Here is a 280,071-nt window from a genome sequence, read left to right on the forward strand (position 1 = left end):
TGACCGTGAGTCACAGCATTCTGAACTCATTTTAATTCCGTTGTCATGGCAACACAGAACTTTCTTTTGGCCCACATCAGCACGGAATTAGGAGACATCCCTCCTTTTATCGCTTTTCTTTTTGTAATTGAGGAGGCAGCTTTAACCATCCTTGGTCGTTTGTTTAGGTTTGTGTCATTTATGGCAGGAGCACAATTAAGAAGCCTGCAGCAGTGCCAAAGCCAATAAGTGCATTTTTCCTCATTTGTTTTTTCTTTTTTTTTCTTTTTTCTCTTTTCTTTTCTTTTTTAAATTCGAGTGTTACTCGCTGAAAACCGTCATTTTACAGACCTGTTTAACTGATCATTTGATCACACACACACATTTTCAGTGATTTCCAATGAACCCCTAGTTGGATGGTTTATAATCCATACTACAGAATGTAGTATATACATTTTAAATTACTACAGTATTTAAAAATGTTCGTTTGCACTGGTTTGGACAGAGTCATGTGTCTTCGCGTATTTTGAGATCAAATCAAATGTAATGTAACTAGATTTCTGATTGAAAACTCGGTTTAAGGTTGGGATAAGATTCGGCTGAGGATAAGGTTTGGGAAAGAATTACTGCGATTAGAGCAAATCAGATAATACTGTCAGTAACTGCTGCGTTTGTGGTAGTGTTAAGAAACGAAGAAAGCAGGAAGAGAGACCAGTTTATGTAACGACTCTGACTCTGAACACTTCTGATATAGCAGAGGCACGCTGCAACCTCTGTGACTCTCCTCTGCGCCCTGTCACGTCTGCGCATTCAAGCACACACGCTGAGACGCATACACAGTAAACTGCACTCCTTTGTCTCTCTGTCTCTCTCTCTCATCACATACCAAAACACACACACACACACACACACACACACACACACACACAGGGTTTGTCACTACCGCTCTCTTCAGTGCCTGGCCCTGTAAGCCTAGCAGATCTTTTTGGGCCACAGAGTGATGAATGTGTTTGTGCACCTGTCACTATCCATGCATCAGATATGCGTGTATGAGAGAGAGAGACTGTGAAAAAAGGTATTTCTAAAATTTTAATTTGTTATTGGTTATTTCATCCGCTGGGTATTTAAGAAAAATAATACACGTTTGGGCCTTCCAGCCATACAGGTGTTCTCACTAGCCTGGCTAATCCAACTTCTCATCCGGTTGAGCAAAGCTGTAGAAGGACGTGCTCATTCACAAACCCCGCCCTGAAAAGCACCTGTCCATTCACAGCCACCAGAATTAGTCACGATAGGCCCATCCAACTTTGTATTTCCACACAGGCCAAAATATTCAATTCAATTCAATTTTATTTATATAGCGCCAAATCACAACGTAAGTCGCCTCAAGGCGCTTCATAGATACACAAATAGTGTGGTCGAATAACTGCAGCAAACTCTGTTCTTTCAGACGAATCTGCCAGTGTGTCATTGTAGAATAAAAACCTTGATATAAGCATGAGTGAGTTGCTGGGGTTTAAGTGAGGTGTGTAACAAAATCAAGTAGTAATGAATGTAATTTTTAGTGGAGCCATGTGCAGAAATTACAGTCATAGAAGGGAACAAGATCCGACTTTTGGGGGGGACAAAAAAAAACCAAAAACACAAACAGTGAAACTGTATTTTTCGCCTCCATTGCTGCAAATCATCATTGTGAGCAATGAAATCCACAATGTTACAAAATAAAATAAAATGCACTGCCTCACAGTGGTTTGATCCACTGCCTACATTCCCTCACTCCTCTACTTACCCGAGGTGGACTCGAAACAACATGTGAGACACTGGATTTACAATAAAATATATTTACAGTCACATATTAATAATATTCATGATTTTTTTGTGTTTATTTCTGATTTTTTTCCCCCTCAATTTTATGATTTCTATTTAACTAATCAGTGCATCGGTGTTGCTTGATATGGGTTTATGCAGCTGCATATAAAAATGTCTGTTTGTTTCTCAACAGTGCAGCTTTAATTTATACATTAATGAAGGGAAAGGTTCGATTTAAGCCTTCAGACAGAAAAAAAAAACCCGACCGGTGCTGAAACAAAAACTCTTTTCTCCGAAATCTCAAAGCACACGCGCGCACACCCTGTCCAATTACTGTGGCCATGGCAACTATCAGAGATTATTGCTCCCAGTCAGCACTGCACGGCTGTTAGACGGGGCTGTGAGCCTCTCCTATTTCAGGCCTACACACACACACACACACACACACACACACACACACACACACACACGGAGTCTGAATTAATCCTTCTCTTTGTAGCCTGGAAGCTAAACTGCTCGCCCCAGAAGCCAGTGCTAAAGTAGCTCAGTTTGAAAGAAAAAAAAAAGTCAAACTGAAAATCGATTTATTTTCTTCAAGGGGAAGCGAAATATAAATCTATTCTGTTCGACAGGATTTAATCCGGGCTTTTATTTTATCACTTTTATTTCCCTTTTTAATCTGTTTCACTGTTACTGATATTATTTTCGAGTGGAAGCAGCGAGTTTTTATGTCGGATGGAGCTGAATGTACCAGAGCTGCGTGTTTGCAGTCGTGTGCGCGCCCGTGTGTGTGACATTTGCAGCGATCCTGTCCCGGCGTTAGCCCGGGGACTGCGCGTGTCATGGGGGAGGGAGAAGCGCCTCAAGGTCTCATCCCAGCTCCTCACCGTCCTACACACACACACACTCAGACATGATGACACACACTCACTAACAAAAACTGTGTTGGCCTGAACACAAATAGCAGCTGGCAAAGCAGCTCAAGCCAAGCATGAAAATATGCGGAACTTTTACTGTCCTCTGGCTCGTTTCTAAATTTAGATCTCTCGCCCGTTTTTTTTTTTCTTGTAATGATGCTCGTTAAAACATTTGGGTCTGTGTTTCGCAATGGTTTGTTCTTTTCAGATCATCACAATTGCAATCAATTTAATCACAGTTGTAAACAGGCGTCACAAAGATTGTTCATATTTTAGAAGCTCAAAAATCACTGCTCAGGGAGAATGTCTGTATTTTTCAGCCTTCCTGCCACGGAGCGCTACGTTTTTGCCACAGAGGCAAAAATGTGATGACAGTTTTGCTGTCTTGTCACAGCAAATTACGGAGGGACAAATGAGATGCTTCGTATTCGCAAGGATTCAATTCAATTCAATTTTATTTATACAGCGCCAAATCACAACAACAGTCGCCTAAGGGCGCTTGATCACATCTGAGGTGGAGAAGAAATATTCCCTTAAACTGAGATTTTCAATCTCGTCTTTAGATGAAAGCAGCTCAACGAGAGAAAATAATTATTGTATAGATTCGATGTTGCCCGTGTTGTGTTGCATTTTAACGACTGCTTCTTTGGTACATATTTTCTGTGTGACTGTGGAGCTGTCCGCGGAGCTGTCCTCGGAACTGTCCGTGGTGCGCATTCAGCAACTGGCCTGCAGCAGGATGCGCAACGAGTTGCATCCTTCCCCCAACCTGCTGATCACGCTCATCTGGAGTAGCTGCTGGCAGGAAACGCAAAGTCTGTTGCTGTTTGCGTGCACGTAACACACAAATAAACCCTGAGATAAATTTAAGTTTGACTCATTTCAATATTTGCCTCAAATTAACATGCTTCGTTTCTCTCACCTCTTCTGTTTTCATTACATAAAATATTACACATGGAAATGTGTAATATTCATCGATATTTTTTGTTGTTAACAAAACATGTTTTATGTAGGAACATAAAAAATTTTAAAGGTGGCACGCTGGGGCCTTTTGTCTTTTACAGAAAACAGAGAAAATTCGCTGTGCGCTGTGTCGATTGATATAGCGAGATATGGCGCAGTCATCGTGCTTCATTTCACAAAATTAGGATAGATTTCAAGTGTTGGAAGAGAATTTTTTTTATTTAATTTTCCTTTTTAAAGAAGAATATCGCGATTATTCACGCCTTTGTAGACGACATTGTTTATTTGTCATATCGGCGTATTTGAGGTATTCCAGACGTCCAGACGAGCACTCGGAAACTCAAAAATAGCCTTTCCAGTTCAGTTATTTTTACACAGCCACACAGCAGCAGGTTTGGATAAAGGGTGGAGGTTTGTTTCATCACATCACACCCGCCGTTTGTTGGTATCGGTGTCCGTGGACCTGTTGACAGGATGAGCAGGTGAAATGTCTGGTGTTTTCATTCATGCGTGATGTCAGACGCACTTCTGTGACACTGATGTATTTAAATGGCCTGAACGCTTTTATTTTCGTGATCGTTCGGTCGGTCAACCCCAGATGAGATCTCTCTCTATCTATGTCTCTCCACGCCACCCGTGACGGTTCCGCTGCGCGCGAGCCTTACACTGGCACTCTGTGCGGACACGTGCACGCCCCTCTCGCTCCCTCTCTCCCTCTCTGGGTGATGCGGAGATTCCTGCGCTCACGTTGTCGCCTACAAGACTCCAAACTGAGAGGATTGCTTTGTGTATGTGGGGAGGAAAAAATGCAAAATTGACATTTTTAACGACGAATGGAAATATTTTTTCGTTTTGTGTCTGATCTCAGGCGCTTCTTCGTGGAGGCAGATGCCAAGGAGTGTTTTTATTAAGGGAGGTAATATGGATAAACAAGCCAAGAAAAGCAGCTGAGGATATTTTTTAAGCTTTGAGTAAATCGGTTAGGCAGCCGTTAGAATGCTGGTTAGTTTATTTTGCAGTCACATCGAAGAGGCAACAGGCATGGTTTCACTGTAGCGGGTAAAAAAGGTAAAACAATCAAAGAAATTGCCCTGCATACACCTGAATCTGCGCTTTTTACGCGTCCTATTTAACTGTAGAACGGATTTTCTTTCGGAAAGAGATGGCTCACCTAATCCGACACAAGCTCACCAACAAACTGACCAATGCGGCCCACACGGTGTCCAACAAATCTCAGGCCAAGGTCAGTGGGGTGTTCGCCAGACTGGGCTTCCAGGCCGCCACGGACGAGGAGGGTTTGGGTTTCGCGGAGTGCGACGACTTGGATTATGACTACAGGCAAGGTATGCAGATGGATGTCCTTCAAGGAGAAGAAGAAGGGGGGCAGATGGAGGGAGATGGGGAGCTGGAGGGAGACAGCCACTACCAGAGAGACGGCACCGGGCCGAGGCCCTCGTCCCTGAAGACAGCAGGCTCTCTGGAAGAAGACAAGCCAAAAATCACGTCATGGGAAGCTGGCTGGAACGTCACCAACGCCATTCAGGTAGGCCATGATTACTGTCATCCTGCACGCGTGAGTGCAAAAGTACCATGTGCTGCACGGCCATATTAGGCCTGCAACCGCACATAAAGTCACCTTGAAGACTTCATATTTTCACATTTAATATTTAAGCTGGAAAATAGGATGATGCTCATGGGATGCAAATAATTCCACACAAGCCAAAATTAGAGTTAGTCACCTTTAATTTTGTGCGATGAAACTATAAAAGGTTTCAAATGTAAAGGGCCCGTTAAGCTACATTTTATCAGTTAGATCCAAGCTTTGGCTTCACCTCGAATTGGTTTGAGCGTAAATCCGTTGCAGTGAGTGGGTCTTAAAATGTATTTATTCAAATCTTTTTATCAGTGGAGCTGCAGGCGGGATCTGCTTGACTTTGATAGCCTGGAGGCTGAATAGCACCCACGTGCTTATCAGAGCCTCCATCAAATTAAAAAGCTCAATCAAATGAATTTGAAAATTCGTTTTGGAATTTTCCTTAAACGCTTTAATTCGATCTATTATTTAGTACAGATCAGGTATCGGACATATTATTGCAGTTTAATTTAAAATAATCCGTGGTGACAATTTTTCCTGTTGCGTTATTTTTAAATATAAATTTAGGCTGTTATTATATAAGACGAGCTGGTCCTTGCATGCCTGGGTTAGCTCGGCCTGTCACTGCGATGTGGGTCTCGTCCATTACCACTTAACTGCGCTTCTCTTTCCGCAGGGCATGTTTGTCCTCGGCCTGCCGTACGCCATCCTCCACGGCGGCTACCTCGGCCTCTTCCTAATCATCTTCGCGGCTGTGGTGTGCTGCTACACTGGTAAAATCCTCATCGCGTGTCTGTACGAAGAGAACGAGGACGGCATTAAAGTGCGCGTGAGGGACTCTTACGTGGACATCGCGAACGCCTGCTGCGCGCCCCGCTTCCCGGCCCTGGGCGGCCACGTCGTGAACGTGGCTCAGATCATCGAGCTGGTCATGACGTGCATTCTTTACGTGGTGGTCAGCGGAAACCTGATGTACAACAGCTTCCCGGGGTTTCCGGTTTCACAGAAAGCCTGGTCTGTGGTGGCCACGGCCGCGCTCCTGCCATGCGCGTTCCTGAAGAACCTCAAGGCCGTGTCCAAGTTCAGCTTGCTCTGCACGCTGGCCCACTTCGTCATCAACATCCTGGTGATTGCCTACTGCCTCTCCAGGGCTCGAGAGTGGGCCTGGGAGAAGGTCAAGTTTTACATCGATGTGAAAAAATTCCCCATTTCCATCGGCATCATCGTGTTCAGCTACACCTCCCAGATCTTCCTCCCATCGCTGGAGGGAAACATGCAGAAGCCCAGTGAGTTCCACTGCATGATGGACTGGACTCACATTGCGGCCTGCGTCCTCAAGGGCCTCTTCGCCCTGGTGGCCTACTTGACATGGGCAGATGCCACCAAAGAGGTCATTACGGATAACCTGCCTTCAACGATCCGGGCTGTGGTGAATCTCTTCCTCGTCTCCAAGGCGTTGCTTTCTTACCCTCTGCCGTTCTTCGCCGCAGTTGAAGTTCTAGAGAAATCTTTGTTCCAGGATGGCGGGAGAGCCCTCTTTCCAGACTGCTACGGCCCCGGAGGGCAGTTGAAATCATGGGGCCTGGGCCTCAGAGTCGCCCTGGTGGTCTTTACCTTGCTTATGGCTGTCTTTGTCCCCCATTTCGCCCTTCTTATGGGCTTAACTGGGAGCCTCACCGGTGCTGGCCTGTGCTTCCTCTTGCCAAGCCTCTTCCACCTAAAGCTCCAATGGAGAAACCTCCTGTGGCACCACGTCTTCTTCGACGTTTCCATTTTCATCATTGGGGGCATATGTGCCATATCTGGCTTCATCCATTCCATTGAAGGTCTCATAGAGGCGTACAGGTATGACATCCACGACTGAGAACTTCAGAGAGGGCCTGTGAAGGGCAATTGTCCTAAAATAACGCACTCCTGACGAAAACACCGCACTGAGGACTTGGCATAATCACTTGAGGAGGATTATTTGTGTGAAATGTACATCTTTTTTTATTTTATTATTTTTGCCTTCGTGATAATGTGCAATAATAAACTCTACAGTCATAGTGTAAAGTAGTCTACTCATTCCAGAAAACGTGTTTCTTTAACTGGACAGAGGAACACAACCTCCTGCATGATAGGGGGTGAATGAATATGCAGGCATTTTAAAAAGCCTGTCAAGTGTCAGTCTTCATGCAAAGATCCAGTTAAAAAGCCCGACACGGGTCTAACTGTGTGCGTGTAGTGTTTATATCTGGGGAATGAAATATGTGGAAAAACAATGGAGTGATTATGTTCTTGCTGGTTTGTTGAACTGCTAGATATCAGTATCCCCCCACTTCAGAGAAAATACAAGACTAAAGCACCCATCCGATCAGATGGTGCACCATAAACCATGAATAACTTGTGTGTAGTGGTTTGAACAGAATGATTTTTTTTTCCAGTCGGTTTTTGGTTTTGTGTTTCTTTTTTTGTTGTTTCTTTTCATTTTTATGCCTATAGTAGTCCTTGCTGTTTGTTTTCTTGGTGTTTCAAGTGTCATTCTGGATGACGTGAATTCAAGTGCAAGCAAGTGGGTCCTAACTGTGTTATATATGGAGAACAAAAAAAAAATGTCTGATAATATTCTGTTCCTATTGAACTTGTCAGTTGTGAATTAATGGAACTAATCATGGTATGTGAGACAAAAGAGTATTTGTTGAATCAAGAGATAAATAAATGAGATATTTTATGGCTGGTGATTTCAATCTTTTCTTACCTTTTCTCTTCTTTATTTAGCTTAACCTCTGCTAAACTTCCTCATTAAGAATAAGTTGTTGCCACTTCGCCTTTTCACAATGTGAAGTGGAGGCACTGAAAGTGGGGTGGAGGTACATTTCTACATTTTCCAGTATAATCAGTTCATGACAGACAGCATAAACCTATAAAACTTCAAGTGGCAAACAGTGGGAAAACATAGCACATTTGTTATTAATCCTATTGTAGATGTGATCAATCTGAGCACAATTGCTGTTTAACTTTTAAAAAAGTTAAATAATCTAAAAGTAAACAGATAAATTTCACTTCCTTTTATAAGCATACAGCTATGATTTGCATTTATTCTGAGAATGAGGATGTTGGTACAGTGACTTTTTTTTTTAAAGAATACTTTTAATCTACCTCCAAAAATTACTGGTTATGGCTGCTGTGCTTCCAGTGCAGACGGAGGGGAAATTTTCTTTCTGCTCATCAGTCCTATTTGGCTTAACTAAATTGGTTTTCTTAGAAGTGATACCACCCATGTGTTCAATGCAGACAGGGCAGAATCAAACAACTGCTTCCTCTTTGTCACACCGACATAAACAGAGAACGACTGCAGGAGGGGCCCGGGGTATTGTTAGATGTCTGTGAGTTTCACTTCTCAGTGACACAGGAAATTAAAGAAGAAAAACAGCACGGAGAGGCTGAGGCGACATGTTTGCACATGCTGAGCAACTCTGAAGAGCTGAATTTGGCAAGTTCATCCCGCATTTCAGGTATGATACCTGTGTGATTTATCTCAACAGGTTTGCTGTGCACGTTTGAGTTAAGAGTTTACTTTCCCACACCAAAATGTAAATGTCTTTGACAGCAGCACTGTTTGTTTGCACCACAAACGGCAGAGGAAAATGCTTCTATCTGTGACAGTAGTGCTCAGCCTCCTCTCCTGCGTTTGTGGAGAAAATCCTGCAGTGCAAGTTGTCCTGACCAACAAGGGGCTTCAGTACGGTAAGGACATGTTGGATCGGCGCTTGTTTTCACTTAGCTGTTAAGGTTGTGTAAACACAAGTCTGTTAATAAATGATCCGTTTTATTCACAACAACTGAAATTTTATGCAAGTGCTGTTTGTCCCAGGGAAGCATGCAGCTGCAGACTGGATTCAGGAAAGGTTGAGTACAATCACTTTCCCTGACATCACCGGAAGTGTTCACATTGTATTCGGGGACGTTGACTACACTCTAACAGGGTAGGATTGCATTCCATGTTCTACAAGTACAAAATCTAAGAATCTAAAATATCCTCTATAGAAGGAATCAGCATTTGTTATGAAAATTTCAGCACATGCATGTTAGCCAGCAGGAGTCTTTATTTCACTCACATGACTGATATTCCTCAGCTTTGTAACCTCTGGTTTGTCTCTGCTCTCCCTTTGCGTTCTAGCATCACCATAGTAAAATGTGACTTACCAGAGCCTTCTGTCGAGTTCCTTCAGAATCCCCCAGGATTCAAGACAACCATCTCAGACCTCTCTATTGCAATAACAGGCGGTTGGAGAACACATTTTGGCTTAATGTGAGTTTTCTACGTGTAAAATACAAGCTTTTGTACAGTAGGATTATAGGGTGTAATTTCTTAACATGTTCCATTTGGGTACAAAACAAATCATCATCCAAAAAACAAAAAAAATAAAACACGTGAGACAATCTGATCATCCCTTTTAACACATCCTTTTTTTTTTTTAAAACCACTGACTATAGTGTGATTTAAATCTGTAATGTACAGAAGCAGACGTGAAGTATAAATGAGGAAGTGTTAGTGATAGTGATAGTAAGTGTTTGAAGCTATAGTGTGTTTTTAAAGATAGTCTCTGGCGAGGTGAGGTTCCGCTCGCCTTTTCTAACACAGCTGGCATCTGAGTTATGTTAAACCTGAAAGCTTATCACCTGTATTTTAAGCGGTTTACAAAACCTGTGATATTTTCTGTTTTATCATCTAACAACAGGGGGTTAGAGTAACTTACAGCGCTAAACCCAAATATTAATTACAGCTTTAATCTACTGATGCTTTTCCAAACTTAGTTTCCATGTAACACATTTGAATGTTCTCTAAGCAGAGAAGTAAAGAGGGAACATTTCACATCTATATTAAACATGAGACCTAATTTGTAAACTCTATCAGATGCCTGTTGTAAGATACGCCACATATGCACAAGTGACAGATGTTTCAGCGCCTTTGAAAGCAGATGTTGTGTGAATAAGTGTTCACCAGCACCAACAATGCACTGTGTTTGTATTTTGTATATCCAGAAACGATGGCGGGACGTTTGATATGGCTATATTTAACGTAGATGTGACCTCTGTGGTGCAGCTGGGGAAAGAAGCTGACGGGCATCTGTCTGTCAGCAGCATCAGCTGTGACGCTCAGGTTGGAGATGTGGACATAGAATTTCATGGTGGAGCAAGGTACAGTAGAGCAGAAAGAGGGAGACACGGGGAGGTGGTGGGGATTTCATGTATGATGTAAACCTTGGCTTTCTATTTGTGAACAGTTTCATCTTCCAACCGTTTGTGGAACACTTCAAGGGACGGATCAGAGATGAAATACAGAAAAGAGTGAGTGCTTCTCTACAGCTTCATCGCATGTGTTAGTGGATGCTTGAGCTTTTCTGTATGATCGTCACATAATGTTCACTGAAATGTGCTGTTAAAACTCCAGGACTTTGCTGTGTTTTCTCCCTAGCTGTGTCCCGGTGTGGAAGAAAACATTGAAAGCTTTGAGAACCTCCTGCATGTCATGAACGGTACTGCAGCTCCTAATTACAAAGAGGAAAACCGTGGGCCACAAATTAGTGAACAGAATAATAAAATAACAGCATTTTAAATGTATAAAGGAATAATGCTTTTTTCTCACTCTGCTCAGTTTCAGTCGATGTGAATGAAGTTCTCTCTCTTGCCCTTCCTCTCACTGACATCCCTATCATCGGTGCTTCAAGTATGAATGTGGGCCTTAAGGTAAGGATACACATTTTCCAGTTTCTATGTTAATGTCCCGGGCTTCTCATAACAGTCCATCTACAAGCCAACATATGCAACTATATTTTATAATGAAAGCTTATGAAAAAACATTGAGAAAGGAATAAGAATTTCAAAATAATGATATTTAGTTTTATTTGATCAATTTTTTTTATTAAAGGGGGAGTTTTACAATATCAAAGCTCCGGTCGAGCCTCCCTTTGAGGCCCAGCCTTTCACCATGCCGGACAAGCCGAGCTACATGCTGTCAGTGGGCATGTCTGATTTCACTCTGAACTCTGCCTCCTATGCATACTTCTCAGCTAAATTGCTTCAGCTCCTCATCAATGACAGCATGGTAAGTGAACACACATACTAAAAATAAAAGACAGTTAAAAGCAAAACAGTTCAAGTTTGAGGTGAAGTGTGTGGTTAACAGACGTTATTTTATCCTCTCAGATCCCTGCGATATCTCCAGTGCACTTGAATACCACCTCATTGGGAAAATTCATTCCAAAGGTAAGTCTGTTTGTGTCAGGGTTACATTTGGCAACACTGAAAAGTAATCCCAGAAACACTACATGATGATGTTCACCCTGCAAAACAGCGATACTTCAAACATCATTGCATTCTCTCAGATTTATTTTTCAATTCGTTTTCACGTTTAATGTTTTCAAAGCACCCTGACCAAGGTTGATATGGTTAAATAAAACTAAATGAAAAATTAAAGCTAGAAAAAGATTTTACTAGGCTAACATAAAAAAAACCTATAAGCTAATTTTGTAAACATTTTTAAACCCAACTAAAATAAAATTAAAATGTATAGAGTTAATTTTGTGTGTCACCTACACTCACATATCACTGACATGCTCACAGACACACACACACATTCACACACACATCACATGTTCACTGTTGCAGACACACACGACGCATGTTCACATATGAGTGTTTTAGCTGCGAAGGAAGGCGGGAGTTGGAGTTGGGCTAAGATCAGATCAGAGAAGATCTCCCCTTGCAGCAAGTAAAAGACAGAAAGCGCTGTGGTCTTGCTTTTGTACACAAGTGATTGGTCTCTGAGTCAGCGGGGTTTAAGTGTTAAACCCAACAGTTCTGTTGGGTGACTGTGAGGACAGTTCACTGTTCTCTGTTCACTGGATATTTCCTCTTTTTCCGACCATTTTTTCACCTCATTCACGTAAACCCTCGACATGGTTACGCTGGAAAATCCCTGCAGATCAGCAGTTTATGAAATCCTCAGACCGATCCGTCTAACACCAACGATCACGTTACATTTGTCATTCATTCAGAAGCTTGTATGTAAAGATGTTTTAACAGATATGTTAAAATATCTTTGCATACAAAATGACAAGCATGATAAAACCAACCAGCTTGAAAAACAAACACACACTATGCCGATAACTAGTCACAAAAACTATTTAAAAAATCAAGACAGCTAAGTTTTGCTATCGTGGAAGTGAAAGTATTTTATAAATGGGCTAAGAGAGGAAGTATGTCTTCCATGCCTGTCTCAAGTACTTAGGTAAACATCCCTTTTCTAGTATGACCTCCGGGAGAAGTCGATGAAACACTCTGTGGCCTCTTGTGTGTTTTGTCTTTGCACGTATTAAAAAAAACCCACTTTAATTCAGTTCATATGATTAGCTTTGTGTCTTTATCTTCATCTGGGACTCATTTGGTTTCATCAGGACTCCGTTACCTCACTTACTTAGCAGTAGTTTGCTTAATTTATACTACTTTCTCTTTAAGTTCGATACAGTCAAGAATAAAGTGTTTACACTTGTTACTTGTTCACTTTGCAGCTTGCCGAGATGTATCCAGATATGCTGATGAGTGTTCTGGTTTATGCCCAAGAGGCTCCAAAGTTTTCCATCCAGCCTGATGCCGTTAACGTCACCATCAAGGCTGTTGCGAAGGCCTCCGTCATCCTACCCAATGGTACCCAGATCCCGGTGTTCACCATCAATGTTGTGAGTACTTTTGTTTGTTGGACCTTCGCTGTACTCACTATATTATCTTTAGGGTTGATATCAAAGTTTGGACCAACTTAAACTGCAGCATGCATTCTTTACGATTTCTGACATTTTTTTAGCAGCACTGATCGACTACAAAATATGACAGATTAATGGTAACAGAAATTAACATTTGTTGCTACTGAAATATAATCCTTTTTTTTGGTTCCAGGACTCCAAATTCAGTAGCGAATTGTGGATCGATGACGGAAAACTGAAAGGCTCTGTGAAGATGGATAAGTAAGCATAAGCAAGTGTTAAACTGCAAAACTGAGCTCAACTTCTTAAACTTCATTCTAAAAATAATGACACTGTTTTCTTCCAGTCTGACGCTGACCCTTGCGTCGAGTGAAGTGGGGACTTTCAAGGTAAATGTCCCCAAAATTAAATAAACAAGTAAAAACAGCAGATTTTCTGTTGGTCACAGGTCAACAGCGTGTTTTTCTCTTTGCAGACTGACTCTCTTGAATTCCTGGCGAGGAAGGGGGGGGAAATTGTACTGATTAGAGTGAACCGTGAGTCTTAGATACTTCATTTTTGCCACTTTGTGCTACTTCCACTTCTTCATGACATTTATCTAAAAAACAATGTGTATTATGTCAAGCAGTTTCCGTAAACTAGAGCGACGCAGGGCAGATACGAAGTACTTCCCCTTCTCTTCAATCTAACAAAGGGGGAGGCTCGCTGTGTGGAAACAGTGTTGCTCCTTTCCTGACTTGTTTTTTTCTGTGACAGAGAAACTGGGAGAAGGATTTCTTGTCCTCGGGACAAAACATGCACAGCTGGTCAACTCGGTTCTGAAGAAGGAGAAGGTCGGTACTTTTAGGAGAACACACAATGCTTTGGTCTTTGAATGAATCTGTAACTCAGAGCAGAATTCATCTTCGGGCTGACCACTGTCTTTGTCCCAAACAGGGATTCATATTAATCTCTTCAGACGTGCAGGTGTCGCTAACGTAGAGACGCTTCAACTGACAAACACCAAACATGGCTGCTCCTCGTCACAGTTCCTCATCAAACCTCCGACCACCAATCAAAATGAATGTGAATGGATGAATCTGTAGTAACAGCCCTAATGCTGTCTCCTCATGTCTGGATTGAAAATCATGCTTTGAAGTACATAATCAAAAAAAACTTGGCTTGAAATTTGCACATCTTATTTGCAACTTTTGAAACGTTTCCTAAGTGGAGCTGCCAGACTTCTTTTCTCTTAGTGACAACATCTATTTTTAAAACTTCTTTTAGATTCTCTGATGAGAATAATGATGTGAAGACGAGTGAATAAAGGATTAAAAACAACTTCTGTCATAACTTTAGAGGACTTTATAGACACGTACACTCACCGGTCACTTTATTAGGCACACCCTCATGGACCCTCTTTTACTTTCAGAACTGCCTCTTATAATCCTTCATCGAGGTGCTGGAAACTTTCCTCAGATGTTTTGGTCCATGTTGACATGATTTGTTCGCTGTGCCAATTCCCTGTAAAAACAAAAATAGATTTGTGGTTACTGGACAGAGGTCTGGTGTCTGTGGAGTTCATCTGAGTACAGTGAACTCATTTTCATGTTCAAGAAACCAACTGAGATGACTTTTTGGCATGGTGCATTATCAGAAGAGGCACACTGACGGGAGATGCACCCAGTGTGCTTGTCTGCCGCTGTAGCTTTCCGTTTTAAGGTTCAATGCGATGTGCGTCATAGTTATTGTAGTTTTGTATTTTCTAATTAGTTTTTTATTTTTATTTCATTTTGATTATTTTGTTTTTAGTTCAGTTTAGCTTCAGTTTGCCTCCAGGGAGGATTTTCTTGTTTCACCTTAGTTTTTATTGTTTAAAAATGTTCAGCGTTAGTTTGGGTCTTTTTAATTATTATAACACAAAGTGCATATGTCAGAGGCAAGCTCTAGGAAAACTAGTACAGATATTACAATAAAAACACAGAATTTCTTTAAAGCAGTTAACTCATTGACTTTTGTAGACACCCAAAAGTGTCCTCATTAGTCCAGCTCTAATAACATTTGTACTAAACTCAGATACTAACAGTAAGGAAAATACTTCTAATTCTTTTCAGTTCTTCGTTTTTATGTTAGGTTTAGTTTTAGTTAACTATAAAAACCTTGATGTGCATTCAGAGATCCTCTCCTACATACTTTGTTGTAACAAGCGGTGGTTTGAGTTACTGTTGCCTTCCAAATCAGCTTGAAGCAGTCTGTCGTTCTCCTCTGAACTCTTTTTTTGGACCGGTCTCTGTAAACCTTATAGACCGTTGTGTGGAGAAAAATCCCAGATCAGCAGTTTCTGAAATACTCAGATCAACACATCCGGCACCAACCACGCTGTTTAAAGTCACTTAAATCACCTTTCTTCTTCATTATGATGCTCAGTTTGAGCTTCAGCAGGTCACCTTGAGCCCATCTACGTGTGTAAATCCATCTAGGTGTTACCTGAGGTTGGCTGATTGGATTTTTGCATTAACTAGCAGGTGAACTACTGTTGAGTATACCAATAGAGTTAAAAAAAAAAGCACCCTAATAGACAATCCTATTGTAGCTGGTGACAGTACACTGTGCATTATTTATTCTACCACCAGAGGGCAATGTCTTTAAAAGGAAAATTCCAAAAGAGGTGTTTGATTCATAAAGTCAGACAGCAGTGAACAGAATTTAAAACCATTTAATCTTTGACACAAATCCTCAACACCATGTTCATGAAACAATGACATCTCTTTATTTTGTAACATTTCAGTGTGCACACTTTAGATTTTGTTCCACGTTCACATTCTTGGAATGTAACACCACCAAAGTATCAATACAAGCCTATTTACAGCCACTGTTCTCAAAATGTACCCCATAGAAAAACATCACATTTCATGAAATGAGACTGTGTGGACGGGTCAGGTTTTAGACAAAATGATCAAGAGGTGGGTTGCACATGATGAAACTGAAAACCAGACAGTTACTGTTTTAAATGATGAGTCAAACTGGAAGTATGCATGTAATGCTGTCGAAACAGAAAGCTAACCATGGAGCATCTTGGAAGACCTGTGATGCTGCTGAGATCCAAGAAGGGACACTTTAACACTGTACAAAGCTTAAGATGTACCACCAACCCTTCTCATGTAAACTTTATTTGTAGCTTTGTACATTTTATAGTAAGTACAAAAAAAGAAAAGAAAAAAAGGGATGTAACATTTCTTTCATCTCCTTGTGGTCTTTGAAAAACTTATTAGGGACACTAGCCATTGTTAACAATGTAGCACCTGAGAGTTCTCTATGACACAAACAAGAAAGATTTAAAGAGGGGGAGGGACTGCACCAAATTTGCACAACATCACAAGCCAACAGTTCTTAGTTGGTCAGTTCAGCCTTTGTAAATGTTACAAATACAAAATAAATAACAATCAAATAAAACAGAGCTTGTTTGCCACAAATAAAGTTAGAATAAAGCGTTCTGGGGTGTAAAACTGGTTATTTCTATTTCTCATGTAGGCACAGAATGTGACCCTGAACGTAACCCTGCAGGGCTGCACCACAACACTGGTGAGCGTCAACAACACACTAAACACTGGTGAATCCTGACACATTGCTCAGTGCCCACTCTTCTTTTCCTTCTTTTTAATTTGCACCCTTCGAGGACTTGCCGCCACTTAAAGTATATATGCTGAAATTAAGTTAAACATTCAAGTATTTACATTCTCATACTGTAACACTTAACTATACAGCACATCACTGTAAGAAAAAACTGAATTCAGAAATCAAGTATTCTTGAAGCAAAACTCGACCACAGTGACCCACAAGTGGGTGAAGAAAAAGAACCAAAAAAAAAAAAAAAAAAAAAAAAAAAAAGGTCCGGTCCACTGTGCTGACAGCTGTAGCATATATACCAGTAGTCATGCATTAGTAACACAAACAACAGTCTGCTCCACTTGGTTTAAATGCACTGAGACGTTTGTTAAATAACAAGTCTAAGCTGCCTTCATTGCTCTACAACACCTTCTCTCACTCTCCTGTGACCCCTGACACAGTTATGATGCAGTATCAGTATCAGACCTCAAAGTCTAACCCATGTTCTGAGGGAAGTTGCACTTCTTCAAAGTGTTTCTGCTATGGTGAAAACATCACCCAAAGGTACACGGAATCTGATCCACCCACCTGACAGAAAGCTGATGCAGTTTGTAACTTACAGTTTCCCCTTTACTTTCATATTCTTTTACAGTCTGTGTGCATGGCAGCATTTGGTTTTGAGACATTTCAGTCAGCTTTGCTGTGCACGGCATGGTCAATCAATCCAAAGGTTGACATTAAAGTTGCTCCAATCGAGCCATCCTCTGCTTGTTTATGAAGATTTGAAAGCGATGATGAAATGTGAGAGACAAAAGGAAGAACCTGGTGAGATGATTCAGAGGCACGCTGTGAATTCAATTCTAAAAAAAGTTTCCATATCACAAAACCAAGTCATATGAGCTTCAAGTGCAGTCCGATTTAAGTGGTGTTTTGTTTTTGTTTTTAAACCGTCATCAGCTCAATGCTTCCTCGTCACTACCTGACTGGTGTAAAAGTCTGTTGGCGCAGACTGCTGAGGAAGGACTAACAATGATCTCATGACAAACAAACGCAGGGCCGAAGGATGGGGCTGTGGTTAATAGGCTGTGTTGGCAGATGAGGTGAGGGTCCCCTTTGAGGGGAAAATTACAGAGAAGCCCATCGGTTCATGATGGTGGAGTAACAAACCGGGAAGATCCAGATCATTTATCTGCAACTGCTGCCGCCATGGGGGATCGCATGGTACCGCGAGCAGTGGCAGTCAGCTCCTCGATTTCTGTGTTTAACCGTCTGATTACCCACTCCATCGCCTCCCGACCCTAAAACAGACACAAATGCCTCACATTATAACGCGCAGTGATGAGGATTTTAAAATCAGAAGAGTAACTATATTATCAAGGTGAGTTTAAGGAGGATTTTAAAGGCAGCTTTACCTTGCTGGCATTGACAGATATGGTCTTGGCCATGAGACCCTCGAGGTGGTTGCTCAGACTGACGCCTTTCACACTGATCAAAGCCTCCTGTGTCAGTACTGTCCTGAATATGCAAGCATAGAAAAGTCACAAACACAGCTGAAACAAGTTTTTTCTTTGTAGAGTTTTTTGTTTTTAAAAATCTTGGAGTTAAACATTCAAAACCTTTTTGCAATAATAAAGGTTTTTTTTTAATGTTGTGCTTTTTAACTCCAATTTAACTGATGAGAAAGATAAAAATGAGTCCCTTACTTTTCTGGGTCCTGTGGATGTGGCTTGTATGTCAACTTCTCATCCACAGACACCAGGTTGGTAAAGGAAATCTGTAAGAACAAAACACACCTGAAATCAGTCTTTTTATATCAGCATCTGCCACAAGGTGACACATAGCAACCACATCAAATCTATAGTGACAGAAATGCTGATTAGACAAGTAAATACAACTGCAGAGATCAGGTTACAGTTACATCCTTCCATAACAATTCGGCTTTCATGTCTGTATTGATGAAGCATAATAAAAGTATTTGTCAATCCTACTCACGTTTGTAGACTGCAGCTCAAACGTCTGCTGTTTAGGGTCCACTACTGAATGTTCCTGGACATACGTGCATGTTCTTGTGACCCCAAACATCTGCAGGAAACAATAAAATAAAAAAAATAATACAATTCTGAAATGATACAAGGAAAAACAACTTAACATTACCCAGTCTGAACAAAACACGTCGATCATTTCTCTTATCCTTTTAACTCACCGACTTGGCCAAAGCAGGGAGCCCCCACTCTGTGCTGAGCAGTCTGGTGCTGTGTAACCGTCCCTCAGTGTCCACACTTCTGTCCAGAACATCCACACCAAAGACACTGGGATTCATGGGATTGGGATACTTCTGCATCGCAGCCTTGGTCACCGTCTCCCATGGGTGGCTGTTTGAATCGATATCAACGTTAGAAACGGGCAATTTAACATTCTGAAGATGACTCAATGCTTGCTGCTGAGAGTGTGCTCTTCAGTGTGGAAAAACATCTTAGATTCTGAGGTTACTAAGGTAAACACTACTTAAAAATCCACCATGCCTGTATTTCACTCATCTTACAAGCAACAAAAAGGACCAGTTGCGTTATTGTGCATCTCTACCTCCATCAGAACAAGTGTACAAGTGAACTAGAACAGATATTTAATAGACATCGCTTGATTTGACTTGTTTGGCTGGAGAAAAGGTTTAGTGCATTTAGTATCTTGCAATGCAAGCAGAAGATGTGGTGCATTTGTGGCTCCGAACAGTCAGATCCATTCATGCAGCGCTTTGTCTCAAACATTCAAGTTAGCAGACGACCCGCTTAACTCCCAACCCAATTTAGGAGGTAATAATATAGGAGAAAATTATTTTCTGCAAATATGGGGACATTTGAATGTAACAACATCGCTGATGGTGAATCACAATAGCGTCTGTGTTTGCAGACAGGCGGGAGAAGAAACGCCCCCTCTGCACAGCGCAGACTCACAGCAGCAGCACCCACGGCTTTTCTCTGGAAACTTCTAGTAGAGGGTTTAAGCAACCAGACTGATTTTATTTATCAGTCGCTGTAAAACGAGCAGAAATGCTCTGATTATATACCGTTTATTGTGTTTAAACGACAGACCGGTCGTTATGTAACGTTCCCCGTCGATAATGTCAAACACGCGGGTAATTAAATTTTTCTTTATCCCGTAACAAATACCAAGGCTCGGGGAAAGCATTTGAAAACAGTCCTCCAAGGCTGAAATGTTACAATAAACCTAAACATCATTACAGTCATAGTATTCAAGGCGAAAAAATTAGCTTTAATGTTAGCAGCACAAAGCTAACGACAAAAGTTAACTCGGGTAAAGGGCACTTTAATTTCAAATACCAATACATGTAGCAAATACAGGCTTCAGCTGTAAACATCAAACGCGGTGGGAAGTCAAAAGTCATTTCTAAACACAACTAATATAAACTAAAAGCGTTGGGTAACTCGACTAAAGCGGCGTGCCTTCGTGTTATCTAACTTATCTGCAAGCTTCGCCCAGACTGCACACGGAGCCACGAAAACTGATTATATAAGAAGAAATAGCCAACTTAGCAACCATACTTTATAAAACACTACCGCAAGAAAAAAGAAATACTCACTTGAAAATGTGCTCTGACGTCCAAATCTTCATTTTTACCGTTTTTCTGTCAGAGCACGGGAGCCGGCGACAAATGACAGCGTGACCACTGAGAGAGGAAGGAAGGAAGGAGGGGCTGAGTGAGAAACCTTTAACAGTCTTAGCCGCGATGCTCCCCCTGCTGGCAGACAGAGCTGCTGCACCCCTTCCAGAATAATCCATTTGTTAAACACCTCTGAGACCCTCAGCAGCAGGGGCGGATCTAGAGAAATGTTCTTAGGGTGGCATAAAAAATTTAGGGTGGAAAAATCAAAGCCATTTCTTTACACTTATGCAGGTGTTAAATTCTGTAATAAAATACATCAAATGCAGGATAAATAAAGTCTTTCTGATTCTGAATTTGATGTATTTTAATAAACATGTTTAAACATTTTTCATATAAACATAGTCTGCAACTTTCTTACTGGCTTAAGCCCAAATTATTACATATTTCAGTTACATAAAAAATGTGAATTTTGATGTTGTGTACTGTGTAGTCTATATAATAAATAAGCACTATGCCCAAGAAGTATAAAAGAAAAAAAAGCTACACAGAAAGCTACACAACAGGAAGTGGATGAGTTAGAAATACAAGTCTAAGTTCAGTTTCACACACTTTTTATTAAAAATAATCAAAGTTTTACATGCTTAAATTTGCACAAAATATCAGAAGTCTGCACTGTTAGTTGCTACAGACAACAACAAATCAAGCCATTTGATGCTATGTTTAACTATTTTTTATTGGGGGGTAACATTTTGCGGTATATTTAGTTTTAGAACTTATATTCAGTGTCAATTTTAGCTAGGCTAATGCAAACTTAATTTAATAAACAACATTTTCATGTACAAATCTATGGTGGTACTAGGGATGGCAAGAGATTATGCCACCAGAGAGAGTGATCGTTATATAATTTTCTATGAATGGTCCATGTATGAAATATAAGTGTATATATATGTAATGGTTCAATTCAATTTTATTCATATGGCATCAAATCACAGCAACAGTGGGAAGGAAAAGCTCCCTTTTAACAGGAAGTAATAACTCGTGATTAATTGCAGAGTGGTGTAAAAACACATAGCAACTGAAAAAAGGTGAGTGAAGAAGAAGCACTCAGATGGTGTTTGTCCCCAGGATCCAAATGAGAGCTAGTTCCACAGAACAGGTGCCTAAAAGCTAAAGGCTTTGACCCCCATTCTACTTTTAAATAGCCTAGGAACCACAAGTATGCCAGCAGTTTGAATGGTAAATGGTAAATGGCCTGTATTTGTATAGCGCTTTTCTAGTCCCTAAGGACCCCAAAGCGCTTTACACAACCTGTCATCCACCCATTCACACACACATTCACACACTGGTGATGGCAAGCTACAATGTAGCCACAGCCACCCTGGGGCGCACTGACAGTTTGAAGAAAGTGGCCTGATTATTCAAGACATTGTCTGTGATTTTTTTAAGTTCCTTTGTCAAATTCCTTTGTCACTTTGGGTGAACATTAACAACAAATATAAGAAATGTTTGCATTTTTTAATTGGTTTTTCCATCTTATTATTTAAAAGAAAAAAATTCCAGGTCATAAATTCCAGGTCAGCCATCAGCGATTTTAGATCCAATATTGTGTAAATGTATAATTTCAAAGATTTGTGTAACTTGATATTACAGCATACATCGTCATTTACTATGGACTTAATTAATAGATTAACTGTCCATGCAGTCACATCATTATGTGAATAATATGAAGTACAAAGATTCACAAAAATAACCCAAATATTCACAGTTCCTATGAAGAAAAGTCCTACTGTCTGTTGCTATGGTAACAGTGGCAAAATCTTCAGATTGAAATTGAAACTGTTGGCTGCACAGCTGATATAAGAAAGAGAAGCATTTTTATCTGTAGTTGAGTTGGAATTCTCCATCAGTCAGACCTGTTAGTGGGAAACATTTGTTAGTAGCAAAATTATTTCAAGTCAAAGATTCACATTTTCCCACAAGTTGCTTGACCTTGTTCTTTTTTATTCATTGTGCAGGAAAATGTATTCTACTTGTTGTTTTTAATTAAAATCAGCACCCTATAAACTCACTGCATTCATTCACATTGTGTAGATATGCAGTGGTTTAAAACTACATAACACATACATTTCAGTTTAGAGCATTTAGGCAGGGATGTCTAACTCATTTATAACATAGGCCACAAACAGCCCGCTTTGATATTAAATAGGTGTGACCAGTGAAACTCCTCTTTCTGTCAGTGTAAAGAACTTTAACTGCACATTTAATCCCTGAGATAGTTTAATATATCAACTTAATATAGCGTTATAATATAGATAGCTTAATATCGACTGATTGACCGCTTCATGAGGTGGTTGAGGTAAACCACCTGCAGCTGAATGTGGCCAAAAAAAGGAGCTGGTGGTGGAGTTTGGCAGAAACAGATCCCGACCCTCCCCCATCTGCATTGGTGGGACTGATGCCGAAATAGTCACATCCAACAAGTTCAGCTGGATCACAAGCTGGAGTGGTCCGCCTACACGGACGCTGCCTACAAAAAGGGTCTGAGCCGGCTTTACTTTCTACCAAGGCTCAGATTCTTCTATGTATGCAGCAGGCTGCTCTACATGTTTTATCAGTCTGTTGTTTCGAGCACCATCTTCTTTCCTGTGGCATGCTGGGATGCAGGCATCAAAGCAAAGGACGCAAACAGACTGAACAAACTCATCAGGAAGGCAGAGTCTGTTGTTGGCATGAAGCTCACCACCCTGGAGGAGGTGATCAGTGATAGCATGCTGGCAAGACTGCTGGCGATCTTGGACAATGACTCCAGGCCCCTCCATAACACACTGGACAATCTGAAGAGCAGTTTCAGCACCAAGTTACTTTAACCTCGCAGTCTGAGGGAACGTTAGAAGAGGTTGTCCCTTCCCGCTGCTTTCAGACTCTTTATTTCATCCACTTGGGTCAGATCCACACATGTTTAGCAGAATTAATCACACCTCAATGCACCTTGTCACTTTTGTACACCACAACATATATTTGCACACGTACTTGTCCTTTTATAGTTATATGTATATTTATATTTACACATATATCTCTATGTTTATCCACTTATCTTAATGTTTATCTATCATAACTCTGTTTCTACACACATTTATATGAGTGCTTCTTGTTTTTTGTATATTTGCTGCTATGATAACCGATGATTTAACTCTTGGATTAATAAAGTTTTTCTGAAGTGCAATTTCAACTGTACGTCTGCCATTTTTCTCCATGATAAAGAAATGCTGCTGCAGTAAATGAAATAAATCTATGAGTGTGACTCTTTCTGTATTATACCTTCTTGAAGCTGTTTTCTTAATTGTGTACATATTAATTATTAATGTAATTTTTACTAGTCCCTTGCACATTTTCTGTCTTACTTTTTAGTGTTCATTATTTAACTTCTTTTTTTATTATTATATTTTGTGGGGGTTTTTACAGTTGTAAATGTAAAGTCTTTGCTCCTTCATAGTATGAGGCCCTGACTATGCACCCGTGATGCTTTTACATGAACTATATTAGTTATTTATTCAAGGCTGCACTATTGGGGGGGTTGTCATTATTGTTGTTGGTTTTTATCCTGCCAGCTGCTGTAACACAGTATTTTCCCCTCTGGGATCAATAAACTATCTATCAATATTTAGGCTTAAAAAGAAATAAATGTGTGAAATTACAGAAAAATCCCTGGCAAGCTGTCCCATAATTACTTTTTTAAACAGGGTTTGTTAATTCACAGACCATACCACTTATTTATTTATTTTATTGAAATTTAACTTTATAATTTACTGTCGACTCAAAGTAAACAATAAAAAGCCAGGTACTTTGTTCATCCACGGAAGGCGGGACAAATAAAAGTACCAGCTGTCAATCACGACCAAAAACTGTTTTATTGGCTGGGAGGAAAAACGTCTTGCGCCTGTCAAATACGTCATCACGCAGACATCCGACCTGTCCTTGAAGCTACAACACAGCCAAGATGGTCGCATACTGGAGACAGGCAGGCCTGAGGTATTAAAATAAAAATAAATATGTAGTTACAATGAAATGGCTTGTGGTAAATGTTGATTGCTTTATTTTAACGGGGTTTAAAATGAGAACAGAATGCTCTGTCAAAGAAAATGTTGGTTTTTAGTGTTAAATTCTCAATTTAGCTACATAGCTAATATACTAAGTTTACTAACGTTAGTGTTCCCCACCGTATGCGTTTAATTTATGGCAGTAGCATTACCTCAATACCGAGTCAGGTGGGACTTCCTCTGATAGTATGTGGTTTCTTAATGAAGAAGAGGTTGTTCTTGTCCTCTACAGACAAATCATTGTCGGTAGCATTTAGCATGTGGCTAACCTGTGTGTCCTCTCTGCAGCTACATCCGCTTCTCCGCTATCTGCGCTAACGCGGTGCGGGCTGCCCTCAAGCCGCAGTTCAAAGCCGAGGCGATAAGGGCCGCAGAGTCCAACGTCAGAGTCCTCAAACCTCAAAATAAAACAGCATGTAAGTTCATCAGCTTTAAAGGTACCAACGCTGTTCTGATCACAGCTCATGCCCTCTGATAGAGTGAATGTCAGGGAGAGGCGGCTGTGACGGTGCTTTCAGTGTCTCCTTCAAATAGTGGTGTACTGGGTTATTATTACTGTTGCACACACATTTAAGCTCCATATCGTTGTCCTGTCTAGTTATGGTGAAGCTGGCCTCGTATTTGAATTGTCGAATGCATAACAATTTAACAGTGCATCAGTTTAGCGTTCATTTTATTCAGACAAAGTCAAATGCTCTCAACAAATAAATCAAAAATATAAAGGAATATATTGGTTTAGGAAACGTGAGTATGCATTGAGATTTATAATACACAAGTTTTTTTGAGTATTAAAATTCAGCATTTGAGTGCATTTATTTGGTTGTTTCAGTAGTGGTCACTATTAGCTCGTATTGCTAATGTGCTGTGGTGGTTTCCATTCTTATCAGGACTCTGAACTAGATGACTTGGTGCAACATTTCACCAACTTGTTTTATTGTGGTGAGGTGAGCTCCAGGAGCATTTAACAAATGTGACAAACTCTGCTGAAGGGGAAATGTAGATGTTTTATCAGGCGTGGAGAGTTTAGGAGCACGTGGCATGCTCCTAACATGGGTACTGTCCTTTGTGGCTGACAGCTTAAGTTTAAGATCTCAAATTTGTTTAACTATAACCTTACAGTCACTGAATGTTTTAGATTTACGAAGACATTTTATGAGGATCTTTTCATTAATGTTTCCATTCTGCTTTGCTTTCCTTCCAGGATGTTTGACCATGATGTAGATATTTTTTTTTCTCATGGGTTGTGAGGTCCTGCAGCTTACCTGTCCTGCACACCGTGGAGAAGAAAAATAAAAGCTGGTTAACATCAAGATGATGTGTTAGACTGGGGACCTGAATGACACTGCACCCCCCGCCCCCTTTTCATTTGTAATCAAAATTGTATTAAAGATGGATGTTGGAATTCTTTTGTCTCCTTGTGTTCTTGCCCTTGTAGTGTTGTAGTGAATCTATTGTGGTATTTACAGTACTGCACAATAAGACCATGATTTTTGTCAAACACTTTATTTTGATATAAAGCAATGGAGTACTCTTCATAGTTATACACAGAAATGTAGTATTTACAGAGGTATATGTGTGTGGATCCATGAGTATATTAGTCATTAGAAGTCAGATGGGGATGCCATCTTTTATACCAGTAAAAAATGTAATTCGAAAGCATGCGTTAACCAATGGTATGAAAACAAATTGCATTAAAAAGAAATCAATAGGGCTTTTTACTCTTAAATGCAGTTAAGATCATAGGGTAACGTTTTTTTTCTGGCAGGTAATATAATGGATCTTTGGTCATTTAATTTTTTAGATTTTTGTGTAGGTGGTCATTTAAATTCATCAAATTTGCTTTCTGGATAGGAATTGAAGTGTTAGTGAACAGTGCAGCTCTCTCATTAATGACCTCTAGTTTATGGTCACATGAGAGGTTTTTGGCTGTGGTACATCTTGATGTCTGACCTTTCATATCTTTAGCAATGATTTACTGAGCTGCTTAAAAACACTTCTCAACTTGTCCTGTCACTTAACGTCAGAGGCCATGATTGAAAGGACACGCAGGGTAGCTTAATGATAAAGCCAGACCATTTTCTAATAATAGATTCATGCTGATGTTTCGTTTGTACTTTTCTTTTTATTTACTTGAAATCATCCTTCATAAGTTACAAGCGTAAAGCATGGGCATTCTGACAAGCCACTGAGCCCTAGCTGTCTTTCTTCTCTCTGGTCATCTTGATCATGGTCTCTGGTGATCGATAGAGGAAGATGAGCTTCTCAAACAGTGTCTCTTCTAGCTCCATCTCTCCCGTCTCACGAACCACAAAAATGTCTGTGCAAAGCTTCAGGACTCTGTCGACACATGGTAGCTCCTCAAACATGATGGACCTGGATATCCCATTGAAGAATTCCCTGACAAACTTTCCGATGACTAGCACCACTGACATGTAAAGACCCACGATGCTGTCGTGAAGAGGGAAAGAGGACAGGTTTTGTGTGTAAATGAATCCACAGCTATGAGAAAGATTTCCTGTCAGGATGCAGTTTAAATGACTTGTTACCTACCCGTGTCCGGCCAAAAACCCCAGACTGGAGGGGCTGACTTTATCGCTGAACACCACTAACTCGATGCTTTGACATTTGTGCTCGGAGGACGTGACAACTGGGGAGCACTCTTCCACCACCCACCACTGATCTGCCTCCTTTGACGTCCCATTGACCTGCTGAAGCTGGATTGACATGGGCCTGAAGAAAGCCAGCGCCTGAAGGTCTGGACGGTCTGTCAAGTCTAAGAGATGATATGGGTTTAAAGCAAAGTGCATGTTTTATACACCAACAACAAGGAATGAGACTGACCTGCTTTGATCAGGTAAAAAATACAAAGAGTAACTAACCTACTTTCATCCTGGTTCCCATTTTGGACTCAGGTCCTTTGGGACCCCTGATGAATTTAGGCAGCAGAGAATCAATAATCCTAGAGAGACAAGAAAACTCAGATTAACACCATAAAAATTTCAAAACATTCACTAATGTTGTACACTGGAGCTCTCCAGGGCTGCCTGAGTTCCCTTACATTAAATTTAGTTTGATGTTTAACCTTCTATGTGGTATAGGGACAAGAAGAGCAGCAGAGCCACATTTTCTACATTTCTGTTTGATTTACATTTACAAATACTTCATCACCTGAATAAAACACAATAATAAAGCATGCATAAACCATCTGATTGTGTTTTGACTGAGACTCACACAGGTCTGCTGCTGTTGCCTTTAAGCATTCGCACAATCCCTTCCCTCAAGGTTTTGTCGTCAAACTTCACAGTGTGCTCTCCCACGGTCTCTGCATTCATTGATATGGACGCATTCCTTAGGAGAGGAACATATTTGCCGGTGTCATTTTAAGTGTTATTTGCACTGGTGCAAAGTGCAGGCAAATGATGTGAAATTGCAAGTGCTTAAATAAAGTTAGCAGAAAATATCAAGTAATAAGAAACAATGGGCTAGTTTCCCAGATTTTTGAAGTTGATATGACAGTATAACTACAGTCATGTGAAAAAGTAAGTACACCCTCTGGTTCAGTACTTTGTATAACCCACCTTTAGCAGCAAGTTCATTTTCTCTATGACTTTAGCGGTCTTTCACATGTGGAGGAATTATGGTTGACTCTTTTAATGTAAACATTGCTTCAGTATATTGAGGTTAATAAGTATTCTATTGAGCTCATTCACGGTCCTATCGTAGTATTTCAATCTGAAATCTGGACTTTGAATGGCCCATTGCAACAAGCGCTCCTCTCATGGATTTGTGTCTGCTCCCACTGTCTTAAGGCTGCTATTACTAACATGACCTGCATTACTGAAAACCAACACAGACATGTCTCCTCCCATCTTACATGTGTCCGACAATTTAGTTAACCACTACACTATGAAGCCACTGACTGGGCCACTGTAACAACCTAATTCTTTTATTTTGTAGATTAGCTACTGTGCTTGGGATCATTGTCCTATTGCACAACCCAGTTTGGGACAATAGCCTTACATTTGAATCTACCATGAAGTCCTCTGGATAGCAAAGTATACAAAGGAGTTAATGGTTTGCTCAATGATTGTGTCTGTAAAACAAGCCCAAATCATCACCCCTCCTCTATGCTTGACAGTTAGTATGAGGAGTTTTTGCTGATGCATTTGGTTTTCTCTCATTGTAACAATAAAGGACATTGTTGCAGAAGTCTTCTTGCTGTGGCGCCTTGTTCTTTTTAGAGAGTAGATGCTTCCAAACAAGCCATACTTGTTCAGTCTATTTGTATTTTTACTGTCATGAACTTTAACATCTAACATGCTAACTGAGGTCTGTAGAGTTTGAGATGTAGTCATTGGGTTTTTTTTCTTCCCTGAGCATTGCATGCTCTGACTTTGGGGTGAATTTGCTATGACGGTGTCCATATCTTTGATGGTTAAATTACTTTTAAGAAAAATAAATTTTCTTTCTTTGTCTCAACTAGCTGACAAAAATACTAAGCAGAAATGATCTGAAGGTGAAAGATACACACACACACAGCCTGACCTGAGCAGTGTCCAGCGTAAGGTCATGTATATGTGAGACGAGTTGCTGAGCTCCTGGATCATGGCCGTTCGACTGGCTGGGCTGATGGTCCACAGTAAACTGGCATCGCTCTTGATCTTAGCAACAAGAATGTCCTCAGCTTCATAGTTCATGATGAACTGCATGGCAGACTGAGAGAGTGATTGAGAGATGATTAGATTTCCTAGGTTATTTCAGCAAATGCCGCTGCAGTGTTCTGGTGAATTTGGATAATGATATTTCAACATCAACTAGTGTTATATAATACAAACACAGCATAAACTCTATTTCAATATGGCACAGTGAGTCCATGTAGAGAGTTAATAATGAATAATGAATGTAATAAGTGTAGTGTCATCTGACCACCCGAAGTTATATCTTCTTGTAATGGATATTGTGTAAGAAATGCTGGACAGTAATGTATTTCTACAGGTGTTCTGGTTTTCTGCTCTAATACCCGAAATGACTGCTCCCTCCTGTGGTCATAGATGGTATTATTACAGCTAGGACTGAGCTCATGAATTTGTTTTATAGTTTTCGAGGTTAATGTATTCTGTTAAAGAACCAGATTGAGTGGAGTTTTGATGCTTTATGTATTTGTTTCTATTTACAGTAGAATAAACTGTGTCTCACTGGATGAGTCGCATAAACTTTGGTGAGCCTGTTGAATTTTGCTTCTGTGTAAGGCACCAAGTTCTGCTCCTGGGCGCTCATAGTGAACAAAGGCTGTGAGAACACACAAAGATGCAGCAGAGAATTAACACATGTCCACACACATACACATAAACCATGACACTATTGCAGGGAAGTCATGTTTCTTGTGTTTAATGATAGCAAATATGAATTTAGTTTTCCATGCACCGTGACTTTGCCGTTTCACCTTAGAAGGAAGCACAAACTTTATAAATAATATTAGTAACCATAACATTTTTTTGTGGAGAAAAAGTATAATGAACACAAAATATGATGTATCAATTCTGACCTCGTATCCTGCGATGCTGAGCTGGATGGAGACGTCTAAAGGCTGATTGGTCACTCCGGCTGCTGACTGGACCAGTGACATGAAGAGCAGTGGGAACCAGATGATGCTGATGAGAGCAAAGATGATGAAACCTCCCATTCCATATTTCACCACCTTCTTCTTCTTCTGCCCCGGAGGGTGGGGGAATTTCTGGAAGAATTACGAATAGATTACCATCAAAAGTTATTCAGTCCACTGGATAAAGACGTGCCATTTCAACAGCTCGTCTCAATTTTCCTGCATCATAAATTTATAAAGGTAAGCAAAGAGTTCTGGTAGCTCACAGCCCAGACTCTCTCATATATTTAATGGAAATTTCTATAGTCTACACTGAAAAACACACATTTTTCTGTAATTTAATTGTTTATTTTGTACTTGTTCAGGGACTAAAATGATTTTAAAAGTAATTTCAACTACTTTCTTAAGCACTCCTGCTTACTTTCTCAGACTCCCTCCAGCACTTGAGGACGAATATGTTAGCGTAGATGTCTTCAACGCAAATCCAACTGGAGAGAGACAGCGTGGTGTCGGTCCAAACCCAATCCATCACCGCCCTCAGCTCTGTCAGGAAGGGAACCATCCGAAAACTGAAAGAGGAGAAGAGAGAGAGAGAAAAACGTTTTGAATTAAAATAAAAATTTGATCATGCTACAAACAAACCAGTCACAGTGTAAAACGTGTCTGAAGTATTTATGTTGGCGGTTATTTAGTTACAGTTTAGCCGGTTTTTGTACCCCTGAAAGAGGAAGAGGTTCAGGTAGTTGTAGTTCTTGGTGAGGAAGTTGCCCAGGATGCGGTTTGGGTAGCCACACTTGATCTGGTACGCAGACAGGCCGAAGTAGATGCACTTTACAAAGTACCACAGCTGAGCAACTGGGTTTCTGTTGAACCTCCTGGAGCAAATAAACAGAAGAGATATCGATCTTTGCTCCTTTTATTGTCATGGATCAGATTTGTTTATTTTTATTTTTATATACTGTGCTTAACAAATTTAATAGGCCTCTGTCGAATGTAAGATTTATGTGACATTAATCCACCAGTATGTGCAAGCTCTTAAACTGAAATCAATTTTTTAATGATAAAATATAAGTATTGTTGTTATCCATGAAATTCTAAGATTTACTGTTTTACAAAAAAGCTGAAAAAAATAATAAAGCTTTATTATTTTTTGATTACGATGCCAGATTACAGTTATCCAGCCCTGAACAGAAAAATTTGTTTTGGTGGTTGAATGTTTGAAAAGGTCAGTCATACAATGCCAACTTTATTTACAAAGCACTTCATTGAGTTTGACTTTATTTTACTGAGTAAAAAATGAGAAGAAGAAGAATTTATTGAACAATGACCTCTCTGTGACACCAGGGAGAATGAAGAACATCCAGAAGTGTATGCCAAACACCAGCACCACCTGGAAAACGCACTTTCCCAGCAGAGACTTCTTCAAGTAAAGGGCTCGGTCCACTATCATGGTACCAAACTGGATCAGTAGCATGACCAGAAAGGCCTCTGGAACCTGGTCTTCTGACAGTGATTCTGTGATGTCAGCCGCTGCAGAGTATTTCTACAGAGCGATGAAAATTAGCCTCATTGTCATAAATCATACATGTCAAGTAAATTTTATTTATGATTTAAATAATAAGAAATATTAATATGTTTGTGTAGTCTTACCCCAAAAGCCCAGTATCCGTATATGGTGACAATGAAGTTGACGACATCAATGAGAAACATGAGGGCGTAGACGTCACACACAGGGCTGTAATCTGGGTGAATGATGTCATAGAAAAACTGCCTTATAGGTAAGTAGATGTGAAGGCCGCTGCAGAAAGAGAAGAGACTGCAGAGTAAGACAGAAACGGGAAGCTCCTCTCCACTAAAAATAAATCTATGGAAAAATATTATCTACCAAAATAAAGTAATGACTAACATCTCAGAAAACAGACTTAGTGGACTGCAGACAACTCACACTTCTATGGCGGCAGCTTTGGCTTGTAGCATCCTCTCTCTGATCTGCTGTCTGATCCTCTGCTTCCTTGTCAGCGGAGCCTTATGTCGTTCCCGTCTCTTTTTCTTGCTTTGCTGCTTTTTGGGCTTCATCTCTCCAGTTTAAAAAATAAACAAATTAAAAGAAATTGAGAAAAACTAGCCATTTGCTGGTAATGAATTCAACATGACAACTTCCAAAAATGAGATAATGAACATGGAGACTCTTTATTCAAGACATGTAGGGATCTTCTGAATATTCACCACCAGATTCTGCAGATTCGCCTTTTTTCAGTCTACAGAATAAGGAGGTGGTGGACGCCTGGAGGGGGAGGAACCTCAGACGGCGTGGTGGTTGCTCCCTGCTGCCCATCTTCTCTGCTCCGGTCTTCTTCTTGTCCACTTTCTTCTTCAGCTTCTTGAAGAAATCGGGCATCTCAACCTCCTTGTTGTCCCACAGCCCGTGGCACTGCAGAGACATAGACACAGGCAGCACTTGAACATTTCAAAGTAGCTGCTTAAAAACGATTTACAGTGGTTAGTTTTCACATTACCTTTAGGATAGATCGGTGGAAGAACAGCGCGAGCAGCTGAATTAGGTCGAAGAGGACATAGCCGTCCTTCTTCTCCACCCCAATGATGTTGGGCAGGGCGAAGGGCCGGTCAGCGTTGATGCCTCGGTAGGCAGAGGTGGTCCAGGGGAAGAAACCAAACTGGAAAAAGTACTTCACCACAACAGTCAGCTGAGACAAACAAGAGAGACACAAGAGATGTGAGTGAGTTCTGTTTGCAGCACGCACATTAAACTACTCAACAAATCAACCATTAAAAGCATTATATGTGTATCTAGTATTTGCATTAAGAAACTAAAAACACACCTTTGCTTCATTTAGATTTTATCTGACGTATTTACAAGAAAACCTACTTCGGTGTAAATGATGGCTGTCATCCAGAAGCGTTTGGTCGGCCGAGGCACAGACAGCATGGCCCAGAGGAATATGAGAATCGGCAGGATGAGGGAGAGGAGCGAAGCTGACACAATGTGGTTTAGAATGATCACAAAGTAGCATAGCATCTCTGACTTGGACACCATGGTGTTATAGAGGGCAAACAGCAGCTTCAGCGGCCTCGGCAAGGTCACGAAAAACTTGTCGGACTCGGAGATCTCATCATTTTCAAACATGCTTCAGAATCAGAAAGGACAGAGAAGAGAGGAAGAGGAAAAACACAATGATGGAGATTAAAGTTCTTAAGAGATGGAGCTTATATCTCTTTTGTCCTGCATACTAAATTTTTTTGTGTCTACTAACTTGTTGAGTAGCAGCTCACTGGCAGTGAGGTTCCTCGTTTCTTGACTCAGAGGTCTGGGAGACTCTGTGAGGTCAAGACTCTTCTCTCCATCGCTAACCCTGAGATCCAGCGAGGTCCATTCTGGGTATTTGGCACCTTCTTCCTCTTCTCTTTGCAGCGATTCCTCATCCCGCTCCTCTTTCTCCACCTCAGGATCTTCTCGTTGTTCTTGTTCTTCTTCACATTTCATCTCAACTTCTGTTTGTTTCTCATCCTCCTCCTCTTGTTCATGAAGTTCTTTTGGTTCTTCACAGCTTTTAAGAAACAAGCGAATCAGAAATCTTACTTTCAGGAATCATAGAATCACATCTTGAAAGACAATTCTTGTATCTGAAGCTGTTTCTGGTAAATGAAACCTTTCCTGCAATTATGCGTGTTATTTATGTGGTGTTTGCAGTTTTACTGACTGGGATGAAGAACAGGAAGAAGTTATTCTCAATGGAAAATAATAATTTTATGAATTCTGCACTGGAGTTTTTGTCTGATAGATTTGTCTGTTAGAGATCACAGCTAACAACAGGATTAAACTGAGCAGAAATATGTGTCTAAAACGTCGTTCACTCATCCATTCACCTGGGTGAAAGTTCCTCAGTGTCAAAAGATGTCATGTCAATATTGGCCTCTTTAAAGAGCCTTCGTCTGAACTGGTCAGCAGCAGGTGACACAGCAGGAGGCTCATCCAGCTCCTCCTGCGTTGGCTGCCGGGACACCAGCATCGTCTCATCTGTCATGCAGCTGAAGTTAAGCAGGAGGGAGAGACTCAGTGTGTGTGCCTGAAAGGTAAACTATGACTATGTTGTCTGTGTGTACCTGGAAACACTGCTGCCCCAGGAAATTTTGGAGGCTTGGTTCTTCAGCTTCTTGTACGCGTGTTGTGAAGAAGGGCTGGCAGGTGGAGAGCCGGGAGCTGACAGGGATTTATCTAGATTGTCCTGAGACGACAGTGTGTTCTGACGGGACTTCCAGTTTTCATAAAACTGCTTCACACTCTCCTGACTCACCTCTTTACCCTGCAGAGCCAGATAATACAGACAGAGTGCTAAAAGGTGCATTAGGATAAAGGATCCTGGTTAAATAAACTGAAGATGTATCAAAAACACTTTAAAGACAAATTTAAAGACATTTGTGTTTAGTGTTCATCTTATGGGATTGCCTGGAATGTACTGAACTTGCTAATAGCAGAAAATGTTGTTGTTTTTTCCCCCATAAAACTGTGTTAAATATAAATATCAGCCTTGAGACTAATTGTGAAACTTGTTCTGTTATAATTACATTGCTTATTGACTAAAATCAAGTGTTTATCCTCTCAGCTGACCTTCTTTTGCTGCTGGTTGAGTAAGGCTCGCTCGAAGCGCAGCACTTTGGAAATGCCCAGGTTGTCTTTACAAAATGAGTTCAATCCCTCCGTCAGGTCATCAAGAAGAGACTGAAGGAACACCCAGCTGAACTTTATCGTGCTGATGATGCGCTGCAGGATGTTTTCTGTAAGAGGTTATGTGTAAAAGCACAGTAAGCCAATTAGAGTGAAGGTTTTCCATGCTTTTAATGCTTCCTGTTTTCATTGCAACAACAAGCAGAGGGTCATTTGGAACTAGGGCATTCCCATCCCTTAGAAGTGTATACCTTTTTTCTCCTCTCCCTCCTCCTCCACAACACTTTCATCTGGTTCGTCCTCACTGGATTCTGCTTTATCAATGCCTGGAGAACAAGAGCCATCATCAAACTGTTTGTGATACAGCATGTCTTTATAGTTACAGTCCCCTTTACCATACATGTCTACTAGTAAGAGTAGCACTAGTAAACACAACATGATCCGTTCTCACCCTGCTGCCTCTGCAGCTCTCTCTTTGCTTTCTTCTTCTCTTCTTTCTTTATTTTTGTCTTCTCCTTCTTCAGGTCCTTCAAGGCCTTCTTTGAGCTCGTGACCCAGGCCTCATAGGCCAACTAGAATTAAAGACAAAGATGCACAGATCACCCACTGATCTTACAACATAGATTGTTTTTGCAGCTACAAAACTCAAAACGAACACTTTAAGGGGAAATTGTGAAATACTTTAACTGTATCTCCATTGCTTTTAGTTTTGGCTCAGATCATTCTGGCTCTAACCTGAAAAGCAGATTTCTTCTTTGGTGGTTGCTCTTCCTCTGTCTTCTCAGGAACTTCCTCTTCCTCCTCCTCACTGTCACTCTCAAACAGGTGGTAGCCACAATTGTTTTCCACTGTGTTAAACAAAACAGTGTCAAAACTACATGCACACACAGACATACCACTGGCATCTGATCTGCTCTAAAGAAGCAGGTCAGTGGCTAAAATCTGCTGCTGCATTTACTGTCAGGTTAAAAACATTTCTCTGATTAAATTGAAAAGAAGTGAAGCACACAACCTAATGATAGGAAACAGCATTGTCTTCACTCTTTCCTCTGCCAATACTCTCTTTCTTTCACACTGATTAAGGATCCTGCTCACCTCCAGGCTGAGAGACCCAGGGCTTCCACCATTTTCCTGCATCTCTCTTTGCCTTCTCGTCATCACCTGGAATTTACAGTTCGTTTTGTTTATGTGTTGATGATATTTACTGGCTTCCATAAAGTAAACACATCCATCACAGAGAAAAAGAACAAGCAGACTAAACCCCCTCCTCAAACATCCCTCACCATACTCTCTCTACTCTACTGTATGAATTTGGCCTGTTTTCCTTGCTAACATTAGAAACTGAAAAAGAGTCACTTGTGTTACCAGGTGTCACCTGCTCCTGATCAGCAAGAGGTTCTTCTGGTGGTGCAGGTCGACTCTTCTGTTTAGATTTGATCTTTTCCATCCTATAGGAAGAAGGCTGAAAGGTTAGTTTATAACTCGCTGCTTAGGAAGAGGGGAAGTGTGATGGTCTTTACTGTAAACCTGATCCATTAATGGTTTCAGTGTAAGTGTTCTTACTGTTTCTTCAGAGCCTCCACTGATTTCTTCTCCATCTCCAGTCGGGCTGCTACCTGTTTTTTCACTCTGGCCTCAAACAATTCAGCGCCCCTTCAAGGTCGAGATGGACAGGGACATTAACTGCTGTTTTAGCTTTTACTTTGTTTGTTTTTACATTAACAAGCTAAGTTTACATTGTGACTCTAAAGCAGGGGTGTCAAACATAAGGCCCAAAATGTGTGACAAAATTGGCCTGGCGCAGACTCCAGTGCGGTCCAATTATTACAGGACAGTCTGGGCAATGCTTTACACATTTTGTTTTACACATCATACAGATCTTGGCAACAGATTTCTTTCATTTAGTAGAGTAACACTTCTTAGTTATGCAGCAAAACTGAGACATACTGTTGAAACTGCTCTTTTTACTTATATTGAGATATTTCAGCAATTAAATGTGCAAATAAACTTCTGTATACAAACACAAAGAAAAGAAAGTTTCACTGGTCTGGCCCTCTCAGGATGAAAGTGGGTTGTATCTGACCCACCATGTAAAATGAGTTAGAGTAAGAGATTAGTGATGTCTTTTTACAGCTACTATGTTGTAAAAACAGAACAGAAAAAAACAGAAAAAATAAACTGTAGTTTGGTCATTCTAGCATAGCCTTGTAAGCCTTAGTAAATCCACAGCAACTCAAACAAACATGCCGAAATACATTTTCATGCAGTTAGGACCAAATCACGTTGTTCTTTCCAGGAAAATTACTGGAAATTATTATTAGGAATTCTGTGTAATGATTTATCCATGAAAGAGAGAGCTACCAAAAACCTCTCGTAAACAGCTTTCGCATGAATTCTTGTGTCTTTGGTTTTCTTTTATTTTTTAAGTGTTACACTCAATCTAGATTTATCCAACAAAACATATAAAACTTTCAAGTTTTCAAACCTCACTGACCTTATGTGTAAAGCTTTAAGACTACTGTATGTTATAGAGCTAAACCTGAAAATGAAGCACTGACCTAGAGGCCAATATCTTAGAAGACTTGAGGTCAGACACCACATAGAGGAAGTAGTAGCTGAGGAAGACCCTCCTTTGTGCCAAGAGGACAGTGAAACAGATCGCATCCCAGACGATGCCGGCTTCACCTGCAGGCAGCTCACATTCATCATCGGGATCAGCTGAAAGGCACACAGGGTAGGAGAAATATGTCTGAAGAATTTACAGCAGATTTTAACAAACTTTTACATGACAGAAAACATTTCTGCATCATGTGTTGTGTAGAATAATGACTTTGATTTTAATTTTAATGTATACCAATGGATATTTAATTCTGCATTTTATTTTGGCTAATTAAAATGATAATTTTAACCTTCCAAATAAAGTGCAACTATAAAAAAAAAAGTAAAATATAACACAGCTGTAAAAAAGTGTTGTAAAACATCTAAAAAATGTTGAATGTCAATATAAAAACTCTAATTTTCCATCATGTATTTCTGTTGTGTTTTTTTTTCTTTTTTTAATGATGCTTATAATTATTGTTTCAGCACTGTGACAATTTCAGTTTGTACTTCAGCAGGTCATGCACTGAGTTGCTGCAATGTGATTGGCTGATTAGATATTTGCATTCATGAGCAGTTTAACAGGAGTACCTAATAAAGTGGTTTTGAGTGTAAATATACCATCGGAAATTCTGGCACATTCTTTTCTCCCTAACACAAATCGTGACTAAATATCCTTGTTACAGACACTTACGGACATCATAACCTTTGATGGTGCAAAACATGCTAAATGCCTGAATTAGCCAGCAGCTGTTCTTCACCAGGCTGTCCAGGTAGGCACAAGAACCCAGCTGAAAGAAGGAAAAAGAGGCATTAATCAGTAATGCATGATTTTAAAAAAATAGCTGCATGTCTTGAATTATTCTGTACAATTGTACAACTTCTGAACTTCTTTATGGTATGGTCGCTTACAGACACCAGGTTCTTCATGGCGATCACAAAGCAGGTGTACCCAATGAGCCAGTCCCATAGCCGCAGGATGTATCTGACTGGCTGCATCAGCACACTGCCTCCAAACAGCATGAAGTAGAAACAGGCCACCAGGTAGCCGAGACAGAAGATGTTGATGCGTGTCGTGCCAGTGATGAAAATGAGACAAAGCACCAGCCAAAAGAAGTAGCTGAAAACAAACACCTTCACCATATCAAGATAGCACCTGAGGACAAAACAGAGACCACATCTTCAGTTTAAAAAGAAAGCAAATCATACTGCCAAATATTACAAAGCTAAACCATCGCTATAAAAAATATGTAAGCACTACAGTTAATCTAGTTTTGTATTTTCTATTAGTTTTTATTTTTAGACGCCACATAGAGGAGGGCATATTTTAGAGGCAGGATTTAGGAAAATCAGTACAGGCAATACAATAAAAACACAACATCCAGACTCCCAATAAACACATCCATGACTGCTTCATTAAGCAAATTGTGATAAAATCAAATTATCAATTATATTAAAATAATAAATATTAAAACTTTCACTATTTTTTTTATTTTAATTTGATTTCCAAGTTCACGAAATGTTTTAGTTAGTTTTGATATCTTTCAAGAGTCTAGTTTCTATTTTTATTTAAGTTAATAAAAAAAAAACCTTCTAATTCCAGCTTTTACTTTAGTTTTAGTAAACTATAATAACCTTGGAAAGCACATATTTAAAACTCTTCAAGTAGTTTATTCCTTCTCTGTATTTACATTAAGATACAGCAAAAAAATTATTATTAAAGTGCACGTTATCCATATTTAATGTACAGGCTTATGATGTAATTGTCCAGGCTTATGGATTTAATTGAATGCATTTCTTACTTTTTCAAATGTTTGAGAGAATGCTTTTTAAATTTTGTAGAAAAAGTAAATAAGAAAAGAAAATTAGATGAAAACTGTTAAAGATTTTAACAAAAGAATGAACTGAATAAACGGGTTTGTAGTTTAACAGTTAAAAACAATGTAATCTCTTCAACCACTTCCAGGGAAAGCATTTTTCTCAGAGGTAGCGATTGTTTATCTTATAATGCACACAAAAACACTTAATGTCCAAGAACTCTAGACAATTAGAAACGTTTTAAAAGTATTTAGTGTTCTTTACAGCCTTTTTGAAGGAGCGATCTGTCTTTGCATAACTACGTTTCACCTTGCACTTCTACCATGAACTTTGCCACCTCTTCATCCCCTCTATCTAAACAACAGGCTCTGAAGTGCAGGCTGACACTTTGGAAACTCATAACCATTAACGTTTAGAGATTATGCTGTCTCATTTCAAGTTATTTATACTTATCTATCCAGAGTGGTACAAAAATTTGACTGGGGAAATTAGAGATTTTGTATTCTATATTTTCAGGCTTTTCAGCTCACCAAGGAAACAAGGACATTTAATAGTAACTTACAAAATTAATGTAGTTTAGCATGGGAACACTACATGCCTAAACAGAGTTAGTTATAACACTAACACTTGCACTGCAGACAATAAGAAAGTATTCAGTGCAGTTGTAGTACAATGAATAAATGCATGGATGTGAACAGACAGGGGAGAATTCAATGATTTATGTTTTGTTTTCTGTTTATATGTTTAATAAAAATCATGAGCTCTTTACTAAATGTTGCTTCTGTCTGGAAGCGAGGCCTCAGATGCTCCCTGTGGTCATTGACATCACTCACGCACATCAACATAATGGAACATGATGTGGTGTTATTATGTGTAAACAAATAAGCAAGTTCTTTCTTTTATCAGTCATTAACCTGCTAGCTCCTTAGTACAAAGTCTGTCTGGTGAATTTACAGTAAGTCAAAATCAGGTTTCCTGCCTTCTGTGCACACTTTTCTGGCGGCTCCATAGAATCGAACTGAATCGAATCTTCCAGCATTGTCCAAAGTACATGTGTAATGACGGCTTTATTTCTTAAGTTGGCAGACGGGGCTTTAAAAGGGCGTTCCCTCTGATTAGGCGATCAGTCGTCTGCGAATAGCCCAAAAGTTCATCAGAGAAATAAATAGAGATATAAATAATAATTTTGTCGTCCCTAATATGTGTTGAAACAAAGGAGCCCGAGCCTCAAAATCATCGCTCATGTGGCTTGCTTGCAATTTTACAAATAGGGAATAATTAATTAATGAATCAATAATATAGGTGGCAGGGATGATTAGTTGGATTACAACAATCAGAGAAGAGGAGCAGGAAGAGTGTATGTGAGAGAACGGTGCAGAGCAAGAAGGACAATCATTTAGATTAAATCTGAACTTGTTCAAAGAGTTCAATCTTACTTCATGTATTTTGTAGCCATCATAATCAGAAAATTCAGACTTCTACATACATGGCACTGAGTCCTGGGGGCAGCAGCATAAGCAGAGAAGCCCATACCTTCCTCTTTCAAGCCACCTCCTTCAGTTCATCCAGGGGAGCATCGAGGCATTCCCAGCCGAACTCAGAGAGATTATCTCCCCAGCGTGTCCTGGGTCTACCTTGGAGCCTGCTCACGGTAGGGGAAAACACCTCATCCAGGAGGCACCAAAAAGCATCCTTGTCAGATGCCTGAACCACCTCAGCTGGCTCCTTTCAATGTGGAGGAATGGCGGCTCTAATCTGAGCCCCTGAATGCCTAAAACCTATCACTAAGGGGCAGGCCAGCTTGTTTCCGCCACTTGTATCTGCAATCTTCTAAGCTGACAGGGAGTCGAATTTCTTGTATTTATTTTAATATAAAATTGTACATAAATTACTAATTCCAAATGTGTTTTCCACATGGAATTTTTTTGGTTTTGTCTGAGAATTTTCAGAAATATATTTTATGGACAGCAAGAAATCTGAAGACTGAAATAAAGCCCATTAACAAAAGTTCCTGGAAATGAGACACGCATAAATTAATAATCTAATTCAACCCTTTAATGCTCCTAAAATGACCACAGACCAGCGTGATGGGCTCCCAACTCTCCATATGCAGTTTAACCCACAATACAAAAAGCGGTTTGATGAGAGTGCTGGATTATGGAGTTCAGGCTATTTCCTGCTCCGATCAACACTAAATTTAGATTTGGAGGGTGAGTCATGTTAAAGATAAGAAGAAAATAAACTGAACAACAGAATTACACAGTGTCAGTATACTGATAACAGACATATCAACCCTACAACAATTAAGAATCACACATTCTGACCTGCAGTGAAGAAAGTTGTCAACAGGTATGAACTGGTTGAAGGAGCAAGGATCCAAACTGCGGCTGATCTCGACATTGTCCCCGGCCAGCAGTCGCACTGCAGCTCGGTTCTCCTCCTCAAATACGTGCCACTGCAGAGACGAGCAGAGCAGCAGGAGGTAGTCATCTGCAGACGGAAAAGGACAAAAATGGGAGACCCTAACCCAGAAGAGGAAAAGAAGATCAACAAAATAAGAACTTAGAAGATCAACTCACAGAATATGAATAAAGGATTGGGTCTCATGGCAAAGTCCGGCATGTAAAACCACTTAATCACATTAGAAGACAAAGGGTGAACAGCTGTTCTCCAGGGGTAATCTACCAAGCAAATGGAATAAAAGGCATAGCACAGATTATTTTCATTTATATATATTTATATTTCCTTTGAAGTGATTTAGGTGATTACATTTTTTATCTTAGAAACTTTTTTTATATTTTTTTCAAGACATGGAAGCAAAACTGCTACAAACTATTAGAAAGATCCTTACCAACACAGAAAGCAGGAGGGATGCCGATGCAGAGCAGATACTGCAGCACCATGAGGCCCGCTGTAAACGTGCAGTATTTAGACCACACTTCACCAATCGCCTTCCTGCGTCGCCGAGACAGGACGGCTAGCAAGGCGCAGGAATGGAGCAGGGCGTAGAAATCCATCCTCTGACCAATCACATTGACTGCAACGATTAAACTGATCTAAGAAGCAGTACAAGCATGGTAAGAAGTCAGAGATGTGCACTTTCAGTTAAAGAGAAACAGAATGAATACTGCAAGCCTGAAAAAGTACCTCGAGTCCAAATTTGTAGAAAAAGAAGTTGATGAAGTACTTGATGCATGGCAGGATGCCATGATCCAGGTGCTGCCTGGTGATGCCTTGGAAGATAATGCTGAAGGGTGGAGGCTTCAGGCTGTTATTGAGACGAAAGTAGAGCTGGTGGCGGTGGACAGTAGACTCGAACACCAGCAGACCCAGGACCATCAGATGGTTCTACCACAGTAAAAAAACAACAACCAATAATTACTTTAATGCTATAATAATAGTATGGATATCAAAGTATTATTTTCTCTAAACAAAACTACTGCTAAGTAACTGAAATCTAAATTTCTTAAAGATTTTTGCCCTAATGAAGTTTCATGACTAGTAAATGACTTTAAAAGATGCTCAATCATCCAGGTAAGTAAATCTCCAAAAGTTGATTCTGTTCATCTGGACAACTTTAAAAGAGCTTTTAAAAGCAGGTGCACTCTTTTCTAAATGTTGGAAACACATCACAATTTTTTTAAGATACCAAACTTTGACATGTATCAGCTCACCCTGAGACAGGGGAGGATCCTGCCCTCACACTTGCGCAGTGCTCCACACCAGTAGACGGGGTCAACGGGCTCGATGTAGAGAATAGACCTCCTCAGCAACTCCACCATGTTTCCCTTCAGCTCTGCTCCATCATCCAGGCCCGAGCTGTTGGAGGGAAGTAAACCCTAGACAAGGTAGTCAGACTCATTATCAAAGCCTGTTTCTACCTCAGTATCAGAGATGACATCAGGACCATGTGACTGAAGTTTGTAATGTTTGTGCATAGTAGAAGAAATAGCATCCCACATAACTACAATCCTGAGTGACACAGTGGCAGTTACATTCACAAATTAACTTAACATGCATTAGCAGGTTTGACCAGAGAACCTTCTTGCTGTGAGGTGAGTATAACTGCACTACCACAGAATACAAGCGCAAAAAACCCCAATAACACAGAAACGAGCCACTTAATCCAACCTCCAGAGACTTATAATTACAGAAAACTCACAGCAGTGCAGTTAGAGGAGTAATCAAGAGGTTTGATGACTTTGAGCTGGTAAAACATCTTGCACACCACCATGACGCATGCCCACACAGCAGAGATGTTTGATGCTAAAGGTCGTAACCGTGGGAATGGGAGTGCAAATGCCCACAGAACCAGGAAAAGCAAGTTCATCAGTGAAACCTGTGCAAAATATATTAACATATTTATGTACAGAGAAGAAGAAGAGCTGGAGGTTAAATGTACCCTCATCAACATCAGCACTAAGTAAATCAATACTGTTGGACATATTTTTTTTGTTGCTGCTTTAATAACTTGTATTTACACACCTATAGAATTTATGCATGCATGATCAGAGCCAACATCCCACCTCTTGCAGCGATACCCAGATGATGCCAGACGACACAATTTTGAGGCTGTGGAGCTCCATCAGCCTCCAGCTCAGCTCCTGGAGCCTTCGAAACCCCGACAGACCCTGGATGAGCAGCAGGCTCGCCCGATCCACAATCACAATCCACTTGTCCTCACTGCTGCTGTGCACTGTTTCTAAGAAGAGGGGATGATACCAAGGGTAGGAAAGGGCATCAGACATAATTTGATCATTAACACTGGATTATATCAATGCTGCAGCCGCAGACAGTAACAGTACAATCTCAGTTATCTGAAGAGGAAACATCAGAACATGTGAATAGACTCCAAATGCTCTAAACTGAAAGAGTAATGTTTGCATGTGTTTGCATGTGTTAAAGGAAGCCAACGAGTTTCAGAGAGTAAAATTGAAAAAACAACAACAACCTGTGCCAGCTTGTTAATGAAAAACATTGTTGTTACAGATACTACCTTCTCCTGTCTCCTCCTCCTGCTCTTCTGCCCCTTTTTCTGAGGAGCTTTGCTGTCCAATGCTGGCCAGAGTCTCCTGACTTTTACCATTTCCCATCTGCTCCTTCACAAGCCTGACAACCACAATGAGGGTGTTCCATTTAACTAAAAAACTGCAGGAATTCAGTAACAAATCCATCGGCAGTTTTACAGGTTGTTATATATCCAAGTATACGTAGTAACTTTTCATCCAAACAAATTATGTTCCAAATTAATACAATACAGAATGAAGATAATAAAACAACAATGAAAAGTTTTACCGTTTCTGGAGTTTTTGAATGTTTTCTTTAATCCTGGGACAAAATGAGAATAATGACAATACTTGTAATATTTCAGTTACCTCAAAGCACAGCCAGAGACTATTTTATTATTGCCCGACTTTTAATATTTTTATGTAACTGAAACATAATGTAATGCTCTCACCACATAAAGAAAGTTCATTTTGATTCAAATGCAGATTTTATCCACAGGCAGTGAATAAGCCGTGTGAGATGCGGTCAAATGTGGTGGATCTTTGTACAAACAATCAAAGTATTTGAACTGCGAGTACAATTAAAAATTTATAATAGGATAATTGCTACACTTACGTGTCAGATATCTCATTGACTGAATTCATGAGCTCTTCCTCTCTGTACGAAGAAAAGGACAAACGAGACACATAGTATGTAGTATAGTCAGTAGGCAATCAAAACGTAAACATTTCATACGACTTATTAAAATTTCCCTTAACAAAAAACCTAAAAACTCCCCTTCAAAGTTGTTTTGTTGTGCATCTTCTGACTGTACCCAGTGATGCTACAATTTTAACATCCTCTTATGACGAGTAGCACTTGAGCAGCTGCGAATTCACCTTGAACCTCAAAATCTTGCAGAACACAATCATTAACTTCTGTGCCAAACTGACCTGACTTTTACATCAAGTATCATTCGTGGTAATGAGTTAGGTCTCTGGCTACAATTCAACAATGGCTCAGGTGTGCAGGAAGACAACCCTGAAGGGAAGAATTTAAATCTGTTAAGGTGTTTTCAAGGAGTCATAGAGCTTTTTTATTGCACCTCATACAAAAAAGCCACAAAAATTGTTATTTCATTTATCTAGAGAGGGGGAAACCTATAATTACTTTTAAAATATAATAAAAATAATGTATTTTTTATATTTTCTAAGTAGATTTATCCTATTTTGACATACATGACTGCCTCATTTCTTTAAGTTTCTTTTAATATAACGCACCACATGTTCTTGTTCATATCGATATCAAAGGACAGAATGTTTTTTCTGAGCAGGATCTTTCCCTCCATACATTCCTGCTGTCTCACCTTGAAGTCTCTCTGACAGGTACGTTGTCCAGGTCAGTGAGAGTCAGAAAGTCAAAGTTAAAATAATGAAGCTGGAGGATACAAGCCAAAAGGAACGTAGCAGGAAGCAGAATGCGTGCAAACAGCTCCACCGTGTCGTACCGTTCCAGACCCAGGTCACGAAGACTGGAGAATCACATGGGAGAAAAACACACAACCTTATAACAAACAGCCAAGTCTGCTACAAAGACAAATTAAACAGATATAAAGAAGTTTCTTGCTTCATATCAAAATGGCTCCTAACACTAACAAAAATAAATTAATGAGTAACAATTCACGACCTACCACGAGTATATAGTACAAGACAAAAGACTCGAGTCTACACCCCTCATTTCTTTATATTTGCTTTCTAGGAGTCAGGCCTTCTTGCAATGTTTTAAAGTGCTCTTGAGCAATAGTTCTCAGGGCTTTCTCAAGGTCCTTCAATGTTTTTCTTTGGACATTGCCTGCTTTTTCATTCATTTTTGGTCCACTCCTTGTACCTGACCATTTCAGAGGAAAGTTTTCTCTTTATTAAGCCACTGACGTAAGAATCATACAAACATAAAAAGGACCAAACTCAAGGTATAAACCAGTGTCGTGTCTACACATAACTATGGAAAAACTCAATCTATCCTTTTCTACATCAAGTGTTGGGTAGAGAATATGACAGTGACCAAAACCATCCAGGTTTTTTCTAACCAAAAACTCAGGATAATGGGTGAAGTACAGGCTCTGATCAAAACTAGTAATTGCGCCTTCAGCATGAGGGACAGCTCTCTGTGCCAGAGCCAACCTAAGGAGGGGCATCAAACAGGCCAAGGAGGCCTACAGGAAGAGGAAAGAGAACTTCCTCACAGACCAGCTGCCAGAAGGTGTGAAGAGGCATCCAAGCCCTCAACAACTACAAATGCCAGAGGCCCCCCCCCCCATAACCCCCGACAGCAGCCTCAAACCTATAGCCCTCACGTGTTTTGAGCGGATAGTGTTTCAGCACGTCAGAGACTGTCTTTCACTGTATTTACATATGTGCTTGCACATGTTTCCATAAATTGCAGCATCTATTATCCCATTTACCTAACAAAATATAAAGAATCAAGAAGTTTCTAAAGACTTCTGCACAATACTGTATGAGACTCACCCTTCCTCTGACATCCCCATGATTTGTCTGAATAGCCCAGACACGCTTCTGAACTGGTACATGTAGATAGCTATCAACACCACCATGGAGTAACCAACAACCACTGCCCAGAACGTCTTCAGGAGTCGACGCCACACATCATAACGGATCTGAGAGAAAAAACACAGTTTATAATTTCCCCTGTAAGTCTTATAATTACCAATTAAATATCCATCCATCGATCCTCTTTCCCTTATCCTTTTCAGGGTAAGGGACGGATGGAGCCTATTCCAGCCACCATAGGGCGAGAGGCAGGGTACACCTTGCCAGTCTGTCCAGGGTGTACCTGGACAATAAATATATACATATATATATATATATTTAATATATAAAAATTAAACAAAATAGTTCAGAACAGCCAAATTAGATCTTCATTAAAAATGACAGTGTTGCATTTATCCTTCGAATCGCCTTGGTATGTAAAACACCGGGCGTTGCTGATGTTGTCTAAATAGACATGTCATGTCCAAAGCCATTAGGCCTTCCTGTAAGTGCCTACCATCTTTCTAAAAGGTCAGCAGAAACATAATATGGGCAAGAAAAAACAGTAAAACTGGAGCAAAAAAAGTGGCTGTGTATGTGCTTATTAGTCATAATCAATACTTTTAACTGGAAAAGAGTATGGATGAAGAGTAAACAGTCTGCCTTTGTGAGCTTTTCTACATTTTATGGAAGATCTACACCCACTCCGAACATTTTTACGCACAAACAACAGCTGAATGGTTCACTGATGTTAGTTTAGGAGTCAACACATTATAGTGTAAGATGAACCTAAAATATATTGGCTTTATGTGTTCTACAACAACATTTTAACTATAAAAGTGGATTAACTTTCCACTTAGTGACCCATTTCAAAATCATAGATAGATAGATAGATAGATAGATAGATAGATAGATAGATAGATAGATAGATAGATAGATAGATAGATAGATAGATAGATAGATAGATAGATAGATAGATAGATAGATAGATAGATAGATAGATAGATAGATAGATAGATAGATAGATATTTTGTGAGCTGAGTAACTATACTCTGATATAAGTCTACTTTAAGTTAGAGGACAGAAAACTAAGTTACTAACCTGGTAAAGAACAACACAGAAGAGGAAGAGGACAATGTAGAGGATTTTGTATACGACCACCTGAGTGAAACATGATACAATGAATGAAACAATAGTATTTACTTATTATTTGCACGGCTCAGAAACAATTCAGACTGAGATTATAGAAACAGACGGATCCAATGACGTGTGGGACTATGGGAAGGAGCATTTTCATCTTCTTTTTCGTAAATAAGGTTTTACTAGCAGAAGACAAAACACATGCTGATATTCAACAGTACTGAAGAAGGAAATACATGTGAAAAAACAACAACAAGAATAACAATAAAACTACTTTTAAACCTATTACTTCTAATACTACTACTAATCATAATAATATTCGTTTTTGACCATACAGAGGCTCCTAAAGATCAGTTTGAAAATATTTTTGGAAAACTCTTTTTGCAATACATTTTTGTTTGCATTATATCCGACTTATAGAGAAAGGCTCTGCTTTATAATGATACAGTATGGTGCATTTTCAGTGCATTCAAGGACGAGGTGAGAGTGCATTGATGTTCGGGGAAGTCGGAGGAGTTGCAGTTACAAAGGTGACTGGAAGCGCTGGTTCCGCTCCCTCACTGACCACAGACAGACTCTCTGTGACTATGTCTGCAGATTAAGATTGTGCAGCCTTTACTGAAAGCCGCTGTAACAACATCTTCATTTTTACAGGATGTAACTGGGACTTCATCTCACAACTCTGTTAGATGAGCATTACTAAAGCTGCTGTACGTTGCCGTATGTAGCACCATGGGCTGAAACAGTAGCAAGATGAGTTCTTACAATAACCATGTTAGCCAGAGTGCTCACAGCCAGTATCTGGTGAGCACTGGGCACTACATGTAATGAGAATGCAAAAAACATATTGAGAAGCAAAGCAAAAAATAGTTGTTAAAAAACTTCTTCCTGTGATATTTAGGGCCTCTGTTAGTAAAAATCTGCCTTAGCCAATGCTACGATGTTTAAGTCTGTCATTAGATACCTTTCCAGAGAAGCTGACCACAAAGAACATAGAGCAGCAGAAGAGGATCCAGTACTTCACCAGAAACCCCTTTACACCTGAGATCAGTTTCGCTACCAGAGGAGATGGCTGATTTTCCTCCGCTGGCAAGGTGCAAAACAAGGAGGCAGAAACACAGTGAGAAAGAGAAGGAGGTAAGGGAGGGCATTACAGAGACAGCTTGATGATTAAACTTGTCTTGTTGATGTCAGGATGATTTTCATTAGTGCCCAGGTAGGAGTTACATTACTCCAACATCTTCTGACATATAATCTCGAGAAAATCAATGAAAAGATAAATTACATGGCACGACTTTGACTTCATCCAGAGATTCTGCCTTCATGCTCTGCCCCTCCTGTCTCTCCTTCAGCTGCTGACGAAACATCAACCAAAAGCTGAAGGTGTAGAAGACCTGCAGTGAAAATAGTTTATCATAAACACAAAATACACAAGTTTGTGTACTTAGTAAATATTAAGCTGAAGCAGACCTGTGTTGGGAACAAAAAATTATTTTAAAAAAATCTGTCAAAAGTTTTCAAAGTACACTAGCCTGTGAATACTGTTGGAAAATTCTTGTTTAAGAAAGATTTAAACTGAATTCAGTGACTTCAGACTGTCTGGTTAAAAAAACACAAATTTCCTTATGGTAATAAACTTTAGATGGAATACATGAACACACTGATAAATAAATGTCAGGAAGAAAAAGTGAATTAGAGTTATATTAGATAATAAATGTGTACAAAAAAAAGCCAAACTACTATACAATAGTAATTTTTACTAAGTACATAAGGTTACTGTATACAGTAAGGCTCGTGTTTCTTAAATGACTGAACGGTAACACACACAAAAAACAATATAACCTACAAGCTAAGGTAGGTCTAAATACAGCTTTATTGTTTTTAATGGAAGCGAGAACCACAGAAGGAAATTACAATAGTTTATCAGGTCCATTCCTGCTCCTTATTACCCTGTCATGGCTAACCTTTGCTCCCAGGTGGACACAGGGTGCAGGGTGATAGCTGTTCAGGTCAAAGTCCACTATGACCGCCGGGGGCAGACCCGGGTACAACTCGGCCCGGCTCAGCCGGAGCCCGCTCAAGAAGCCCAGCACCACCAGCACGGTGCCATAGATGGCGAGGAAAGGGGCGGACATCATGGCATACCGCCTTCTGTCTCTCATCATCCAAATTATACAGGACCACACAAGCATGGCGAAAGTCAGCCAGTTGTTGTAGGTGATACTCCAAATCTGTATGCAGTGGATATCATAACAAAAACAACTTTTTTAGCCGCTTAGGGTGAGTTAGCTAATATTGTTAATGTTGTGAATAATAGTTATAGTTAACTTCATAACGACATAGTGAGCCTGCTATTAACTATGCAAAGTTGCTTGCTAATCTTTACTCACCCAAATATGGCTGCTTTAGCTTCAACTGGTCAGATGTTAATTAGTCAATTTGTGATAAAACTCGTACGAAAACTAACAATACTACTAAGATCTAGTAATATAGTAATAGTAAAAAATTTTTTTTCAAAAGTCATGTTTTTCATTTTATTTTAGCTAACTAAAATGCCTTTCACATCTAGATTTAATTTTTATCTTAGTTACAGTTAACTATAATAACCTTGGTAGAAAATAAAGAAAATACCTGTAGACTCTGGGTATATATAAATTAGTCTTGCAGTTGTCTAAAGTATTGTAACTGTATAAAAAAGTGGTTTCAAAAAACAAATAAACCAGTTTCTTTAAAGGTTGAAACTTCATAGCTAATGTGTAAATTCTCCTTATCTTTGCTTGTAATATAATGTGACCTATACCTAATGTCTTCACCTGTTCAACACTGTGATGATACTGGTTGTGGCTGCTAAAAAAAAGTCACCACACAGAACACATTTATGAACCAGCATGATTATTTGTACTCTACCATCATGATGATAAGGCCGCTGACGTAGCTGTGCTTTTGCACCTGCTGACCAAAAATGACCAGACCACTTGGGCCTGAAGGTGGAGGCAAGGTCTCTGTCAGACTCTCATGGACCTCCTCAGTCTGCTCCTCCACATCTTCCTCGCTTTCTGTGTCTGGCAAAAGAGGGAGGGAAAGTAAAGAATGAAATGAAAGGGTTTAGTGAAAAATAAAAGTTGACTCTATATCATAGTGGTTTACATATTTACCTAACAAACAAAAAGTTCCCTGGTTCCATACCAAGGAGGACACACAAATCTTTTTTGGGGTTGTGTGAAGAAGGACATCTGTCATTAAAAAATCTGCCAAATCTATATGCAGTGACCCCTTATGAATAAGAGAGCAGCTGAAAGTAGCTTCTGCTTTTTTATCAAGTTTGTGTACCGTATAGTTTTAGTTAATTAAATATGTATTTAAGTTTTCTGTGATTACCATGAGACAGTGAGTCCTTGCCCTCATAATGTGGTAGAGGGTAATCGTTTGTGTAATCTGCCCCTCCTAATGGACATCCAAGACTGTCAGTGTGGAGATCTTGCCAGGAGTTTCCTTTGATCAAAATCATTGGCTGAAGAAAGAGAGCAAATTATGCTGTGTGTTACAACAAAACTGTAGGATAATCTCTAAGAAATTTTAAGTGAGTCCACATCTGATTGAGAATTCAGTGTACTAAATAGAAAATGCTAAAACATCCTCACCTCGTCAGGTAGATAGGTTTCCTCATCTGTGCTACTTAAAAGCTAAAAAGGGAAATCTCGACTTTAATAGGCGTTTAAATACCAACTTGTAGTAATAAAACTATGTGATGTCCAATAATTTATTTAACAGCCATTAAGCTTTCAGCATGAATTCAGGATCACTGATATAAGTACCAACCAGAACGATAGTTGGATGCAAAATTCAATAATGAAGTTACCTCTTGCTTATCTCCTGAGATGTAGATGACCCTGGAGAAGCTTGGAGGAGCGTCTGGACTTTCTACTGGACTCTCACCCTCATCTGCTTCATCCTGAGAAGCACAATCACTATCAAAAGTCTGCCAAGTAAGTGAAAACCATGCGGACCAGCAATGGCAGAGTAGCGCTCAAAGTAATAGTAAAACTTGCACTTCTACTTGTAGTACTGTTGGGAGTGGCAACCTTCCAAGATAAGCTGGTAGAACCTGGAAATCTGCTTCCTTGGGCAACACAGTTGTGGAAGTTGGGGCAGAGATGTGTTACTGGTATGATAAAAGCAGAAGTTTTCTAAGCTCAAGTCACTGCAATAGCTGAAGAGCAGATAATGTATGCACAACTCTAGTGTTTAAAAGCAACTTCTCCCCTCGTCAGCCAAGGCAAGTGTTGCTTATTAAAATCCACCAGCCAGAAACATTTTTTTTAACCTCATTGGACTTTACACCCATGTGACTGGATCTTGTGTGACTTAAAATAACCCAGCTGTCTGCATTATTGTCTGTGTGTGTGTTTTGTCACTGGCTTGTCTTCTGCCCAGGAACCTGCACGAGTTCTGATGTGTGTGAGCGTGTATTTTTCTCATTTTAATTAACAAAAAACCCATGTTTGTCATTTCGAACCTATCCCATATGACTTTTGACTCTAAACATATTTAGTCTGACACACACACGCGCACCTTCTCTGTGACATGAACCCATTTGTGCAGCAAAGCCACTAGTGTGTAGTAGAGGAGTAGAAGAACCAACGGGTTGAGGAAGTCTGGCCAGCTGACGTTTGTGTGCACGCTAAGAGAGTGCAGGTTTGAAGTGTCGGATCTGATGACTCCTATCATACCAAACAATCTGGAGATGAATGGGAAGAGTAAAGGGAGAGAGAGAAAAGTGCCACGTAAGGCATATTTTTAGTAAAAAGAATTTAAATAAAGAAATAGAAGAACCAGACTGATATAATTTAAATATCTACTCTTATTTCTATACCTGGGATAAACATCTTCTGGTGGTATAAGCTCCTGGGAAAGTGGCAGCTGATAGAGATACAGAACCAGCAGGTGTCCTCCGCTGAAAATGGCCATCATCACACACAGGGAGCTGAAGAGCAGCATGCTGATGGAGCGGCCAAACACCCACCACCACACCAGCCCCAGGAACACCCCGAAGTACACTCCTGAGGTAAGGGAGGGCAGTATGATACCTGTACACACATAAAAGATGACAAGCCATGAAGAAAAAGGTGATTTAGGCAATACTCACCATTTTTAAGCTATAGTAAGCTGGCATGCACAAAGCTGCTGCTGTATTGTACCTGCCAACCCCAGCAGCAGAGTCACCACCACCTTCCCTGCTGTGTTCATGATAGCTGACAGCAGCAGCCTCAGTCCAGCTGCAAACACTATGAGCTTCTGGACAAATTGTGGTGGACCCGACTGTACCGGCAGGGTAGTAGTCTCTTCTGAGCTGTCAAAGGATGAACCCTCGATTTCACTTCCATCCTCTGACTCCGTGTCAGAGGTTTCCACATCCTGAAAGATCCATGAAACAATCAGCGCTTTGTTAGCTTAATGCAGGGAAGTCAAACCAATAGAACATTGTGGGCCACATACAGCCTGCTTTGATCTGAAGTGGTTCAGACCACTGAAACTCACCATTCTGTCATTGTAAAGACATTTAGCTAAACATTTAATCCCTGAGATGTCTTAATATAAGAAAAAAGAAGCACACAATAAATGTGTAAAATTACAGAAAAAGGTCTAGTTGCTCATTCCCCAGACTGCCCCGTATTTGTAATAATGTTTTTTGACTGATGACTCACTGAATGGCAAAGTGAGTCATCTTTATCAACAGAAAAAGCTGTAAAATGTATTAAAATACAGTTCAAAATCTTTGTACTCCTTCATATTATCCAAAACTTTCCAGCAGACTAGACTGGAGTCTTTGCTGGGCTGATTCTGGTCCCTGGGCCTTATGATTGATACCCCAAGGGTAATGTTGTGTCATAGTGACTATAGCTGTTGACAAGCGAGTGGTTACCTGAGGGTCAGAGGGCGGGATTCCGTTTTCATGGAGGTTGACCTGAGGCACGGGGCGTAGCAGTTTCCTGCAGAGCCTCAGTATGAACAACGTAGAGACCAAGAGGCCCACGTCTGGGAGCAGGAGACGTACAATATTCCCAGGATCAACCGAGCTAAATCTGAAAATACACATACATTAACATTTGATCTTCACTGATCTCCAATAGATGATACATCAATTTGTTTATAAGCACATTTAAAAAAAACAACACAGGCTACCCACCTTACAATTCCCAAATGGTAGAGAAATCCATCCCAGAAGCCACTAACTGTTAGAAAAGGGGAAAACCAAACAGCCATCAAGTTAAAAAGCATTATTCCTGTTTTAATTGGGTATTTCTTTGCACTGTTTTATAGTCAAATTATTTTTTTGGCTGTCTTTGAGGTCTGCTCGGAGGATTGGTGACATTTTATTATAAAAATTGCTCATTTATTGTGACCAGAGTTTTGTTTTCACCTTGTGGAGGAATGTATGCGAAGGGGATCTGCAAGAAGCACTGCAGGGTCAGGAACATCAAACTCGTGTAGATGATCAGCCGCAGGAACTGCCCAGTTTGACCTAAGACCAGTAGCAAGCAGGAAGCAAAAGTAAGTGCAATTACAGAATTCAGAACAAAGTCTTTTGTTCTGTGTAATGAGCTAGAAATGGTTTATGGTTTACCGTAGTGCAAACAGTTACGCCCATAATTTATTTGACCATCACATAGTTTGTAGTTTAACACCTGTGTACACAACCACAAGCCATGTGGGGGACACAGCAAACATGTGGAAGAAGGTGCTCTGGTCAGATGAGACCAAAATGGAACTTTTTGGCCAAAATGCAAAACGCTATGTGTGGCGGAAAACTAACACTGCACATCACTCTGATCACACCATCCCCACTGTCAGATATGGTGGTGGCAGCATCATACTCTGGGGGTGCTTCTCTTTAGCAGGGACAGGGAAGCTGGTCAGAGTTGATGGGAAGATGGATGGAGCCAAATGCACGGCAATCTTGGAAGAAAACCTCTTGGAGTCTGCAAAAGACTTGAAACTGGGGCGGAGGTTCACCTTCCAGCAGGACAATGACCCTAAACATAAAGCCAGGGCAACAATGCAATGGTTTAAAACAAAACATATCCATGTGTTAGAATGGCCCAGTCAAAGTCCAGATCTAAATCCAATTGAGAATCTGTGGCAAGATCTGAAAACTGCTGTTCACAAATGCTGTTCATCTAATCTGACTGAGCTGCAGCTGTTTTGCAAAGAAGAATGGGCAAGGATTTCAGTCTGTAAATGTGTAAAGCTGGTAGAGACATACCCTAAAAGACTGGCAGCTGTAATTGCAGCAAAAGGTGGTTCTACAAAGTATTGACTCAGGGGCCTGAATAATTACGCACACCCCACTTTGCAGTTATTTATTTGTAAAAAATGTTTGGAATCATGTATGATTTTTGTTCCACTTCTCACGTGTGCACCACTTTGTTTTGGTCTTTCACGTGGAATTCCAATAAAATTGATTCATGTTTGTGGCTGTAATGTGACAAAATGTGGAAAAGTTCAAGGGGGGCAAATACTTTTGCAAGCCACTGTAATGTGGTATGCTGGAGCAGTTTGTCTTCTGCTCCACATCTTACTCTCCCCATCATTCTGGTACAAGTTAATCTTGGCTTCATCTGTCCGAGGATTTTGTTTCCCCAGAGCTGTTCAGGCTGTTTTAGATGTTTTCTTGCAACATTGCCCTCTTATTCTTCATTGTAACCTGTGGTTTGCATCTTTTTGTAAATTCTTTGTATTTCCATTTATGAAGGTGTCTCTTTATTGCGGACCTCAACAATGATACAACTATACACGTTTTTTCCAACCCTTTGAATTGAAGGTGAAAATCTTCAATCGCATCGTGATTGTTTGATTTAAAATCCATTGTGGTGAATTACAGAGGGAAAAATACAAAATTTGTCTCTCGAGGAAACAAATGATGTATTTCACTATATATGTTGATAGAAAAGGTCCCGAGGTGTGACTTTGATGTTTTAATCTTTAATAATTAGCAATTTCTCTCCCTCTAAATGTTACCAAGAAAACTTTATGAAATTAGGACAAAATCTATTATTTTTATCTTTTATGAAATCACAAATAACTAACACAATTACTCATAGACTGAAAATACTGAGTCAATTCAACTTTCTTCAAACTTTAACCGTAATTCAAATATAAAAGATGAATATGTAAATAAAATGTGAGCAGGACAAAATTTGTGACACCCTGGTATAAAATTTATAGAGAAACAAAAGTCAAAGAAAGAGATGTCCTGAAAGGCAAAGCAAGCAAACTGTTGCAAAACAGAATATTATGCAATAGTTTTTTAAATCTATTATATTGTTCTATAATTGTTGGAAGCCAGAATTGTATCTGAAATTAAGTAGGATTAATTCCACAGGTGTAGTTGCAGAGAAAAGTAGGTTTCAATAAAAATAGAAGTTGCTTTTATCTTTGCTGTACACCACGTGTTTTGTTGTCTCCTGTTCAACTCAATAATCATTTTTATTCCCCTTAAATAAAGCCGGCATGTTACTCTCTGAGTTCTGGGACACATATACACAAAAACACACAGTAATGGATGCATCCTGTGGTTCTCTTCAGACATTGTTCAGCAGAATATTGTCTCCCAGACACTTGGCAGTAAATTGGACTGGTTCTGTCCATACTTCACTTTCTTTAAAAGAAACTGGACACTCAAGTCTCAAAGAAACGCCTGGCTCTGTCACAACTGGTCTAGTACAGCTATTTATCCAATGAAATCGCTTTGTGGCACTATTTTTGAAATCACATTCGTGTCACAACATTATTTGCACAAGTTCCGAATTTATTATCTTTTAGACTGTCATTAAAGATATTAATGACAGTCTAAAAGTGAGTTGCTGTGTTGCGATTTTGGCTGTATATTCAAATAAATAAAACAGTTCATAGTCTCAGGGCTAGAGTTATTGTAATCAAAAGGTTGGAGATACAAAGCATTAATAGCTGACGTGGCTTAGCATTAGCTGAGCCAGCAAATGCGTTGTCGATGTTCACGCTTTTTACTAAAAGCATTGTTTCATAAAACACACACGTACACACTCTCTCCAGCATAGGTGGGTGCACAGAAACGCATGAGCCGTACACACACGATGTACACAGGCTTCACCACTTAGTCCAAGCGCAGTAAGATTATAGCAGGGGGATTTATGAAGCTGAAGGGTAAACAGTTTTTATATGGAGGCATAGAAAAAGAGCGAAAGAAGAAATGCTGTGAAAATGCTGACATTACATCTTTTAATTCCTTGCTGTAATTACCAGGCTATGTATAATTGATTTGACCATTCAAACCACTTCCCCTTTACAAAGTACTTTGAGGGAGGGATACATATACTTTAATTCATCAGAATGCTGTGATCAATACAGAGAAGGCAGACACACACACATGCTGTAGACATATATACATCGCACACAGGTTGATTTACTTGCGCTGGTCTTTACATTTCTTTTACTTCACATCAGATTACTTGATTTCTCCTACTTTTGCACATACGTCATGTGAAACTGTGTCTGCTCTTTAAACTAAGTTTAAAAAAAAGGGAAAGGCAACCAGCGAAAACACAAAATACAAGTTTGAAATGATAAGTAGGTAAGTAACATCACAAAACTGTACATAAATTAGCGTAAAATAAATTAAAAAAATTAAATGGCATAAAAAACAATGCAAAAAGCAGTTAAGATAGAGACTAAACTAAAATAAGCAAATATATAAATTCCTAGTTATATGAATTTATATATAATGATCAAGTAATACCAGCCTGACCTTGCGAAAACAAAAAAGTATTTGCCCAAACCTCAAAGCACTGCTAATTGTTTGGAGTATGATTTGTCACACAGAGACTGTATAACTGTGGATGTCCTGTTCCATCGAATCATCGCCTGAACTGAACAGAAGCATGAACTGACTAAACGGCCTCAACATGCCAAAATTAAAAGAAGCCACAAGAAAGAAGGTGAGTGAATGACGTCAGGGTCATGAAGCTAATTCTAAATTTCTAAAAATGTATCTTAATTTTTATCAGTTTTAACCAAACATTTTAATCGTTAAAATAAGATGCCAGATCAATATTAGGTTTGAATGCCACAGAGCATTTGGTGTACAAATATGTGGAACCGCAAATTTTATACAACACATCACAAGAAATGTTTCTTAAAGTGAAAGCATTTTCTCTAACCCACGATTGTAGGAAATGAACATTGTTTTTCTACAATTACCTGGTACATGCTGGAATAATCTTATAAGCTTAAAGTTCAGGCAAAAAAGACTGAATCACTGATGTTGTTTAGATTTGAATCAAGTTTGAACCAAGACCTTTACATTATGATTCAGAGCAACAACATGCCAGATGACATCATTAGCCTCTGGAGCCCCTCTCACCTTTCATGGTGACCAGACTCGGGTTCGGCAGCAGCGGTAAGATGAGCAAAAACAGGAAATATACCAGTGACAGACCATTATAGCGGAAAGATGAAGCTGAGAAGCAGAGGGGAAAAAACACAATGGGTCTGAGAGAAATTCAAAGAAAAAGAGTATTTTTTATAAGGCACAGCATGCTTCTTTTTAATGTTAATTATTATGTAAACTCTAAAATACTCGTAATGTTTCATCTAAGGTAGCAGGTACACATCACAACAGTAAAACACACATAATGAAACAAAGGCTAAAAGAATAAACTGTGTCTAGTATACCTTTGATTTTTTTTTTATAGTATAACAATTTATAAAACCTGGCTGAAAGGGTTGTTCTGGGTTGTCTATCCACATCAGTATGACTACTCTGCTTATAGTAACAGCACTGAGTGTATACTACTTAACAGAAGCCCTATCATTTTCCTGTTATTCTTGCCCATTTGATAAGCAAAGGTGCACTTTATGCATAATTAAATTAACCCCAACCTAAAGTTGTTTTAAAAAAAAAGGTTACACACTTCCGGGGTGATTTCTTATGTGTAGGAAAAATCCCTGGTAAGCTGTTATTACCATTAATATAAGCCATTATATTTGTTTTAGCAAGGAAACCTTAGTTAACAAAGCTGGTTAAAGATGCTGATGGTTTTCGATTGGTTTGCTCTATGCTGGAAAAGACCTGAGTTCAACAAGTAGACCTAAAATATTTTGGAACAGGAATAAATATTAATTTAGTTGACTAATTTAAAAAAGCCCTACAATTCAGCTAATATTTTGGTACTGCTGCTGGATGATTTGTTAGAATCTTAAAGAATATTGCTTAATACTGACTACCTCATACCTAACCTCAAATATGATACATTCATTTTAAACAACATTATAACAGCAAAATGAGAACATTTATGCCAGCAGAAATACCAACAAATGATAATCAAAATGCTCCTAAGCAGCAAGCACAGGTTAAGTGTTAACCTTACCCTGTAGCACATAGGGCCGTTATGTGCATGTTTCACTTAAACAGTTTACACGATGGTGGGTACAGAAATACTGCTCAGATAGAAGTAACTGTTTTTCATCAGCACGGTCTACCTCAGGTTTAATCTGGCAGCACATTGCTTCTCACAAATTGTTTTTGTGTCTCGATAATATGCTGCAACAAGGGTTCACCAGTAGCTTTTACCCAACTTATGCTGTGTTAACAGATATGCAACCTTTAGTAAACACCTGAAGATTCTTGCCATGTAAACTTTTACACCCAAAAATCTGAAACCGCGTCTATTACATATCCCTATAAACCCCACTATCTCTGGACAAAACCACCAACACCAGCAGTAAAAATAAATAAAAATTAAATAAACATACAGACATCAACTCACCAGTGAGCAGGAGCAGGGGTAGTAACAAGTTATACAGCATCCCAACCACAAGGTCCCCCGCCATGTCCTCCTCCGTGTGTCAGAGACACCCAAACTGCTCCTTCAGATGCTCTCACTCGCTGGATGTCCGCATAAATAAGTAAGTGACTTAGTTATGTGGAGGGAAATTCCAGCCCGCTCACATATTTGTCAGAAGAGAACTCATGTTGCCTCAATCAAAGTATCTTATAGTACAGCAAAGAAAAAAATAACACGAGGACGAGAAGCAGTGCGATTAAAAAACACAGCAGATTCAAATATTGTGTGCGGATAATGACTCCCTTTGCTCTTCGCTTGTGTTTCTGTCACACCCTCCTTTCCGCCTCCTCCTCACCTCCCTCTTCTTTCCCTTTCTCTCTCTCTGTCTCTCTCCCAGACATAATGGGTTGTAACCCAGCATCTCTGTTACTATCCTCATATTGTAGCTAATCTCACTCAGGAGAATATCCACTATCGTTGCTTCACTGTAAAACACGCTTGCAGAATTACACAAAAGCAGACGAACACCAAAGTGCAGCAGTGATTTTTGTGTGACTCTGCTGAAAGATGTCATTGGGGAGTATTATAAGTTTCTGCATGTGCAAGTTGCATCCATGCCTTCATTCTTGCATTGTATTCGAACTAGTGTATCCCAGAATCTTCTCTATCTGATATATGTGAAACCCATACAGATACTCTCATATCTCGTTGTTTGTTTCCTTAAAGCCGCGTCAGGCTGGCTCATCATATTTGCACTGAGGGGTGAAGGGAAGTGTATCTAATATTCATGGATGTGAGGCCATTAAAGAGCTGGTGTGACTACAGAGGGATGATCAATGCAAGGACTTACAATGCAATAACATTAACTTTGTTCTAAATATAAGAGAAAGGCTGGGGGAGAAAAATCCAGTATGATCTTTTTGTGTTTCAAATGATAGTTTTGGCAACATAAATAATGTAAATGTGTTAAAATAGCCTCTTCCAGGACTATTAGTAGAGTGAGACTGGAAAAGCACTTTATTAGCATTTAATTAACCGTGGCACAGGTTTGAGGAAGCAACAGCGTTTATGCATTATGTAGTGTAAAATTATGTTCATTTAATTTAAATTGCAGTATTGTAAAGTTTAAGGATTTGCAGGAATGCAGGAATTTGCTGTGTATAAGAACAGGAAAAAAAGAAATACCAGCTTCTTAAATAAAAAAAAGATAACTTAAAACATTAAAAGTAGTAGTTGTTGTCCTAAAATGTCACAGTTTTCTTCTTGTTTATATATTGCAAGGAATCAACACTTTGTATAGCAGGTCAATCTATGTGTGATATTTTAATCAAATTCATACAGCATCCTCTGAGTTTTAGCGGGGTACTGAGTGTGAATCTTATTTTCTCCGTGTAAAGCAAAGCAGCAGAAATGATATTTGTGAATAGAGGTCACATTTTGGTCTTTAAATAATCACTCAAGTTGTTTTTTCAAGCAAACTTTAAACTTTCCTTTTCTTTATTTTACATGGTAAAGATTCAAATAAGGGCATTTGAGTGTTCAGACAAAAGAGATGCCACCTCTCTAGGAAATTGTATTGGACCTTTTTTTTTAAAAATTTATGGACTAAGCAATAACCAATAATGAAAATATCAGCTGTATAAAATGAAGTGTTTTGTTAACAATGTGGTAGTGGGATCTCTTGCAGCCAGACAGGAGAATGGTGGAGGGATTTTTGACAATGCTTACAGTTAATGCTTAACATCTAACTTTTAAATTGTCGTTACATTACAACACCAAGCTATAGTAATAAATCTCTTTTGTGTATGTTTATAGATATTTAGATGTGTGCAGATAAGCACACAGTGTAAAAAAAAAAGAAAAAAGAAAGAAAGAAAGAAAAAAAAGGTTGAATTACTCCTCAGCAGTAAATCTAAATTGATCATGATGACAATGAGTGCTGAGTGTGCAGCTAACATTTCATGACAGTGCAGTTAGAAAGAGATGCCATCGGACATGCCCTAGAAGGTTCATGGGTGGGGATGTGAGTGCATGTGAGTGTGCATGTGTCTTTAGCTGTTTAAGAGATAGGAAAATATATTTGAGATGTTCTCACCTTTCTTAGGTTTTAGTTTTAAGATCAGAATAATAATTCATGCTCAGCATGTGCGCAAGAGGACGTGCACAGAAATCGGTAGAAATGGCACTCTGACTCAAAGTGAGTTTTACTCTCTGAGTTTAGCACCCTGGTTTCGATGGGTGTTGAGCCAATATTGATCTGTTGCCGGGAACAGTCTCACTTCAGTTCCTCTAACATTTACAGATCATTTGCCAGCATACATCACTGATGCACTTCACTCTACCGCCTTAAAAATACAAATAAACCCACACCTGCCTTGATATTAAGGCTGCATTATACAGAGACATTTCGGTTTTTGGACAGTGAAGCAGTGTTTGTACTTTTGCTTCAGTACAGTATGACTGTGGATTTTAAATAAAGGAATCAGGATCTGGTTGAAGTGTGGACTTTCAGCTTTAATTCAAGGGGATTTAAAAGATATGGTGTATTAACTGGTTAGCAGCTATAGTCATTTTTATACATAGTCACATATTATCAGAGGGTCAAAATTAAGTAAACAAGCTACATTCATTTTAAATATAAGAATTTGGATGAAAATCTATTCCAGTCAATGACTACCTGAAGTTTAGAAACTATGGACATCACCAAATGCTGATTTTGACAGACTAGGCCTTTGTTTGTAGGTCTGTCTGCTTCAGTTTTGTCTTTTTGCTTGAAATCAGGTGACTGACTTGGCTATTAAAGACCAGCCCATTTTTTGTTATTTGTTTGTTTTGAGAGGCTCTTGTGTTGCTTGTACAGTATGCTTTTTGGATCATTATCCATTTCCATTGTGAAGCGCTCTCTGGCCAGTTTTGTGGCTGAATCTGAGTAGAAAGTGTAACCCTGTACACTTAATTACATAATTCATCTTGCTACCTCTATCTGCAGTCACACCATCAATACATACTAGTGACCTGGTTCCATTCAACATTACCTCCACCATGTTTGGTCACATGCTTAGCATCAGGGGCTATTTCTTTCCTTCTCTATACTTTGCTTGGCTTCCTTCTTTTAAATAATGTACTAGATCATGATTTGGTTATTCCTGAAGGTTTTTGCTGTCTCTCTGATAGGTTTACTTGTTTCAGCCCACATGAGGATGGGCACTTGCACTGACATCTCTTTGTAAGTCAAATATTGAGAATTCCAGTGAACAACTAACAAATACAAGTTTGAATCTGTATCATTTCCAGATGTTTTATCAACCAGTTGCTTGTCAGTCAACTGTCCAAATAGTATTGAGCCTCTGAAAATTGGTGACTATGTATAAAAATACTTTAGCACCTTAAAAGTTAGCTCAATGCTTTTGTTCAATCCCTTGAATTAAAATTGAAACGCTGTAGTTAGATCATATCTTGATTGTTTGATCTAAAATCAGGGTGGTGGTGCAGGGAGAAAAAACTACAAGAAACTGTGCATTTGTCCAAGGACTAATGGACCTATAGGACCATGCAGATCCTGCCTTTATTCTAGTTTATATTCCCCGCATGATATGGTGTGAAAAACTGGACAGAGAAAAGGTGGAGGAGTCTAGTTCTCTTTTAGACTATTTGTATTACAATATGACAAAAGTTATTGTGAGTTCTTTGTCCAGTGACATGCAAAGCAATATGCCTACCCCAGTTTTAACACTAAACACTAACAACATGTGGTATATATACTATTAGTTTGCAGTTAGTGACTCAAATGAATGGGGACACAGTTAACAGGAGATTGTGATTGATTTCAAGTTTGAAGTCACAACTTGATTTCACATCTTTTAGACTTTTAGCATATTCAAAGAGATGGTTGTCAAAACAAAAAGGTGTGGCGCGGCTTTTTTTTTTTTGTATTGTACTTGAACAGATGGTAGACTCAGGGAATTTGACAAAATATTTTTAAAGAGCTCCCAGTCTGCAACGGACTCACTACCAAAGGCTACCACATGGTCATGGAGTACATCTTGGTAAAGTTTCATGGTTCTAGTTTTAAATCAGTAGAAAGAAGGAAGCCAGTGAAAACGGCTTAGATATTTTTCAGTATGTTTAATATGATTCACTTACTCAAAAAATAGCAGTTTTTTAAAAATGTGTACAATAAAATTGTGACTTGGAAGTAAAACAGGAAGTAGATGAAAGGGAACAGAATAGAGACAAACACTTAAAAAGGTTCAAGATGTAACTAGGGAGCCTAGACTGCACTAGAATAAAGTAACAAAAATAAATAATGCAAAGTAAGAGGTAAAGAAAATCTGAACTCTAAAATGAGGGTTCAAAGCAAAACTCAAGGAACAAAAGCAAACAGAGAATACAAAATGAACAGCAATTAACAATCCAAAACTCAAAAATGTTGTAAATATTGTTAATTGATTTGGTGTGGTGTGCTCTACAGTCAAATGTGTATGAATGTCATGGGGATAACTCAGAAGCAATTGACTTAAACCCAAACCTGCCTGCTGATTTTGAAAACTGCTGCCACCCAGTGTCTAAAAGTCCTAACTGCAGTTTGGATTCTGGACATTTGTTTTGAAGCATGTACATTAACTTTTCAAAGTTCACCAGGACATAAAAGTTCAAAGCCATGCTTTAACCAAGTCTTTTAGCCTTTAGATTAGCTGGCTGTGACTTGTGGTATTTTAGTATTGTGTTTAATATTGGTAAAGGAGAGCCGTGTTGCTCCAATGGCAGAGAACTGATAGATTACATCCACTATCACAGGCTATAGCACATTTTATTTGATATCTCTAGATCTAGATGGAGAAGGGATAAAGACTCCGCCCAGGACTCGATCGGGATATTATATGAAGTGAATACATGTGTAGGTTTGGTTACAGGTTATACAATAAATAATGGATATCTAGAGGAAGCTGAACACTTTGGTATGTATCAGTCAGAGCTTTTAGGAGTAGAGAGTGCTAATGTCAGCACAGCTGGCTCTACTCATTTGTGTTTGAAAATACAGCTTCTGCCACAGGTGACTTTTATCTGTGGCTTTATTATCTTCGATTTCTAAATAAAAAAAAACGTGGATTTTAGTTTTTTTTATCTGGAGGACACTATGGGACTCCTCATCCCTCACTAAAGATTTGCATGGTATGCCACTTGATACTTATATTTCACAATATTTTATAGGAAAAAAAATATTGCACGTGGCTGTTTTATTTTTCTCATGAATTTATGGAGTGACACTAAGTAGTCAAACAGTTCCACCACCTGCGTTATTAAAGGAGACCCTTATTTTCTCTGACGTGTAGTACTATTAAAACAATAAATACTCAGTTTCAAAAAAAATAGGTCATTGTGTGTGCAAAGTCAAAAGCAGTCGCAGTTTTCTTCTGCTTGTGGCTTTATATGATGTCAGTAAGAACAGATATCTTTAATATAGTCATCTCAGGCAGACAGCTGTGTGCCAATGGGGAGCCAGGGGGCAGCACTGGCCACCCCCCAAGATTTGTTACCCCCCCCCTAGGGTGGGTCCTGTGTTGGTAATAATTTTAATAAATGTGAGCGCAAGAGAGAGGAAGACACCTTACAGCAGGGGTGTCGAATTCCAGGCCTCATGGGCTGGTCTTCTGCAGGTTTTAGATATCACCCTGGGCCAACACACCTGAATCAAATGATTAGTTCATTATCAGGCTTCTGGAGAACTTCAAGCCATGTTGAGGAGGTCATTTAGCCATTTAAAACAGCTGTGTTGGCTCAAGGGCACATCTAAAACCTGCAGGACACCGGCCCTCAAGGCCTGGAGTTCGACACCTGTGCCCTACAGTGAGCTGGAGCATTATTTTTGTCATTTGTATGTCCCTTACGATGTCACCCTCCCCCCACCACTGCGCCCGGCACTCTTCTGTTTTTGGTGTGCCACCCCAATATTTTTAGTGGCCCCCATATGGCCACCCCTATGAAAACAATTCTGAATGCGCCTGTTGCACTCACGTGCTTTACAAGAGAAAGCCAGTCAGAATTAGCTTAATGTGAGGGCAGCTTATTTCACAAGATAAAGAATGATTATTTAAATCGTGAGTTATGGAAAACTATTTTAGCAGATTTTAAGAAATGGGTATAATAGTGTTAAGCCTATGTCTTGAAAGTAACTTAATGCACCAGTCTTCCTAATAGTATAACTCAGTATAATCCGCTGCTGATGTGCTTGTACTTTTCCGTGAATAAATGTCTGTAACAGAACATATCTAGTGGTCTTCTAAGATTTGAGTAGCCCTGCTCAGAGGGGTCTTGTGCTGTTATTCCTGCATACAAACCACCTCAGGTCTTTTTTCCTTGAAGAGGGCGCCTTTTTCTCTCTCCGCACAGCCACGCCGCTAACGCGGCTCCGCACCCGGATCACGTGACCAGGCGAAGCGGCCTCTCCTCCTCCTCCTCTCTCGGTCCTTCCTTCCCAGGGTTCAATGAGCGTTGTGTGGCCCCACCCCGTCTCTCTAAAAGCGCTGTCTATCTGTTCAATGTAGGCTACTATTCTCGGAGAGAGAAAGCAAGAGAGAAAGGGAGAAAATAATAACCTCCAAGAATCGGGTATTCCCGTCTTTCACCTTCCTCGACCAGCGGCCAGGAGGGGAGCGGCCTTCACGGTGGGAATGTGCTGCTACAACAGCCCCGCGTCCTACTTTTTGTGAATGTAAATGCACATGTAGTGTCAAGTCTGTAGCCTGTTTACCCACCTAGGATTCAAGAGGAATCTACATATGTGTATATAAATGTATGTTTGTATGACAGCGTGTGTGCACATGTATAGGCCGTATGTAGGTTATAAAAGCCGAGCCTGACAGCGGGTGTAGCTTTTTCACCTGCAAGAAACGTGGATACATTTCGAGGGATTTTCACGTCTTTGGTCACGTTTTCTTTTTCTGTTATTTTGTCCCCCTCCTATTTTTTTTTTTTTTGTAATTATTTCCCCCCTCTCTCTTTTGAAGGGATTCATCGGAGTCGAGCCAGAAATTAAGAAAAAAAGTCTATCGGTGCGCAGTTTTGGAGGCTTGGTGGTGATGTGAGGGGCTGATAAAACATTTCAGCAACAAAAGCGAGGGGCAGAGAGAGAGAAGGCCCTTTGGAGGAGAAAACAGCAAGGAACAGCCATCACATATAAGGAGGACAAATCGGAGGGGGGATACTGGATCATTTCGGATTTGGAGGTGGCGAGGGATCAAGACGAAAAGACAACCGCAGTGAGTTTGGGGCTGATTTGATGCAGAGAATGAAAAAGAGCCGGGTGACGACGGAAGAAGCGAGAATGCCACACATGTAGCTCGTTTGGGTGTAAATATTATTTTCCTTACAGCTGTCCTGCTGGGTCCCCGACGAAGACAGCCGTCGGGGAGACAGAAAAATAGATATAGAGTCTAAGTATACACCCATGGAAATGTTTGTCATGAAAAGCGACGTGGTAACGAGCGGCGCTACAGCACAGGCGAGCTTTGCGGACACGCCGAGTTCGGCTCCTTGTCACGGGCAGCTGTGAGACGCAAGACCCGGGCTTTTGGAGATGCAAATTAGGCTGTTTTTTTCTGCCTCCGTTTGAGGTGAACCGCCGTTTTTGGGTCTTATAGTGGACATTGTGGATTACAAGTCTTTATCTTACACGGCTGAAGGGGGGGGAAAGAGTTTGGAAAAACGAAACACAAACTACTGCATATAAAAGGGAAAAGCCCGAGCCGGATTCAGCAAACTGAGAAGGCGGCCTCCGTGTCGTCAGCAACAGTATCCTGCCCTTTCTCTGACAGCAAAATACGCGTTACGGACTTTAAATCTCTACACAGGGGCGCCACGGACCTTAAACGGTGTAAATGTGGGTAACGTTGCTGCCAAATCCGCGGGTCAAACGAGGCATCTAGACTAGTTTATCTGATTTATTTTTCTTTCTACATTACCCCCCCACCTTCCCTTCCCCCTCCACTACCACCTCCTCTACTTCTTCTTCCACCACCTCTTCCTCCTCCCCTGGACCCCCTTTTTTCTTTTTTCTTGCGGGAAGATGGGTTGTTTGGGCAACAGTAAGACCGAAGACCAGAGAAATGAGGAGAAGGCTCAAAGAGAAGCAAACAAAAAGATAGAGAAGCAGCTCCAAAAGGACAAACAGATCTACAGAGCAACACACAGACTACTACTTCTAGGTGAGTTTGACACATTTTTACAGATCTTATGTGCTTGCTGCTTTACAGACAAGGCCTCTGTTTGGACGGTTGAGACCCTGCTTCCTCCCTGCAAAACTTTCTGGGATGTTGTTTTGGGAAACATTGTCAACAGTGACTTTGCTCTTGCATAAGGCCAAAAATGCAATACGGTGCTGGGTTTTTGGCATGTTGCTGTCAGACTGTCATTCTGCAATGCTAACTCCCCAAACCTGCTGTAGCACAGCCCATTGGCTGGTTTTAGAGTATGCAGTGAGGCAAACCTGTAAGGTGGGGTAAACTGCTTGCAGTGGTTAAAGGATTAACGAGCACCAACATCAATCAGAACCAGCCTGTCCTAATTGATCATTAAGTAATGTATGTTTGTTCTTTAACACTTTTTCTTTTTCAGTTGTATTAAACTGGGACTTTGCAGCATGCTGAACAGTGCTCATTTCTAGCACTAAGCATGCATGCAGGCCTCAAATTTGCCAAACTAACAGAAGCTTTACATCACATGCCAGTTTGTGGGTGTGTTGCCCAAACATAAGATAATGTGACTCAAAGAAAAGCACACCAAAACTTGGTTAATGAAGAAATGAATATGTGTAAGACTCAACATGTGGTTGTGTGAGTGAAATTTAGGTGGGCTGGGTCTCTTTCATTATATAAGAGTGTTTTTTGTTTCCTGCAAAGCTCTCATCTGTACCCTCCTCGTATATCCATTCACAGGGTTTTGACTTCTAAGAATTTGCGGCGGACCCTTGGGGGAGGGGGTCAATTTGTTTTGAACATATCACTATTGAGGGTGGATATTGTATGACATGTCACTACTTGCATTAGGGAGGAAGTTGTGATGACTTTTGGAAAGGAGAAGGACAAAACAAATATACCTTCTGTAATTTTTAGGTCTTTCAGATCTAAAATATCAGCTTGATTTAAATGCGACCCTTAAAGGAAACTTTTTTTTTTTTTAAGGGTGAGCAAAGGTAAGTAAGCATAAAAAAGGGACACTCAGTTCACACCTGCTACTAGACCTTGTGTTAGCTTTGTTGGTAATAAGATGATCTCTGCAGCTTGACAGGCAGTAAATTGACCAAAAAGAGTCTACGAGTTAAAGCTGGACACACAACCTAACCAATTCTTCAGCATTTGTAGTGTCGGTTTGTATTGTAGCCTAGCTAAAACACAAATGTTGACCATCTATTGGCAGAGCAAAATTTTGAGCATGCGTGCCCACAAGGTTTAAATTTGCAGATCATTTATGTGTTTTGCTCAGTATGCTTTTGATTGGATTAACCACCCAGTCTAATTAAAGCCTTAATAGGTCCATGTTAACGAGACCTGTTAAATAAGACACAATGGGTGAAGGGTAGCAGTACAAAAAGACTACTGGATTGCTCTGTGCTTATACTGGTCAACCCCACAAGCTAGCTTTTCTGTCAGAACACTGCAGGGTGCCCCAGATGCAGTTCAGCTCTTGTCCATCATGATACTACATCAGATGAACAGTCATGCTTCCTGACGTGGAACCCACCACATTTTGCTGCACACCATTAATCCTGTAAATTACTACATTTTAATTTGGCATCTTTGTCAGACTTCATTATAAAAAAGCATCCTAAATTCTCAGGGTGTTAATGTAAACAGGTTTTAGATGCCACATTGCATGTGAAGCAATATTTAATGAGTTTGCCATGACAAAAACAATTGCATCTTTAATGCTACCACAGTATTTGCAAAACAAAGGAACAAGCATTTTCTTTTTGTTGTTTTTTGTTTGTTTGGTTTTTTGTTTTGTTTTTTTAAATGCTGTGTTAGCGTACAACTATATTAGCAGCTAATCTGATGTTTTAGTTTAAGCAATGTTGCAAGAGTTTCAGTGCTGATGACTTCTGTGGCTGTGAAGGGCCCAATGGCAGTTTAGATTTCATGTTTCTGCAGGTTCTCTGTCATCCAGATCATGGTTGTCTTGAATGCTTGAAAAGAACATAACTGGGCTTTAAGTTTATCCAAGAGGCTTCTTTACTTCCAAAATGACTGACAGTCCCAGGTATTGAACCCTTAGTTGGGGTTGTCTCTTTGGAGATGGTCCTTGACCCAACGTTGATCATGTGGAATCTCGCATGATCAGTAGTGTTAAAAAAAATAAAAGGGCATGGGTCATTCTGTCACTGGGGGCATGGTATGAAATTTCTTATATCATATCTCCCACCCCACCATCATGTGAGCTATTGAGGTCACCTGAGGCAAAGTGTGAGTGGGGATTGTAATGCCTGGGAAGGACTGTTGAGACTGTGTTGTAGGTCGTGATAGCTGGTGTTCAACAATGAACAAATCAAAGTGGACCTAGGTGGCCTCTTTCACTCCCCTGTCAAACCGTCCGTCTTGGATGAAAATGTGAACCCTGGTGTCCTTCTCCTTTAGGTACAAGTGTACAGCTGAGTCTTGAGCTGGCTCTCCTATGTTGTGTTAAACATTTGTAAGGTGGTTGTTTGGTTTGTCTTGTTTAAAGGTCCAAGTATTCCTGACTGCACTGCATACACTATGCTGTTTAGCGCGTGTGTGTGTGTGTTGTCCTAGGGATGAACCAGTTTTGGTCTGAGGGTGTTACTCAGCTTGAAGTGCACTGGGATGTTATGTTTGGAGCAAAATCTTGATTTTCTTCAACAATCCTGCCACATAATGGACCAAAGTATTGTTCTATCATTCTGTTTCTGGCTGGTTGATGTCTGACATTCTGGTGTATCTTCTCTGATTTAATGTGATAGAACTGCCAATGTTAAAGGGTCTACTAGCAGATATGCTCACTGTGGACATGTGGTGGCAAAAGTTCCCTTTTTTTTTTATTTTTTTTTTTAAGGCCATTGTTAAGGTGTTAAAGTCAGTCGGGATTTTCATTTTGGATAATACTCATTTGGCTATATATGACCTACTTTTTAAAATCATTTGTGTGGTTAACATTCTCCAAACTAAAGTGTACTTTAGTATTTGTCCTTATTTTATTGCTTCACAATGTAGTCTGGTAAAAGACGGGTAATGGGCAGAGAAGGAGGGAGCACTGTGACACGAGGTCATCAGTTATCGTCGAGCTCATGATGTTACGAGTTCATGATATATACTGTAGCAAGCTGAGCCATCAAAATGCACAAGTCCCAGACTTGTGTGGCTTCTCTGATGTGCTTGACTAACAGTTGCACTTCATTGCTGGGACTCGCAGCCTAAACTGGTGCAAACTGTCAGATGATGCTAATGTAAAGCTAAGTTATTTTTTTTTACTTTAGACTTCGTCTTTTTACCTTGGAAATGTATTTAGTTAACTTTTTTTTTCATTCGTCCAAAGTAGGACAGAAAGGGAGAAAAGAGCCCTAAGATAAATGACATCTGTACAAACATGCCACTTATTACGCCTTTAACTTTGAAATATTCAGTATTGCTGTAATACTGTAGAATGCCAAAATAAGTTTTACATGTAATTATGTATTTAGACATTTACTTCAACAGTCACTCATCATGTCAAGCAATAGTTAAAAAAAAATCACCTAATAAATATTTAATCTTCTAGATATTAAATAATCAAACAAACTGATGTACTTGTGGCTTTGTGCTTCAGTCTGTTTTAAGCTTTACCTTAAGTACGTTAGGTTTTTTTGTTTGTTTTGTTTTTTGGGGGGGGTGTAACTTACATTTGTCTTTATTTAATTCAAGGTAAATTTAATTTTACCTTAATGTAAGTGAACACCAGAAATAACTAAGATGACAAAGACAAGACTGCTGTTTCAGGCCTCTTTTTTTTTTTTTTTTTTTTTTTAAATTTATATAAATAGGCCTGAAACGGGAAAAGCATACATCTTGGTGTACATTGGGTCTTGTAACTAAATTTGCTCATTCCTCATGTAGCCTTGCATGCTGTAGGTTTGACATTACAGGGCAAAAACTGTTTCATTCTTATAGCAGTTCCAAGCAATTCATCTGGCAACCTGCAGCTTACCACTAACGGCCCGGTAGTGCTGCATGCTATCAATTTCAGTCTGTTAAAATAGAAATGAGAAACGAAAATGAATAACACACGTATACAATATTACACAGTAAGGTTCAGGCTCAGATAAAGTGACGACAAGCGTATTGTTGACATCTGAATACAAACACAAAAAACCCTAATTGGATTTAATTTATGTATTTATTTTTTAACAATTCAAATTTTTCATGCAGTATCTTAGGAGAATTGTGATATGTTATACTTTTAGCTAGTCTTAGTCTAACTGAGAGCATGGTGTTGAGATCAGGACTCTGTGGGGGGTTACAGCAACTGTTGATGGACCCCTTGTTCTTGTCAGATGGTTCTTGGTGCTGGCTTTTTTTTTGGGGGGGGGGACTCATTGTGATGCTGCAGAATGAAGTCTCCCATCCCGGGTGATATTGAATGATCAGAATATTCCTCTTGTGTGCACACCTTAACATGTTTTCTCCCCAGGACACACAAATGGGCTTTCGAATTGTTTTGGGGCTTTTTTTTTTTTGCTTTTTTTTTTTTCTGTATTTTGTCATAGTTGCTTAAAGGGTAAGAGATTGTAGGGGCAGACACAACAAGATGTTATACTTTATTCAAAATTAAACCATTATTTGAAGTAGTTTAAAAAGGAATCTCAAGGTCTTCTTTTGTTCTCTGGCCCCTTGGATAATAATCTAGTGTTGTGCTTTATTGGTGGCCTTATTTGCACTTGTTCTCACACCTCTGTGACCTCATAGTAATGTCACCGGTGCGAACATGCCTGTAACAGCGGGCACTGCACTAATTGTCAGTTTGCAGGCAACTTATTCAGTCAAACCCATAACAGTTTGGGACCTTTAACCTTGTAGTGAGCTACAGTGCTTGTGTCCACATAAAGGAAGTTGTACTTACACTGTAAACTGGTATTTCAGATAAACACCCATTTTATCCCAACACTGAGTGCATGTAAGTGTATCAGTAAGGTACATAATCCATTTTCACTTTTTCTCTCTCAGGAGCTGGAGAGTCGGGAAAGAGCACCATAGTGAAACAGATGAGGATCCTACATGTCAACGGCTTCAATGCAGAGTGAGTACTAGAGTGAGGCTGAGAATGAGCAGCATTCTGCTGAGTGCTCTTTTAAGTCTGAGGCTCATGTTGGCTTGTGGGTTTGAAGACTTTTATCCCAGGCTGAATCTACATCTCCTCCTCAGCGCCACAGAGACCCCTGTAAGAGTTTCTGTCAATGGTCATAAGTTTCTAATGAAACAAGTATACCTCTTTGCAACTACTTTGACCTAGCAACAGCCAGCAACCACTTGCCAACCATTTGGCAAATTTACACTTTTTGCTACCAACTGGAGGTTTCCAAGGGGTCGCTGACCAGCCTGCAGGCTTTTCACTGTGAAGAGAACTGACTATATAGTGGGATACTTTGTCAACTTTTAGTAGACCTAACTTGTATTGATTCAGTTGTAAAATGGTGCAATAGAATCCTAAAGGTAGTTTCATCTTCTACTATATAGCCCTGGAGCATTGAAGTAATTTATTTATTAATTTATTGATATGCTAGTATTGGCAGAAATTAGACATTTTTTGATTTGGTTAAAAGCGATTATTTAGTGAGCTAATTCTCTGTAAAGACATTATGATGCCACTTAGCTCACTCATTGTTGACCACCTCTGGTCGAAGCTAAATTGACTGCTATGACTGGGCCTAGTTTAAGTTTTGAAATCTGCCCAGGTAAGGAGAAGCGTGCATGTAAGGGTAAGGTGCTCCAAGCCGGCTTAAAGAACTGACAGTCAGTACCCTAAAAACTGCTCACCTACAAGTAAAATTAAGCCAGCTTTGTGATAAATGATTCCAATAATTTGCTGTTCTCCAGTGCCTCAACTGCTAGCTCCACCATGTTGAAGAGTAGTTAGCAATGCTGCTCATTTTAAGATCAGGGTAGTGGCACTCTTGCAAGAGATCTCCAGGGCAGAAGTCCGTCTGAACACCAGACAAAATAGAGAGAAGGCTGAATGATATGAAAGACCACTAGATCAGTGTCCTGGTCAGCTTTCCGATAGGAGAACATGAGATGGGAGTTGGAGCTAGCTAGCCAGCAGCTGAACTTTTATAGTACTTGCACAAGTTTCTGTCAGGGTCTCCTAAGGTCACTCCAACGGTGACCAACAATATAACTGATAGTTGTTCCCTCTGATGGATTGGAGTGGGGGTGGGGGGTTGAACTGAATCACCAAGCATACTTGGTTGAGGGTTAATCTAGCTGAGTGGTCTAACAAATTAAACCCTCTGTGTGAAAACTCTAAAGACTACCCTTGTGTTGCATTTCTTCCCCCCCCTCCTCAGTGTTTTTGGGAGCACATCTTTAACTTTTGCTTAACCAGTTTCAGGAGTAAAATAAGATGTTTGTATTGGTCTGGTGGTGGTCATGTATTGATAAGATGGAAGTATCTTTGCGAGGTTAGGCTAGATTTTCAGCACTTAAGGCGAACTTGGGCATATGACCCAGTGTGTGACTCCACAACACAGAACAGTGTGTGTCAGTGTGTCTGTCTCTGCTTGCATGGGTGAGATCTGTCTTCATTAAGAAACAAATCCGTAGAGTGCCATTGGAGTCATAAATGTGACTCGTGTTTATTGAGACCTGTATGGCTCATTCCTGTCCTCAGATGCAGTAAACTGGAGGATTTCCATGTTAGGTTTATTGTCTGTGTATGTCTGATCAGACGTCACCTTTGGAATTAGTCACCTTCATCAATGAAGGTCTCTTTAAACCAAAACGGTGTTCCAGAACGGACTTCACATGACAAGCATAATAATGTGCTTTAATTTGCCTGCATCCTCAGGCAGGACATAATATACTGATTTGAGCCTTAAAGGGTTCAATAAGGCCTGTGATAAAAAGAATTTTGGGGTGAATGGATTGAGTGTTGTGGCATCATGGTAATGTCAGAGTAATTGTCTCGTGACCGGAAGACTGGCAGTTCCAATTGCCGGCGTGATTTGGGAAATAGATGAATGGATGACTCATCTCTCCATATTCTTTGAACAAACGTGACTTAGCTGCCCTTGGGCAAGGCATTTGGAACTGGAAAGTAGGCAAAAATGAGGACTGGGGTATTTGGGACATTTTTATTGAGGGGGAGGGGCAGATGATGGGCCTTAAAGTTGAATCAAAGCAGTTCATTTTATTATTATCCCCCCACCCCCTTGGCCATGAAACCAACACAGCAAGCTTAAAAATGGGCTGAAGTGAGACTTCTATACAGTCTTCATGTTAACTTAATGTGGCTTCTTACAACTTACTGAATTTCAGTTTCATACAAGTCTGTTTTTTTTCTCTTTTTTGGGGGGGACTTTGCTGGCCCCGTTCTGGCCACCACCCCTCATGTTTGACACCCCTGGTATAGATGGCCAGTTGATTATTAATTAATCCATGTTATGCAACACACTAGAGTACAGAATGTTATTGATATTGATTTCAAACCCTCTTTAGATGGGCTATCATCCACCTAAACGCTTTTCTTTTTTGTTGAACACATGTTTTTTGGATGCAATCACTGTAGCACATATTGCATATATGTTACATCTTTAAGTCCATCTCTCTCTAACCATACAGAGGGAAGCAGTCTCTCTGGAGAGATCACACAACCATGTGACAGTCTTCATTGACTATCAGTTTAAAAATGTAAATGTGCCTTCCCAGTTCCCCTCATAACCTCTTCCTCTTTCCCCCCCCATTTTATTTTTCTTTTCTTCCCAGTTACCTCACATGTGGTTTGTTGTAAAATATGTTTTTGTTTTTCTTTCACCACAAAGACTGAGTGCCAGAAATGCCAAGTTACTGAAGCTAGTGAACAGACGTTAGCTTTTGGTGTCATGGCTTTGGCTGTATACATACATTTGTGGCTGTTAAGTGTAGATAAGTTTGTAAAGGGGACCGTTTCACCCTTGTCACTGACATGGAGCTATTGTAAACACAATGTACTGTTGTCCTGGCAGGCTCAAGGTGAAAGATAGACTAACTGGCTCTCCGGTTGCCTTTTATTAGAAACATTTTTTTTTGTCAGTCCAAATGTCTCAAACACACAGCTATCATTTACAGCAGACAGACATAATTTCGCTAGCATGCATGTCAATGAAGGTCTGTTTACCCATACAGACCAAAAACAAACCTAATACAGTGGACTGTAATGCACCCGGTCAGGGTAAGAGGGACCTCTAACACTTTTTTTCTTTTTTCTTTTTTTCTCCAAGCTTCATTAAAATGATACTTTATAGCAAAACTAAACATGTTTTTGATGTAAATATAGTGGTTTGAAGAGAGGCAGAGTTGCAGTGCAAGCTGTGAGAATGGCTGTTTTCTTTCAGTGGATGTGAAGTTGCTTTTGTATCATGCAGTTTTGTCTGTTTGACAAAATGTCACCGACTGGTTCAAAAAACAAATGTAATCATTCTGTCACCATTAGCCTTAAATTATTTTTTAACGCTAAATTATGTCTTGTCTTTTTATTTACTCTATTTTGCTCCCTCTTAACAGTTTCAGATTATTGCTGTTTTATGGTTAATTTGTGGTCTCAATGTATTGCAGGTTAAATGCTAAACATTAATATCCAAAATCTTTAGGATATTAACTTTTTCTATATATAACAAATCACCTGCAGACAAAAGTAGAACTCGTTTTACATGTTTTGAGCACTTCATCTCAGTCAAACAGTTTTTATATGCATGCACTTTTTTCCCTGTTCTGAAGACATTTGCAGTATTTCTGCGATTTACTGCTTCTCATTGAACATTTTCTGTTTCAGAGAGAAGAAGCAGAAAATCCAGGACATTAAGAATAATATTAAAGAGGCTATCGAGGTAAGTGTGCTGTTGGTGGTTTAGTAGCAGCTTAGACAAATGCGGCCGTAACCTGTCGTGTTGTCTTATCGTTTTTCTTTGGGTTTCTTTTCTACAGACCATAGTAACAGCTATGAGTACCCTAACCCCACCTGTCCAGTTGGCATGTCCTGAAAACCAGTGCCGGATTGAATACATCCTCAACTTTGTCAATCAGAAAGACTTTGATTTTCCATCTGTGAGTAGCAATATATCACCAAATACATATCAACCCACACTTTGACATGTAGCTTTCTTTAAGTAATTTATTTAGCGGTTTTTCTTGTTTGCCTTGCTTTGATCTTCAGAACTGTTTTATAATGACAGTAATTTTCCAGCTTTACTCTTTCAAATTGAACTCATGGCTCACGTTTTCATAGTTCATTGCCCCAGTTTATGTTCTACTAAGAATTGTAGAGTTGACCTTATATACTTGTTTGAGTTTGTTGGGTTGCTTCAGAAATTGGGATAGATGTGTAAGGTACATTTTAGGACTTTTATTATTTAAATTTGTGTTATTATTTTTAAAGTCTGTATAATGGATCTGTAGCAGGGCCATGGCCTTTTCAGCTGTGTGTTTGTACTTCAGTAGATCATGGTAGGAATTACTCCCAGTGTCACAGGTGAGGATCTCTTGAAACAGGTAAAGACTGTGTCCAGAGACTGTTATAGACACTGGGGTTTACTAATGAATCCACTGGTAATGTCTGTGTGGGTTTGGTATTCTCAGCGGGATATTTCCATTGACTAATTGTCTATCCCAAGAGATGAAGATTTGCACAATACCTACACTAATATGATTATAGCAGTTTAAGGTGAAACGGTGGTATTATTTTTGGGAGTCTTTGTCCGTCTTGAAAATGTGTATGTTAAGACAACTGACACTTGGTATGCCGCCATGCACTGGTGGTGTAGTAGTTAGCACTGCACTGCAGTGCTGGAGCTCAGCAGCATTTGCAAAAGTCTGAGGGCTAGTGCAATGCATGGGAAGTAAGTTATGCACTCAACACTAAAATGTTAGTGTGGACATTAGTCAGTGTTTATCTACAGCCACCTGTTGGGCTTGAGGTTTCAGGTCACTCAGTCTTGTATGACTTTTTCAAGAAGAAGCTTTTGTTACTTCTGTTTATTTTGAATAAAGTTCATAAATGATAAATAGGGGTGGGAAATATTGAAACTAAAGGGGCAGCTGTGTTTCAGTCAAGTAACGATCCTCACCAGACACCCATTTATTTACATAGTGGCACTGAGCTCACACTCTTACCCTGAGTGATTTGTAGTTTGTAAGCAGACAGCAAATCTAACTCTGCAACAATTCATTAAGACAAATCAGCTGTCAGAGGACTCAAATCTGAGAGATTTAACCTACGAGCCACTCTCGTCAACCACTAAATCACCCCGCTGCCCAATGAATTCCATGCATTCTGAGCTGTTGGGAAGCAATTATTTGTTTATGGTCGTTTTACTTGTTTGGTTGGATGACTTGTTTATGACAAGCATGGCATAGTTTCCAAGTTATAAAACATGATGGTGAAAAGTGTGTGTGGTGGTGAGCGTCATAGGCACATCATCACTTCCAGTCAGGACTGTGACATTATTAATTTATCTCGAAATGAAGACTAATGGTAAATCAGGATGAAATGGGAATCAGTTTGCAGGAAGTCAGTTGCTTTTAAACTGGCTTTAACAGTGCCCTTGTGCGCCTGCCACTATAAATGTTTAGGTTAGATTTCATTTTTAATTTAAAGGAGGGAGTATTACAGTTAATTCAGCAAGCAGAGTGCTGGTAAAGTTGTAAAGAGCTACGAGGACGGACGTGCCCACACGTGACGCATGCAGGTTTGTGAACAGGTGAATTCCAACATTAATAGTTTAAAGCCGTTTACCACGGTCAAACCGGTTTAGGACTTTAATGGAGACGAGGAATTGAATCCAGTGCAGATTGAAAATGATTGGAGATCCTTATTTTTGTCAGGTACATTATTGTAGACTGCCTGCTGGATGATTGGGATAAGATAAGTCCAACCCATTTACTTTTCCATTACATGATGACTTGAGGGCTGCACTAATTGTTACCAAGTCAGATTTCTTAACTTTAACTGAGTTTATGGAATGAGTGTTTCATTTGTAAAATGTGAAGAGCAAATTTTGTTTGCAATTTGAATCACACATTTGTTAATGTCTCATCTCTGCAGCCCATAGTGTAAATTAATAGAGGAATGTGCCGTTGACTTGCTGTCTAAGTAAATATTGGATGACTTCCTACATATGGCTGCACACAGCAAATTCCAGTGTTTATGTGCAACACAGCCATTTGTCTATTGCCCACTCTAGTACACTATGTAGATTTTGGTAAACACTTTAAATTTCAAATTCAAATGGTAAATGGCCTGTATTTATATAGCGCTTTACTAGTCCCTAAGGACCCCAAAGCGCTTTACATATCCAGTCATCCACCCATTCACACACACACATTCACACACATTCACACACTGGTGATGGCAAGCCACATTGTAGCCACAGCCACCCTGGGGCGCACTGATAGAGGCGAGGCTGCCGGACACTGGCGCCACCGGGCCCTCTGACCACCACCAGTAGGCAACGGGTGAAGTGTCTTGCCCAAGGACACAACGACTGAGACTGCCCAAGCCGGGGCTCGAACCGGCAACCTTCCGATTACAAGGCGAACTCCCAACTCTTGAGCCACAATCGCCCCAAATGTATAAATCAAGCACCTAGCCATGCAGTCTGACTTTATAAACACTGCTGAAAGAGCCAGTCTAAAGAGTTTGCTGAATTCGAGCATGGTGCTATATTAGGGATAGTACTGTTGCAGCAAATCAGTTCATGAAATCTCTTCCCTCCTAGATATTCCACCATGAACTCGAAGTAGTATTATTGCAAAGTCAAAGTGTTTAGAAACCACAGCAACTCTGCTTCAAAGTGGCAGAGCAGGGTCGTCAAGTCCTGAGGCTCTAACACTCCGCTGACTCAGTAACAGCCAAACTCTGGCATTAACATCAGCACACAAACTGTGCACCAGGAGCTACATGGCATGGGTTTCCAAGGCTGAACAGCTCCTGTAGGTGTAAAGTGTAGGTGACTCAATACCTTTGTTCCTGTAGTGTAGGAGAAACCAGATATATTTGACCTGCATTTGTTTAGTTTATAGATGAGATAAAAATGGCTCTGCACATAGAGAATACCTTTTGAGTCACTGCAGTTGGTCTGCTCTTAATTCTCCCCCCCCAACTTTTTTATTTTCATTAAATGAGTGCATCAAATTTGATTTTTTTCTTAGTTTAGCAACTAGCTGCAGTTATTGATCAAACAGTCACATATTTCATATCACAATCTAGTGATGCCTAGAAATCTGCAGTAAGAGAAGCAGCATCTCTCATATTAAATGTCAATATCACAGCACAGATGCTGGTATTTAAAAAAAAAAAAAAAAAAAAAAAAAAATGTAAATGAGCAATATAATGAATTTGGCTGTAATGAAGGAGAATATACTATATGTGTTTAGAGTGGGCATCTAAATCGGCAGAAAAACTAGTTGTGCTGTTTGTGTTAAGTTATTTTGGGGTGATATGTCAGCAATAACAGGTGTTACCACCTTACAGCCACAAGTAAATTTCAGTAGCTTCAGTGCATATAGCTACACACACACATGGGGAACACACTGTTGTACATGAGGAAAACCTCCCTGATCAGGAATGTGGAGACACAGGGTTTTGTCAAAATGCTCAACAGTGTGCTCATAGGGATTGGAAGACTCTAAGGAAATCAAACTTGTTCCTTTTTAAATCTAGGAGCAGAGTCACCTGACTAATGGCCATGTTTCTGTGACATTGATGAGAGGTTCAGGAGCAGCAGACCGAATGATCCATTTTTAAAAACTGTGCTAAATATGTATTGCGTGTTTTTTAAGGATGAAGGGTTTGGATGCTGCAGTTATAAAATGGTCCTTTTTATAGCAATGATTCTCATAGTGTTGCCACTTCATTTCGTAAAATCTACTGTAAGCCTGAGCAACAGTTCAAACATCAACTCCACCTTCACAAAGCTTGCACCCTTTCAGTTTTTGATGTTATTAAAGAAGCGACAAGTCAGCTTTGTTACTGGCTTCACATAGTGGCTGGTGGTGTACCGGAGTGCTTGACATTGCCTAATGTTTCTTCATGTATGTTAATGGAGTGGACAAAATATTGGGAACATGCCATGTAATGCAATCCAGCACACCACCAGCCACCATGAAGCCAGTTAAGAAGCATGCATGTACAATGCTCCGGACAGTTCAAGTCAGGTTTAACGGGTGTGCTCAAAGTGGTCAGTGAGTGACACACAGAGGTGGTGTTGTTGCTGTTGTTTCTGCAACTTTTTACTTCCTTAAAATGAAATCGGCAAAGGTGTTAAGAGTGCAAAAAAGATAAATGCTTCATTGATTTGATATCTGCATGTCACAAAGTCTCTGTCTGCTGTGAGGAGTCTGCACCCTTATTTACCTTTTTAAAGATGTGCACACAGACATCGCCCAGGCACAACGTACACTGCATATGGTGTCAACAGAAACGCTGGGCAGGAGGTGCCCTCACATACACATCATGGACAACAGACAGCCCTGTGCTTTTTCTCCCCCCCCGTTTCATGTCATGTTCAGTGTAACATGCACAAGGAATACACACAATCGCCTACTTTGAAACATGTTTAAGCACATGAGCTGTTGCTCAATCCTGTTTAATCATGCAGTGGTTCTAATGTTGTCTCGCATTTCCACTGCAGTGACACAGAACTTGTTTTTTGTAATTTCATGATAAACATGATTACTAACAATGTCCAACTTTTGCTGATGCTTCAATTCTCCTGTTCTGCCTGTATGATTCATCTCCCCCCCCCCCCCCAAATCTTCTTGTTCTCAGGAGTTTTACGATCACGCAAAGACACTGTGGCAAGACGAAGGTGTCCGGGCTTGCTATGAGAGATCCAATGAGTACCAGCTAATCGACTGTGCACAGTAGTAAGTAACTTAAGTTCAACTTCATGGTGACGTGATTTATAAATGTGAGGATTCTGTGAGGGATAACTTCTAGTTTTTATTGATACTGTGCATGTGGTGCCATTTTGTGTGGTTATCTTATAGTTGGTGTAGTTTTAATTGTCATTTTTTTTTTAATTTATTGTTTTGTTTGCTTTGAGTTACAGAAGCTTATTACTAGTAATCTGAGGCAAATGTTGTGTACTTGGGGCATCCTAGAAGTTGCATAGCAGAGCGGCTCCTTTCAGCTTGAGATGGTGTCAGGTCCTGCTGGAAGCCGGTTACAAGCAGGATGAACAGTTGCATTATTGACAAAGAAGTAGAGACTGAAGTATGTTTTCGTATTTGTTCTAATACTTCCGGTTTTATGACTAAAGCATAAGTAGGGTGAAATCTGGGGTCGACATGCTCATCCTGATCCCAGCATGTGCGCTACTAAGCGGTTTCATGGCAGGTAAGGCATACTAGTTGGGTTTTTTCAATTCATGACTCCTATATGGCAATGAGACCGTGTATTATAGAAAAGTGCATTTTACCTTAATTTCCTTAAATCTGGCTAAATTATTTCCTTAGATTAAATGACAACTAAGGACTCAAAACTAGATGATAGCAATGTGAGCCCTAGCCTCGTCAATCCGGTTGTTAAGTGATGATGTATGAACCCTGCTTCCAGGTCCAAACTACTCTGCGTTTATTAAGGCTGTTTTTGGTTTGGGTTTTGGTTTGTATCTTATTCAATGTCATCTGAGCAAGCCCCCCAAAACAAAAAATTCAGTGATCACTGTCGACCTCTGTCACTTTTATTACCACTATTCATTTTTAAAGCTCAGCTTTTAAAACCTTATGATGTAACTAAAGCCCCATGCAGTAGTATATTAATGACCAACCTCATATTTTGAATGGATTATCTCAGTTGTTCTCCTGACTGAAGTTTAGTCTGTTTACAGCTTCCTGATATGCAATTGCATTTATCCCTAACCATCGGGAACCATCACATGATCTTCTATTGAGTGGAAAAAAAGTTGGCATTCATCTTCCAACTTTAGTGTACTAATGTGTTTATATTATGCAAATCATAGCTGTGTAGCTAGCAGTGACATAGAACAACATTATATACCAGCTAGCCCAACTTCAGTAACCCTGCAAACATTGTTGTTTAGTTTTCTGTCTTCATTTTTGTCGGCTGTGATAGCAGAGCTGTAAGTTTTAATTTTTTCAGAAATCTCAATCCATGGTTTCCATCTGTAGCTCCCTGCTAGCTCTGTTATGGTGAATGCCTGGATGTTAAACCTAATTGTTACACCTGGTAGAGCAGTCACATTGATCATTTTATTAAAGAGGAAAGAATTTAGGCAAAATTGTAACTCTGTGATGCTGCTATATTTGTTTAAAGTGTAGCTTGGACCCAGAAACTGCTAATAATATCAGACTTGAAGACCGGATAGTATGAATGCTCTAGCTCCCTAAGAGATTGCCAAAAAATCTACTCGTTAGGGAAGCACTATGCACCCTACATAATATTAACTGTGCTTTAAAAAAGATTTAAAAACTAAATGCAATGAGATCCAGAGTTTATTTCCCATCAAGAGGAGAAAGCTCATAGGTAATATCGGCATATACCACCTCTACATACAGTTATGGACTTCAATACTGTAACCGGTGCTCATACTCGAGTTTGAGATGAACAACTCAACCAAATGTTTTGACTTGACTGTGACACGTTTGTTTTGAGTCTTAACAAAGACTTGATTCTGTTTTTCTGAGCCCTTCTCCATACCCTCACCACACACTGCATGTTTTCAACAACACACACTGACTCAAAGTTCAGGAAAAGAGGTAAAGTAGCTAGTCTATAAACAAAGTTGCATGAAGCTCTAATTTAAAATCAACCCAGCAGATAGAAACGCCCTCCTTCTGTTTCCTCTCATTTTCCCAATGTGCGGGCACCAACGCACCCTTACACATGTAAATGACGAGTGTGGTCGTATGTGAAAATGCTGGCATGCAATTGTGTAGTGGAGAAGATTAGATTTGACGATGCTGATTCAGTGCATTAATGAGGGAAAACTAGCTAGAAATCATCTCGATTAGGAGTAAGTCCGACAATATCAAAGCTCTTCAGCATAAAGGGAAACGAGTCTCTTGCTGAATTAAGACTGATACAGTGCATCACTATTATTAAAACAGCTTAGTCTTCGAGTGGTGTTTCTAAACATGCAGTTTTCATGTCCTGGTAAACACTGAAATAAAACTTAAAGGGTCATATTTTTGGGATACATTAAATACCTGCGGACTTCTAAAAATCACTGACGAGACTTGGAGCACTCTGCATCTGCTACAAATAAAAACAGCAAAGTTATCATAACCTGTCAGGAGTATGGAGTCATCCTAACAAAGGTGGATGACTTTTAAAAGGGAGCTGAGACAGGAGTCACTGGTTGAAATCTTAAAATCTGGATGTGCATACGTTAAGTGATTAAGGGGGGTCCTAAATGTACTTTTTATGGGTCAGAGTTGTCCAGTTTATATTTTTTTTCCAAACAAAAGCAGGTAAAACCACAAAGAAAATGTATAGTGAAGGAGTCATGTAACAGCTGCAGTTTGCAGGGTTTGGGAGCAAACATGGCGGAGGCTGAGTCATCTACAGATCAGAGGATGCTTAGAGGAGGGGGGGGGTGATGTTTGAGGAGGATACCTTCGCTGCTCAGCTCTTGACTATGACCCTGTAGTCTTGACTGTTTTTTACTAATAAATCCATCCTGGTGAATAATGCATCCGGTCATTGAGAACTTTAGATCGGTTTGATCTTTAAAAAGTTGATTTCCTCACTCAAGTGGTACAGTCCAGTCTGTGATCCCTCCTCCTTGCACACAACACAAACTCATCCTGCTCTTTCTTTCCTTCTCTCCTCCTTTTTTCCCCTTTCTCCATCAGTCTGTCTTCTTTCTGGTGCTACTCCAGCTGCACGAGATTGGGTGCTGATAGACTATTAATAGTGCCTGTGGTTGGGTCTCCATGGTAACCGTGCTGCAGGCCAGGGCGCTGGGGAGCTATTTTTGAAATCTGCTCTGTAATGTCAGACAGACGCCACTACACCTTCATTCTGTCTCTCTTCTTCTGTTTCTTTACCTCTTCCACTCTTGTGTGTGTGCTCTCATCTTACCTTCTGAACACTTTTTTTTTTTTTTTTTTTTTTTCTCCTCTTTCTTTCTTCCCTCTCCGGATGGGGCTGGTGGTTGCTCGGACCTTCAAAGATTCTCTCACTGTCCACTTCCTCTTCCTGTTTCCTAGTTCATCCATGTCTTCCATGATATATTGATGACCTGCTGTCATCGGCAAGATGTTTGAATGCTGCCTGCGGCTTGTTCTGATCTTTAACATAGCACTTCTTGGTCATCCTTTTTACTCAAATGTGAAATAATTGCAGATGTTGCAGGAGGCCCACCTTCTCTTGCAAATGAGGAAAAAGCTACATTAAATACTATACATATTAAAACTACTGAATGCACTGTACTCTTCTCCATAAGATCTTAGTTTCCTCAAGCTGGGTGTAACCTGAATCTATCGTCTTCTGCCCTTTGAGTTGTCATCACTTGTAGCTATGCTCACTCCCTGCTTTCACATTGACTCATTTTGGCATACTGGACAACAGCTTCAGTGTTTTCCCTGCATATTGAGTGAGCAGTGAGGATGCTTCTACCTTCAAGGTCATCTGCTGTAGAAAAATACAATTAAATTCAAAAGTTGGTTTTATTGGTATCTCTCTCTATTGGAGACTTTAAGTCTCAGTATGTCGGGCTCAAAACCACACGGACAGCCTCTCTGGCAAACTGGTTTTGTATTTCATATAATACCACAGCTGTGGCGATGTACATGAGAGATGATACTTAAGTGTTGCTGGAGGAAAAAGTGCACAGTCATGCCTGGTATTATACCAGTGTTGGGTTTTTTTTTTTTTTTGTTTTTTTTTTTTGTTTTTTTTTTTTTTGTCTCATTTGACTCCTTGAGCACACCTGTACAAGTCTTACAAATATGAAACCACTGTGTGGTCTATAGTATTACTTCGGTAACTGTTTTCTTGCCTTTTGTGTCTCTCGTCTTTTCAGCTTTCTAGACAAGATCGACATTGTGAAACAGAGTGACTACACTCCAACAGATCAGGTGGGTGAACTTCTTCCACTACAAAGTTAATAATATCCTACATTTAACTATACAACTATTTCCCCTGAATAGTATTTTATGAGGAAGGGACTTTAACATTTTGGTCCCTGTCACATATTAAAGTTATGCTTTTGCTCCTTTGGTGCCAAACTCAAATGTGTTATATCCTCTTATTTTTCACTTTGAAATTCAGTATATTGTCCAAATATTCCATATGTTGGATTTGTATCTTGTGAGTGTTTCTCCAGGTTTGTCACTCTAATCTGGCACATAAAAGCCTTGTTGTTACATTGTGTCACTCCTGTTCACCAGGATTTGCTGAGGTGCAGAGTACTGACTTCAGGGATCTTTGAGACGAGATTCCAAGTGGACAAAGTTAATTTCCAGTAAGTAAAAAAGGGTGGAGAGTAACAGTTTCTTTGAAAGGTAATCTACAGTGTCTGAGGATATAAACACAAATCAGCTGTACATATGCATTTTCTCCACATGATGGCAGCATTTTCCATGTTTACATTTATATCTGTACAGTATGTTTGATGTCGGCGGTCAAAGGGATGAGCGCAGGAAATGGATTCAGTGCTTTAATGGTAAGTGGTGTTTATTTCCTCTCACTTCCCTTGACTCGTATCCTTTTCTCTCACGGTGTCTGATTTATCGCTGTTCCTCCCTCTTCCTCAGACGTAACAGCCATCATCTTTGTGGTGGCCAGTAGCAGTTACAACATGGTGATCCGAGAGGACAATCAGACCAACCGTTTACAGGAGGCCCTCAACCTCTTCAAGAATATCTGGAACAACAGGTGAGGAAAGACGCCAAACCTGTCATCCTGTGGACTTGTGGTTTGTTTTGTATTGAATCCCGAGATTAAGTTGACAGCATAGGAAATCAGAAAGCCTTCGCAGCACTTCAGCCTCTCAAGGGTAGGCAAGTTATTTATCAAACATGGTTTCGAAGCTAGAACACTTTGAGCAAGTCCTAAGCGAACTGTTATCTGCTGGCCCCTGTTATGGCTTATTTTGGCTGACTGAACTTTGTCTTTTCACACTTGGAAACAGTTTTATATTTCAGTTTGATCTTATTTCAGTCTCTCGTCTTCCTCAGGTGGCTGCGGACCATTTCTGTCATCTTGTTCCTAAATAAACAGGACCTGCTTGCAGAGAAGGTGTTGGCAGGGAAGTCCAAAATCGAAGAATACTTCCCAGAATTTGCTCGCTACACCACACCTGATGATGGTGAGCTGCCTTATTACAGCATCTGATTTTGAGCTCTGTGTGTGTGTGTGTGTGTGTGTGTGTGTGTGTGTGTGTTAAGATTAAGTACAATAAATTATACCGACGTGAAAACACATTTTTATTTTCATCAATGAAATTTATCATTTAAAAAAATGGAAAATTCGATGCAACAACTCATCCAGAAATTTGAAAGGATACCTTTGATATCATTCACCACAAGGGGTCATCCTGGATACACCTAGAAGATTTTTGTAGTGAAGCGCTTGCTCTGTGAGGTGGAAAGCTTCTTTTTACGTCTTACACATTCTGCTATAGAGTTGTAGTGCCTCCTTACTAGTTGTTGCATTGTCATGTTTAAATTGTCTACCTGTGAAATTGCATATGGTGAGAAGTTAGTCACTGGCCTCTGTCTCCTCTTACAGCGACGCCAGAACCTGGAGAAGATCCGCGTGTTACAAGGGCAAAGTACTTCATCAGAGATGAGTTCCTGGTAAGTGCGTAGCTGTCTTTCATGGGATTTGTTTTTAAATGTATGCAGTGGAGGGGCAGGGGTTATGCTTTAATAAAATTTGGAGACATTTCTGCTGCACAAAAGTTGTTTAGCTGCTTTGTAACTTTTCCTTTCTTCTACAGAGGATCAGCACAGCAAGTGGAGATGGAAGGCACTACTGTTACCCCCATTTCACCTGCGCCGTCGACACAGAGAACATCCGCCGCGTCTTTAATGACTGTCGAGACATCATCCAGCGGATGCACCTGCGGCAGTACGAGCTGTTGTGATGGGAGAGGAAAGGTGTTAGGCCAAAAAGATAAAACCAGATCGGACTATGGAAGACGAAAAAGAAATCCCTGAACCTGCGTCTCTGAACTCTTCTGCAGAAGTATGAGAGCTCTTGTGACACAACAGGGGCCAAAACACACACTTATAGTAAACACGCCGTGAACCCAGAAATTCCCCTGATGCAAACTCTCTACCTGATGCAGAATTTTTGACGGATGGGTTTGAGGGGCTTACACGTAAAACAGACTTCAGTCTTGACTTTCAGCCATACTCCCAGCTCCTCACCTTTCGACATAATGTTATCGTCACGTTACCTTCACCTTCCTAAAAACAGAAAAAAAGTGGCCCAGTCCGGACTGAGTTTCCTGCAGCGAGGGTTGGAGCTGCAGCTTGAGTTTTGTTCGTTTTGGTTTTTTTTGGGGGGGGTTTTCTCCCCTGATTGGGCTGAAAACTAAGAGCTACTACTTCAGTGCAATTGGGAAAGAGATGAATTACTGCAAATGGAGAATGAATATATCACAGCAGATCAACTGAACACTGTATTTAAGAGAGACAAAAAACAAAAAAAACAAGCACTGTGCTCAGGACTTTGACTCAAACCATGTACACCAAACCTTCCTTTCACTTAGAGACATCTTTAAATCCAGTGGCTCTGCTTGCGCACACACAACACATCTCACCTGCTTTTTACTGGACTGCACAACAGGGGGGTCAATCTGGCAACGCACGTACCTGCTCGCATTTCGTTGAGATGCCGGCTATTTATCTGGGTCGGTGCTTTTTGAGATTAAACGGGCGAAGCTCAGCCGAGCCCAGAGGAGCAGCGTTACCACAGACTTAACCAGACCACGGGTGTGTTGGTGAGACGTCACTCGAGCAGGTGTTCACTAAAACGGGATGGGAGCCAACTGCGATTTGAGTTTCTCTGATGGGAGGTGTCGGCCGTGATTGACCGGGGCGCCAGCGGCTTCTCTACAGAACTGTTTAGCCACCTGACTTTGTCTTGTTGGTATCGGAGCATCACGTGAGGAGGATATATTGAGTTTAAAACAAAAAGAACCAGAAATGCCAACTTCTATGGGACTTTCAATAGAGGGCGACGGGCATCCTTCAACAGTACAGTACCATATAAGTTAAAGAGAACTCTCATCCTGTTATACAGTCTCCACAGCTGTTTTTCTCTGTGTAGACTTTTGTGCCATTGTGCCCTGTGCGCTCTTTCTTTATCTCAACTCTTTGTCATCCTTTTGTCACCCGTTCTCTACACGTTCTCCATCTTTCGCCCACCCTCTTCACCGCCACCTTTTCCATTTGCACTTTTACCTTCCTGGCAGTGGTCTTTCATTTTAAAGAGAAAATAAGATATATTAATCTTGGAATATTAAAAACACAACAAAATGGGACTTTTTTTTTTTTCTGCCCCCACCTGTGTGCTTGCACCTCCCTGCCATTCCTCCCTCCACCATTCCTCCTCTCCTCCCTTGTATGTCTGTCTTTACTTTACTGCTGAACTATTATTCTTGTACAGACTGTAAAATGTATTATTTTGTACAACTTTATTGAGGAAAAAACTTTTAGAAGATCCCTGTGCCTTGATCACGACTGTACGTGTGTAATGAGCTAAAGTGGGTGTCATACTGCGCTGTATAGCTTGGCCAATCCTCTCCCTGCCTCCCTCGCTCTTACATTCTCTCCCTTTCTTTATCCCCACCTCTCTCTTTCTCAGTCTATTTCTTTCTCCTCTCCTTTCCTTGGAGATGGTGGATGACCATTTGTAGCTTTAGTAGAGTTTTGTTTTTTGGGGTGGTTGGGTTTTTGTTTTTTGGTTGGGTGTTTTTTTTTTTTTTTTTTTTTTTTTTTTTTTTTTTTTTTTTTAAATCTTGGGTTTTTTTCCACCCTTTTCCTTCCAGCCCATCTTTATGATTTAATGTCTTTTTTCTTTTCTTTTTTTTTTTGATCCATATACCCCCAAAAAGATAAATATGAAATCTATATGGGTTCTAAAGTATTTTATTAGAATCAAATGAACCTTGACAAATTGTACACTTGATGGTGTGCATATTGCTATAACTTAATCCTTTCAACTGAAGTTGTTTGGGATTTTTTTTTTTTTTTTTCTTCCACACACTGAAGGGTTATAAGTGGGAGGTGACAGATGCAAAACATTGCTTGTTTCTACACAAATCGTTCTTGTTTTTGCAAAAAAAGAAAAAATGGCCAAAAAAAGAACAATTTGTTTTTCTTTTCTGCTGAGGGGGGAGGGGGTCCTCCTGCCTAGCCTTGCACAGCAGAGGCAGCCTGTACAGTATTAGCATCTCTCATTTCAGTGCCCTAGTCTCATTTAATGTGTACATCAAATATGGGTCTACTTTCTGAAAAGGAGCTCTATGAAATAAAGAATTTTTTTTCTTTTTTTTTTCTTTTTTTTTTTTTTTTTTTTTTTTTTGGTGCAAACAGCAACTGCTTTGTCATGTTTTTGTCATTACACTCTACGCAACTCAGGGGATAGAAATCAACAACCCTATTAGACAAAAGTGCATCCAAGCTTATCGATTCTTATGACTGTTGTGCTTCGCAAAACAACAATCCTCATGGCAGTGAACATTTTGCACATCTACCTGTGTCTCTAGCTCCCAACCAAAAAACTGATCTACATTCGTTGTGAAAATCAGTAACGTATCGGACCAAATCGCTTAATCTTTAACAGTGCTGATATTTATTTATTTATTTATTTATTCCCGCCCCCCTACTCCTGCCCCCACCGCAGCAAAAAAAATTAGAGATGCCTTGTCTTGCAGCTTTTACAATCAGAAGTATGATCTGAATGCACTGTTGTATCAAACATATTTGCTATTTCAAGTTTAGCTCTATAAATTCTTTAGCTCCTTTTGGGTTTTTTTTTTCTCTTTATTCATTTATTGCTACTGCTACTCAAAGTACATGTGTAATATAATGATCTCAAAGAGTGATTGGTAGGAAGAAAAGAATATGAAAGGATGTAGCACAAGTAGAAAAGCACAATGGGTCGCCAACTGTGCGCCCACTTTGATCTTAAAAGGGCTGTACTTGAGAGAATCTTTTAGCCCGTAAAAATAACTTAAATGCATATTTACTGCTTGAGATATCTTATACGTGATAAAGAAATGTGTCAACATGACTCTTCGGACTCAAATGTGTAAAATTACAAAGTTCTGGTAGCTCATTGCCTAGACGGGCCTGTAATTATGAAATAGAAAATTCAGTTAAAAACTTTCCATTTTTATTATTTGACTGTGGACACATTGATTTTTATTTTTTTTTTAATTCAGACAACCTCTTAACTTTGGCACTTATCTATTACTTAGAGTGTGGCTGTGGAGGAGGTCGTCTTCGGTAGGAAAAAGAAAATTTCTGAGAATACATTTAAGTGCAGGATTTATGCCCTCCTGCACAATTTTCAAAGACTTCCAGCAGGCCAGGTTGGAGTCTTTGCTGAGCAGATTCTGGTCCCCTGGCCTTATGTTTGACACTCCTGGTGTAAATGATTTTCCTGCATGTATCACCGATGTGAGTATCTAAAGGTAAAATTACCTAGTTTTATTCTGGATTAAGTAACTCCCAAGCCTACTCAGCTCAGTTTCCATGGTCTCAGTCAAAAAGGAAATATTGCAGCCTCCTAATGAGTGCCCTGATAATTTAAAAACTATATATATATTTTTTTTAATCATTAAGCACCTAAACTTAAACTTGACATGTTGATTCTATATTTTCAGAACTTACCAGGTGTGTTTTGAAGCGGTGTGTATGGAAGCAATGCACAAGACTTTTCTAGTACATGTTTGTTGTTTGTACTTTTTTTTTTTTTGTTTTTTTTTTTTAAGTTTTCTCCAGCTCTCCGTATCCAAAAACTCAACATTTTACTTAGTGAAAATTTCTTTTTATTAATTTTAAGCTTTGACATTAGCAGAGTTTGCTTTTTTTTTCCTATTTTTTTTTTTTTTTCAGGACTCTCTTGGAAATTAGATTTTTAATCTCAATGAGATTTTTTTTTTTTTTTTTTTTTTTTACCCTGGATAAATAAAGGACTAATATTTTTCTGCTGGTCTCACCAACCTAAGCAAAGTTTAAGCTGATGCCAAAGTCACCGTTGGAGCAAGTATGGAGTGAAAGCAGCATCCAAAACCATATGCTGGTTATTTTCTACAAGAAAGGTGTTGCAGAGCATGATGTAATGAGAATGGATGTGATAAGGTGGTAGAAAATCACAGCAAGGGAAAACTCATATCTGATGGATCTGAATTTGAGCTAAATTAAGTCCATTCAGATACAGATATAAAATAGGAGCTGGAATAAGTCTAACTGGGGCCCTCAGCAAGAACTTTATTTGGAAAAACATAGGACACAAATGTGGAGGGGGAAAAAAACCAAGCCAAGAAAAACACAGACCAGCCTCTCCATATTTTTCCTGTGGGTTGTCAAATCTGGCTGAATTAATTGGTGTTACCTAATTCAAAGTCTACCTATGGTGAGGGGTTACGCAGACCTATTGGAGGAATTTGGTTGGCATTATTTTCATAGGTGGCTGTGAGACTTGTTATACTGCATGGTTTGAAGATAAGACACTAACGAGAGGCAAGTTGAGATGGTTTAGATATGTGCAGAGAAGGTATAAATATGTATTAATGCAAAGGATGCTGAATATGGAGCTACCAGGCAGGAGGAAAAGAGGAAGACCACAGAGAAGATTCATGGATGAAGTGAAGGAGGAAATGCAGATGGCTGGTATGAGAAAGAATTCAAGGGAGACAGCGAGATGAAGACAGATGATCTGCTGTGGTGGCCCCTACTGGGAGCAACCAGAAGAGGACTCTTTAAAGGTCTATGGCAAAAAGGATCTGAAATTTCTTCCATATACTGGTATGGTTTGTATTTTTCACTATTAAAACTATATAAGATTAAAACATAACATTTTAAGGAATGTGTAGCAGTGCTTTAGGCCTTAATGTAAAATCTTTATTGTGGCTGAAGTGTTCATAGTGCTGTCTTATCTCAGTCCTGAGCTGTTAAACGTTGGACTTTCTTTGACAGCACTAACAAAAACCAGCTCACGTCACCTGCTAGTCCCGCCCACAGCGTGACGTAGCCTTTTCCTTCCTCGTCTCCGCTGCTAGTAAAGTTAGCAGTAGCACCTTTTAGCCTCCAGCAGCTGTCGGTGGCAGTCAGTCAGCCAGCCTGTCAGTTCGAGTGGCGGTGTGTGTTTGTGCGTGTATAAATCCCCCCTCTTTATTTACCCTCCCGTAGAAAAACCGAGGGCGGCCGGGTTGTTTCTTCGGGAGCCAGCTTGCTTCACCTCTGCGGGCCAACTGCGATAAAAAAAAATATTGTTGTCCTCGCCGTCACGACAGGAAGAAGCCCTGGGACATGGCCAGACCAGAACAAGTCCTGTTGCTGGAGCCACAACACGAACTGAAATTCAGAGGTAACCGAAGAAGCGGAGGGCAGGGCCGAGCTTAGGTAGCTAACACAGGAGACGTTGTAAATGAGAGCCAGTATTTCGATTTCTGCACTACTGAGTAGTTGAATGTGCCATTCGTTGTATATGCTGTGGTAAAACGTGAGGGATATAGCTGTTAGCTGTAGTCTACATTGTGTGTACGACAGTTGTGCGGTGACAGGTGAAACGACACTGTGCGACGGTGCTAACTAGCTCGCTGGAGTAGCATCCAGCTAATCTCACTAGCAACAAGGCAAACTGCTAGCTGTCATTGCAGCGTCAGGGCAGGCCCGCCGCACCGTTTCTCTAATTCTCTCATTTGCTTGTCATACGTTCTCTTTTATACTCTGACAGCATTGGAAACACCTCGATTTGATCTAATGGTTCAGTCAACCTCCACTTCGGTGTCGTTTCTACTGCCCGATTGCAAAGAATTCCCTATTCTAGCATTTTCCACGATCAGGGTGTCATTACTTATCCTTATTACCATGCTATTTCACAATATTATAAGCTAGCCGGCAGGAGATTTGGCGTTTTCTCCCACTGTGCAACCCGAATTCCTTTACAGCTTTTCTGTATCCAAGCACAATGATTATGAAATTACGGACTGAGCTGCAGTGCCAGCGGTAATGATTATTTTCTTGGATAATTACCTTGGTGTGTCATTTTTGCTGCAGAAATGGGTCAAGTGAGGGCCTAGGGTGGTGGTATCAGTTTGAAGTGGGCTGTTCACTGATTGATTGTTGCAGGGCTTTGGAGAAGATCCATACACCCACTCTGTTACTGATGCACACTTGCATCAACATCAGTTTCCAAAACCATGCTTAAGCTGTCAAGAAACGTGTGAGAGACCTAATTGCTACAGAGACAAAAGGAAAACATTAGCACTTAAGACACCCATCTAGTAATTTTTCTGCAGCATCCAACGTTTGGCTGAGGGCGTGGTATGAATTATAAACACGTGCACACTTTGCTGATCTCACCACTGTTTTAATGTTTAATTTGCTCTGTTTGTGGCAGGCTCTGTAAAACCGCTAAAAAAAAATCTGCTCTGATATTGATGTTTGCAGAAATGGATTTTTACATTGTGTATATTTGCACTTTTACCTGGGAGAATCTTTGTGCACCCACCCTGTTTTCTTTCTTCTTAGGAGCCCAAGTAACAAACAAATGCTGCATCTATACCCAAACTACGAGACGTGTAAATTCACCCACATGCTTGCACTCACACTCAAGTCACTGCATTTCTTTCTTTCTCATCCTCAGGCCCATTTACAGATGTTGTCACCGCCACCCTGAAGCTGACCAACCCCACAGACAGAAATGTGTGTTTCAAAGTCAAGACGACCGCACCTCGCAGATACTGTGTGCGCCCAAACAGTGGCATCATTGACGCTGGAACCTCCATAAATGTTTTTGGTAAGGATCTTTGCATCTTTTTGCCATCCAGAAAAGTTGGTAAAGCTGTGAACCTAATGTAGAAGTTCAAAGGCTTATACTGATCCATTTTTGCCTAACTCTGTAATTAATGTTAGCTTATTGGGCTTAATAGAAGTAAAACTATATTGAGTTGTCATAATTTAAGTGCTAGATAAAGTGTAATATACTTACATTTAACAGCGTCAGATATGGAACCGTAGTGCTGAACTAGCAGCAACCATGTATTGTGTTGCAGCACGCAAATAAAGGGTCGCGCCTGCACTACCTGTAATGGATACTGCAGTCACTACCTGAGTTTATAATTACATCATGCTTGGAGACATTTTACACACATGCCTCCTTATGACTTTCCCAATAATCTGTCTAATCTGCACATAACTATTATATTTAAATTAAAATTTAAAAAAAAAAGACTTGTTTCTGACAACTAAAGTGGTTTCTGTCTCCTGCATCATTTTCTTTTTTTATTCTTTCATTTTTGTTTCTTATTTTTTTGGAGGGTGGTATAATTTACTCAAAGTTAAAATTTTTGAAAACATTTTATCCACAGCATAAGATGGAAAAGTGTCAAATGTTTAGACATGAGACATTTTACTACCTCATGAATAAGATGAGTTGAGTTCGAATTTGATGGCAGCAACATCACGTCCTTTGAACTAAAGCAAAAAGTGCTTATATAAGGCTCTACTGGTATATGGGGTGTATTTGTCCCTATAAAATTGGAAGCTTGTACTAGGGCTGTGCCATATTATACTGTTCACGGTAATACCGGTATAATGTTGGGCAACGATAAGAAAATGAAATCTCCCGATAGAATATGGGTAAAACACGCATGCGCAGTGCCTTTGTTTTCATACGCACATGGCGGAAAAAGCACGGCGGCGACAGAGAATGAGAAGGGTGAAAGCGGATCATTGAATGAAACGGATGAACCAGAATTGGTTTGTAAAAATGCTGCAACTTCAGTGGTGTGGAACTGGTTTAACTTTCGTCCATCAGATACACAACAAAGCACTATTTTTGGTAGAGCATGCTAGCGGGCCATCGTTATTACCGTGTTTTTTGGAAAATACGGCACACTTAAAATCAATCCTTTGATTTTTCTGAAAATCGAGAGTGCCCCTTATAATCCCGTGTGCCGTATGTATGAATTCGGGTTGTGTTTACTCACCTCGAAATGATTTTGTGTGCTACACGGCGCTCAAAAATCTGTCAAATGTTTTAGTACGACTTTGCTAAGCTACGAAGCCGCACTGCTTGATGGATTGTCGGAGCATTACGGCTACCGTAGGCAGGAGCCTCGCGGAGTGATACGTACTGTGCTTCAACATAATATTACCGTATTGTGTGTGTGTGTATAACCTCTTTTTAAGTTTTCTGGATATTATGCATGGTTATGCTGAGGATATGTCGGCCAATTTCCCCTGGAAATGCCTTTTGGTTAAACTGTCAGCAAAGAATTTGCAATTTTTATATAACTTAAATGCAAAAAAACAGCTGCTTTAAGTGAAAATACATTGATGGGATTTTTTTTTTTTTTTTGCATTATTAAGTTGTGGAGTTGTAAAGTATTTTGTCTAGTGTCAATTATATCGTCAGTTATATCATTATCGCAAATTTTCAAATGTATATCGTAGGGCTGCTCAATGAATCGAATTTTAATCACGATTACGATCTGGGCTTTCAACGATCATTAAAAATGACTGAGCCGATTATTAGCCCCTCCCTCGTGCTTTACTCTCGCGCTGCTCCGTGTGGCAAATCGAGCGCACCTCTCTGCATTTCGAACATGCATCACAACAATTAAGAGGACCCGAGGAAAGCTCGGAAAGCTAAGCAGCATTTATTTGGAGAGGAGAGTGACTGCCGTTGGTTGAAAAGAGGTAAAAAAAACTTCAGTGGTGTGGAAACATTATGGATTTGCGGAGTCAGACGTGGATCAAGTAGACATAGTGTGTAAACTTTGCTACGGTGTCATAGCTGCACCACAGAGCAACACTGCAAAGTTCACTAAACATAGATGTTTACATTTTTCATTTATTTTTTTTATATTGCAAACATTTGCACTGTTATCAGTATTTGCACACTATTTTATATTTTTTTTAAAGTCATTATTCAATACATTGTTATTGTTAACCCTTTAAATCCCTGTAGAACCGCGTAAGCTAACGCAATAATTTGTTTTGCATATGAAACCGGAGGACTTGTACTTACATCTTATGTCATCAGCTTGTCCTAGGTCACAGTTTCCTTCCACATATAGCTTTGCAAAAATTGCATAAAAAGCACTTGCAGGAACAAAAACATAATATTCCAGAAACAGGCTTTGCCGATCCGATCAGCTGTTCGTAACACTTCCCACATTGAAAAAGACGTCAACGCGAACTATCGCATATCCGCCATTTCCTGTCCGAAACCGGAAGTGACATCATTTTCGCGGAAAATGTAGTTTTTTACTTGTAGGCCTTAAAAGCCTATACTGGTGTTTTTATAAGTCATGTTTGACTCTATACTTTTCTGAATAGTTTCTGGGATGCTTATAACTCGAATTGCACTGCTGGAAATAGTTTATTTTGATGCACATGCTGTTTTCTTTGCAAATTTGCATCATAGGATTGTTTTTTGTTTTTCCTGCAATATATAAAAATTGCTGTATCTCCAAAATAAAACTATGAAGACACTCAAAATAAATTTCCTGTTGTTGTAAACTATTTTTTGCAACTTTTTTGTATTTAACTTTTTGAGGGATAAACCTCTTAAATTTCCCCAAGTAGAAATATATGTTAAAAAACAAACAAAAACGATTTTCAATTTTTTTGTAGTTTATTGCACTTTTTTGCAATTAATGTAGTTACTATGGACTTAATGCATACATATTATTAAAATATGGGCTATAACAGTTGTATTGATGTATAGCAACTTGAAATGCTCCCACAAATGGCACTACAGCATGTAAAAAAAAAAAAAAAAAATAATAATAATAATAATAATATAAGCTCTGGCGGACTTGGTTCTATGGTAGGTCTTAAAGGGTTAAATAAATATCGTCAAATAATCGAGATCTCAATTTCAGTGAAAATAATCGTGATGATCATTTTTGCCATAATCGAGCAGCCCTAGTATATCGTGATAAATATTTTTGGTCTTATCACCCTGCTCTAGCTTGTACTACTTGAAAGACACAATAAGTCCTGAAAGGTACATACAAGCTTTAGACCAACATATTCATCTAGAGGTCGTCTTTTTCAAGGAAGGCCTTGAATATTTCAGCGAGACAATAAAACACAGCATACTGCAGCTATCATAACAGCATAACTTTCTAGTAAAAGAGTCCAAGTGCTGAACTAGCCTGTCTGCAGTCCAGACCTTTTACCAGCCAAAAACAGCAAGAAGCTTATAACAGACAAGAATGGGACACTATTACTCCCCTGAAAGTCCAGCAACTGGTCCCATTTCCTCTGGTTTTTATGGGCTGTTGTTAAAAAAAGAGGGAATGGTAAACCACAGTAAACATGGCTCTGTCCCAACTTTTTTTGAGACATGTTGCTACAAATTCTTCAAATTCAGCGATTTTCTTCAAATTCAAAATGGCTAATATTTTTCTTGACATTGTACATTTTTTTTCCATTTTCAACATGTAATGTGTTCTGTGTTCTATTGGTTTATGAGACAGGCAAATCCTGGTTTCTTCATTCTGTCTTTGTTTTTGCCCACAGTTATGCTACAGCCTTTTGACTATGACCCCAATGAAAAGAGTAAACACAAATTCATGGTGCAGTCCATGCTGGCTCCATATGACATGACTGACATGGAAGGAGTTGTGAGTACCTGAGCATACTATTTTCCTTTTTTTCGGGGGGGGGGGGTGCTTTATTACTGGAGAATCTGAAGGGTTTAAATTTCTTACATTGCCTCTCGGCCCTGAGTTTTGTTTTGTTTAGTTGCGTTAGTGGCATCTGTGTCTTCCAAAAGTCTATCTTCAGCTGAACACTTGAATAGTGTAGCTCACTCAATGTATTTGTCTCATTCCGCAAAAGCTTTTTTTAAAACTGTTTGACAAATGTATACATTTTTATGCAGCTCCCTAAGCCTGAAAATGTAAAGTTGGTCATTTCTGTTGAGAATTTACTTTGAAGTATGGATATTAGTGAAAAATGAAGTTGTGATACAAAAGAAAAGAAAAATCTAAAGGTTCCCTTTTTCATTTTCTTGTCAACAGTGGAAGGAGGCAAAGCCTGAAGAGCTGATGGATTCAAAGTTGAGATGTGCATTTGAGATGCCTCTAGAAAATGACAAAACTGTAAGTGTTTCTCTTCACTTCAACATTTGCCACATCACTTTAAACATTCAATCACATTTTTTTCACACCCCAAATGAGCTCCACAAACGGTTGTTCCACTGTGTACTTCATTGATTTAAGTACATAATAATAGCTGTCTGTAGTAACAGATTATATGCTGACTGAGTATTTAGTGGGACCTGTTGTGACAGAAAAGTTGTAAGCAGTAATCTGGCTGAAAGCACGGGAACCCCACCAAGCTGCCCAAACCTTCTGTTTGAGAGGAGGCAGCCAATCAAAAGAAGGTTAGCTAAAACAGAGTGCAGCGTTAAAAGGTGAGGAACTAAAAGGGCTCGTTTCAGACTGGATCAACTGTTTGACTGTGCCAAGGCCAAGTATAAGATGAATAAGAAATATTTCAATTTGTAAATCATGTCGAGCTCTAGCAGCAACAATGAATAACAGTATGGAGCTGAAAACAAGCACAATAGGTCCCCTTCAAAGAATAAAATCAGACTAAACCATTTAATTTCTGTTTCAGTGGAGTAGTAGTTTTTAGTTTTTTTCCTTCTGTCAGCATTTATTTATTTATTTATTTTTTGTCTTGTATTCATCAGCTACACATCACTGTATCACCCATCTCGTGATTTATTTTGTTTTGTGATTTGTTTCCACTTTAATCTCCATGCTTTGTCTTTGCATGTCCCCTCGTTCCTTTTTTTTCTTCCACTCTCATCCCACCGACCACTCCCCATCTTCACTCTCTCTCCACAGCATGAGAGTGAAATCATCAAAACTGTGTCTTCCTCTGCCTCTGTTAAGACTGAGCACTCTGTCCTGCCCAAGTCAGCCAGTGCTTCGCTGGATGATGGAGAAGTGAAGAAGATCATGGAGGAGTGCAAGCGACTGCAGATGGAAGTGCAGAGGCTACGGGAAGAAAACAAACAGATCAGGGTGAGACGCGCTAAAACAAATAAGAGCCTGTGTGTCTGTCTCATATTCCAGTCAGACTTGTATTTTCTGCTCTAGCTCGTCTTCTCTTGTGCTAACAGAAGAAGCATTGCTGTGGAGTTTACTCTTAAATATAGGAGGAACAAGACCAAGTCTGAAATAAAAAACAAAACACTGAAATAAAATGTTTTATTCCAGGAAATATATTTTGACTAGTGCAACTAGTGCTGCACTACATTAACGTGAAGCAGAGAATGAAATGACTCAATGACTGCCTGAGTTTTCTCAAAGTATTTTTGTCATTGCTCGAGTCCAGAGAATTGTCCCTAGACAGCAGTGACCCCATCCTGTATGTGGTATGGCTCATATCATTGTCAGCTCGTTACGCTGATTCTTATGAATGTCTTTTCTGTTATGTGTAAATGTTTACCAGCTTATAAATCATAAACCTGAATAGGTTAATTACTACAAAATTGCGAGTAAAGGTGATTTTGAGAAATGTTTAAAACTACACTTCTACACGATCACTGTAGCAAAGTTTTGCTAGAAGTTACACTTTAACCCTCTCTTTAATATAAATAATAGGGGATTTTAATTGGAAACAGAAATTAAAATGGAATTACTCCGGAGGCAAGTCAGTACTTTACCTTAAAGGAATGAACAACCACACCTGCCATTCCCAGCAATGCAAATATCCAGGAAGATTTCCCTCTCTCTCAAATAATGCTGTCCAATCGTATAGACACACCAGATGGCAAGTAAAGTCTTGCCAGTTCTTAGAACTTAGACCCTCTGGTGACCATTAAAGTGTCCTTGTAACATGGATATAAACCTAAACATTATGTTTTATTTAATGCGTAAAAACAACATACATTTATGAACCGGCCTTGGTCACGAAGTTTCCAAATACAAATACACTGAAAAAGAAAAAGTAATTTTTATTTGATGTTGTAGTTTTAATCACTCAACATACTACAAACCATAGGTAGTTTCAGGAAAATTAAATCAGTCGTCTAGGAGGAGTGTGGGAACAAACATACAGTCATATATGATATACAATCATCATACTGGGTGTATCATAGCAACAGCAGTGGCTGCAGTGACTCCAGACACGCTTGCAAAAGTATGGGACAAGTTTGGCTATGTTATGGACAAATGCCATGCATGGAGAGGGGGACACATTGCGCATTTGTGAAAATTGTATGTTTTGTATGTAAAGCTTTATATTCAGGCATAAAATTTCCCGCAAGCTTCCTTGTCCTTTTGATATCTGTATTGTTGTTATCCGTGATTTTTTTTTTTTTCTTCATTTGTTTGTTTGTTTTGTTTTCTGTAGTTTGATAATAATTAAAAAATTCTGACAGCACTTGAAGGCAGCAGTGTTATAGCTGCTTGCAACAGACAAGCAAAACTGTTCACTATGCTGGCTCTTTGTTAAATGATGGAAAATGATCCTGGTGTAAACATTGTTTAAAAATCCAGTAATGACATATAAAAATAAATATCAGATTTTTGATAAGCTATCATTGAGAAGCGGAGTGACAAATTCTAACAAATTAAAAGTTAACTTATAAGCGCGTATTTGTATTTCTGACTCCTTGTCTTCATCACAGGAGGATGACGGTCTGCGGAAGAGAAAGGTGACACCGTTGGCCCCCGCTCACTCCTCCTCCACCATGGCCACCACAGCCGTGAGGGACGAAGGCCTAAGCACCCGCGTGCTGGCGTTCTGCGTGCTCTTCTTTGTGATTGGAGTCATCATTGGCAAGCTGGCCCTGTAGGGACACAGACGGACAGAGCACAGTGACAGACGGACGGATAGACCGCGTGCTTGGGAGGACGCGTGTCAGCAACGGCGACGGGGATGTCTTCTGGGTTTATGTTGATCTGTTTCTTTCCTTCTTTTAAACATTTAAGGCAATATCATGATGGTTTGGTGTAAAAAGAAAACGAAAGAAGGCTATCCCAAGTTAAACCATGAGTGCGAGCATTTTTGTCACAGGTCCTTTTTTTTTTCTTTCTTTTTTTTTTCTTTGATCTGTTCTTTCCGTCCATCTCTCTTCCTTAAATGATCTTCCCTAACTTGCACAGGTAACAGTTAGTCGTGTGTTTAAGTGGCTTCACGCTGGCTGAATGTCTAGTCTTTCATTGATTCGCAAGTTTTCATAAGTTGCTCACACACGTTGTCCGTTTAAAAGCTCTAACCCTCTTCTGATAATCTCTTCCACTTATTAATCTGCAAGGAGAGGTGAACACAGTTGATCAGTGAAAGACTGTTTTTTTTTTTTTTTTTTTTTTTTTTTTTTGTTTGTTTTTTTTCCCCCTTTCTAGACTCAAGCTTCATGTATTGTCCTCTAAAGAGTTTGGGGTTTTAAAAAGAAAAGAAAAAGCATGTCTGTGTGTGTGTGTGTGTGTGTGTTTATTTTGCCTCCTGCAGGAGCAATGATGTGTCAGACTGTGTGACTGTTTTTATGCGAGGAGACCACAGACGGTGAGGCTCACAGGCTGTGAAGAGGGCTGGTTTAAAAATAAATAAATAAATAATCCAAACGGATTTCTTGTATTCAGCAAAAATGGGGGTGTTTGTTGAAAATCTAATTGAATGATTGAATTGGATGATTTAGTGTAATCCAGACCAAGGAATCTGTAGAAATTCATTAAAATCATGACTCAGTAAATTCACAATTATGACTTCAGAGAAAGTGTTCTGTATGGTGATTTATATTTTATTTTTTGGCTTCTTTTTTTTTTTTTTTTTTTTTTTGGTTTGTTTGTTTCAGAAACAAAGCTGTAATTTACATCTTCATGCTTGGTTTTTGTTTTGTTTTGTTTTTTTGTTAATTACTTCCTCAGGTTTGCACACAGAGTTACGCTGAACAGGAAAAAAATAAATAAAAAGGCTAATGTCTGGCTACAAAGCTCTGGACAGGTCATGCAAAACAGACTCTTACTTATCCATGCACATCAGAGTATGTAACACAAGTTCTGACCACTCTATTGAATTTTGCCCATGGTGCATTGACTTTGCGCCCTCTGGTGTATTACAGCAGTTGTTTGCCTTTTTTGTTTGTTTCTCTTCTTCCTCTCTTGTGTTGTCGTGTAGACACTTTGCTTCTGTTGTTTAAAATATTCAAACGCGCTATTCTCACTTGTGCACTCTGTAGTCTGCATGGAATGACCTGAATTTATTATGATTATTTTATTTTTTTGAGTGTTGAAAAATCCATGTTAGCAAAACCAACAAACAAAAAAATACTGTCTTTTCCAAAAGGGACCATCTTGAGTCTGGTTATCAGTTTGTGTGTGTGTGTGTGTGTGTGTGTTTTTTTTGTTTCCTTTGCTGTCACCTTTTCCGTTTGTCCTGTTGAGTTCTGGTGGTTGTGAGATAACACAGCTGTATTATCTTGGCCATCACATGACCGTCTCGGCTGATTCATTTCCTCAAAAGTTAAAAAAACAACAACAATGAATATCTGCTTATTTGCATGGGGAGGGGAGGGGGTCAGATATGTCTGGATGTGGGCAGCTGTGAGAGGACTGACCTGTGAATACACACTACATTAAAGGATTTAAAAACAAAGGCATCAGCGCTTCAGACCACACCTGCAGATACAGTCACAACAATGTAATCACACAGTAATTGGATACTCTTTTTGTATGTAAATAAAAATTAAAAAAGACTCAAAGGATAACTGGCAAAGTTATTAACATACTGTACTAAAGGAAGAAAATAAACAGCCACCATGGATGATGTAGCATCATAATGAATTAAAATACATAACCCCCCCCAACTGTCTGGCTCTGTGAAAGGTTTCTGTTTTTTTCCCTTTCAGTTAAGAATGCAATCTGGGAAGCATGGTGTGCATATCCCTGTAACTGCTAATACTTTGATACTTGACTAGCAGGACAAAAAATCTATACAGCTGCAAAAATACTGCCTTTACTTGTTATTTTGGGACGTTTCATTAAGTACGAAAGCACAACAGCTGCTAAACTCGAAAGAGGAAAAACTATTGTTATTATTATTAATATATTCCTTGTTAAAGAAGAGTGATTGAAGAATTAAAGAGGATTAAAAGCAGTTGTCAGGCAGATGGCGACAGAGAACCAACAGGCAACGCCCCTCATTCGCCGGGCAGAATGACGTCAGTGGGCCTAATCCAGGAAGTGGAAAAACATCAACAACCCTTCCAGGGTCCAGGTTAAGGCGAAGTGTCCGAGTAGCTTAGCAGAGACGTAGCTTTAGCTTTATTTTATAAGATATCTCGCATTTGTGTTTTGTCTTTATAGTAAGCGCTGTGTAATATCCCAGACATGTCGGTGTTTGGCAAGATATTTGGAGGAGGAGGAAAATCGGGAAAGGGACCGAGTCCACAGGAGGCGATCCAAAAACTCCGGGAGACGGAGGAGATGCTAACCAAGAAACAGGAATTTTTAGAGAAGAAGATCGAACAGGAGCTGCAGACCGCAAAGAAAAACGGCACAAAGAACAAAAGAGGTGAGACGCCGCGAGGGGTTTTTTCCCCCCGTAGTTTCTTCTCTTGCTTGTTAGATTTTTGTTGTCAGCAACCTCAAGCTAACCGTTAGCTAGCCCGTTAGCTGAGTTGGCTAACTTTCCCGAGGTGTCGTAACTGCTGGCAGCCTCATCCAGCGTCTTTACCACGGCCATGGCTGCCAGTCTGGATGGGCGGCTGTCTAGCTGTGTGACTGACTTCATTATGTGATCACCGTTAACTTATGGCCCCGCGGGGACGCTAGCCTTGGCCTTTGCTGATATTCGAGTTTTCTTTTGACTCATAGGTGGTTGTTTAAAAATCAGGAGACCTGGTTGAAGGTGTGGTGTGTGTATATAGACTGTTAGGTATGATGTTGCAAATATAGCGGCAATAAAGATATCGACCCAGTTAGCCAGGACAAGGGTTGAGCACGTGTTATAAGTGTCAGAGAGGTGGGCGTGTTTGCATCTTGATCAGATGTCCGTATAGAAACCTGTGGACCTCCAGCAGGTCCCACAGTCTCCTTACAGATGATTACGTGAGCCGATCACAGCTTGGGGCTCATTATAAGTTAACTGTAATACAAGTTGACCATGTTCTACCACAACGTGGAGCCAACCATATAGATTTGTACATGTGTATTGTTCTTGTTGACATCGAGCACATTTCTAGGGATCAGAGTAAATTTAATTTAGATCAGGATGGTTAGCGGTGTCGCTTCCCAACGAGAAGATCGCAGGTTCAAATCCAGCCAGTGTGGAGTTTCCATGTTCTCTCCGGGTTCTCCATCGCTTCCCACAGTCCAAAGACATGCATGATATTAGGTCAATTGATGATTTATGGTTGTCTGTGTTAGCTCGGTAATAGACTGGCAACCTGTCCAGGGTGTACCCCTGCTTCTCATTCTAAGGTAGCTGGGATAAGTTCCAGCCAGCCCGCAGTCCCCTCCTCGCAACACCTAAATTGAATAAGTGGAAGAAGAAAAATGGATGAACAGTTAATGGAGCCACCAGATGTATTAAGTAAAAAAAAAAAAAAAAAAAGACTTAGTGCCAATTTTTAGTCAGAATACTGCAGTGTATGGTACATTAGCTAATCACTTCCTTCTTCTGATCCACAAAGTTCACAGAATGACTCAGCGTAGCACAACCTTCTCTGACAAGATCAGTATAGCCTATCAGGTTTCAGGGGTTGTTGTCATCTGACCTCTTTATCTGATTAATTACTCTCCAGGTTTTCCATTAGTCTTCACGCCGGCTATATTTGACTGTCTTTCGTATTGCTAAAAGTGTCACTAATGTGGTCGAATAATTAGCAGTGAATTATCTAGGTTCACAGAGTAGTGCTGACTAACAGGAATGACAGCCTGATTGGGTAGTATCACAAATATTTGCTGTGTTAAAGTACCATTATTCACTGTTTCTCTCCATTGTCACTAAATGGTGTTTCAAGGCCAATTTGTTCATTCTGACTCTCCCCACCCCACTCCCTGTCTTTGGATCCTCAGCGGCACTTCAGGCCTTGAAAAGAAAGAAGCGGTACGAGAAGCAGCTCGAGCAGATCGATGGGACGCTGTCCACCATTGAATTCCAGCGGGAGGCTCTGGAGAACGCCAACACCAACACTGAAGTGCTCAAAAACATGGGCTTCGCTGCCAAGGCCATGAAGTCTGCTCATGAAAACATGTAAGAGCGAGCACCAAGGCGTGATCGATTGGACTGGGACGAAACCTCTCTACACAGATTATTTTTGCAACTTCCTTTTTGTTACTGAGACTAAAGCAAGCGTAAAGAAGATTCAGTCAGTTCTGAAATGATCAGAAATATTACAAGGAGGTTTTGCTGATAATGAAATGCATATAATTTCACCAAGATGCAGTAATCCTTTCTTTTATGCATTTATTTCAGTCAGTATCTGTAAAATGTAACCATAAAAAAGTGTATGTGGGTTTCACTGCCATGTATATTAGATGCCTGACATCCTCCTTAGTTTTTGCCGTAGAACTACTCAGACATCTAATCGTCATATTTAGATTAAATACCCTCTTTTATAAAACCTATATGAGTGAATTCTCTTTTGCTCACAGTCTTTCCTTCTTATTTCAGGGACATTGACAAAGTGGATGAACTGATGCAGGACATTACAGAGCAGCAGGAACTGGCCCAAGAAATCTCTGACGCCATCTCTAAACCTGTGGGCTTTGGTGAGGAGTTTGATGAGGTAGGTGAAGCTCTTCAGCTGTTTTATGTTTACATTTGTGTGGTATATCTGATTCTAAGTGTGCAAGTGCCTCATTTTATTCACAGATTTTATTACCAAAAATACATAAATTGAGAGCGTACCCAAATAAAACGGGTAGTGATGATTAAAGAAAAAAGACTCAATTCTAAGCTTAAATCAAAAAAAATGAAATGGTGCAGGAGGGTTAATCTGTACTTGCATCCACAGCAACGTATTGATAACTGCAGATACACACTGTTATGACCCTGGCTTGTAGGCACGTTAAAGTGTGCTTTAACCAGGATGGAGAAGGTGGAGTTGCACCTAAAAGGTTTTAATAGATTCTTTTTAAACATTTTTTTAATGTCTTTTTTCACAAAACAGCACAGGAGACAAAAAACGACTACACCCTCAATTAAAAGAAAAAAAACCTCAACCATTGGTACCACCTCGAGATCTGTTGTTTGTACACAGAGTAGTCTATGCATGGTGCAGTTTCTACTAAACCTGCCACAATCGTCAGGGTGAGGCAAGTGTCCCAGATGGAAACAAAACAAGTTACTAAGCCAGAAACAAGCAAGCACCTGTGTGTGGAGCCGAACAAGAAGCCTGAGATACATGAAATTAACAATTTTTTTAAGACAGCTTCTGTAATCATCTGGAGCTTGATTGGAGCACAGGACTGGGGCAGCAGTCCATCAGAATGAAATCATTCTGTCTTTTGCATCTTTGCTTATCTAAGGCTTCCTTCTTAATGATGATGGGATTTTACTGTACATGACATAAGCATGTTTTCATACGCCTGACTCAGAAATATCATTACTTATCTCTTAGACAGTTGCTATTATCCTGTGTTTGGCATATGAATGTTGCACTGATAATGATGTTGGGTTAACCCAGTATAGCCGAGTCTAATTATTAGTTATTATCTTTTTGCTTTTGCTGGTATGAATACGTTGTTGCTGGTCTTCATCCTTGGGGTGAATTTCTTTGCTTCTCAGGATGAGCTGCTTGCCGAGCTGGACGAGCTGGAACAGGAAGAGCTGGACAAAAATCTGCTCGAGATCGGTGGACCAGAGACCGCCCCTCTCCCCAATGTGCCTTCGACTTCATTACCTTCCAGACCTGGTAAGAACTCTGGGGTGTAACCATTTGCATTGCATTTTTACGCTGTTCGCAGGATGTTCAAACTGTTAATTACTAACTTTCAGTGATGTGACTGCTATAGTTTTATTTTTAGTTATATAGCACCGAATCACAACAGCAGTTTCCTCAAGGAGCTTTATTTCATAGGATCTTTATCTTTATCGTCAGCTAAAGGTGCTGCTATAATAAAGAAAAAAACCCTCAATCAGATGATCCCTTATGAGCAGGCACTTGCCCCAAAGGTTTCATAGTTGGCTTATCCAGCCCTAACTGTATGCATTATCAAAAAGAAAGTTTTAAGCCTAATATTAAAAGTAGAGATAGTGTCTCAGAGCAAAGTGCTCGAATGGAATTATTATACAAGACCTTGAACATGAGGAGAAGATTTTAAATTCAATCCTGGATTTATCAGGAAGCCAGTGGAGATAAGCCAGTATGGGAGAAATGTGTTGTCTCTTTCTAGTCCCCGTCAGTGTTCTTGCAGCAGTATTGGGTAATAATGAATTACAATAGTACTGCCTAGAAGTGATTAATGCTGAATGAGGATTTGATGAGATCTCGATAGGATCCTCAGATCACATCTTTTATTTCTGTCCTCCCTCCCACAGCCAGGAAAGAGGAGGACGAGGACGACATGGAGGACCTGCAGCGCTGGGCGATGGAAGCCATGTAAATGCAGCATCCGCCACATCACACCTGCATCGGAGAGGAAAGGAACAAGAGGGAAACGAATGGACTGATGGGATGTTGTGTCTGAGTGTTTCTGTGTGTCTGAGAAGAGTGGACTGTCTACTTTATGTGTAACACTACAAAACAAAACAAAGCAACAATGCTGTAGTCTTTCTTTTCCTTTTCCCCTTTAGAGACCCCCAAGGTGCTCAGTACAAATGAGTCCGTGAGGGTCTGCTATACTGGACAAAGTCACCTAATATTTTTACCCTCAACTTTAATGCAGCACTTTGTGGTCCTTGTCGTGTGCCATGCTGGTGGCCACAGATTTCATGTTGCAGGGTGGTGTTATAAGCTGGATGGTGCAGTAGATGGAGTTATTCACCAAGCTGTTGTCATTGTTAACATCGCTGGATGATTTTGGGGGGGATTTTCAAGGATGATTAATGCTTAAAAAATCGATTTCTCACTCTCCCGTTTACCTATTTGTGGCAATTTTTTTTTTTGTGTGTTTTTGTTTGTTTGTTTTTTTGTTTTCCTTGACAAAATAACCCGTTGCTTCCTCGTCTTGTTAACTGCTCTGGAAATGGAGGTGCAGCTGAGTGTGTGCTGGCTGAAGAAGCTTTGAGCTGTGTGTGTTTGCCAGAATCCAAACCTCTTCTTTCATTTCAGGTTGGGTTCTTCGACCTCCTGCCGCTCGCTCCTTCTTTACCTCTCCCCTTACCCTCCCAACCCCATCAGTGGTTCTCGTTCTTTGGTGTAAATATCCCAGCTGACTGTGTGTGTTTTGGTTTTTTTGTTTGTTTTGTTTTTTTAAGTACACTGCATTACTGCTGCCATTGAGCGCTTTGGTTGATGCTGCGTGAAGCATGCAACGGTGGGGAAATCACGACACAGGTCACACCGCAGGGCTAGTAAGAGAGATGTTTAACCTACCACTTTCATCCTCCTCTGTCTGTGTCCCACTCATAAAGGTTTTCATTTCAAAATGTATGTTAAAAAGAAAAAGGAAAAAAAAAGAAACTAGTAATATTAAACTATTGTCACACCTTATTAACTGCATCCAGAGGGAGATGGTGGTTTATAAAAGATTAGATTATAGCCAATCTGCAACACATGCATTTCAGAGTTTAAAAGAGTTGAATTCCTTTAGTTTTTCAGCAACATGATGTACATTTTTTACATAGAAAACGTAACACGAGGACAAATGGATAAGCATGTTTGCATTTCTATGTTTTATTTATCCAGATGAGAATATTATTTGCGAATCATTAAATGGTTTTCAATTCTTTCATTGTGGTGGAAGCATTGTCTGTTCATGCGTTTTGTTTTGGTTTTTGGTCAAATGACTAAGTTAAGCAGATCACCAGAGAAAGAAACAAAGTGTGAGTGAAGAAAAACCTCAGCAAGTACACTTTTAGTTTAATATTAAATTGGTAACTAAAGCTTTGTTACAGAGTATTTCTAAAATCACTCCATAAATAAAACAATGAAGACAGAATCTTTTTTAACAGACAAAATGAACAATAATAATTTATTATTTTCTGGCAGATGCCTTACTACCATTCAGATATCTTGTGGTGGCATGAAATATTTCCTGTATCTGTCTCTTGAGGGAGCGGCCGTTCGGTAAGTATAGGAGAGGATGGCCAGTCACTGAGCCAGCCTTCCTGATCAGTTTGCTCATTCTTTTGGTGTCGCCAGCTCCCCCAGCAGAACAAAGTAAAGTCCACTGTGCTCGTCACAGCTACGTGATGAAAATCTCCATGATGTCGCATCGCATATTGCAGCATCTCAGCTTCCTTTGGAAACTGAGATCTGTGCTGATCTTCTCTTCAGCTGTTCATGTGGACTCCCAGGTACTTATAGTCCTCCACCACATCAGCATCTTGTTCCGGGTTGTGTAGCTGGAGCTTTTTTCTTTTCTTTCTGCATCACAATAACACCAAAAAACAAATATTAACAAAATCTTTTTAAAGGAGATTTAAAGACAAAGACGAGAGAAGTAACTGGTCTGTTCCAAAGGCACTAAATCTTAAAATTTGCAGCTTTTATATTCATTCAACAAAGTTTAACTAAAGGGAAAATCAATTTGCCGTTTCACTGATCTTTTGTAGTTTTGAAAAATGGTGCCTGTTTATCAGATCTCAATGATTTTCCCTTAAAGTACAACTATTATTCTGGATAAAGCACATTAGCTACATAGCGGCAAATCTTTACATGATAATCAGTGGCTGTATACAGTCATTGTGACTTTATGACAATCATTATGAGATCAGAAGGGGAAATACATAATACAAGATATGCTCCAGGTTGTAAAGAAAGAATCGACTATACAGTGTTGATAGCAGGTGTTATAGCCAAGTTTACCTATGCTTTATATCAGTTGTCTAAATTTGACAAGAGGAAATGTTCAAACAAACTCCCACTGCCACTCAAAAGGAAAATCTGATGAAAGATTACCTGTGACTGGCAGGGTTATAAACAGATACCTCCTGCCAACCTTCCTAAGAGGCAAAAGAAACACACTTCAAAATGATAAATTGTTTTTTTGATTGCAATGATTTTCTAAGACGGCAATTTAACATTTAATATTTCCCGTTCCCATAGTGAAACACTGGACCACATTCTTTATGAATGTGTTCATTTTGGTATTTGTTTACTTTCTGACTTTACGTCAGAAAATGAAAATTCCTTAGTCAGGATTGCAACAAAGTGAAATATGGCCTGATAATGTAGGAAATGCTGTTTACAATTCTTTAATTTGTTTTGCAAGTTTATTTTTACTGTATTATTTAATTGTATTTAAGTTGATTTTCTTTCCTTTTTTCTGGTACTATTCTCGCTGATGTTCTGTCCTTTTTTTACTTAAATATTATTTTCTATCGTAATGTTATAATGACTAGTTTGTTGTTGACAAATGAAAGTTTTTACTATTATAATTGTAAAAAATGAACTATATAAAAACGACAACGTGCATATTTAGCACCAGTTTATTATTTCTGAGTCACGATCTTGAACGTTCCTTAAAAACTGTCAATGCGCAAGCGCAGAAAGGGGTGTCACCACGAGCACGTCGGGATTTGGCGACTTCACGCTTGCGCACTGTAGTCATACGCTGATGCAAGAAATTTTGGGCGAAGCGGTGTGGGACTGATCGAAGAAGAAAGAAGAGGCATTTTTATTTCATTGTTCAGCACGCAAACATGTCAGGAGACGAGGTAAGGCACTCCGAGTCAGATGCTGTTTAATCCGTGTAGGTGTGAAGAACTGCTGGACGGAATTCGTTGAGTTTCAGGCGCATATCGGTGCTGGGGATGACTTTGGGCCTCGACTCTCCTGCTCCCTCCCTTTCTGTCCGCAGTAGCGCTCACATGGCTGCTGCAGTCGGGCTAGCACGGCCCGAGCCAGCCGGAATATCAAGAAAGTCATCAAGTATATTGATATACAGCTATTTATCGGAGCATATACGTTATATATTCTGAGCGTGGCTCATCAATTCGAGCTGTCGAAGCTTCCGCCGGACTCTCAGAGAAGAGTGGAAGCTAGCTATGTAGCCTTAGCTTCCCGTTACCAGAGCTGCGGAGCTAACTGTTAACGTTTTCTGCTGGAGACCAAAAGCTATCTGTACCTCGGTTTGTCCTTAAGGACAGCTCCTCTGGCTGTAAAATAAAACCAAAATACCAGAATTACCGCTGCTTAATGTTAATAGTACGACATTTTTATTATTATTTTTCTAACTGAATGGGGGCAGTCTGTGCAATATGTTAGTTAAAAATTCTGGAGGGTTACTTTACCTCAAGCCTTATTAAGAAACCTACAGCAGTAGGTAGGGTTTCTTAATAGTGTACTGACACACTCAGTGTACACTGGATCAACTCAAGAGTCCAGCCCCTGTCTGTAAAGATGATATGCAACATTTTGTTATCTGTTAAGTTGTTTTCTTTGTTCAATCCTTGATATGACTTCATGTTACTTTTTTTTGGCCTAAAATGGAAAAAATAGCGTCTTTCCACAGTCCAGTTTTCATAACTGAAAACTAAATTTCACAAGCGTAAAATGTTCAAACAAACTCCCACTGCCACTCAAAAGAAAAATCTGATGAAACATGACTTTCATAAATATATATATCTTGTAATTCTCACTGGTAATTGTACTTATGCTGGATTAGTCAATGTTATGTATATTTAAAGCAGCCATAAAGTGTCTGTACTAAATGAAGCTGGACAGCATTTCAATATTTATTTTAATTTGATTTTTTTCCTTCACTCTTTTTTTCAGATGATTTTCGATCCCAACATGACTAAGAAGAAAAAGAAGAAGAAGAAGCCCTTCATGCTGGAGGAGGACGGAGGAGAAGGGACGGGGGGAGAAGAAGCTAAGGAGGTGGAGACAAAGGAGGCAGAACCAGAGGCTGGAGATGACAAGGAGGTGGATCTAGATGAAGATGAAGGCAGGAAGAAAGGTTAGATCTATTTAAGGTGCGGTATCAGTTCGCAACTATGTTGTGTAGAGTTATGAGCTCGAGGAGGGTTTTTTTTTTTTCTTTTTTTCCAGAGCCGTCGGATGACTTGAACGACCTAAACTTCTTCAACCAGAAGAAAAAGAAGAAGAAACCCAAGAAAGTGTTTGAAAATGATATGGAGGAGGGATTGAAGGTCAGCCATTGATTAAACATTTGCTGATTTTGCATTACTTTTAACTTTTTGCTTCTACTGATTTTGATTGGCTTACCAATAACTTTCACGTGCTGAGTTTCACTTCTCGCTTGTCCAAACCAGGAGCTGAAAATTGAAGGCGAGCAGACGGAAGCTATGGAGGAGGACAACCTGGATCTGATGCTCCCTAACAAAAAGAAGAAGCCAAAGAAAGTAGATTTTGATGAAAACGACTCCGGTGATAAAGACGACGGTACGATGAAATCACATGGTTTTGAAACTAGGGACCGAAAAAAGGGACATGGATCATAATGTTTGACCCATAATGTCATTTTTCTTTTTCTTCTCCCAGCAGTGGATGATGATGATGGCAAGAATGGTGATGGGATCTCCTTCAGCTCTTCCACAGGACCGGCCTGGGCTGGTTCGGAAAGAGACTACACCTACGACGAGGTAGGATGATACGTGAAATGAGAAAGTTAGAAACAATTCAGGAAAGGCAGAAAAAGAGTTATCACAGTTGTTTGTGAAGTTATTTCCTGTAAAGTGGGATAAATATTAGACTGTTTTCGGTTGTTTTGTACTGTGTGAGGCTGTGTACACATAGATTGTTGTATTTCTCTCTCTCTCATTAATAAATGTCCTGATATTAAGACCTCAGACCATTTGGTTTTGTGAGCTCCGTCCCCACAGATTTGTTAAACTGGAATTACTTTGCAAACCGTTTCTGCCTGAATAGAGCCTGTGTCCAAAAGGAAAGTCTGATGAAACATTACCTGAGACTAGCAGGGTTAAAAAATCTGATGAAACATTACCTGAGACTGGCGGGGTTATAAACGGATACCTATCCCTGCCAACCTTCCTAAGAGGCAAAAGAAACACTTCAAAATGATAAATTATTTTTTTGATTGCAATGATTTTCTAAGACAGCAGTTCAACATTTAATATTTCCTGTTTATTTTGTCAAACAGATAGTGAAACACTGGACCACATTCTTTATGAATGTGTTCATTTTGGTATTTGTTTACTTTCAAAGGTTCACGTCAGAAAATGAAAATTCCTTAGTCAGGATTGCAACAAAGTGAAATATGGCCTGATAATGTAGGACAAAGCACCAAGTTAGTGTCCACTAATTTGGTGCTTTGATCTACATTTATGTTGAAGTTTTGCACTGAATATTTAACGGCATTAAATGTACTTTTTGAATAGAGTTGTTAAAATCCCCCACTTATTGTTCTATGAGGAAATGAGTGAAACGGTTTGTAAAATTACAAAGTTGGATTTACCGGTCTGAGAACAGTGTTTATAAAAAGCACAGATTTACACACTGCTTTCCTTTTTTATTTATTTTTATCCTCAGCTGATCCCACAGGGCTCTCAATTTCTGTCCTTTTATATTCTGTGTTGAAAACTTTATGAACATAGACAAAAACAAAACAAAGTCACAGTATCGTCTCTATTCCAGCTCCTGAACAGAGTCTTCAACATCATGAGGGAGAAGAACCCCGACATGGTGGCTGGGGAGAAGAGGAAGTTTGTGATGAAGCCTCCCCAGGTGGTCCGAGTGGGAACCAAGAAAACCTCCTTTGTCAATTTCACAGACATCTGCAAACTGTGAGCCTCGTGTAGCTTTTTATATTTACTGACAGACGCATTTCAGTGACACTTGTAGTATGTGTAATCCACAAACTGATTTCTTTTTTTTCTTTTTTCATGCGATTAATCACAGGTTGCATCGTCAGCCTAAACATCTCCTCGCTTTTCTATTGGCTGAGCTGGGAACGAGGTACGCTTTTTGTATTTTAAGTGATGTCAGTTCTCAAGCTAAGTTTGTGGCACGTTTTGTTTTTGTGTGTTCACTCTAAGTAAAAGTTTAATTAGCGTTTTTCTCTGTCAACAGCGGCTCCATTGACGGAAATAACCAGCTTGTGATCAAAGGCAGATTTCAACAGAAACAGATAGAAAATGTGTTGAGAAGATATATCAGTAAGTAGGAACGACGTGTTCTTTACAGTGAAGTTACATTGATGGGGGTAAAATTAAACAGCCCCTGCTTGTGAACAGTAATGTTGAGTGGACTGTTCTCACCCCTGCAGAGGAATATGTGACGTGTCACACCTGCCGCTCACCGGAGACCATCCTGCAGAAGGACACTCGTCTCTATTTCCTGCAGTGTGAGACGTGCCACTCCCGCTGCTCCGTCGCCAGTATCAAGACCGGTTTCCAGGCTGTGACGGGCAAGAGGGCGCAGCTCCGCGCCAAAGCTAACTAAAGGCCATTAAAACTGGGCTTCCCCCACCTCTTCTCACGGTCCAATCTTTCCCCATCAGAAGGGCCGAAGCTGGGGTCGGGCGCCCGCTTGATCTGCTAAAAGGACTCTCTGAATTGAACTGCGGGAGGGTTTGGCTGTCATTTTGGTTGTGTCATGGCCTGACCTGACAGGGAGTGAGAGTGTCTAAAGATGAAAGATAGGGTTCAGGCACCTGATAAGCAACAGATGTTTGACACATACACTGCTGGATGCATTTGATTTGTTTGGTTGATGGACCCTCCAGCTCTTAGGGTTTTTTTTTTTCCTGTTTCCTATTTGCTGTGATTCTTGATTCCTCCAAAAAACCCTTGATTTAACACAGCTTGAAGTTTAGTTTTTGTTTATTTTTCCACTTTACATGCGCCAGACGTTAATATTTCTTCAGATTAGCCAAATTGTAGATAAGCTAAGTTCATCTACAGTAACAGAACCAACGAATTGTTGACTTGGTCACTTCTGGGTTTTTTTCTTTTTTTCTTGAACTCAACTAAAGGGTGTGTTCTTGTTTCTGGTCTGGTCCTAAATGATATATACAAAAAACTGTCAGTCCAGGATTTTCTACTCAAGCTTATAGAGACAAATCAGTCACCGGGCTGGAGTACATACAGGAACATGTCACTGAAACTAGTGTGTGAGGCTCCTAACACAGGACCTGCTTTTGATCATTTTGTAGCAGGAGACACAAAACTAGAAGACTTGGGGGCTAATGAAGGGGAGAGCAACATTAAGAGTACTCTAATAAAGGAGGCTGTTTATGAGATGAGTAGAAATTATTATACAGTATGTTTGTGAGTGCTTTTGTGGCACTGATGAGCAGTTTGTGTACCTATTTGATTAGAACATTTTGTCAGCCACTTGAGGTTTGATGAAGTCAATTTGAAAATAAAGATTCAATTTTTCTTTTTTTCTTTTTTTCTTTTTTTTCTCCGATGAGCAGGATTCATGAGCTAATGCCAGTCACTAAAATAATAAAGTAATAATAAACTACAACTTCTGAGCAGGCACCTCAGATCGTTTCCTCCTTCAGGTTCCTATTTTGCAGTGTGGTTAACAGAGTCTATCAAGGAGTGTCAATCTAATTGTTTTGAGAGGAATGTGAATATAAAGGTCTCGCTGGAATCATTTTAAAACCTGGTTTTTACAAAAATAAAATATTCTACTCTCTCTCTCTCCACTACTTTCTCTGCTTGCATTAATGACGGTGCCCGTTTAGTAATTGTCAGTCATGATAATGACGTCATGTTTTCACTGTCACAATGGAAAAAGGTCGTAATGATCAGTGAACGGCCTTGGCTCTCGTCATTATGGCCCCCTCCCATTTCTAAATATGGCCATTGTTTCAAGTCCCATTAAAATATTTAAGTCTTATTTGTGTGACTTGCTCAGATGTGATTGACAGTCCTTGTGAGGCCTACGGTTTGCTGTAATGATACAAACACAGACCCACAAGGTTAAAACATGAGCAGCTGATAACCATGGTAACTGAAGACAATGTCCTTGAGTTTGGTGATTACATGTCGAGTTGCAGATTTATTTTGAACCTGACTGCAGGATAATATGTCAGGTTGGTGCCATAGTTAGGTTTCCACTGCAGGCCCAAATGTCACTATATTATATAATTGTTTTTTGTTTTTGTTTTTAGCTGTGCTTAAACTACCAGTATGCAGGCAAATGCATCAATCACTGATGTATAAGTCACATAAATCTGTCATAACCAGCCAGACTTAAGCACATAGCCTATCAGATAAGCACTCATTAATCTCTACCACTTGCCATATTCTAAATGTGTTTCAACAATTTTATACAGCCAAACCATGAATGTTTAATTTAAATTCACAAACTTTGCACTTATACTATCATTTGGAGTCAGAATATGGATGCTATAGATATAGTTGGCCAATTTATCCAATAGTTATCAAACCATTGAGGCTATGCTGTCTCAGTTCTGCTTCACTTTGTACAACTCGGACTTTCAATCAGTGCAACTCCAGGTGATGTCGCCTAAAGAAATACTCAGATTCTGCAGTAGCTGGATGTTTAAGTGATGAGGAGCAGAGGTTAATGGTTTTGTGGAGTGGTCATTGAGAAAGTATTGACTTCTGAATGTGAATAAGACCAAAGAAGTTGGTGACTTGACTTTCAGAAGGACACGAACCGTGTGTATCCTGGGACAGGCTACTGATGTGGTGGAGGACTATGACTACCTGGGCATCCACATGGAAGGCCAACACAGAGGCTTTAAACAGAAATTATAAATGATAGAGATATTCCGTCACGCAGCTGTGGACCATATGCATCAGAAATTGTAATACCAACGGAGTGAATAAACTGATCAGTAAGGCTGGTTCTGTGTCTGGCTGCTAACGGGAATTTTTCTAATTCAACTTTATTGCAATAGAGACTTTACTATTCCAACAATTTACTGTTTAGTTGCATGTGTTTTTTAACTACCTAGTTTTTGTGACTGCGGGTGTTTTCTTTTTCTTTGTTTTTTTTTTACAAGTAAAATTGTACCCTTTTTTGAATTAGTTAAGATGATCTCTGTATGTACCCACTGCAAACTACAGTTACAAAATGCCTCTAGTTGGAAATGACTAGGGCAGATTTTACATAGGATTTAACTAGTATTTTCCTCTCGTGCGCGTAATGTCTGCGGTTTTGTGATAAACGGTAGCTTTTAATTTGGAGTTCTGTTCCGGAAATTGATCATCGTTAGCTTCACGCTTATTGGCTGGGTTTGGCGAAACAGCCGACCGGTTGCTGGCGGAGAGCTAACGGCAGTAGCATTCAGCAATTTCGGAGCAGTAGTGAAGAACAGTCACTCTAGGCGAATCACAATGCCTCGAGTTTATATCGGACGACTAAGCTATCATGTCCGCGAAAAAGATATTCAGCGGTTTTTCAGCGGCTATGGGAAGCTAATGGAGATTGATTTAAAGAACGGGTAAGTTTTCGGCGGAATTTTGTAAGCCAGAGTCCAACGAGCATGTCGTAGTTAGCATTAAAGCTAGCCATTCATGCGAACGACGCACGGACTCGGGGGGCATTTCACTCTTTTACGCAGATAGATATATATTTTTTAGAAGTTAAGTTTGATTCTAAAACGCAATATGTCGATGTATGACATTTAGTATTGTCCTTATAAATGTAAAACGTTTTGTTTCTTTAACTTCATTCATGAACGTTTAGCAAATGTCGCGTGGCCAACATGGCGTCTTTATACTTTGCACGTCGCTGTGCTAACGTGTGCTAACGTATGCTAACGCTAATTCGTGGAAGTAAGCGGGTAACGCTCATTTCATACTCATGCTTTTAAACCCTTTCTTTTTGCAGGTATGGATTCGTGGAGTTCGAAGATAATAGGGACGCCGACGACGCCGTTTACGAGCTAAACGGGAAGGAGCTGTGTGGGGAGCGGGTGATCGTCGAGCATGCCCGGGGCCCGCGACGAGACCGAGATGGCTACGGTGGGGGTTACTGGGGTGGTGGGCGCAGTAAGTGCAGTCTATTACAAGATACCCTCTCTTCCCCTTCCCCTTGGGGTGAGGTGTCGACGTGGACTGCACAGACAGCTGTTTGAATGATTCATGGTTACGCTAATTTTAACAGACTTGCCGCATAGGTTTAGATACTCAGCTGGCCCTCGATCAGGTTTTTCCAGGTACCCCTCATGGGTTATAGCCAGCCACGTGGGTAGCTCTTTAAGGCGCAGGTTGCATGCAAAGTTGTAGGACTGTCAGTAGAGATGTTGTTCATTATATCACGCAGTAACTTCATTACATGCAACCATGGTTTATCTTCATTCTTACAAATCAGGGAGTCCAGTTTAATTTTATATCACCCTGCTGAACAGTTCTCAGTCTGTCACCCAAGGGGTAGTGACCTGCAGGTTTTTGCTCCTCCATAGTGATTATCATCACGAGCTACATGCTATTTGATTGCAAGGGGCAACAATCTGTGAGATTTAAAGAGCAGTTTTGAGTCTAGAGTTTAGTGTTGTTAAATAACATAGTTTTCTTTTCATACATTGTAAAATTCACTTGAACCATAACTGTCATTTGGGCGAGCCATGTGAAGGTGTCTTTTTTTATTTTTATTTTTGTTTGTTTGCACCAGAGGGGGAAAAAAACAAGCTGAACACAAATCACCACATACATAGCTACCTAGTTAGTGTAGTCATTAGGAGTAGACTAACGTTTTCATGTGAAATGTGTTTTAACTTTGGTCTATATATAAATTTTTTTTTATATTCAACATTAACAAAAGTCCTTGATGTTTCAATTTGAAAGAGTCCAGTTGCGGGCTGAGGCTGAGAGTCCATTGAGGCTAAAGATGACTGGCTAAGATGACTGCCTGTCCCGTTTGGCCTTGGCTTTCACCTTACAATGTGTGTGTGACCTTTGCCCCCCCTTGATCCTTGGCTGACCTAACCGGAAGCCATGATGACAGCAGCCTTTTGCCAATAGACCAGGGGTGATGGTGAGGATTGCCATTGGTTTTTATGTTGACAGCAAACATAAGTGGATCGGCACCTTTACAGACCTTACAATCTAAAGAAATGTTGTAAGATCAAAACTGGAAAAAAGAATTTCAGACTGACATCCGGTTAAATAAAAAGATGCCAATTTTCAAAAGATCGGTGTGTTTTTAACACCGTAATCAATTTGAACAGTGTCCCTGACTGCAGCCTTTGTGGATGCCTCCTTTCTGTTTGTGTTACAGGATACACAGGTCTTGAAAGAACATCACTGTCCATTTGTTTTATGCAGCTATAGCATCACAGTGATGTACTGGAGTAAGACAGATGCTGATTTGTGTTTTTTGTATTGCCGGAAACAGATGCAGTGGTGTTCTTTGCAGCAGAAAACAGCTTCCAAATGTTGAAAAATACAAACTTTAAAGAGCCCATGCAGTTGCTTGTAGAGCACTTAACTGAAGCTGTTTGAAAATGAGATCAAAGAAACCCCTTTGACTATTTGTACAAATTTAACCCCCCCCACCCCCACCCCAAGGACAATAATCTGGAAACTCACTGCCTTGAGTGCATTTGATAGCCCAGAGCAGTAGTACTTTGAATCTTGTTTGGTTTAGTGGTTTCTAACTATTTGTGTGTGCTGTCGTTTTTTTTTTTTTTTTTGTTTTTTTATAAAGGTAGCGGTTACAGCAGCCGCAGCCGCTCTGGCAGGGACAAATATGGACCGCCAGTCCGCACAGAGTACCGCCTCGTTGTGGAGAACTTATCCAGCCGCTGTAGTTGGCAGGACCTCAAGGTAAATATTTGAAAATAAGAGAGGGGAATCTTCAGATAAAGGGAAAGTGTATTGTAGAAGTGCTTGGAATGAAATCAATAATCGGCACCTCATCCTCTTCCTGTCCACCAGGACTTCATGCGTCAGGCAGGAGAGGTGACCTATGCAGATGCCCACAAGGAACGCACCAATGAGGGAGTGATTGAGTTCCGGACTTATTCCGACATGAAGAGGGCTCTGGACAAGCTGGATGGTACTGACATCAACGGGCGGAAAATTCGCCTGGTGGAGGACCGTCCTCGCAGACGTCGGTCTTACTCTGGCAGTCGCTCCAGGTAAGCAAATTTCTTACTGCTGACTGCTTTAAGATGAGCCTCGCTTTGGTACATTTTGTTTATTTAACAAGAAACTGATGTAAAAAAAAAAAAAAAATTTTTAAATCGTGCTCTGTCATCTTCAGATCTCGCAGTCGTCGTCGCTCCCGTAGCAGGAGAAGCAGAAGCCACAGGAGCTCAAAGAGTCGCTCCAGATCCCACTCGAGGTTAGGATCAATGTAATCTTGGAACCGTAACATGGAGATTTAAATTAAATTATTGGTATTGATAAGTTCTGTATGTTCAGTATGACATTTTGTCATGACATTGCTGTCATGTAAGGTGGGGCTGTACTGAGCTTTGCTTCTGTTCCTATAGGTCTCGTTCCCGCAGCAATAAGAGACGGCATCATTCCCGCTCCAGGTCTGAGAGAAAGTCTCGCTCCAAGTCAGGAGACCGCAAATCACGTTCTCGCAGATCTCGTTCTAGATCCAACAGATCCAACAAATCCAAATCTCGTTCACGCTCTCGCAAATCTCGGTCTCACTCCCCCGAGCACAAGTCCAAGTCTCGTTCAAAGAGCCGCTCTAAGGTAAAGTCGGAGAGGGATTCTCGTAGCCGATCAAAGGAACGGTCTGCTGAGAAGAAGTCCCGCAGCCGCTCACCCTCTCCAGTAGAGAATGGAAAAGAAGAGCATGTGGCCAAATCTGCCTCTCGCTCCCCATCTCCACAAGAGGAAGAGTGCCGATCCCAGTCCAGAGAAAAGCGCTCCAAGTCTCGCTCCAAGTCTCGCTCCAAGTCTCGCTCCAGGTCTCGCTCCAAGTCTCGCTCCAGATCTCGCTCCAGGTCTCGCTCCAAGTCTCGCTCCAGGTCTCGTTCACGGTCTAGATCAGCTTCTCAGGATTAGTGGGTGTAGAGAAGGGAGAGGTTTTCTTATTGTTTAGCTTGATCATTATGCTGTACATACTGAGCAGTGTTTAATAACTGGTTTATGCTTCTGACGCCCCCCTTCAAATGTACATTTGTCTTTTAACTTGTTAAAGCAGGAGTTTATTAGACCATCAACCACAATACAGCCGATGCTTTTTGAACTTGTTTCAGATGATCTGCTCCCTTTAAAAAAATAAAAATTAAAAAAATAAAGTTTACAAATAAAATTAAGAATTTTGGATTAATGAAAATGGGTGCTGGGCTCTACAACTATAGCCTGAGGAAGTTGATGTCTCTGTGACTGGTGCCTGATTTGGTAAAATTTAGGTTTCTTACTGTTCTGCTTTCATTTCAAGTTGTTTGTTTGGTCAGTGAATATTAAGTTGTCTTAAATGTTCTTTTATTCAGTTTGCAGCTGTTTGTTTTGGTTGGTAGTCTGACAGTTTGCTTTCCTTGTGTCTCCAGGCCTCTTATGTCTGAAGCATCCATCTTTGATTGGTAATTATTTTGTGTCGTACTCTTTCAAGCTCGCATGATTGTTGAAGAGTAGGCTCCAGGACTGGAGCCGTTGAGTTGACCTGCACATTCGGTCACATTCTTCGAGGAATCAGTCTGTCTTCGTGTTAAACGATGCATATTCAGGATGTAAGAGCTTGTAGTGCAGAACTTCTTAATTTAAAGATGAGGGTTTGGACTTCACTTTTGAGTAACTTGCATTGTAGATGGATTATTTTGATCCCTTTTAACTACTTGTACATAGAGTAATCAGCACAAAGCAATCTTTTGGTAGCTTTTTGGGGGGAGGAGGTTGGTAACATTAAGCAGGTAATCTATTAAGGGCCTTTATTTTAGTTTTTGATTTTCAGTTTGACTAGACTCCTTTGCAGCGTCCTGTTTTTCCTCAGATTCTTCCATTGCGCCGATTGCTTCCCTGGTAATGTTTTCCCTCCCCAGCTTCAGAACAGACTTAAGGGTTTTGGAAAGCCTTATTTAAAGTTTGCAGCTAGTACTGTTTTTGTGCTTGAAAGGTCCATGTGTTCAGAACTCCTGTGAGTCTGTAAACATCAGACTTGCTGAACTCAGCCACATTCTCCATCTTGTGGAACTGACTTTTTTTTCTCCCCCAACATGTATGAGATCTAATGGGGAAAAAGTCCTTTTTTATGCTATGTTCAATAAAAGATCTTCATTAAAAAATAAACTTGCTGCCTGACGTTGTTTTGTCTGGATTATAAAAACCTTGACTGCAGTATTGACATGACCTATATCCTGCTAATTATATAATAAACGCTCGCTCATTATAGGCTGCAGTTGTGGAGGAAATGAGCAGAGCGCGTATTTATGGATGTAAGCGGGAACATTTCGCTCGCATGCCAAATAAAAATCGTTACAGCAGCTATTTTACGCTTTTGCAGCTAATCGAGGGAGCACTTTTTTTTCCACCTATCGACCATTACTGAAAGTGGAGCGACGCACTGGAAGTCTTTCTTTTGGCGTTAAATTATAGCCAACGAGCGGTGACTGTACTGTGGTCCCGCGCATGCGCAGTCCAAGCCCCGGAGCCGCAGGAGATCAGAGCTGGTAAGCCAAATTTCAGTTCCTGAAATCTGAAAACACGAATTAAAATCAAATTTTAGAACTTTCCTCTAATTATAGAAGGCAGAAGCATATTTTAGTCACACTGGGTTTAAAAAGAAACCCGCCAGTCTGTTGTTTCTTTTTTTTCTCCCCTCACCGAGGTAAACCGTTTTTGGCGTCAGAGATGTAATCAAGCACAAAGCTTATCATCTTTAATATATACATTTGATAATGGCTCGCGGATCTTTGACGTAGCAGGTTTAAATACAAATTTTAAATTTAAAGCAGTTGCGCCAAGGTTTCAAAAATACCCGGCACACTTAACGCTGTTATGAGGAGAAAATGTTGCTCATTCATTAAAGATATTGCCGGAATGGGCGATAAGGTTGCTTTTTTCATTAAATGGGATTTTCACAGGAATTGAACCTCTGCTTTAGCACATTTTTTGCCTCAAGGATTTCAGATCCTCCGCCATTTTAACTGAAATGCTGTATTTTAGTCTCTGTCGGTGTGTGTGTGTGTGTGTAGACTTGGGAGCTTGCGCGTAAATATTGGTGTGTCACCATTATTCTTTTATTATTGAAAGGAATGCATGGCTTATAAAAGTTCATGGCTGTTTTGCCTTATTGGAAACACTTTTAGAGGAAGATTTTTTGGAGGGTGAAATGTAGTTAAATTTTAAAGTAAAATTTAAACTCTGTCCTGTACTTTGGATAAATAGTATTTTGTTGAATGATAAAAGCGGTGCTAATGTGGTAAATTAAAAAGAGATGTTTCAAGACAGCAGAAAATAATATTATAATAATTTAAGATTTGAATTTTGTATATGCCTCTAAATCAGACATATTCCAATAAAGAAATATATTTAAAAACAAGAAACAACATAAAAATGAAAGCTTAAATTGGCGGGATTACTCTCCCGTCCATACTGTGGCACTCCCTCCTCAGGTTTTGGGTACAGTCTCCTCTATAAATCTTTAACACACAATGTTAAAGCTGTTACCCGATAACCAGACAGCATTACTTTGTGCTATTTCTCACGCTGTGTCTCCCAGTGCTCCAGCACAACACACTGGGACGCCGTCATGAGTGCCAAAGTGAACATGGAGGCTCCAGCCAAAGAACCGGACTGCACCCCTATGGATCCGTCATCTTCGCCTCCCACAGAGACAATCCTCATCTGCGGGGGTGATGGTGTGACCAAGAAGGCTCGGCCTCAGCCCCACACCACCACTGCTCTCCTGCTACCAGGTGAACTCATATGTAAGCATGTTCACAGATACATACTCTACTAAAGCACTGTTGGGGAAAACACTGATCGTGTCTTCTGATCTCATTAGACTGAAAAACGAATTGAGAAGTGAGCCTTTAAGTAACCAGCAGTGTAATAATTTACCAGGCAAATTGTAAGGTCATAGTTCAGAATTTACACCTGCAATGTTTAACCTAATTCACAGGCATCACATTACAAAACAAGGGTCATTTTAATGGTTGACTTAATAACATCACATAGAAATATATACACAAAAGATGCAACTCATCTTATTAGGTCACTGTTCACAAAGCTGTGAGTTTAATAATCAACTCTGAGTCTTCATTTCCAGAAAACCTTCATAGACTTACTAAACGGCTTCAGATCATTCTGTCAGTAATTCAGGTCAGGTTTATTGATGCATTTGTGATAACCCCCCCCCCCCCCCCCCCCCAATGAAAATTGAATTGTTAATTAAAAACTTATCTTTTCTTTTCATTGAACAAGTCATCCGCTTTAAATCTCAGTCTAATAAAATCATTAGCTGGATACATTTAAATGAAAATGTTAAAATTGACCTCTTTTACTTTAGGAGGGCAGATTCACCACGGCAACAGGTAAACAAGAGAGCCTCCTTTTAGTCCTTTTAGAAGTGCGGAAAGAGTCATTTTATTGAGCCACGGGCCGTTCTGTCATCATCATGCACAATATAAATGTTCGATATGAAATATCTAACTTCTCTGTACTGACTGCGGTGTTTATTTAGCAAACTTTCATTAGATGAAGCTATAGTTCTGATTTTTAACCCTAATGATTCAGCTGTAACCTGACAGGGACAAAATCTAGGAGATGTCCGGGAAGATAAAAATCTGGAGAAACAGACGAGCCACACTTTACTGATGGACCTGTGAGATTAGTAACCCAGACGGCAACAGACAGTCTGCCCTCAAGTCAGTTTTGGTTCAGTAAAAAAACAGTTATTGCAGCAGTTTAAAATCATTACATTTTTTCCCAATAATTATTCAGTAAAAATTTAATGTACTGATGCGCTGTAAGAATTTCATTTTTCACAGAGGATTTCATTATGTCTGCCATTACTGGATAAAAGTTTTTAATTAAATTTAGAGGAAAAACTGTGCTTTAATGTTCCCCAGTGTAAGCGTTCGTAATTTTATGTAATATCAGTGATAGATGATGGCTCTCTTACGGCAACAGTAGAGATGTTTTACTCAGTTACTGGTAGCCTGATAGTAAGACTTTGCATGTTAGCATGGACAAACACGTTTTTAGAAATGTCTCAGCTTTTATAGAGCTGTTTACATGATGTTCAGATAGATTTGAGATATTTTAGTGTAATTCTGGGAGGGTGAGGCTCTTTAAATAAGGAATACAGATTGTATCGGGACAAATTAAGCCACAATGAATGGATCTGGAGGAGATGAGCTGGATCCAGACCTGATCCAGTCTGAATCCATGATGGTTATCTGAGCGCATCCTTAAACGTCACTGTAAAAAAACCATTGAACTCAGTTTTAGTCATTTCACGCTCATCTTCAATCAGATATTCTCAGCCATTTTTCCATCAATGTGACTGATTACAGAACAACACATGATTGATAACTTAAACAGTGATTGCTGCAGCAAATGTTTAAAGTGTGGGCAAACTGACTGACAGTGTGACAGCTGCATTACTGTTCACAGAGATTCAGCTTTAGAAAGACCGAGTCTATAGATTTAAATCTGAACTGACAATAAGTCTAAGATGTAATCGCTGTTATGTTACGTACAGAAAACAGTGAACTAACCATGCCCTCTTCTGTGAATGAATTTGCTGCGTTGTGCACTTTGACAGCGACTTTATGAAGGAGAAATTAAACTGTGCATATCAAGAGGGGAGGAGTCAGAGAGAGAAACTTGGTAACCATGGTAACTACTCAGAGTTGAAGTTACCTGTCGTTCAGGGGGGGAAAACAGTGTTTCCTTCAATTTAGGGTTAACAAATTCAAAGTTGTTTACTAAGCCTGCTTCTTGGAATCGGGCCCAGCTGATGGTTTAAGGATTGTTAAAGATGCTACATCCACTACCAGTCAAAAGTTTGGACACACCTTCTCATTACTTTAAGAACTGAAGGTCAGACAGTCCGGAAAATAACTAAACTTTGAATGCAGTGCAGTTGCAAAAACCATCAAGCGCTACAATGAAACTGGCTTACATGAGGACCGGCCCAGGAAAGGAAGACCAAGAGTTACCTCTGCTGCTGAGGATAAATTCATCTGACCAGCCTCAGAAATCACAAGTTAACAGCAACCCAGATTAGAGCCCAGATAAATGCCACACAGAGTTCCAGTAGCAGACAGATCTGTACATCAACTGTTCAGAGGAGACTTCGCAAATCAGGCCTTTATGGTCAAATAGCTGCTAAGAAACTAATACAAGCAGCAACAACAAGCAGAAGAGATTTGTTTGAAATACAATTATCAAAATTAGCACAAAACACATTAGACCAGTGCTTTGGTCTCATTGTCCAAATTTAAGATCTTTGGTTCCACCCGCCGTGTTTTTGTGCAACGCAGAAAAGGTGAACTGATGGTCTCTAGATGTATGGTTCCCACTGTGAAGCATTGAGGAGGTGTGATGGTGTGGGGGTGTTGTGCTGGTGACACTGTTGGGGAACTTATTCAAAACTGAAGGCACAGGAGATGGTTTGGGATTAGATGAACCGCAGAGTGAAGGCAAAAGGACCAACAAGATGCTGAGCATCTCTGGGAACTTCTTCAAAACTATTGGAAAACCATTTCATGAAACTCATTGAGAGAAGGCCAAGAGTGTGCAAAGCAGTAATGGAAGCAAAGGGCGGTTATTTTGAAGAATCTAAAATATAAAACACAAGTTATTTCACACGTTTTTGTTTACTACATAATCCAATCCAATCCAATTTTATTTATAAAGCACTTTAAAATACCCAGCACAGGAACAAAGTGCTGTACAGAAAATAAGTTAAAACAATAGAATAACAAAAAACAGCAAATTAAATAAATAAAACACATAAGACATAAAATTAACTCCATATGTGTTCATTCTTAGTTGTGATCCCTTCAGTGAGAATCTACAGTTTAAATAGTCATGAAAATAAAGAAAAAACATTAAATGAGAAGGTGTGTACAAACTTTTGACTGGTAGTACATAGAGTTCACTCAGCCACTCCTCACTGCATGTGCAAATCCTGACAAATCTTCCAGTGCCTGTTCATAATTAATAAGTTTTAATGCATAATTTTTAATTCAGAGTTTCCATGTTCAATATTAAACCTTTAAGTTTTGATGTGTTGGCCGGACAGAGCAACACTTTCTGAGACGTTAGCTCTAGCTCACCAAAGCCGTGGAAGTTTTTTACTTTTTTAATTTTATTAACAAAAGAGATAATCAGGTAATTAAAACTGTGTTTGTCCAAAATAACAACAACATTAAGAAAACAGTTTGATTGCTTCCAAAATCTCTGCTCTGTATTAGATAAACCAAGACTGTTGTTGTTACTTAAAATAAAAACTTACTGAAATAAAAACCATAACAAAGTTTTGGGGGAAAAAATACTTTAATGAACTGATATAAAAATAAAAAACAGACACAATTTATTTCCCGACACAATCCTCCCATTTATCTGACTTGGCGTTAGACGCACATTAGCTTGTGACCCTCTCTGAGGCCGGGTCTGTGCCCCCGGGTCTTTTACAAACGTGTTAATCACTAATAACAATAATATAACACTAATAACCAGCAGATCCTGATTTCTATTGCAGTTTCTCATGTCAGAGAAATGTGCAGTAATACTGAGTGTGAAAACTGAGTGACGATATTAGCAGCTGTTTAACAGTTTTGTGAAGTGTGCTGATAACCAAGCCTGTCTGCAAATCTACAGAAACAAACAAATACTATTTGCCTGGTTGTCACGGCAACAGAGCGCTGTTTTTCCTTTACCATTTATAGTGAGTAAAGCAGATGACAATGAACTACATCACTTTGTGCTTTATTATTCCGAGTGCATCTTTTTCCTCAGCTCCTGCCCATCAGAAGGTGGAGGTGACTCCAGCTGTTGCAGTGGGTAACCCAGGTAAAGGAAGCAGAGCCAATGAGATGGCAACGCCTGCACTGACAGCACAGGTGGGCGGAGCTTGTAGCATTGTCCATGTCCTAGAGTTGAAGGAGGGAATGGCCATCCTGCCCAGTAGCAACCTTAAGGTAAAGCGATATTAAGCTTTGCTGTGGTTTAAAAAAAGTCATTGAAAGTTGTTTTTATTTCTTTTTTGACAAAGTCCTGAATAACATATATATATATATACATACATACATACATATATATATATATATATATATATATATATATATATATATATATATATATATATATATATATATATATATATATATATATGTATATATATATATATATATATATATATATATATAATATTCCGGGACACAGAAAGGAATTGGCAAGAATACCAGAGGCGCAAAACACCAGCTACTGGTAGACAGAACAATCAGCCGAGACTGCAAGACCAGACTGACCAACCTGTGCACTGCCTGGATTGATTACAAGAAGGCCTATGACTCAATGCCCCACAGCTGGATACTGGAATGCCTAGAATTGTACAAGATCAATGGGACCCTAAGAGCCTTCATCAGGAACTCAATGGGGATGTGGCGTACAACACTAGAGGCCAACTCCAAGCCCATAGCACAAGTCACCATCAAGTGCGGGATCTACCAAGGAGATGCTCTGTCCCCACTGCTGTTCTGCATAGGCCTGAACCCCCTCAGTGAGATCATTAACAAGACTGGCTACGGATACTGACTACGGAACGGAGCAGTTGTCAGCCACCTCCTGTACATGGATGACATCAAGCTGTATGCCAAGAGTGAACGAGACATCGATTCACTGATCCACACTACCAGGCTATACAGCAATGACATTGGAATGTCGTTCGGACTGGAGAAGTGTAGTCGGATGGTAACAAAGAGAGGGAAGGTAGTCAGAACTGAGGGGATTGAACTACCAGAAGGCAACATTGCAGACATAGAGGACAGTTACAAGTACTTGGGGATCCCGCAGGCGAATGGGAACCATGAAGAGGCCGCTAGAAAAGCTGAAACCACCAAGTACCTGCAGAGGGTCAGGCAAGTCCTGAGGAGTCAGCTGAATGGTAAGAACAAGATCCGGGCCATCAACACGTACGCCCTGCCCGTGATCAGGTACCCTGCTGGGGTAATAGGCTGGCCAAAGGAGGAGATAGAAGCCACTGACATAAAGACAAGAAAGCTCCTTACCATGCATGGAGGGTTTCACCCCAAGTCCAGCACCCTGAGGCTGTACGCTAAGCGGAAGGAAGGGGGCCGGGGACTGGTGAGTGTCAGCACCACAGTCCAGGATGAGACAACGAACATCCAAGAATACATTGGGAAGATGGCCCCAACTGACCGAGTGCTCAGTGAATACCTCAGGCAGCAGAAACCCAAGAAAGAGGAGGGAGACGAGGAACCATCATGGAAGGACAGGCCCCTGCACGGTATGTACCACCGGCAGATAGAGGAGGTGGCTGATATCCAGAAATCCTACCAGTGGCTGGACAAAGCTGGACTGAAAGACAGCACAGAGGCACTAATCATGGCAGCACAAGAACAAGCTCTGAGCACAAGATCCATAGAGGCTGGGGTCTATCACACCAGGCAACACCCCAGGTGCAGGCTGTGTAAAGATGCCCCAGAGACAATCCAGCACATAACAGCAGGGTGCAAGATGCTAGCAGGCAAGGCATACATGGAACGCCATAACCAAGTGGCCGGCATAGTGTACAGGAACATCTGTGCCGAGTATAACCTGGAAGTCCCGAGGTCAAAATGGGAGATGCCCCCAAGGGTGGTGGAGAATGACCGAGCTAAGATCCTGTGGGACTTCCAGATACAGACGGACAAAACGGTGGTGGCTAACCAACCGGACATAGTGGTGGTAGACAAACAGAAGAAGACGGCCGTAGTGATCGATGTAGCGGTTCTGAATGACAGCAATATCAGGAAGAAGGAACACGAGAAGCTGGAGAAATACCAAGGGCTCAGAGAAGAGCTCGAGAGGATGTGGAGGGTGAAGGTAACGGTGGTCCCCGTGGTAATCGGAGCACTAGGTGCGGTGACTCCCAAGATAGGCGAGTGGCTCCAGCAGATCCCGGGAACAACATCGGAGATCTCTGTCCAGAAGAGCGCAGTCCTGGGAACAGCTAAGATACTGCGCAGGACCCTCAAGCTCCCAGGCCTCTGGTAGAGGACCCGAGCTTGAGGGATAAACCGCCCGCAGGGGCGTGCTGGGTGTTTGTTTATATATATATATATATATATATATATATATATATATATATATATATATATATATATACACATATATATATATACATATACATGTATATACTTTTTTTTTTTTTTTTAAAGCAGCATACAGTTTGTAAAGACACGGACACATTTTGACAGATGGTGCACTGATGCATGTGTGTGTGTGTATTTGTCTTGTAGTTCTGTGTGAGTGACTTAGGAGCTCTGAGCACATTGATCACCCCGGGCACTGCCAGCAGCACTGCTGAACCTGCAGCAGGGACTTCTGGGAGATCCACTGACGCAGAAAGAGTTCCAGACAAGCCAGGTAGACTCGTGGTTACGTAAGGTCATAGTAATATCAGGCACAGACACACAAATACTGCACTCTGGTGAATCATTTACATTTTGCACACACAGAGCAGAAAACAGTTTGGAACCGGTCACCTCTAGGATAACAGATTTTTATACTACTTAGCCACATGTGTTTGTTATATTTTAGCACATATTTGATAACCAAAGCAGCTTTTATATGTGATATTTCAAATATAACAGTGAGTTAAACTAGTTCTTGTGTTACACGTGTTTAAACAGCCTGCACTTTTATTTGAAGTACTAAACAGCATGGGCTCAGTCATCAGTGTGTGTGTGTGTGTGTGTGTGTGTGTGTGTGTGTGTGTGTGTGTGTGTGTGTGTGTGTGTGTGTGTATTAAGCATAAATGAGTGGTAATTACATCAGCTGTAGCAGAGCTTCTCTTTACAAGTGAAGAGGTTGCAGCTGCAGATTTCTTTGTAGACATTTAAAATCCAGCTGAGAAACTTTGAAAAGTCAAAGAATATTCAATAAAGATGCAGACGGGCGTGTTTTCACCTGCAGCCCTGTCTGTGACAGATGCGTCGACTCCTGCCAGCTCTGGGAGGGGCGTGGCCCTGGAGCCAGAGAGGTTGGTGCCGATCAAAGCTGGAGTCCAGGTTGATCCAGGACAACAGAACCATAATCCCAGAGCTCAGCGGACCTACACAGAAGAGCTCCGCAGAGACCCCATCACTGACAAGTATGTGCCCCGCTGCTCGGCCTTTATGTTTACGCGCCTCGCTCCACATGCATAAGCTCATCTTTCGTTCCCCGCGCCTCAGGAGGAGCATTGGCGTGGAGAAAGTGCCGGCAGGCGGGAGAGTCTCCCTAAACCCCGATCACCTGAAGCCCATGAGGAAGAGGAAAAGGAAGGAGTACCTGAGTCCATCTGAGGAAGACTCGGACATCGAGGGCACGGTGGAACCGCGTTGCTATTTCAGTTTTAAAGTTGCTTTTATGCGTGACTACCATCTCACCGTTTCCTGTTGTGTGCTTTCTCGTGTTTTCTTTTTAAGGATGAGAAAATGGATGATTCTAAAGCAGATGGCCGACACATCAGAGGAGGTTGGAGCATTTATTTCTTGCATCAGTGGTTTTGTTGGACGCATATCATCTTTCACTGGATACTATTACTACTAAGCTGCAACACTACATCACATAAAATCACATCATCTCTTTACTTCATCCAGAAGCTGTGTGTCCTTCTTTATCCTTTCATTACATACCCTTTCCTGTTTCAATTTATTTGAAAAAAAACAAACATGCAAGGTCGAAAATGTATCGAGTGTATAGAAGACATAATGTTGGAGTTTCACAGCAGGCTTAGATTTTTTAAATTCCGCTGCAGCTGACATGCCATTAAATTATCTTCTTCTGACTGTTTCCATTAGTTGTAAATTGTAATAAATAATTTTATAAATGTAATAAATGATGGTGTCTGTTTGCTGAAGGTGGAGACAGTAAGACAGAGCAGTGGACGTGGGCTCAGTACCTGGAGGAGACCAAAGCTGTTGCTGCTCCTAACAAGCTTTTCCAAGAGGTATGTACACACACACACACACACACACACACACACACACACACACACACACACACACACACACACACACACACACATCCGTAGTAACCGTAGTAGGCAATCAAATCTATTGCTCGGAGCAAAATTGAGTGTAGCACTCTCAAGAGAGGGACAAAGTAATTTATGTCGCCAAAGCCATATGTTCATATATTAAATCAAGGATTTAAAACTAATTTCACATTGTGCCCACTTTGAAGTGAAGCGGGCCAAATCAATGAAACTCTCCTTTCTGTAAGTGTAAAGAACTTTAGTTACACTTTTAATCTCTGAAGTATCTCAGTGTAAGAAAACAAGTGCAATTTCAGCAGTACGTCTCCGTTTTTCTACACAATAAAGAAACGCTGCTGTATCAAATGAAAGAAATCTGTCAGCGCAGCTCGTTGGGCTTAAATTGTAAGAAATAAGTGCTGAAAATTACACAAAAGAAAGCTCATTGCTGAGACTATTCCAAAACAGAAAGTGTATGTTAATTCAAAGAACTTGCTTCTTTTTTTTGAGCTGTGAGTGTATCCAGCAGAATAGTTTACCTACTACGTAGTTATGTTGATGTGGTATAAATGTCCATGGTCTTCATCGGTTAAGTTATAAAATGTTTAAAAATACAGTTAAAAGTCCAAAATTTATGCCATTTTCCAAACCTGTCTAAGCAGACTGGATTGGAGTCTTAGAGTGTTTGTCGGACCGATTCTGACCCCTGGGCCTTACGTTTGACACCTCTGTACTAAATGTTGGAGTTTGATTTTAAAATAATCTAAAGGTTTGTATAACAGTGATGAAAAACCTAATCTTGGAATAAAAGAGTAAAAAACATTAAGATGAAGACATAATCCCTGTTATTTTATTATTTTTTCTAGCGGTTTTCGGATGGTTTCTCTGTTCTTTGCTGTCACTCAGTTTCCCCAGAAAAATCTTTTATGCAGACTTTGCTTCCATCTCCTTGTTGTACGGAAACTTTTGCTGTTGTTTCATGTTCCAGTCCCAGAGAGTGCCGACAGTGAAGAACGGCTTCAAACAGGGGATGAAGCTGGAAGGCATCGACCCGCAGCATCCGTCCATGTACTTTGTCCTCACTGTGGCTGAGGTGAGCCAGTTGACCGTCGCCGCCAGGCTTCTTATTTAGGATCATTTTCATGTATTCACAGAATGCTTTGGATGCAGAATGAGTTCACTGAGGTGTCTCCTCTTCTGATATGTCATGTCAGGTCTGCGGTTACCGGCTGCGGCTTCATTTTGATGGCTACTCTGACTGTCATGACTTCTGGGTGAATGCCAACTCTCCCGACATCCACGCTGCAGGCTGGTGTGAGAGCACAGGGCACAAATTGCACACCCCCAAAGGTCAGAGGTCATACTTATTCTTACACTAAATAAATTCTTAAAAAATATTTGCCATCCCAGTGTGTGTTTTATTGACACAAGAAGTTTAGAGCGCATGGTTTCTTTTGGTGCAGATTAAGTAATGAGATCTAGTGTTTTTACTGAGCTCAGCTGAGTCTCTCCTGGCATTTTTACATTTAAAGCACACAGATGTGAAAACAATTCCTCTAAATCCTCTAAATCTTCCAACATGTGACTCCTTTCTGTATTTCTGTGCTTCCTGCAGGCTGTAAAGAGGAGGAGTTTACTTGGACCAACTATCTGAGAATGACTAAAGCACAAGTGGCTCCCAAAGAACTTTTTGCCAGTCCCGGAAGGGTAACCATCTCTGTGCAGTATAATATATGCTGGCTGTTTTAACCACACACACACATATTGGATGAGGTGACTGATTCAGTGCAAGGAAAATTCCCAACTTCAGCTATTATAATGAAAAGCTTATTTTAAGAAATGTGCACCTTAGATCATGATCGTGCAGCACTGAAGACAAACTGAACTGTTTTGTTTAATAAGGTCCTGGATAATTTTTATGTAAATACCAAATGCATGGAGATCATAATCTAAAAATCTTGACAAGTGGCTCAACAGCACACCAAAGAAGGTAACGCTTCCCCTGGTTTTCCAGATCGATGTGAAGTGTGGTTTCGAGATAGGAATGAAGCTGGAGGCCGTCGATCGTATGAACCCCTCCCTGATCTGTGTAGCAACCATCACCGATGTGGTGGATGACCGCTTCCTGGTTCATTTTGACAACTGGGATGACACATATGACTACTGGTGAGTCGTAGCATCTATCTGAATGCTTTTGGGAAATGATTTAAAGGATTTCTAAAATGATACTGTGATTGGGCTTTTGATATGTTCATATAAATCTGAAGCAGTATCGGTGAGAATACAGCTATTTAGATATTTCGTGCTGTCATAGAAAAGGGTAATTATAATATCTCTATTCTGCTGGTGTAGCTGGAGGTTTGAGTTTAATCAAGAGGGGAGCAGTTGGCATTGTTAAGGCAGATTAATGATGGCTGCTAGAGTTTGCAAAAAGTTCTGAATCCCGTGGAACGAAATTCATACCTTTATTAGGACTGTACAGCTGTTTGATGCTGTGTCATAGGTGATATGTGACCATTTCAGATTATAAAATTACGTTTGTGAAATGTTCATTTCAGAACATTTTAGAGTGGCAACCTTGCTCAGAAGTAAAGGTTCGTCTGTCTGCAAAAAAAATCCAAAACCCTTGGACTTTTCTCAGTGTGAACATCTAATATGTTTTCCATGTATCTGATTTCTTTTTCAGTACATATCGCAGCAATTCAGACTACAGCAGCCGAGCTGCATAAGCACGGTGTATTGATTAGCATAAAGATAATGCCTCCATTAAACAAAGCGTAACAAGCTGGACTTTTATCTGGCTCACTCGTTTCAGCGCATGTGCCAGTTTTCTCCCAGCACACAGCAGATGCGTGCTGCTTTCTCGTTTTTTCACCTCTCTCTTTTCTCGCTCCTGTGTTTCAGTAAAAGTAACTGTTGTTCAATATTCAACACAGTCAGCTCAGATTGTTTACAGAGCAATGCAGAAAAAAAGTGTCGTGCAAACACTGACATTGCTGTAACACAATCTTCACAGAGATTCAGAGCAGTACAACAAATCCACCTTTACATCAATGTCACTATGGATACAATACTACTAAACAAGTGTCTTTAGATCACTTCAACAGAGAGAAACACAAATCTTTCAGGATTTAAAAGTTTCACTTTCTTCAACAGCTAGATGCTGATTTATTTCCTGCAGCATAATCTCTCATCAGTTCAGTCTTAATTTTCCTGTAAGTTCACAGAAATTTCTATTGAACCTAAATTGTGCATATTGTTGTGTGTCACAACATGCAGGTGTGATTCCAGCAGTCCGTACATTCATCCTATTGGTTGGTGCCAAGAAAGGAACCTCCCTCTAACACCACCCCAAGGTGAGGAATGTGATCCCTGTTAATCAGTAGTTTATCCGTGCTCATTGTCATATCATGGGTTCATCATGAGTTCTGCTCAGTTACTTTTTTGTACACTTGCCCTCTTTTTTTTTTCTTTCATTACCGTTAAACTGAGGATGAACATGTGACAGTTAAAAGTTAGTACCTGACATATGTATCTATGCTTAAAACTTACAAAAGCTGTTTTTTAATAAGTGATATATAAAGTCAGGCAAAACCGTGTAAGGTTTTATGGCTGTTTACGTTGGTGAAAGTTTTTTCCTGCACCAGATTATCCAGACCAGGGCCGGTTCTCCTGGTCTCGATACTTGGAGGAGACAGGATCCAAAGCAGTGGCTGCTGATGCCTTTAAAGTGGTGAGAATGCAGATAAAAAGTAAAGAAGAGCTAGCATTACGAACAGTAAAGTCACAGATTAATGGAAAATATGTCTAGTTTGTTTTGTTGTCAACGTGAATGTGAAATCCCATCATCCTCTGCTCCAGCGGTCACCTCACAGCTTTCAGCCTCAGATGAAACTGGAGGCCGTGGACAAAAGAAGTCCCGGTCTCATAAGAGTGGCTACAGTTGAGGAGGTGGACACGCATCGCATTAAGGTACAACTTTGTGTAGTTCTTTAATGTTGTGGAATGATTACTTGAACCCATTTTCTTGAAGAAAATTAATTGATTGATCGATTCCTAAAGATTAAAAGATCCCAAGAATCAGTCAAAGAGCTGGAAGCAACACAATTAAACATAATCCCAGTATCAGCTTTATAAAAAAAGGAGTCAAGACTGGTTTGATGACAATAAAAGAAATCAAGTTTCATCAATCATCAGAGTAAATTAGATATAGATTCCTGCTCCAGTACTTTTTCCTTATGCTCAGCAGCTGTGCTTCAATAAATAAAACAATAAACAAGTCTGGAGATCAAATATCATCTTGGTGGACCACTTTTCAACCTCTCTGAGCTCCGCTTTCAAAGACCGACCATCCTGACAATCAAGCATATGATCCCTTCGGTCTGACCATCAGCATCCAGATAAACCAAGGTGCTGCTCGCGCAACCTGCAATCTAACTGATGCAGTGAATCAAACCTGGAAAACAAGCAGAAGGTGCCAGTCTCATGGGTTAAACCATCTTGCCTCGTCAGGAACAGCTTGAACAAGGATTTTGCAGAGGTGAAGAAGACAAACAGAGATAAAAGACTAGATCAATAAAGTGGATTGTGTGTGTGTAGATGATCGGATCAGTCATCAGAAATAACAGCACAACGACTAAGAGAAGTAAACAGAAGAAACAATAAAGTATGTTTAATGTGTGCCTGTCAGTTTGGATAGGTCTGCAGGAATAAGATCTTCCATGTCCAATTACTGTGTCATACGTCTTTGCAGTTGACTGTTGATTTCTGTACATTTTGAGCTCAAGTACATGTGGAGTATTTATATCTATTACAGCCCGCTCTCTTCTTCTTGTTCAGATCCATTATGATGGCTGGAGTCACGTCTATGATGAGTGGGTAGACTCAGATCACCCAGACATCCATCCAGCAGGCTGGTGCGAGGCCACCGGTCACCCGCTTAAAATCCCTCCACGGGACACTAAAACACAGCAACCGCATGGTAGCAACCAGCCTCATGTGACTCCTTTTTCTTCACTTAAAACTGGAGGTCAAAAATTCTAAGCCTATTGCTATCTTCTATAGACTGTATATAAAAGATAGAAGTGGCCACAGTGACATCAGTATTGTGTTACGGACTGTTCTGAAACTTTATTTTAATATTTTGTTGAACTTTGAAGGCAGTGCTGCTACGATATTGGCTAATGCTAGCACTGACAAGCTAGCTTACATAGCAAGTGTAATTCACTGTGATATTTAATGGCATGCTAACTTTACCTAACAATAAGAAAACTGGATTAACAGAAACTGTTCTTAGGTAATGATTTAATCTACATTGTCAGGCATATCCATAACTTTAAGATTTAATACAAGTTAAATGGGTGACTTTATAGACCAAATGGTTTTTTTCTGTTGTAAAGCCAGTCTCATGTGGACATTAGTGGATCTTTTTAAAGCCTCACGGTTTGCCACTTGTTATTTACATGATTTCTTTAAGGTATAATCAATGCCGTGATTGTGAATGTCAGCCTATGAGTGTATGTGAATGTTCTCCTCTGTGTTTGTATATATGTAGGTGTGAGGGAGCCTCCTGCTACAGGCCAGTCCACCTACACCTCCTCTGTTCCCTGTAAACCCATCAGTCAGCCCAGAACCAACAAATACAGCTTCCACAACAGGTAAATCCTGAACTCAGCTCTGTCATTCTGTCATTAAATGCATGATTTTTCCAAAAACTTGGGATGATGTGTAAAACCTAAATGAAAACAGAATAAAAAAAGTCAAATATTTGAACTGAGAAAGTGGATCATCATTTTGAATTTGACATTATCAGTCAATGATCTAAAAAAAAGTTGGGACGGGGCCATGTTTTTGTTGACATTTTACACAGAGTCCCAACTTTTTTTTTTTTTAAATTAGAATTTTTTTAGATGCTAAAATGCACAGAAAGCATATCTCCATTTTTGTCTTTGAAACAGGAAGTGTCCAACTCCAGGGTGTGACGGCTCAGGCCATGTCACCGGTCGTTTCACCGCCCATCACTGCATATCCGGCTGCCCGTTGGCTGAGCGTAACCAGGGTAGGCTGAAGGCTGACCTATCAGACTCAGAGTGCAAGAGAAACCTCTTCTTTGGTCAGAGGACTAAGAAGACTCATTACCGTGGCAGGTAAAGTGGTGTCCATGTATTTGTGTGCATGTTTGTTTTTTCTCGCATTCATTTTCTGTATTTTCAGGATTGGTCGTCCTCCCAAATACAGAAAGAATCAACAGAGGGACTACCAGAGTAAGTTGCACTGTTTGTTTTTTTGTTTTCGCAGCACCTCACCTCAAAACAAGAAATACTAATAATCTAATCAGAAGATTTGCATGTTAATTGTTTGATATGCTGCATTTGTTACTGTGAAAAGGCCGGCAGACCTTTTGTAACTCACCGGTGAAGTTTTTAGAGCTTCCACTGAGCCTTGCAATCTAATAGAAATGAATTAACCGTTGCTTTTTCTGCTATGATACCCAAAATTAAATGGTTGTCAACGTATTTATCTTATATAATTACTTAATGCTTTTAAGATAATTTTACAATCACGTTGTCTTTATAAGATTCTAGATACAGTATTTAGACAGGCAACAGTTGCAACAAACATCCAGTCAGCTCATGTATCTCGTATTCCCCTCAAATTTCCATGTTTGTACAATCACGTGTTTCATCATGTGTATGTATGTTTCTGTGCACAGACATGTCCTCACAGGGAGTGTATCCATCACTGTTCATGTCAGCTTTGAGCAACCAATCAGACCGCACTCTGTCTTTGTGCTGGGAACAGCACTGCAAGCTGCTGCCCGGCGTTCAGGGCATTCACGCCAGCCAGGTGGCTGCATGGAGCGTCGAGGAGGTGGGAAAATGTCGTTCGCCTCTATAATTATTTACATTCTTTCTCTGACTTATACGATTACCTGAAATCCGCTGCATCTGTGCCGCAGGTCTTCAGATTTGTCCAGAATTTAATTGGCTGTGAAGAACAGGCTCGTCTCTTCAAAGAAGAGGTGAGACCAGAGGTGGATTAATAACTGAAGGATGAATAAAGATTTGCAGTCTTTACTGGTGACGTGTAAACATGTCATTCATTACTGATGCTGTTTAGAATGTCTTGCACTCTTACATGTTTGCAGCTGTATAATATTTCTGAGTGGATTTCACTGCTAGGGGCTACTATAATTTGATATTTGACCAGATGGAACAAACTCTTCTCCACTTACTATCTCCACATTTGTGTCTCTCTAGATGATCGACGGGGAGGCTTTCCTGCTGCTGACCCAGACCGACATTGTGAAGATCATGAGCATTAAGCTAGGCCCCGCCCTCAAGATCTCCAACGCCATCCTCATGTTCAAGAGCACAGACGAGGGACTGAAGTGAATCCCGCCCTCACTCAGCGGCAGCGCTGTGCCGCCAATCATCATGTGCCAAATTCATTCTGTTGCAGGGAAAAAGACCCTGACCCCTTTTTCCATGTGTTCGGTGTCCTGTACCCATCAGAGAGAGGGAGGAGGGAGGGGGGTGGGTGGGGTGGGGTGAGGTCCAATCAGGGTAAAGAGAAACAGAGCTGAGATTAGAAGATTCAGGTTGATTAGAAAATATGAATACTTTTGGAGAGTAATGGAGGACTGTCATGGATATGAGGATGGAGCACATGTAGGAAAACAGAAACTGATGGGTTTGGTTCACCCAAAACCCCTCAAAAAATATCCCTTAGCCACAGTACGTCTGTGTGTGCTGTGCTAAATCTCAACATTTCAACCCACATACTTTATACTGAATTTGAATTATAAGCCAGCGGGAATGGCTGGAAACCCCACAGTTGCATTTCTCTGCCTACCAAAGCGCACTTTACATCCATGTCTCTCTGCGGGTAACTTTTTTACTATTTGAACATAAAAATGTTATAATTTTATAAATAACATATCCTTTTAAGCTATTGTGAGAAATGATATCACAGTGTGAATTAAGCCAAAAGCTCTCAGCGACTTTTAAACACCGACTACCAAATTCTAATCAGTTCGTGCTTGAACTTCCAAATTTAAAGACAATCCCCGAAAACCTTCAAAAGGTATCATGTCCTTGATTAAGATGAACAAAGTTGTCCATCTTAAGGTATACAAACTTATGGACACATGGATGGGCAGAGAACTGCAGACACCCGCTGCTCTCAGTGGTGTGAAGGGGAAAAAATAGGTGATGTCATGTAACAGATGTTTGTTAAACAGACATACTGTTTTATTTGTTTTCCTGTACAAGGAAGATTAACATCCAGTTCCTGCCTACACCAATGCAGCTGATATAAGTACTGATACTGTACGTTTACTTCCTAAGTTAGAATAGTTCCTATTGATGTACAAGGATAGTTGAAACCTCCAAAGAGGTCAACTTACCTTAAGATGAAGTTCACACGTGGCCAGATGTGATGAGAACTCTTACCTGGATTGTGACAAAACCCATCAGTTTGCAATGTCTGACGAGTAAAAGTGAAAGGAACATGTATCAAGGTTGAAAAGAAATCATCCTGAAATACTGTATCAACTAATGGAAATGAAGGAAAATAAAAAAAAAAGGTTGGGTAAAAGACAAGAAAGGGTTCCACATTAAAAAAAAAGTAAGTAAAAGGATTTTGATGCAGTAAGTGAGGCTGGTCTGTGAGGCTCTTATAGGCTTCATGTTTTGTGCAATAAAGAAGCTGATACAGAAGTGCTGTATTCAGCAACAGTTAATATTACAGTTCCTTATATATTAGACAAATTGTTGCACTGTAATGCTAAAAAAAAGGAAATCAAATGAGCTGCTTTGTTCAGACTGTTTAGATTTGTGATTGAGTCGCAGAGGAAGCCTTTGCTCATTTCACTGATTATTCCTGAGTATTAGTTCTTTATGTTCACTGCCTCAAAATTCTGCGCGCTGCACCGAAAATGTGAGCGCTCGAGTGAAGGACGAAATGTAACTTTTAAAACGTCGACCCTCAGCTCTCGAATCCGAGGCAGAGAAAACAAACGACAGTGTTTGAATTTTTATCTCTATATGCAAAACGTCTGAAATTATTTTTTAGCTGTTATAAATAGATGAAACGGACTCTTTGCATTGGGATTTTAGCACAACTGTGAAATTCAAATGGATTTTACACATGGATATTCCCACACTCGGTCACTAGAGAGTGCAAAAAATCCACCTTTTGCACTATAAACACGTATTTGGTATCTAGCCAATGGAGCGCTCTTGCAGTTTACATGTGAAGGAAGCGCCGGGCGAACTGTGTTCTCAGAAATGTTTACATTTGATGTCAGGGTTTGTTTAAAACACTGTATGGAGTTGATATTGTGAGACGAAAGCTGAATGTTTTAAGGGCTCCTGGAATCTTAAATATCACTTCTTTGTATGTCTCTCTGGTGGGATTTGTGTGCGTGTGTGTGCGTGTCAAGATAATCTTGGGTCACAAATGTCATTTAAACCATATGAATTAATAAACATCCACAGCTGTCTTGTCTGATTAATGTCTCTGCCTCTTGCCTCCTGCTACAGATGATAAATCCTGCATTTCCTGTGTGTGTGCAGGTATTCTGTGTGCACAGTACTGACTATAAACTGACTATGCCTACAGGCACATCCCCCTGTTGATCGTATTGTTGTCAGCACTGGCGATAACTCCCTCCACGCCCTTTCTGCTTTCACTACTTATCTTCTTGTTCCACTGCAGAGGCCAGAAAGCAGGCGCTGCTGATAACCTGCAGCAGCAAGACAACAAACAAAGCACTCAGTTGACTGCTGGGTAACAAATGTTTCATACAGGAAGGAGCAGCAGTTGACCAGGTCTTATTTTTTTCTTAATAATATCAGAAGATGGCACTAAGCAAAGTCAGGACTTTTGGTTTTAACATTAACCCATGTTTTCTGTACGAGCAGCAGAGTTAAACAAAAGAAAAGTCCCATTACACTGAAACTAGTGTTGAGCTGTGTTAAACGTTCAGCTCTGTGCGCATTTTAATATTGAAAGCTTGTTGCAGTTCAGTATTCAGAAGCATGATATGGAAACCTGAACCCACAGTACAGTAAAAAAAAAAAAAAAAAAGATATGATAAATCAGGAGTGTCAAACATAAGGCCCGGGTGTTCAAATCAGCCCGGCAAACACTCCAATGTCTCCCACTGGACAGCTTTAGAAAATTTGAAGGATATATTTTGAGTATATTTCAAACTTTTTACTGTATTTTAAGTCAGCTTTTCTGATTAATACAGACTTCACCCACCATCCATACCACACAAAAGTACAAGTACATTTTCTGGTAATTAATGAAAACTTTATAATCTAAATATTTAATTACAGGGCAGTCAGAGCGATGAACTTTACACATGTATCATTTAATCGCTCTGGCCCAGCCCACAATGTAGAATGAGTTTGAAACCACTATCATAAAACCTTAAAAGAAAATGACTTGGATATTTATAAAGCCCCGGGAGTTCAATGAATACTTCATAAATACTTTTTTAGTTTAGTTTGTCATGTAACATCTTTATATAACATAGTGTTTTGGGGGGAAGATGACACACTTTTATTCAAATGTTCTTTCACGTGTGTTAAAACACATCTAAACTGACAAACCTTGCTGGGAGTAGAGTCTACTGACTTATTCTGCAGTCTGTCGAAGTTTCATTGTTTTTAGTTGTTCTCAAACTGTGGGACTGTGTGACTATGCCCCACTAACCGGGCATAGAGCCACTCGACAACCTCAAAAAATGAGGTAACGGCCAAAGTGTTACCAGTCTATGAACTATATGGGGCTGTTTCAGAAGCTAGATTATCTTAATGGGTCACAGGTCACATATGAGTGCAGTAAATTTAAATGGGGCCATGATTATCAGTGTACAGCATCCCCGCTTCTTTTAACAACAGTTTTCCTCTTTGCCTCAGATCTTTGGCCCAGTGTTTCCATGCCTTCTTCTTTGCATCACAGAGCTATTACCTGCATTTGTGGGTGTCTGAGGAACCAAAGATCTTTTCTCATCATCTACAGTATATAATAACATCAAAACATGGAAAAATCTCTGTGTGGAAGGGACAAACCAGAAAATCAATATTTGATGATGATGTTGATGATGAGATATTCAAAGCCTTTGCAATTTTATGCTGAGGACCATTATTCTGAAATTGTTCCACCATTTCAAATTGAGTCACCCCTGCCCTGTCCCAACCTGTTTGGAACTGGCATTTTTTTTTAGTATATTTTCAAAACGTTCAAAAGAGATGATGAACATAAGAAAAATCTGTGTAGTTTTAACATTATGTGTCAGTTTGACCACATTCACTGACTTTACTATGGCTACATATAAATAAAAAAGTTAATAGCAAAGCTTTAAAAGTCCTTGTAAGGACAAAACTATAGCACTTTCATTGTTAGAAACCAAGAGACTTGACTGTCTATATATTTAACTTTTTTAATATATTTAACTTGGATTTGCAGTTAACTGATGAGTTTTTATAACTGATTCCCATGGACTGAATTTGAGCTTCTGTCGGCTGACTGACAAGAAGCGATTCCTCATGTTTCAAAGTGGGTTTTTTTTAAATAAGGAATATATTTACTCATACAGTAAACAGACTGTAGTCAACAGCATTTATGAAGGTGTTATAAAATACACAACTGACATATCTGGCAAGTGTCTTTATGACTCTGCGTCATGGCACTTTCATAATAATCATTACAGCAATTTTTGCCCACTTAAGATATCTTTATGGAACTGTGATGTTGTATTTGTTGCACTTTCTGCTGCCCTCTTGGCCACATCTCTCTTGAAAAATACATTTTTTAATGCTGCTGATACACTAAGGATATATAAAAGTCACCTGAGCAAAAATGGATTGCAACGTGTACCTTGTGACATCGATGTTCTTTCAGGCTCAAAATGACTTGATATCATTCGTGAGAGATATGTTTGACAGATTATAGCCCAGCAAGCCATGTACAAGAGTTGTGTTGCGCTAAAAATATCTACCCCTAATTAAACGAAATGATTTTATTGGCCTACAATCTGTGATAGATGCTTACAAAACAAATGAGTTTTAAAACACAGTTTATTTAACAGTGCGTGCGCAGAAATTACACATGAGAAAACAAACAAACAAAAACCCACACAGAAAAATCGGAAATCCCTTTTTGGCACCCCTAGTACGCATGCTTTACATGACGCTAAAGTTAGGGTTCATGTACTCATGTAACCACATACGTGAAGTATCTATAACAATGTGACCGCTGTTTCACCTTTTTTCTTGACAAATAACTTTGGAAGGTTAAAAAACATATCAGTCTTACATTATTTTATATCTTACATACCTTATTTTGAAACCACACAGCAATTTCCGGAAATTTTGCTATTTGCGCACACGCACACGCACGCAGGGTCGCTGAAAGTTTGCGCCCTTGCACCGCCTTGTTATTTTAAGCTCGCTAACATTTCATCAATGATTCACTCTGTGGAGTCCTGCCCACGTCCCCTCATGACGTGTGAAAAGCAGATGCGCTGACCTGAGATCAGCCTCAAGCTGCCACTGTGACTGCGCTCTGTTTGGAGTCCTGTCAGTGTGAAGCGCGCAGAGCACGGATCACCTCATCCTTCACACAGGTGAGCTGATCATTTCTGACCTATTCTGCGTGATTTATTCCTCGGGTCATTTTCTATATCCGGGGTAATAATAACAGGTGCACAGATAGTGTGGAGCGTCACTGTGGTGCTCATCATTATTGCACAGGTCTGCTTGTAAAACTTGCTAACAACCTCAGCCTGCTGGATATTTAGACACGTCCATATGTGATCTGTGTGATCGATCAGGGTTACTGATGATACTGTACTGATAGCCCCGTTAGGAAGTCTCTACATGTTGTCTTTAGTCCCAACTCTCACTCAGATCACTGACTTGTAGCTGAGCGTTTCCCTTCTTTAAAGGAAAGTCACAGTTTTCTAAGAAGGCTCTGTAATAGGTTTTTATACTTGTATGATTCAGTTTTCTATCCAGCTTTTAGTTTTGCGAACACGAGTCTTTCTGTGAGTTAGTTTCTGGTTTGCTCTGAGGATTAATCTCTGAACAGAGTTGTAGTTTTGCTGAGTGTAGCTTTAGTGGCAGATTAAGAGGTTATCATAACTGTCAATGTGCGTCATTTTAACCTCCTGTCACGTCCTTACCAAATGTGTCATTATTAAATAATGCATTAAGTTCGCTGTTATAGCCAAACTGCAGTCTATTTATTCACTTTTTTTGGGTTACATTTAAATGAACAATAGAGTGCTTTCTTCATATCAATCTTAATGTGGAAACACACTCTTAAAGTTAAAATTTGGCAAACTGGACACTTTTTAACAGCTAAAATTTTGAGCTGGATGTGGATCAGGCCAATTGGAAAACTTTTGGGTCGAACTCCGGCTCGTCCACTCTGCATGTCGAAATGTTCGAGTGCGTTAATGTTAGTAAAAGCACCGTGTGAATGTGTGTGATCAAGTTTAAAGACTTGTGGTAAGAAGCTTTTTTTAGTGCTCAAACTGACTAGAAAGGCATTATGTAAGTGACAGTCTGTGTCTATGAGAGTTCTTCATTAGTTGTAGATTATTTAATGTAGCATAAAATCGTTATTTTTGGGGTGTGAAACTGCACGGATTCGGTTACTAACTGGCCTTAAAATATTATTATATACAAACTACAATAAATGCATCTGCACAAATGTAATGTGACATTCAGCACCTCATTTGCCTATAAATAGATAAACAGGCCTAGGGTTCCTAGGAAAAGCATGACCTCAGATCAATGGGACTTTTGTTTTATGTGTGTGTGTTTAGATGGATGTGCTTGTGTGTGTGTGTGTGTGAGTGAGAGAGATCTTGGTCATCCCATATGTTTTGACAGATATGAAAAAAGACACAACAATATTTAGCATATAAACATGTTCACCGACACGCTACACGCACACACACACACACACACACACACACACACACACACACACACACACACACACACAGGGTCATGTTTCCATCACTTTAGAGGACATCGCACCGACTTTCAATAACTTTCTGAAAACTTGCCATAACCTCTAGTTTACGAAACATAACCCTCACCCTAATGTTAAGAGTAAAATTTACAGATTTTATTTTTGCGTCTCCTAACGCTGTAAAAATGTGTTCCCTTCATAACATTAGTAATGCAAGCACACACACAGACACACACTACACAAACACGAGGCCCATCACAGTCTTTCTGTTGTTCCAGCATCCTCTTCAGTACAAACCAGAACTACCAGCTCCTCTTGATCCTCAGGCTGTTGTCACATGAGGTGAGTTAACACCTGCGCAGGTTACGGAGGTTAGATGACCACGTTCCTCTGAGTCAGAGCAGATGAGTAGATTTTTTTTTACCTATAAATATTGAATATGTTTTACCCCTACAAAAGCTGCTGAGCCCACTGAATGTGAATATTTCTCCTCTCCTAGCAGGTCTGTCAAACACTGATGGGAGTGGAGTATAGTAACCATGGCACACTGTAATGTGAGTGTAATTTTATCATGATGCTTTTATTTTACTCTGTTGGGTGAAAGGGAAACGCGCCTGCAGTCCAGTCCTGCTTTGTTTAGCAGATGTCTAATGAGTGAACTGATATCGACATCTGGAGTGTCTTTGGCTTTCATGTCGCGTCGTATTTGATCAGGTCACACTGAATCAATATTTTGGAGATTCAGCACATGATCTCTAGCAGTGCCATTTGTTTGATGTGATCACTTAGGACGAGACAAATCTATGCATTTGTTGTGTTGCTCTTAACCTTTGATGGGTTTCCCTGTTTAAATGAGGCAAACCTCACGTATGTCTTTTCCTCTGGTTCTGGATTTTTAATTTCCAGAGTAGATTTTCACAAAATCCTAATCCACATAATTTAAACCTGAATAGATCAGACTTGAATAGACTGCTATTTAAAAGAGCGCAAGACCCAAGTGTCAATCTTCCTCTTTACTATAACTTTCGGCTGCTCCCTTTACCGCAGTCTCACCCCATCCCAAGCATTCTCCCCTGTCTCACCAACCCTCTGCATATCCTTCCTCAATGCATGCATGAGCCTCCTCTGTGGTCTTCCTCTTTTCCTCCTGCTCATCAGCTCCACTTAATCCTTAATCTGATATACCCACTATCCCTCCTATGCACATGTCCAGAGTCAGCCTTGCCTCTCTAACTTTGTTTTCACACCACTGAACCTGAGCTTTCCTTCTGATCTACTCATTGTTAATTCTGTCCAGGAGTCCACAAGCCACAGTACTCCCAGTGCTGGTCCCAAGCCTGGGTAACTGGGGAGTGTTGCATCAGGAAGGGCATGAAATCTTGACCAGATCAAACATACGGCTTACAGAGAATTATATTTTCTCTTCTTTACTAAATGGTGGTGCATAATGTTGAACATATCTTGATCCTTTTACATTTTTCTGGTATTTCAGTGTTCATATACAAAATCATCAAAAAGACCTGAAAATTGTAGTGTCTGGGCTTAAGATCAGCTCCGTTACGAGTCTGATCCTAATGCTTTGGATGTAGTTCTGTCTGACCATTTTTGTGTCTTCTTTGATGGTCACCCCAGTCCACCAAGCCACATTCAAAACTATTAGAAAGAGGAATTTCAATGAAAACACTAGTACTTTATTTATGCAAACCATTGGTATGATGTAATAGTGCAATAGCAGAGTCTGTGGATGACCAGCTCAAGCAGTAACTCTAACATTCTCAGGGTTCTTGACAACATTGCACCTGTCAAGGTTAACACTGTTTCTGGTAAACAGAAAGCACTGTGGAAAAATGTTATAATGGTAGCAGATCAAAAGAGAAACTACAAGAAAACTGAGCAGAAGCAGTCTTCAGACTGACAATGACATTTTTAATCAGTGTCTGTATCTACATCTTTGAGTTAATCCTACTTTACTAACATTATTAATGAAAACACCTGAAATACTCAGACTCTGTTTGCTGCTGTAGACAAACTAACAAGCCCTCCAGCACTGCCACTTCAAGAGTTTGTCTCAACCAAAAAGTGCAATAAGTTTTTTCAAGAACAAAATTCATACCAGAGAAAATATGTATTATACTCAATAATTAGCAGTAATTTAACGGTGTCTGGCAGCACAGTGGTTAGCACTGTTGCCTCACTGCAAGAAGGACTATGGGTTTGAATCCAGCATCTCTGTGTGGAGTGTTGCACGTTCTCCTTGTGTCTGTGTGGGTTCTCTTCAATTACTCCAGCTTCCTCCCACAGTCCAAAGACATGCTTTGAGTGGGGGTTAGGTTAAGTGGTAAAAAATCTACCCGTAGGTGTGAATATGAGTGTGAGCGGTCGTCTATCTCTCTGTGTTAGCCCTGCGACAGACTAGCAACCTGTCGAGGGTGTACCCCGCCTCTCAACCTGAGTTGGATAAGCGGAAGAATTTGGATGGATTACAAAACTTTTTTTGTAATAACTGCTCTCTAGATACATCCCACAAGTTTCCTTAAAATACGTTTGAGCAGCTTTGCTCCTGAGCTCCTGAAAATTGTAAATTGCCCACACCTATTTTCGGCTCCCTGAACTGGCTTCCAGTAACATATAGAACTGAATTACAAGTATTACTGGTTGTTAATAAATCATTAAAAGGCTTGGGGCCCTAAATACATATCTGAGATGTTTAATGGATACAAACCCAGTAGATCCGGTCAGCTAGTGCACTGCACAGATCTTAAACTAAGCAGGATGAGCATTAAGCACCATAGCAGCTAAATGCACAGCTGCTATGGTGCTTAATGCCACAACCAGCTAGCCCCTTTATTCATGATTGCTTTTAACCAGCAGGTAGCTGTGCCAACATTGTGTTTGCTGTTTTTATTTTTAATATTACTACTGGGATCATTTCTGCCTTTTCTTCTCTTCGTTTCATCTTTTTGGTTTTAATTTGATCTTCTAAAGTTTTTTGAATGGCTCTGGTGTTTCAAAGGTGCTAGACATGACCTTACCTTGTCGAGATTTTACTGCGAACTCCTTAGTTTCTGTATTTTTCATTCGATAATCGAATACATCGTGACATGTATCCTTTTCCTGCTGCTGAAGCCTATTTATAAATCAATTGAATCAATCTTTTTTTTTTTTCCAGCTGCGGACACCACCTTCCTCTCCTCAAGATGATGTTAACCTGGGACCTTCAGCAAACCCAAAGTCAGTAACTCACTAACCAGCATGTAGCTCCACCTCCCCATTAACTTTCTTAATGTCAGATCGAAGCACCTCAAACAGAAACTTTAATTATCTACAGTCTGTATTTTATTAAGGAGATGTTGCTGTATGAGGAGAAACTCTTACCAGCATTATATCCACGATTTATATCCTGTTAGTAATAAAGTATCTCAGAAGTTATTATGTAATTTTAATACATTACCTTCTTGTTTCAGTGCCAGGCCCACTGACTTTGACTTCTTGGCTGTCATTGGCAAAGGGACCTTTGGAAAGGTAACACTGAAACAATTACTTATTTATAGATCCATCTTTCTGCTGTTTAATACATCTCCTGGCTTTTTTTCCTCTCGGTCATTTCCTTGTTCTACCTCCTTCAGTTCACTGAAGGAGGTGCAGCGGCTGCAGCGGCTGCAGCGGCTCCTCGAGTAAATTTTTTCCTTTTTTATTAATAAATAACAAATCCAGTTGAAGGTATTAATGGTATTAATGCAAATGAATAAGGGTTTTACTGTGCTGACCTTGTGAGACAAGTGAGAGGGCGTTAGAAAGAAGGAGAGAGACTACATAGCGTGCAGTTGCTGACATTGCAGCGGGGGTCAGTGAGAGTCTACCTGCTGACTACTGTCTAATCGAAATGTGCTCCTTTCTTCATGAATCATTAACTGTACAATCCACTGAGGCCTCTTTCGGTCTCCTGAGCGTCGTCCAGTGGAACATAATAAATATGGACATTCAACTCCTAAAGATCTTAAAAAATAGGCGTTTTTGTGGCTTCATGTCCACCTCAGGCCTTTTTGCTCTTTGTGTCAACAAACTTATCAGATTTCTCGGTATTATCTGGTTCCACAGACGACATATCTGTGCTGCGTGCGCTACTTTCATGTAATATCCTGAAAGCAGAATGCTGAGATGGTGGTGCAGACTGTTTGCTAAACAAGGCACTAACAAGTGAACCTCCATACAGGTCCTGCTTGCCAAGCATAAAGCCGACAGCAAATTCTACGCTGTCAAAGTCCTGCAGAAGAAAATCATCCTGAAGAAAAAAGAGGTGGGCTCTGCTGTCACTGTGTTAATGTGTTTTAAAGGTCCAGTAATCCGCGTTTAGTTGAAATGCATTTTGGAATTGTGTCAGGATAAGGTGGTGACGATGGAAAATAACTGTCCAAGGGTTCCCTCTGTGATAGTGAGGATCTTTGATAGTTGTTAGAGTTTTTACCTAGCAACAGGGTCTCAGGCTTATCTAATCTACAGCTCTGTACAAAGAACAGATTTTATTGCCTCCAGAAAAAAAAGCCAGGCCAGGTGTTTGTTAGACAGCATAATTGCTGATTAGACAAACTGATTGTTATTACTGACCATGCTCGCTGGCAACCTTCTTCCTCAGTCATCCCTTTTTGTCATAAAGTGACATTAAATTAAATAAAATAATGTAATGAAATAAGCTTTTCATAGTGTGAAAGATAACTTGCACATCACTGTTTTAATTACTTTAAAAAGGGGTTCAAATAATGTTTAATGAGTAATTTAAAAAAAAAGTACACATATTTCAACTGATTTCAGTTAGCAGCATGAAAAGAAGTCATTGATGTGCTTCTTTTGGTCCAGAAGCATGTGAGCGCAGTAACTCCAGGGCAAAAAACAATCACATTATTCATGCTTTTTTTTAGTATCTACATCATCACATTGGATTTTAATTTGGACTATCAAAATGTGATTAAAGTGCAAACTCTCGGGTTTTCAAAACCTTTACATTAACTGTTTATGAATTACAGCCATTTTTAAAATAAATTACACAGGATGTGTGTTAAACATGTTTCCTTTATTTTCCTTTTTCTTTGTATTATTTATGCATCATCACTGCAAATATATTCTGTGAATTATAAACAATATTTATTTATGTTCGTACGTGCATTTCAAATTTTATAGTGAAATAAAATGATTTAAGGCCTTTTTGTCAAAAAACATGGAGCAGAAAAGCTCCAGAACTTATTTTTCTCCTTTTCCCTCTTTAGCAAAAGAACATCATGGCAGAGAGAAACGTGCTGCTGAAGAGCCTCAAACACCCGTTTCTGGTTCGGCTTCACTACTCGTTTCAGACTGTAGAGAAGCTCTACTTTGTCCTGGACTATGTAAATGGCGGAGAGGTACATGCGCTAACATACATAAATAAATCGTTTCCACTTACATAGTTCATTAGACTTTGTCAGAAAGTGGCTTGGAGCGTGGTGAATATCAGAGTTTTCAGAGATTTCTTTTTAAAAAAGTACCTGGATCTTTTTTTTAAATAAAAATGTTTTGAGTTGTCTCTTAAATGAGCTGAATTTAACATTAAAGATTGTAGACTGTAGCTTCATGGTTTGTTGGACTGTTTCAATTAAAGGTGCTAAGTTAAAAAGCAATGACATTAGATGCTCTCTGTAATAAATAAGGTCACTGTCAACAAGACCGATGCCTTGCAGCCCGTATAGCGGTCGGATTCCAAAATCTGTTCAGTACACTTATGACACAAACTGTTTCCACTTGTACAGGATATATTAGTAATTTCCTGGGTGACAGGAAGCAATTAGATTTATTTGTTTACTGTAACAAGCATCATCAGTGTACGAAGTACTGCTGTCATCACAAACAATCTACCTCTAGCTTATTTTTGTTCTCTTTTGTGTAACTGCTACAAATTCGCTTTTTTCTTGCTAAAACAGTAAAGATTAGACAAAGTGCAGTACAACAGATGATTTCCACAAGCTTTCAATTCTTGCTAGTTTTATAGTGTTATCATAGTCAGCCTACAGGTACAAGAGTGAACCTTCCCGTCACTGAAACAAAAGCCCACAGATTAGAAAATGTCTTATCTAAAATCTTAACATATTTCCGTCTACTGATCAGATGGTTTTTATTTCACCTATTGTGCAAATTTGTCCACATTTGTAATGATGAAGCCTAAACTGAAACTGGTATGAGACATAGTTGATGTCATGTTGTTGTTTTCCTCTTGTTTGCTGTTGCAGCACTCAAAAAGCAAAGCAAGTCAAAACCTTTTTTATACCGAGCTTTTTCCTGAGACTTTGGAAGTGTCTCATCTCTCAATGCATTGAAAATTTTCAATATAATTTTATTTTCTTCTTTCCGCCCGTCTTTCTCTTTGTGTAGTTGTTCTTCCACTTGCAGAGAGAGCGGTGTTTCTCAGAACCCAGAGCGAGATTCTACACGGCTGAGGTAGCAAGCGCCATCGGCTACCTTCACTCTCTCAACATTGTTTACAGGTTAAAGAGACGCTCGAACGTTTATTGAAACCTATCGTTTATCAAAAATTGAAAATACAAAGTAATAATATGTTTTTGCACTGACGGTCTGATTTGTTCTTGTTCATTGTAGAGATCTGAAGCCAGAAAATATACTTTTAGACTGTCAGGTGAGTCAGGATCAGCCCATTTGCTTTAACACTTTAAAGGGGAAAAAGGCTTTATTTGTGTTTGTCACTCACTGTTTTGTGTGCGCAGGGCCATGTGGTGCTGACAGATTTTGGGCTGTGCAAGGAGGGTGTGGAGCCAGAGGCAACCACCTCGACTTTCTGTGGCACTCCAGAAGTGAGTAAAAAACTTTTTCAGTAAACGTTTACGAAGCATATTTTAAATTCACATTCACTGGCCACTTTATTAGTTACACATTGCTATTGTTGGGCTAGACACCTTTTTCTGCCCTCAGAACTGGCTTAAATCTCCATGGCATGCATTCAACATGGTGCTGGAAACATTACTCACATTGCTTGGTCTTTTTGTATATTTAATTTTTTGGCCTTTTTCAGCTTTATTTGATAGACACAGTGAAGAAAAGACAGGAAAGCAGAGGCACAGAAAGAAGGGGGGGGGGGGGGGGGGGGGGCATGCGGCAAAGGGCCGCGGGTCGGACAAGGGCCAGTCGCTCTCAGCCGCATGGCTGTGATGTGGTCGCCTGCTCAACACACTGAGCTAAACCTGCACCCTGACTTTGGTCTTTATTGACATGACTTGATCACATAGCTGCTGCTGATCTGTCGGCTGCACATCCATGATCCATGAATCTTCTTGTTCCACCACATCCCAAAAGCGCTCTACTGGTCTGAGATCTGGTGTCTGTGGAGGCCATTTGAATAGAGTGAACTCATTGTCATGTTCAAGAAACCAGTTTGAGATTATTTGGACTCTGACACATGCCTCACTATTTTGTTGGAAGCAGCCATCAGAAGATGACTACACACGTGGTCATAAAGGGATGGACATGGTGGGCAGCAATCCTCAGGCAGGCTGTGCTATTTAAACGATGCTCAGTTGCTACTAAGGTGTGCAAGGTGTGCCAGTAAAATATCCCCCACACCATTATACCACCAACAGCCTGAACCACTGATACAAGGCAGGATGGATTCATGTTTTCATGTTGTTTACAATCCAAATCAATTTGTCGCAAAAAAAAAAAAAAGGTTTTTCTGTGTAGGCTCAGTTTTACTAACAGGAGCAGGACCTGGTGGGTGTGGTCTTCTGCTACTGTAACCCATCAGCTTGAATGTGTTGTGTGTTCAGCATCAACACAGCATTTTCACCCAGAGAGCTGCAGCTCATTGGATGTTTTGCATGAAAATCCCAGCAGATCAGCAGTTTCTGAAAGATCAGCCTGTCTGGCACCAACAACCATGTCAAGCCATTTAAATCACCTTTCTTCCCCATTCTGGTGCTCTGTTTGAATGTGAGCAGATCATGTGGACCATATCTACATGCCTAAAGGCAAAGAGTTACTGGTGGGCTGATAAGATCTTTGCATTAGCAAACAGTTGAACAGGTGGACCAGATAAAGAAGATTGCATTATATAAACACAAGCATGCAGACTATGGGTGAACAATAGTTTGTAGGAAGCAAATGTTCCCTGATAACCCAAAGTTTGGATCGTTTCATTTTTTTTCTCTATCATGTGTCTAAAGTATTTGGCGCCAGAGATTCTTCGTAAGGAACCGTATGACAGGACAGTGGACTGGTGGTGCCTGGGAGCCGTGCTGTATGAGATGCTCTTCAGTCTGGTATGCGTATTTGTTTAGGGTTTATGGATTATGAGTTTTGGCAGTACTGTACTGTTGTTAATTTTTTACCAAGAAGTAGTCTTCCGCAAAAGTAAGACACATTATTTTGGTGGTACTCACAGAAAAAAGTAGTTAAAGGTTAAAACCATCCTCCTATATGTGGATCCAAATTTGACCTCAGTTTTTAGTAGACCTTGTCGTAAATGGTCAAAGAAAGGTTTTGGACAAGGTGTGTTTTGTTAAACATCTTAAAGACACAGACTGATTGAATTTTGAGTTACATTTTATGAGGAATTCTTTTCCCTTTGTCATTTACTGGGCACGCAGCCATGATGACTTCCTGGTAGAAACTGCTAACATTTTTTCTCTCGTTTCCCTTAAAAAGAAACTTGATATGTTACATATGAATGATATTTATTGCATCCCTTCTTTTCAGCCTCCTTTCTACAGCCGTGATATTGGTGAAATGTACGATGGGATCCTTCACAAGCCGCTGATGCTGCCTCCGGGAAAGTCTGAGGCCGCCTGCTCTCTGCTGATGGGTCTTCTCCAGAAAGACCAGCACAGACGCCTGGGAGCCATCGCAGACTTTGTAAGTCTTTCGGTCTTTGCTCCATATTAAAACAGATGCTTTCCCAGACAGGATATAAGCCTAGTCTTAGAATAGGGATAACTGCAATAAATGTTGGCGCAAATAAAAGCTGGGTGTAGTCTTTATTTAAGAGTTTTGGATTTCTTTTAAAGAGAGCTCCACACCCAAGCCCTCTGATAACATTTACCTTGCATGTAGCAGCTATTGGCTTTGTTCTACATGATTCACTATATGTGTGATTTTGTTTTTATGAAAGGCATGAAAAAGTTAAGCATGTGAAGTTTTTTCTTTCTTTTATTTATAGTTAGAAATAAAGAACCACACTTTTTTCACTCCGATCAACTGGGACGACCTTTACCACAAGAGAATCACCCCTCCTTACAACCCTAATGTGGTGAGTTGCTGCTCCGCCTGCTCGTGTCTTTTCTGTGTGCCTGCCTCGTCATATGTGACTTTATTAACCACTTATCTCCACCTTAGCTGGTGTTCTGTTTTCTTTCCACTCACCACAAATGTTTCAGAGCGATCAGCCAGTAAAACCCTCTCAGATCTGTTCCTGAATCTCTTTATCCCATCTTATGTTATTATCTAGCTAAAGATTAATGCAAGGAAATCCCTCTGACCTTTTGCACTCTTAGTCATTATGTAGTTGAAACTCTTTTACTTGTTGCAAAGACTGGTGTGGCTTTGCTTCTCAATCACTTTACATATGAAATAGAAACATATTATACTTTATATCTTTAATGAAAATAAGGATCATTTATTGTGCTTCTAGGCTTTTTCAGTATATTGATGTCAACGAGTAAGCTGATCTGAATTTACTCACATGCATCATTTAATCGATTACTATTTAAACTTGGTTTTAACACCAGCTTTCAGAAGTTTCTCTAGATCAGTGTTCACTAGTTAGACTTAAGTTAGACAAATGGGCCTGTGCATCGCTGTATATTAGTTTTACATTTAGGACACCTTGTCATGCATTGTATATAATGCATATAATAGCAGTCATCCTTATTTACACTTAAAATTGTTTCATCTTTCAGAGGGGCCCAGCTGACACTCAACATATTGATCCTGAGTTCACCAGAGAAATGGTTCCTAACTCAGTGAGTCAGACCCCAGAGTTCAATCCCAGCACCAGCTCCAGCAACGCCTTTAATGGGTTCTCCTTTGTCGGCACCGAGGACAGCTTTCTGTGACATCCGGACAGATGAATCGCAGCTAACTGTTTAAATGATTTTTTAGCGCAGAAATCTTGTTCATTATTATTAAAAGTTTTCTCACAAAGATAAGTGTTCCTCATGTAACACAGCAGGAATCCCACATGACATCGGTCATGTTTGACCGCTGCAGTGAAGCGAGTATGTAGCAGAAAGGGCAAGTCTGCAATGCAGACACTGTTCGAAATAAGTTCAAGTTCGAAATATGTAAAACGTCTTGTTTGGGGGGGTCCCGTGTTTAGGATATACACAAACAAGTTATGCAGTTGGAGTGTCCTTAAAATGTAACAAGAAGTGCCTTTATTTCAGTTATTTGTAGAGAAATGAAGAACACATGAGTCCGGATAAAGACAAAACTTCTTTTTCTTTGTATTTTTTTAAAGGCTTTAGCATATTGTACCTGCACAAAACACCATCTTTGTGTGTCTATATCAAGACTTAGCATTGTTGCTCACTGATCCTGTTTTTATAGAAAGTAGATCCTGATGAACATGTTTTTTTAAATTAAGCAACGGATAATAATCATGGAGTCCAGCACTGAGTTAAAACAGGGAATAATAAAAAAAAGAAAGAAAAAATACTACAAGAAGAAATTCATATATTTTTAAAAAAAACTTTCTTACTCTTAACAGGTTAGATAGTAACAATTCTAGTGCAGTGTTTTGCTTTTTAACATCAGTTATCAGTGCACACTTGGCATGTTTTCCATCCATCCATCCATCCATCCATCCATCCATCGTCATCCGCTTTGTCCGGGGTCGGGTCGCGGGGGCAGCAGCCTAAGCAAAGGCATGTTTTCTTCATTTGTTTTTATCTTTTTGTCACACGGTGCTACTGATGATTCTATGCAGCATGTTTCTCCTTAAAGACCAAAAAAAGGATTAAAAAAAATCTTTGACCAAAGAAGGAGAAAAAAATGTTGAAAAGTAATACGAGCCATGCTATTCGCAGTGATAAAACAGTGAAGGTGGCATAGCTGGGTGCGAAACACTGGCTACTAGTTATTGCAGCGGTGATCATAGCTGCAAATGTACTAAATGTCCACACTGATTTGCTAATGATGCACTGATGCAGTACCTTTGACTAACTTCAGTCAGTCAGTCAGCTATGGCTCTGTGTGCACGATATAGTCGTTTATTATGAGGATTATACAGTAGTCATGATCAAAGTATTCATTTGTTCTTTTGTCTGTAGATATAAGTTTAGCTTCACTGGTTTATATAACAGGTTAAAAAAGTTGCCATGTCTTTGTGGAAATACGGTGTCGAGTACTGTAAATATACAGCAGCAGCTTTGCAGCAGGATTATTACAGTACTACTGTGATTATATCAGTGTAAACTGTGAAGTGCCTCTCTGACTTGGCTGTGAAGTTGGTGATGGCAGTTGTAGGTGATACAGTTAAAAATGTACAGTCAATAACATGTCCTTGCATTCTGTTTTTATAATTCTATTCATATACGCCTGAAGTCTTGTTTGTGTATGTATTCTGGTTTCTGAACATAGCACGCTGATATTTACCTCCTTAAAAACTTGTTAATCTTGTTCAATATTTCATCTTAACAAATGGTGTATCACATGCTTTACTGTGAAACCAAATACACTCATGTACCCGCATGATTTCTGGAGTGACAGCTGTCATTTTTCCCTCTAAATCTACAAATGGTCTATTGCTCGTAGGGGTCAAATTCTGGTCAGACCTTTAAAGTTGTAAAGCTGTGTGCCGAGCTGCCGCTCACCATCAGATCTTGTAAACACAGGAACTGCTGGGTCACGCTGCCAGCAGCGGCGCCATACGTGACCGAAACCAACATTAGCAAAAATCCACCTATGCGTGTTAATAACTCAAATATTTGCCAAAATATTTACGTGTTCTTTTGCTTGCATCGTTTAACGTGACCGAACTATGTTTTTGATCATTCACTTCAGTCGTCGACCAGCATGTAAAAATGTCAAGCTCTTCCTGGTGGTGACCTGCGACAGGGTTTATCTACTAAAGATTGAATCAGAGGTTAACGTGGGATTGAAGACTTTAAAAAAAGGTCAAAAGTAGAACAGACCTGTATAACAAATGAGGGATTCAGTGGACCAGAGTCTGTGATGCAATCAATCAGCAGTCATGGTCACCCTCCTTTAAAGCAACAGTTTCCTTACTGTAAGACAGTGATAGCTTCTTGTGCTGAATTTATGTTTTGGTGCGACTATGTTTCAACAAAACGTATTCATCCATAAAGAGATCCTAAAGGCAACCTCTAAATCCAGAAGCAGAAAACACACTCAGCAGGTAGTACTGAAGTTTTATACAGAAGACATTATTTTTTTAATAAACAGCTTGGATATGATTTGGAATTTTGCTATTTTTGAAGTCCGAATATAATAATTTCTGATTATCTTTCCATGCAATTAAATTTAAAAGCCCACATCTCTTACGTTTGGGATTGGTAAATACAATATTACTTCTACTTAGACATGAATAAAGACAAAGCACAGGTGAAAGTCATACAGACTGGAAGTTATTGTGCAACACGTTTGAAATGACATGCGCCACCACACAATTGCTTCAAAGTCCTTTCGGCACCACATTTTATTTTATTACATAAGCATAACTCTGCTCAACTCGTCATCGATCCAATGATTCTCATTGGTTGATTGTTTTTGCCTGCTTTCTTTTTCAGTTGTGAGAGAGCAGTTATGACAGTGGAAAAACAAACAAACAAACAAACAAACTTGCAGTTGTTGAACTGAGGAGATGCAGATAGATTGGAGACATTTCTCACTTTGCAAAGCAGGAGAAGAAGATGGCTTTTACAGGCCTATAGCTTCTACCTAAGTGGACATGTCAAAATGTTTTCATTGGGAAAAGACAAAAAAATCAGGAAACAAAATTAAATATAGAATAGGATTGTCTCCAGTTCCATCCCTGGGCTTCATAGGTAAAGTAAAGACTCTGCTGTGCTTTCCTATTTCTGGTTATTGCTACTGAGCCACAACGGCACTCAGCTTCCACATGTATACAAAGTGGGAATGTCCATGACTGTAAAGAGGGAAATGCCATAGTATTGTAATTTCAGTGTAAGCGATGACATGTTGGAAAACTGGTTATGTAATAGATATGTAATATACGACATACTGTTATCCAGATAATCCAGATATTACACTTTTATAGCAAGTTAACAAAGTGCTTTCCAAGAAAAACTAAAAACACAGTTAGAAGCTGCACAATAAACAATTGGTATCAACAAAGCAATGTAACATAATAAAACAATAACTGCGTTTATCAAACTGATATAACAGTGAATAATTAAAAGAGCAAAGGAAGTCTTTCATTGATTCTGGATAGTCATTTATTCTCCAAAAGATTTCATATACAACAAGCTTTAACTGACAGCCTTGGGTGAGTCATCTGTATATGATGGAGGCTTTGTCTCTTTTTCATCACCGATCGTATCTTCTCAGATTTCATCACTTTATGCTTTTTATTATATCACCACAAACTTATCTAAGTGAAGCGCTGCAAGCTGTGGTCACATTAACCACCAGAGACTCATTATTTTTTCAATTTTTCAGGTGAGATTAACAGATAAATTATTAATCCAACAGTGAAACATGTTCACCTCACTGAGGAAAGTTGAGAGTTATTAACAGCTCGCCATCACCTTGGTAGAAGTGCCCCACTTAGTGGTCAAAAATCACCAACACTGCACGTGAACACTGCTCACTCAAGCAGAAGTCAAAGGGGTGCAGTGTACACACAGAAACATGTTTGCAACTTGTATGGTTCTCAGTATCATTATGTGGACAACAGAACCTGTCGTGTCCCAGAGTCTTCTTTGGATTTCAGTGTGACCTTAAGCTGAAAATACAGGATCCAACATAAACACTGAAACAGTTTTTTTTTAATTCAACACTGCAAACATATAAACTTTATAAATTATAGGAAACACACAGTGTGAAACTGCACCAACGATGAGGAGCCAGTGGTTCCTGAGCAACACTGCTGCAAAGGGTGAATTTTGGACGACACCTTATCATCCACCGGCATCCTCATAAGGGTGTAGACATCAAACTTGCTTTAGGTAAATTGATAACCAATAAATAAATATTAGGGAGGATAAAACAACATAAACATGCCGTAAATAATGATATTTATTATCACGCCTTTTTTTAAATTAAAAAATAAAAACACTAATTTCAGCCTCCATCTTTACTTCGTTCCAGTCTTATAGAGCGGTTTACCTGGTTCACAATTCAAAATAATCTTTATTAATCTGATCCTGGGCTTTGGTGTAGGTCCTGGGTTCATCTGGGCTATGAAATAAATCATTTTAGCTCTCTTCACTCTCCCTTTAAGCCAACTTTCTTTGGATAGGCTACCTCTAGTAAGCAGAATATTCGAACTGTTGGTGGATAGGGCTTCTGTGCTTCTCCCAGATCTGCCTGGCTGTCTGGGGTAAACATATTGAGGACAGCCAAAGCCAAAGGTTTAGAATTTGGTCATGTTTATTTTGAGCATCTACCTTTGTAAAAGCACATACTTGATAAAAATAAGGAAAAGGCTTAACATGAATTTGTGGAGCACTTGTATGCTTCCTGTGGAAACTGGTGTATAAACAAATAAGAACCGGTCATACAGTAAAACATAGTTGCATGATATGTATTCATAGGACAGGCTGATTCTGGTGCTGCTTGTAGTTTGAAAGGGAGTTCTTCCTTCCCTCTGTCACCAGGTGGTTGCTCATAGAGGGTCATGTGATTGTTGAGGGTTTTAAAAAAAAATATATATTGTAGAGTCTTTACCTTACAAAATAAAACTGAATTGAAATGAAAATGAATAAGAGATTTTAAGATATAATACAACGCCATGACATAAACAAAACAATTATCCCCATAAATAGGGGACTTAAACTCTTGCCATAGACAAGGTATTTACATGGATCTTAAAATGAAATTAATTTAATAATGGATGAAGTTAATCTCTTATTATTTTGACGCTATCTTTTGATAACAATGTGCGTTATATACATTTACATAAATGGCAATGGTAATCATCAAAACGTTATTATAACTTTAAAAGGAGGCTTTCTTATCTTAAAATGTCCATTTTTAGCAAGCACAAGTAGTATTTGCCATTTTAAAGACATTACAGGCAGAACGTTATTGAAACAGCTGCATAACAATTAGCCTACCAAGTGCCCCACTAAAGGTTTTATGAGGAAGTTATTATTACGTTAGAATATATTCAGTGGTACATTAATGTTTTGATGTGGGCTTTTTATTTTCTTAAAGTCTTTTTACAAATGTTAAAGCCGAAGTCGTGCATGCAGTGTAACCAGCCTGTCTTTTGAGCAGCTGTTAGCAGCAGCTCACATGGGTCGTTTCCGGGAAATGTGTGTAGCAGCTCTGCAGCAGTGGTGCTCTTGAACAGACCTTTAGTATATCGTCCCGGCTAAATTTCAACTGATAAAACGCCAGCAGCTCCCTGTTACTGTCTGTAGATAACCAATACAAACCGCATTAAGCATATATTACATGGAAACAATGATTTATTGTGGTTGCTAATTTCGGGTCTTCATCGGGACCGGGGGACTGAAGGGACAGAGGAGTTATATCGCGCAGGTAAGTGTGAGAAATGTGCATGTGTGTGTATATTCTTGGTGTCTTTAAAAAATAAACAAACAAGCAATATATAGGTATATGATACTCTGCGATAGCTGGAAATGTTTCACAAAAGAATATTTTATTTGTCGTTATATTTATCACGCAGTTGCAGAGCTTGTTTGTGTTTATGGCAGTGAGTGAAACTGTGATTTCCTCCAATGCCGTCAAGTTGTGAGCTGGAAGGGCTGAACGCGACTGTTTTCCAGAAGCACTTACACAATGTTAGATTTATTTAAACATGTCCGCGTTATCTCTGCTTTCGTGTCGGCTAAATGTGCCTGTTACGACTTCCACTCCTGATGAAAGCGTTGCATTGGGCAGGCTTGTTTTTATCCCGCACAAGCGCCGCTAGAGGCGCTCTACTTGCTAAATTAACAGCTAACGTTTTCTCAAGTGTGCTCACTGGATCTGCTATCAGAGAGTTAGCTTGAAGTTGCAACCAAGTTTAAATGTAAGTTCTGCAGCTTTGCGTTATATTTTTGTTCGATCAATTGCAATAACTTTGTTTCGAGAGTGGCACAATGTACTGTTGTAGATATATAAGGTAACAATTTGTTTTCACGGCGATTTAATTGTTGGGTTGGCAGAAGCTAATGTTAGCTACTTAGCTGTGGGAAGTTGTTAGCTCTTAGCTGAATAGCATGCATGCTTGTTTAACTGGTTGCTGGAGAGCAGGTGAAATACAGCAGTTAGATCTGTGATAATGTGCTGATATTTTGATATTGTGTAATTGAGCAATTTTACATATTAGTGCTATTTCTTCAATTTGTAAACTCTGTAACATATTGTATTATTTAAATAGTGTAGTCTGTTACTGTCTTGAAGCAGCTGTAATCCAGATAATTTCCTTAGAGAGAGGGTAGAATTAAGACTCAAAAATCAACTTTACCAGTCAATAAATAATTACTCAATGTGTGTTATATTTGAAATGTACTCAATAAATGAATGAAATTCATTCCAACCCATTTACACTGTAGTTATTATTAGAATGGTGACTGCTTAGGTTAAGAGCATTACAGACGACTATATTGTGTTACTTACTTTTTTCTTTAATTAATTTTGACATTAAGGTTACTTCTGTATCAAACAGTTGCTCTATTTAAATTGCAAAATATCACTGATGGGTTGCTTGCTTTAGAGACAGATAATGAAATTTCTAGGGCACTTTTTTGAGTACACCTTGCTAGTCCTGGTTTAGACCCCCTTTTTTCCTCGGCTGCCTTAATTCCTTCTGGCACAAATTCAACAAGATGCTGGAAACATTCCTCAGAGATTTTGGTTTATATTGAATTGGAAGCACAAAGTACCACACAGTTAGTGCATATTTGTCTGCTGCACATCGACGAGGTTCCCATTCCACCACATTCAAAAGGTTGTCTGTTGTGGAGGCCATTTGATTTCAATGCACTTCAGTTTAATTTATATAGCCCTTAATCACAACAACAGTTGCCTCAAGGAACTTTATATTGTTAGGTCAAGACCATACAATAATACAGAAGAAACGAAGAAAACTGCAACAATCATGTGACCCTCTATGAGCTAGCACTTTGGTGACATTAGGAAAGAAAAACTCCCTTTTTTTAAGAGGAAAAAAAGAAAACAGTTTGAGATGATTTGAGCTTTTTGGTCATCTTTATGAAAGCAGCCATCAGAAGATGGGTAGACTGTGTTCATAAAGGGATGGCCATGGTCAGCAGAAATACAGAGGTAGGCTGTGGCATTTAAATAGTTCTCAGTTGGTACTAATGCCTCTTTTCCACTAGTACCTACTCAGCTTAACTTGACCTGGTTTTTAGGGTTTTCCATTAGGTGGTAGTATCTGATACCAGGTACTTTATTAGTACTTGCTCGGCTGGGGTTCCAAGTGAGCTGAGTCGATCTGAAAATGTAACAGCAACTGACTGCATGCCAATGATCGGTCAGTCAGTGGTGTCGCGACTTTTTCACAGAGCCGCCATTTTTAAAAGGCATACACCAAGCAGCAGATATACCGTTGTCTCGACGTCCTCCATTATTGCATTGTGTTTGTGTTGCATACAAACAACATCATGGGACTTTCGGTGACATTACTGCAACGACCCGTAGCACATTGAGGTGGTACTCAATTGTAATTGAAATCAACCTTAACTGAGTGAAGTCAAGTAGGTACTAAGAGAAAAAGGCTTAGGTAATACAAAGCAGGAAGCATCATTTCATGTGAATACTTTATTCTGACCATAATTTTTGAATGCTGCAACATTGTTCCAATTTTCTGTCCAGTTTTGGCCTCAGTTTTCTGTTCTTAGCTCTCAGGAGTGGCACCTCATGTGGTGGCCTGCTGCCTTAGCCCATCTGCTTCAAGGTTTGATATGCTTGCATTCCCAATTGTAGCGGGTGCTTGAGTTAATGTTGCCTTCCTATCAGCTTGAAACCGTTTGGCTATTCTACTTGAACCTCTAGTATCAACAAGGCAATTTTGCTCTAAGAACAATTGCTCACTGGATATTTTTTCTTTTCTTTTTTTTAACCATAGTTATTAGACAGCTCTTTAGCTGACGTGACTTAGATATGTATTTCGAAAAAGATTTTGCTGTTAATTTGCTCTGTAGTTTATTTTCTTTAATAACTTTGACACATCTTATGTGATTTTTAAAGTTCAAACAACAAATATGCCAACACTTGCATACTTCATTCTTAGTGCCTTCATTTTTAATATCTGTTACATTTACAATAGATTTTGGTATTGACTTGCAAAAATGTAGATCTCAGTTGATACTGGATCTTTAGGGATTAACATAAATTCAGATATCTATATATGAATTCATATTCTCTATTTACATGGAGTATTTCAGAGATCTATTGAAAATAGCAATGAAGTCATTGTTTGTTAACTTGTCCTTAAGATCACAGTCTGCTCAACTGTGAATTGTACTCTGCTGCATATGCTGCAGACAGTACTGAGTGTATTGTAAATGATGGCTCTGGAGTTATTTGTTTGGGTTTAATGTCAACCATGTCATAGTCAGTGTTCATCGCTGAGACATCTGAGCTCTCTTGTGTGTCTTTGCACTTGCACTGGGAAATTTAAATAAAGTAAAATATTTATGTTTGAGTTATTGGTTATCTTTGTGTTTGCAGCATGGACGATGAGGGAGATGATAATCTATGCTTTGACACTGACTCAGATTTAGTAGAAAATAAGGACGGTACCAGGTGTCAAGTCAAATGGACTCAGGAAGAGGTAAGTTGAAAGAAGTCTCAGGACAACCTTTTCTCTTCCTACAGCATCTTGATTTTCACATAATTTATTCAGTTACTGTTACTAATGTCATATTGTTGGTTGTTTTTTGGCTCATATTAATTAACTACCTGGCTAACTCAGTATCTGTAAATGTCGTTGTAATGTTTTGATGGTAACCCATGTACTGTGTTTGGACTTATTTTCTCTGACATTTAGGATGACAATCTCAAAATTCTGGTCTGCAACATTGGAAAAAAAGATTGGAAAACTATTGCTAGTTTTTTACCAGTAAGTTTTGGTACATGCAGACATTGTTCAAGAATAAGATGAATAACAGCAGTGAATTCTGACTTAATACAGCGTGACATGTCTTGTTCCTTGTACAGGGGCGAACAGAATACCAGTGTATGCACCGCTGGCGAAAATATCTGGATCCTGACTTAATTAAAGGCTTCTGGTCCAAAGAGGAAGATGAAAAGGTGGGAAAATGAAAAACATGGTTTTAGTTTGGATATTTTCCTTTTTTTGTTATTTAAATTCTGTTTTTACTTTTGTATTTTTCTCTGGATAGATAGTAGAGCTTGTGGCCAAGTATGGCACCAAGCACTGGACTCTAATTTCAAAGCATCTAAAGGGTCGATTGGGGAAGCAGTGCCGTGATCGCTGGCACAATCACCTCGACCCAATGATCAGTAAGAGCTGCTGGACTGATGAAGAGGATCTCATCATCTATAAAGCCCACTCCATTCTGGGAAACCGGTGGACTGAGATTTCCAGGCTGCTCCCAGGAAGGTGGGCCAGTTAGCTAGCAATGACTGAATTTTTAAAATATGGTTAGCAGTCAAAATGCAATTTATTTATTTATTTTTTTCTGGCAGGTCTGACAATTCTGTGAAGAATCATTGGAATTCGACCATCAAACGTAAAGCAGAGCTGGGCTTCTTTAGAGATGCTGCTCAAAGCATTTCCATTGATATTCAGCAATTTGTGGATGGAGAGGTACAGTGCTTATTGGATGTAGTTCATACTTTTTAAGGCTTCATTTTCAGTTATAACTGATGAGATATGCCAGTATTGTTAGATAGATTTTATACTGGGACATAGCCAGCTCAAAAAATTCAAAGCTGCTTGTTTTTAATGTCACTAAACTACCATTTTTCCTGCAGTTTTAAGTTACAGTAAACTTTGATATTGTTAATTGTGAATTAATATTACATGATGTGTTACAGGTGGATTTCAAATGTGACGTTGTTTTAGATGCCGAACCAGTAACTCCTGAAGTGGTGAGCTTGCTATAGCTGTATTTCTGAAGAAAAGATTTAGGAATTCATAAATACCTAAATCTTTCAGGATTTCACACAAGCTGTTCTCATCCGACAAGTTTGGTTTACCTATTGTGCGTTTTGCTCTGCTGCAGCTCAGGCCTGAGAAGTCAATGCAGGACAAGGAGCACCATAAAGCCAAGCAGAAGACTGCTGCTCCACCTCCGCAGAGGTCTACATCAAAGAGAGAGTCTTCCTCCCTCAGCAATTCTTTTCTCCCCTGCTCAAAATCCAGTCCCAGCTCTGGCACCGCACCACCAGCCGTGCAGGTGGATCAGAAAAAGTTTGCTGATGCAGCACTAAGGATGATTGCTGAGGACATGTTGCCCCTCAGGTGAGTTCTTCTGCTGATAGTTGAGATAGTGTTGGTTTGTGATTCACTGAAGGAGGTTTGGTAATCCTTAAGTCAATGCAATTTTCTTGTCACTCTGTGGTTATGTTGAAAACTTTGTAAAGGCTTTTATATATTGAATTAATATTTACTGTATATCATTAAATGTATGATTCACTTTATTCCGCACAGCTTTGTTGAAGGGGCTGGCTTCAGGTCTTTCATGAGTACGATCAGCCCTGAGTACAACAAGCTATCCCAGCGCGCAGTGGCCCTGCAGCTTTATGACGAGGTGGAACGAGCCATCAAGCCTCAGCTCATCCGTGATCTTAAATCCTGCCTTGCCACAATGAAAGATGGTGAAAGTGCCATTCATGTCACCGTTGATCTCTGGGCAGGGGCTCAAACCCTGCCAGTAGAGGATCCCATTGTTGTTGTCCAGCTTCACTTTATCAGTGATTCCTGGCAGCTCCGCCGTCCTATTGTGGCCTTCCGTCATGTCAGCCACAAAAACCTCAGCACTTGTGTGTCCAGGGAGCTCGAAGGTGTGCTGCTCAGCTACGGGATCTTTCCTCGCAGCATCGGCTACGTCCTTGCCAACCAGGCTAAAGAAGCCCTAGCTACAAACAACTTGTTCTGCGACTACAAGATTATGTGCACGTCCAATAGAGGAGAACCGGATGGAGATGAAGTGCTGGCCTTTCTGTCAGACCAAATGTCTGAAGCAGAGTCCCCTTTTTCCGAGCTGCAGATGGGGACAAGGACTACATGTGCTGCCAGGACACTGCAGATAGTGATTAGGGATGCCTTAAGAAATTCAAGAGTAGTAGAGAACCTGCTCTCACAGGTCCACAATGTGGTGGCTTTCTTCAAGAGCAGCCCCTACTGGAGCGAGGTATGAGACTAAAGGATTTAAATGTTATTTCCAAGGTATTTAAAGCTGGGTTTCAATATATTCATGTTTCCTCTTGCTTACATTATTTAGTGTAATGTGGCAAATGTTTTACAGAAAAGATGCAGACCTGAGCTCTGTTAACAAGATTATTTTTGCCCTTTTTCTCTTTTTTCTTTTAAATTAGGTTTTGATGAAGGAGTACAATGTGTCTTTGTGCCCTTCCTCTAGCAACTGTCGTTGGAACTCCATGATGCTATCATTACGGCGAATGGTCCAGGAGTCTGTCTGGAGCTCCATCATGACTCTCCTGGCCCAGGCACGCATAGAGGCTAGTGACACAGCCAGCGCCCCACCACTGGTCATGGTTAAGAGGGAACAAGTGATTGACATTCTAGGTCTTCTTGAGCCCTTTGAGGAGGCTTTACAGGTAACAGAGCAAGTTTCTCTATAATGGAATTTCCAAATCTACATGTGTAACCTTTTGTTCAGTAATCCCATAATCAGGCTAAGAAGAAATGTGAACGGGGTCTTTAATAGAAGACATGTTTGTGTCTTATCTATCGTAGGTCCTGCAAGGAAATGGTGTGACTATGTCTCTCATCATACCGTCCCTCATTGGACTTGATAAAACCTTGGAGAATTGTGTCACCAACTACACCCACTTCTGCAAGGCCCTGCGCACAGGCCTCTACACACACTTCCAGCCAGTGATTCACCAGAAGGACATGATACTAGCTGCTGTGCTGGATCCTAGGATCAAACTGCAGGTACCAAATTAGGCCAGAAGCATAGTGGACTTCTGTAGATTTATATTTAATTGAATATGCGTGTTGAGTAGATAAAGGAAAAAAATGTGTGTACATTTAAAACAACCATTTTTTTTTGCAGCCGTTTTCTGATGACAACCAGGATGAACAGAATGATTTCCTAACACCTCCGTCAAAATCTGAGGCTCGCAGCATTGTTGAGTCCACATTAGAAAACATGGAAGCCTCAACTTTTCCTACTGTTGAGGCAGAGAAAGATCAGACAGGCAGTGGGCTGGAGCACGATGTGAAAGAAGAAAGCCAGACAGATGGCGTGATGGACACTTGTGCTGGCAGCTCAGACAACAACTGTCCTGAAATCAGTGAAAACGACCTCAAGAGGAAGTCCATCTTCAACTTCCTTCAGCCGCCTGCAAAGACTCTAAAGATGTCAGAGTTCGACGTGTACCTGTCTGAACCGCTGTGGGAAAGCAACTCTACTCTTCAGTACTGGAAATGTGCTTCTCGATTCCCGAAGCTCCAAGGCCTCGCCAAGAAGCTGCTGGCGGTGCCCGCCACATCTGGAGGTTTTGACCGTTTCAGTCCGATGGCTGCGTGCATTGTGAAAGCAAAAAGGAACCGCTTGCCACCTCACACCACAGAGAGACTGCTACTATACAAAAACTCTGTAAAAGTGAAGACTGTTAAAAAGCCCAGTCGGGCTGCTAAACACTGATGGATAACAGCTGAGTGTGGCAGAGGTTTCACAGCATTAAACAGAAACTCTGCCTCTACTTTTAAAAACTGTGCCATACGCTAAGAAGGAGGGTGAACTGCTAATACCTCTTATATTGTAGCAAATGAATCAGCTGACTCTTTCTTCCTAGAACGCATTTGCTGGTCTGCATTAAAAAAAACAAAACAACAAGTCCTGTGTTACAGCTGGTTTCATCAGTTTGTTAAAAGGACGCATTCTGGTCAATGATCCTCACAGCTTCATACCTGCAGCAGCGATAGAGATGCACACTGTCTCTGCGTGCTGTACGGTGCTGCTCAGAGTTGTACTTTGTCCCTTCCACACATGATTCAAGTCAGAGCTCTCTACTGGATTGGGAAATGGCAAATTAGAAATGGAGTCGGTGAATGAATGGCATCTGATTCACTTCAAACCAAAATGAGTTCAGCTTGTATCGTTCTTTTGCAGAATTTCATGTTTTCTGACTGCAACTTTTGTTAAGACAGTAATAAAATGTCAAATCAGAGGTTGAATGCTTATTTATTTCCACTATGCACTGATAAATGAGATATTTGCTGCCAAACGTGATGGAACAGTAGATCTTTATATTGAATTTGGCTATTCAGTCCCTCCACCCCAAAAGTCATTTATATTTTATAGTCAAATGAGAAATCCACTGTACATTTCTTTCAGGCATTACAGTTTTGTTTCATTCATTCTAACGTGAAATACAACAGTGTCAGCATCTTTTCAGCTTTTTATCAGACTTGTCTTTCACCATTTTCAAATAGCCTAATCAATAATTCATGTACTTTCATAGATGTTGTTGTTTTCCTCAAAACCATAGATTTTTAAAAAGAAAACATTTTGCTTGGATAAACTATAATGTCTGATGGAAGTTGATGGAAAAGCTTCATTTAGTTTGGCTTTGTCAGGTAGGCTGATGTTGGCATTGAATGACAGCTACCTGATTTTACTGCGGTAAAGACCGATAATGTGTTGAAAATTAAAACCAGTGTTATGAGTGCTGTGATCTCCTCTGAGAAGCATTCAAAAAGTTTTTGCTTGCATTAAACATTGGAGTATGTATCAGCTGTGTTATCAAGAAACTGAGATATCTGCTAGAAACTGGAATATTGGAATATGTCTGATATTAAAGACAGTTTGCGACTGAAGAAAACTGTGAGAACATTTTTTTTAAGCCTCTCATTGATTCATCTTCAGTTGAAACTGCGTCAAATCAGCTGCCAATAAGTAATTTAAATGCATTCTATTTTATTTTAGTGTTATTATTCATTTATATTTTATTGCGTCATTGTAGTGCATTTTACTTGTTTTAGTTGCATTCTAGTTTGTAAAGCAAGTTGTGCAGCATGGGCTGTTGGAAATGTGCTCGATCAATAAACCTGACCTTGACCATGTGTGGAGGGAGCCAGAAACATGCTGCTGTTTGCACATATTTAATAATGGGCTCTGCAGAGGAGCTAAAGAAGAGTCCAGCATGTTGCTCTGACTGTGTAACTCCTAAAGGTACAGTAACGGCAACATTGCCTAGTGACTGATCAGGCCAGTAAGATTTCTGTTTCTCATATAAACCATCTCAGTGACTTCAGCAGAGATATTTTGTTAGTCAGGGTAAATACAAGGATTAGCTACCGAACATGTGCTTTTGCTCAATGTCTGACTGCAAGTGACTGAGAATGTGTTTACTTTAAAAAATGAAATATGTATTTGGCCACAGTAACTAAAGGTTCGCTAACTAAAAACTAACTAAAATGTAGCTTTAAAAATAGCTGAGAACAGCCTATTTTAATAACCTCACTCCACTTCCTGCCACTGTACAAAAATGAAGCCAAAATTCCCTTTTCATGGGGACTGCCATCACTTTGTATTTTTGAAGCCAGTGTGTGCGTAGTAGTGAATAAAAGCAGATCAAAAGTACTCAAATACAACCACTTGTACACATCAAAAGAAAAATTCAGTTCACATCAATTTTATTTGTGCCAATTTTAAACCTTTATTATATTATATAATATAATATTGCAAGGTAACATCCCTACAATAACGCAGAGATTGTAGGGAACTGGTAGGAGGATTTTTTAGATGTGGTTGGGTTTGGCTGAAAGCCGGCGCTTGAGTATTTTTGTAGCAGGATTGTATACTCTACGTAGAGTTGACTGGGAAGTAAGTTCAGGTGAATGGGGATGAAACATTTCTTCTTCTGCCTTGGGAGTAACAGTGGACTTGAGGTTGAGTGAGCTCCTAGACTCAGACTGCTTCTTTGAGTTGTCTACAGTTTTAGACCGGGCCCTAGTGGAAATAGGAGGTAGCAGGCCATGCACTGCTTTTAGCTTACTGTCATATGTGGTAAGCTTGTTACCCATTTTACCCTTAAGGTCTCTAATTTCTTTCTGTTGTTCTTTCAGCTCATTGTCGCCTTTGGATGGAAAGTATTCCACATTACTCAGGTCAAATCTCACCTTTTTCCGGGCTATTTGTTCATCCCCATCCTTTCTTTGCTGCTCTGGGGAGGCTTTTTTCTCGACTTGCACAGTGTGGCCGAGTGTGTCATAAAGTCCCTTCAGCTGTTGAGCAGTTTTCAGACGGGCTATGTTATTTTTTTGGGATGAAATTTTCTTCCCAGGTTCCTGCGTCTCATTTTCAAATATAATTATTTGCTTAGTTTTATCCTCAAGGCAGTTTTCCAGACGGTCGATAGTAAAACGTTGCCTTGCCAGCTCCTTTATCTGACTTTCAGATTCCAGGACTTTAGCTTTTAACTCTTTCCTCAACGTTATGTTGTTACATTCCTTCTCCCTTTGACGTACTTTCAGTTCATCATTTTTCTTTGTCAGTTGGTTTTTCTCATCTATTGCCCAGCGCTTTCCCGCTTTATACTCCTCATTTTGTCTTTGACACTTTTTAAGTTCAGCCTGTAGTTTCTCTTTTTCTTCTTCCACACTTTTAACTTTCTGTTGACGGCAGTACACCTCCCCAGGTAGTGTAAGAAGCTCGTCTATCCTTCTTTCAAGGAAGTCATTACGATGAATGTACTTCTCATTGTTCTGAATCTCAGTCTGAAGCTGCTCATTTTGTTTCTGCAGTTCTTTAAGTGTTTCATTTTTTTCCTCAGTCGTCTTGCTTAGCTTCATCTTGAGTTCTTGTTTTTCCTGCTCATTTTTGATTTTAAGGACAACCAGAGATTCCACCTCCTTTTCTTTCTTGTCCCGCATCGTTTTTAAAGTGGCACACTTATTTTCAAGGTGTTTGATTGCCTTATGAAGAGCCCGAATTTTTGCCTCATATTTGTTTGTGAGATCTACATTCTGTGACTCTGCGGACCTTAGCTGGGATTTGGTTTCCTCTGTCATCTTCGCAACCAGTTCCTGCTCTTCTTTCAAAGATGCCTCAAGACTTGAAATCTTACAATTCTTTTCATCGATTTCCTCCAACTGAAGCTTTTCAGCTTGTTTGTACTTTTCTATCTCATTTCTGAGCACCTGCATTTCTTTGGACTCCTCTTTCATCTTTGCAACCAGTCCCTGCTCTTCTTTCAAAGATGCCTCAAGACTTGAAATCCTACAATTCTTTTCTTGGATTTCCTCAAGCTGAAGTTTTTTAGCTTGTTTGTAATTTTCTTGGATTTCCTCAAGCTGAAGTTTTTTAGCTTGTTTGTAATTTTCTATCTCATTTCTGAGCATCTGTATATCAAAGTAGCTTAGGGAGCTCATTTTGAAATGAATGTATTTAGTTTAGTTTATACGACGTGTTATTCTGTGTTTGAAAAATGATCTACTCAATGAGACAAAGTGTTCGCAAGTGGAAACTGTTAGTTCAGAACTATAGCGATCTATGGGTTCAAGGTATGTACTCGAGGGATATTTATAGGATCTGACTCCGCCCCCAGAACTGTCTTCAAAGGAGTTCAAGTGACGTTATCGCCGAACGTCGTGACATTCAAAGGACAGTCTATTATGATGTCATTTTGTACCAGAATGGGTTCAATTTGATATTGTGTCTTTGCAAGTTTGTTCAACTTGCATTGCGATTTCTTTTTTTAGCAGACTTTAGCGATCCTTCTACTTGGGCTGTCTTCAAGTTTAAGGTATCTGTCGTTTCCCACCGTATCCTGCCCCGATCGATCCATTTATGTACGAGCCCATCCGCCCCCGGATCCGTTCATCGGGGCTCATCGCTACTGTTGTAGTCACTTGTCCGGAGCTAACAACAGCTGTTGAGCTGACTATTAAGCTAACATTATGCCCGCTAGTGTTACGTGTCCTACAAGTCACACTTTTTCTGTGATAAACAGTTGAATTAAATTCTTACAGCGTATGAGAGGTTGGCAGCGTCAAAACATTAGCAATAGGCGACAATAACGAGTGCTGGAGGATTTATTTAGTTATTTATTTAGATCCATTTCTTCAGTATAAGAAGCCATACTATCAGAACACCGCAATACAGATACAACTAATAGGCTACTTATTCTGCAGAAAAACTTTCACCATTTGTGCTTAAGAGTATATGAATTTATATGACTACTGCTTATGTTGAAGATTAAGCTCAGTTTTAATATTTCATGTCATTCTATAATGATCATAGCGTATGCAGAGATGACACATATTTGTCCATTTTAATATTCAGCTGAGCATGAATGGAATGTCAGAGTGGTGTCTGACAGTATATATGTATGTTATTATAATGAACACAGTGTATATATGTATGAATGTTTGATTCAAAGATAAGATTAGACATTTAAAATAAATGAATAACAAACAAAAATCTAGCAGGTTGAGCACTGTGTGAAGCAGGAAACATTCAAGCAGATGAAAAATATATTAAATGAAAATACTGAGCTTATCGTTGATCAGCTTGGATTGTGTAGATCACAAATCTTTTGGTCTGAATCTTTTTTTATTTAATTTTTATAATATCCATCGTGACTCTCTTTTTCATCAGTGGAACTCTGTCCCAGTCTGCTCCACCACCGGGAGATTCTCCGCTGTCCACGATGTCTTCACTGTGGATGCCATGTTTGTGTCTTATCTATCGTAGGTCCTGCAGGGAAATGGTGTGACTATGTCTCTCATCATACCGTCCCTCATTGGACTTGATAAAACCTTGGAGAATTGTGTCACCAACTACACCCACTTCTGCAAGGCCCTGCGCACAGGCCTCTACACACACTTCCAGCCAGTGATTCACCAGAAGGACATGATACTAGCTGCTGTGCTGGATCCTAGGATCAAACTGCAGGTACCAAATTAGGCCAGAAGCATAGCGGACTTCTGTAGATTTATATTTAATTGAATATGCGTGTTGAGTAGATATAGGAAAAAAATGTGTGTACATTTAAAACAACCATTTTTTTTGCAGCCGTTTTCTGATGACAACCAGGATGAACAGAATGATTTCCTAACACCTCCGTCAAAATCTGAGGCTCGCAGCATTGTTGAGTCCACATTAGAAAACATGGAAGCCTCAACATTTCTTACTGTTGAGGCAGAGAAAGATCAGACAGGCAGTGGGCTGGAGCACGATGTGAAAGAAGAAAGCCAGACAGATGGCGTGATGGACACTTGTACTGGCAGCTCAGACAACAACTGTCCTGAAATCAGTGAAAACGACCTCAAGAGGAAGTCCATCTTCAACTTCCTTCAGCCTCCTGCAAAGACTCTAAAGATGTCAGAGTTCGACGTGTACCTGTCTGAACCGCTGTGGGAAAGCAACTCTACTCTTCAGTACTGGAAATGTGCTTCTCGATTCCCGAAGCTCCAAGGCCTCGCCAAGAAGCTGCTGGCGGTGCCCGCCACATCTGGAGGTTTTGACCGTTTCAGTCCGATGGCTGCGTGCATTGTGAAAGCAAAAAGGAACCGCTTGCCACCTCACCCCACAGAGAGACTGCTACTATACAAAAACTCTGTAAAAGTGAAGACTGTTAAAAAGCCCAGTCGGGCTGCTAAACACTGATGGATAACAGCTGAGTGTGGCAGAGCTTGCACAGCATTAAACAGAAACTCTGCCTCTACTTTTAAAAACTGTGCCATACGCTAAGAAGGAGGGTGAACTGCTAATACCTCTTATATTGTAGCAAATGAATCAGCTGACTCTTTCTTCCTAGAACGCATTTGCTGGTCTGCATTAAAAAAACAAAACAACAAGTCCTGTGTTACAGCTGGTTTCATCAGTTTGTTAAAGGGACGCATTCTGGTCAATGATCCTCACAGCTTCATACCTGCAGCAGCGATAGAGATGCACACTGTCTCTGCGTGCTGTACGGTGCTGCTCAGAGTTGTACTTTGTCCCTTCCACACATGATTCAAGTCAGAGCTCTCTACTGGATTGGGAAATGGCAAATTAGAAATGGAGTCGGTGAATGAATGGCATCTGATTCACTTCAAACCAAAATGAGTTCAGCTTGTATCGTTCTTTTGCAGAATTTCATGTTTTCTGACTGCAACTTTTGTTAAGACAGTAATAAAATGTCAAATCAGAGGTTGAATGCTTATTTATTTCCACTATGCACTGATAAATGAGATATTTGCTGCCAAACGTGATGGAACAGTAGATCTTTATATTGAATTTGGCTATTCAGTCCCTCCACCCCAAAAGTCATTTATATTTTATAGTCAAATGAGAAATCCACTGTACATTTCTTTCAGGCATTACAGTTTTGTTTCATTCATTCTAACGTGAAATACAACAGTGTCAGCATCTTTTCAGCTTTTTATCAGACTTGTCTTTCACCATTTTCAAATAGCCTAATCAATAATTCATGTACTTTCATAGATGCTGTTGTTTTCCTCAAAACCATAGATTTTTAAAAAGAAAACATTTTGCTTGGATAAACTATAATGTCTGATGGAAGTTGATGGAAAAGCTTCATTTAGTTTGGCTTTGTCAGGTAGGCTGATGTTGGCATTGAATGACAGCTACCTGATTTTACTGCGGTAAAGACCGATAATGTGTTGAAAATTAAAACCAGTGTTATGAGTGCTGTGATCTCCTCTGAGAAGCATTCAAAAAGTTTTTGCTTGCATTAAACATTGGAGTATGTATCAGCTGTGTTATCAAGAAACTGAGATATCTGCTAGAAACTGGAATATTGGAATATGTCTGATATTAAAGACAGTTTGCGACTGAAGAAAACTGTGAGAACATTTTTTTTAATCCTCTCATTGATTCATCTTCATTTGAAACTGCGTCAAATCAGCTGCCAATAAGTAATTTAAATGCATTCTATTTTATTTTAGTGTTATTATTCATTTATATTTTATTGCGTCATTGTAGTGCATTTTACTTGTTTTAGTTGCATTCTAGTTTGTAAAGCAAGTTGTGCAGCATGGGCTGTTGGAAATGTGCTCGATCAATAAACCTGACCTTGACCATGTGTGGAGGGAGCCAGAAACATGCTGCTGTTTGCACATATTTAATAATGGGCTCTGCAGAGGAGCTAAAGAAGAGTCCAGCATGTTGCTCTGACTGTGTAACTCCTAAAGGTACAGTAACGGCAACATTGCCTAGTGACTGATCAGGCCAGTAACATTTCTGTTTCTCATATAAACCATCTCAGTGACTTCAGCAGAGATATTTTGTTAGTCAGGGTAAATACAAGGATTAGCTACCGAACATGTGCTTTTGCTCAATGTCTGACTGCGAGTGACTGAGAATGTGTTTACTTTAAAAAATGAAATATGTATTTGGCCACAGTAACTAAAGGTTCGCTAACTAAAAACTAACTAAAATGTAGCTTTAAAAATAGCTGAGAACAGCCTATTTTAATAACCTCACTCCACTTCCTGCCACTGTACAAAAATGAAGCCAAAATTCCCTTTTCATGGGGACTGCCATCACTTTGTATTTTTGAAGCCAGTGTGTGCGTAGTAGTGAATAAAAGCAGATCAAAAGTACTCAAATACAACCACTTGTACACATCAAAAGAAAAATTCAGTTCACATCAATTTTATTTGTGCCAATTTTAAACCTTTATTATATTATATAATATAATATTGCAAGGTAACATCCCTACAATAACGCAGAGATTGTAGGGAACTGGTAGGAGGATTTTTTAGATGTGGTTGGGTTTGGCTGAAAGCCGGCGCTTGAGTATTTTTGTAGCAGGATTGTATACTCTACGTAGAGTTGACTGGGAAGTAAGTTCAGGTGAATGGGGATGAAACATTTCTTCTTCTGCCTTGGGAGTAACAGTGGACTTGAGGTTGAGTGAGCTCCTAGACTCAGACTGCTTCTTTGAGTTGTCTACAGTTTTAGACCGGGCCCTAGTGGAAATAGGAGGTAGCAGGCCATGCACTGCTTTTAGCTTACTGTCATATGTGGTAAGCTTGTTACCCTTTTTACCCTTAAGGTCTCTAATTTCTTTCTGTTGTTCTTTCAGCTCATTGTCGCCTTTGGATGGAAAGTATTCCACATTACTCAGGTCAAATCTCACCTTTTTCCGGGCTATTTGTTCATCCCCATCCTTTCTTTGCTGCTCTGGGGAGGCTTTTTTCTCGACTTGCACAGTGCGGCCGAGCGTGTCATAAAGTCCCTTCAGCTGTTGCAGCAGATCGTCATTTTCTTTTTTCTGTACTGCATTCTTTTGTCGTTGAATGCCAATGTCAGTTTCCAGTTCTTCTATTACTTGCTCAAGCTTAAATACTGTGTGTTTGGACTTTGTCAGAGCTTTCTCAACCTCTTCTTTGTCCTCCACAGTTTGCGTCAACTTTGACTTCACTGTGAAGAGGTTGTCATTTGCAGAGCTAAGCTGTTTCTCGTGTTCTTTCTTTTGTTCTGCCTGCTGCAGTTTGATAATGTCCAGCTCAGTCTTTACAGCATTATAGCTGGTCTTAGCATTGGCAAGGTCTACGTTTGTCTCTTGGAGTTCTTGAGCCTTTTCTTTGATTTTATTCTGAAGTGTCTTTATAGTGTCTCTAACTGTATAGAGTTCGTTCTCAATGCAGAACTTTGTCTCAGAAAGGAGCACTTTATCAGACCTAAGATTTTCACGTCTCTTTATCTCCAGTTCCAGATCGTTTTCTGCTTTGCTAAGAGCAGTTTTCAGACGGGCTATGTTATTTTTTTGGGATGAAATTTTCTTCCCAGACTCCTGCGTCTCATTTTCAAATATAATTATTTGCTTAGTTTTAACCTCAAGGCAGTTTTCCAGACGGTCGATAGTAAAACGTTGCCTTGCCAGCTCCTTTATCTGACTTTCAGATTCCAGGACTTTAGCTTTTAACTCTTTCCTCAACGTTATGTTGTTACATTCCTTCTCCCTTTGACGTACTTTCAGTTCATCATTTTTCTTTGTCAGTTGGTTTTTCTCGTCTATTGCCCAGCGCTTTCCCGCTTTATACTCCTCATTTTGTCTTTGACACTTTTTAAGTTCAGCCTGTAGTTTCTCTTTTTCTTCTTCCACACTTTTAACTTTCTGTTGACGGCAGTACACCTCCCCAGGTAGTGTAAGAAGCTCGTCTATCCTTCTTTCAAGGAAGTCATTACGATGAATGTACTTCTCATTGTTCTGAATCTCAGTCTGAAGCTGCTCATTTTGTTTCTGCAGTTCTTTAAGTGTTTCATTTTTTTCCTCAGTCGTCTTGCTTAGCTTCATCTTGAGTTCTTGTTTTTCCTGCTCATTTTTGATTTTAAGGACAACCAGAGATTCCACCTCCTTTTCTTTCTTGTCCCGCATCGTTTTTTCAGTGGCACACTTATTTTCAAGGTGTTTGATTGCCTTATGAAGAGCCCGAATTTTTGCCTCATATTTGTTTGTGAGATCTACATTCTGTGACTCTGCGGACCTTAGCTGGGATTTGGTTTCCAGCAAAACATTTTCCATTTTTTCCATCTTTTCATCTTTGGATTCCTCTGTCATCTTCGCAACCAGTTCCTGTTCTTCTTTCAAAGATGCCTCAAGACTTGAAATCTTAGAATTCTTTTCATCGATTTCCTCAAGCTGAAGTTTTTCAGCTTGTTTGTAATTTTCTATCTCATATCTGAGCACCTGCATTTCTTTGGACTCCTCTTTCATCTTCGCAACCAGTTCCTGCTCTTCTTTCAAAGATGCCTCAAGACTTGAAATCTTACAATTCTTTTCATCGATTTCCTCCAACTGAAGCTTTTCAGCTTGTTTGTACTTTTCTATCTCATTTCTGAGCACCTGCATTTCTTTGGACTCCTCTTTCATCTTTGCAACCAGTCCCTGCTCTTCTTTCAAAGATGCCTCAAGACTTGAAATCCTACAATTCTTTTCTTGGATTTCCTCAAGCTGAAGTTTTTCAGCTTGTTTGTAATTTTCTATCTCATTTCTGAGCATCTGCATATCAAAGTAGCTTAGGGAGCTCATTTTGAAATGAATGTATTTAGTTTCGTTTATACGACGTGTTATTCTGTGTTTGAAAAATGATCTACTCAATGGGACAAAGTGTTCGCAAGTGGAAACTGTTAGTTCAGAACTATAGCGATCTATGGGTTCAAGGTATGTACTCGAGGGATATTTATAGGCTCTGACTCCGCCCCCAGAACTGTCTTCAAAGGAGTTCAAGTGACGTTATCGCCGAACGTCGTGACATTCAAAGGACAGTCTATTATGATGTCATTTTGTACCAGAATGGGTTCAATTTGATATTGTGTCTTTGCAAGTTTGTTCAACTTGCATTGCGATTTCTTTTTTTAGCAGACTTTAGCGATCCTTCTACTTGGGCTGTCTTCAAGTTTAAGGTATCTGTCGTTTCCCACCGTATCCCGCCCCGATCGATCCATTTATGTACGAGCCCATCCGCCCCCGGATCCGTTCATCGGGGCTCATCGCTACTGTTGTAGTCACTTGTCCGGAGCTAACAACAGCTGTTGAGCTGACTATTAAGCTAACATTATGCCCGCTAGTGTTACGTGTCCTACAAGTCACACTTTTTCTGTGATAAACAGTTGAATTAAATTCTTACAGCGTATGAGAGGTTGGCAGCGTCAAAACATTAGCAATAGGTGACAATAACGAGTGCTGGAGGATTTATTTAGTTATTTATTTAGATCCATTTCTTCAGTATAAGAAGCCATACTATCAGAACACCGCAACACAGATACAACTAATAGGCTACTTATTCTGCAGAAAAACTTTCACCATTTGTGCTTAAGAGTATATGAATTTATATGACTACTGCTTATGTTGAAGATTAAGCTCAGTTTTAATATTTCATGTCATTCTATAATGATCATAGCGTATGCAGAGATGACACATATTTGTCCATTTTAATATTCAGCTGAGCATGAATGGAATGTCAGAGTGGTGTCTGACAGTATATATGTATGTTATTATAATGAACACAGTGTATATATGTATGAATGTTTGATTCAAAGATAAGATTAGACATTTAAAATAAATGAATAACAAACAAAAATCTAGCAGGTTGAGCACTGTGTGAAGCAGGAAACATTCAAGCAGATGAAAAATATATTAAATGAAAATACTGAGCTTATCGTTGATCAGCTTGGATTGTGTAGATCACAAATCTTTTGGTCTGAATCTTTTTTTATTTAATTCTTATAATATCCATCGTGACTCTCTTTTTCATCAGTGGAACTCTGTCCCAGTCTGCTCCACCACCGGGAGATTCTCCGCTGTCCACGATGTCTTCACTGTGGATGCCATGTTTGTGTCTTATCTATCGTAGGTCCTGCAGGGAAATGGTGTGACTATGTCTCTCATCATACCGTCCCTCATTGGACTTGATAAAACCTTGGAGAATTGTGTCACCAACTACACCCACTTCTGCAAGGCCCTGCGCACAGGCCTCTACACACACTTCCAGCCAGTGATTCACCAGAAGGACATGATACTAGCTGCTGTGCTGGATCCTAGGATCAAACTGCAGGTACCAAATTAGGCCAGAAGCATAGCGGACTTCTGTAGATTTATATTTAATTGAATATGCGTGTTGAGTAGATAAAGGAAAAAAATGTGTGTACATTTAAAACAACCATTTTTTTTGCAGCCGTTTTCTGATGACAACCAGGATGAACAGAATGATTTCCTAACACCTCCGTCAAAATCTGAGGCTCGCAGCATTGTTGAGTCCACATTAGAAAACATGGAAGCCTCAACATTTCCTACTGTTGAGGCAGAGAAAGATCAGACAGGCAGTGGGCTGGAGCACGATGTGAAAGAAGAAAGCCAGACAGATGGCGTGATGGACACTTGTGCTGGCAGCTCAGACAACAACTGTCCTGAAATCAGTGAAAACGACCTCAAGAGGAAGTCCATCTTCAACTTCCTTCAGCTGCCTGCAAAGACTCTAAAGATGTCAGAGTTCGACGTGTACCTGTCTGAACCGCTGTGGGAAAGCAGTACTGGAAATGTGCTTCTCGATTCCCGAAGCTCCAAGGCCTCGCCAAGAAGCTGCTGGCGGTGCCCGCCACATCTGGAGGTTTTGACCGTTTCAGTCTGATGGCTGCGTGCATTGTGAAAGCAAAAAGGAACCGCTTGCCACCTCACACCACAGAGAGACTGCTACTATACAAAAACTCTGTAAAAGTGAAGACTGTTAAAAAGCCCAGTCGGGCTGCTAAACACTGATGGATAACAGCTGAGTGTGGCAGAGCTTGCACAGCATTAAACAGAAACTCTGCCTCTACTTTTAAAAACTGTGCCATACGCTAAGAAGGAGGGTGAACTGCTAATACCTCTTATATTGTAGCAAATGAATCAGCTGACTCTTTCTTCCTAGAACGCATTTGCTGGTCTGCATTAAAAAAACAAAACAACAAGTCCTGTGTTACAGCTGGTTTCATCAGTTTGTTAAAAGGACGCATTCTGGTCAATGATCCTCACAGCTTCATACCTGCAGCAGCGATAGAGATGCACACTGTCTCTGCGTGCTGTACGGTGCTGCTCAGAGTTGTACTTTGTCCCTTCCACACATGATTCAAGTCAGAGCTCTCTACTGGATTGGGAAATGGCAAATTAGAAATGGAGTCGGTGAATGAATGGCATCTGATTCACTTCAAACCAAAATGAGTTCAGCTTGTATCGTTCTTTTGCAGAATTTCATGTTTTCTGACTGCAACTTTTGTTAAGACAGTAATAAAATGTCAAATCAGAGGTTGAATGCTTATTTATTTCCACTATGCACTGATAAATGAGATATTTGCTGCCAAACGTGATGGAACAGTAGATCTTTATATTGAATTTGGCTATTCAGTCCCTCCACCCCAAAAGTCATTTATATTTTATAGTCAAATGAGAAATCCACTGTACATTTCTTTCAGGCATTACAGTTTTGTTTCATTCATTCTAACGTGAAATACAACAGTGTCAGCATCTTTTCAGCTTTTTATCAGACTTGTCTTTCACCATTTTCAAATAGCCTAATCAATAATTCATGTACTTTCATAGATGCTGTTGTTTTCCTCAAAACCATAGATTTTTAAAAAGAAAACATTTTGCTTGGATAAACTATAATGTCTGATGGAAGTTGATGGAAAAGCTTCATTTAGTTTGGCTTTGTCAGGTAGGCTGATGTTGGCATTGAATGACAGCTACCTGATTTTACTGCGGTAAAGACCGATAATGTGTTGAAAATTAAAACCAGTGTTATGAGTGCTGTGATCTCCTCTGAGAAGCATTCAAAAAGTTTTTGCTTGCATTAAACATTGGAGTATGTATCAGCTGTGTTATCAAGAAACTGAGATGAAGGAAATTGCCTTCCCGGGTTTCCTCCGTGGCGTGAGCGATAAGCAGAGTTCTGTCCTTTCCTTATAAGATTCCTAATTATTTAAAGTAACACTCAGGTATGCCATTCAGCTGGGTTAGTTACGACGTCGGGAGCAGCTTGGGAGAACAAGGAAACACAGACTGCTTCAGGTTGTCTTCCCAAATCGACTCAAAGGTTTATTTGATACACAGCAGTTTATATAGATGAAAAAAGGTTCGTGTGTCAGCTTTCCCAGTTCAAACCGGTACAGACCAAATAAGGAAACGTCTTCCTGCCTTCTGAGCAAAGTATCCCTTGTGTAGTTTATCAGTTCAGCTACAATTTATGATCATCCCAGCAAAATACACTCCTAGACATAGAATACAGAGTTCTTTCATCAGTGAATTCTGAAACAAACCACCTAGCCTTTAACGAGCCTTTTCCAGGAGATAAAGAAAAAGGGAGGATGGGAGCAAAGAAGTGGTCTCATCTCTGTGGTGTTTTCGACCTTCAGGTACCAGCTTGTGAGTCCTACACATTAATTCTTGGGTCACAGAGAAAGAGAAAAACAACTAGTAGATCGGCCTTATTGAGTAACAGTTTTCCTGTATAAAACAATATCCTGTAAATGCTTACCGTGGTATCAAAATATCATAACAGTTCCCCTCTTTTATTATTTTTTAAAAATAATAACTCAAATAGAAAGGAAAAATCACAAATGTAATAACATAATATAAAAAGCAAATCATAAAATGTAATAGTTCACAACCTAATGTTCAATATACACATCAGGAACATCATTGATGACATCTGACACATAATCTGGGTCAATTTGTGCCAATTGCAAATACATTGAAGTGGCTGTACTAGTAGCTATACGGGTTATCATTGAACGTACACAGGGTACCACACAACAGACAATAATCATCAAAAACATGCTGCAACGGTTACAAAGGCTACAATTAGTTCCTTCCATCTTCCAAACGTGTCCTGTAGCCACTTATGTAGCCACTGACCGTGACCTGCATTGGCAATTAGTTCTATCTGCAATGCTTCAAGTCTATTCATAGCTTGTGTGAATGAACCGTTAGGAGCGGTGTTATTGGGAATGAAAGTACAGCATATATCAACGGTTACTAGACCACAGGTACCGGTCCAATTAACAGGTAAAGCTAATCTAAGAGTATTATTGCACATCCAATAAGCATGTGGGATTGGTCTGGTCAGGCGCGTGACCATGTGTGATTTAACTAACTCCCCCCAGTCAGTGTCATTTAAGACACCCTCTGGGGGAACAATGATCGATTCTCTGCTCGAACTTGAACTGTGTGTGTGTTCCTCCAGATATGATACAACTTCAGCCACAGAGACAGCTAGCCATGTCTCATTACAGCGTGCACCTGGGGAGTCAGAGAAGAATGTGTAGTTATCCTTTGTATAATCTATGTGTGTGTCTGGGCCAGTTAACTTTAGTCTGCGCAGACATATCATACTAGTATTAAAATGGAGAGGGATCTGTCCTAAGGGCAGTGAGGGCTTTAACCTATTCTTGGGGCGTTTCATTGGGGCGCAGGTCCCTGCGGTGTCATTAGATAACTTCAATAATTCGCCTAATGGAGTCTCAGGGTTAGTTGGTGTGTGTGTGTGTCTAAGTAGGCAGTCGAGAGGGCTCAGAGTCAACTGTAAAGTGTCTTTAAAGAGAGCATTATCTCCACCGATTTTCTCTAGTCCCTCAGTGAGGGGGAAACCGGATATGGGGTATCCTACTATTACCTGTTCTGGATTAGCCTTTGAACAGACATAACAGTTACTGTTTCCTAAATCACGAGCGGCTGTTCTGGCATTTTCATACCAGGCGTTAGCTCCTGTTCTAGAGGGTGCATAAAATGGTTTATTAGTGGCGTCTATGTTGTCATTTACTGATTTTAGGGAACGTGAGGAGTGCATTAAGTAGGTGTCTTGCAAAATGGAGCATGAGGTATAGTCAGCAAAATATGACCTGCAGAAATGTGAACATGGTTGCAGTTTACAATACAAAATAGCAAAGAGAAATCTTAACGTTAATGCGATAGATATAATAAATAACCTAAATATATGAGAAAGTATATAAGAAAAACAGTTCTTCAGTTGTCTCCTGGCCTGGTCCCAGGTTCGAGAGACACAGAATAAGCGTCGTATGATGACAATGGGCATTTCATTTTCTCCATTATCAGGATGAAATGAGTCTGGCTTTATCAGGTTAGACATCATGTGGTACTTTTGGCTTTCTGTTCCTGCTGGATGTTTGAGTACCTTGTTGTTGTTCTTTCAGACGTTGTGTGTTAATCAGTGATTGTGTGTGTGTATGTTGGATCCGGGCGCTGGCTCGCCTGAGATGTCATCTACCCGTGTGTTTATTTGCTCTGGATCCGGGCGCTGGCTCGCCGGAGATGTCGTCTGCTTGATCCGACGCCTGAGATGGTCCGATTGGGCTGGTCTTAACCCTGCTGGCATGAATCCACTGAGGTTGTCCGTCTGTGAGGATGCTGGTTCTTCGTCACTGCCAGTAAAGCCTGGGGGCTGGAAAACGCGGCCTCCCAGAGTGTCCTTGGTTTTAGTGGCTTCTCCAACATGCGTCTCCTTGTCTCCACTGGTGGAACTGTGGAGGGGAAAAGCTGAGAGAGACAAACTTTCTGATAGTTATTATTCAGTTTTTCTACCAGGTTGTGAACATCAGTGGACAATGCAATATACATCACCTTCTACTAGCGGTGCCCCTCTGGAAGCTGACCATGGTGTTGGAAATAGTCTTATTTCAAATGGAAATAATTTGGTTACTGCAGATTGAGTCATTCCAATCTCACACAGGACTTGAGTAAGTAATTTGACCCAGGTCATTAAAGTTTTAGCACATTTTTTAATTACTTCTCATGTGAATGAAGGTCCTCTATCACTGTTAATTTGGTGAGGTATTCCGAATCTAGGTATTATTTCATTGCTCAACTTTTGACAGACTACTTCTGCAGTTTCTTTTGAGGTTGGATAAGCTTCTACTCATTTACTAAATTGATCCACTATTACCAGTAAGTACTTGATACTTCCTTGCGCTGGCATATGTATAAAATCAATTTGTAATGTATGAAATGGAAAATCTGGTTGTGGTAAATGCTGATGTTTTGCTTTTGAGCTACCTACATTAGTTCGCGCACATGTTAGACAGGTTGCTAATATGCTTTTTACTGCATGCAATGTTTTCTCAATTACAAATCTTGATTTTATTGCCCCTATTACCCCTCTTTGTCCGACATGACTCACACAGTGAAAATGTCGGGCAAGGACTGGCATCAGGGAATATGGGAGGGCAATCAAACGCTTAAGATTTTGCATAAGCCATCTCTGTCATCTAAGGTACAGTCATTATTCTATGCAGAGGCTTGCTCTTGTATGAATTTTAAATCAACATTTGTGTCTAAATAGTCTGGGAGTGTAACAAGTGGCAGCTGTAGGGGCACAGATAATACTTCCTGCGGCGGTGGGAGCTGCGATGCAGCTGCAGCCTTGGCTGTCACGTCTGCTAGAGCATTACCTGTTGCTTCGTCTGTGTCAGCTGTACTGTGTCCTTTCGTTTTTACAACTGCAACGGCCGATGGCAGCTGTATAGCCTGCAAAAGTCTTTTAACAAAATCAGAATTTAGCAATTTATTTTCCATCAGCAGATCTAAATCCTCTCTGTCTCCACAATGTGCCAAAGTCATGCACGATGCCAAATGCATAGCGGCTGTGTGCGTAAATTGTCACATGCTTATCCAAATGTAGCTCACAGGCGCGTATTAAAGCCATGAGCTCTGCTTTTTGTGCTGAGTGAAATGGTAATGAGTGAGCCTCTAGTATGATGTCAGGCACTGTTACCACTGAATAGCCACAAAGAAATGAGTTGTCACTCGGCCTTGAACAGGACCCGTCCACATAAACCGTGGCTGAGTCTGGGATAGGTGTTTGCTCTAAATCTGGACGTGGTGCTGTGGATTCCTGTATACGTGTCATGCAGTCATGATCGTCAAGCCTGTCTGAGCCATCCTGTCGGTCACAAGAACACAGCATAGGATCAATAAATGTGCTGGCGAATCAGGTGTGCTGCTCGCTTTTATAGTGAGATTTGCATATGTTGTTTAGTTATGTTTGCTACAATGGTCGTGACCTTGTGATTGGTGTGTAGAATAGTGTCATGTGAGAGTGTGAGCTTCTCGCAGTCCCTTATCATGATAGAGCAAGCTGCTACTGCCCTCAGGCAGGCCGGCATTCCTGAACAATTCAGGCAGCACCTTTGAGTGGCGGAGGTCAGCACTCCCTTTAATGCATTGAAAGAGGCAGTCATTTCTGTGGATCACAGTATTCGAGGAGGCTTGTCTTTTTTTTTTTTCACAACAGTCACGCAGAATGTGGTCATGAAAAGAACAGTCTGGTATCCACTGTCTGCAATAGTTCACCATGCCTAGGAAGGACGACATTTCCTTCTGTGTAGTGGGCCGAGGGACAGAGGTCACAGCTTTGACCCTGTCTGCAGTCATGGAACGTTTTCCGTGAGACAGTGTGAATCCCAAATATTGAACAGAAGTCTGACAGTACTGCATTTTCTTTGCAGATGCTTTGTGGCCAGTCTTTTGGAGGTGCTGGAGAAGCATGTGTGTAGCAGTTTGACATATTTTTTCACTTTCAGCACAGAGGAGGAGGTCATCCACATGTGGATCAGGGTGCAGCCCTGGAGGAGTGAAGCACCATTGAGAAAGCAGCAGAGCTGTCTATCATGCCTTGGGGCAAACGAGTCCAAGTGTACTGCTTATTTCTATGTGTGAATGCAAATAACGGCTGTGTGTCTTCATGAGAAAAAGGAGCGGAGCATAAATCCACCACGGTAAAATGTGTATGCAATGCATGTCAATATGCTGTGAACATCTGAAACGAGAGGTGGCAGAGGAATGTTGACTGCATTAATTTGCCTCAAGTCTTGTATGAAACGCCATACGCCAGGTTTGTTAGGCTTTGGCACAGGATTGACAGGAGTGTGGGCTTTATTACTCCTGTAGTCAATAAATCTCCTATCATGACATCTAGGACTGCGGCTTTTTCCGTGGAAATGGGATGTTGCTTGACATATACTGCTTGTTGTGTTTTAATAGGTGTACGTGATAAAGTGTACAGTCAATAAATCCTATATCATTCTCACTTTTTGACCACAATGTCATATTCTGGTATTCAGCTGGCAATGTAACTGCAGAAATAGTACAGTGGATAGGGTAGGTTAGATCTATGTGTCGACATATTTCGTAACCTATGTCTGAGTTATGTAACAAAATCACTGTTTGACCTTCACTTGTGTGAGCAGTTATCATGTTGTTGAACAGTGTGAGAGAAACAAAAGTGTGGCTCCCAGTCATGGGATTACCTGTTAGTGGCGTCTGTACACGTTTTTTTTTTTTTGGCACAGTGTGTGACATAGAGTACCGGACAAAAAGGATGTTGAGTTCATTCTCTGCTGAGGGTCCAGCTGACACAGAGGATGTTCCTTCTCCATCATGTCGGTACATAGGGCAGAGAAAACATAAGCTGTTATCAGTGTCAGCAAACATTTCACCCTTTGTGTTAAATTAAATACACAAATTCATTTTTGCCTTGGGTGTCTGCGGCTGCTGGAAAACTGAGCTAAATTTGCACCTCTAGCTTGTCCAACAGTGCATAAAGCGTTTTATGAATACTAGGATAGATTCATCAGGCTTCTGTTTACACATAGTTACTGCATTTAAGTCAATTTTGTCTCTGGACATTGTTAGCAGGAATTTCTTTAGATTCTTAAAGAAATCGGCGACTTTGTCATTATTTACCCTCCTTTTGTCCATAGCGGTAACATTTGATGCATCACGTCGCGGCATTCTATCATATATTTTCTACAGGACTTTTTAAGCAGACTACTTTTCTTATCACAAATGATATTCAACATTTCTACTGACCTGTTTTCTGGCGATAATCGTTCGGGATAAGGCTCCGAAAAGAAATTAGAATGCATTGAACTTCTTAAGTTGTAAACAAAGTCAGTCACATAAGCACTCCCGCATGTTCTGGATACGTGATCATGGACGTCTTCACCGATTCGCGGACGTAGGTTACACGTAACCGGAAATGGGAGTTATACTGAGCCGTTATTTGAGACTTTATTTTGTATTTTATTAATTTTTGGTTTTACAGGTACTTTAGATTTTTTTTATCGGACCTGTCTGTGGTCTTTGAATAATTCTGACCCATGTTCAGTGATTTCCAGAGGGGTTTACACGCTAGGAGGATTTAGGTTAGTATTTTCGCTGCGGCACAGCTGAGGTCACTTTAAATTTATTGCTAGCAATTTTTTGTTTGTGTGAGCAACTCTCACTTAGCGAGCAACTTCTCGCTTAACGAGCAACTTCTCGTAAAACAACAGGCAACTTCCTGTGTCTTTCTGCTTTTAATTTACTGCTTTTAACCCTTGTATGGTAATCGGGTCTGTGAGACCCGTTCAACTTCTCCCTGTGTCACTCTTTGGTGAGCAACTTCTCACTTAACGAGAAGTATTTAAGACAACAGGCAACTTCCTGTGTCACTCTTTGGTGAGCAACTTCTCACTTAACGAGAAGTATTTAAGACAACAGGCAACTTCCTGTGTCACTCTTTCTGAGTGAGCAACTTAAACAAAATTAAAATATTCAAGACAACAGGCAACTTCCTGTGTCCACCAACACCACACAAGGGTTAATTTACTTTATTCGGGGACTGAGGAAGTCAGTCAGTGTATCTCTCTGGATCACTAAGTGAAACTTCGTCAGCATATCCCGTTTCTTTATTCGGGGACTGAGGAAGTCAGTCAGTGTATCTCTCTGGATCACTAAGTGAAACTTCGTCAGCATATCCCGTTTTTTTATGGATCGATCACTGAGAGAGGTATAATAGGTCTTTATATAAATATGAAAGACGCATATTTACCTTCTGTCAGTAATCCCACTTCTGACACCAAGATTGAAGGAAATTGCCTTCCCGGGTTTCCTCCGTGGCGTGAGCGATAAGCAGAGTTCTGTCCTTTCCTTATAAGATTCCTAATTATTTAAAGTAACACTCAGGTATGCCATTCAGCTGGGTTAGTTACGATGTCGGGAGCAGCTTGGGAGAACAAGGAAACACAGACTGCTTCAGGTTGTCTTCCCAAATCGACTCAAAGGTTTATTTGATACACAGCAGTTTATATAGATGAAAAAAGGTTCGTGTGTCAGCTTTCCCAGTTCAAACCGGTACAGACCAAATAAGGAAACGTCTTCCTGCCTTCTGAGCAAAGTATCCCTTGTGTAGTTTATCAGTTCAGCTACAATTTATGATCATCCCAGCAAAATACACTCCTAGACATAGAATACAGAGTTCTTTCATCAGTGAATTCTGAAACAAACCACCTAGCCTTTAACGAGCCTTTTCCAGGAGATAAAGAAAAAGGGAGGATGGGAGCAAAGAAGTGGTCTCATCTCTGTGGTGTTTTCGACCTTCAGGTACCAGCTTGTGAGTCCTACACATTAATTCTTGGGTCACAGAGAAAGAGAAAAACAACTAGTAGATCGGCCTTATTGAGTAACAGTTTTCCTGTATAAAACAATATCCTGTAAATGCTTACCGTGGTATCAAAATATCATAACATGAGATATCTGCTAGAAACTGGAATATTGGAATATGTCTGATATTAAAGACAGTTTGCGACTGAAGAAAACTGTGAGAACATTTTTTTTAATCCTCTCATTGATTCATCTTCATTTGAAACTGCGTCAAATCAGCTGCCAATAAGTAATTTAAATGCATTCTATTTTATTTTAGTGTTATTATTCATTTATATTTTATTGCGTCATTGTAGTGCATTTTACTTGTTTTAGTTGCATTCTAGTTTGTAAAGCAAGTTGTGCAGCATGGGCTGTTGGAAATGTGCTCGATCAATAAACCTGACCTTGACCATGTGTGGAGGGAGCCAGAAACATGCTGCTGTTTGCACATATTTAATAATGGGCTCTGCAGAGGAGCTAAAGAAGAGTCCAGCATGTTGCTCTGACTGTGTAACTCCTAAAGGTACAGTAACGGCAACATTGCCTAGTGACTGATCAGGCCAGTAACATTTCTGTTTCTCATATAAACCATCTCAGTGACTTCAGCAGAGATATTTTGTTAGTCAGGGTAAATACAAGGATTAGCTACCGAACATGTGCTTTTGCTCAATGTCTGACTGCAAGTGACTGAGAATGTGTTTACTTTAAAAAATGAAATATGTATTTGGCCACAGTAACTAAAGGTTCGCTAACTAAAAACTAACTAAAATGTAGCTTTAAAAATAGCTGAGAACAGCCTATTTTAATAACCTCACTCCACTTCCTGCCACTGTACAAAAATGAAGCCAAAATTCCCTTTTCATGGGGACTGCCATCACTTTGTATTTTTGAAGCCAGTGTGTGCGTAGTAGTGAATAAAAGCAGATCAAAAGTACTCAAATACAACCACTTGTACACATCAAAAGAAAAATTCAGTTCACATCAATTTTATTTGTGCCAATTTTAAACCTTTATTATATTATATAATATAATATTGCAAGGTAACATCCCTACAATAACGCAGAGATTGTAGGGAACTGGTAGGAGGATTTTTTAGATGTGGTTGGGTTTGGCTGAAGGCCGGCGCTTGAGTAGTTTTGCACCAGGATTGTATACTCTACGTAGAGTTGACTGGGAAGTAAGTTCAGGTGAATGGGGATGAAACATTTCTTCTTCTGCCTTGGGAGTAACAGTGGACTTGAGGTTGAGTGAGCTCCTAGACTCAGACTGCTTCTTTGAGTTGTCTACAGTTTTAGACCGGGCCCTAGTGGAAATAGGAGGTAGCAGGCCATGCACTGCTTTTAGCTTACTGTCATATGTGGTAAGCTTGTTACCCTTTTTACCCTTAAGGTCTCTAATTTCTTTCTGTTGTTCTTTCAGCTCATTGTCGCCTTTGGATGGAAAGTATTCCACATTACTCAGGTCAAATCTCACCTTTTTCCGGGCTATTTGTTCATCCCCATCCTTTCTTTGCTGCTCTGGGGAGGCTTTTTTCTCGACTTGCACAGTGCGGCCGAGCGTGTCATAAAGTCCCTTCAGCTGTTGCAGCAGATCGTCATTTTCTTTTTTCTGTACTGCATTCTTTTGTCGTTGAATGCCAATGTCAGTTTCCAGTTCTTCTATTACTTGCTCAAGCTTAAATACTGTGTGTTTGGACTTTGTCAGAGCTTTCTCAACCTCTTCTTTGTCCTCCACAGTTTGCGTCAACTTTGACTTCACTGTGAAGAGGTTGTCATTTGCAGAGCTAAGCTGTTTCTCGTGTTCTTTCTTTTGTTCTGCCTGCTGCAGTTTGATAATGTCCAGCTCAGTCTTTACAGCATTATAGCTGGTCTTAGCATTGGCAAGGTCTACGTTTGTCTCTTGGAGTTCTTGAGCCTTTTCTTTGATTTTATTCTGAAGTGTCTTTATAGTGTCTCTAACTGTATAGAGTTCGTTCTCAATGCAGAACTTTGTCTCAGAAAGGAGCACTTTATCAGACCTAAGATTTTCACGTCTCTTTATCTCCAGTTCCAGATCGTTTTCTGCTTTGCTAAGAGCAGTTTTCAGACGGGCTATGTTATTTTTTTGGGATGAAATTTTCTTCCCAGACTCCTGCGTCTCATTTTCAAATATAATTATTTGCTTAGTTTTAACCTCAAGGCAGTTTTCCAGACGGTCGATAGTAAAACGTTGCCTTGCCAGCTCCTTTATCTGACTTTCAGATTCCAGGACTTTAGCTTTTAACTCTTTCCTCAACGTTATGTTGTTACATTCCTTCTCCCTAAGACGTACTTTCAGTTCATCATTTTTCTTTGTCAGTTGGTTTTTCTCATCTATTGCCCAGCGCTTTCCCGCTTTATACTCCTCATTTTGTCTTTGACACTTTTTAAGTTCAGCCTGTAGTTTCTCTTTTTCTTCTTCCACACTTTTAACTTTCTGTTGACGGCAGTACACCTCCCCAGGTAGTGTAAGAAGCTCGTCTATCCTTCTTTCAAGGAAGTCATTACGATGAATGTACTTCTCATTGTTCTGAATCTCAGTCTGAAGCTGCTCATTTTGTTTCTGCAGTTCTTTAAGTGTTTCATTTTTTTCCTCAGTCGTCTTGCTTAGCTTCATCTTGAGTTCTTGTTTTTCCTGCTCATTTTTGATTTTAAGGACAACCAGAGATTCCACCTCCTTTTCTTTCTTGTCCCGCATCGTTTTTTCAGTGGCACACTTATTTTCAAGGTGTTTGATTGCCTTATGAAGAGCCCGAATTTTTGCCTCATATTTGTTTGTGAGATCTACATTCTGTGACTCTGCGGACCTTAGCTGGGATTTGGTTTCCAGCAAAACATTTTCCATTTTTTCCATCTTTTCATCTTTGGATTCCTCTGTCATCTTCGCAACCAGTTCCTGTTCTTCTTTCAAAGATGCCTCAAGACTTGAAATCTTAGAATTCTTTTCATCGATTTCCTCAAGCTGAAGTTTTTCAGCTTGTTTGTAATTTTCTATCTCATATCTGAGCACCTGCATTTCTTTGGACTCCTCTTTCATCTTCGCAACCAGTTCCTGCTCTTCTTTCAAAGATGCCTCAAGACTTGAAATCTTACAATTCTTTTCATCGATTTCCTCCAACTGAAGCTTTTCAGCTTGTTTGTACTTTTCTATCTCATTTCTGAGCACCTGCATTTCTTTGGACTCCTCTTTCATCTTTGCAACCAGTCCCTGCTCTTCTTTCAAAGATGCCTCAAGACTTGAAATCCTACAATTCTTTTCTTGGATTTCCTCAAGCTGAAGTTTTTCAGCTTGTTTGTAATTTTCTATCTCATTTCTGAGCATCTGCATATCAAAGTAGCTTAGGGAGCTCATTTTGAAATGAATGTATTTAGTTTAGTTTATACGACGTGTTATTCTGTGTTTGAAAAATGATCTACTCAATGAGACAAAGTGTTCGCAAGTGGAAACTGTTAGTTCAGAACTATAGCGATCTATGGGTTCAAGGTATGTACTCGAGGGATATTTATAGGCTCTGACTCCGCCCCCAGAACTGTCTTCAAAGGAGTTCAAGTGACGTTATCGCCGAACGTCGTGACATTCAAAGGACAGTCTATTATGATGTCATTTTGTACCAGAATGGGTTCAATTTGATATTGTGTCTTTGCAAGTTTGTTCAACTTGCATTGCGATTTCTTTTTTTAGCAGACTTTAGCGATCCTTCTACTTGGGCTGTCTTCAAGTTTAAGGTATCTGTCGTTTCCCACCGTATCCCGCCCCGATCGATCCATTTATGTACGAGCCCATCCGCCCCCGGTTCCGTTCATCGGGGCTCATCGCTACTGTTGTAGTCACTTGTCCGGAGCTAACAACAGCTGTTGAGCTGACTATTAAGCTAACATTATGCCCGCTAGTGTTACGTGTCCTACAAGTCACACTTTTTCTGTGATAAACAGTTGAATTAAATTCTTACAGCGTATGAGAGGTTGGCAGCGTCAAAACATTAGCAATAGGTGACAATAACGAGTGCTGGAGGATTTATTTAGTTATTTATTTAGATCCATTTCTTCAGTATAAGAAGCCATACTATCAGAACACCGCAATACAGATACAACTAATAGGCTACTTATTCTGCAGAAAAACTTTCACCATTTGTGCTTAAGAGTATATGAATTTATATGACTACTGCTTATGTTGAAGATTAAGCTCAGTTTTAATATTTCATGTCATTCTATAATGATCATAGCGTATGCAGAGATGACACATATTTGTCCATTTTAATATTCAGCTGAGCATGAATGGAATGTCAGAGTGGTGTCTGACAGTATATATGTATGTTATTATAATGAACACAGTGTATATATGTATGAATGTTTGATTCAAAGATAAGATTAGACATTTAAAATAAATGAATAACAAACAAAAATCTAGCAGGTTGAGCACTGTGTGAAGCAGGAAACATTCAAGCAGATGAAAAATATATTAAATGAAAATACTGAGCTTATCGTTGATCAGCTTGGATTGTGTAGATCACAAATCTTTTGGTCTGAATCTTTTTTTATTTAATTCTTATAATATCCATCGTGACTCTCTTTTTCATCAGTGGAACTCTGTCCCAGTCTGCTCCACCACCGGGAGATTCTCCGCTGTCCACGATGTCTTCACTGTGGATGCCATGTTTGTGTCTTATCTATCGTAGGTCCTGCAGGGAAATGGTGTGACTATGTCTCTCATCATACCGTCCCTCATTGGACTTGATAAAACCTTGGAGAATTGTGTCACCAACTACACCCACTTCTGCAAGGCCCTGCGCACAGGCCTCTACACACACTTCCAGCCAGTGATTCACCAGAAGGACATGATACTAGCTGCTGTGCTGGATCCTAGGATCAAACTGCAGGTACCAAATTAGGCCAGAAGCATAGCGGACTTCTGTAGATTTATATTTAATTGAATATGCATGTTGAGTAGATAAAGGAAAAAAATGTGTGTACATTTAAAACAACCATTTTTTTTGCAGCCGTTTTCTGATGACAACCAGGATGAACAGAATGATTTCCTAACACCTCCGTCAAAATCTGAGGCTCGCAGCATTGTTGAGTCCACATTAGAAAACATGGAAGCCTCAACTTTTCCTACTGTTGAGGCAGAGAAAGATCAGACAGGCAGTGGGCTGGAGCACGATGTGAAAGAAGAAAGCCAGACAGATGGCGTGATGGACACTTGTGCTGGCAGCTCAGACAACAACTGTCCTGAAATCAGTGAAAACGACCTCAAGAGGAAGTCCATCTTCAACTTCCTTCAGCTGCCTGCAAAGACTCTAAAGATGTCAGAGTTCGACGTGTACCTGTCTGAACCGCTGTGGGAAAGCAGTACTGGAAATGTGCTTCTCGATTCCCGAAGCTCCAAGGCCTCGCCAAGAAGCTGCTGGCGGTGCCCGCCACATCTGGAGGTTTTGACCGTTTCAGTCTGATGGCTGCGTGCATTGTGAAAGCAAAAAGGAACCGCTTGCCACCTCACACCACAGAGAGACTGCTACTATACAAAAACTCTGTAAAAGTGAAGACTGTTAAAAAGCCCAGTCGGGCTGCTAAACACTGATGGATAACAGCTGAGTGTGGCAGAGCTTGCACAGCATTAAACAGAAACTCTGCCTCTACTTTTAAAAACTGTGCCATACGCTAAGAAGGAGGGTGAACTGCTAATACCTCTTATATTGTAGCAAATGAATCAGCTGACTCTTTCTTCCTAGAACGCATTTGCTGGTCTGCATTAAAAAAACAAAACAACAAGTCCTGTGTTACAGCTGGTTTCATCAGTTTGTTAAAGGGACGCATTCTGGTCAATGATCCTCACAGCTTCATCCTCACAGAGCCCATTTAATAATGGGCTCTGCAGAGGAGCTAAAGAAGAGTCCAGCATGTTGCTCTGACTGTGTAACTCCTAAAGGTACAGTAACGGCAACATTGCCTAGTGACTGATCAGGCCAGTAACATTTCTGTTTCTCATATAAACCATCTCAGTGACTTCAGCAGAGATATTTTGTTAGTCAGGGTAAATACAAGGATTAGCTACCGAACATGTGCTTTTGCTCAATGTCTGACTGCGAGTGACTGAGAATGTGTTTACTTTAAAAAATGAAATATGTATTTGGCCACAGTAACTAAAGGTTCGCTAACTAAAAACTAACTAAAATGTAGCTTTAAAAATAGCTGAGAACAGCCTATTTTAATAACCTCACTCCACTTCCTGCCACTGTACAAAAATGAAGCCAAAATTCCCTTTTCATGGGGACTGCCATCACTTTGTATTTTTGAAGCCAGTGTGTGCGTAGTAGTGAATAAAAGCAGATCAAAAGAACTCAAATACAACCACTTGTACACATCAAAAGAAAAATTCAGTTCACATCAATTTTATTTGTGCCAATTTTAAAACTTTAGGGTAACATCCCTACAATAATGCAGAGATTGTAGGGATGTTAACTTGCAATATTATATAATATTGCAAGTTAACATCCCTACAATAATGCAGAGAAAACCCAACAATCCGAAGATCCCCTATGAGCAAGCACTTGGCGACAGTGGGAAGGAAAAACTCCCTTTTAATAGGAAGAAACCTTCAGTAGAACCAGGCTCAGTGAGGGGCGGCCATCTACCTCGACCGGTTGGGGGTGATGAAGCGACATAGATGAAATGCATGTCACTTCCTCACACATGCAGAGATGTCCTTATTGTCTTACATTTATGATGTTATAGCAAATACAGCCTCTCCTGGGTTACGGATGTAATATACCCTCAGGATGGGCGGGTATTAAATTTTTTTCTGATATTGTCTCTTTGTGATTTATTTTGACTTTGGAAACAAAAAAATAGATATTTTTTAACCAGCTTAAAAGCTGATTATTTCTTTGGAGTCAGTGTGAGAACTGGTAGGAGGATTTTTTAGATGTGGTTGGGTTTGGCTGAAGGCCGGCGCTTGAGTAGTTTTGTAGCAGGATTGTATACTCTACGTAGAGTTGACTGGGAAGTAAGTTCAGGTGAATGGGGATGAAACATTTCTTCTTCTGCCTTGGGAGTAACAGTGGACTTGAGGTTGAGTGAGCTCCTAGACTCAGACTGCTTCTTTGAGTTGTCTACAGTTTTAGACCGGGCCCTAGTGGAAATAGGAGGTAGCAGGCCATGCACTGCTTTTAGCTTACTGTCATATGTGGTAAGCTTGTTACCAGTTTTACCCTTAAGGTCTCTAATTTCTTTCTGTTGTTCTTTCAGCTCATTGTCGCCTTTGGATGGAAAGTATTCCGCATTACTCAGGACAAATCTCACCTTTTTCCGGGCTATTTGTTCATCCCCATCCTTTCTTTGCTGCTCTGGGGAGGCTTTTTTCTCGACTTGCACAGTGCGGCCGAGCGTGTCATAAAGTCCCTTCAGCTGTTGAGCAGTTTTCAGACGGGCTATGTTATTTTTTTGGGATGAAATTTTCTTCCCAGGTTCCTGCGTCTCATTTTCAAATATAATTATTTGCTTAGTTTTATCCTCAAGGCAGTTTTCCAGACGGTCGATAGTAAAACGTTGCCTTGCCAGCTCCTTTATCTGACTTTCAGATTCCAGGACTTTAGCTTTTAACTCTTTCCTCAACGTTATGTTGTTACATTCCTTCTCCCTTTGACGTACTTTCAGTTCATCATTTTTCTTTGTCAGTTGGTTTTTCTCATCTATTGCCCAGCGCTTTCCCGCTTTATACTCCTCATTTTGTCTTTGACACTTTTTAAGTTCAGCCTGTAGTTTCTCTTTTTCTTCTTCCACACTTTTAACTTTCTGTTGACGGCAGTACACCTCCCCAGGTAGTGTAAGAAGCTCGTCTATCCTTCTTTCAAGGACGTCATTACGATGAATGTACTTCTCATTGTTCTGAATCTCAGTCTGAAGCTGCTCATTTTGTTTCTGCAGTTCTTTAAGTGTTTCATTTTTTTCCTCAGTCGTCTTGCTTAGCTTCATCTTGAGTTCTTGTTTTTCCTGCTCATTTTTGATTTTAAGGACAACCAGAGATTCCACCTCCTTTTCTTTCTTGTCCCGCATCGTTTTTTCAGTGGCACACTTATTTTCAAGGTGTTTGATTGCCTTATGAAGAGCCCGAATTTTTGCCTCATATTTGTTTGTGAGATCTACATTCTGTGACTCTGCGGACCTTAGCTGGGATTTGGTTTCCTCTGTCATCTTCGCAACCAGTTCCTGCTCTTCTTTCAAAGATGCCTCAAGACTTGAAATCTTAGAATTCTTTTCATCGATTTCCTCCAACTGAAGTTTTTCAGCTTGTTTGTACTTTTCTATCTCATTTCTGAGCACCTGCATTTCTTTGGACTCCTCTTTCATCTTTGCAACCAGTCCCTGCTCTTCTTTCAAAGATGCCTCAAGACTTGAAATCCTACAATTCTTTTCTTGGATTTCCTCAAGCTGAAGTTTTTTAGCTTGTTTGTAATTTTCTATCTCATTTCTGAGCATCTGCATATCAAAGTAGCTTAGGGAGCTCATTTTGAAATGAATGTATTTAGTTTAGTTTATACGACGTGTTATTCTGTGTTTGAAAAATGATCTACTCAATGAGACAAAGTGTTCGCAAGTGGAAACTGTTAGTTCAGAACTATAGCGATCTATGGGTTCAAGGTATGTACTCGAGGGATATTTATAGGCTCTGACTCCGCCCCCAGAACTGTCTTCAAAGGAGTTCAAGTGACGTTATCGCCGAACGTCGTGACATTCAAAGGACAGTCTATTATGATGTCATTTTGTACCAGAATGGGTTCAATTTGATATTGTGTCTTTGCAAGTTTGTTCAACTTGCATTGCGATTTCTTTTTTTAGCAGACTTTAGCGATCCTTCTACTTGGGCTGTCTTCAAGTTTAAGGTATCTGTCGTTTCCCACCGTATCCTGCCCCGATCGATCCATTTATGTACGAGCCCATCCGCCCCCGGATCCGTTCATCGGGGCTCATCGCTACTGTTGTAGTCACTTGTCCGGAGCTAACAACAGCTGTTGAGCTGACTATTAAGCTAACATTATGCCCGCTAGTGTTACGTGTCCTACAAGTCACACTTTTTCTGTGATAAACAGTTGAATTAAATTCTTACAGCGTATGAGAGGTTGGCAGCGTCAAAACATTAGCAATAGGTGACAATAACGAGTGCTGGAGGATTTATTTAGTTATTTATTTAGATCCATTTCTTCAGTATAAGAAGCCATACTATCAGAACACCGCAATACAGATACAACTAATAGGCTACTTATTCTTCAGAAAAACTTTCACCATTTGTGCTTAAGAGTATATGAATTTATATGACTACTGCTTATGTTGAAGATTAAGCTCAGTTTTAATATTTCATGTCATTCTATAATGATCATAGCGTATGCAGAGATGACACATATTTGTCCATTTTAATATTCAGCTGAGCATGAATGGAATGTCAGAGTGGTGTCTGACAGTATATATGTATGTTATTATAATGAACACAGTGTATATATGTATGAATGTTTGATTCAAAGATAAGATTAGACATTTAAAATAAATGAATAACAAACAAAAATCTAGCAGGTTGAGCACTGTGTGAAGCAGGAAACATTCAAGCAGATGAAAAATATATTAAATGAAAATACTGAGCTTATCGTTGATCAGCTTGGATTGTGTAGATCACAAATCTTTTGGTCTGAATCTTTTTTTATTTAATTCTTATAATATCCATCGTGACTCTCTTTTTCATCAGTGGAACTCTGTCCCAGTCTGCTCCACCACCGGGAGATTCTCCGCTGTCCACGATGTCTTCACTGTGGATGCCATGTTTGTGTCTTATCTATCGTAGGTCCTGCAGGGAAATGGTGTGACTATGTCTCTCATCATACCGTCCCTCATTGGACTTGATAAAACCTTGGAGAATTGTGTCACCAACTACACCCACTTCTGCAAGGCCCTGCGCACAGGCCTCTACACACACTTCCAGCCAGTGATTCACCAGAAGGACATGATACTAGCTGCTGTGCTGGATCCTAGGATCAAACTGCAGGTACCAAATTAGGCCAGAAGCATAGCGGACTTCTGTAGATTTATATTTAATTGAATATGCGTGTTGAGTAGATATAGGAAAAAAATGTGTGTACATTTAAAACAACCATTTTTTTTGCAGCCGTTTTCTGATGACAACCAGGATGAACAGAATGATTTCCTAACACCTCCGTCAAAATCTGAGGCTCGCAGCATTGTTGAGTCCACATTAGAAAACATGGAAGCCTCAACATTTCCTACTGTTGAGGCAGAGAAAGATCAGACAGGCAGTGGGCTGGAGCACGATGTGAAAGAAGAAAGCCAGACAGATGGCGTGATGGACACTTGTGCTGGCAGCTCAGACAACAACTGTCCTGAAATCAGTGAAAACGACCTCAAGAGGAAGTCCATCTTCAACTTCCTTCAGCCGCCTGCAAAGACTCTAAAGATGTCAGAGTTCGACGTGTACCTGTCTGAACCGCTGTGGGAAAGCAACTCTACTCTTCAGTACTGGAAATGTGCTTCTCGATTCCCGAAGCTCCAAGGCCTCGCCAAGAAGCTGCTGGCGGTGCCCGCCACATCTGGAGGTTTTGACCGTTTCAGTCCGATGGCTGCGTGCATTGTGAAAGCAAAAAGGAACCGCTTGCCACCTCACACCACAGAGAGACTGCTACTATACAAAAACTCTGTAAAAGTGAAGACTGTTAAAAAGCCCAGTCGGGCTGCTAAACACTGATGGATAACAGCTGAGTGTGGCAGAGGTTTCACAGCATTAAACAGAAACTCTGCCTCTACTTTTAAAAACTGTGCCATACGCTAAGAAGGAGGGTGAACTGCTAATACCTCTTATATTGTAGCAAATGAATCAGCTGACTCTTTCTTCCTAGAACGCATTTGCTGGTCTGCATTAAAAAAACAAAACAACAAGTCCTGTGTTACAGCTGGTTTCATCAGTTTGTTAAAAGGACGCATTCTGGTCAATGATCCTCACAGCTTCATACCTGCAGCAGCGATAGAGATGCACACTGTCTCTGCGTGCTGTACGGTGCTGCTCAGAGTTGTACTTTGTCCCTTCCACACATGATTCAAGTCAGAGCTCTCTACTGGATTGGGAAATGGCAAATTAGAAATGGAGTCGGTGAATGAATGGCATCTGATTCACTTCAAACCAAAATGAGTTCAGCTTGTATCGTTCTTTTGCAGAATTTCATGTTTTCTGACTGCAACTTTTGTTAAGACAGTAATAAAATGTCAAATCAGAGGTTGAATGCTTATTTATTTCCACTATGCACTGATAAATGAGATATTTGCTGCCAAACGTGATGGAACAGTAGATCTTTATATTGAATTTGGCTATTCAGTCCCTCCACCCCAAAAGTCATTTATATTTTATAGTCAAATGAGAAATCCACTGTACATTTCTTTCAGGCATTACAGTTTTGTTTCATTCATTCTAACGTGAAATACAACAGTGTCAGCATCTTTTCAGCTTTTTATCAGACTTGTCTTTCACCATTTTCAAATAGCCTAATCAATAATTCATGTACTTTCATAGATGCTGTTGTTTTCCTCAAAACCATAGATTTTTAAAAAGAAAACATTTTGCTTGGATAAACTATAATGTCTGATGGAAGTTGATGGAAAAGCTTCATTTAGTTTGGCTTTGTCAGGTAGGCTGATGTTGGCATTGAATGACAGCTACCTGATTTTACTGCGGTAAAGACCGATAATGTGTTGAAAATTAAAACCAGTGTTATGAGTGCTGTGATCTCCTCTGAGAAGCATTCAAAAAGTTTTTGCTTGCATTAAACATTGGAGTATGTATCAGCTGTGTTATCAAGAAACTGAGATATCTGCTAGAAACTGGAATATTGGAATATGTCTGATATTAAAGACAGTTTGCGACTGAAGAAAACTGTGAGAACATTTTTTTTAATCCTCTCATTGATTCATCTTCATTTGAAACTGCGTCAAATCAGCTGCCAATAAGTAATTTAAATGCATTCTATTTTATTTTAGTGTTATTATTCATTTATATTTTATTGCGTCATTGTAGTGCATTTTACTTGTTTTAGTTGCATTCTAGTTTGTAAAGCAAGTTGTGCAGCATGGGCTGTTGGAAATGTGCTCGATCAATAAACCTGACCTTGACCATGTGTGGAGGGAGCCAGAAACATGCTGCTGTTTGCACATATTTAATAATGGGCTCTGCAGAGGAGCTAAAGAAGAGTCCAGCATGTTGCTCTGACTGTGTAACTCCTAAAGGTACAGTAACGGCAACATTGCCTAGTGACTGATCAGGCCAGTAACATTTCTGTTTCTCATATAAACCATCTCAGTGACTTCAGCAGAGATATTTTGTTAGTCAGGGTAAATACAAGGATTAGCTACCGAACATGTGCTTTTGCTCAATGTCTGACTGCAAGTGACTGAGAATGTGTTTACTTTAAAAAATGAAATATGTATTTGGCCACAGTAACTAAAGGTTCGCTAACTAAAAACTAACTAAAATGTAGCTTTAAAAATAGCTGAGAACAGCCTATTTTAATAACCTCACTCCACTTCCTGCCACTGTACAAAAATGAAGCCAAAATTCCCTTTTCATGGGGACTGCCATCACTTTGTATTTTTGAAGCCAGTGTGTGCGTAGTAGTGAATAAAAGCAGATCAAAAGTACTCAAATACAACCACTTGTACACATCAAAAGAAAAATTCAGTTCACATCAATTTTATTTGTGCCAATTTTAAACCTTTATTATATTATATAATATAATATTGCAAGGTAACATCCCTACAATAACGCAGAGATTGTAGGGAACTGGTAGGAGGATTTTTTAGATGTGGTTGGGTTTGGCTGAAAGCCGGCGCTTGAGTATTTTTGTAGCAGGATTGTATACTCTACGTAGAGTTGACTGGGAAGTAAGTTCAGGTGAATGGGGATGAAACATTTCTTCTTCTGCCTTGGGAGTAACAGTGGACTTGAGGTTGAGTGAGCTCCTAGACTCAGACTGCTTCTTTGAGTTGTCTACAGTTTTAGACCGGGCCCTAGTGGAAATAGGAGGTAGCAGGCCATGCACTGCTTTTAGCTTACTGTCATATGTGGTAAGCTTGTTACCCTTTTTACCCTTAAGGTCTCTAATTTCTTTCTGTTGTTCTTTCAGCTCATTGTCGCCTTTGGATGGAAAGTATTCCACATTACTCAGGACAAATCTCACCTTTTTCCGGGCTATTTGTTCATCCCCATCCTTTCTTTGCTGCTCTGGGGAGGCTTTTTTCTCGACTTGCACAGTGCGGCCGAGCGTGTCATAAAGTCCCTTCAGCTGTTGCAGCAGATCGTCATTTTCTTTTTTCTGTACTGCAGTCTTTTGTCGTTGAATGCCAATGTCAGTTTCCAGTTCTTCTATTACTTGCTCAAGCTTAAATACTGTGTGTTTGGACTTTGTCAGAGCTTTCTCAACCTCTTCTTTGTCCTCCACAGTTTGCGTCAACTTTGACTTCACTGTGAAGAGGTTGTCATTTGCAGAGCTAAGCTGTTTCTCGTGTTCTTTCTTTTGTTCTGCCTGCTGCAGTTTGATAATGTCCAGCTCAGTCTTTACAGCATTATAGCTGGTCTTAGCATTGGCAAGGTCTACGTTTGTCTCTTGGAGTTCTTGAGCCTTTTCTTTGATTTTATTCTGAAGTGTCTTTATAGTGTCTCTAGCTGTATAGAGTTCGTTCTCAATGCAGAACTTTGTCTCAGAAAGGAGCACTTTATCAGACCTAAGATTTTCACGTCTCTTTATCTCCAGTTCCAGATCGTTTTCTGCTTTGCTAAGAGCAGTTTTCAGACGGGCTATGTTATTTTCTTGGGATGAAATTTTCTTCCCAGACTCCTGCGTCTCATTTTCAAATATAATTATTTGCTTAGTTTTAACCTCAAGGCAGTTTTCCAGACGGTCGATAGTAAAACGTTGCCTTGCCAGCTCCTTTATCTGACTTTCAGATTCCAGGACTTTAGCTTTTAACTCTTTCCTCAACGTTATGTTGTTACATTCCTTCTCCCTAAGACGTACTTTCAGTTCATCATTTTTCTTTGTCAGTTGGTTTTTCTCGTCTATTGCCCAGCGCTTTCCCGCTTTATACTCCTCATTTTGTCTTTGACACTTTTTAAGTTCAGCCTGTAGTTTCTCTTTTTCTTCTTCCACACTTTTAACTTTCTGTTGACGGCAGTACACCTCCCCAGGTAGTGTAAGAAGCTCGTCTATCCTTCTTTCAAGGAAGTCATTACGATGAATGTACTTCTCATTGTTCTGAATCTCAGTCTGAAGCTGCTCATTTTGTTTCTGCAGTTCTTTAAGTGTTTCATTTTTTTCCTCAGTCGTCTTGCTTAGCTTCATCTTGAGTTCTTGTTTTTCCTGCTCATTTTTGATTTTAAGGACAACCAGAGATTCCACCTCCTTTTCTTTCTTGTCCCGCATCGTTTTTTCAGTGGCACACTTATTTTCAAGGTGTTTGATTGCCTTATGAAGAGCCCGAATTTTTGCCTCATATTTGTTTGTGAGATCTACATTCTGTGACTCTGCGGACCTTAGCTGGGATTTGGTTTCCAGCAAAACATTTTCCATTTTTTCCATCTTTTCATCTTTGGATTCCTCTGTCATCTTCGCAACCAGTTCCTGTTCTTCTTTCAAAGATGCCTCAAGACTTGAAATCTTAGAATTCTTTTCATCGATTTCCTCAAGCTGAAGTTTTTCAGCTTGTTTGTAATTTTCTATCTCATATCTGAGCACCTGCATTTCTTTGGACTCCTCTTTCATCTTCGCAACCAGTTCCTGCTCTTCTTTCAAAGATGCCTCAAGACTTGAAATCTTACAATTCTTTTCATCGATTTCCTCCAACTGAAGCTTTTCAGCTTGTTTGTACTTTTCTATCTCATTTCTGAGCACCTGCATTTCTTTGGACTCCTCTTTCATCTTTGCAACCAGTCCCTGCTCTTCTTTCAAAGATGCCTCAAGACTTGAAATCCTACAATTCTTTTCTTGGATTTCCTCAAGCTGAAGTTTTTCAGCTTGTTTGTAATTTTCTATCTCATTTCTGAGCATCTGCATATCAAAGTAGCTTAGGGAGCTCATTTTGAAATGAATGTATTTAGTTTAGTTTATACGACGTGTTATTCTGTGTTTGAAAAATGATCTACTCAATGAGACAAAGTGTTCGCAAGTGGAAACTGTTAGTTCAGAACTATAGCGATCTATGGGTTCAAGGTATGTACTCGAGGGATATTTATAGGCTCTGACTCCGCCCCCAGAACTGTCTTCAAAGGAGTTCAAGTGACGTTATCGCCGAACGTCGTGACATTCAAAGGACAGTCTATTATGATGTCATTTTGTACCAGAATGGGTTCAATTTGATATTGTGTCTTTGCAAGTTTGTTCAACTTGCATTGCGATTTCTTTTTTTAGCAGACTTTAGCGATCCTTCTACTTGGGCTGTCTTCAAGTTTAAGGTATCTGTCGTTTCCCACCGTATCCCGCCCCGATCGATCCATTTATGTACGAGCCCATCCGCCCCCGGATCCGTTCATCGGGGCTCATCGCTACTGTTGTAGTCACTTGTCCGGAGCTAACAACAGCTGTTGAGCTGACTATTAAGCTAACATTATGCCCGCTAGTGTTACGTGTCCTACAAGTCACACTTTTTCTGTGATAAACAGTTGAATTAAATTCTTACAGCGTATGAGAGGTTGGCAGCGTCAAAACATTAGCAATAGGTGACAATAACGAGTGCTGGAGGATTTATTTAGTTATTTATTTAGATCCATTTCTTCAGTATAAGAAGCCATACTATCAGAACACCGCAATACAGATACAACTAATAGGCTACTTATTCTGCAGAAAAACTTTCACCATTTGTGCTTAAGAGTATATGAATTTATATGACTACTGCTTATGTTGAAGATTAAGCTCAGTTTTAATATTTCATGTCATTCTATAATGATCATAGCGTATGCAGAGATGACACATATTTGTCCATTTTAATATTCAGCTGAGCATGAATGGAATGTCAGAGTGGTGTCTGACAGTATATATGTATGTTATTATAATGAACACAGTGTATATATGTATGAATGTTTGATTCAAAGATAAGATTAGACATTTAAAATAAATGAATAACAAACAAAAATCTAGCAGGTTGAGCACTGTGTGAAGCAGGAAACATTCAAGCAGATGAAAAATATATTAAATGAAAATACTGAGCTTATCGTTGATCAGCTTGGATTGTGTAGATCACAAATCTTTTGGTCTGAATCTTTTTTTATTTAATTCTTATAATATCCATCGTGACTCTCTTTTTCATCAGTGGAACTCTGTCCCAGTCTGCTCCACCACCGGGAGATTCTCCGCTGTCCACGATGTCTTCACTGTGGATGCCATGTTTGTGTCTTATCTATCGTAGGTCCTGCAGGGAAATGGTGTGACTATGTCTCTCATCATACCGTCCCTCATTGGACTTGATAAAACCTTGGAGAATTGTGTCACCAACTACACCCACTTCTGCAAGGCCCTGCGCACAGGCCTCTACACACACTTCCAGCCAGTGATTCACCAGAAGGACATGATACTAGCTGCTGTGCTGGATCCTAGGATCAAACTGCAGGTACCAAATTAGGCCAGAAGCATAGCGGACTTCTGTAGATTTATATTTAATTGAATATGCGTGTTGAGTAGATAAAGGAAAAAAATGTGTGTACATTTAAAACAACCATTTTTTTTGCAGCCGTTTTCTGATGACAACCAGGATGAACAGAATGATTTCCTAACACCTCCGTCAAAATCTGAGGCTCGCAGCATTGTTGAGTCCACATTAGAAAACATGGAAGCCTCAACATTTCCTACTGTTGAGGCAGAGAAAGATCAGACAGGCAGTGGGCTGGAGCACAATGTGAAAGAAGAAAGCCAGACAGATGGCGTGATGGACACTTGTGCTGGCAGCTCAGACAACAACTGTCCTGAAATCAGTGAAAACGACCTCAAGAGGAAGTCCATCTTCAACTTCCTTCAGCCGCCTGCAAAGACTCTAAAGATGTCAGAGTTCGACGTGTACCTGTCTGAACCGCTGTGGGAAAGCAACTCTACTCTTCAGTACTGGAAATGTGCTTCTCGATTCCCGAAGCTCCAAGGCCTCGCCAAGAAGCTGCTGGCGGTGCCCGCCACATCTGGAGGTTTTGACCGTTTCAGTCTGATGGCTGCGTGCATTGTGAAAGCAAAAAGGAACCGCTTGCCACCTCACCCCACAGAGAGACTGCTACTATACAAAAACTCTGTAAAAGTGAAGACTGTTAAAAAGCCCAGTCGGGCTGCTAAACACTGATGGATAACAGCTGAGTGTGGCAGAGCTTGCACAGCATTAAACAGAAACTCTGCCTCTACTTTTAAAAACTGTGCCATACGCTAAGAAGGAGGGTGAACTGCTAATACCTCTTATATTGTAGCAAATGAATCAGCTGACTCTTTCTTCCTAGAACGCATTTGCTGGTCTGCATTAAAAAAACAAAACAACAAGTCCTGTGTTACAGCTGGTTTCATCAGTTTGTTAAAAGGACGCATTCTGGTCAATGATCCTCACAGCTTCATACCTGCAGCAGCGATAGAGATGCACACTGTCTCTGCGTGCTGTACGGTGCTGCTCAGAGTTGTACTTTGTCCCTTCCACACATGATTCAAGTCAGAGCTCTCTACTGGATTGGGAAATGGCAAATTAGAAATGGAGTCGGTGAATGAATGGCATCTGATTCACTTCAAACCAAAATGAGTTCAGCTTGTATCGTTCTTTTGCAGAATTTCATGTTTTCTGACTGCAACTTTTGTTAAGACAGTAATAAAATGTCAAATCAGAGGTTGAATGCTTATTTATTTCCACTATGCACTGATAAATGAGATATTTGCTGCCAAACGTGATGGAACAGTAGATCTTTATATTGAATTTGGCTATTCAGTCCCTCCACCCCAAAAGTCATTTATATTTTATAGTCAAATGAGAAATCCACTGTACATTTCTTTCAGGCATTACAGTTTTGTTTCATTCATTCTAACGTGAAATACAACAGTGTCAGCATCTTTTCAGCTTTTTATCAGACTTGTCTTTCACCATTTTCAAATAGCCTAATCAATAATTCATGTACTTTCATAGATGCTGTTGTTTTCCTCAAAACCATAGATTTTTAAAAAGAAAACATTTTGCTTGGATAAACTATAATGTCTGATGGAAGTTGATGGAAAAGCTTCATTTAGTTTGGCTTTGTCAGGTAGGCTGATGTTGGCATTGAATGACAGCTACCTGATTTTACTGCGGTAAAGACCGATAATGTGTTGAAAATTAAAACCAGTGTTATGAGTGCTGTGATCTCCTCTGAGAAGCATTCAAAAAGTTTTTGCTTGCATTAAACATTGGAGTATGTATCAGCTGTGTTATCAAGAAACTGAGATATCTGCTAGAAACTGGAATATTGGAATATGTCTGATATTAAAGACAGTTTGCGACTGAAGAAAACTGTGAGAACATTTTTTTTAATCCTCTCATTGATTCATCTTCATTTGAAACTGCGTCAAATCAGCTGCCAATAAGTAATTTAAATGCATTCTATTTTATTTTAGTGTTATTATTCATTTATATTTTATTGCGTCATTGTAGTGCATTTTACTTGTTTTAGTTGCATTCTAGTTTGTAAAGCAAGTTGTGCAGCATGGGCTGTTGGAAATGTGCTCGATCAATAAACCTGACCTTGACCATGTGTGGAGGGAGCCAGAAACATGCTGCTGTTTGCACATATTTAATAATGGGCTCTGCAGAGGAGCTAAAGAAGAGTCCAGCATGTTGCTCTGACTGTGTAACTCCTAAAGGTACAGTAACGGCAACATTGCCTAGTGACTGATCAGGCCAGTAACATTTCTGTTTCTCATATAAACCATCTCAGTGACTTCAGCAGAGATATTTTGTTAGTCAGGGTAAATACAAGGATTAGCTACCGAACATGTGCTTTTGCTCAATGTCTGACTGCAAGTGACTGAGAATGTGTTTACTTTAAAAAATGAAATATGTATTTGGCCACAGTAACTAAAGGTTCGCTAACTAAAAACTAACTAAAATGTAGCTTTAAAAATAGCTGAGAACAGCCTATTTTAATAACCTCACTCCACTTCCTGCCACTGTACAAAAATGAAGCCAAAATTCCCTTTTCATGGGGACTGCCATCACTTTGTATTTTTGAAGCCAGTGTGTGCGTAGTAGTGAATAAAAGCAGATCAAAAGTACTCAAATACAACCACTTGTACACATCAAAAGAAAAATTCAGTTCACATCAATTTTATTTGTGCCAATTTTAAACCTTTATTATATTATATAATATAATATTGCAAGGTAACATCCCTACAATAACGCAGAGATTGTAGGGAACTGGTAGGAGGATTTTTTAGATGTGGTTGGGTTTGGCTGAAGGCCGGCGCTTGAGTAGTTTTGCACCAGGATTGTATACTCTACGTAGAGTTGACTGGGAAGTAAGTTCAGGTGAATGGGGATGAAACATTTCTTCTTCTGCCTTGGGAGTAACAGTGGACTTGAGGTTGAGTGAGCTCCTAGACTCAGACTGCTTCTTTGAGTTGTCTACAGTTTTAGACCGGGCCCTAGTGGAAATAGGAGGTAGCAGGCCATGCACTGCTTTTAGCTTACTGTCATATGTGGTAAGCTTGTTACCCTTTTTACCCTTAAGGTCTCTAATTTCTTTCTGTTGTTCTTTCAGCTCATTGTCGCCTTTGGATGGAAAGTATTCCACATTACTCAGGTCAAATCTCACCTTTTTCCGGGCTATTTGTTCATCCCCATCCTTTCTTTGCTGCTCTGGGGAGGCTTTTTTCTCGACTTGCACAGTGCGGCCGAGCGTGTCATAAAGTCCCTTCAGCTGTTGCAGCAGATCGTCATTTTCTTTTTTCTGTACTGCATTCTTTTGTCGTTGAATGCCAATGTCAGTTTCCAGTTCTTCTATTACTTGCTCAAGCTTAAATACTGTGTGTTTGGACTTTGTCAGAGCTTTCTCAACCTCTTCTTTGTCCTCCACAGTTTGCGTCAACTTTGACTTCACTGTGAAGAGGTTGTCATTTGCAGAGCTAAGCTGTTTCTCGTGTTCTTTCTTTTGTTCTGCCTGCTGCAGTTTGATAATGTCCAGCTCAGTCTTTACAGCATTATAGCTGGTCTTAGCATTGGCAAGGTCTACGTTTGTCTCTTGGAGTTCTTGAGCCTTTTCTTTGATTTTATTCTGAAGTGTCTTTATAGTGTCTCTAACTGTATAGAGTTCGTTCTCAATGCAGAACTTTGTCTCAGAAAGGAGCACTTTATCAGACCTAAGATTTTCACGTCTCTTTATCTCCAGTTCCAGATCGTTTTCTGCTTTGCTAAGAGCAGTTTTCAGACGGGCTATGTTATTTTTTTGGGATGAAATTTTCTTCCCAGACTCCTGCGTCTCATTTTCAAATATAATTATTTGCTTAGTTTTAACCTCAAGGCAGTTTTCCAGACGGTCGATAGTAAAACGTTGCCTTGCCAGCTCCTTTATCTGACTTTCAGATTCCAGGACTTTAGCTTTTAACTCTTTCCTCAACGTTATGTTGTTACATTCCTTCTCCCTAAGACGTACTTTCAGTTCATCATTTTTCTTTGTCAGTTGGTTTTTCTCATCTATTGCCCAGCGCTTTCCCGCTTTATACTCCTCATTTTGTCTTTGACACTTTTTAAGTTCAGCCTGTAGTTTCTCTTTTTCTTCTTCCACACTTTTAACTTTCTGTTGACGGCAGTACACCTCCCCAGGTAGTGTAAGAAGCTCGTCTATCCTTCTTTCAAGGAAGTCATTACGATGAATGTACTTCTCATTGTTCTGAATCTCAGTCTGAAGCTGCTCATTTTGTTTCTGCAGTTCTTTAAGTGTTTCATTTTTTTCCTCAGTCGTCTTGCTTAGCTTCATCTTGAGTTCTTGTTTTTCCTGCTCATTTTTGATTTTAAGGACAACCAGAGATTCCACCTCCTTTTCTTTCTTGTCCCGCATCGTTTTTTCAGTGGCACACTTATTTTCAAGGTGTTTGATTGCCTTATGAAGAGCCCGAATTTTTGCCTCATATTTGTTTGTGAGATCTACATTCTGTGACTCTGCGGACCTTAGCTGGGATTTGGTTTCCAGCAAAACATTTTCCATTTTTTCCATCTTTTCATCTTTGGATTCCTCTGTCATCTTCGCAACCAGTTCCTGTTCTTCTTTCAAAGATGCCTCAAGACTTGAAATCTTAGAATTCTTTTCATCGATTTCCTCAAGCTGAAGTTTTTCAGCTTGTTTGTAATTTTCTATCTCATATCTGAGCACCTGCATTTCTTTGGACTCCTCTTTCATCTTCGCAACCAGTTCCTGCTCTTCTTTCAAAGATGCCTCAAGACTTGAAATCTTACAATTCTTTTCATCGATTTCCTCCAACTGAAGCTTTTCAGCTTGTTTGTACTTTTCTATCTCATTTCTGAGCACCTGCATTTCTTTGGACTCCTCTTTCATCTTTGCAACCAGTCCCTGCTCTTCTTTCAAAGATGCCTCAAGACTTGAAATCCTACAATTCTTTTCTTGGATTTCCTCAAGCTGAAGTTTTTCAGCTTGTTTGTAATTTTCTATCTCATTTCTGAGCATCTGCATATCAAAGTAGCTTAGGGAGCTCATTTTGAAATGAATGTATTTAGTTTCGTTTATACGACGTGTTATTCTGTGTTTGAAAAATGATCTACTCAATGAGACAAAGTGTTCGCAAGTGGAAACTGTTAGTTCAGAACTATAGCGATCTATGGGTTCAAGGTATGTACTCGAGGGATATTTATAGGCTCTGACTCCGCCCCCAGAACTGTCTTCAAAGGAGTTCAAGTGACGTTATCGCCGAACGTCGTGACATTCAAAGGACAGTCTATTATGATGTCATTTTGTACCAGAATGGGTTCAATTTGATATTGTGTCTTTGCAAGTTTGTTCAACTTGCATTGCGATTTCTTTTTTTTAGCAGACTTTAGCGATCCTTCTACTTGGGCTGTCTTCAAGTTTAAGGTATCTGTCGTTTCCCACCGTATCCCGCCCCGATCGATCCATTTATGTACGAGCCCATCCGCCCCCGGATCCGTTCATCGGGGCTCATCGCTACTGTTGTAGTCACTTGTCCGGAGCTAACAACAGCTGTTGAGCTGACTATTAAGCTAACATTATGCCCGCTAGTGTTACGTGTCCTACAAGTCACACTTTTTCTGTGATAAACAGTTGAATTAAATTCTTACAGCGTATGAGAGGTTGGCAGCGTCAAAACATTAGCAATAGGTGACAATAACGAGTGCTGGAGGATTTATTTAGTTATTTATTTAGATCCATTTCTTCAGTATAAGAAGCCATACTATCAGAACACCGCAATACAGATACAACTAATAGGCTACTTATTCTGCAGAAAAACTTTCACCATTTGTGCTTAAGAGTATATGAATTTATATGACTACTGCTTATGTTGAAGATTAAGCTCAGTTTTAATATTTCATGTCATTCTATAATGATCATAGCGTATGCAGAGATGACACATATTTGTCCATTTTAATATTCAGCTGAGCATGAATGGAATGTCAGAGTGGTGTCTGACAGTATATATGTATGTTATTATAATGAACACAGTGTATATATGTATGAATGTTTGATTCAAAGATAAGATTAGACATTTAAAATAAATGAATAACAAACAAAAATCTAGCAGGTTGAGCACTGTGTGAAGCAGGAAACATTCAAGCAGATGAAAAATATATTAAATGAAAATACTGAGCTTATCGTTGATCAGCTTGGATTGTGTAGATCACAAATCTTTTGGTCTGAATCTTTTTTTATTTAATTCTTATAATATCCATCGTGACTCTCTTTTTCATCAGTGGAACTCTGTCCCAGTCTGCTCCACCACCGGGAGATTCTCCGCTGTCCACGATGTCTTCACTGTGGATGCCATGTTTGTGTCTTATCTATCGTAGGTCCTGCAGGGAAATGGTGTGACTATGTCTCTCATCATACCGTCCCTCATTGGACTTGATAAAACCTTGGAGAATTGTGTCACCAACTACACCCACTTCTGCAAGGCCCTGCGCACAGGCCTCTACACACACTTCCAGCCAGTGATTCACCAGAAGGACATGATACTAGCTGCTGTGCTGGATCCTAGGATCAAACTGCAGGTACCAAATTAGGCCAGAAGCATAGCGGACTTCTGTAGATTTATATTTAATTGAATATGCGTGTTGAGTAGATAAAGTAAAAAAATGTGTGTACATTTAAAACAACCATTTTTTTTGCAGCCGTTTTCTGATGACAACCAGGATGAACAGAATGATTTCCTAACACCTCCGTCAAAATCTGAGGCTCGCAGCATTGTTGAGTCCACATTAGAAAACATGGAAGCCTCAACATTTCTTACTGTTGAGGCAGAGAAAGATCAGACAGGCAGTGGGCTGGAGCACGATGTGAAAGAAGAAAGCCAGACAGATGGCGTGATGGACACTTGTGCTGGCAGCTCAGACAACAACTGTCCTGAAATCAGTGAAAACGACCTCAAGAGGAAGTCCATCTTCAACTTCCTTCAGCTGCCTGCAAAGACTCTAAAGATGTCAGAGTTCGACGTGTACCTGTCTGAACCGCTGTGGGAAAGCAGTACTGGAAATGTGCTTCTCGATTCCCGAAGCTCCAAGGCCTCGCCAAGAAGCTGCTGGCGGTGCCCGCCACATCTGGAGGTTTTGACCGTTTCAGTCTGATGGCTGCGTGCATTGTGAAAGCAAAAAGGAACCGCTTGCCACCTCACCCCACAGAGAGACTGCTACTATACAAAAACTCTGTAAAAGTGAAGACTGTTAAAAAGCCCAGTCGGGCTGCTAAACACTGATGGATAACAGCTGAGTGTGGCAGAGCTTGCACAGCATTAAACAGAAACTCTGCCTCTACTTTTAAAAACTGTGCCATACGCTAAGAAGGAGGGTGAACTGCTAATACCTCTTATATTGTAGCAAATGAATCAGCTGACTCTTTCTTCCTAGAACGCATTTGCTGGTCTGCATTAAAAAAACAAAACAACAAGTCCTGTGTTACAGCTGGTTTCATCAGTTTGTTAAAAGGATGCATTCTGGTCAATGATCCTCACAGCTTCATACCTGCAGCAGCGATAGAGATGCACACTGTCTCTGCGTGCTGTACGGTGCTGCTCAGAGTTGTACTTTGTCCCTTCCACACATGATTCAAGTCAGAGCTCTCTACTGGATTGGGAAATGGCAAATTAGAAATGGAGTCGGTGAATGAATGGCATCTGATTCACTTCAAACCAAAATGAGTTCAGCTTGTATCGTTCTTTTGCAGAATTTCATGTTTTCTGACTGCAACTTTTGTTAAGACAGTAATAAAATGTCAAATCAGAGGTTGAATGCTTATTTATTTCCACTATGCACTGATAAATGAGATATTTGCTGCCAAACGTGATGGAACAGTAGATCTTTATATTGAATTTGGCTATTCAGTCCCTCCACCCCAAAAGTCATTTATATTTTATAGTCAAATGAGAAATCCACTGTACATTTCTTTCAGGCATTACAGTTTTGTTTCATTCATTCTAACGTGAAATACAACAGTGTCAGCATCTTTTCAGCTTTTTATCAGACTTGTCTTTCACCATTTTCAAATAGCCTAATCAATAATTCATGTACTTTCATAGATGCTGTTGTTTTCCTCAAAACCATAGATTTTTAAAAAGAAAACATTTTGCTTGGATAAACTATAATGTCTGATGGAAGTTGATGGAAAAGCTTCATTTAGTTTGGCTTTGTCAGGTAGGCTGATGTTGGCATTGAATGACAGCTACCTGATTTTACTGCGGTAAAGACCGATAATGTGTTGAAAATTAAAACCAGTGTTATGAGTGCTGTGATCTCCTCTGAGAAGCATTCAAAAAGTTTTTGCTTGCATTAAACATTGGAGTATGTATCAGCTGTGTTATCAAGAAACTGAGATATCTGCTAGAAACTGGAATATTGGAATATGTCTGATATTAAAGACAGTTTGCGACTGAAGAAAACTGTGAGAACATTTTTTTTAATCCTCTCATTGATTCATCTTCATTTGAAACTGCGTCAAATCAGCTGCCAATAAGTAATTTAAATGCATTCTATTTTATTTTAGTGTTATTATTCATTTATATTTTATTGCGTCATTGTAGTGCATTTTACTTGTTTTAGTTGCATTCTAGTTTGTAAAGCAAGTTGTGCAGCATGGGCTGTTGGAAATGTGCTCGATCAATAAACCTGACCTTGACCATGTGTGGAGGGAGCCAGAAACATGCTGCTGTTTGCACATATTTAATAATGGGCTCTGCAGAGGAGCTAAAGAAGAGTCCAGCATGTTGCTCTGACTGTGTAACTCCTAAAGGTACAGTAACGGCAACATTGCCTAGTGACTGATCAGGCCAGTAACATTTCTGTTTCTCATATAAACCATCTCAGTGACTTCAGCAGAGATATTTTGTTAGTTAGGGTAAATACAAGGATTAGCTACCGAACATGTGCTTTTGCTCAATGTCTGACTGCGAGTGACTGAGAATGTGTTTACTTTAAAAAATGAAATATGTATTTGGCCACAGTAACTAAAGGTTCGCTAACTAAAAACTAACTAAAATGTAGCTTTAAAAATAGCTGAGAACAGCCTATTTTAATAACCTCACTCCACTTCCTGCCACTGTACAAAAATGAAGCCAAAATTCCCTTTTCATGGGGACTGCCATCACTTTGTATTTTTGAAGCCAGTGTGTGCGTAGTAGTGAATAAAAGCAGATCAAAAGTACTCAAATACAACCACTTGTACACATCAAAAGAAAAATTCAGTTCACATCAATTTTATTTGTGCCAATTTTAAACCTTTATTATATTATATAATATAATATTGCAAGGTAACATCCCTACAATAACGCAGAGATTGTAGGGAACTGGTAGGAGGATTTTTTAGATGTGTTTGGGTTTGGCTGAAGGCCGGCGCTTGAGTAGTTTTGCACCAGGATTGTATACTCTACGTAGAGTTGACTGGGAAATAAGTTCAGGTGAATGGGGATGAAACATTTCTTCTTCTGCCTTGGGAGTAACAGTGGACTTGAGGTTGAGTGAGCTCCTAGACTCAGACTGCTTCTTTGAGTTGTCTACAGTTTTAGACCGGGCCCTAGTGGAAATAGGAGGTAGCAGGCCATGCACTGCTTTTAGCTTACTGTCATATGTGGTAAGCTTGTTACCCATTTTACCCTTAAGGTCTCTAATTTCTTTCTGTTGTTCTTTCAGCTCATTGTCGCCTTTGGATGGAAAGTATTCCACATTACTCAGGTCAAATCTCACCTTTTTCCGGGCTATTTGTTCATCCCCATCCTTTCTTTGCTGCTCTGGGGAGGCTTTTTTCTCGACTTGCACAGTGCGGCCGAGCGTGTCATAAAGTCCCTTCAGCTGTTGCAGCAGATCGTCATTTTCTTTTTTCTGTACTGCATTCTTTTGTCGTTGAATGCCAATGTCAGTTTCCAGTTCTTCTATTACTTGCTCAAGCTTAAATACTGTGTGTTTGGACTTTGTCAGAGCTTTCTCAACCTCTTCTTTGTCCTCCACAGTTTGCGTCAACTTTGACTTCACTGTGAAGAGGTTGTCATTTGCAGAGCTAAGCTGTTTCTCGTGTTCTTTCTTTTGTTCTGCCTGCTGCAGTTTGATAATGTCCAGCTCAGTCTTTACAGCATTATAGCTGGTCTTAGCATTGGCAAGGTCTACGTTTGTCTCTTGGAGTTCTTGAGCCTTTTCTTTGATTTTATTCTGAAGTGTCTTTATAGTGTCTCTAGCTGTATAGAGTTCGTTCTCAATGCAGAACTTTGTCTCAGAAAGGAGCACTTTATCAGACCTAAGATTTTCACGTCTCTTTATCTCCAGTTCCAGATCGTTTTCTGCTTTGCTAAGAGCAGTTTTCAGACGGGCTATGTTATTTTTTTGGGATGAAATTTTCTTCCCAGACTCCTGCGTCTCATTTTCAAATATAATTATTTGCTTAGTTTTAACCTCAAGGCAGTTTTCCAGACGGTCGATAGTAAAACGTTGCCTTGCCAGCTCCTTTATCTGACTTTCAGATTCCAGGACTTTAGCTTTTAACTCTTTCCTCAACGTTATGTTGTTACATTCCTTCTCCCTAAGACGTACTTTCAGTTCATCATTTTTCTTTGTCAGTTGGTTTTTCTCATCTATTGCCCAGCGCTTTCCCGCTTTATACTCCTCATTTTGTCTTTGACACTTTTTAAGTTCAGCCTGTAGTTTCTCTTTTTCTTCTTCCACACTTTTAACTTTCTGTTGACGGCAGTACACCTCCCCAGGTAGTGTAAGAAGCTCGTCTATCCTTCTTTCAAGGAAGTCATTACGATGAATGTACTTCTCATTGTTCTGAATCTCAGTCTGAAGCTGCTCATTTTGTTTCTGCAGTTCTTTAAGTGTTTCATTTTTTTCCTCAGTCGTCTTGCTTAGCTTCATCTTGAGTTCTTGTTTTTCCTGCTCATTTTTGATTTTAAGGACAACCAGAGATTCCACCTCCTTTTCTTTCTTGTCCCGCATCGTTTTTTCAGTGGCACACTTATTTTCAAGGTGTTTGATTGCCTTATGAAGAGCCCGAATTTTTTCCTCATATTTGTTTGTGAGATCTACATTCTGTGACTCTGCGGACCTTAGCTGGGATTTGGTTTCCAGCAAAACATTTTCCATTTTTTCCATCTTTTCATCTTTGGATTCCTCTGTCATCTTCGCAACCAGTTCCTGTTCTTCTTTCAAAGATGCCTCAAGACTTGAAATCTTAGAATTCTTTTCATCGATTTCCTCAAGCTGAAGTTTTTCAACTTGTTTGTAATTTTCTATCTCATATCTGAGCACCTGCATTTCTTCGGACTCCTCTTTCATCTTCGCAACCAGTTCCTGCTCTTCTTTCAAAGATGCCTCAAGACTTGAAATCTTAGAATTCTTTTCATCGATTTCCTCCAACTGAAGCTTTTCAGCTTGTTTGTACTTTTCTATCTCATTTCTGAGCACCTGCATTTCTTTGGACTCCTCTTTCATCTTTGCAACCAGTCCCTGCTCTTCTTTCAAAGATGCCTCAAGACTTGAAATCCTACAATTCTTTTCTTGGATTTCCTCAAGCTGAAGTTTTTCAGCTTGTTTGTAATTTTCTATCTCATTTCTGAGCATCTGCATATCAAAGTAGCTTAGGGAGCTCATTTTGAAATGAATGTATTTAGTTTAGTTTATACGACGTGTTATTCTGTGTTTGAAAAATGATCTACTCAATGAGACAAAGTGTTCGCAAGTGGAAACTGTTAGTTCAGAACTATAGCGATCTATGGGTTCAAGGTATGTACTCGAGGGATATTTATAGGCTCTGACTCCGCCCCCAGAACTGTCTTCAAAGGAGTTCAAGTGACGTTATCGCCGAACGTCGTGACATTCAAAGGACAGTCTATTATGATGTCATTTTGTACCAGAATGGGTTCAATTTGATATTGTGTCTTTGCAAGTTTGTTCAACTTGCATTGCGATTTCTTTTTTTTAGCAGACTTTAGCGATCCTTCTACTTGGGCTGTCTTCAAGTTTAAGGTATCTGTCGTTTCCCACCGTATCCCGCCCCGATCGATCCATTTATGTACGAGCCCATCCGCCCCCGGATCCGTTCATCGGGGCTCATCGCTACTGTTGTAGTCACTTGTCCGGAGCTAACAACAGCTGTTGAGCTGACTATTAAGCTAACATTATGCCCGCTAGTGTTACGTGTCCTACAAGTCACACTTTTTCTGTGATAAACAGTTGAATTAAATTCTTACAGCGTATGAGAGGTTGGCAGCGTCAAAACATTAGCAATAGGTGACAATAACGAGTGCTGGAGGATTTATTTAGTTATTTATTTAGATCCATTTCTTCAGTATAAGAAGCCATACTATCAGAACACCGCAATACAGATACAACTAATAGGCTACTTATTCTGCAGAAAAACTTTCACCATTTGTGCTTAAGAGTATATGAATTTATATGACTACTGCTTATGTTGAAGATTAAGCTCAGTTTTAATATTTCATGTCATTCTATAATGATCATAGCGTATGCAGAGATGACACATATTTGTCCATTTTAATATTCAGCTGAGCATGAATGGAATGTCAGAGTGGTGTCTGACAGTATATATGTATGTTATTATAATGAACACAGTGTATATATGTATGAATGTTTGATTCAAAGATAAGATTAGACATTTAAAATAAATGAATAACAAACAAAAATCTAGCAGGTTGAGCACTGTGTGAAGCAGGAAACATTCAAGCAGATGAAAAATATATTAAATGAAAATACTGAGCTTATCGTTGATCAGCTTGGATTGTGTAGATCACAAATCTTTTGGTCTGAATCTTTTTTTATTTAATTCTTATAATATCCATCGTGACTCTCTTTTTCATCAGTGGAACTCTGTCCCAGTCTGCTCCACCACCGGGAGATTCTCCGCTGTCCACGATGTCTTCACTGTGGATGCCATGTTTGTGTCTTATCTATCGTAGGTCCTGCAGGGAAATGGTGTGACTATGTCTCTCATCATACCGTCCCTCATTGGACTTGATAAAACCTTGGAGAATTGTGTCACCAACTACACCCACTTCTGCAAGGCCCTGCGCACAGGCCTCTACACACACTTCCAGCCAGTGATTCACCAGAAGGACATGATACTAGCTGCTGTGCTGGATCCTAGGATCAAACTGCAGGTACCAAATTAGGCCAGAAGCATAGCGGACTTCTGTAGATTTATATTTAATTGAATATGCGTGTTGAGTAGATATAGGAAAAAAATGTGTGTACATTTAAAACAACCATTTTTTTTGCAGCCGTTTTCTGATGACAACCAGGATGAACAGAATGATTTCCTAACACCTCCGTCAAAATCTGAGGCTCGCAGCATTGTTGAGTCCACATTAGAAAACATGGAAGCCTCAACATTTCCTACTGTTGAGGCAGAGAAAGATCAGACAGGCAGTGGGCTGGAGCACGATGTGAAAGAAGAAAGCCAGACAGATGGCGTGATGGACACTTGTGCTGGCAGCTCAGACAACAACTGTCCTGAAATCAGTGAAAACGACCTCAAGAGGAAGTCCATCTTCAACTTCCTTCAGCCGCCTGCAAAGACTCTAAAGATGTCAGAGTTCGACGTGTACCTGTCTGAACCGCTGTGGGAAAGCAACTCTACTCTTCAGTACTGGAAATGTGCTTCTCGATTCCCGAAGCTCCAAGGCCTCGCCAAGAAGCTGCTGGCGGTGCCCGCCACATCTGGAGGTTTTGACCGTTTCAGTCCGATGGCTGCGTGCATTGTGAAAGCAAAAAGGAACCGCTTGCCACCTCACACCACAGAGAGACTGCTACTATACAAAAACTCTGTAAAAGTGAAGACTGTTAAAAAGCCCAGTCGGGCTGCTAAACACTGATGGATAACAGCTGAGTGTGGCAGAGGTTTCACAGCATTAAACAGAAACTCTGCCTCTACTTTTAAAAACGGTGCCATACGCTAAGAAGGAGGGTGAACTGCTAATACCTCTTATATTGTAGCAAATGAATCAGCTGACTCTTTCTTCCTAGAACGCATTTGCTGGTCTGCATTAAAAAAACAAAACAACAAGTCCTGTGTTACAGCTGGTTTCATCAGTTTGTTAAAAGGACGCATTCTGGTCAATGATCCTCACAGCTTCATACCTGCAGCAGCGATAGAGATGCACACTGTCTCTGCGTGCTGTACGGTGCTGCTCAGAGTTGTACTTTGTCCCTTCCACACATGATTCAAGTCAGAGCTCTCTACTGGATTGGGAAATGGCAAATTAGAAATGGAGTCGGTGAATGAATGGCATCTGATTCACTTCAAACCAAAATGAGTTCAGCTTGTATCGTTCTTTTGCAGAATTTCATGTTTTCTGACTGCAACTTTTGTTAAGACAGTAATAAAATGTCAAATCAGAGGTTGAATGCTTATTTATTTCCACTATGCACTGATAAATGAGATATTTGCTGCCAAACGTGATGGAACAGTAGATCTTTATATTGAATTTGGCTATTCAGTCCCTCCACCCCAAAAGTCATTTATATTTTATAGTCAAATGAGAAATCCACTGTACATTTCTTTCAGGCATTACAGTTTTGTTTCATTCATTCTAACGTGAAATACAACAGTGTCAGCATCTTTTCAGCTTTTTATCAGACTTGTCTTTCACCATTTTCAAATAGCCTAATCAATAATTCATGTACTTTCATAGATGCTGTTGTTTTCCTCAAAACCATAGATTTTTAAAAAGAAAACATTTTGCTTGGATAAACTATAATGTCTGATGGAAGTTGATGGAAAAGCTTCATTTAGTTTGGCTTTGTCAGGTAGGCTGATGTTGGCATTGAATGACAGCTACCTGATTTTACTGCGGTAAAGACCGATAATGTGTTGAAAATTAAAACCAGTGTTATGAGTGCTGTGATCTCCTCTGAGAAGCATTCAAAAAGTTTTTGCTTGCATTAAACATTGGAGTATGTATCAGCTGTGTTATCAAGAAACTGAGATATCTGCTAGAAACTGGAATATTGGAATATGTCTGATATTAAAGACAGTTTGCGACTGAAGAAAACTGTGAGAACATTTTTTTTAATCCTCTCATTGATTCATCTTCATTTGAAACTGCGTCAAATCAGCTGCCAATAAGTAATTTAAATGCATTCTATTTTATTTTAGTGTTATTATTCATTTATATTTTATTGCGTCATTGTAGTGCATTTTACTTGTTTTAGTTGCATTCTAGTTTGTAAAGCAAGTTGTGCAGCATGGGCTGTTGGAAATGTGCTCGATCAATAAACCTGACCTTGACCATGTGTGGAGGGAGCCAGAAACATGCTGCTGTTTGCACATATTTAATAATGGGCTCTGCAGAGGAGCTAAAGAAGAGTCCAGCATGTTGCTCTGACTGTGTAACTCCTAAAGGTACAGTAACGGCAACATTGCCTAGTGACTGATCAGGCCAGTAACATTTCTGTTTCTCATATAAACCATCTCAGTGACTTCAGCAGAGATATTTTGTTAGTCAGGGTAAATACAAGGATTAGCTACCGAACATGTGCTTTTGCTCAATGTCTGACTGCGAGTGACTGAGAATGTGTTTACTTTAAAAAATGAAATATGTATTTGGCCACAGTAACTAAAGGTTCGCTAACTAAAAACTAACTAAAATGTAGCTTTAAAAATAGCTGAGAACAGCCTATTTTAATAACCTCACTCCACTTCCTGCCACTGTACAAAAATGAAGCCAAAATTCCCTTTTCATGGGGACTGCCATCACTTTGTATTTTTGAAGCCAGTGTGTGCGTAGTAGTGAATAAAAGCAGATCAAAAGTACTCAAATACAACCACTTGTACACATCAAAAGAAAAATTCAGTTCACATCAATTTTATTTGTGCCAATTTTAAAACTTTAGGGTAACATCCGTACAATAACGCAGAGATTGTAGGGATGTTAACTTGCAATATTATATAATATTGCAAGTTAACATCCCTACAATAATGCAGAGAAAACCCAACAATCCGAAGATCCCCTATGAGCAAGCACTTGGCGACAGTGGGAAGGAAAAACTCCCTTTTAATAGGAAGAAACCTTCAGTAGAACCAGGCTCAGTGAGGGGCGGCCATCTACCTCGACCGGTTGGGGGTGATGAAGCGACATAGATGAAATGCATGTCACTTCCTCACACATGCAGAGATGTCCTTATTGTCTTACATTTATGATGTTATAGCAAATACAGCCTCTCCTGGGTTACGGATGTAATATACCCTCAGGATGGGCGGGTATTAAATTTTTTTCTGATATTGTCTCTTTGTGATTTATTTTGACTTTGGAAACAAAGAAATAGATATTTTTTAACCAGCTTAAAAGCTGATTATTTCTTTGGAGTCAGTGTGAGAACTGGTAGGAGGATTTTTTAGATGTGGTTGGGTTTGGCTGAAGGCCGGCGCTTGAGTAGTTTTGTAGCAGGATTGTATACTCTACGTAGAGTTGACTGGGAAGTAAGTTCAGGTGAATGGGGATGAAACATTTCTTCTTCTGCCTTGGGAGTAACAGTGGACTTGAGGTTGAGTGAGCTCCTAGACTCAGACTGCTTCTTTGAGTTGTCTACAGTTTTAGACCGGGCCCTAGTGGAAATAGGAGGTAGCAGGCCATGCACTGCTTTTAGCTTACTGTCATATGTGGTAAGCTTGTTACCAGTTTTACCCTTAAGGTCTCTAATTTCTTTCTGTTGTTCTTTCAGCTCATTGTCGCCTTTGGATGGAAAGTATTCCGCATTACTCAGGACAAATCTCACCTTTTTCCGGGCTATTTGTTCATCCCCATCCTTTCTTTGCTGCTCTGGGGAGGCTTTTTTCTCGACTTGCACAGTGCGGCCGAGCGTGTCATAAAGTCCCTTCAGCTGTTGAGCAGTTTTCAGACGGGCTATGTTATTTTTTTGGGATGAAATTTTCTTCCCAGACTCCTGCGTCTCATTTTCAAATATAATTATTTGCTTAGTTTTAACCTCAAGGCAGTTTTCCAGACGGTCGATAGTAAAACGTTGCCTTGCCAGCTCCTTTATCTGACTTTCAGATTCCAGGACTTTAGCTTTTAACTCTTTCCTCAACGTTATGTTGTTACATTCCTTCTCCCTTTGACGTACTTTCAGTTCATCATTTTTCTTTGTCAGTTGGTTTTTCTCATCTATTGCCCAGCGCTTTCCCGCTTTATACTCCTCATTTTGTCTTTGACACTTTTTAAGTTCAGCCTGTAGTTTCTCTTTTTCTTCTTCCACACTTTTAACTTTCTGTTGACGGCAGTACACCTCCCCAGGTAGTGTAAGAAGCTCGTCTATCCTTCTTTCAAGGACGTCATTACGATGAATGTACTTCTCATTGTTCTGAATCTCAGTCTGAAGCTGCTCATTTTGTTTCTGCAGTTCTTTAAGTGTTTCATTTTTTTCCTCAGTCGTCTTGCTTAGCTTCATCTTGAGTTCTTGTTTTTCCTGCTCATTTTTGATTTTAAGGACAACCAGAGATTCCACCTCCTTTTCTTTCTTGTCCCGCATCGTTTTTTCAGTGGCACACTTATTTTCAAGGTGTTTGATTGCCTTATGAAGAGCCCGAATTTTTGCCTCATATTTGTTTGTGAGATCTACATTCTGCTTTTCTGCGGACCTTAGCTGGGATTTGGTTTCCTCTGTCATCTTCGCAACCAGTTCCTGCTCTTCTTTCAAAGATGCCTCAAGACTTGAAATCTTAGAATTCTTTTCATCGATTTCCTCCAACTGAAGTTTTTCAGCTTGTTTGTACTTTTCTATCTCATTTCTGAGCACCTGCATTTCTTTGGACTCCTCTTTCATCTTTGCAACCAGTCCCTGCTCTTCTTTCAAAGATGCCTCAAGACTTGAAATCCTACAATTCTTTTCTTGGATTTCCTCAAGCTGAAGTTTTTTAGCTTGTTTGTAATTTTCTATCTCATTTCTGAGCATCTGCATATCAAAGTAGCTTAGGGAGCTCATTTTGAAATGAATGTATTTAGTTTCGTTTATACGACGTGTTATTCTGTGTTTGAAAAATGATCTACTCAATGAGACAAAGTGTTCGCAAGTGGAAACTGTTAGTTCAGAACTATAGCGATCTATGGGTTCAAGGTATGTACTCGAGGGATATTTATAGGCTCTGACTCCGCCCCCAGAACTGTCTTCAAAGGAGTTCAAGTGACGTTATCGCCGAACGTCGTGACATTCAAAGGACAGTCTATTATGATGTCATTTTGTACCAGAATGGGTTCAATTTGATATTGTGTCTTTGCAAGTTTGTTCAACTTGCATTGCGATTTCTTTTTTTAGCAGACTTTAGCGATCCTTCTACTTGGGCTGTCTTCAAGTTTAAGGTATCTGTCGTTTCCCACCGTATCCCGCCCCGATCGATCCATTTATGTACGAGCCCATCCGCCCCCGGATCCGTTCATCGGGGCTCATCGCTACTGTTGTAGTCACTTGTCCGGAGCTAACAACAGCTGTTGAGCTGACTATTAAGCTAACATTATGCCCGCTAGTGTTACGTGTCCTACAAGTCACACTTTTTCTGTGATAAACAGTTGAATTAAATTCTTACAGCGTATGAGAGGTTGGCAGCGTCAAAACATTAGCAATAGGTGACAATAACGAGTGCTGGAGGATTTATTTAGTTATTTATTTAGATCCATTTCTTCAGTATAAGAAGCCATACTATCAGAACACCGCAATACAGATACAACTAATAGGCTACTTATTCTGCAGAAAAACTTTCACCATTTGTGCTTAAGAGTATATGAATTTATATGACTACTGCTTATGTTGAAGATTAAGCTCAGTTTTAATATTTCATGTCATTCTATAATGATCATAGCGTATGCAGAGATGACACATATTTGTCCATTTTAATATTCAGCTGAGCATGAATGGAATGTCAGAGTGGTGTCTGACAGTATATATGTATGTTATTATAATGAACACAGTGTATATATGTATGAATGTTTGATTCAAAGATAAGATTAGACATTTAAAATAAATGAATAACAAACAAAAATCTAGCAGGTTGAGCACTGTGTGAAGCAGGAAACATTCAAGCAGATGAAAAATATATTAAATGAAAATACTGAGCTTATCGTTGATCAGCTTGGATTGTGTAGATCACAAATCTTTTGGTCTGAATCTTTTTTTATTTAATTTTTATAATATCCATCGTGACTCTCTTTTTCATCAGTGGAACTCTGTCCCAGTCTGCTCCACCACCGGGAGATTCTCCGCTGTCCACGATGTCTTCACTGTGGATGCCAGTGAACACAAGAAAACTAGCACATATCATTCAACATTGATAGTGCCCACACAGCTGTGCAAGTTATTCATGTCATGAGCAATAGTGCACCCCTGTAAAATTTACAATTGCTTTGCTTTTGAAGTGTGCTTTGATAAACCCAGATTGTCCTCCTCTCCTTTTTAGACTAGGTCTCACACCATCTGTGAGTTCAGGCTCAGGTAAGTTGGGACACTTTAGTTATCAATCTTGAGGAAAAGGCTGCATCACATTGATCTAAATTTTTTAAAGTAAAGAACAAGTTATTAGCAGAAAGAGCAACATGCTCAGCATTTTTTTTTACAGTGTTTTAATCACATGTAGCCAGTTGACCAAATCACTATCATTAAAAATGTGGTATTATTCAATAAAGATAGTGGAAAATCACACCTTCACTCCATACCCCCAGACAAAAAGCAAACTGGTTATTGTGCAGTTTACTGTGCAGACTCAGTACAGAGCATCATCATGTATCCCAAATCCAGAATAGATTTATAGTCTGTGACATCATTGAAGTTGCAACTATCCTGTTTATGCCATGTTTAGAATGAACTGAATCCTGTCAATCGCTACTATTCATATCAATAAATATGTTCTTCAGAACATGCATTGATATTTGCTGTTGGAAAGCACACACAGCCTCCATAAAATCCATGTCAACTTATTTAGTAAAAATATAACTGCATTATCAAAATAGTTTCCACGTTTGCGATGTTTCAGTTAAAAAGTGTTTTAAATCTGCATCAGTGATTTATGTCATTAAATTACCTCGTGATCTTCTTTCTACCGCAGCAACTTAATGTAGCCAGATGGGCTACTCGCCTTCCGTTTTTTTCTTCTCTCATTCTCTCTCGCTCGCTCTACCACCCTCGCTCTCTTTCCGCTGCACTCGCTCCTTGTATCAGGTGATTGGGTTAATTGGGAACCCACCCACATCAGCAAGAGCCGATTATATGACAGCTACAGCGCAGCAGTCTGTTTAATTCTGCCATTGCGGAGAGAGGTGTTCGTGTTATCTCCACCAATGAGAGTATAGTGCCTCCGGTCCTGGGGGTTTCACTGCTGTACTCACCCCTCCATGACAAATTGCCCAACCTAAATTGGAAGAGTGAACTGCCTTCTCAGCTGCTGTTGTGAACTCCTCCTTGGTGGAGTCTGCTGTCTTGTCTTGTCTTGTTTTTATTAAGTAGGCTTACCTTGTTTTGGGTTCGCCTGGTGTTCTATTTTACCCTGGACTGTTGCTCGTACCCACGCTTCTGTGATCGGGCTGAAGTGATTCTCTGCCCGAGTGTCGTGCTGGGACTCTAAATCGCCTGGGTGGCCGGTCTCAGCCGGTGGGGAGCCAGACCGGCCTACGCCTGAGAATAATTATTACCAGCACGAGTGGTAGTTTGACCCGTGGGGAATAAGCCTTGTGTGTGTGTGTGTGTGTGTGTGTGTGTGTGTGTGTGTGTGTGTGTGTGTGTGTGTGTGTGTGTGTGTGTGTGTGTGTGTGTGTGTGTGTGTGAGAGTGAGTGAGTGTGAGATTTCTTTTATTAAAGTGTGTTTTAGTCTTTTTATGATTTGTAGCGAGCCTGACGCTCAGTGTCCTCTTATTCTTTTAACATATTTTTCTGTGTTTAATTCAGTGAAGGAGGACGAGCCAGTGGCCCTGGGACCTCAGGTGGTGGGTCGTTTTCACACTTTCTTTTGTACAGCACTGGGTGGTCTGCAGTGATTCTTTTTGTGTGATTTCCTTTTGGTTCCACGGCTGCTGGTAAGTCCCAGTTCCACGATGGTTTTATTTTTACTGTAGGACACTGTCAATAATGATGCTACATCTTGACCTTTAATATTTTATTTATAAAATATTATTTATAATATTTTATTCATTTCTATAAATAAAACTGTTTTAATATTGGAAGCCAACCTGCCTCAGTGTGCATCCTTGAATCTATGCGGTCTTCTTTTATTCCTTTTATCTATTTTTCTTAAATATATTTCCTGGGGGTGCAATTCCCCTGGGTGGCGTTGTCAATTTATTTTGTTCATAACCCCGCCGACCACTTGGTCACATTAAGTCTTGCGATTCATGACAAGCCACGCTGTTAAAGCATCTCAAGGAGAGAACATTTGAGGACAACTTGTTTGCATTGGAGCCAGGCACCAGAGGGCGATAGAGACGTTTTCTACTGTCTTTGATCCGGCACCAGTTACTACTACTTACGTCAAAAGAAAAACAGTGCGTCAACGAGTACTTCCGGTGTCGTGACCCCTCCTCTCACGTGTGCACGGAGGAAAAGTATAGAAGAAGCTGCTTTTACAGAGCTCAAATAAACTCGCTCGTTGTTTCCTGCTCAGAACTAAAGAAAGAAAAGGAGTGTTTGAGCGCAGTAGGGAAAAAAACCCTCTTTCGCCATGGCTCTGTACCTGAAAGCAGCAGAGATCACGGAGAAGGTCGAGGGTAAACAGGGGGCTTTGAAAACTCTGGTTTACGACAGTCAATTCAAGAACATCAAACAGCTGTTCGCTCTGGTTTGTGAGACCCAGAAGTTTTCCTCCGTCCTGCAGGAGATCATCGAGTCCACCAAGCTACTCAGGCATACCAAGCTAAAGATGCCCCTGGCTAAGGTGCTCGTGTACGACCTGTTGATAGGCCAGGGGCTGAAGTGTGGCGGATCCTGGAAGGCCATGATGATGAAGCATCGCTCCAGACTGCAGGCGGAGTTGGCTCGCATGAAGGTGAAGCAGAAGGTAAGCAGGAATGAAGACCTGCTTCCTTGCAGTGTCAAGCACCCCGCTGGAGACCAGTTGCCCAGATATGTACGTGTGAACACTCTGAAGACCACTGTGGAGGATGTTGTGGACTACCTGAAGAGGGATGGCTTCTCCTACCTGGGGAAGGCTTCCAGGCTGGAAGACTTATCCCTGAAAGACAGATACTTTTTGAGTGACCTGCACCTGCCAGAGCTGCTGGTCTTCTCTCCTAAAACTGACTTCCATGACCACTTCCTGTACAAAGCAGGCCACATAGTTCTGCAGGACAAAGCCAGCTGCCTCCCCGCTCATCTCCTTAGTCCTCCACCTGGTAGCCACATCATTGATGCCTGTGCCGCACCTGGCAACAAAACCAGCCAGCTGGCAGCCATCATGAAGAACAAGGGCAGGCTGTTTGCTTTTGATTTGGATGGAAAGCGCTTGGCCACCATGTCAACGCTCCTGCTCCGTGCAGGGGTCACCTGTCAGCAGCTGGCCAACCAGGACTTCCTGAAGGTGGACCCCGACAACCCGCAGTATAAGGATGTTGAGTACATCCTGCTCGATCCCTCCTGCAGTGGTTCAGGTAGAGTGACCAGTTATCCCTGTGTTTGTATGACTGCAGTAGGGTTCTTTATAACATCTGTGCATATGTATCTTCAATTTATGACACTTTAGTTTACTTTGAATGCAAAATGTATCATATTTATTTCATTTTTAAACATTGAATTTGTTGTTTATGTAACAAACCTTAGTCACAGATGTGGGTGTCCAGAGTAGAAACTGGAATAGAAACCCGTTTAGGCATCACCGATCCATCCTTCCTCTCTCAAGTTCAAGCAAATACTGCAAAACTTTGCTGCGTTTCACAAGTATAAGCAAGAATCAGAGTCCCAGTGTGCAAATAAAGAAACAAACAGCTTAATTATAGTAAAAAAAACAACAACAACCAAAAAAGCATTGTAACCTGTGTGTGACGGGGTTCAGGTATGGTGTGCCTCCAGGACAACACCTCTGCTGACCAGGAGAAGGAGCAGGCTCGTCTGGCCTCTTTGGCCTCCTTCCAGCTGCGCTGCCTTAACCACGCTCTCAGGTTTCCCAGCCTGAAGCGCCTGGTCTACTCCACCTGCTCCATCCACAAACAGGAGAATGAGGAAGTGGTAGCTGCCTGTCTGCAGCAGAACCCCGGCTTCAGGTAGCAACAGTCTGAAGACATTCAGACTGTTTATTTATCATTTTAAAGCATTCTATTCTCATTTAGCTCTCTAGACGATGAAACCTGGAGTTTTTTTTTAATTTTTCTGTGATCTCTCCACCTTGACACACATGCATGTTATAGTAGCAGTACTGCATTGTAGTGTTGTCAATAAAATTGGACATTACAGGTGTGTGAGACCATTTTCAGGACTATGCAATGACACTGACGGCACAAGATTTAAGATTTTCATTAAATGAGGACTGTGACAAAGTGCAGTTAGCGACAGTGAAATAATTTCAAATATCCATAATACATATGTAATGGGGGGTGTTACGGTTTTGTTTGTAAGTGTAGAGATGCAGGCTGAGGTAGCTTTGAATAACTCAAATCATGTTTAAAAAAAAAATGCAACAAACGTTCAGGTGTTCAGTGTTGGGGTTTTGCTCCCTGAGGTATGTTATTTATGCCAAACTGGTTGTTAGAAGTGTTATTCAAATCCTTTCGTGTCTCCCCGTCCAGACTGGTTCCTCTGTTGGCTGAGTGGCCTGAGCGAGGCCTGGAGCCCCTCCCACAGTGTCTGCGTGCCAGCACTGCCAAGACCCTCACGCACGGCTTCTTCGTGGCCCTGCTGGAGAAACACAGCGAGCCTGGAAATACAAAGCAGGAACTGGCTGTTCAGATAAGGTGAATACTTGAGTGTCATGTAAACTTACAAAAATAACCTTAACACCAGCTGTTACATTGAGTTATGGCCATGCAGGTCTGCGCACACATCTGTATGGTTAGCTAACAGTGTGTTTAGCTAAATAGTTTTTAGTTGTGTCTGTTATATTTGACTTTCTGTATTTGTTCCCTGTCTGCTCATAAAAACATTGAATTTGTCAGTAATTTTTTTTCTTTTAGTTTAATTCTGTAACACTGTCTAGATCTGTTCAAATCTTTGTTTTGGGATAAAACATGATTACCTGATCAAAGTGGCTATGCAACTTATTATTTTAATGTTTCTCTCAACAGTAGTACTGCGGAAGTTTCCTGTAGTGTTTTTAGATGAGTAGGTTGACTCTTGCTCTTTACTCCGTCACAGCGGCCCAGAGGTGAAACCAAGCAATCTGCCTTCCTCTGAGAAGAGACCTGCAGCTTCAGAAGAAGACTGTGAAGCTTCAGAGACAGAGGACAGACCAACACCTGTAGGAGGACAGACTGGCAGCAAACCCAACAATAAGAAGAGGAGGAAGAGGAAGAAGAAAAAGAAGGGGGCAGAAACTGCAGAGTGAAATTTAAAATTGGACTGCTGCACAGTTCGTCTGGATGAACAGTGCTGTTGATTTCTAACTGAGATGTAACTGAAAAGTAAAGATACTTTTTATTTTTACTGCGTCTCATCTGTGTGTTATTGGTGTTGCTTGTTTTCGAGATATGTTTTCAGGTATTCTAGTCCCCTCCTGAATTATCCAGCAGGGGGCAGCAATCAGCAGCCAGCCTGCCTGTAGAGTGATTTTTATTTCCGGTAAAACAGCGTCAGCTATTGGTGGAAACAGTGGTGTGTTTTGTAACTGTTACCAAACTCTTTTGTAACTGATAAATGTTTCAATTTGACGGCGATAAGCGGTGACCTGCAGTGCTGCGTGCCGGCTTTGAGTCCAGCAGGTCTTTTGGCGTACACGGAGTAAGTCACTTGAACACGAATGTATTAGTACCGGTTAATGCACGACACCGCTCCCAGCAAGGACACTTATTAAAGTTTTCCTCTTTCTTTTATTTACAACTGGGGAAAAAGTAAGACAGCAGGCCGCCTCCAGCAGCTTCTCCCTCGGCCCTGACAGCAGAATGTCCTCGTTACCCAAAGTGACACTGTCCGGAGGTTTGGAGATTTGCCGGGTCCTGAACGGGATGTGGCAGGTGTCCGGGGCGCACGGAGCGGTGGATAAAGTCAGGGCAGGTGAACAGTAAACCCCGGGTAGCTATAACTTAAAAAAATAGCTAGGTGTCTTGATTTTTATTTTATTTTCGTATGCTTCATTCATTCAGTGAATTTATTAGGTACAGTTACAGTGCAGTTTAATACAATAATCCTACAATAAATGAAGCCCTCATGTAGAGTTGTACTGTTGGTCTATTTTAATTGTTCTGGGATAAATAAACAATAATAGCTAAAACGTATCTGGGCAAACTAAGGATGATAATTAAAGCTGGACTGATACACTAGAAATGATTCACACTACTCTAAGCTCCACCACGCGTCGCCTTATCTGTGCTACTTTCCTCCTTTTCTCTGCTTTCCTCTTTCCTTTCATGTCTGTAGTTGAGGCCATGCAGGAGTATGTAGATGCTGGTTTCACCACATTCGACATGGCAGACATTTACGGGCCTGCAGAGGAAATCTTTGGACAGTTTAACAGCCAGGTAAGTGTGTATATACTGAATTCAGTATTACTTACACATCGCCAAATCACCACAGCAGTTACTTCAAACCACTTTATATTGTAAGGTAAAGGCTCTAAAATATTAGAAAGAAACCCCAAGAATAAAATGACCCCGTATGAGGGACCACTTGGTGAGAGTGTGAAGGAAATCTCCCTTTGAACTGGAAGAAACTGCAGACAGAACCAGACTTTTTTGGGGTGAGGGGAAGACCATACAGTATAATAAACACCCTACAATATCAGAAAGAAACCCCAGCAATTACACAATCCCTTATGAGCAACCGCTTGACAACAATGAGAAGAAAAAAGCCATTTTAATTTGAAGAAACCTCAGTTTTGCCAACCATTTGCCAGCTTTATTCAATGTGCTGGAAGATATCAATACAGGTAAATTAAACTTGAGTGAGGAGGGATGGGGGACTCTTACTACTGTGATGTTTAAAATCTGATGTCTACACGGTTGCAGTTGGAGTGATGTACCGCAGCGTGTTTGTATGTGTGATATTAACAAGGAAAAGATGAACTACAGAGAGCAGAAAGGGTAGAGCAGGGTTCCTGATTTAGAGACAGAAACCTGTGTAATTTTCTGTCATATGCTGAGAATGACTTATTTGACAGTAAATAACGACCTTGCCTTGGGAGATCTTGACAGGACCTTGCCAAGTATTTTGTAGGAAAACACAATTACATCAGAATTTAAAGACAAGAGATAAAATAAACCTGTATTAGTCCCGCACGTGGGAAAAGTTTTGTGTCACAGCAGAAAGTGGTGATATTTTTTTAGCATTGGTTATTCACAGAGGTGCAGATACTTGGTGTGCACTTTAAGACACTCCCACACTCACCAGTGCCAGTGTGTGCACTTAGGTCAGTTGATGCAATATCAGCTGATGTGTTGTGGCAGTCTGATGGTATCAGCCTTTGTCAGCCGTTCACCTGGAATAATGTGCAGATGATCGGAAACCCCATATAAAGAAAACCCATCCACATATACTATTTAACTCTTCCACCCTTAATTCAGAATTAGTGTGTTCAGTCTAGCTGTTAAATGTAACCCCGCTCAGTCACTGGTGTTTTTTCAACTTTTATCTTTGTTTGATCTTTAGCTGAAGTCCAAATCCTCTGGGAGTCTCAGCCCAGCTCTGCAGGGTTTGACTAAATATGTACCAAGACCTGGACTGATGGAGCGCAAGGTGAGCCACTCAGCAATGCTCAGTCTGCTGTGCTTTTAACAGTGAGACCGGTTTTATCCACTAGAGAGCAGTGCATGTCTTTATTAAGAATCAAATCATAACCTCGCCAGTATTTCTTTTCTGTCTTTATCTCTACGAATGGCTTGAAATAGATACTGTTAGGTTTGATTCTAGTATCAGTCCATAAAATCCAGCACTCAGCTTTGACATTTTTTGATGTTTCTGGGAGAAGAAATCAGCTGAACTCTCTCTGTTCTTGCAGGTGGTGGAGAAGGCGTTGCAGCGGTCCATGACTCGAATGCAGGTGGACACCCTGGACTGTGTTCAGTTTCACTGGTGGGACTATGGGGACAAGAGATATCTGGAGGCACTGGGTCACCTCTCTGACCTGCAGCAGGAAGGAGTCATACGTATGTGCGCTGTACTACTAAATGCACAATTTATAAATGAACGGACAACATATAATTATAATATAAACTCATAAGATTTTAAGAGTGACAAAAATGAATGACAAAAAATTGCTTTGCACTCTGGGAGAAACTGAGGAGAACAACATAAATGTATATAAACACAAGAATTAGACTCTTTTGGTGGCTAATCATGGTTTAATATCAGCGTGCACTTTGATATAGATAGAAAAACACATACACACAGATTTGGTTTTGACTCTTAACAACAAATCTTGACTAATGTGTGTTGTTATTGCATTGCATTAAATCTTGACTACAGTACCAGAGGTGTGCTGGTTCCCAGACACACAAGTTAAGAATCTGACTATTTTTTCCTCAGGTGAGCTCGCCCTCACTAACTTTGACACACAGAGGTTGGAAGAGATCACCAGCAAAGGCATCCGCATTTCCAGCAACCAGGTAACACATCCCTCTACGTGTGAGAACACTGCTCCATCACATTTAGGATAGTCTTCCTCTTCTCTTTGTGTTTAATGTGGCCGTCTGTGCAGGTTCAGTACTCGGTGATTGACCAGCGACCAGCAGCCAGGATGGAGCAGTTCTGTGTCGCCAACAACATTAAGCTCCTCACTTACGGCACGCTCGGTGAGATATAACTCCTTTATTTGCATGCAGTCATCTTACATTAGCAATATTCGACTTCAGTCTCTCTTCAGTAGACGTTACTTCATCTCTAGTCGTGCGAGTTGTGCATTAATATTGTTGTGTGGGACTGTAAAATGGTGGGTTTCTGAGATGGAGTCAGATGACATGACGACACATCCTCTTTCTCTCTCCCTTGCTTTCATTTTTTCCCCTCCCACCTTCTATTTTCTTCTAACTTTCCCTCCCCTCTGCATCCCATCCTCCTCCTAACCACTATGGTCTCCATGTACGCCTCTTTTCCTCCATCACTTCTCCCCTCCCTTCATGTTTTCCCTACTGTTTCTTACTTATCTCCATCCTTCCGCCCCATCTGTCCTCCCTCTTCTCCCCTCTCTCCACCCTGACACTTTTAACTCCTTCATCCGCCCCCCCTACATTTCACTTGCATCCATTTTTTCTTGGTGCAGCTGGCGGTCTGCTCTCTGAACGCTATCTCAGAAAGGTGGAGCCTATATCTAGGGTGGAGCTCTACACCGCCTCCCTTTCCAAGTACAAGAACATGATCAACACTTGGGGTGGCTGGAGTCTTTTCCAAGATCTCCTCGGCACCTTGGAGACGGTAGCCAAGAGACGTAACTCCTCAATAGCCAGCGTGGCAATGCGTTACGTGCTGGACCGGCCTGCAGTGGGTGGAGTCATTGTGGGTTGCCGGCTAGGCGTCGCAGGGGCGGGGCAGCACATCAGTGACAGCCTGCGAAGCTGCAGCTCTGACCTGCAGCTGACGGCTGAAGATCTCTCCGCCATCGAAGCAGTGACACAACGCTCCAGGGACCTCATGGCGATCATCGGGGACTGTGGGGACGAGTACAGGAACTAAAGAGGGCGGGGGGGACTGACTAACTGGATGTGACAGATCGCTGCAGAGGAGGAGGAAATACGAGGGAATAGAAAGATCTCCCACAGCACATGGAAAAGAAAAAAAAAAGCAATATTTTTTGGTGTTTTTAATGAATTTTTTCTTTGACTTTTAAAACCCTCCACCCCCCAAAAAGCAACCTAAGAACCCCTTTATTTGGAATAATGTGTTTTAAGAAGCTTCTCCTTGAATGCAGTCGCACTGAGATACTCAGTTATACATTCAAGTGTCAAGTGTGTCCTTAAGCCTTAAACATTCAGAGAAATTTCTCTTTTTGTATCTCCTTAAAATAAATGTATTTTTCCATTAGCTTTAGTAAATTAAAATAAAGCTAAAGTTGCATCTTGCAATGAACATAGGACCAAAATATATGAATGTATGTAACATATTCTATTTACTCACAGGGTGTGGTGTTCAGTGATGTGTAAGGATGTAGGGTAACCTGGAGCACTGTTGTACTAAATGAATTTAAGACAAAAGCATGTTATTAATCAACGAGCTCTATCATTTGGACTTTATAATAAAAGATAAATACTTATTGCAAATTTAGCAGTGGAAGACGTAACCAGGTGATGGATAACTCTGTTATTTCTTGTCAACAAAATTCATACAACTCCCGATTTTCATCAGAAATGTATGGGGAATTATGCTTACGTGTATGCACATTTTCTTTTTTCAAAATATTTTGAACGATGCTTTTGTCATGTACCTGGAAAGACTAATGACAGGGAAGACGAATACGGGAGTGCGATAATGTTATTTAATGTTTTCATCTTTTCGGTTGACTTTCTCATTTCTCTTCTTACTAAATGATCTTTTTTTCTTTCGGATGTCTATCATGTTCACGAATGTCAATGTGAAGCAATAAAAAATAAGGTAAAAAAGACAGAGTGTGCTGCTTTTGTATGAAGGATGATGAAATTCTGTGTTTGTGGTGTTTGAAGAGTTAGGGCATAATTATTGTAAAATCCCTGTGAATAATCTGTGTGTGCGCTGCATGACTGAATTTTATTTTGCATGTATTTCGCATGTGTGTTTTGAAGGTGCTCTAGAAGCAGCAATCTAATGTGACAGGAGGCGACCGCCTGTGGTCAACAGTACGACAGCGTTCCAGAGAGAAACAGCCAGCCTGTGTGCAGCCACAGCACCTACAGTGTGTGGAGAGTGTAAACATACAGCCACATACTGTACTTGCACGCACGCAGTCTGTCAGTGCGTTTCACTTTGCTCCCTCACACACCCCCAGGTGACACACTCTGTCCATCTCAAACACCAGACAGAGTCGTGCGGCGCTATGGGAGGCCAAAGGTGATGAGGTCCTGAAATTCAGTGTAGGATTGAAGTCAGGTACGAGGACGGGGAGGATCTTATTGTCTTATTAACACCAAAGCAAAACTTGCATTCAGTGTTTGTGGGTTCAAGAACTCTTTATCCAAAAATAACACTTATTTATGTACTCGATTAATATTACACTGATCACAGATGTCTTCTTCAGGCATTTTAATTTTGAATCTATAGGTTAGGATACAATAAAGTGTTGGTATAAATAGGCAGTGTGTTGGAAATCACTTAAACTCAGTATTTATTTGAATAATACAGAAAGAATGTATATTATACATTTTTGTGTGTTTTTGAACTTTGAATTTTGAAAATTCAAAGAAAAAACTTTTGAAAACTCATTTTAAATATGATGTAAGCAAGAGGTGTGGACATGGTCATGTTCAGATTTTGAGATGTTGATTTTTTTTTTTTTTTTTTTTTTTTTTTGTGTCCCGTTTGGATCTTTAGCCATCAGAATTGTTGTCTTAAGGCCAAGAAAGATGCCAAGCGGATTTATTTTACCAAGTGGATCATCATGGCCTTGCCATATTGGTCCATTTGATTGACCTTTATTATAATTATGTATTTATTTTATTTTCGGTTGCTACAAACGGGACAGACATGACTGGGGGATAGGACAGGGAGAAAGAATGAAAGAAAGAGAGGGAAAGAAAGAAAACCAGAGGGGAGAAGAGACGGTGAGAAGGGGGGGAAGAAAGAAAGAAAAACAAACAAAACACCTGGATCACCTGTATGGAGGAAAAAAAACAGAAGAGAAAGCAAACAAAAAAAGAGCAACATAATAAAAAAAGCACTATCACACTAAACTAGCTAGCAGTAGATAACAGTAGATACTAAATATTAAACGATATTGTGCAGCATGCAAGATAGACAGCGCACAATGTGCTTTGAGGCAGCAGCCAAGAAAGGTGTAGTCCGCGTCTGTGAACACCCGTGTGCACACCTGTGTGGATCAGCATGCTTGTATTCCAAAGGTTTCTCCATGTAACGATCTGCTAGGGAGTGTGGGGAGCCATAGCCCCGTCCCCCAGGGTATGAAGCAGGTATGGAGGAGATCCAGGCTCCAGATATCCAGAGGCCCCAGAGTACAAGGACCCGAGGAGGACCACCAAAAGGGGGGGAACCGTGCCACCCTCCTGGGAAAAGCTGAGTAGAGCCCCAAACGAGAGGTCACCCAGCAGCTATGGAGCAGAGGTCAGAGGGGGTTGCAGTGGCGTGCCCGTGGGCTCTGCCAGCAGCAGCAGCCATCATTGAGATGGGTTTTTTTTCAAGAAGGCTAAATTAAATCTTTGTTGTCTGCGTGTCATCCAGTGTTAATGCTCAGCTGATGCTTAATCTTTCTTACAATCTAAATTTCATAGTTTAATGACTTTATTACAGTTATGGGTAAATCTGAATTAAGTTTATAAAAAACGTACTTCTATATGTTATATAAGCATCTAACAATATCTCATGCAACAAAAAAACCCCCAAATGTTTGACAGCTGCACTCTGATAGTTCCTTTATGCTGTGGGCTGCATTTTTCTGCCATGGTTTAGGTCCACTTAGAGGATAAACTCACCACAAATCAACAACCCCATGATAGGAGTGCTCTCTTCACCCTCATCCATAGGGAAAATGGCTTATCTAATGCTTTAAGAAGCATAAAAACATGCAACACATCCTCACGTCACATTAGATGACGCTGGTGCTCCATCACTCCAGTAGTCTTGTAGAATCAACCCAAAGCTGTTCTGGGGAAACACCACATTTTTCCTTTAATCTGTCATCTTGTACATATATAAGCCAGCCAGCCTAAATCTTTCAATGGGCTGTTAAATTATTAACGCACATTAAATATAGATGATACACAGTAGCTGTGTGCTTGTGTGATCCTACAGCCAGTCACCAGAACACTTTAATTTGACTGCTTCATAATTGAAAGATTTAGTTTAAAGCAATTATTTGATTGCTTGAGGCCACAGTGACCACTATTCAGCAAATTAACGCACATACAAACTTAAACAGAAAATACATTTTCATAGCAGTAACAGCAGGGCTATTGCTAATAAAATTAATGATGGTTTTCTTGTATTAAAGTATGACAGTGATGGTAATTCACTTTAATAAAGCACTAAATCACAACAGTCTCAGAAAGACCCAGCAATTCCTGATCCCATATGAGAAGGCACTTGGTGACAGTGGGAAGGAAGAACTCCTTTTTAACAGGAAGAGGGGAAAGAGAAGCGAAAGAAGAACAAATTTAGACAGGACAGGAGTAAGACCAATACTGAGATCCTGTTTTTTTCCTCATATTATGTTTAATACAAAGCATCATTGCAGGGCAATTTGGGAAACTGAATCAGACAGTGAGAGTTCAGACAGATGGACACAAAATCCTGCTTAGCGACATCAATCCATCTGAAATAATTGACTCTATTCCATTTATTAACCTGATATTTCTGCATTTATTGGTCACACTAGTTGGCTTGAAATACTTCACTGTGTGATTGAATTTGCCACTTGCAGATAAGAAAACAGGAGGATTTTGACTTCAAACTTAAAAGATGCTTGTGATGCCTGCTTCGTGCCATCACCGAAACCCTCAAGAAAGACCTCAGACACAAGTACCGTGAAGTAACCATCCCTTTATTGGTGTGAAACAGTCCTATCCAAGTCAAAACAGGTTAAAAACAGTCAGTGCTCAAAACAGACCAAACCAGAGTTTCTCCACACCCTGCTTTGCTCATGTCGGGTGGGACTTTACAAAGTTGTACTGGGTGCAGACGCTCATATCGCTGAGCCCAAGAAGTGAGAGGGGGTTCCACAGAAAAAACGATAAAGACTTGACGTCACTCCAAACCACGTTCACTGCTTTCACTGAGACACTACAGCAGCACCAGAACTTTCTCTGAGAGGTAGGAAGGAACTAGAGGGTGGAGGTGTGGGGGAGTTTAAGGGGTAGGAAGTGTGTTTACTGAACTCACAAAGTGATAGGGTAAAATTCTGGGGAGGGGGTGTCAGACAACATTGATGACAGAGAGAAATCATGTTACCTTCTTTTTTTTGTTTTGCTTTAAACAAATGCCTCCAATTGGTTTATGAGGAGGAGAGCGTGAGTGGGCCAGTCGTGCTATCCCTCCCCCCATGTTGGTTTACTTTGTTTGTTTGGTGCCTCCGTGGAGGTAACCGGTTAACCACGGAGTCAGTTACCATGTTGTTCCCGCTGCTGTCACTCCTGCAGCCTTCCTACTTGGCGTTGGCTGAGCTGCTGAGCATCTTACGGACCGCTTGAGCAATGCCGTCACGGTCTATGCCAAAGATTCGGAGTAGCTCGTGGGGCTTACCGCTCCGGGGCACTTGGGAGACTGCCAGGCGGTGGACGGTGAAGCCGGTCTCATTCACCACCGCCGAACACACTGCTTCACCTAGACCACCTGAGGAATCAGAATACAGAGCAGACAAGACTATCGATTAACGGGTAGTTCGTCCAAATATCAAGTTTCTAAGTTGCTCGGCATCTTTCCGAGTGTCATATTTAATCTATCTACACCTCCATGAGCGATTACGCTCAGCAGAGATGTAATGTGTGCTGACAGGACTGGCGCCACCCTCCCTCTGTTTTCTCACTCCTCTCCTGTCACACGTTCATCCCCTTTAGGAATGCGATCTGAAGGCTGAATATAGTCAGGTGTGTAAGTAATACATGCAGTTACTTCCTTTTTTATGCTGGCCATTAAGAGGTACCTGACGGAAAAAGTCATCGCACTTTATTGAACTAAAACATCTCTGGTCTACCTGGACAGGCCACAATCTTTAAGATTTCAAGTTGCATACAACCTATTATATATATCTGAATTTTAAAGTGTGTGCAATCAAATGGGTGCTGTCTCTTTCACAGACAGAAGTTCTCTCAAAGAAGGAAAAACAAACCGCTAAATTTAGGCTCACAGAAACACACACAGTGGCTGAGAGGAGACAAAGGAAAAAGCAAAAATTGGATGCTTGTTTTTTTTTTCTTTGCCATGCTGGTACTGTATGTAGGTCACTGAGAGCCCAAAGGCCGGAGATGAAATTAAGAAATCCTGACAGGCTCTTCCACTTCCACCCTCTGTCCTCCCTCCCTCCCCCCAACAAGCATTTTTAAAAAATATCTGTTTTACCTTTTCCTTAGCGTACGCCTCTCTCTTTACCGCTACAACATGCACCTTAGTTCTCTGCGACGTTCCGTATCCCATACTTCTATCTTTTTCCTCCCTTCCTCAGGCCCTTCTTCTCTCTCCACCTAAGAGCTTCTCCGTCTGTACACAGACGTCTGTCCTTAGCTGCTCAGGGCTTTTTTTATTCATGAGTTGATACACAAGCAGCGCAGACACGCAAGCAGCTGCATAACAATCCCTCGTATGCCTGTTACTTAAATCTCTCCTGCTGCTGCCAGACTAATGTGACTTTGACCAAACAGGAATATAAAACGGTCAAAAAATAATCAGCATATTTTAGATATAATAATAAATATTCTACATATAGAAGTTTTATTGCAACACCTTGCAAACTAATTTTAAATTCAGATACTCGTTTAGATTTACAAATTTCTTTTTTTCCAATTTTGTGTAGAAGAAAATATACAACTTCTTGGATTAAGTTTTTGTTTTGTTTTAATGTATTTAGTTTTGGCTTTTAGCCTTTATTGACAGGACGGTAGTGAGGTCAGGAAACCATTAGAGAGTATACAGAGAGAGAGTCCTGCCCCTAAATTATTTTGTTGTCTTGAAATTAATTTCTGTAGACCGTCTTTAATAGATTGATGTAACCATTGTGATGATACCCATTCATTTTTTAATCCTTGGCTTTGACATGTTTGCCGTTTCCATCCAACCAGCCAGCCAGCAGCCCAGGCAGTGTTGCCAGACCTTCCACTGACAAATCTTTTCTTCCTCCAGCTCTTCTGTGGGGAAGGCGAGCAAGAGGTGTGATGTCTCTGTGTCCCGGTGTCCCCTCTCAGTAGAGCATGCCTATAACACCTCACCTGGAGATGTTCAGAAGACATCCTGAGCATCCCCGGGTGAGTGTGAGGCAGACCTGGCTGAGAAACGTGCCAGACACCAGGAGCCCACACCCTATATGATACCCACTTTATTGTCTATTTGACTTTAAACGGAACCCTCCCCCCCAAAAACAACAAAATGAATCTCATGCTGCATTAAAAAATACACTGAACCAGTAGTTCAGACAACAAACCGATCATGAAAACTTTTACTGTGCTCCTAAATGAAGTAAGCAGCAGTCATTTTTCTTCTTTGCAGACTCCTTAGCATTGTTTTCCCAGACAGAGATGGTGCCCCCTGCTGGCTAATAGACCAGGTTTATTGAGCTTGCTTTTTATTTTCAACACAGAGCTTCTGGCCATCTTTTATATACAGCATTTGTTCATTTTCACTTGGGGGCGCTGTGCAGACTCCTCACCTTCATAGTAGTGGTCCTCCACTGTGATAATGCGTCCTCTGGTGGCTCTGGCGTTGTCGATGATGGTCTTGGAGTCCAGGGGTTTGATGGTGAATGGATCGATCACACGAATGTTTATTCTCTCTGAACGGCAAAAGAGGAAGTTGAATATGAAACAGTGTCTTTAAAAATGTAATTACAAAAAGAAAAATAGTTTTTGCACTGTTTTATGTCACAGGTCAGCTTTATCTTTTTTTTCCTTATTTCTTCATACCTTTCTTCAGCATTTCAGCAGCAGCCAGAGCCTCATGGAGGGTCACTCCCGCTCCAACCACAGTCACATAATCATCATTGGTTTTATATACAACCTGTGTGCGAAGGGAAACTCTACATTTGTCTTTGTTTGTTTCTACTCCAGAAGAAAATGTGCACAGAGTCTAAACAGATCAGCAAAATTAGAACAATAAACAGATTTTATTTAGAGCATAGATCAACATTTTGATTAAAATGCAGCAACAAACCTTAGCCTGTCCGACATGGAAGTCTTCGTTGCAGTTGTAAATGATGTTGTTCTCTGGGCGGCTTGTCCGGATAAAACACAAACCCTAGAACAAATCAGAAAGCATCAAAATGAATCGCTGCTTTTAACATACATAATCTTAAGTACTTAATATTTTTCTTTCTTTTTCCCGTTATCAAAAATCATTACGAGTACCTTTGTGTTGGCGGCAAGCTCCACAGCTTTCTCAGTGGAAACACCGTCACTTGGGTAGAAGACAGTAGCTGCAGGAATGGCTCTGAACATAGCCAGATCCTCCAGACCCATCTGAGAGGGTCCATCCTCACCTAAATATGCACAAACACACACCTCAGCAACAAGAAACAGACAATGTCATTCAGTCTGCAAAGGTGGACATGCAGTGTACCTGAAGAGGAGGAGGAGAAGAAGAAAGAGGAGGGGGAGGAAGAGGTGACAGAGATTCAGTCTGCTCTGTCATCACCTCCATGACGCAGAGACAGAGAGGAAGGACAGGAGGAGTGCTGATACCAGGAGAGAATGTGAACAACACAATAACACAGAGGAAGATGGAAGCAAAGGTTTAGTATTTATGGGGATCAAAACCAATTAAAAAAGGAAGAGAGCTTCAAACCAGTGCCGCGATACTGGAACAGGAGCAACATGCAAAAACAGTAACTTCATATTTTTCACCACTACAAGTCCAATGAGGATTCAGTGGGCAGATTCGATCCAAAATCAAAAGTGTCCCAAACTAAACTTGAGAAAAATATGGCTGCTGTGACTGGTTTGCTCAGTGGAATCTGTCCTTTCAGTATTAACTGTGGGGTGTGAAATGATAATAAACCAAACGTTGTGCACTCTTCACAACGGTGAAGACATAACACAAAAGGGAAGATGGTAACTGACCAATGGAGACACCGCAGTGGGAGCCACAGAGGTTGATGTTGCTCTCGGAGATGGCGGCCATGCGGAGCTGGTCATAAGCGCGGGTAAAGAAGGTGGCGAAGGTGCTGGCGAACACCACGTTACGGTCTCGTACAGCACAACCAATCGCCACGCTCACCTGCAGGAGAGATGAGAGGCAGTTCAGCATATTTTATATCTATGTTTTGTTTGTTTTTTTGCTTTAAAGAAGTCGAGCACTATATAGTTACAGTTTCCAATACACTTTGTAATTAGTGTGAATAAAGTAGAGTCTCACAGAGCTGCTAGCATAGATGCAGCATAGGTCATCACCTTTGTGAAGGTGCTACAGAGTATACTGAATATTACGTTGCATTACGATGATGCATTTCTTCATTAAGAAAACTGGTGAAAATTGTTTCCTGGAAGGATCCAAGAAATAGTTGATAATGATCAGGAACAGTAAACATTGGACATTTGACGTTAAGGCTCCTCGAAGGACAGCGACACATCAAAAACATCTAGTAAGCAAACTGTGCCCCAATGGAAAATAAAAGATAAGTGGAAAAACCTTATACAAAACACTTTGTGTACATGTAATAGCTTCAGTCAGGTGCTGATGGACGTCTTTTACCACTCTATACAGCAGCGTTTGAATCTTAAGTCTATTTTGTTTTAGTAACGTGCTGGCCTTCTCATACTTCTTCACACTTTAGCTTCACCTGTGAAACTTTCTCCAGCTCTCTTGCTGTGAACTATCCTCACCATGTTTTGCTCTGCAATGTAGCATTCCACGTAACGGTTGGGGTGTTCATTTTTAAAGAGCTCAGAGAAGGTGGAGTTCTTGGTGTCTCCATCCAGAACCACCACTCGCTCGTTGTAACGCCCCAGCTTGGCCAGAGCTATGCCGTACGCCTTCCTTGTAGCGATCTGATCACACGGGGAGAAAACAGATTCAATAAAGTACGCTCGGCTCAAGTTTTTATTTAAAAAAATAGAAAAAAGATTTTATTTACTTCTTTGATCTAATGTTATGAACAGGTAAAAATGACTTTTAAAGACAAGTGAGGGTGGATTGTCTGCTACCACTGATCCTACCTTATCTCCAGGTTTGTAGCTGGGTGCACTCGGCATGCGGATGTTGCGGAGGCTAACAGGGGATGTGTCCTCATTGGGGGGAGCAGGATAGAGGCGCTTGTTGCAGCTGATGATACGGTTCTGCAGCTCCTTGATCACGCTCTCTGCCATGTCCTTGGGCAGGGGTTTACCATGCCAGCCCATTTTATCCTCAGCCGCTGAAAGACACAGACGCGCCTAAGTATCCGCTGAGCATCTATTCTTTTGACCAACAGAAGCAAGTGATCTTTCAAACACCTAATCAAAGTTTAACATTTAAATATTTTGATCTATCCATCTTCTTCTTCTTGTCACAAGACCCTCAAGGTAGGGTACACGCCGGATAGGTCAGCACTGGGCTAATCATGCGTGAACCCAACATAAAAATGCAATTTATTTATTTAGGGAAAAACACACTGTTGAAGTCTTAAAGACTCACAAAAATTGCATCGCTTTGCATTGCTCAGACAGCGAAGAACGGTGTTACCTGACACTGACGTACCTTGACCTTTTAAATGTGTTAATTTTCAGTACATTTCTATTTATTGTTACTTTTGTCAGTTTCAAGTTATTTAAGCGACCATTGTTCAGTTTTCTTTCTTTAACGGAACCAATTTGTTCACGTCTTGCAAGCGTATGCCTTCCACATTCATGCAGGTGCACATGCTGTCACACTCATAACAATGTTCCACACCAGTGGGTAACATCAGCCTGTAGCAGAGGTCAAGGGTTAAGGCCAAGAGGCCACAGGGTTGCAACAACACTGAAGATTTCTGGTCCACTCATCTGTACACAAAGACCCTCTTATAACAACCGTCTCTTTCTCCCCAACAAACACATGCGGTCGGTCGCACACACTCCAACTTAGCTTATCACAACACAAGTACAATGGGCTGTTGTAGGGAGTGTATCCTACACATTCTGAGGGATTATGGAGCAGCAGCAGCTAAAGCACCGAAGCGCTACCTGGATTATGGCCTCTGTGCACTCACAGTGGGTGCTTGGGGCAGTTCAGAAAACTTCAGACAGATCTAATATTCCCAGTCAGATGCCACATTTTACCCAGTCTTTTAAAAAAAAAGGATTTTAGAGCACTTTTTAAAAACATCTTAAATGTTAAGCAGTAAAACTTAACAATTTATCTGCATGCTTTAAGGAATGATTAAACAACCTTTATTTATTCAGTAGGAAGAGGAAACTGGTGCTCATTACAGTACAAAATACTAATATTTGAGCACTCTGAACCACTGTCTGCATAGTTGCTATACCTGGGATGCCCTTGCCCTTGATGGTCTTGGCGATAATGGCAAGTGGCTGGTGGCGTGGTTGACTCAGCACCTTACACAACTCCTCCACACTGTGGCCATCTACTATAATGGCGTGCCAGCTGGGGAAACAGACAAGTCAAACATTACATGTGCTTATGCTCGAGTCAAAATATAAAAAACTAATTTTGAGCAGCAAATCTTACATATTAATTAAAGAACAAGTGCATCTTATTTTATAAATAAATGACTGAAGCTGAGTTTGTTTAACGGTTCTTGGAATGACTCCTTAAGCAGCTACTGAAGCACTAAATAACCCACTCAGATAGTTTTTGACTTCCCCCCTGGCTCACCCAAAGGACTCGCAGCGCCGCTGGTATTTCTCCACATGGTGCTGCAGGGGAGTCGGGTCACTCTGACCCAGTCGGTTAATGTCCAAGATGGCTACCAAGTTGTCTAGCTGGTAGTATGAGGCGAAGGCCATGGCCTCCCACACCGAGCCTTCTGACAGCTCTCCGTCACCCAACAGGCAGAACACCCGATAGCTACAAACAGAGACGGGGAAAGAGAAATTAGTTATTTTTCATATCAGCTCCATTTTCCTGTCCTTTCACGTCCTCCCATCATCTGATGCCCCCCTATGGTGGCATGATGTCACAGCTGACCATGACACCTAAACACACAGACAGACAAAAACAGATCCCTCCCCCAATCCTTATCCCCACCACGCTCTGATCATCCTCAGTAGCTGCTTATGTGGCGTAACAACTCCTGACAGCTTTCCAGTCAAATAGACACGTTCTCATTAAAACTGGAAGATAGGCCGAGACACGGCGAATTACACCACGCATTCCAACTCCGACCACAGAGGAAAAAACCCAAAAAAACCACACGACACATAAAGAAAGGAAGAAGAGGGGAATTCCACAGAGGTGGGACTGGAGAGAAAAGAGGTAGAGACTTTAGATTGAAGGGAAAGGACAACGAAAAAACCAATAAAGCGTATAAACGGATAGTATTCAAATTTAAATTCAAACTAGAGATGGCACGATACCACTTTTTTATGTCCGATACCGATACCGATATCATAAATTTGGATATCTGCCGATACCGATATGAATCCGATATAGTGTTTTTTAATCAACAAAACTGTTTTTTAAATATCTTGCTGCATTTTGTATAAGTTCATACTCAAGTTTAAAACAACAACTACACTAAAGCTATTCTGTTATACCTGTATACAAAAAAAATATTTCATAGTTCAGCAATACTGATCAATCTAATAAACTTAGACCTACACCATCCTCCCTATTCTGGTATTTTAAAGAGTACTTAGCATAAATATTAAGCAACCTAACTAATAGGGTTCCAACTCCCAGCAACAACAAAAATAAATAAATAAAAAATAGGGAACCACCCCTCACGCTCCACCTCATGATGCTTAATCGACGTAATCAACCTTAATTTGATGCAGTGTGAAAAAAAATGCACAGAAATCAATTATTTTTCAAGAAATATTAAATAGATTCAACATCTTTCTTCAACAAAATTGCAGACTGCACAGATGGTACCTTCCCAAAGGAAAATGTACTATAGCTTACTAGGGTATATATATATATATATATATATATATATATACATATATATATGTATACATATTAGACTTAATAGTTACTATATACAGTAATTGACTTCTATTCATTTTACATCAAATTAAAACTTTGGGTGTCAGATAATTATTTATTAAAAGCTAGACATTTTAAATGAGAATAAGAAAGAAAAGTATGTCTTTGTGCCCCCTTTTCCCTGTTAATGCCCTATCGGCCCCGCTGGCTAAACTTTGCTAGATCCGCCCCTGCACAGTTACCAGCCGTCAGCTACGTAGAAAAAGATCCTCGAGTAGAAAGTAATATTAAATAAATTCTAACAACAAAGTGGGCCAAAAGCAAACTAGAGACATGGACTCGCGACAGAAAAGCCGATCAGCTGATCGTTAAGCAGTTTCATGATTGAAGTAGCAGCAAGAAGAGGCAGTCGCTTGTTAAGCTTAACGCAGGAATGCTTTACATTCAGAGATGGACTTACACACTTGCTTTACTTCTCTCGGGATAACTTTGTCGGAGATGAAATGCCGGGTTGCTAGCGAAGCTCCACATGCTATCCAGACCACCGACAGGTCCCGCATGCCACAGCCGCTCTATTACGTGATGCACACTGCTCCGACGTGCTAACGTTCTGAGGCGAGTTACAGCGTGTTGCAAGTTTTGTGAGATGCTTTCGTGATATTTAATGGATCGGATTACATTTTTTATTTTTCTCCGATATCCGATCCAGTAATTTAGTACAGTATCGGACCGATCATATTATGAAACCAGTGATGCAGCCGGCAGCCAGTAGTTGTTGTTACGTGTGTTGTTACTGCATGCACCATGCAAACACACATGGTCCATGCATTATTATTGTCTGAATGCACAGTGGAGCCCAGGTAGATAGCAGCACAATATAAGATTTCATCATTTTTTTAAGAGGTGGTGAGGGAAATGGGTGAGGCAGGGAGATGAGGGAGAACTGTGCTTTTGCATGTGTGATTATTAGAGCAGAAATAATTGAGTGCACATAGAATGCAAAGAGAGTGAGAGAGATATGAAGGACAGCCAACACAGAGTGCAAGTGCAGCACTCCCTGCAAAACAGCAAAAAAAAACCCCCAAAGCTGCCTTTCAAGCAATCACATTCTGCTCGGCTCGCAATCAAATGTACCAAATATCATCCTGAAAGTCAGGTTTCAGCTCGGATGCGTAAAAAAAAGAAATAGAAAATCATAACAAATTTTGAAAACGTGAATCCAGCATGCTACAGGCTACACGGCTCTAAACATCTATTGTCAGACAGAAACGGCCGGGTATTTTCCAGACCACGCAAGAACAAAGGAGACAAACGTGGAGCGAGTTCAATCAGCTGAAATTCAGCTGAGTAGGAGCTGCATTGCTGTCAAAACACTGAGATGAAACTACATTTGAATTGTGAAGAATAATGTTGAAAGAAATTGAAAAAAAAATAGTACACTGTTTTAACAAACATAAAACTTTTTATATGCATTCAACTCTGAGCTCACTGCCACTGATTTCATCCAGCCCCATTAATCCTGATGTGAAGGTAAAACAGGATGAAGGTCGCCTCTCATAAGCTCTAAGTGACTGCCTAAATGTCAGCACAGACCAAGCCTGTCAGAGAGCGTTTTATTCCCAAGCTCCAGGCAGAAATGTCACATGTCTGTGCAGCTCGCTGCAGCGTACATTATGTCATGCATAATTTCATACAGTCCATCTTAATGTGTGCAGATGCAAACTGGGCTGCTGCACTTCTGCAGAAATGTGCACGCCCCCCACCAAAATGATTGTGTTTATACGCGTGAGTGTGACTTTGTTTGTGTTACCTGGCCTTGTCAAAGAATTTTCCAGTGTAAGCCATTCCACACGCGGCTCCCAGCCCCTGACCAAGAGATCCCGTGGCCACATCCACAAACTGCTGCTTCTGCATCCACGCACACATAAAAAAGATGCACATTACTCACTCCAGCTCGAGCTAAGCAAGCAACAGCAGATGGATTGTTTTTCATTTCTAAATGGATCATAAAAGCAGCAGCAGTGGAACTGTTGGAACAGCAGCTATGGTCTGGATGTTACAGTGCGCCAATTTCTGGGTTAATGTGGACAAAGTGTCACTGATGTTTGCAGCAGACGACAAAGCATCTCTGTCACACAGGCGCAGCGTTGTCTCGCTTTCTCTGCCTACAGATGCTTTGCTGTTATCTGTGGAAGCGTGTCCACGTCTCGTGTGCAGCAAGGATACTGTAATGTTCTTATTCACAAACACTTGTCCATAAACTATGCAGTATTTAACAGAAAAGTCGGAAAGCATAGCATATATAAGATTTTACTTAACTTTTCAATATATCTCACTCTGTTCGTGTGTGTTTAGTGCAGTGTGAAACGTATCAACTTCAGTGTGAAAACACGACAAATACTTCTCTCTCAACTCCAAAGAAAGCATGAAAGGAAACCATGAAAGGCAGCATAAAGGTTTTAAAATATTCCTGATTCATGGTAGTGACTCTCAAAGCCTTAAACTTCTTGCAGGTTTCAATGTTGCCTCACCGGCACAGGGTGTCCCTCCAGGATTGAGTCGACCTTGCGGAGGTTGAGAAGCTCATTCTCCTTCAGGTAGCCCGTCTCTGCCCACACAGCATACAGCACCGGGGCTGCGTGACCCTGAGGAGGCAAAGTTTTCAGAGCTCATTGATCAGATAACTGAACAGAGGGAACACAGATGACTGCACTAATTTTGTAGCATTGTAATATATATGCTAGAGCCTTATATGAGTGAGTTATTTAGACACATACTATATAAAAATCCTATATATACACTAGAGCACATGCATATTATTTGACTCAGTTCAACCTCCCTCTGTGTGTTGATGCTTTTGAAAACGTCTTCAACCATTATGGATGTGTGCGCATTACCTTAGAGAGGACAAACCGGTCATTGTTGGGGTTACGTGGGTCTTCGGGTCGGTATTTCATGGAATGAAAGAAAAGCACGGACATGATCTCGGCCACGCTGCTGCATGATGTGGGGTGACTGCAACAAAATAGGTGCAGAGGCAAAATGACATTAGAAATTGAGTTTAACTGTCCGGTTCATCCCGTCAGTGCACATTCAGTGGGTTAATTAAAGCCAGACCATCAGTATTTGGGGAATTATGTAAGGCCACACTATCATCAAGGTCACACAACAGTAAGCACATATACAATAGCTCCTACACTGCTCCTTCAGTCCTCTGGGCGCACAAAATACCTCACTAAAGAGTCTTTTTTTAAATACCCTGAAATGAAAAATGTAATGAGATAATTAAAAACAAAGAAAGAAAGAAAGAAAGAAAGAAAGAAAGAAAGAAAGAAAGAAAGAAAGAAAGAAAGAAAGAAAGAAAGAAAGAAAGAAAGAAAGAAAAAAGAACAAGGAAAAGGGTGAGTGATTGGTGCAGCACACGTTATATATATAAAAAAAAAGTCTGTAAGTGTTTGATGTCTTTAAGCTAAAAAGGGAATTCGAACCAAAAGTGATGGATGGATTGGGAAGCATCTCCACTGGAAAGAGAGGAGCTTCATGTTGGAAGCAAATCATTGAAGAACAACAAGAACCGAGAACAAAAGAAAAGAAACTATTTATTTATTTCTCGATAAAATTAAAAAAAAAAAAAGAGTCACCAATAATGAAAAGTCCGATTTATTTTCCAGGTCATTGTATTTTCTATCATGACAGCATATTTGTCATCGCGACTTAGAAAGTGCACACTGGACGTTGTTATTCGCTTTTGCCGTTTCCGTCGGGTCACGCAGGCGCTGCAGAAGCATGTTTGCGCACTGAGCGGCTCTCTGCTGCCGCACAACACATCGACCCATGAGCCGTAGCAATGGCCACATAAAACAACTGTCCGGCGTGAGTTGTATGTGTGTGTTGCGTAAGTGATCTCGGAGGACAAGAGGAGTGGAACACCAGTGCACCTGCAGCAAGCTCGATCCCCTTCAAAATAATAAACATGTTTTATTATTTTGAAGGGGCACAACATATTATTAAATACATTAAGACTATATTTTCGGTCAGGATATTGCTCGTAGCATGTATGTACATGAACTTGCCCAACCGCCCTTGCTTTTGCGTAAATTGCGCACAGACTCTGGTATAAAACTAACTATACGCACAGGTAAACAACTGAAATGCTTAAAAAAGTTTAGACACGTCACACACAGAGACAGATTTTCATATGGTGCATCTACAATATTTTAAACACACAGTTTGACTATTTTACACGTTAAAACAGACGTTACTGTGTTCTGCGACCAGTTCATCTGTAATTACGATGCGCTTCCCTGAAGCAGGTCCTCATAAATGAAAGAAATCACACATCGATATTTAAACGGATAAAAATGACGTGCATAAAACCACGTTTTCTGCTGTCACGCGTCTCCTGCTCGGTTTAACCATCTTACCCGCTGCCCGCTGCAGTTGTCGCCTTGATGGAGTTGATCCGGAGTCGGGTGGCGATGTTCCTGAGCGCCTGCACCGTCTGCTGGTCCGGTTTATGATAGTCCTCCATCTGGCCGGTGAACCGAAGAGAAGCACACTCACTCACACGCAAGCCGGTAAAATAGAGTTAAAAGAGTTAAAAGTTCCCCCCGGTCTACTGTTCTGAGAATAAAGGCGAGGAGAGCGCAGCGGACGATGGCAGGGGTTAAAAAGAGATAACGCTGTTTAACCACAGAGACAGAGGGCGGGAGGGAGGGGGCGTGTTTGCAAGCGAAGCCTATGAATATGGCTAATCTAGGGCCAAACGAAGCCTGCAGTTAGTCCAAACTGTCGCATGAACCGACAGTAGGAAGGCTTTGGACTAAAACCAAGGCCACACGCGCGGGTAAACGCTCACAGCAAGCCGGCACACAGACTCTGATCAGGGACGCTCAGATGCAGCATTTCCACGCTCTGTACAGACAGCAACTATGCAAACCAAAACAATGCGTGCAAAAAAGTGGGAACACATTATATATGAAATATATATTATAATATAAAATAAGTGATGCACATCGAGATCAGTTTATACTGACAGATTTTTGTATTCGTCATTTTTTAAACAGCGGGAAAGTTTTATTTATTTATCGTGAAGTTGCACTGAGGAGTTTCATCTCATGCATCCATACAGGCTGCAAAATGCGTTCACACCGCTCTATAAATAGACCCCAATGCTCTCATTTTATACAAATGGACTTTCCTTGTAGCTGCAGCATTGCTGTCCACATTCTTACACAGCTTCGACCAACATCATCACTAAGCTGACATTTGAACAGGAGCTTAAGGCGCTGACATTTGGGCTCGTGTTGTGATACTATGAAGATAATAAAAAATGAAGCTCTTTCAGTAATGTGTGACTGATGCCACGTGTAAAGACTGAAGAACCGTATAACACCTCTTTAAGAAAGAGCAGTGGGCTTTTTCGGGTCATGATCAGAGGAGAGGGTATTCTGGTGTAAAAGATTTACAGAATGAAGACTGAAGAGATCACCACCCAGTTCCTAATGAAGGAGATATACAAGCATTCAGGTAAGGTCTGCACAACGTTTGATTTAGTGTGACAGTTTTCCTCCCCCCCCAATTTCCTCTTTGGTGTTCTTGAAGAATCTTCCCTTTTGTTGCCCGCAGATGATCTGGTAAGTAAAAGAGAAAAAGCGAGCCGTGTAAGTTTATTTAATAATAATAATAATAATAATAAAGAAAATCAGCATTCAATTTGTCATTTAAACCCGGAACTACTAATTTGATGTTGGCTGTGACAATTACTGTGGGGTAGGTGCGGGTTTAAAGTAAGCAACTAGTGACATCTGGTGGTCAAAGACAAGACTGCACCATTCAAGACAGATCTCTTAGTTATGATTGTCTTTATAAACTTGGGCTTAATTAGAAATATGCATAATGATATTAATAATAATTTGTTAAGAGGCTCAAATTTCTATTCTAATAATCACACTCCTCTTTAAGTTCTGAAGCTTCTCACTGCTCACCAAAACATTGACTCCTCCAAGCAGAAAACAAGAGCAAACAATTACTTTCAAATCTTTAATATCACAAAATATTCAAATTACGCACAATAACATCAATCTTAGAAAAATTTGTGTTATTTGCAAAAACTCAAAACCACATGGTGGGCCAATAAGATAAATTAGACCGACGTGTAAAATAACCTTAAAATCTTAAATATGTGACCGGGATTAAAAACAATCTCTAACATTTCAATTATTCTTTATTTAACCAACACATGCAGAGAAAAACAAAGAAAATGTGTTGGCAAAACCATCTCTGACATGAAAAATGAGTTTTTACATGGTAATGAAATGAACAAACGATCCCATTTGCTCCCTGGATGCAGATGTTATTTCACATTTGAAATTTAAACTTTTCCAAATTACAAAAAAACAAAATAAACTTACAAAAAAGTACTGCAAGCAGGAGAAAGACAACTTCAAATATTAAATACCAAGCTGTGATGTCACAATCGAGGCAAGAATTCATGCCGCAAAATAAAAAAAAAATATATACAAAGCAATAATCTCTGCTCTTCTTGTTGCTCACAAATATTAAAAAATACACTGTTTGGATATTAATGACTTTGTATACTGGTTGTTTAAGTAACTGGATTAATGGCCCAACTACTGAACATCACTGTACCACTGGACAGAAAACCCTCTAATATTTTCATGCATTTACATCATTTTTCTTCCTTTTTTGTATAAATAGACAACTTTAATAGTTTGAATATGCTGAAATTTTTGTGCGAAAATTCATTGATATATATATTTTTTAGATCTCAGATTTCATGACGTACATTTATTCTTTTTCTTTGCTCACAAACAGCAGCCACTGAGTGGTGTACACGAGGAAAACGGACGCGTTTACTCCTGCTTCCACTGCAGTCTGCAGGGTTTATGGGGACGTGCTGCAGTAGCCTTTTACTGCAAAAAACACCCGAGTTTATTTCATCTTCAACTTATTGACTGCAGCTTGGAAAAACATACTTTGGGGCGGGCGGGGGGGGGGGGGGGGGGGGGGGTAGATGGGCCTAGAGGTAGTTTAAAGTTTTCAGCGTTAGTCTGGGTAAATGTAGCAACTCAGCTTGTTTGAAGCTATCAAAAGCACATTGGTTTCCACCTGTTTAAGCATTTTACTGCTAAAAGGATCGAAAAGAAACAGAAATCGAAATTTGCTACTTTGGTTTTTCCTTTTTCTCTTAATACTCGAAACATAAATCACTTGCAGACCCCAAAAGGCTCTGTAGTAGCAGACTAAGATATCCCAAAATGCTGGTATCCCTAAAGGCTTTGCGACTGTCGCCTATTGCACATTCCCCTCCGAGAACATCCACGACTGCAAGATCAGCTGGTGGAGGAGAGATGACAGCACAAAGAAGGGGAAGGACGTAGACAAAGCAAGGGTAAGGAGACTTGTGGAAAAACCAAAGGTAGCAAAGGAGCTCGTTTCTGAGTCATAAACATATCACCGTCTGTAACATTATAAAAGCAGCTGAGAGGGATAGGTGATTAGTTTGAGTTCTTGGCTGCAAGTGCTTCTTCTCCAAACAATGATAGAAGTTATTCATCTTCACTGGACGAGAGCTTAAAACTTCCTCAACAAACGCCTGCCAAACACAAAACGCCTGGAATGGCTGCTCAGCATCTTCTTCAGCTTCAAAACGTAGAACGTAAAAAAAACCCCAACAAAACGGGGGGAAAGATTGGTTCTGCTTAAACGCCACATAGCAGGATAGCTCAGGTCCCCAGCACAGAGGCCTTTCTCATCACAAGTAGTCGCAGTATAAGTGTGCTCGTGGTGAGAACACCAAACACGTGACGAGTAAGAGAAGCAGCACCTGTGATTCGTACAGCTGCAAAACTATCTGCCTGAGGGTCAGCGGGTTTGAGGTTCCCAAAGCTCCACTGTGGTTCTGTCCTCCAGAGAAAACAAAACAAAACAAAAACAAAACACCAACAGCTAAACTTTATCCAACCATAAAGTTTGACCACATTCAGAAAGTTCAAAAGGAAAAAACAAACAAAAAAACCCCAAAAAAACAAACAAAACATACATCAAGATTTAACTGGGAAAATTTATCTCATTAGTCTTTCCCACAGTAGTTCTGCTTTTCATAGATTTTGACAAAAGATAGATCCAAAACGAGTATTCAGCATCAGGAACAGATGGTTAGATGGTGCGGTGCATGCTGTAATAACCTTTAGCACACAGACTAGTTTTGAAGGGTTTTTTGGTGAACAGTGTGTTGAAAACCTGTTTGCTCCACTTTTTTTTTTTTTTTTTTTTTTTTAACTTCTCCATTAATTGTGTGTATCTTTATTGATCCTGATGAGGTCGGAGCACTAAAAGAGTGGTGATGGATGAAGTAGGACTATAGTTTTACGTTGCCAAAGTCCTTGGATAGGCTCTGCAGGTAAGCATCATGAATGGCACCAAGGAAGTCTGGGTCATTCTAGAAAATCAGGGCAGGAAGAAGAAGAAGAAGAAAAAAAGAAACTGTTTAAGTATGTGGATTTTGCAACCGTTAAACAGCATCAATGGTTTAATATAGCTTTCTGCAACCAGAATGGTCGCCCCCTGCTGGCTGTTAGAGAGAATGCATGGACAACAACTTCACACATGAGAAAATGAGAAAAAAAAAGAAAGAGCTAATTTATTTTTTATATACGGTATATAATCCATATTAATATAATTCTACAAGACCATTCATTTTTGGCACACACATGTTTATGTACACAGGAAGCACATTGTTGGTTATTTAGTTCTGGGAAGAACACCTAAGACTTCTGTGGGCGTCTCAGATCTGCCACTGTCTACACACTAAACAATTTTAGACAAGGTCCATTTTTAGTTCCATTGTATGTGTGGAAAAGATATTTAAAGTTATACATAATGTTATAATACAGGGGTAATTAGTACTAGCTTGAACTTTTCTCATGCTATGAAGTGCCGACAGTTTCTTTTATATGCTTTACGCTTCTACTTTACCTTAATGAGGTGTATCAGAGTCTCCTGTAGCTGTGCTTTACTGCAGGGGGCTGCTACAGGTTCTTTAGCTCCTCCAGAGGCTGAGGTGGGCTCAGTGGGTGCAGGAGGGACCATTGACGTTGCTGCCGGTGTCTTATTGAGGGACTGCTGGAAGGCACTGGGGGAAAGCAGCACAGAAACCCCTGATCCTGGAACAGCAAGACTTGGACTCATGGGGACAGCCTGAAAGAGGAAAGAAAAGCAAAAAATGAAATAAGATCAAAAATACTGGATTCAAATTTACCAGAAAAAAAAAAAGCTGAACTCACAGATATTTGTTTAATCAGATTTGGAGACTGAGAGAAAACATCCACGTCCTTTCCGTGTTGGAGAAGGGGTTTTCCCATAGGCTCTCGGAAGCTGTGGGGTGGGACCAATGTGCTTGGCAGGAAGTTAGGTGCGAGGATGGGTTTGTGGTGGTCTGAATTTACAGAAGGTGCTGCCGGTTTGAGTGTGGCGAGGATGTCCTGACCCATATAGGATGTTTGAGCAGTTGGAGGTCCTGCGGTACCAGGAGGAGCAGCTGAAGGCACTATGAGTGGGGACACTGAGGAGTGTAGCTGAGGGTCTGACCTTTGGATCACTGACTGGAATACAGGACTTGGGTGTAGTGCATATGGAGCAGGGAGCAGACCGGGGGCTTGATTCCTCTGGTTGGAACCAGGGTCTTGGGCTGCATGTTGGTGAATGAGGAGAGTGCTTTGTGGAGGTGGAGCAGGATACGGTTGTTTGTGGACATAGGCAGCGGAGGGGTCACTGGAAACAGTGTTGCTCTGCGTGGGCATGGTTGGTAGAGAGGGGTCCTTAGGGAGAGACGAACCAAAGAGCTCCTCCACTGTGATCTGCTTTACCACGGGGTGAGAGCTCTGCTGGGTAAAGAAATAATTACCTCAAATACAGCGGAGCTCAAAAAAAAATAAAAAAAATCAAATAACAGAAAACGAATCAAAAACTATTTTGATCATGTATTAATCATTCAGGTTGTTTAATAAGTAAGATTATGAAAGTTTGTTGGAAGCTATACGATTATCATATTTTGACAACATAGTTGGCTGCAAGTTTTGTTTTTGCGTTGCTAATCAGCTGGAGCTTACACTCTGCTGCTCCTGGTGCTATTTTAGCTGTTTAAGCTGTCGTCATCATTGAGCTTTACAAACAGCAAACAGTGTAAGCAGAGGCTTTTTTGGGTAACTATTGGGATTTTAATGCAAAAACAAAAAACTGGCTAATGGGATGAAAAGAAGACTTTTCTGTAAAAATTACAGTCCTTAGACCTGGTAAACATGGAGATGACACAGCTCCACTGCTTGTGATAAATATCTTAGAAATGTATCAGGAAACACAGGCTATAATATATCCAAATATAATAATGGTATATGATTGATTCACAACATGGCCCATTTCCCTTTCCATTTAGTTAACATTGATTGTCCCAAACTGTTCAGTTCATCTTAGCCCCGCATGCAAACCCTGCAGAAAACACAAGCAGCACTCATGGCTGTGACATAAATTGAAGGCACGTATTTGGGTGTCTGTTTGCAATGTTCCTTGCAGCATTCTCTGCTGCCAAATGCTAACTATGTATGGAGTGACAAGGATAAAAACCTGCCCTTCTAACTGTCCTCCTCCACACTTTCTATGTGTAGGAGTGACAAGAATGACAAAGCTTTAAACATTTAAAGATACGGTAAACGAAAATTGGAACTCAAATCATTGCTTTGTGTGTGTGTTGTACCTTTTCAGGCTGCGGTGTGATGTGGGGATCTGTAGTGCTGGCAGCTGCTTTTGCTGTCTGTTCAATGGACACATCTGTTTCACCTCCTTGGGACTGCAATTATTGCACAAACATAAAAACATTAGATTATATTGAACTGTTCTCTCTATCTTAAACTGACAACTCCACACCTGAAAAAGACCCAGGTCATTTACCACTGTAATAACTTATATGGATATTCACACAACTTTGTTTTTGTTGTCAAAATTTCCACAAATTAGGGCTCAAATCCTGTCAAACACTATAGTTATACATCAGGTGATCATACTCGTGTGATAACATAAGTCAGATGTTACGTTAACTGCGTGTTTGCCACCTCACCCTCTGGTATTCTTCCTTGGCTTTGCTGAGCAGCTCCAAGATATCGATGCTGCGGGGTTCTGCGACTCCATTGGTTCTCCCCGGCTCTGCCCTCTCAGGTGACTTTTTCTGGGCATGGTCTGCTTCTTGTTTCACAATCCTGGCACAGAGTTAAAGCATGACATATTGCCTGCACACATAACTGTTGTTTGCTTTGTCAGATATTAAGTACTGATGATGTTGGGGTCAGAGTTAATATACTGAACAACCTTACTTTGTTTTTGTTTTTTAAAGTGAAATTACTCAAATTATACAAACCATGCAACGAAAACCAAAATATGAACTAGACAATCCAGGCCCTTACAAATTGCATCTTTGCTTCACAAGAGCACAATGCTGGGACAAATCAACAGATTTCCTAAGTGGGCCAATCGTTGCACAGCTCATTTGCACCATGATCACGGTTTATTTTGATAATTGTCATTAACCTGCTCGCACCCCGACTCATCCCTATGCCTGACTGGCTGAAAATCAGAAGAAGCAAAGTGCCTGGCTCTTTGTTTTGATCTATTAGTTGAGTTGGGAGCTGGGACTCACCAGCAGAACCACTTTTATTCTGAATTTTATTTGAAATGGGAAAGCAGAAATCCTAAGTTCTGAGATGGAATGCCTCCTCAAGTTGGATTTCTCACTGAGAATAATCAGAAAGCCCCACCAACCCTGACTTTACAATCCAAGATGGTGGCAGTAAGCGTAAACAATAGCAAAACATTAAAACTTCATTTCTACTGTTGGCCTTGGAACGGTTCGCAGCCGAGTGTGAAGCGGTGGGAATGAGAATCAGCACCTCCAAATCTGAGGCCATGGTCCTCAGCCGGAAAAGGGTGGAGTGCCCACTCTGGGTCCGGGACGAGAACCTGCTCCAAGTGGAGGAGTTTAAGTATCTCAGGGTCTTGTTCACAAGTGATAGGAGAAGGGAGCGGGAGATCGACAGATGGATTGGTGCAGCGGCTGCAGTGATGCGGACGCTGTACCGTCTGTTGTGGTGAAGAGGGAGCTGAGTGTAAAAGCGAAGCTCTCAATTTACCGGTCGATCTACGTCCCTACCCTCACCTATGGCCACGAGCTGTGGGGAGTGACTGAAAGAACGAGATCGCGGATACAAGCGGCAGAAATGGGCTTCCTCCGAAGGGTGGCTGGCCTCTCCCTTAGAGATAGGGTGAGAAGTTCGGCCATTCGGGAGGGGCTCAGTGTAGAGCCGCTGCTCCTCCACATCGAAAGGAGCCAGTTGAGGTGGTTCGGGCATCTGTGAAGGATGCCTCCTGGGCGAGGTTTTCCGGGCATGTCCCACTGGGAGGAGGCCCAGAGGCAGACCCAGGATACGCTGGAGAGATTATATCTCTCGGCTGGCCTGGGAACGCCTTGGTGTTCCCCCAGATAAGCTGGAGGAGGTGGCTGGGGAGAGGGAGGTCTGGGCTTCTCTGCTTGGGCAGCTGCCCCCGCGACCCGGCCCCGGATAAGCGGAAGAAAATGGATGGATGGATACTACTGTTGCGTATGTGTGACCTGCTAAATAAGCCGTACATTATATTGCTAGTGATGAATGAAAAGCTCTACAATGCTCCCGAGCAAAACAAAGTCTGTTTTTCCTCGATTTTTTTCACTTTACTGCACCGTAGTCAACTTGGGAGTGACGTGATTGCTCCTTTTACCTTGCAAGATGGAGATGGCAGTCTTACTTTTAAGGTGGAGCCTGAATCTTACATCCCGCTGCATGGTTGGTTCATGGTCTGATTTGCTTTTCATGGGGCTCCTATATTTTTGTTTAATTTGAATTATTCTGTATTAAAAACTCCTTACACTGCATCAACTTTATGGCATCTTATATGTGGAGTTGTTCAAACCCTGCATTTAGTGAACATAACAGACCTCCACATTTCCAGAAAGTACACATTGTAATTCAATTTGGAAATACAAATCAAACTTGATAAGTGGAAAAAACAGACAAACGTAAAGCCTTGCCCAATTTCATCCACTTCCTCCATCAAATGTCTGGCTACTTACTTGACCATGAGCTGAGCGATGCGTTGACAATCCTTCTTGTCATAGAACCAAATACTATAGATACCCACTGTTAAAAACACAGATACAAATAATGCATTTAATAACACTGACAGCAGACACCAGTTTATACAAAACTCTTTAAAACAAACCCGACCCTTCATAAATACAGCTAAAGGAACTATATGATTTTTAAGTCTTTTTAAGATTATTAATTTAGTCAGCTTTGTGACTTAACATAATTGAGCCATCCAAGAAAACACTGAAAACAACACTAAATGAGCACTGTACATGACTGCACATTAGTGGACCTTAGGATCAATGAGAATCTGACAGTCCAAAGCAGTGAAGTTACAAAACAATCAAACACAAAAAGGAGAAGTTCATCTGTGGAGAGCTAACACAGCATTCACCGACACCAAACGGAAAACAAGCAAACTGCACATTTGCAGTTTCTGATGAAAAACAATAATTTTATATGAAGCTGCTCATGCTTTGTGTGTGTCTATGTGATGAAACACTGGTGTATTCAAGTTCCCTCTAAAGCCTGAGGTAACCTAGCAACCCAAGTGCTTGCCTCCCTGGAGCATCCCCTGCTACCAACGGGAACACAAAGTGTTGTAAACAGGTGTATGCACAAGTCCAAGTACACACCCCAGCAACAGACATCTGAAACTTTGAGCGCACGCATCAGCCTGCAGAAGAGATTTCAAACACACCTGGAGCAGCATTAACATCCCTCTGAAGAATCCATCCTGTCCGTGTTCGACTCTATGCTCGTCAAACAATCATCTTTCAGCAATATCAGCCTTCATTATTTTTAATTGGAGAGAGGAGTCTCAGGAGCATCATCTACATCCTGCTCTCACTTTCTCTCACAAACCTGAACTCTACCTAGAGAGCAATCACAAACAGCAAAACAGACTTCAGGCAGAGAACAAACAAAGGCTCCTCAGCCCGTAACTTATCTTACTGAAAAGCTCAAATGGGCAGTGCAAACCTTCGTGTGGAACAAATGATCAAAAACCGTTTACTCTGACCCGCCTTACAGTGACCATCAGCTGTCAGACGAGCATCTTCACAGCCTGAGGAACACCTTCAACCACTTTATCTGCCCGCAACCTAACACACTTTGAGGAATTAAAATGAAAACAGCAGCAGTCGGACTCCTGTGAAGCACCTGGAAAAGCTTCTGACTTGGATATCAACAAAAACATTACATCATGTCTTCCATACCAGGCAGGCTGATAGGCAAGCCGAGTCCTAAAGGGGAGCAGTCCACTCTGACGCTGAGCCTGGCCATGTTATTTTTTCTCATTAGCAAACAAATGGGAAAACAATCCAACTCCTTGTTCATTGCCTTAATGAAACTTCTGTTCAGACTTTTGATAGATTACCTCGGTGGGAGCACTGTCAGTTACTTTCTGAGGATTTGAGGATTTATTTCCAGCCTTTTCATCTGATACTACTCCCTGCTGAACTCATAACGCTAAACGATTTCACTGGAATAAGCCTTCAGGAAAAAACGCAGCAGGCATAAAAATATTTATATAATAGAAGCCTAATTCACCCCTTAGAGCCAAAAGTTTTTTTGTTTGTTGGTCCAATACAGAATGAAAACTGTGGCCACACAAAGCTGAATACTGTGTGGTTTGACAGACCAGTCTGAGGCCATGAATGACAAGGTCTTCCTCCTTGATTCTCCAAGATACAAGAAGGACTTCAAGCAAAAGGGAGAAGAGCTGTTCCAGAGAACACTGGGAAAGTGTCTGTCCAGCATTTTCAAAGGTACTAATGTGTTCTGGCATTATTGCTTTTGAGCAGGAAAAATGAAATAAAACCAATACAGCAAACAAACTTAACACAAAATCTATATGTAGAGAAACGCAGAAATTCTTTGAATACAACATTTTTCATTTTTTTCTAAAGTTCATGAATTAAAAACTAAGAGTGCGGTAACATTTAGATAAAGGTTAAAAGTTTACTGACTGTTTGGATATTTACTTTTTTCAGTTAATTTGTGATTTTTCTTGCCCAAATTATCATCTCTTTTTGTCTAAAGCGGAGCCTTTCAAAGCTATGGTAAATGTTTCTCTTCGACACTACCTTTTGTGATACAGCGCTATATTATGGGAGAAACATTGTACTAGAGAAATATTATGTAGCTGAGAAACATTGGCTGATATTCTGGGATGGTGGTCTTTTTTTGTTCCCTCAAACTTTGAGAAGCTGTGAAGTACTGCAGCACATCTGATTTCAGTCCAAGCATACACAGAAATATGAATCTCCTGCACATGACATCTGCAGTTTCTGTGTAACTGGACAACAAAACACTCACAGTTGCCATTTCTGTAGAGCAAGAATGGATCCTGTAGCTGAAACTCCAGGTCTTTATTGATTGGCTCTACAAGGTTCTCCGTGCTCAGTCGATTCATGATGGTGAAGCCATGGTGAGGGGAAGCAGACCTTTCAGGGACAAAAAACATAAAACATCACCTCACTGATATGACATATCTCTGTGTCGATTAGTTTAGTCATCCATGAATGATTTTTTTATGACAAAGAATTAACACATTTAGAAAAAAAAAGTTCACTGATTTTCAGATTAGTTTGGCCTCTTCATCCCATTTTTCAAACCCTGGCTGCTGCTCTCTGGCCATGTGGTATGTGGTCGCCTAAACTGGCACAGATCTCATTGTCTTTGATCACTACCCAGTGCTCCTGATAATGGCTGAAGGTAGGGATGTAAGATTGAAAGTTTCCCTTTAGGACTCTGCTCTTTCTTTACCACTGCTGATCTGTAAACCATCTGCATCGCTGCAGATGTGGCCCCGATCAGTCCGTCAATTTCACGCTCCCCTCAATTGTGTACAAGATCCAAATAGCAAATAATCCCTTACATGGAGGGAGCACTCCACCCTTTTCTAGCTGAGAACTATGGCCTCAGGCTTGGAGGTAGGTTGGAGGATTCTCAGATATTGTAAATGAGAATTTCTGAGAATTACATAATTCTCAATTTTGTGAAAAATATTCATATTAATCAATAACCAATTAAATCGGTTGCTAACATTTCGTTATTTTCAAATGAATATATGAACAGCCCTCAAAACAACGATGCGCGTTAAAGCTGTTTATCAAACAAGTCTTTACACTTCAAGTGGAATTAATTACTAAAACTTTTACTTATTATTTTCCTGTTTAAACAGGGTGTGATTTTCGTTCTGTGAGCGGACAAAAATCACATGCAATCTAATTCGTGTTTGTTTACAAAGACTGAGGCCTGCACACGTGCGTAGAACACGTCAAATGACAGCGCGTGAAACGTAAGAACAGGTAAACAAGTCCTCGCGGTCAACGCGTTACATTCCTATAAGCCTCACGTGCTTACCTTGTATAAACAAACAGGGTGCCCTCGATTTCAGTCTTCTCCTGTAAAATAAAAAGTGAAGGTGTGAGTCAGAAACGATAAACATGCTGAATAATAGCAAAGGACGCTGTTAGCACAACTATAGCTAGCGGATAAAAGATTACGCTTATTGGTATTTAAAAAATAAATAAATAATTTTTTTTCAAAATGACAGTGGTGGCGAAACACAACGTGTGTAAGCATTACCTGGATAAAGTTCACTTCCGCAAATATTATCAAATTTCTTTGTATTTTTGTGTTTATACAGAACAGCTAGCATGCTAAGTCAAATAGCTTTGACGGCTTTCCGCAAAGTCACGTTACTTACAAACTTACCCACTCATTCGCCTTGGAGTTGAAGTTATATAGAGCCACCTGGCCGGTAACATCGAGCAATTTGTTTATGTATGGATCTTGCCTCTGTAGAGCAGCTAAGCTCATCATATGTCCAGCATTTACGGTCTCCATTTTGGATATGATTGTTGCTCCCACACGGACGGAATTCAGCAGACACATATAACTTCCGCTGTCCCCGGAAACCACGGCTCTTTAAAAAAGTTTCCGAGGCACTGATTTTTTCCGCATATTAATCCGAACTGTAATTGTGGTCAGTCGCATTTAGCTAGAGCTAGAGAGTGCTTAAATACAAAATGTTTCTAGGAAAAAAACTCTGGTGACTCTTTTGAGCTTCAAAGTCGATCAAATAATAATAATAACTTATAATAATCGTGGCATGATTAGATATTTACGATAGGATATAATTTCCAAATAGTAAAACCTATTTGAGGAAAACCAGTTAAAGAAAAACGATATTTATGGCTGTGTGTTTTAATTCGAAACCTCTGTGACACTTTACGTCTACTTTAGTTTATGTTCTTTATTTGAAATCGCACTCATCTGTAGTCACGTTAAATCCTAACTTTGCTCGAAATGGCAGACTGATAGTGAAAAGTTAAAACTCCCCTGTGTCCTGGCGTGACCTTTTTGTGCTTATTGTAATTATTTGGACATAATACTTTAAACCCATTGCGTGCATAGTGGGATTGTGCAGGATTGCTGTCCGGACCGAGCTGCATCTGCCTCCCTCACCTGCAGTTTATGGAACAGTGGAGCAGGATTATAATCTGAGGATTACGCGCCACCGTGAAACTTTATCCCGCAGGCTCAGGTAATCCAATCACGGGTAACCTTCCAGCACCGCTCTAACAACCCATTTCCTCTCGAATCTTCGCGGAGAGAGGACAGAAAAAAGCGCAATGAGGCCCCCGAGAAGAGCCAGGTGATCTAATGCCGTTAATCATAAGGGCAAGACCCCTGCGGGGTAAGTCCGAGCGTTTAACTCTTCATATGGATAGGATAGGATAAGATAGGGACATGGTATTCATCCTCAAATACAGAAATTTCCCTCTTAAGGGAAAGTATAGTTGTCACCATTTGTTTCTAGCAGATTTATCACTGTTCCGACTGGTTTCTTTTGTGCAGTCACGTGTCTCATGACCTTCTTACAGCACTTAACCGAATCGTAAAGGATAAACAGATTCGGAGGTTTTGAAACCCGTGGATAGTTTTAAAGCAGGTACACGGCTGTACTTTAAACGACCTTTAATTGCAGCCTTGCAGCAGTTTTTAATTTAGGATCATACAATTTAATATAGTGAGATAGATATACATTTCTCCCTGTCTTCGTTGCTCTCTGATGTCATCGCACGACTTAATTCTCCAGTCAGATGATTTGTTTTTAGAGGGGTTTTTTTTAAAGCAGCATCTGGCGTCTAGAGTTAAAAACATTTAAATGTTTACGTTGAGATGATCTCATTCGCTCTTTGCAAGTTTCCCAATAGGAAGCAACAGGTGCATTTCCAGTTGGTGGGCGCGCGTGATTTCAGCACAGTGGAGCCCACGCGATTGCTCCAACTTGTGTCAGTCCGTCCCCAGCCACAGAGAGGATAATTGACAGCACTGGATTGACTACCCCTGCCAGCGCGTCCTCTCGGATACGCCGTGAATCTGCAGGCAGGCACCCGGATGTGGCGAAAATGTTTGGCGCTCCTCTCAGGGTCTGCGCTCGGAAAACATTTTATGATTCAGGTTAAAGGCTCTGTTCAGGTTTCGCGCCTTCGACACCTTCGGACGGTTTTTCCAACGATGAGTTGGATTTAAAACGGATCTTTTCGATGTGGATTCGAGGATGCAAGAAGCAGATGAACAGTCTGAAGGTAAAAAAAACAAAACCTAAAACGTGCGTGTGGAAGCGCAGGAGGAGAGTTGGAGCGCAGCAGAGAGAGAGGGAGAGGGGGCGAGAGCGCTCGTTTGGTTTATTCTCTGGATGTCTGATTAATCCGTGTGATTATATGCTCTGAGTCGTGGCTGCTGCTGACATGTTTTTTCCCCTCCTCAACTTATTCCAGTGCAGGGATTGTGTATTAACACTGTAAGCGCTTGTAGGCTACATTATTGTGATAACATCAGTAATCAGATCCACTGGGAAGCGAGTTGAGGCTAGTTCTCCGAAAAATGGTTGACTATAACAGTCATTCTGAAACCATGTGACAGGATGCTTTGAATATATTCGCTCTGCAGAACAAGCTGCGAGACCCTAAATGAACTTTTTTAAAGTAAATTCCTTCTCTTCTAAGTTTTTCTTTTAGAGTTTAGAAGCTGTCCAAACAAAAGCAGCAAAACTCGACCACAGCAACAGTCAACAGCTGTTTTGCAGCATCTTGTGACAGATGTGCGACATCCAGCAGAAGCGCTGGGTTAATTCCTTTTACATGTCGGACAGGCTGTGACTATTATTAACTAGCAGCGTGCACTTGTTCTGCTGCACCTGTGGCGGTGGTGTATCGCTGTATGAGGATGGGTGGTGCTGAAATGTTTTGAATGCACCTCTCACCTGCGATCGCGCTGACATCAAGCGCAATTAAAGTGAAGTGACGTTTTGGATAGACTTCCCCGCATAATAAACTATCATGTTTTAACTATGAGCGTCGAGTCATCGTGACTATGATTTTGCACAGACGAACACAGAATATTGATGAAAAGTAATAAAATTAAGGCGCTTGCCTGAAATCTGATAAAGGAACCAACTTTGTCTAATCATTACCTTTTAAAAGAAAAGCTTTATTCTTCTCAGATTTTGTGCCTCTCTCTCATATTGCACATGACCCACACAAATCGATTCCTCATTTCTTTTTTCTTTCTTTCTTTTTCTTTATGTGCTTAGTTGTGTGTTGGAGCTGTTTTTGCTGGATGACACGGCCAGTCTATAGCTGACAACACTCCCCGATGTGACTGTGCTATAGAGTTGCAGTGTGCGACTGTGTCAAGGGCACTGACTTTTTAGCTCATGGTCTGCATTGATTTTAATGACTCTCTCTGTCTCTCCCATTCATGCAGGCTGTTCTGCTTTCTCTTTCTATAGCTGTCTTTTCTGGGCTCCTTTCAAGCCCGTCATCACCATAATTATAATCACCATAATCACCTCTTCTTCTTATTTTTCTGCCCATTTTATCTCTGGATGGGTTCTTAAAGGACAGTTAATTGCATATTAAGCAAGTAAATGTACAAGGCAAGTTTAAATGTGAAGTAGTGATAATGTTGTCGACATTATATATGTATGTCCACTGCCATTAGGCTCCCAATAGAGTTTTGCAAAAAGCTGAATTGAAATTCTAGCAGTTATCTTCAGTCTCCTCATTCATTGGGAAAGCATAGTGGTGTCCTTGTTTGAAAAGCACTTTAAAGACTGATTTTTAAGACCAAGACCAAGACTATGGGTATTATTTATGAGTCCTATAATGACAATTTTATTTAAAAGTAATCTCATTTTATTGTCACAGCAGGTTGTGGATTACACCTTTATGTGACCAGCTGATCTTTTTTGTAGACTTCCATCCCTTTGCCAACAGTGAAAATGCAAAGTGCTTTTTGATGGGCAAAAAATACAACATCCATGCTAATAACATGGCTGAAGGGTATTTTTCCCATCGCTTGTTCACTCTTATACTTTGAATTTATCAGCCATTATAAATGTCTCTGCCAATATATGGACTAATAGCTGAAATAGCCAATATATCAGAAACATATTGGCACAAATTGTATTTATAATTTTCTAAAAAAATTTAATGTTCCCCACATCCATCCCTAAGATTACGGGTACAAGACAGAAAAACCCCCAATTTGATATAATAACATAAACAGTATACATAATAGGGATGGGGGGACTCGTTCTCCTTAACTCACCATCAGTTCATGAGTGTGCCATTATTATGTACATTAACAAGACAAAAACAGCAGCATTATGATAGCCATTCAGTGAAAGGCAGCCAGGTGGTTCTGAATCTTTCCAGAGAGTTGGCTCTACTGTACCTCAGTTTTTATAACACAGCATAGAAAGCATTTCTCTAACCCAGATTTTAAAGAATGGAGTCTTGTCTTTTTGACAATCAAGAAAATGCATCTGTGAGATGTTAAAGGAGCAAACACAATTGTCTTTGCTGGTGCTGTGGAAATCGTGACCTCCAAAGGCAGGAGAGCCACAAGATGGAGATGCCACTGTGTTTTGTCTACACAAGAATGTCAGGGCCTCAAAAAATATTCTTCCGAAAACTGTTCAATGATTGGCTGTGGCAAAACATGCGAGCTGGAGTGGCTGGTTCTTGATGGAAGTGTAAACACGTTGAGCTAATATTAGGATATATTTCTGCAAGCTTATCATTTGAATAGTGTAGATTAAGAACACATTTTAGGCAATTTTTCTAGAGCCTTTGTTTTGCTCCATGAGCATAGATGAATACTCTGAATGTTAGTGTAGATTTTGGATATGTTACTTTTTGCATAGGGATTCAAAGTGAGTATATCATCTGTATTATTACTAGCTGGCAGATATGAGCCTGAAATTGTAAAAATGTGGAAAGGATTTTGGAATGTTGCAGCTTTTCTGCAATGCCTCCAATGACACACATGTTCAGGTGTTTTTGTTTATAACTTCAATCTCAAAATATTATCCCTGTTTCCCACTCTCTCTCTCCAGGGGCACAGTATGCCAGCAACAGAAGGACCACTACCCCAACTGACACCTCAGCTCCCTGGTCAGAAAGAAACACCCATCTGCACCAGCTCCATCCATCACAGTCCCTTCATCCTCCAGCTAGCACCGGCAAGCCCGTCGGCTCCGCTCATGGCCTCCTCGGGCCCAACAACTCCATTCAGGGTCCCGGTGGAGCTGCACCCGGAGTCAGCCCGGTCCTCGCTTGGCATGCCGCCATTAGCGCAGCCCGGCAAGCGCAGGGCGATCCTGAAAAGCCCAATATAAGTTCACGTCCCCCAGTTTGTACCACTTCTACGCCAGCTCCTGTGGGCTCACTGGCACAGAAGAAGAGGCAGCAGTATGCCAAAAGCAAAAAGCAGGGAGGATCCACCAGCGGCAGACCGCCCAGAGCCCTTTTCTGCCTCACCCTCAACAATCCGATCCGCAGAGCCTGCATCAGTCTGGTGGAGTGGAAGTATCTTTTAGCTCAGGGACCAGCAGGCGTCTGGGTGTCTCAGTGCATTTGGTGTCTTTGTGTGGATGGATTGTGTCACAGAGCAGCGAGTGAATGAAAGTATAAATGAATCTATCAGTGAGATAAATAACTCAGTTTCATGATCTGAAATTGGATGCTGATTCTAAATTCTGAACTTGTAATTAGAAGGGAGGGTCCATGGAGACGAGTCATTAGCTAAACTGCTAGTTGGGGGATGGATTAGAAAAACAACGGTTATATGCAAGTTTCGGTGAAATAAGGACATTTTATCATTAGCTACATTTCTATAACTTTTTAAAAATGTGCATATACCCCCCCCAAAAAAAAAATCAAAAAACTGTTAACAGGATAATGACAGTTATCTTAATCTATTAGTACGATATAAAATACTTTTAGTGGTCTTACTTACCGTGTTCCTTAACCACCTCCTTTCAGGCCCTTTGATATCTTTATACTGCTGTCTATTTTTGCCAACTGTGTGGCCTTAGCCATCTACATCCCCTTTCCTGGAGACGACTCCAACTCTACCAACCAAGAACTGGTGAGTAGTAACAAGGATGTTATTCATGTAATCGTGTGTTAACCCTTTCAGTTTATGTATGCCTGTTTGTGGTCAGCTGGGTGTACTGTGGGACGGTGCAGGACTTCAAAGGCTTGGTTAGGTGTCATGTTACACATTTGGATGATTTTGTTGTTGTTTGTAGTAGAGCAGGGCGATATGATCAAAAATATTTATCACGATATACATTTGAAAATTTGTGATAACAATATAACCGAGGATATAACTGACACTAGACAAAATACTTTACAACTCCACAACTTTATTAGTGCAAAAAACAAGCAAACCCATCAATGTATTTTCTAAACAAGCAGCTTTTATGTGCATTAAAGTTATATAAAAATTTAACAGTGCAAATGCAAATTCCTTGCTGACAGTTTAACCAAAAGGCATTTCCAGTGGAAATTGGCCGACATGTCCTCAGCATAACCATGTATAATATCCACAAAACTTAAAAAGAGGTTATACACACACAATACGGTAATATTATGTTGAAGCGCAGTACGTATCACTCCGCGAGGTTCCTGCCTACGATAGCCGTAATGCTCCGAAAATCAATCAAGCGGTGCGGCCTTGTAGCTTAGCAAAGTCATACTGAAACATTTGACAGATTTTCAAGCGACGTGTACCACATAAAATCATTTCAAGGTCAGTAAACACAACCAGAATTCATACATAAAGCACACGGGATTATAAGGGGCACTGTCGATTTTCAGGAAAATCAAAGGATTGATTTTAAGTGTGCCGTATTTTCCAAAAAAACACAGTAATAATGACAGCCCGCTTGCATGCTCTACCAAAAATAGTGCTTTGTTGTATATCTGACGGACGAAAGCTAAACCAGTTCCACACCACTGAAGTTGCAGCATTTTTACAAACCAATTCTGGTTCATCCGTTTCATTCAACGATCCGCTTTCGCCCTTCTCATTTTCCGTCGCCGCCATGCTTTTTCCGCCGTGTGCATATGAAAACAAAGGCACTGCGCATGCGCGTTTTACCCATATTCTACCGCGATATTTCATTTTCTTATCGTTGCCCAACATTATACCGGTATTACCGTGAACAGTAGGATATGGCCCAGCCCTAGTTCGTAGTCTTACTTAGAGTCTAATGTGAAACCATTTTAATAATGAATGTGAGGGGGCATACATGCACTTTGCAGCTTTTTATAACCTTTATTGTGGAAGATTGATGCTTTGAATTTAAATTGAAGCCATGCACATAGAAAAGTCTGAAATTAGGTATTTAGGTAGATTTTTAGGTTATTTGGAGAACATGCAGTGCAAACATTCAGAGCGGGCTCCTGTACAGCTCTGATGCAGGAGCTGCCTGAGTTGGGTTGAAATGAATTGTTTTTCTCTGCTTAAAACAAAAGGAACACATCATTTGGGGCCTCACATGCTAAAAAACAGCTTGACTAGTATTTGAGGGGTACAGTTCACTTCAGAATCAAATAAACATATGTTGTATGTGGCCATTGATGTTATTTAGATTGTTTTGTGTATACTGCTCAGTTTGGGAGATGTTGACTGTAGAGATGCTTGCAGCCTCTTGAATATAACAGAACTAAGTGGCACTTGCTTTGTGGTGCTCAAAGTGCCAAAAATGAATTTGATTAGTTATTTTTCGAGAGTTCAATTTTTTTAATGCTAAACAGCAATAACAGGTGATACTCTTGTGGTTTCATTTTTCGTGTCTTTTTATACTTTGCTTTGCCATGTGTGCGTTTGCAGATGCTGAATGCACACCATGCATCATGCTGTTAGCTGATTCCACTTCCACTATTGTCATCGGCCACATAAAAACACACAATGGCTATACACTTTTGCATGAGATTGATGTGCTGGACGTGCGAGTTTCGTCAGAGGGCTTTCCCGGCAATATTTGAATAGATGTGTTGGGTTTCATTGTTTTGTTGGCACACAAACAAACACTGGTGCGTGCATTTATGAAAGCATAAATGAACTGCACACACATGCACACACCCACCCACTGGGTCATCCCTCTGCGTGTCACACAGCAGCTCCCAAGAGGAGCACTGAGGTGAAAAGACAGAGACGGAGTTTGACATAGAAACCAGTTTGTTTTGTTGACTCCATAATTACAGTGTTGTCTGGCAGCATCAAAGCACAAACAGAATAATAGTTATTACTTTACAATGCAAGAAAACAATTTTAGATCAGATCTTAGAAATATCATCGTTTTTACGTGTATAGCACCAGTTTAATGTTTTTTTTATTAAGATCATTTTTGAGAAAATAGAAAATTGATTTTTTGCACATGTGATTAAATCTATCTGATGAGTTGATTTGTAGGTTTTGTGTACATTCACACAAACTGTATGCGAAGTGAATAAACTGTGTTTGTGTTTTACTGTTGTCTGGTTTACCGTTGAATGTCCAGCAGATTGTAATTCTCATCATAGACATGAGTCTAAAAAGTTTCACCGTCAACAACGACATTAACAATGACTCTGTTGGATTTGTGTCTCATGTGAGCGTGTCAGCGAGCCAGCATTAACAACAGCACGGCGCTGAAACGAAACCATCCAACTCGCATTTTATCCATTTTGTTATTTACACCTGTGCTTTTCCTGCCGTCACATGTCAGAGTGCCTTCGGTAATAAATGGCTTTTTGTTCAGAACAGACTGATGAAATGTGAATCTTGACCCTCTCGTTATGGTGTTCATAGTGTTAGCGCAGGCAAACACTTGAAATGGATAAATAGTCTGGCTTCTTGTTACAGAGAACAATGATGATATTTGACCGCTTTCAGCAGAAAATATTTAAGTGAAGGTAAAATGCAGGGTGGACGGATCCTGGTGTATTGCACTGCATCTCTTAAAGCATCTGAAGTGAAGTGAAATTTATTTCGGTCAACAACACAGATTATCATTTTACATAAAAGTACTCCATCATACAATAATCAAAAAAGGAATAGGCTGAAGCCTTGTGGCTTATAATTATCATATCCTTTACCCCATAGGAATAATCAAATCCTTAACCAAGAAAATAAATAGCATTGATAAATCAGTTATATAACAGTTTGAAAAGAAATCAATGATAAATCAAGAAATTAAATCAACACAAAGTTATTCATCAAACCAAATTTCCGAAACCTTGAATGATACAAATTTTTAAATTCTTCCTGAAAAATGACAAAGAGAAACACATCTTCAGTTCATCATTAAGTCGATTCCATAATTTCACTCCCAAAACTGACACACAACATACTTAACATCAGCATCTGCAAAGTTCCAGCCCACCCTTATAAGTAGAATAAATATCTGTTGGTTTGTTGAGAGCTAACTGAACACACAGCATGTCATTAAAACTGATAATATAATAATAATAGTATTCAATAACAATTTGCACATTGCTACCTGCTTTTATATTTCTGCATTATTCAGTGATAGAGAAAACCTTTTAGGAGGGTTTTCAAACTGTGTATCCTTCAAACTTTAAGTAAAATGAGCTTACTTACAGCTAACTGCTGACTAGTACTTATAAACACTTTTAAAAAATACATTAAAGCTGCATGCAATGTTTCTGTGTCTTTAAAGACTCAGTGTTTATTATTAGTGCTATAAATGTATAAATTATTCACTGCAACAATAATAAATAGAAACTTATAGAAAGTTATTGATTGTAATGCACTGCATTAAATTTTTAAAAATGTGTTTATGCTAGAACTATGTAAACTAAACTCATAATGAATTGTCTTAGTGACATGCACAATCTTAAATACTAGACTCTGCATCACTAATTTTGTTTTGATATCTGCCAAATTGTCAATCTAGAATCACAACTCTGAGGCTGCCATCAGTGGTTTTTATCTGTTGTCTCCTTGTACTGAAGTCACTGGTTACAAAACTCTGGCTTTTAAATATAAAAAATAATCATCATCCAGCTTAGAAGTTAAGTGGACTGATGAAAATGACAGAATGAAGTGACAGAAATCAGAAGCTTGTCCTTTCTTGTTTGTGCCCTTGTGAAAGTGCACACGTTATTCCTATTGATCCCCAATTGTCTCTTGAAGAAGGACATTTAACCTTCTGTCCTCCAACTTTACCCAAAATCTTCATGTCAGTGTGAATCTGATTGAAACAGCAGATGACCGGGCTTGTCACTGTGGCTATTCTCACTCTGTCTGACTTGTTCTGATGTGATAAACCTCAGGCATCTACATGTTCAAGGAAGTCTAAATATATTCAAGTTCAACCTCTCGTGTAAATGGCTCACAGAATTTTATACATTTATGTTTAGATGAAACAGGACTGGGCTGAGAAAAGACTGAAGGAAACTAACGGACAAAATGAGATACGTGCTGATTTAACTTGTGTGTTTGTGCAGTTTATGCCGCACTTTATTGCCAAAGGAGCAAGAATACATTTTCTCTCATAACTTTAACCTGCAGTGTCCTCAGAGGACTTTGTCATGTGCTCCAAACATTTATTTATTTCTTTTTCCGAGGCTGGCAAGGGACCTTCTTAGCATCATAGGGAATTGTGTGCATGCGTGGATGTGTTTGTGTGTGAGTGACTGAGAGACAGACACAGAAAAACGTAACATTTTCCATCAACAGATGGGGATTATTCACGCTGCCCAAGTCTCCGCTCGTCCTCACTGCACAATGTACAGTATGTGTGAGGAGGAGAGGAAAAAAAAGTATTATCTTTTTGCAACTGTGCTCTGTCAAAGTGAATTTCAGAGTCGCATCACATAACGATTTCTCCTCTTAAAAGGAAACACTTTAAAAAAAACCCGGAATTTTTATGTATTTCTTGTTTTGCAATAATTTAAAATGTGGTTAAAATATTTTTATCTGGTTACCTCCAATTCATTGTGTTTTGATGCTTATTGGCTATTGGTTACTGATCTTCAGAAATGATCAATACAATTAGAGCCTGATCAATATTTAAGACCGACATCAACATGATCAGGAAAAAAATATTTTAACTTTTTTGGCTTTTTTTTTTCAGACTCATGAAACAGAAACAGATTTCCATCTCATTTGTTATGTGTAGTTATTTATATACACGTTTGCGCTCATCTCGCCTCTGCTCGGATCAGCGGGTTGTTTGTGGCATTCCAAACGTGTTGCCAACAGGAAAGTTGAAGGAAAGAATTCCCTCTGACAAACTTCACCTTAATTTATTGTTATTGTTAGAATGCTGATACCAATAAATCAACAACTAGCTAATACTGGCCGAGCAATAAATCAGTTGGGCACAAAATGATCATTCTCTTGGTTGTGTCATCTAAACCATTATTTTCCATAATTTGACAGAGAAAATAACTAAAAAATGGCAGATTTAAGAATCTGGAAGCTGTTATGTTAAAAAAAACCCGATAGACTTTGTATTTTTCTTTGCACCTTCTGTTGCTTAAAACTGGACAATGAAAGCACCGAGAGTGAAACAAAGCAGTGAACTGAACGTTATTGACTTTGTAATCCTGTGTGTAAAATGCAGTTGTTTTTGGTTCAGCGGGGGATTACAGCTGCTTTAATATGTTACTGTATTATTTTCTTTATTGATCTTGTAGCTGATTGAGGTCGATTACACTTAGAGTGCTGGGATGTTCGCAGCACAGCAATACAATACATCATGTTTTATAAACTTAAGCATCGGAATGCTGATCGCTACTTACAAATGAAGCAGATTCTTTATTTAACTTGGGGCTCTATGCAATCTTGCAGATATTTTGTTGGAATTTGTAAAAGCTAAGAATTAATTGAGGTGGCGTCAAAGGTGTTAAAGCCTCAATACACTTCAAAAGCAGTCTGGGAACGTATTAGCTGTTATCTGATAGCTTGTGTTGACAGTTCCCAGTGACTATCTAAGCTCAGGGCCCCTGAAACAGTGACTGATTCACTCACTGTTTATGAGTACATACACATAAAACAGAAAAACAAAAAGAGCAAAATATTCATCAGATAATATCCTATGGTTCAGAAGTTGCATCTTTACCAGATATATTCACTCTGTTCCTCTCCGTACACGCTGATTATTGTCATGAACCAAAGCCTGTAAAAACATTCCCAGTCAATCAGTAAATCTGCTGCTTATCTTCAGATTCTGCATATTTGTGCGTAGCTTTCTGTTCATTTTAGCAGTTCGTTTCAAGCTCGGTCGCATGTGCCTAAAGTCTTTGTAGTTTTATATAAGAACTGCTATAAATGGGGAAAGCAAATGTGAAAACTGGCATCTTAAAGTGGTCTTGTTCAATTATATGATCCGAAAACCACTTTGTTTCAAGCGCAATGTTCTTAGCAGAGTTAGAGGAGTTTTCATAAAGTGTGAAGGACAGGTCAATAAGGATAGTGTCTAAATGCACGGAAAAGACCACTGAAAAGATGTCATGAGGCTCTATAAGTGACAACACTCGAGCAGGTGCTTTGCACTTTTAGAGACTGTGTAGGTGTTTGATCAGCTCATTCACAGCAAAGGATGGGGAAGTGGAAAAGAAATAGATTGTTAAAAACAAAACTCTGGTAAATTTACCACAAAGAAAAGCAAAATGCTTTTAAATTGGCCCTCCATTGTCGTCTATATGCTCATCAAAGATAACACGTATACTTGAGTAAATATCTACACTTAGGATCCAGTTGCAGATTCTAGTGTTAATGCTAATGCTTATCTCATTGACCTACAGCTTATTTTACCAATAAAGTTTTGACATGTTGACATATAAATATTTTTAAATAGAATATTCTTAAATCACAGTGGTTTAAAGGTTTCAAAGCTTAATTCAATGCATGCTTGCCTGTTACAAAATACTCCTAAAAATGTGAAATGCATTTTAAATTGCTCCTCTGGTGAATTTTCATCCCGTTCATATGAGAAACAGTTAAGTTTAGGGCTGATCTCATCGGTGCTCGGTTCAGAAATGTGACTGTTTGCTGTGTATTTGTGGGTCTGTATATTTGAGATTGCGGATGAGTATCTGGGACTGAGCGAAAGTGTGCGTGTGTGTGAGCAGGTTGAGGGATTAAGCTGGCCAGTGGATTATCCGTCACTAAATGAGCGGAGGTTGCAGCGAGGGGAGGTGGATGGGGCGAACGCATGGATGATGGATTGGAGGATTGGATGAGTGGAGAGATGTAGGGTGGGAGCTTATACGTGGGAGGGTCATCTAATAGAGAGGAAATTTGAAAAAAACAAAACAAAACCCAAACTCTGTCATGTGACTGAATCAAATTCTCTCCCCTCTGCTGTCAGATAATGTCTTTCTGTGTCAGACATGCTCTTCAGATCTCTATTTAAGCATCACTCGTCACATCTGAAATCACATAATATGCACTCACTATGTCTACTGTCGCCCAACATACCTTTGTGTAAATTTCACTAGTATGTGGCAGATGGATACGTGTTACCATGGTAACCTGACCTCGCTTGAGATGAACAAAGTGATGAAAAAAAATATTACACCTGATGAAGTGAAACTTCATGTTCATTACAAAAAAATTGGATAATTGTCTATATAGTTAAGGACCTAACTGTAGATAGCAGTAGCCATCTCCACATGTGGATGCTTGAAATTGAGCATGAAGGTATACACTTAGCCTCAGACTTCTCAGTCTTCTCTGCTCATCTCTTCATCTCTTATTAGATGTGTCATCCTGTCTCCTTAACTACCTCAGCTTTTCCGCTTTGAAGCCTAGTTTTATGCTCAGATCTCTGTCTGTTCTTATTATTTTCTTTATTTAACACGCCTCACCTTTTCTGCATTCTGCTATTCTCTTCACTTCCCCTCACTGTGCAGAGTGGAGAATGCATATGTTGTTAAGCTGGGTAGTGATTCAGGAGACATGTGACAGCCCCTTTGACCACTAGCTGACAAACCTTCACTGCTGATCAGCTCAGGAGCTCATTAAGAATCCAATATGAATCAGCTGAATGAAAATAGTGAGTAAGTGTGTCTGTCTGTGAGATCTTTAACCCAAGAAAATGTTCATGACTTAGGTGACATCTCGCATGTTAACAGAAAATACTGCTTGTCTTTTTAAACTACTAATGTGCAACTTTTGGCCAAAAACTTGCATTTTATCTTAACATAAGTTCAGGCTGTCTTCTTGTTCCACGCCTGCAGTTATCATATACAGCACATTCATTATCAGCCTGTTCCAGCTCTTTTATTAAAGCTTTGTGATATTAACCGTGGCCAGATATTTAAATCAAAGCTCATGGTTTGATTTTTTTTTGATTTTTTTATTTATGGCTATACCATTCACTATTGGACTGGCCTGCAGGACCACTGACTGTTAGGGTGTTTCATCCACCTTCTTTGACTCATGTTTTACATACTGAAAGAAGCATTCAGCACATCGGACAGCGACAGCCACTCAGTCCAG

The 280,071-nt window shown here is 40.2% G+C and overlaps 25 protein-coding genes and 1 long non-coding RNA gene across 58 annotated transcripts in view; 20 read left to right on the top strand and 6 right to left on the bottom strand.

Annotated features, from left to right (window-relative positions):
• Positions 1–4,203: 4,203 nt before the first annotated feature.
• Positions 4,204–7,974, top strand: LOC101482923 (vesicular inhibitory amino acid transporter). Its single transcript, XM_004554057.5, has 2 exons — positions 4,204–5,211; positions 5,939–7,974. Exons 1-2 carry the CDS (start codon positions 4,831–4,833, stop codon positions 7,124–7,126), a joined length of 1,569 nt encoding a protein of 522 aa, XP_004554114.1. The 5' UTR covers positions 4,204–4,830; the 3' UTR covers positions 7,127–7,974.
• Positions 7,975–8,633: 659 nt separating this feature from the next.
• Positions 8,634–14,324, top strand: bpifcl (BPI fold containing family C, like). Of its 3 annotated transcripts, none has more exons than XM_012919877.4 (16): positions 8,634–8,756; positions 8,852–8,988; positions 9,116–9,227; positions 9,422–9,553; positions 10,288–10,443; positions 10,530–10,593; positions 10,721–10,781; positions 10,901–10,992; positions 11,174–11,350; positions 11,452–11,511; positions 12,816–12,983; positions 13,198–13,265; positions 13,351–13,393; positions 13,480–13,540; positions 13,761–13,837; positions 13,941–14,324. In XM_012919877.4, the coding sequence occupies exons 2-16, from the start codon at positions 8,889–8,891 to the stop codon at positions 13,983–13,985; spliced, it is 1,416 nt and encodes a 471-aa protein (XP_012775331.1). In that variant the 5' UTR covers positions 8,634–8,756; positions 8,852–8,888; the 3' UTR covers positions 13,986–14,324. The 3 variants fall into 3 exon arrangements, with proteins under 3 accessions (XP_012775331.1, XP_012775330.1, XP_012775332.1); XM_012919876.4 differs by having other exon boundaries at positions 8,648–8,756; positions 8,855–8,988; XM_012919878.5 differs by having other exon boundaries at positions 8,648–8,756; positions 8,883–8,988.
• Positions 14,325–15,683: 1,359 nt separating this feature from the next.
• Positions 15,684–20,319, bottom strand: LOC101482326 (PRELI domain containing protein 3B). Its single transcript, XM_004554056.5, has 6 exons — positions 20,188–20,319; positions 18,793–18,961; positions 18,582–18,671; positions 18,293–18,363; positions 18,002–18,104; positions 15,684–17,887 (listed from the first exon to the last, which is right to left on the bottom strand). Exons 1-6 carry the CDS (start codon positions 20,217–20,219, stop codon positions 17,771–17,773), a joined length of 582 nt encoding a protein of 193 aa, XP_004554113.2. The 5' UTR covers positions 20,220–20,319; the 3' UTR covers positions 15,684–17,770.
• A 3,769-nt stretch (positions 20,320–24,088) lies between these two features.
• atp5f1e (ATP synthase F1 subunit epsilon) lies at positions 24,089–25,710 on the top strand. The gene is made up of 3 exons (XM_004554055.4): positions 24,089–24,240; positions 24,597–24,724; positions 25,510–25,710. Coding segments are annotated over exons 1-3 (162 nt in total). The 5' UTR covers positions 24,089–24,208; the 3' UTR covers positions 25,512–25,710.
• Positions 25,711–25,803: 93 nt separating this feature from the next.
• LOC101467295 (piezo-type mechanosensitive ion channel component 2) lies at positions 25,804–59,550 on the bottom strand. The gene is made up of 49 exons (XM_076878378.1): positions 59,487–59,550; positions 58,082–58,177; positions 54,104–54,205; positions 53,870–53,915; positions 53,606–53,765; positions 52,881–53,097; positions 52,556–52,769; positions 52,255–52,420; positions 51,542–51,634; positions 48,968–49,076; positions 48,647–48,768; positions 46,522–46,670; positions 45,363–45,527; positions 44,007–44,119; positions 43,537–43,712; positions 43,169–43,349; positions 42,685–42,809; positions 42,158–42,358; positions 41,862–42,066; positions 41,590–41,691; positions 41,335–41,500; positions 38,105–38,348; positions 37,887–37,983; positions 37,153–37,312; positions 36,158–36,247; positions 35,960–36,042; positions 35,690–35,755; positions 35,330–35,442; positions 35,046–35,166; positions 34,846–34,920; positions 34,538–34,704; positions 34,033–34,232; positions 33,796–33,957; positions 33,183–33,476; positions 32,798–33,056; positions 32,427–32,615; positions 32,137–32,341; positions 31,856–31,988; positions 31,561–31,708; positions 31,239–31,453; positions 30,627–30,785; positions 30,332–30,479; positions 29,854–30,042; positions 29,505–29,597; positions 28,854–29,023; positions 27,540–27,656; positions 27,188–27,267; positions 26,859–27,081; positions 25,804–26,756 (listed from the first exon to the last, which is right to left on the bottom strand). Exons 1-49 carry the CDS (start codon positions 59,548–59,550, stop codon positions 26,501–26,503), a joined length of 7,428 nt encoding a protein of 2,475 aa, XP_076734493.1. The 3' UTR covers positions 25,804–26,500.
• A 6,429-nt stretch (positions 59,551–65,979) lies between these two features.
• gnas (GNAS complex locus) lies at positions 65,980–89,186 on the top strand. Of its 3 annotated transcripts, none has more exons than XM_024806510.2 (14): positions 65,980–66,169; positions 66,512–67,383; positions 67,570–67,708; positions 72,713–72,785; positions 76,515–76,569; positions 76,667–76,786; positions 81,507–81,604; positions 85,729–85,783; positions 86,096–86,169; positions 86,312–86,370; positions 86,462–86,582; positions 86,885–87,015; positions 87,438–87,505; positions 87,649–89,186. In XM_024806510.2, exons 3-14 carry the CDS (start codon positions 67,570–67,572, stop codon positions 87,793–87,795), a joined length of 1,140 nt encoding a protein of 379 aa, XP_024662278.1. In that variant the 5' UTR covers positions 65,980–66,169; positions 66,512–67,383; the 3' UTR covers positions 87,796–89,186. The 3 variants fall into 3 exon arrangements, with proteins under 3 accessions (XP_024662278.1, XP_024662279.1, XP_076734919.1); XM_024806511.2 differs by having other exon boundaries at positions 66,512–66,763; XM_076878804.1 differs by having other exon boundaries at positions 65,980–66,216; positions 66,512–67,708.
• Positions 89,187–92,900: 3,714 nt separating this feature from the next.
• On the top strand, positions 92,901–103,731 carry LOC101481364 (vesicle-associated membrane protein-associated protein B). 2 transcript variants are annotated; one of them, XM_004554053.6, is made up of 6 exons: positions 92,901–93,254; positions 94,536–94,688; positions 98,426–98,529; positions 98,929–99,009; positions 99,811–99,942; positions 101,553–103,731. In XM_004554053.6, the coding sequence occupies exons 1-6, from the start codon at positions 93,197–93,199 to the stop codon at positions 101,718–101,720; spliced, it is 696 nt and encodes a 231-aa protein (XP_004554110.1). In that variant the 5' UTR covers positions 92,901–93,196; the 3' UTR covers positions 101,721–103,731. The 2 variants fall into 2 exon arrangements, with proteins under 2 accessions (XP_004554110.1, XP_004554109.1); XM_004554052.6 differs by having other exon boundaries at positions 92,902–93,254; positions 99,763–99,942.
• A 357-nt stretch (positions 103,732–104,088) lies between these two features.
• Positions 104,089–109,762, top strand: LOC101480787 (charged multivesicular body protein 4c). Its single transcript, XM_004554050.5, has 5 exons — positions 104,089–104,437; positions 105,943–106,120; positions 106,541–106,655; positions 107,657–107,783; positions 108,410–109,762. Exons 1-5 carry the CDS (start codon positions 104,254–104,256, stop codon positions 108,472–108,474), a joined length of 669 nt encoding a protein of 222 aa, XP_004554107.1. The 5' UTR covers positions 104,089–104,253; the 3' UTR covers positions 108,475–109,762.
• Positions 109,763–111,532: 1,770 nt separating this feature from the next.
• On the top strand, positions 111,533–116,613 carry eif2s2 (eukaryotic translation initiation factor 2, subunit 2 beta). Of its 2 annotated transcripts, none has more exons than XM_004554048.6 (9): positions 111,533–111,691; positions 112,752–112,935; positions 113,028–113,128; positions 113,252–113,381; positions 113,481–113,581; positions 114,594–114,742; positions 114,858–114,914; positions 115,029–115,114; positions 115,225–116,613. In XM_004554048.6, exons 1-9 carry the CDS (start codon positions 111,677–111,679, stop codon positions 115,398–115,400), a joined length of 999 nt encoding a protein of 332 aa, XP_004554105.1. In that variant the 5' UTR covers positions 111,533–111,676; the 3' UTR covers positions 115,401–116,613. The 2 variants fall into 2 exon arrangements, with proteins under 2 accessions (XP_004554105.1, XP_004554106.1); XM_004554049.5 differs by having other exon boundaries at positions 113,484–113,581.
• Positions 116,614–118,150: 1,537 nt separating this feature from the next.
• Positions 118,151–123,133, top strand: LOC101480010 (uncharacterized). 2 transcript variants are annotated; one of them, XM_012919895.3, is made up of 6 exons: positions 118,151–118,383; positions 118,773–118,933; positions 120,591–120,709; positions 120,821–121,023; positions 121,149–121,229; positions 121,381–123,133. In XM_012919895.3, the coding sequence occupies exons 1-6, from the start codon at positions 118,277–118,279 to the stop codon at positions 121,907–121,909; spliced, it is 1,200 nt and encodes a 399-aa protein (XP_012775349.3). In that variant the 5' UTR covers positions 118,151–118,276; the 3' UTR covers positions 121,910–123,133. The 2 variants fall into 2 exon arrangements, with proteins under 2 accessions (XP_012775349.3, XP_012775350.3); XM_012919896.4 differs by having other exon boundaries at positions 118,152–118,383; positions 118,773–118,906.
• Positions 123,134–123,248: 115 nt separating this feature from the next.
• Positions 123,249–140,560, top strand: l3mbtl1 (L3MBTL histone methyl-lysine binding protein 1). 5 transcript variants are annotated; one of them, XM_012919891.3, is made up of 22 exons: positions 123,249–123,513; positions 124,566–124,773; positions 128,816–128,997; positions 131,320–131,446; positions 131,996–132,173; positions 132,256–132,391; positions 132,490–132,538; positions 132,925–133,013; positions 134,029–134,133; positions 134,255–134,390; positions 134,656–134,747; positions 135,055–135,206; positions 136,320–136,396; positions 136,688–136,773; positions 136,902–137,012; positions 137,880–138,069; positions 138,595–138,697; positions 138,998–139,186; positions 139,254–139,303; positions 139,753–139,910; positions 139,999–140,061; positions 140,300–140,560. In XM_012919891.3, the coding sequence occupies exons 2-22, from the start codon at positions 124,596–124,598 to the stop codon at positions 140,432–140,434; spliced, it is 2,586 nt and encodes an 861-aa protein (XP_012775345.2). In that variant the 5' UTR covers positions 123,249–123,513; positions 124,566–124,595; the 3' UTR covers positions 140,435–140,560. The 5 variants fall into 5 exon arrangements, with proteins under 5 accessions (XP_012775345.2, XP_012775347.2, XP_012775348.2 ...); XM_012919893.3 differs by having other exon boundaries at positions 139,278–139,303; XM_012919894.3 differs by having other exon boundaries at positions 137,880–138,021.
• Positions 140,561–145,544: 4,984 nt separating this feature from the next.
• sgk2a (serum/glucocorticoid regulated kinase 2a) lies at positions 145,545–158,762 on the top strand. Of its 2 annotated transcripts, none has more exons than XM_004554040.6 (14): positions 145,545–145,680; positions 147,317–147,380; positions 147,538–147,592; positions 150,208–150,269; positions 150,503–150,560; positions 151,252–151,335; positions 152,300–152,431; positions 153,435–153,547; positions 153,660–153,696; positions 153,785–153,871; positions 155,237–155,332; positions 155,769–155,924; positions 156,229–156,318; positions 156,968–158,762. In XM_004554040.6, exons 3-14 carry the CDS (start codon positions 147,578–147,580, stop codon positions 157,121–157,123), a joined length of 1,086 nt encoding a protein of 361 aa, XP_004554097.1. In that variant the 5' UTR covers positions 145,545–145,680; positions 147,317–147,380; positions 147,538–147,577; the 3' UTR covers positions 157,124–158,762. The 2 variants fall into 2 exon arrangements, with proteins under 2 accessions (XP_004554097.1, XP_004554098.1); XM_004554041.5 differs by having other exon boundaries at positions 147,541–147,592.
• Positions 158,763–162,504: 3,742 nt separating this feature from the next.
• mybl2a (v-myb avian myeloblastosis viral oncogene homolog-like 2a) lies at positions 162,505–170,576 on the top strand. 2 transcript variants are annotated; one of them, XM_004554037.5, is made up of 12 exons: positions 162,505–162,758; positions 165,918–166,020; positions 166,237–166,308; positions 166,407–166,499; positions 166,592–166,812; positions 166,899–167,019; positions 167,250–167,303; positions 167,438–167,676; positions 167,866–168,568; positions 168,753–168,995; positions 169,135–169,335; positions 169,457–170,576. In XM_004554037.5, exons 2-12 carry the CDS (start codon positions 165,919–165,921, stop codon positions 170,048–170,050), a joined length of 2,643 nt encoding a protein of 880 aa, XP_004554094.1. In that variant the 5' UTR covers positions 162,505–162,758; position 165,918; the 3' UTR covers positions 170,051–170,576. The 2 variants fall into 2 exon arrangements, with proteins under 2 accessions (XP_004554094.1, XP_004554095.1); XM_004554038.6 differs by lacking the exon at positions 162,505–162,758 and adding an exon at positions 163,073–163,251.
• A 3,444-nt stretch (positions 170,577–174,020) lies between these two features.
• Positions 174,021–176,545, top strand: LOC112436656 (uncharacterized). Of its 2 annotated transcripts, none has more exons than XM_076878070.1 (3): positions 174,021–174,155; positions 175,106–175,306; positions 175,427–176,545. In XM_076878070.1, exons 2-3 carry the CDS (start codon positions 175,130–175,132, stop codon positions 176,018–176,020), a joined length of 771 nt encoding a protein of 256 aa, XP_076734185.1. In that variant the 5' UTR covers positions 174,021–174,155; positions 175,106–175,129; the 3' UTR covers positions 176,021–176,545. The 2 variants fall into 2 exon arrangements, with proteins under 2 accessions (XP_076734185.1, XP_024662202.2); XM_024806434.2 differs by having other exon boundaries at positions 174,060–174,155; positions 175,010–175,306.
• Positions 176,546–180,473: 3,928 nt separating this feature from the next.
• LOC143414205 (uncharacterized) lies at positions 180,474–183,146 on the top strand. 2 transcript variants are annotated; one of them, XM_076878071.1, is made up of 3 exons: positions 180,474–180,769; positions 181,624–181,920; positions 182,041–183,146. In XM_076878071.1, exons 2-3 carry the CDS (start codon positions 181,744–181,746, stop codon positions 182,491–182,493), a joined length of 630 nt encoding a protein of 209 aa, XP_076734186.1. In that variant the 5' UTR covers positions 180,474–180,769; positions 181,624–181,743; the 3' UTR covers positions 182,494–183,146. The 2 variants fall into 2 exon arrangements, with proteins under 2 accessions (XP_076734186.1, XP_076734187.1); XM_076878072.1 differs by having other exon boundaries at positions 181,720–181,920.
• Positions 183,147–183,909: 763 nt separating this feature from the next.
• Positions 183,910–190,719, bottom strand: LOC143414206 (uncharacterized). The gene is made up of 2 exons (XR_013094715.1): positions 189,723–190,719; positions 183,910–186,392 (listed from the first exon to the last, which is right to left on the bottom strand). It is a non-coding gene; the product is annotated as an uncharacterized LOC143414206 (long non-coding RNA).
• Positions 190,720–194,880: 4,161 nt separating this feature from the next.
• On the top strand, positions 194,881–197,646 carry LOC143412387 (uncharacterized). The gene is made up of 3 exons (XM_076878610.1): positions 194,881–195,061; positions 196,012–196,212; positions 196,333–197,646. The coding sequence occupies exons 2-3, from the start codon at positions 196,036–196,038 to the stop codon at positions 196,783–196,785; spliced, it is 630 nt and encodes a 209-aa protein (XP_076734725.1). The 5' UTR covers positions 194,881–195,061; positions 196,012–196,035; the 3' UTR covers positions 196,786–197,646.
• Positions 197,647–200,001: 2,355 nt separating this feature from the next.
• Positions 200,002–202,604, top strand: LOC143414338 (uncharacterized). Of its 2 annotated transcripts, none has more exons than XM_076878519.1 (3): positions 200,002–200,214; positions 201,069–201,365; positions 201,486–202,604. In XM_076878519.1, exons 2-3 carry the CDS (start codon positions 201,189–201,191, stop codon positions 202,077–202,079), a joined length of 771 nt encoding a protein of 256 aa, XP_076734634.1. In that variant the 5' UTR covers positions 200,002–200,214; positions 201,069–201,188; the 3' UTR covers positions 202,080–202,604. The 2 variants fall into 2 exon arrangements, with proteins under 2 accessions (XP_076734634.1, XP_076734635.1); XM_076878520.1 differs by having other exon boundaries at positions 201,165–201,365.
• Positions 202,605–210,669: 8,065 nt separating this feature from the next.
• LOC112436660 (uncharacterized) lies at positions 210,670–213,237 on the bottom strand. The gene has a single exon (XM_024806462.2). It carries the CDS (start codon positions 213,066–213,068, stop codon positions 210,792–210,794), a length of 2,277 nt encoding a protein of 758 aa, XP_024662230.2. The 5' UTR covers positions 213,069–213,237; the 3' UTR covers positions 210,670–210,791.
• Positions 213,230–215,535, top strand: LOC143414359 (uncharacterized). Of its 2 annotated transcripts, XM_076878577.1 has the most exons (3): positions 213,230–213,443; positions 214,298–214,594; positions 214,715–215,535. In XM_076878577.1, exons 2-3 carry the CDS (start codon positions 214,418–214,420, stop codon positions 215,165–215,167), a joined length of 630 nt encoding a protein of 209 aa, XP_076734692.1. In that variant the 5' UTR covers positions 213,230–213,443; positions 214,298–214,417; the 3' UTR covers positions 215,168–215,535. The 2 variants fall into 2 exon arrangements, with proteins under 2 accessions (XP_076734692.1, XP_076734693.1); XM_076878578.1 differs by lacking the exon at positions 213,230–213,443 and having other exon boundaries at positions 213,459–214,594.
• A 4,296-nt stretch (positions 215,536–219,831) lies between these two features.
• On the top strand, positions 219,832–222,435 carry LOC112436657 (uncharacterized). 2 transcript variants are annotated; one of them, XM_076878449.1, is made up of 3 exons: positions 219,832–220,045; positions 220,900–221,196; positions 221,317–222,435. In XM_076878449.1, the coding sequence occupies exons 2-3, from the start codon at positions 221,020–221,022 to the stop codon at positions 221,908–221,910; spliced, it is 771 nt and encodes a 256-aa protein (XP_076734564.1). In that variant the 5' UTR covers positions 219,832–220,045; positions 220,900–221,019; the 3' UTR covers positions 221,911–222,435. The 2 variants fall into 2 exon arrangements, with proteins under 2 accessions (XP_076734564.1, XP_024662203.2); XM_024806435.2 differs by lacking the exon at positions 219,832–220,045 and having other exon boundaries at positions 220,091–221,196.
• Positions 222,436–229,245: 6,810 nt separating this feature from the next.
• Positions 229,246–232,642, top strand: nsun5 (NOP2/Sun RNA methyltransferase 5). The gene is made up of 4 exons (XM_004554036.3): positions 229,246–230,658; positions 231,060–231,267; positions 231,790–231,954; positions 232,355–232,642. The coding sequence occupies exons 1-4, from the start codon at positions 229,734–229,736 to the stop codon at positions 232,542–232,544; spliced, it is 1,488 nt and encodes a 495-aa protein (XP_004554093.1). The 5' UTR covers positions 229,246–229,733; the 3' UTR covers positions 232,545–232,642.
• A 133-nt stretch (positions 232,643–232,775) lies between these two features.
• LOC101477107 (putative oxidoreductase YccK) lies at positions 232,776–237,743 on the top strand. Its single transcript, XM_004554034.2, has 8 exons — positions 232,776–232,936; positions 233,048–233,209; positions 233,573–233,673; positions 234,800–234,886; positions 235,149–235,296; positions 235,676–235,755; positions 235,848–235,941; positions 236,409–237,743. Exons 2-8 carry the CDS (start codon positions 233,098–233,100, stop codon positions 236,816–236,818), a joined length of 1,032 nt encoding a protein of 343 aa, XP_004554091.2. The 5' UTR covers positions 232,776–232,936; positions 233,048–233,097; the 3' UTR covers positions 236,819–237,743.
• A 3,068-nt stretch (positions 237,744–240,811) lies between these two features.
• Positions 240,812–253,734, bottom strand: LOC101476820 (transketolase). Of its 2 annotated transcripts, XM_004554033.4 has the most exons (14): positions 253,474–253,734; positions 251,947–252,064; positions 251,581–251,694; positions 250,860–250,957; positions 247,778–247,969; positions 247,428–247,546; positions 246,142–246,338; positions 245,809–245,973; positions 245,047–245,203; positions 244,336–244,466; positions 244,142–244,225; positions 243,895–243,988; positions 243,642–243,764; positions 240,812–241,615 (listed from the first exon to the last, which is right to left on the bottom strand). In XM_004554033.4, exons 1-14 carry the CDS (start codon positions 253,578–253,580, stop codon positions 241,428–241,430), a joined length of 1,887 nt encoding a protein of 628 aa, XP_004554090.3. In that variant the 5' UTR covers positions 253,581–253,734; the 3' UTR covers positions 240,812–241,427. The 2 variants fall into 2 exon arrangements, with proteins under 2 accessions (XP_004554090.3, XP_076734144.1); XM_076878029.1 differs by lacking the exons at positions 250,860–250,957; positions 251,581–251,694; positions 251,947–252,064; positions 253,474–253,734 and adding an exon at positions 249,510–249,595.
• A 1,343-nt stretch (positions 253,735–255,077) lies between these two features.
• On the bottom strand, positions 255,078–266,147 carry dcp1a (decapping mRNA 1A). 2 transcript variants are annotated; one of them, XM_004554032.4, is made up of 9 exons: positions 265,966–266,147; positions 265,612–265,652; positions 264,562–264,689; positions 262,227–262,293; positions 260,184–260,322; positions 259,824–259,916; positions 258,358–258,954; positions 258,050–258,271; positions 255,078–257,513 (listed from the first exon to the last, which is right to left on the bottom strand). In XM_004554032.4, exons 1-9 carry the CDS (start codon positions 266,143–266,145, stop codon positions 257,433–257,435), a joined length of 1,548 nt encoding a protein of 515 aa, XP_004554089.3. In that variant the 5' UTR covers positions 266,146–266,147; the 3' UTR covers positions 255,078–257,432. The 2 variants fall into 2 exon arrangements, with proteins under 2 accessions (XP_004554089.3, XP_004554088.3); XM_004554031.4 differs by having other exon boundaries at positions 258,358–258,957.
• A 536-nt stretch (positions 266,148–266,683) lies between these two features.
• Positions 266,684–280,071, top strand: part of cacna1db (calcium channel, voltage-dependent, L type, alpha 1D subunit, b) — a 90,768-nt gene continuing 77,380 nt past the window's right edge. For 4 of the 13 annotated variants that reach the window (XM_076878032.1, XM_014407506.3, XM_076878035.1 and 1 more), the window contains exons 1-3: positions 266,687–266,950; positions 270,662–271,133; positions 271,590–271,695. In XM_076878032.1, coding sequence (XP_076734147.1) covers positions 266,917–266,950; positions 270,662–271,133; positions 271,590–271,695 — 612 coding nt within the window. In that variant the 5' untranslated portion in view covers positions 266,687–266,916. Of the gene's footprint in view, positions 266,951–267,080; positions 267,846–270,661; positions 271,134–271,589; positions 271,696–280,071 lie in introns of those variants that run through there. The other 9 variants (XM_076878033.1, XM_076878039.1, XM_014407507.3 and 6 more) reach the window with 7 other exon arrangements.

This window comes from Maylandia zebra, linkage group LG20, assembly GCF_041146795.1.
Source record: "Maylandia zebra isolate NMK-2024a linkage group LG20, Mzebra_GT3a, whole genome shotgun sequence".
Lineage (NCBI taxonomy): Eukaryota > Metazoa > Chordata > Actinopteri > Cichliformes > Cichlidae > Maylandia > Maylandia zebra.

Bases quoted from the DNA above. Each gene is read 5' to 3' on its own strand.
- LOC101482923 (XM_004554057.5), top strand. From the start codon at position 4,831: ATGGCTCACCTAATCCGACACAAGCTCACCAACAAACTGACCAATGCG. The intron at 5,212-5,938 runs GTAGGCCATGAT...CTCTTTCCGCAG, and splicing joins ACGTCACCAACGCCATTCAG to GGCATGTTTGTCCTCGGCCT.
- bpifcl (XM_012919877.4), top strand. From the start codon at position 8,889: ATGCTTCTATCTGTGACAGTAGTGCTCAGCCTCCTCTCCTGCGTTTGT. The intron at 10,782-10,900 runs GTACTGCAGCTC...CACTCTGCTCAG, and splicing joins CCTCCTGCATGTCATGAACG to TTTCAGTCGATGTGAATGAA. The intron at 13,394-13,479 runs GTAAATGTCCCC...TTCTCTTTGCAG, and splicing joins GTGAAGTGGGGACTTTCAAG to ACTGACTCTCTTGAATTCCT.
- LOC101482326 (XM_004554056.5), bottom strand. From the start codon at position 20,219: ATGAAGATTTGGACGTCAGAGCACATTTTCAA. The intron at 18,672-18,792 runs GTGAGTTAAAAG...TGTTTCCTGCAG, and splicing joins TCCCTGCTTTGGCCAAGTCG to ATGTTTGGGGTCACAAGAAC. The intron at 18,105-18,292 runs GTAAGGGACTCA...TTGCATATTCAG, and splicing joins CATCCACAGGACCCAGAAAA to GACAGTACTGACACAGGAGG.
- atp5f1e (XM_004554055.4), top strand. From the start codon at position 24,209: ATGGTCGCATACTGGAGACAGGCAGGCCTGAG. The intron at 24,241-24,596 runs GTATTAAAATAA...TCCTCTCTGCAG, and splicing joins TGGAGACAGGCAGGCCTGAG to CTACATCCGCTTCTCCGCTA.
- LOC101467295 (XM_076878378.1), bottom strand. From the start codon at position 59,550: ATGGCGGGGGACCTTGTGGTTGGGATGCTGTATAACTTGTTACTACCC. The intron at 35,756-35,959 runs GTAACACAAGTG...TGTAAATTCCAG, and splicing joins TCAGGAGCAGGTGACACCTG to GTGATGACGAGAAGGCAAAG. The intron at 26,757-26,858 runs GTAGGTAACAAG...TCTTCACGACAG, and splicing joins GGGTTTTTGGCCGGACACGG to CATCGTGGGTCTTTACATGT.
- gnas (XM_076878804.1), top strand. From the start codon at position 67,570: ATGGGTTGTTTGGGCAACAGTAAGACCGAAGACCAGAGAAATGAGGAG. The intron at 67,709-72,712 runs GTGAGTTTGACA...TTTCTCTCTCAG, and splicing joins ACACAGACTACTACTTCTAG to GAGCTGGAGAGTCGGGAAAG. The intron at 86,170-86,311 runs GTAAGTAAAAAA...ATATCTGTACAG, and splicing joins GTGGACAAAGTTAATTTCCA to TATGTTTGATGTCGGCGGTC.
- LOC101481364 (XM_004554052.6), top strand. From the start codon at position 93,197: ATGGCCAGACCAGAACAAGTCCTGTTGCTGGAGCCACAACACGAACTG. The intron at 93,255-94,535 runs GTAACCGAAGAA...TCTCATCCTCAG, and splicing joins ACACGAACTGAAATTCAGAG to GCCCATTTACAGATGTTGTC. The intron at 99,943-101,552 runs GTGAGACGCGCT...TCTTCATCACAG, and splicing joins AAGAAAACAAACAGATCAGG to GAGGATGACGGTCTGCGGAA.
- LOC101480787 (XM_004554050.5), top strand. From the start codon at position 104,254: ATGTCGGTGTTTGGCAAGATATTTGGAGGAGGAGGAAAATCGGGAAAG. The intron at 104,438-105,942 runs GTGAGACGCCGC...TTGGATCCTCAG, and splicing joins CGGCACAAAGAACAAAAGAG to CGGCACTTCAGGCCTTGAAA. The intron at 106,656-107,656 runs GTAGGTGAAGCT...TTTGCTTCTCAG, and splicing joins TTGGTGAGGAGTTTGATGAG to GATGAGCTGCTTGCCGAGCT.
- eif2s2 (XM_004554048.6), top strand. The intron at 113,582-114,593 runs GTAGGATGATAC...TCTCTATTCCAG, and splicing joins GAGACTACACCTACGACGAG to CTCCTGAACAGAGTCTTCAA. The intron at 114,915-115,028 runs GTACGCTTTTTG...CTCTGTCAACAG, and splicing joins TTGGCTGAGCTGGGAACGAG to CGGCTCCATTGACGGAAATA.
- LOC101480010 (XM_012919895.3), top strand. From the start codon at position 118,277: ATGCCTCGAGTTTATATCGGACGACTAAGCTATCATGTCCGCGAAAAA. The intron at 118,384-118,772 runs GTAAGTTTTCGG...TTCTTTTTGCAG, and splicing joins GAGATTGATTTAAAGAACGG to GTATGGATTCGTGGAGTTCG. The intron at 121,024-121,148 runs GTAAGCAAATTT...TGTCATCTTCAG, and splicing joins TACTCTGGCAGTCGCTCCAG to ATCTCGCAGTCGTCGTCGCT.
- l3mbtl1 (XM_012919891.3), top strand. From the start codon at position 124,596: ATGAGTGCCAAAGTGAACATGGAGGCTCCAGCCAAAGAACCGGACTGC. The intron at 134,134-134,254 runs GTGAGCCAGTTG...ATGTCATGTCAG, and splicing joins TTGTCCTCACTGTGGCTGAG to GTCTGCGGTTACCGGCTGCG. The intron at 139,187-139,253 runs GTAAAGTGGTGT...CTGTATTTTCAG, and splicing joins AAGACTCATTACCGTGGCAG to GATTGGTCGTCCTCCCAAAT.
- sgk2a (XM_004554040.6), top strand. The intron at 150,270-150,502 runs GTCAGTAACTCA...TTCTTGTTTCAG, and splicing joins GGACCTTCAGCAAACCCAAA to TGCCAGGCCCACTGACTTTG. The intron at 153,548-153,659 runs GTTAAAGAGACG...TGTTCATTGTAG, and splicing joins TCTCTCAACATTGTTTACAG to AGATCTGAAGCCAGAAAATA.
- mybl2a (XM_004554037.5), top strand. From the start codon at position 165,919: ATGGACGATGAGGGAGATGATAATCTATGCTTTGACACTGACTCAGAT. The intron at 166,813-166,898 runs GTGGGCCAGTTA...TTTTTCTGGCAG, and splicing joins TCCAGGCTGCTCCCAGGAAG to GTCTGACAATTCTGTGAAGA. The intron at 168,569-168,752 runs GTATGAGACTAA...CTTTTAAATTAG, and splicing joins GCAGCCCCTACTGGAGCGAG to GTTTTGATGAAGGAGTACAA.
- LOC112436656 (XM_076878070.1), top strand. From the start codon at position 175,130: ATGTCTCTCATCATACCGTCCCTCATTGGACTTGATAAAACCTTGGAG. The intron at 175,307-175,426 runs GTACCAAATTAG...TTTTTTTTGCAG, and splicing joins ATCCTAGGATCAAACTGCAG to CCGTTTTCTGATGACAACCA.
- LOC143414205 (XM_076878071.1), top strand. From the start codon at position 181,744: ATGTCTCTCATCATACCGTCCCTCATTGGACTTGATAAAACCTTGGAG. The intron at 181,921-182,040 runs GTACCAAATTAG...TTTTTTTTGCAG, and splicing joins ATCCTAGGATCAAACTGCAG to CCGTTTTCTGATGACAACCA.
- LOC143412387 (XM_076878610.1), top strand. From the start codon at position 196,036: ATGTCTCTCATCATACCGTCCCTCATTGGACTTGATAAAACCTTGGAG. The intron at 196,213-196,332 runs GTACCAAATTAG...TTTTTTTTGCAG, and splicing joins ATCCTAGGATCAAACTGCAG to CCGTTTTCTGATGACAACCA.
- LOC143414338 (XM_076878519.1), top strand. From the start codon at position 201,189: ATGTCTCTCATCATACCGTCCCTCATTGGACTTGATAAAACCTTGGAG. The intron at 201,366-201,485 runs GTACCAAATTAG...TTTTTTTTGCAG, and splicing joins ATCCTAGGATCAAACTGCAG to CCGTTTTCTGATGACAACCA.
- LOC112436660 (XM_024806462.2), bottom strand. From the start codon at position 213,068: ATGAGCTCCCTAAGCTACTTTGATATGCAGATGCTCAGAAATGAGATA.
- LOC143414359 (XM_076878577.1), top strand. From the start codon at position 214,418: ATGTCTCTCATCATACCGTCCCTCATTGGACTTGATAAAACCTTGGAG. The intron at 214,595-214,714 runs GTACCAAATTAG...TTTTTTTTGCAG, and splicing joins ATCCTAGGATCAAACTGCAG to CCGTTTTCTGATGACAACCA.
- LOC112436657 (XM_076878449.1), top strand. From the start codon at position 221,020: ATGTCTCTCATCATACCGTCCCTCATTGGACTTGATAAAACCTTGGAG. The intron at 221,197-221,316 runs GTACCAAATTAG...TTTTTTTTGCAG, and splicing joins ATCCTAGGATCAAACTGCAG to CCGTTTTCTGATGACAACCA.
- nsun5 (XM_004554036.3), top strand. From the start codon at position 229,734: ATGGCTCTGTACCTGAAAGCAGCAGAGATCACGGAGAAGGTCGAGGGT. The intron at 230,659-231,059 runs GTAGAGTGACCA...GACGGGGTTCAG, and splicing joins TCCCTCCTGCAGTGGTTCAG to GTATGGTGTGCCTCCAGGAC. The intron at 231,955-232,354 runs GTGAATACTTGA...ACTCCGTCACAG, and splicing joins GAACTGGCTGTTCAGATAAG to CGGCCCAGAGGTGAAACCAA.
- LOC101477107 (XM_004554034.2), top strand. From the start codon at position 233,098: ATGTCCTCGTTACCCAAAGTGACACTGTCCGGAGGTTTGGAGATTTGC. The intron at 233,674-234,799 runs GTAAGTGTGTAT...TTTGATCTTTAG, and splicing joins TTGGACAGTTTAACAGCCAG to CTGAAGTCCAAATCCTCTGG. The intron at 235,297-235,675 runs GTATGTGCGCTG...TTTTTTCCTCAG, and splicing joins GCAGCAGGAAGGAGTCATAC to GTGAGCTCGCCCTCACTAAC.
- LOC101476820 (XM_004554033.4), bottom strand. From the start codon at position 253,580: ATGGAGGACTATCATAAACCGGACCAGCAGACGGTGCAGGCGCTCAGG. The intron at 251,695-251,946 runs GTAATGCGCACA...TTGCCTCCTCAG, and splicing joins ACCGGTTTGTCCTCTCTAAG to GGTCACGCAGCCCCGGTGCT. The intron at 244,226-244,335 runs GTACTCGTAATG...GATTTGTTCTAG, and splicing joins AGCTTGCCGCCAACACAAAG to GGTTTGTGTTTTATCCGGAC.
- dcp1a (XM_004554031.4), bottom strand. From the start codon at position 266,145: ATGTGTCTGCTGAATTCCGTCCGTGTGGGAGCAACAATCATATCCAAA. The intron at 264,690-265,611 runs GTAAGCACGTGA...TGTCCCTGAAAG, and splicing joins ACCCTGTTTGTTTATACAAG to GTCTGCTTCCCCTCACCATG. The intron at 258,272-258,357 runs GTGAGTTCAGCT...TTCCTCTTTCAG, and splicing joins ATCTGATTAAACAAATATCT to GCTGTCCCCATGAGTCCAAG.